This window comes from Polyodon spathula, chromosome 7 (assembly GCF_017654505.1).
Source record: "Polyodon spathula isolate WHYD16114869_AA chromosome 7, ASM1765450v1, whole genome shotgun sequence".
Lineage (NCBI taxonomy): Eukaryota > Metazoa > Chordata > Actinopteri > Acipenseriformes > Polyodontidae > Polyodon > Polyodon spathula.
In genome coordinates this window covers 9,788,198-10,018,368 of record NC_054540.1, presented here as the reverse complement: position 1 = coordinate 10,018,368, position 230,171 = coordinate 9,788,198, and the positions used below count along the sequence as shown (strand labels likewise).

At 36.3% G+C, this 230,171-nt stretch overlaps 5 protein-coding genes across 11 annotated transcripts; 1 reads left to right on the top strand and 4 right to left on the bottom strand.

Annotated features, from left to right (window-relative positions):
* Positions 1-31,637: 31,637 nt before the first annotated feature.
* Positions 31,638-74,112, bottom strand: LOC121318131 (glucoside xylosyltransferase 1-like). Of its 5 annotated transcripts, none has more exons than XM_041254452.1 (8): positions 73,743-74,112; positions 64,223-64,418; positions 63,689-63,820; positions 62,797-63,048; positions 61,360-61,483; positions 60,218-60,390; positions 58,093-58,250; positions 31,648-32,042 (listed from the first exon to the last, which is right to left on the bottom strand). In XM_041254452.1, the coding sequence occupies exons 1-8, from the start codon at positions 73,958-73,960 to the stop codon at positions 32,033-32,035; spliced, it is 1,263 nt and encodes a 420-aa protein (XP_041110386.1). In that variant the 5' UTR covers positions 73,961-74,112; the 3' UTR covers positions 31,648-32,032. The 5 variants fall into 5 exon arrangements, with proteins under 5 accessions (XP_041110389.1, XP_041110386.1, XP_041110385.1 ...); XM_041254451.1 differs by lacking the exon at positions 31,648-32,042 and adding an exon at positions 54,495-54,781; XM_041254455.1 differs by lacking the exon at positions 61,360-61,483 and having other exon boundaries at positions 31,638-32,042.
* A 3,974-nt stretch (positions 74,113-78,086) lies between these two features.
* Positions 78,087-94,933, bottom strand: LOC121318130 (YY1-associated factor 2). Of its 2 annotated transcripts, XM_041254449.1 has the most exons (5): positions 94,797-94,933; positions 94,374-94,499; positions 81,305-81,373; positions 79,751-79,903; positions 78,087-79,427 (listed from the first exon to the last, which is right to left on the bottom strand). In XM_041254449.1, the coding sequence occupies exons 1-5, from the start codon at positions 94,820-94,822 to the stop codon at positions 79,190-79,192; spliced, it is 612 nt and encodes a 203-aa protein (XP_041110383.1). In that variant the 5' UTR covers positions 94,823-94,933; the 3' UTR covers positions 78,087-79,189. The 2 variants fall into 2 exon arrangements, with proteins under 2 accessions (XP_041110383.1, XP_041110384.1); XM_041254450.1 differs by lacking the exon at positions 81,305-81,373.
* Positions 94,934-97,022: 2,089 nt separating this feature from the next.
* Positions 97,023-103,652, bottom strand: LOC121318129 (zinc finger CCHC-type and RNA-binding motif-containing protein 1-like). The gene is made up of 8 exons (XM_041254447.1): positions 103,538-103,652; positions 102,886-103,006; positions 102,480-102,508; positions 101,869-101,980; positions 101,661-101,768; positions 100,991-101,100; positions 100,803-100,875; positions 97,023-97,384 (listed from the first exon to the last, which is right to left on the bottom strand). Exons 1-8 carry the CDS (start codon positions 103,576-103,578, stop codon positions 97,247-97,249), a joined length of 732 nt encoding a protein of 243 aa, XP_041110381.1. The 5' UTR covers positions 103,579-103,652; the 3' UTR covers positions 97,023-97,246.
* Positions 103,653-103,786: 134 nt separating this feature from the next.
* LOC121318128 (periphilin-1-like) lies at positions 103,787-173,819 on the top strand. Of its 2 annotated transcripts, none has more exons than XM_041254446.1 (10): positions 103,787-103,895; positions 106,378-106,438; positions 111,264-111,352; positions 117,596-117,751; positions 119,908-119,966; positions 136,666-136,874; positions 148,346-148,428; positions 149,720-149,842; positions 150,860-150,988; positions 172,619-173,819. In XM_041254446.1, coding segments are annotated over exons 2-10 (1,035 nt in total). In that variant the 5' UTR covers positions 103,787-103,895; positions 106,378-106,437; the 3' UTR covers positions 172,805-173,819. The 2 variants fall into 2 exon arrangements, with proteins under 2 accessions (XP_041110380.1, XP_041110379.1); XM_041254445.1 differs by having other exon boundaries at positions 103,787-103,908; positions 172,619-173,818.
* Positions 173,820-175,339: 1,520 nt separating this feature from the next.
* Positions 175,340-210,805, bottom strand: LOC121318127 (prickle-like protein 1). The gene is made up of 8 exons (XM_041254444.1): positions 210,522-210,805; positions 185,477-185,656; positions 182,607-182,720; positions 181,667-181,804; positions 180,722-180,925; positions 179,908-180,094; positions 178,947-179,813; positions 175,340-178,461 (listed from the first exon to the last, which is right to left on the bottom strand). Exons 2-8 carry the CDS (start codon positions 185,594-185,596, stop codon positions 177,587-177,589), a joined length of 2,505 nt encoding a protein of 834 aa, XP_041110378.1. The 5' UTR covers positions 185,597-185,656; positions 210,522-210,805; the 3' UTR covers positions 175,340-177,586.
* Between the last annotated feature and the right edge of the window lie 19,366 nt (positions 210,806-230,171).

Below are 230,171 nucleotides of genomic sequence, written 5' to 3'. Positions count from 1 at the left end.
AAATGTATAATATATGCTTAACCCTTTGCAGTCCTTTGTCGGACCAGGTCCGACATTACAGTTTTCCATTTCCAGTCCTATGTCGCATCCTGTCCAACATCATCAAAAAGATGTAAAGCACAGGTCTCTAGTCATTTTTTCTCCAGAAAAAGTCGAGAAAACCTTTCAATGGCCGGGTGAGACTGACAGGAGCCGAATGAAGCCGGAAAAAGGGGTGTTTCTCATAGCCCCATCCACGACAGAGATAACACAGACATAATAAAGGAGGTAGCTGCTTCTCATAGCCCCATCCACGACAGAGATAACACAGACATAATAAAGGAGGTAGCTGCTTCTCCAACCTAATGACTTGGATCGCATTATTGAGTTTAGTGATAAAACGAGTGATCAGGATAGGATTTATCAGTATGAAGTATGTGAAAAATACAACAAACAAGGGGTGGGGCTTGGCTGTAGTTACAGTACTGAGTGTCCATTTGTGATTCAATGCCTTAAACCTGTTTTTCTCTGAAAAAAAAATTAAAACAGCATGTAAAATAAAGAGCGCGTGTGAAAATATATTGGACCTGACGCGCCTACAAGCGCTGAATAAAAGGACTGGAGTTTAGAAAAAGGGGCAAATGGAGTTTAGACCAGGGGTCACAAATGGAGTTTAGAAAAAGGGGCATTCAGAACAGAAAATAGGAGACACTTTTTTACACAGAGAATTGTGAGGGTCTGGAATCAACTCCCCAGTAATGTTGTTGAAGCTGACACCCTGGGATCCTTCAAGAAGCTGCTTGATGAGATTTTGGGATCAATAAGCTACTAACAACCAAACGAGCAAGATGGGCCGAATGGCCTCCTCTCGTTTGTAAACTTTCTTATGTTCTTATGTTCTTATGTTCTTAAAGATCATGAATAAAGCATTATAGATTGTTTATAACTATACAATAGCCATAGACGGAATTACATTTAAGCATCCCAAAGTGGATTAGATGCCAAAAACGGTGCCCTTTATAAAACTGTAATTCTGTCTATGGCTATTGCATGGTTATAAACCATCTATAATGCTTTAACACCATATAACATAGTTATTAAGCATATATGATACATTTATAAAACATTAATAAGCAGCACCTTAATATGAAGTGTTACCCTTTTCAAGTGCTAGTTACTAGAAATATAAAGACACACAGATTGGTTTATAATAGATATTCACAGGGATGACAAGGTTTTGTTATATATTCAGTTGTTTTCAACTGGCAATCTGCAGACTTTTTTTCACAATCTTTTTTTGTTAAATCTAATGTTATAAAATAAAATAAATATATGACCAAAAAAACAGGTTCAGATTCACTGGGCCTTCACCCCAGTTCCAATTTTTAAGCATATTTCTTTAGCCTTTAAGAAGAAAAAACCAACAACATAAAACTTAAGTAGCTCTTCTTAATTTTTGCAGCTCTGTAGCATAAAATATACAACAATTAGTGTGAGCTCTGTACTTCATGCTTAGTCAGTTTGGCCCATAGTACTGGGATAAACAATTTTGTTTGTTTTATTTGCAACCTAAAAGTATTTGACAAATCTGCCCAAAGGTCCATTTAAACTCCAGAAATATTGTTGTCTTTCATTATTGTAGTTTATGGAAGATTATTTCAGAATGTGTCCAGATCTCAGGTTGCATTGAGCACATTGCTCTTAATTGTACTGGAATTCTTGATATGTATTTTTTGTATACAACTGTAAACTGTAAGTCACCCTGGGTAAGGACATATGCTAAGAAATAATAATAATAATAATAATAATAATAATAATAATAATAATAATAATAATAATTAATATCATAATATTTATACAGTGCTTTCATTGAATTGATACAGTGAATGTCAATGTAAAGTCCATAGACAACAAGCACAGAGGCTGAAAAGTCATAATTTAGAAAAGCACTTATATCAGCAAATACATATAAGAATAGTCCAGATATTTTTTTGCAATTGGCAAATGAACAAAAATAATAATAATAATAATAAAAATAATAATAATAATAATAATAATAATAATAATAATAATAATAATAATCAGGACAAACCTGGAATAGACAAGAGCATACTCAAACTAGTTTCATTTCCGGAAAAAAAAAAATCTATTCAGACTGGTGGCAGATTGTGTTTTACATTATTAACATTTTACAGTATTTCTTATCCATTACTCCTTCCTGTGTCTATGGTAACTGCAGAACTATTTAAAAGGATAGGGCTGTATTCAACAGAATGTTTTTTGTCGTATGTATCCTCTGTAACAAAGCTTGTGGATCCACGCATGTGTCAATCCACGACTCTAATGGAGGCTACACATGCAACCAGTAACGTGAGGCACTACTGGAGATAGGGCCTCCCTCTATTATTTGAGCCCAAGTATTTACCAAATGACAATGATTGTCCACCACATTTAGCAATTAAACCACTTTGACTTCAGACAGAAAAAGTAACAGCTAACCACCATGTACTGTGTAATTGACTGGTTTCTTTGGTGAATCCACAGTTCTGTGTTCTGTTTGACGAATCAATGGTTTAACAGTTGAATAGAAGAATAATTCACTAGAAGATCAAAGGATGATACTAGACATTCAAATGTTAAAGAGGTTGCAAGTAAAAAATAATTAAAATGCAGGGATACATGCCGTACAAGGAACCAGTACGATGATTTGTTTTAGAAGGACAATATTTAAAGGAGAGCACTGGCAAACCACACCAGTCTGTTTAATTTACAGCTCTAGAATTCCTAATACCAAATGTATCAGATCTCTTTGTTCCGCATTAACCTGTTAAATGAATCTTAATCATACATAAGCAGAAGGAGATTTAAATTAAAATGACCTTACACTCGAGTAGCTTTAGTTCATTAAAACTTATCTCCTACTAAATCATTTCAGTGGACTCATCATCTTGTATGGCAGAGAATTATTAAAATATTCTTATTTCCATATTTCTTTAGATATAATAAGATGATGAGATTTGAAATCCATATAAATGTGCTGGCTGAACAGCAAGATTATAAGAATTTATTCATGCAGGTGTGTGTTCTTTATTTTTTCTGTTAACTATTATTATTTTCTATGAAGCGTGGTATAATTATTGGAAGAATGATCTCAACCTTCTTTGCAGAAGCTGAAGAACTGGTTACATGAATGGTACATGTGCTGTGCATGTGTTTGTTCAGTTGTTTGCCATTTCAACTACCGCTAAGCACAGAAAAAAAATGTAATTCAGTATTCAGTGTGAGATGAATGACAATGATTTTAAAGAAAATAAGCATCTAATCTGTTATAATAGGACCCCCGCTCCCCAAAACTGTAAGACACAAAATTTAAAAAAAGGTGAATATGTTTAAATTGTATGTCACAGGTTTCTTTTTAATGCAGCGATATACTTAATGAGCGTACTAATATTGAGCAGACCTCAAAACTGTACCGAACTGTTCCAAATGAAGTGTTTCATTTAATACATAGAGTCCTGATTGTGGGACGTCGCTCTGAGGACTACACTGATATTTTATTACAGTTCACATACAGTTGCTCCCTTTCTGTAAAACACTAGCAGTCTGGACCGGGTCACATTCAACAGCAACTCAAACTAACTGACACCCTAAACTGGCACAAAGGAATTCCTGGAGTTTTGAGCTCCAGAGTAATGCTAGTATGCACTGTCCCTACCTTCTTTGTGTCTGCAAGAACCCGGCACAAAAACACAGCCATGCTGCAGTCATTTGTTAATTCATATTGTCTCTACAATGAGATTTAAAATGCCATATAAATGCAATAAAGCTGTTTGGGTTATTCCAACTAGCAAGGTCTATGGACATCAGCCTTTACACCAATTAATTAGGGTTAAAGCTTGCCACTTCTTAAAAGCCTCGTTCAGGTATAATTAAAACTGAGCATATGATAGCAGTGGCATTTGTCAGATTCAATCATTGGTTGAAATACCAGTCCTGACAGAAATGTCAAACTGATAGCGAAACCATCCTCCCAGTGCATGGTAGCGAAGCCAGCAGAAGTTCTATTATAAATGCTTGCTGATAACCTTTATGAATCTCCGAACAGCCAAAATGACACACTGAATTCCATGACCCAGTACGGGTCTCAGTTATAAAATCGGTAGTTTCTAGTTGCTTCAGGGCTTTCTCCAATAAATGTATGAAAAATAGACCAATAGAAGGTAGATATTTTAAGGATCTCACTTCATTTGCATGTATTAACAAAAACAAACAGCTGCAAAATAAACACAGCACGAGGACCACAATAAAAGGTTCACACAAAACAAAGCAGGCTGGGCATTTACCTTCACTATAGAGTTTCCAATCAAAGCACAGTTTCACACACCTAACTCCTTCCCAAGATAAAGTACTTTACTTCCTTTTATACATGTGGCCACTCCCTAATTAGCATCAACTACCTAACTGCAGAATGGCCACACCTGTGGTTGGTGGCAGGATCAGATTTAACCCCATCCCTGCCAACCTTAGTATTTACATAAGTAGGGCTTTTGCCCTGCCACACTAATTATGAAGTTTACCCACCATCTTTCATGAAGACCTAACTTACAGTTTTTTAGTTACAAGTGTAGTAAAAAAAAAAAAAAAATTTCAAATCTTTCCTTTGCATCGTAATAAGCCAACATGTTTTATTTTTGTTTTGTTTTGTTTTTTAATCTTATTTATTTTATCATTTTTGTTTGTATAACTGTGTCTAACTCTCAAAAGTTTTAATGTCCTTGTTATTATTCTCCAATGGTATGTATGCGGGATTAAATATGGTATTATCATACAACAAATGGTGAGAGATCTAGTGATGAATAACTGTTTCTTGCATGCCTTAAAAACTCAAATGATGGAATGACAGGGGTTATACTGAGTAACATACAGTAGTTTTTCCTTTCCATGGATGATTTTCACAGTAGCCAATTAATTTTCCATTTCACACGCTCTTGTTAAAACATACGCAGTACAGAAGGGGAGAGATCAGTCTCTTCAAAATCCCACAGTGGTATTTAATAGTTGATGTTAATAATCCCACAGCATATACTAGTAAGATATGGGTACTGTATTTTAAAATGTAAAGACAACCATGTGCATACTAATACGGTGAAAATATCCCACAGGTGAAATTACAGTTTTTTCAGGTCACTGTTAATAGTTTTTTATTTTGTTTTTTTTTCTATTTTTTTAAAAATAAATATCCACTATATAAAAAAGTTAACAGCATATTTTATGCAGACAATTATATTATTATATGCTGGCATTCATTTCACTGCTGTTGCAAATTGCAACATACATTTGTAATCTGTAGGAAATTAAAATATTACAATGTGTTTTATAGCACATGTTTTTCAATGATTGGTTTCTCATTTGCATAGAATAAAGAACTAATCCTTGTTCATATCAAGTGACAATATTGCATATTCCCTGCAGCTTGTGTGCTGCTCTGTGGTAACTGCTCAGGAAACTTAATTTACAGTTTTATTTAAAGGTGTATTTTCTTGTAACCCTCTGGAGAGCAAACAACTTACAAGTATTGTAATGTTTATTTACTACTTTTTGGGGCTTTCCAGGATCTAATACATTTGGTTCTCACTGATTTGGAAAGATTAAAGAGAAGCTTAATTTAGGAATATAACAATTATTTTCATACACTGGTTTCATACAGTAATTAACATAGTAATAATCTATTGTCACCTGTTACTATGCAAATCCTGAGATGGTGTGAAATTAATTTGTAATAAACACTATGGAATTATGAAATTTCAATTAACTTCTAACACGATAAACTTAATCAAATTACCTATACCCCACCCTCTTGACCACTAATGTGATTTATTTGGCATAATGAAATTGAGTAATTATTCATAAAAAGCATATCTGTACACATTTGCAACTAAATGTAAATATAGACCCTGTAGCATATTTGCTTTGCCTACTGTGTCAAGATTAATTTATACAATCAAAGATTATTAATTTTTGTGCTCACTAGCGTGAAGAAAGGTTGACAGAAATGGCTTTTTCTTTTATATCACACTGTTATTTATTTTACAAAAATCATGTTTGATGTTGATGTCAAGGATACCAAGTAGTAAGCCAGAAATGGAATTTGTGACTGAAGACTAAAATTATTCTTGAGGTTAAGTTTTATACTTGTAAATAATTTAACAAAAAAGCAAGCAAATCAGACCAAGGTATTGGGATCAACCAATCAAACTCTTTCACTGCAGAGTGCTCTAAAATAATTTTATAAATAGGGAATATATCACGGCCCACTAAAATAAAAAGAGAGGAAAGTGTTTACAGAAAATTATGTTTCAATGATCCAAGAGGATTACATCACCCAGAGTGCACTAGAAACAATGAATCATTTGGCAACCCAGCAGCCGCCACAGTGCATGTATGAGAGACCCTGAGATTACGTTAGATGTGACTGCCTGTAGGTTTTAATACTGATGATCCATCTATGTAAAACACCAGTGCTGCTTTGTAATTGTGCAAGTTCAATCTTGGACCACATGGATTTACAAAATAAAGGTTTGGATTCAAAACTGCGTATTTATTTCTCCGCTCCATGCTTATTCTATTGTCACATCCTGAACATCTGCAGAAATGTATCTGTTATTAAAATATAGATCCCTTTCAATTCGAGGGCGACCACCAACAACATTACCTATGGGATATGCCTGCCTATTGGTAGGTATTTTCTGAGCTCTCTGTACCAGAGCTGCCGATAGGCCCCTTCCTGGGATGACGGCCTCAGTCCCCCCTATCGAGGAATTAAAACCATCATACTGAGCAAGACATTTCTCCTTTTAGCTTCTCAAGGTGGTAAGGTAAGACCCTCTATGTTTGTATCTGAGCGTATTGAGAAAAGAGCTTCGAGTCCACTGCAGTTCCCTTGCCTTTCAGTGACTCCTGATTTAGCCTTATTTATTTCTTTCTTCCTCAGCAACCTGTGCACGATTGCGTTGCAGGCGGCTGCTTTCCTATCTGTGGTACGTGAGTCGACTGCCGGTGCTGTATTGATTTAAAGAAGTGAGTGTTGTCGTCTTTTACAGCCTTTCAACCCCTTTTACAGATCCTTTTTCACTGGGTTCCGAGCCCTCAATACTGTGCCCTCTACTGGGCAAAGGCTCACTTACCCCCGCTTTCAGTTCATCGTCAAGTATATATTATATATATATATATATATACTATATATATACATATATATATATATAGCCATGGCTCAGTGCTCAGGTGCTTCGGTACCGCGTTGAACGCTTAGCCCGCTAACCTTGGGTTTTACGGTTCTGATGAGGCCACTAGCCTGTGAGGTGGTGGAAAGTAGGCGAAACAAATCCACAGGTTAGTTAAATTGATATACAATTAAATCCAATAATCAGGTTAGTTAAATTGATATACAATTAGCTATTTACTGATTGTAATAAACAGTCAATCTAATAGGGAAATGCAAACATAACCAATACTTTACATAACTGTTAAAGTAGGAAACTATCAATGTAAGTCTTAATTAGCACAAAATGCATATGGATAAGCACTATATGCCATATATATATATATATATATATACATACACACACACACACACACACACACACACACACACACACACACACACACAGTATACAGTGGTTTTTTAGAAGTATTCAACCCCCTGCAAAGTTTTCACATTTTGTTGGCACCTGAGCGTACTCCACAACGCTTTCAAATTATACTTTACATGTAGAATCTACACAACCTACTCCAACGTGATTAAGTCAAAAATAATATAAATGAGTAATATTTACAGAGAAAAACAGATTAATCTCAGTTGCATAAATTTAACCCCTTTGCTACTGCAGCCCTAAATCAGATCAGGTGCAAATGATTTGTTTGAAAGGTCACAAAATTAGTGAAATGGTTTCAGTCTGTGTGTACTCAAAGTGGTTTAACTTGTAGATAATTTCCCTCAGGTATATAAAGTCTTTCAAGCTGCAACTCACATAGTGATCCAACAAAGAAACTATGAAGACCAAGGAGCTTTCGAAACAAGTCAGGGATAAAGTGGTAGAGAGGCACAGAGCAGGAGAAGGGTACAAGAAAATTTCAAAGGCACTGATTATTCCTCTCAGCATAGTTAAGTCCATCATTAAGAAGTGGAAGATACATCATACCAACCAGACACTATCCATATCAGGTCGCCCTCCCAAACTGAGCAGCCGGGCAAGCAGGAAACTGGTTCGGGATGTCACTCTGAAGCCAACAATGACCTTGAGAGATCTGCAAGGCTCTATGTCTGAGATGGGAGTCCGTGTTCACACATCAACAACAAGCTGGTCCCTACACAAAGCTGGCCTGTATGGATGTGTGGTAAGACAGAAGACATTACTCAAAAAGCCTCATCTTAAAACAATTATGGAGTTTGCGAAAAAGCACTTTTCTGTCTAAATTCCAAGTGTTATATCTGGGAAGCTTTTCAGGATAGAGGGGAGAATGGATGGTGCAAAGTACAGGTGAATCCTTGAGGTAAAACTGCTTGAGTCAGTCAAGACTCTGAAACTGGGAAGGAAATTCACATTTTAGCAGGACAATGACCCAATGCACAAAGCCAAAGCCACACTGGAGTTGTTGAACAAGAAGAGAATTATTGTTCTTGAGTGGCCCAGTCAAAGTCTTGACTTGAATCCAATCAAAAATGTATTGAAGACTTGAAGATTGCAGTCCATCGACAATCCCCAACAAATTTATAAGAACTGGAGCAATTTTCCTGTGAAGAATGGACAAAAATTTCACAGTCCTACTGCGCAAAGCTAGTAGAGACCTATCCAAAAAGACTCTTAGTAATAATTGCTGCAAATGGTGCTTCTACCAAGTACTGACTTAAGGGCCTGAATACTTAAGCAACCAGTAAATTTCATTTTGTGCATTTTCTTTGCATGTTTTGCTGACATTTAACATCATCCTCATATAACAGTGTTCAATTTAACCACTACAGCTTTGAATAAAAAAAGTTTGTTTGAAAAACTATGCATACATTATTTGTAATTCAACAAAATGTGACATTTTTTTGGTAGGGGGTGAATACTTCTGCAAACCACTGTATATATATATGCAGACTTTATTAACTTAACTCAATTGGTAATAATTACTGTTTTTCCACACAAAATAAAGCATTACTGGTAACCTTATATACAGACTAGTGCTGTTTATTAATGTACATATAATATTCTCTTTACAAATGTCAGGGAAAAAAAATAGTCAGATATTCATTAAGTCTAAATCCATATTGGAATGAAAATGAAAATCAACAGACTGGCCCCACAGGTAACCCAGTTATAGTTTTCTTTGTTAATTAACTAGGCTGCCTGTAGCACTTTAGGGATTCAGTATTTTGATGTGAAAATTCAGATCTTAGATTTTTCTCACTATTACTGTAAATACAGTTGCAAATATAGCCTATGGTTTGATAATACCAAACAGGAGCAAGGTTTTTATAGAGCATTTGTTGCTCTCTTATTCAGTTCTAGTCCAGTATCTTATTCCAATTATGTGCTTGCTTATTGTTGAATGCTCTTGTTTATTGGAATTCCTCCCAGGAGGTCAAAAACAGAAAATGTACGTTTTTTTATCTAAACGGTACAATGATCTATCCCCTGCCCCCCCCCCCCCCCCCCCACTGGTTGAATTTATTCAGAAAATAAATATAAATTATAAGCTTTATCTTCTGTAAAAGTTAAACACTGCACGCTATATTGTCCTATTAAAATACTGTGCATTATATCTATCCCAGTAATATAATTACGTTTTGACATGTGTGCAATAGCAAATGTTTAACCAAGCAGGGGAGCTCAGAAGTAAGGCCATGAAAAGAAAATGTCTCTTGTGTAAAGAATTGCTCATCCTCTTCCCAGAGGCACAGCTTTAAGTCAATACACTTGACATGTTTGCAGCCTTCCAAATCAGTTTCAATAACAACAAAGTGAGTTAAACTCAACAAGACTAGGTCAGGCAAGTGCAACCTTTAAGGAAAGATTAGGGAATTGAAAATGTTAAGCAATCTATTGTCTGTCTTTCACCAGGACTTTTTTGGCATATGTAAGTTTTTGTGTTTGGTATTAAGTGGGTTTTAAAAAGCCAGAGATCTGAAACTGGCTTTTATATTTAAAGTGGCATGGCAGTACTTTCACTGTTCACTGCATTATGTTTATTGTTGATACTAACATTAGTTGATTAAAAAAAAAGCCTTGTATAACTTAATTAAAGATAGATCCTGATCAGTACTAATCTTTGATTACTTTGCCTACAATAATATTGGTAATCCATGACCATGATTAATGTTAATCTACAGTAGGTCTGTCAAACCGGCCATCTTAGCATGATGTCCTCTTAGCTTTTTATGATGTTTACAATCATTCTGCATGGTCCTTACAGCAATGACTTCAATATCGTGGTGTTGTTTATAAATATTTTGATACATTTGCCAGCAACAGAGATAAAGCAATACAGGTTAAATAGGTCAAAGTGGCTTTGTGTCAGTAGGTGTATGTGTTTGTTAGGCACTATTCCTACTAGAAAGAAACTTTAAAGGATGATCTAGCTAGTGTTACTTATGCCTGTGGCTGGCAACTATAACTGGGAAGAACTGCAGAGTATCAGCACTCAGGATGTGTTCACCAAACAATTTTAATTTTATTTGTGCAACATCAAGATTAAAAAGTGGACTCTAAAGTATGTAAGACTCTGGTTGTCAGAGTTTACAGAGGGAGAGGGAGTTTATAATTACTGCTATGGCTAGTTTTCTACTGTTACATAACGTTTGTGGACTAATTTTGACAATTTGTACATTCCTAGCAAAACAACAAAAAAAAAAGAAAAGAAAAAGAAAAAAGGCAAAGGGTTGATTTAAGGCTGATTGATGCAGGAAGGGTTAAAATGAAACAATTGTGTCTGTGGTTTCCATTCACTTATAAAAGGCTTGTTAGCTTTTGAAAAATATCTCATCGAGTTCCTTAATGGAAGCTTAACAGTGAAACTGGCCCATGCTTTTGTGACCTTGAGACTTTATGACTAATTCATCGCTAGCTGATCTACCCAAGTTTAAGATTCATAGTCTACACTGTTTACAGACCGCTGCAGCCAATTTGAGATAACAGGTTGTGAGAAGAAAAGGTCCATTACTACAAAGTGCTTACATTGGGTGCCCATAAAAATAATATGAGGTGTAATGTTTGGTTAATAGCCTTTGCGCAGGGCATGGTTGGTATAGATATGCACATGCACAATGCTAAAGATCATCTTAGCCAATCAGAAAGCAAATGCTGTTGCATATGTTACATAACTGAAATCATCCAAGCCCAACCAAGTAATTATTCCTCTAAATCCAGCTTGTCATGCATCATTGTGTGATAATCCTGTCTGCTTATTCTGACAGTCCAAATGGGCATGAACCAGTAGGAAGATTTCTATTACTCAACATTTAAATGGTAACAAACAAAATGTAGGATGGGTCTATAACAGCAGCAAACAAAAGTAACAGTTTAAAAACTTTAACGGTTTCTCTCTTAACTTCATTTCATTCTGGGATTTTACACAATGTATAATTGAGGACTGAGGCCACCCATTTACCCTTGCTAGCAATCTTTAAATAATTACTCTCTGTCTCTCCAAGGAACCACCAAATGTATTTTATAGCCTCAAATATTTGTGGTGCCACAAATATGGAAACAGCTGGTTCATAGGCCGTGATTGGTACTAATCTTGGAATATTTTACATAAAATAACATTAGGTGGTCTGTGTACTTTTTGCTTTAATTTATTGAGAGCACATTTTCTTTCAATGGTTAACCAATTGCAATTCTAATACTAATAAGAAATGACTAACATGCATGCCCCTAACACTTTACATTAAGTGTCTGAAATGACTGTGTATTTACATAGTAGTTCATTAATAAATACATGTATACTTACAGAATTATAATGCTACTATGCATAGTTACAATGTGTAACTCTTTTTGCACAATTTATGTAAGTACACAATTATATCAGAAAAGAGTTGGGGTTAGTGGGGTTTGGGTTAGGTTTAAAGTTAGGGTTACATCTTGCAAAAACATACATATTACACTGCAACTATGCATAATAACATTTTAATTGTGTAAGTACACATGTATTTATTAAGTAACTACTATGTAAATATACAGTAATTAGAGAAACTCAATGTAAAGTGTTACCGAAATGTTTTAGTTGGTTTGGTAAATTGGAGTGGGTGTGTATTTTGAATGTGTTTTATATAAAAAGGTATAAACCAGCATGTTAAAAGCTACTATTTTTGTGTGTTAACAGACTCCCTGATACATTGGAATTGAACCCCTGGTGCGACAGACTATCTCTACCCATGAATAATTGTGATGTGTTCAATGTATGCAGTAAGCATTCCTGTTGGGGATCGTGAGGTACCTGGTTTGAGTTTGACTATCACCTAAATTTAAATAATCTAATTTGTGGAATAATACGCATCATCTGTAGTCCTATTCCATTAACACTATATCTAAATCCCAAGGAATCTAAATCCCAAGGAGATCCCAATCTGGGTTTCCAGGATATCAGTTCAATGTTACAGTTAGTGCTTAATCAATGGGCAGCATGAAATCCTTTTCTGCTGTTTTTCTGCCCTCATGAACCTCAACTGAGCAAAGCAGTAGCACGCCATTAACTTTGATCTTCACTTATCAGTGTCTACCGGGATGTTCATTTTGTGTGGGTTTAGAGTCAATGCCTGTAAAAGAACAGATTGATAGTAAATATATAACAGAACTGAAATCAAGGGCTGTTTGCTTTATCAATATTATTGTGTGGAATTGAATATGCCTAATGTTTGATGCAATTTAAATTATTCATAGTTTTTTGTTTTTTTTGTTTTGTTTTTTCCAGTCAAATAGACTCATAGTTTCCTAAGTCAATTGACTTAACAGTTTGCCAGTCTCTGAAATTAGATTTATAACAAAGTTTCATATACGCATCATAACTGAAGGTATTAATACACTGCAAGGCAGAAGTATGTCCTTTAACCTGTCAGCGTCCAGGAGAATTTAGGAGCTAGTCTTTAACACTGTTTCAGCAGCTTTTAAATCACATTGAATTGTTGCTGTTTTATACTCCCCAGTGCCTTCAATTAAAGTCAACCAATAATCTGAATGTGTTCAGTTTTTTTTTTCTTTCTTCAATATTTTAGGACAATAGGCCGGATCAATTCTTTGGGGAAATACAAACATTTTAGACCCTGATCAATCCAAGCTACTAACCTTGAAGTATATGTGTCTATGTTGAATAGATTCCACACAGATGTATACAGTAGCTGTGACATAAGCTGTAATAAGATAATTCAGAGCATCTGTCCATTTATTAAATGTGTTAGTGGCAGCCAGTCAACTGTTCAATTCTCTTTTTTTATTAGATTGGTAATATAATAACACTTAGGAAACAAAACTCACTTGCACTTAGATAAATTATAATAAGCTGATTTTCTAAGCCTTTCCATTGCCGGTCCCTTTACACAAAGCATAATTATTATAATATAACGGTGAGGCTTATTTCTAAGTAAATTGTTGGGTAACAAATTAAAATGAAAAAAAAAAAACACAACGGTGCTTGCATTCAGAGTCTTTTTAATCTAAACAAATAAGATGATATACACCACAAGCACATTGTACTATTGTAAAAACTGCCATCTTGTACGGTTTAATATATTATCTGCAGTTTGTCCTTTTTCCATCTTGTTGATATTACTGTACCAGTATAAGATTTAGGGTCTATGAAAACAGCAAAGGCTTTTATACTACTGCTTTTAAAATGTTGATCTTTCCCCAAAGAAATGATCTGGCCCATTAAGAAAAATCAAGATTTGTCCTAAAACACTGAATAAAACACTTGAACGTATTCATCACTGATCAGATTTTCGGAATTACTAAGCAGTATTTAGTTTAGGTTGACTTTAATTGAAGGCACTGGGGAGTATAAAACAGCAGCAATCCAATGTGATTTAAAAGCTGCTGAAACAGTGTTGAAGACTAGCTCCTAAATTCTCCTGGACGCTGACAGGTTAAAGAACATACAGTACTTCTGCCATGCAGTACATTCAAACTAACAGTTATGATGTGTATTACAGGAGAAATCAGCTTCAAAGAAAATATTTAAAACTCAAAACTCACCCGAATGCAGTCATTTAACAGTCCAAAGCACCTCTGATCATTGTTCCATAGTCCAATTTCGGTGTTCTTGTGAATATTTTAGCCTTTTAGTCTTGTTCCCCTTTCTTAACAGAGGTAGTCTTACTGCAACACATCCTTTAAGTCCTGATTTCAAGAGTGACCTTCGTACTGTTGATTCGATGGACAACAACACCTGCGCCTTCTGCCGGTTCTGTTGTCAACTCAATGCTTGTCTTCTTTCTATTCCTTAAGGATATTATTTTCAAGTATTGCGCATTCTTGTTAAACAGCTTTTTGGGTCTTCCAGTCCTGGGTTTGTCAATTACAGATGATGTTTCTCTGTACTTGTTGATTATGCTTCGGATACCACACCTTGAAAATCAAGTGATGTGAGCTATTTCACTCAGTGTATTTCCTTCTTTATCAATTCAAGGTGGTTATAATAGTAGAAAACACTAGTGGAGGTGTTGAGTAAATTGTTGATGCTCATAGTGCATCAGAGCAGAAAATGTAACATGTCTAAGACTTTTGCAAACACACACACACACACACACACACACACACACACACACATATATATAGATAGATAGATAGATAGATATAGATATATAGATACATACACACACACACACACACACACACACACACATATATATATACATATACACACACACACACACACACACACACACACACACACACACACACACTGAGTGTACAAAACATTAGGAACACCTTCCTAATATTGAGTTGCACCCCCTTTTGCCCTCAGAACAGCCTCAATTCGTCGGGTCATGGACTCTACAAGGTGTCGAAAGCGTTCCACAGGGATGCTGGCCCATGTTGACTCCAATGCTTCCCACAGTTGTGTCAAGTTGGCTGGTAGTGGATCTCTACACCGAATAGCTCGTTCCATCTCATCCCACAGATCAATCAATCAATCAATCAATCAATCTTTATTTTTGTATAACGCTTTTACCGGGAGTCTCCACAAAGCGCTTCACATGATAAAAAACACATACAGTTATATATAATCAGCAATAAAATAGACATACAAAATAATAAATAAATAAAATTAAATAAAATAAGAATGCAGAAGCGAGTGAATATCACTTTAAAAACTTGCTTAAGCCAAGCTATACAAGTGTGTTTTTAAACAAGATTTAAAAGCATCGACAGAAGGAGCTTCCTTTATAGTACTAGGCAAATCGTTCCATAATTTCGGTGCAATGTAGCTGAAGCATCTACCACCTGAGTTTTGTCTCTGAATACTTGGTATGGAAAGTAGCCTGGCATCCTGTGATCAAACTGGACGATTAGCAACGTATGGTTTTAAAAGATCCTTTAAATAGGGTGGAGCTAAGCCGTTTAGAGCCTTATAGGTTAATAACAGCACCTTAAAATCTATCCTAAATCAAACAGGGAGCCAATGCAATGTTTGCAGTAAGTTGAAAATGTTTGTGGAACCCCACACCTATCTTGGGGCATTACCACCACCAGCCTGCAATGTTGACATCTTGTGGCATTCAAACGTTGCATGATGGATGCATGTACTCACACCATCACACTACCACCACCAGCCTGCAATGTTGACATGTGGCATGATGGATGCATGTACTCATGTGGTTTTCTCCATACCCTAGTCCTCCCATCAGCGTGAAACAGGGATTCGGGATTCATCAGACCAGGCAATGTTTTTCCAATCCTCCAGTGTCCAGTGTTTTCGTTTTTTAGCCCATTACAACCACAGTTTCTTGTGTTTTGCTGAAAGAAGTGGAACTCTGTTAGGTCTTCGGCTGCCATACCCCATTCATGTCAAGGTACAACGAGTTTTGCATTCTCTTATGGGTTTCGGCACCAATGTTGTACTGGACTGTCAGTTGACTAACTGTAGCCTATCTGTTTCTCTGCACAATTCGTGTCAGCCTCCTTTGGCCTCTTTCATCAATGAGCCATTTTCGACCACTGGCCTGTCGTTGGCTGGATGTCCGTTGGGTGGTGGACCATCCTTGGTACACATGGGAAACTGCTGGGCATGAAAAACCCAGCAGCGTTGCAGTTCTTGACACACTCAAACCAGCACGCCTGGCACCTACTACCATACCCCATTCAAAGCCACTTAAAACTTTTGTCTTGCCCATTTACCCTCTGAATGACACACATACACAATCCATGTCTCGAGGTTTGTGTCAAGGCTTAAAAATCCTTCTTTAAACTGTCTCCCCTTCATCTACACTGATTGAAGTGGATTTAACAGGTTACATCAATAAGGGATCATAGCTTTCACCTGGATTCACCTCGTCAGTCTATTTCATGGTAAAAGCAGGTATTCTTAATGTTTTGTACACTCTGTGTGTGTGTGTGTGTATATGTATATATATATATATATATATATATATATGTGTGTGTGCGTGTGTGTGTGTGTGCCTTCTTCTGTCTTATCGTGTACATATTAAAAAGAGAAACTGCATGAGTCTGAATATTGGCGGAAGCTTATTTAAAAGAACTTAGTTTGAAAAAGGCTGTTTACACAATGTATTGCCTTGAGGTATCGTTCCTGGCAGCTTCAGTTAATCAAGAGATTAGCTTTTTCTCAATTACAGTAGGAGCAAAGGTTTTGATGCAGCCGGTACATTCCTCCCTCTGGAAAAGATATGCCAGCTGCTCAGGTCTGACACCAGCGGTGCTGGTTTGCTGAGTAATCAACAATGAGAAAGTCCAGGGGATTAATAAGAGTGACCCTTAACAAGGACATTTATCCTGCCAACTGAGTAGATATCCAGAGAACAGAAGTAAAGCAAGCAAGCTGTGCCAGCGCTTAAAAGTCACAAGTTCTGCACGACAGGAGTAAACCATTTCATATCCAGAGAACTGATAGTCCTCACTGGCTTAAAACCAAAACACACCACTTATGTTATCAACTTCAGTAAAAAAAATATATATATATATATATATATATATATATATATATATATATATATATATATATATATATATATATATATAGATGACCATCAGAAACTGATTCTCACAAAATGGATACAAAATAAAGAACAAACTTGAGAAACAGGAACCAAAGAGCCCTAATTATTGACAAACTCCTATTTTGCTTTTTTATATGACATTTAGTTTATTTTATTCAACAGCAAATAATAATTGCATGTTAATTATTTGACAGGCAGTTTAACAGTAAATCCAGCAAACTGTTCTTAAACTAATATTGGGACCACGGCTTGTGATGGATGTCAGTGCTCATAGGATATCATCAACAGTCCATACCTGAACGATAACCAGGAATGCATCATATTGCAGAAAGAGCTATAATACATGTCTAGGATTGTAATCACCCTGAGCCAATATGCTTGAAAACAAAGCAGCACTTATGTCCTGGCAAGAGCGATGGCATCCCACTCTTATCTATACAGGCACTGCAGTTAGTCAAGAGGTTAAGGATGTGTCTACAAAGCTTTGTTCATGATAATGCAGCTTCTCCCATTTTTTTTCAACCAGTGTACCAAACTATAGAATAATTTGCTTCTGTGCTTTAATGTCTGTTGCTTATTATTTGTACCTGTTGTAAAATAAATGGTTTCTACACTGATACACATATGAGAATTAGCTACATAGTTAATCTTATCTGGGAAAACACATAGATAAGAACTGCGGATAAGGTTCCAGAAATGTTTCCATTGTGATGGTTCTGATGAGGTCTAAAGCAGCTCTGTGATAACATCACCAGCACCAGCTGCAATATAACATGTTTGCACCATGGGTTTCTTTTCTCCCAAGGTTTGGCCCAAGCAGAGCAACTAAAAATGAGTTTATGTCAGCATACCAGTCTACATGGTGTACCAGCTTGTATAATAAAACCAAAGCTATTGCCACAATGGAAATGTAATGGCAGTGTACAGCTGGTACTGTTATGGTACCAATGAGCTGCAGTGGTTTACCGGTACAGTATGTATAGGCCCATTATAGTTTAACAGTATTGGTGCTGCTAGTGTCCCTTAGTAGGAACCACAGCATTGTCATTGAAGATACTTGGTACTGTAAATGTAGTTTAATTCTAGTCAAGACTATACGTGGTCTTTTTTTCAAAAGCAAAGTCCCCTGTTTCCTATAGGTATGCAAGAGTGCTCTGAATACTGTGTCCTACTTTATTTTTATTTTTTTAAACATTATGAACTTTCATAGCGCTGACTAATATAAAATGGTATTGTATTTCCCAGCGAGAAAGACCTTTGAATTATATTATTATTCAGCAGACAGCATACAGTGTGCTCTTTATAATATAGTTTTTATGCAACACTACAGATATCTTTTTTTTTAGTCATAAGATCAACCCACAGTAATATTTCTCTACAAATATTTGTCATTGTGCTGATACTGCATGCTTTATTTTAGATGAACAGAGGGACTTTTAGCACTTTGAAAAAGAGTAAATAACAGTTAAACCTCTAAACATGCAGATTACATCATAATTTGACCAAACAAGTAAAACAAAACTACTGGTTTCTGGAACCTTCCAGTGCTGATAAATTGATAAATTACCAGGTGGATTATAACCTTCCAATATCGAATAATAATAATGCAATGTGCGTACAGCATTATATTTCCAAAATGTTCTAGTATCAATGAATCACAATAGTAGAAGAAAATAAAATAACTCTATATAAATTTGCATTGCTGCATAAGTAAGAACTTCAAAAGGAAACCGCATACAGTAAACGTGAACGACGTAAAGCAGACCTGCTTTAACCACATTAACAACATAAACAAACTCATGCTTTACACTTAATGACATACAAACTTACTTGTTAAATGCATTCAGAAATAACTTTAAAAAACCTTTTTTTCAAACCAGGATGCACAGGTTATCAAATATCAAGAACAACTGAATAACTAAGGAGAGCTCTGAGCTGTATCAAAGCAAAGATTAGTAAATTGATGTAATGTGATGAAGTATTAATGTCAAAATAAACGGTTATTTTATTAGCTTGAAATGGAGGTCAGATAGCAGCAAAAACGGCGGCCCTCATAGAGTAAGCCAGTTGTCAAGTTGAAGATCACAGAGGTTACAACAAATATGGCCGTATAATTGTAAATGATTTGTTTTTTTTAAAAAGAAAAGTGCCACTCTTTTTTTCTGTGCTAAAATTAGTTTACAAAACTTTACAACAAACAGTTGCTGCAAACTGATAAATAACAATCTTTTGTTTCTCTACAGAACCTAATACCTGTATTGAAAAGGTATCATTCATATGGCCAGGCATTAAAAAAATGTGACGGTGAAAAGATTAATTCTATCTGGAAAACCAATAGAATTAAACTTGACAGACTGAAAGGATACTTCTGAAAAAGTCAAATGACTTTAATTTGGCCGCTTCTTGTGGTCAACTTAGAAGTAATGTCACGGTCACTGACACATTTAGTTTTCAACATTATAGAACCTGGTAATGAAGTCAGTTCTTCAAATCTTCACACATAAGACATTGATCAGCAGGTCTTTAAAGGCCTGGTCAACATTTGTTCACAGCAACAAGAGGGAGACTTGCTGTGGACAAGCTGGCAGCCTTTTGTCCAGTTGTTCTATTTTGATGGTAATACAACGGTAACCAACTCAATACTAGCCAATTATATTTGATAGCAGTGTCACATGGTAAAAAAATATGCATACACTTCCAGCTCTAACTAAATAAATAAATACTGGAACATCATAAAGCCAATGTGACAAATATTGTAGCCAATTGCATACTAATTTTCCAGAATTAAATCAAGATACTGTAGAAGTGTTAAGACACTGCAAATTAGCTGTGACTACGGAATTAACATACCATTCCTTCATACCCGAGTTTCTGTAAACTACCGAAGCTTGTTAACATCTGATTAATGCATATGAAGCATGGGGCATGAAAGCCAAAGATAACATATTAAATATGAAGATTAATTAAAGAACATTTCAGTAACTAAATTATTAGAATTGTCATGCATAATTTCAAAATGTATATGGGTTAACCAAGTTAAGACTTAATTATCTGCATAAAATTGAAGCCATTAAACAGTGTAAATGCCACACTGGCATATAATAGTACAATACAAATCCCTTTCTTAGATAATTTCTTTCAACTATAAATTTGCTTTTGAAATATATTTGAAAAATGTTCAGATTGACTATAGGTAAGATTATTCAATTCAAGTTAACACTTTACATTAAGTATATCTTATTACAGTGTATTTACAAAGTAGTAACTTAGTAAATACATGTGTGCTTACACAAAATGACAATGTTATTTTAGCATAGTGACAATGTGTAACTATGTATGTGTGTATGTGTTTGTGTAAATATTTTTGAATGATATATGTAAGTACACATTTGTATGTAAGTAATTAGAGAGACTTAATATAAAGTGTTACCCAATTCAAAGCCAATTGAATATTAGGGCTAGCTGTACAACAATGAACTACATTATTTTAGTTGAAAACTTAAAATGTTTGTACAGCATGGGTCTTTATTAATTGATTAAATGTTGTGTTGACACCTTCATCAAAGCAGTAATGAAAAGGAAAATGTCTCACAACATACTTATGTCAATGGGGGAGTTTCCATGTGTTTTCTAATTTTTCTTCGGACATTGTGATCAAGCCAAATGAAAAATAACCCTATACATTGTGGGTTTCCATTGGCTCATGCAAATGAAGGGGAAAGGTCAATATGCAAATTAGCCATGTGTAGCATTCTTGGTTTTCACAGACAGCTCGGGGAAATGTGGTTTCCATGTACAGAAAACAGGTACAGGAGATATATAATGAAATTGTCAAGCCCAGCTATTGCAGATTATCATGGCATGTAGGATTATAGAGCTCTGTGCCAGACACCTTCCACGTATGCTCCCAGAGCTGTCTGGATTAGAAGCAGTGGATGTTTTCACCTGAAAAGCGTGTTTCTGAGTGAAAATGGGTGTGGATTTCCCATGTTTTACGTCATGCTAAATGAGATTTACCCTGTCCCTCTCTGTGGCCATTATTTTCGGCCACAAACTTGATCAACTCGAGCTTTTCTCTCAGACATTCACGCGCATCGCCACACAATAACAATAACGAATAACTACACTTGGAAATTCCCCCAATCTCTTGAGGATGTTCTTCTGAATAACTGGTTATCATATGTTTTCAGTGACTAATGCTAAGCATCTGCTCTTGAAAAAATAAAAATAAAAACACAGAGGCTGTTTTATATGTGGTGGGTATAGTAATATTGCCTCATGCAAAAAAAAAAAAAAAAACAATCAAATCAAGCAATAGTAAATTCAAGAGCAGACCAGGCATCCACTCACAGAGACTCAGCAACACATACTTCAATATTACCTTCATTATAAAAGGCTGATCAGATGACAAGTCTTAATAACTGCTGTAACGTTGTATCAAAGGCAGTGCGTAAACAATTTTCGTCACTTTTTCTTTTTTTTCTGTTGAGAAATCATATAAAATCCCCCAAAAATTATAATGGAAATTATTTTCTCCAGAAATGTAAAATACAGGGTTGTCCTGCACCCTGGGTAGGTCAACCTGACTGGGACATAATCAGTCTGAACCTAGTCCAGTATTCTCTAATCACAAAGGTAGATTGAATGGAGTCAAATTGGTCCAACGCCATGTCTACATTCTGCACTTTTCAAAGCATTATGAATTATATCAGTCTTTTTTGTTGTTGGCAAGACTTTTTAAAACAACATGACATTTATGTGGGCTGGTAAGATTAACAAAAAAAATTACCCAAAGCATCAGCAACAGCTTTCAAAACACAGACAACATTTTTTTTTTATTCCCTGCTTATTTCTTCAATCTGAGATTATATATATATATATATATATATATATATATATATATATATATATATATATATATATATATATATATATATATATATATATATATATCTGAGATAGTAAACACGCTGTTTTGAATATTGTACTGTTGATCCTCTTCAACATTTCATACACAAAAAAAAGGACATTAATTAGATTCTGCTTCACAATGGTGCAGGGACAGCTTGGTTAATATTTCGTCCAAAAAAAAAAAAAAAAGGTTTGAGAAATCAGATAAGCAGTCCCTCCAAGAAAGAGTGCATTAAAGCTGACAGAACAAAGATCTCACAGGGGCCTCATCATACGCAGACAACATGCAGCATTCATTCAATGGCATTTACATTCTACACACTTAAATGCGAAATTGGGCATGAGTGACAACTTTATTCATCAAGTCATATGCCTCTGATATGATATGCCCTGCATGCTAAGCAGAGCAGCTCCTTAATAACACTGGTGATGAGACACTGCTACTTGTGGACTATTCTCATTTAGGATAGCATTCAATTAGCAGTGTGAATGCAAGATGAGATCAAGGTCCTGTCAGTGTTAACAAAGTGGTCATATTTCTACGGTTGTTCTATTACCCTGCTGTATACAGTACTTTAGGTGGCTGTTAACAGAAGGGCAAATGCAGCTGCAGACCAGGCTTGCCTGTTGCCTTTCTTTCAAAAGGATGTGAGTGAGATTGGCTGCCATCTTCTGCAGGGGTTTGGTTCAACCAGTCATACGATCAGAAAGGCCAATGCAATGTAAGCACAAAACTGAATACAATGGACTGCCTTGGCCAGATAACTATGAACTATGACACAGGAGACCATGGCAATCTTCAGGAATTTGAGGATATTCTTTTGAACTGGCTAAAACCTGGTCACGCACAGTAGACATTTAATGGAACCTAACAAACCTACACACAGTAAAAATGTATCTTCAAGCTTGCATACTTAACAGTATTTCTTCTCTTTTAAACTATCTGCTTTCCATTTCTCCAACGCCTGAAAGAGAGAGAGCTATGCATTGGCAGTTATTTATTTTCTCATTGAATATTGCATTTTTCAGCTTGACCTTCAGACTTTCTCAACAGACAGAAGAGTTTTCTTTTCATTTAATCCTCAGAACCGCATGCCTCTGTGTTCTAAGACTTCTGCCTAAAATCTGTGTCATACAACCTTAAAAAACAGAAAGTGGGGTTAGTATGTGTATAGAAGCTTTGATTGAATTAGTGCCTCACCCTCAAGCAACACCACATTCTAAACACAGCACATCTGGTACATATTATGTATACAGGGTTGGGGAAACTATTACAAACACCTGACATAATATGGCACTGATTCCACGTTACGAGACTGCAAGGTATTTAAATCATTCTGGAGGGTTCAAGACCATTCCTAAGTGATTATCACCTCTAATTCTGGGAGGCTGGGGGAGGAAATCGGCAGGGAAGACAGATATTTGTACTGTCCCTTATAAATGTGTATTTATTTCAGGCAGCCGTTTATAATCGGACAAATAGCGTTGGCCATTCCCAATGATTTTAATAACAGAGATGTTGTTTATACTGTGTTAAGCACGGCGTATATTTTGGGCAAACTCAGCTGTTTGGATCTCGTTATGTGCCGTTCACATATATTTAAATGACAAACACACAGCTTATACTTTAGTAATTGGCCTTAATCCACCAATTAGATGTTTTCACCTCGTCACCTTGCCATTCCATAGATTTCAATACAAAAGGCAGCACTTTACTGTAGTAAATTTTTTACAGATCGATCAATCAGCTGTTTGCACCGCGTTACTGAGCAATTACCCCTGTACTGTATCATCGGTATTTAATCCCTTTACGCAGTGTCGGGTTTAGGCTACAGTTTGGAAAAACAACACTGACTGCAACAGCAAGCAAGACGATGCTCATCAGTATGAAAATTCAGTGTAAATAAAATGTCTCTGTTAGATACTATGTGCTTGCTAAAGCATGCTTGGAACTCTGTCAGTCTGCAAACAATCCAAGGTTGCTTATAAAAGCTGGGGTTTCTGTAGTTGAGGAGAAGAGTGCTGACAAAAATACAACCAAAACTGACATCTAAGACATCTTTTTTTATTAGTGTAATAAGTGTCTTAATAAAGATTTTTAACCGCATACACGCTTGTTTGTTTTGATTACTGTACTGGTGATTGGGGGACATTTTGAATGTCAGGTTATTGTGTAGGAGTTTATACCGTCCATCGTTTACTGCGGGTGAATCACGTCAATACAAACTCGCCCATTTTAAACGGTGGCAACTGTATACACAGTGCTCCCTCTTTATACTGCGGAACTGGTTATAGGATGGTACGGTCTTGGCACCCATTTGCCCTATAATGCCATTGCACTAACTCTAGTATTCTCTTTATGAGGCGGAACACAAACAGCACAGTCTCTTAACTTTGGCTTCCGACTATGGCATCCGGTACAAGGTAAAGCAGAGTGTGTGCAACTGTCCAAGAGGTGCCGATATCCCACAACACACACCCTGGAGTGCCAAATTGCAATTATGCAACGGCGATGAAGTCAAACAGGAGGACAATCCTTGCTGTGGTATATTTGTTAATATCGGTGGTCTCTCTGTTTCTTCCAGGTGTGAAATGTCTTTACAAAGATAAGTTGTTGCAGATAGTCAAGAAGGCATGGCTGTCCAGTTTAACATCAACATTCTGATGTTACCTGTGATGTCTGACTTATGGGAGACCATATATTCTTACCCTAATGTAAGCCCCAGCCATGAAGAAATAGAAAATAGGGAAGGTCCAGCTGTTGTTAAGAATTACTCTTACAGTAATCAACCTTGGTGAAATATCATATTAGGGGTATGATGAGGTTATTTCTTACTGATAAAATGAACTGAGAACCTTTCCAGTAAGTGAGAGCTGAAAGAATGGCATGAGTTTACAGGAATATTAAAAATGAGTTTGAATACTTTCATATATTTTACCCTCCAAGGACATCCAGACATAGGCCTACATATAATGTCAAGTGAATATATAGATATAATAAGGTGGCAAGAGTAAGAATGAGAGGAAACAAAATGTCATTTGGTCATAAGTCTCTACTAGATCTTTTTGTGACAGCCAACTACAGATTGATTTATACGAATAATCACTTGTGTTATAGCCATATTTTATTTTAGATTGCTTTTCAAAAAACAATATCTAGCGGTGTGTGTGTGTGTGTGTGTGTGTATATATGTGTGTGGCGTGACTATATATATATATATAATATATATATATATATATATATATATATATATATATATATATATATATATATTCAACATGCTAATAAATAATATATTGGAAGCTTATTTTGGAGGAACACATTTTCAGATACTCCATACTTTAATTCTACTATTTCTATGCCTTTATTTCTATTATTTTTGCAAGGTTACTTATACATTTAAGAACATCCATTAAAATCTAAAATAAACACAGACTCTAATAGCAAGACACAGTCATTGATATTATTGTACAACTGTATTATCAATTTGACTGCCATGAAACAGTATTAATCTGTTATGTGCTATGTCTCATCAGTATGTAGATACTTATATTTTTAACAATGTCTTTAAAACCATGATAAAAATCCACATAGATAAATATTACCAGAAATTGGAAATGGCATACATGAAATAAGAAAACCCAACAAACTAGCAAAAGGCTAGTTAATGTTTGACAAGGCTTAATATTGAACGTCAATATAAAAAAAGGTTAGCTGCTGTGCAGGCTTCATAATATTCAATACTTAATGTAGTATAAATGTTTTCTCATGCAAGCCAAAAATTGCTCCCATCTGCAGATTTTGCCTGTAAAAAAAGTTTTTCCTCATGCTAGAGTGTGCACAAGTGTTCTTTATGTTTTTAAGCACTTATTTCCCTTTCCTCACCAGCAGCTGCATCTGACTTTTGCAAGGCAAAAACAGAGGCTTTGTTTTTTCCCCTCCGTGAATGATGGGCAAAATGTATTACCAACCATCTTCTCCCCTGACTCCCTCCAATAAATTAATCTGTGCTCTGCAAAGAAGAAAGAATGTGCATCTGGGTCTCTCTTCTGTAGTGGGTGTACATATCAGTCTTTTCAACAGTTAAAACAATGGGAACACATATAACACAGAACAGTCAGTAACACATTGAGTGTCACTTTCACAGCCAGGCTGATAATATGATATTTTACACACCATGGTAGATGCTGGAAGATAGATACCCAGTAATACTCATTTATTCAATATTTTGGGGTTTTTCTTTTTTTTTTTTTTTTTTTTTTTTTTTTTTTTTTTTTTTGCAAGAATTGAGTACAAGCAACATGTATTGGTTAAAAAATGACTACATATACAGTGCCTATAGGAAGTATTCACCTCCCTTGGACGTTTTCACAGTTTGCTGTGTTACAACCTGAAATCTTGATGCATTTAAATTGGATATTTTTTCCTTTGATTTACACAACCTACTCAACACTATCAATGTGTGAAAAAATGGGGGGATGGGGTGAAAAAACAAATCAATTAAAAATAAAAACCTGGAAAGTCTTCATTAGATAAGTACTCACCCCCTTTGCTATGACACCCCTACATAAACTCAGGAGCAACTAATTGCCTTCAGAATTAAGACAATAAGTTAAATGGACTCCATTTGTATGCAATTAAAGTGGTTCACATGATTTCAAATTAAATACACCTGTCTCTGTAAGGTCCCACAGTTGGTTAGTGCATTCAAAGCAAAGATATTACCATGAAGACCAAGTAGCTTTCAAAAAACTCTGGGATAAAGTTGCAGAAAGGCACAGATCAGGGGAGGGGTATAAAAAGATTTCAAAGGCATTGAATATCCCTTGGAGCACAATCAAGTCGATCATTAAGAAGCGGAAGGCATACGGCACCACCCAGAATCTGCTTAGAGCAGGCCGTCCTCCCAAACTGAGCAGCCAGGTAAAAAAGGCATTGGTCAGAGAAGCCACCAAGAGGCCAATGACAACTCTGAAAGACCTACAGTGTTTCATGGCTGAGTGAGATGAGAGAAACTGTCTATGTGTCAATAGCTGAGGTACTCCACAAATCTGGCCTGTATGGAAGAGCGGCAAGAAGGAAGATATTTCTGAAAAAAAAGCCCATGTAAAATTCTGATTGGAATTTGCAAAAAGGCATGTGGGAGACTCTGAAAAGATGTGGCAAAAGATTCTTTGGTCCGATTTGACTAAATGCAAAGTGTTATGTCTGGTGCAAACCCAACACAGCACATACCCAGGTAACACCATCCCTACTGTGAAGCATGGTGGTGGCAGTATCATGCTATGGACATGCTTTTCATCGGCAGGGACTTGGAAGCTTGTCAGAGTAGCGGGAAAAATTGGTGGCGCTAAATACAGTCAAATCCTTGAGGAAAACTTGCTTCAGTCTGCAAAAGAACTAAAACCGGGATGGAGATTCACCTTTCTGCAGGACAATGACCGCCAAACGACACTGGAGTGGCTTTAAAACAAGAAAGTGAATGTCCTAGAGTGACCCAGTCAAAGCCTGGACTTGAACAGAATGAGAATCTGTGGCAAGACTTGAAGATTGCTGTCCACCAACAATCCCCATCCAACTTGACAGAGCTTGAACAATTTTGCCAAGAAGAATGGACGGATATTGCACTATCCTCAAAAGACAGTTGTAATTGTTGCCAAAGGTGGTTCTACAAAGTATTGACTCAGGGGGTGAATACTTATCTAACCAATACATTTCAGTTTTCTATTTTTCATTAACTGTTTCACAATAAAAAATCTCTTGCCTCTTCAAAGTGTTGAGTAAGTTGTGAAAATCAAAGGGAAAAAAATCTAATTTAAATGCATCAAGATTTCAGGTTGCAACACAACAAACTGTGAAAGGAGGGTGAATACTTACTATAGGCACTGTACGTCTATATCTACTTCAATTATTTTCTTTATTTTGCATAAACAGGTCTTATTGACCTGTAAGGCTTAAGGTAGCAATGTATTTTAGCAATTTGGTCTTTATCTGTAAGACAAAATAATGACCATAAAAATCCATCCGGACTAACTCCCTGTACACTGCCCTGGTCGATAAGGCCTGTTCAATACCTTCCTTCAGTATTAGGGTTATTGTGCTATTGACGTACTCATTTCAGATGCCAGAATTCACTGTAGCCCTGTCAGTCACCAGTCATTTCTGACCACATGTAGACCAATCAGTAGCTGTCTCCTGGGAAGTTTGCCATTTGTTAAAGACATGTAGTCCTTGCTTTCCCGGACAGTCTCTACCACAGATGCTCTGACTATTTAGGCACCCGTTACTATTCTCCTTTCAAACTCAGATCATTTTCTTCAGCTCATTTCACACACAAATAAAAAGAAACAACTCTATACCTTAACAATAATAGGAAAGTATTGACTATCAACGTCTGAAGATTGTTTTTTTTTTAATGTATAATATCCAAGACTCAACCCAGTCTTCTACAGAACTTGAAACATAAAAAATGGCAAAAGTGTTAAATAAATATATCATTAAAGGCTACCTTGTATTTTTAATTTGTTTTATTTAGTGTGATATTTTTTTTTTATTATTTTAAGTCATATTTTGGCATATGTGTCATTTACCATTTGCAAATAATGTCTCAAAAGCACCAATACATTAAAATGAGAATGATATGTGCAATCTATCAAAAATAATAACCAAGTGTAGTTGTTAACCAACCGGACAGACAGCTATACACACATATTGTCCCTTTGACCTGTTTTGACAACCGTGACATTTCTCAGTGTATCATGAGGTGTGGGGAAACATTTGTATCAAGACCTGAATGCTACATCAATGGCAGGGCCTCATAAACATGTCACATTTCAACCAGCTGTCACAGAAAATTGCTAAAACTGAGACACAATTGTATAACAGCTCCTGTGCTGGTGATAAGATATTTTAACCTAACCTGCAATCTCACAACCCCCTCCCCTCCCAAAGAAAAAAGAAACAGGCACTATAAAGCTGTTGGCAATGACATGGCTTCAGATTTGAAACATGAATATGAGTTTGAAAGGTTTAGATATGTTAATAATATGTCAGAGAAGAAAAGTGCAGTGTGTCAAATACTTTATAGCTTTACAGAAATTAGTTTTGAGGTCTCCTTATAGGATTTGTTGGTTTACAGGAAGGGAGATTTATATTTTACTGTCGAAAATAGCAAGGACCCAAAAAGGAGAAAAAAAAGCCTTTTATTTTACAGTAAATAGGAGAGTGAACCCACTTTTCAAACTGTGGACATGAGGAAAACTGGTATTACTACCAGTCTACTAAGCCTGGCACAGTGGCAAATTAAAACACTGTGATTTTAACATATATTTTTATATACTCTATGTGTGCTTATCAGAAAATTTAATGTCTTCCTGCCAAGAGCAGTAAGACCGATTTCAATTACCTAGTGCTGTCTGATCATAATGTCTTTAAAGTGGTTAAATTGAATAAAATAATAACATTAATCTCACATATTGTGCACTTCCATTGCTAGATAGGTCTCACAGATGCTATTTAAAAACATGCACAGTATCTAGTTTCCCCCTCAGTAGCTGCAAAGCATGACAGTCAATAGAGGAAGCAGTTGAATGAGAGAAAATAAGGCATTGAAAGGATGTGGAGAATTTCACTTAGCACCAGTGGCACTGGAACAAATTTTAAAGTGGGGGTGCTGAAAGCCATTTAACAAAATTGTAACCCCTGTATATGATGGAAGCCATACAAAGCCAGGGGGTGCATCCCCAGCACCCCTAGTTCTAGCGCCCTTGCTTAGCAGGTGAAATGGCCATGGAGAACAAGATTAAAAAGTAAGATTCGCATAGAGATTTCTTTAACCCTGTGTTTGCTAACATGTGCTTCTTTGAAATGTGCATATTTCAGCCCTTTGTTGAAGTGCGTGTCAGTTTAGATGTATTAAATTACATTGTTAAGAGTTGTTCAACAGTTGGGTTGATCTATCCTCCTCGGGTGCGGTCTCTGCAATATATCTTAATTTTTTTTACATCAAGCGACAGTTTAAATTTGGTTCCTCCAATGCCACTGTCTTAAAAAAATAAATAAATAAAAATAAAAATAAATAAATTATTTGATATTCCCTTTCTATGTGTGGTTTAGTTGACCGAAAGAGAGACAGAACATCTTCAGATTAAGGTCAATCAGAATATTCCAGTTTGTGTTTGTTATATTCAGAAACACTACCAGGATACAGCACTGACTGTATGAAAGTATGCAAAATATATTTTTTTAAACCTTTCCAGGTGTCCTATTTTTTTTAGACATGAAATATTCTTTCCCCTAACAGCTGCTTATCTGACTTCCGTTCCTTTCTTTTTATTAATGTCTTCTTGTGTTTTGTTTGACGTTTACTCAGGGAGTCTTTTATCTTCTTGATTATTAAACTCAAAAGGCTACGTCTCTCCTTTACCCACTTTAATTTATTTCTTGTTTACTACACTTCCCTTTGCAGTTCTAGAAACCCACATTCATAACCTAGTTGTCATAGCTATTACATTTACATACAGTACTTGATTCTTTTGCAGGGAGTAGTAGTTTCACTGAAACCTATCACTGCTCTGCCATATATGACAACAAGATGGCATCAAGCTTCTGATGTTACCATCTCTGTTTGCTAACTTCTTTATTAATTCTTCTATGGGTTAGTTTCTCGATTTCTAATAAATTGATTGATTATGCCTCTTTTCCTCTAGCTGAACTAATAGTTCCCTCTGTTAATAATAGTTTCTTATTAAATTACTATGAATTTTTTTTTTTTTTTTTTTTTGGACTCTAATATGCTTGAGTTTTGAGAATATCCTGTATGCAAATTTCTGGGCCAAAATTTGTCAATTTGCCCTTGCTGGAAAAGCAGTGTCTGTGTCTCCTAGGACATGTCTCTGGTGTGTTCCTTTTCTTTACAGAACTGGCTAGCCTGACTGCAGCAACACTGGTGCACCTTCACTGGTGTCTCCACCCAGACAGACATTTTTGTACTCAGATTGAGAATGTTTAAGCACATAGTGAGATATAGTTTATACTTTTCGTCTTGCTGTTTTGCTTGTTTCTTGTTTTTTTTTTTTTTTGTTTTTTTATCAGCCTAGTAAAATATTTATCACAAACAACAACAACCATGTTGTCTTCAAACAAAATACTGATTGACTTTTGAGTGTAAATGAAGCACTGACAATGAGCTTCAAAATAATTAATTTCTACAAACCTAAAGGTAAACAACAGACACCAGTAAGTTCCTTATTAAAATAGTTGACAAAATAGATAGATTCAACATAAAACATCAATGCATCTTTAGTAATATAATATGTATATGTGTTTATATATTTGTCAAGCATTGTGATATGTCACATAGCATAAATATGCTAATTTTGGATTCACTGTCCTTTGTCCAAAGCATTATCAGCTGTAATTAGTGAAATAATAATGAAAATGTATAGCAATATGATCTTTACAAAAGAACATAAAGAACAATAAAGAATAGCTAAGAACTATTAAATGTCAGTAATGGCTCAGGACTGCAACAGTATTGGATTCACTCAACTTGCATATCTTTGATCGATTGTACATTTTATTACAAAAAGTTAAACACTAGTTCACAACTTTACAAAAATACAGATAGATTGTACATATAGAAAAGTAACAATGTAGGTATGGATTGCAGTACTATGATTTAATGTCCCTATATCAAAACAATACAATGGAAATGAACAGACAAGTTGTCGTCGGGCAGCGCCTGTAACACAGGTTGAACTCCAACTCCTTTACCTCCCCAGGGAGTTTCTTCCCCTGGCGTATTCTACATCCACACAGTATTTCAAATGCAGTGTTGTTTGTTCTTCTGAGTGTCAGACCTTGTACTGTAGCTGCAAGATCTAATTATTAAAATAGCTCCAAGTGGCACTTCTTAATTGAATTCGTCTTCAAAAACAGCTAAAGAAAAAAAAGAAAAAGAAAAAAAAGAATAATTCTGTATTTATGTGGATGAGCTGATATTGCACTCATAAAAATAACATGCAAATACATTTGAAACCTAGTTTAAGTATTCAGATGAAAAAGGGAAGAAATAAATGAGTTCAGGAAAGCCAAACAAGGGAGGTAGACATAAAATTATTTTATTGTCAGTAATTATGCATGACTATTGCTCCTGTGCTCTGATAATCACCATTGGTAGTTAATGACACAATCTTCCATTATTGCAAAGCTCATAAAACAAACTGCAAAAAGTGCTAGAATCAAGAACTCCTTCTATGGGATAATACAGCTGGCTAATACTGTTGTAGCCCAGTAACCTAGATAATTGATATGCAACATCCTCTCTACTATAAACAGGAAACGACTTTGAGATTCCCACACCAATACAAGTGGGAAATGTGAGCAAACATTATTCAGCCCCTTTATTAAAACACTCTTAAGCTCCTGGGTTCATGTTTGTAGTTTTTTGTTCTTGTTTTTTTAGGTGTGTTCACAATAAGGCTCCAACTTATTTCTTTGCCAGCTTCTGAACTTATGCATGTTTGCTCTTGTGGAACACTTTCACGTGGAACCCCTTTGATAACACTACAAAATGGGCCCATAGTAAACAAAGCGTACCATCATCTTTGTGACAATCATTAGGTTGACGTACAGATTCTTTGTTGCATGCAATGTATTTTTTAACGATAGAGGGCCAAATCCAATACTTATTGCAAACCGCCCTTTATGAAAAAGGAATTACAGGGAAACTTAAAAACTATAGTAAGAACATTTACAAATTTTCTATAAAAACCTGAAAGGTTTCAAGAAAAGGTTACATATAATGCAGTTTTTTGAAATGCAGAAAAGTGTTTATTTCACTTGCATAATGGTCTGATCAACACATTCCAATATTATATTCACCAAAACCGAGTTTATTTCATTGTGATAAGACCATGGGTTTACTAACTGCACTTCCTGAAGAAATCCCAGTGAAGGAATGACAATATTACACTGGAAACTTGATTGAATACCTTCATTAGAGGAATGGTATTTCATGTTCCTGGAAAGACTGATAATACTCTTGACAATAGAAATGAACTTTTCCGGAAAGTCAGAATGTGTTTAGGATATTTCTTACATTGCCCAACCTTTTTGCAAAGCTCTTTAAAAAAAAAGAATAAGACTTCAAATCCTTATACAGAACAGTAACATTACTGTACATATTTTTCAAAGAGTAGAAAACATGTGATCAGGATTATATTTCTATGCTTTTCTTAGCTTTCTCATGATTTCACAGGTTCTGTTAACAAAACGCAGATAGTTTATAATTTAAATTTGCAGTATGCTTCATTCACATTTATTCCAATTAAAGATATATTGCAGGTACAGTAACACTTGCATACCCTGTCCCAGTACAATATATATTCTTGGTATCAGTGATTTAATCTTGACATTTTCTTCTAATCATTGACCAAAGTAGGTAAGTGAGTACTGTTCCTTATACCCATGTTGGCAGAATGGTAGCTGTCAATATTTTTATGAAGTGTAAAACACCTTGCCCATGCTGTGGAAGAACTTCTGTGTTATATTTAAATATATGTTCATGGGAAAGTTAAACTAGCCACTGCTCACATCAGAAGCTTCTGAAGGTGCTTGTATAGAAGGGTAATGCTTTACAGGATAATCAGCAGACACAGGTCTAGGAGTCCTTTGATAGGCTTACACAAAACCAAAATAAAGCTAATTGGTAAGAATAGACTAATTAGAAGATTAACTGTCTGCATATTGACCGTATGGCTGATCAAAAAGAATGATTAGCATGGAAATATATCAAGCTTCTCTGATGGTCTTGTGTGAGTCATTCACACTGGCACTTTTAAATCAGCAAAGTTCAAAAGCTTGGATAGCGTCATGTGTTATTTTAAAGAGCCGGTCATGAAATGTCAATGCAGTACTGCATTTGTACAATGTTTTATGGGATTATTTCTTACAGTTCAACAATCTATTGAAGAAAGTCCTGAATTGTACTATATTTACGTCACTGCAAAGCCAATCACCACATCAAATGTGCTCACCAGCCAATCAAAACCCCAAACTGCTGTGTGTTCTGTGTAAGCAATAAGTTTACAGAAATGTCCTGAGATATCCCAAACTAACTGTTGATTGTATGTACGACTAAAACAGCAAGTTAACACAGAAGAGGAAACATCTTGTATTCTTTTGGAGCTCTGACACACATGAAACATTGACTAACAACTACATACCAAATTAGTTAAAAAATGGTGACGCCTGTTAACTTGTAGTCATATTTTCAGTTTCAGAAAAGCTGCACACAAGCTAATTCACCTATTTAAATGCACTTAACCACACAGGATTCTTGAGTAACCCAGTAAATCACAGAAACTACTGTTTCAGAATTAAATCTGATGAAACAGTGCAGTGTTCATTTTTATTGTTTTAGACTATTCTTCTGGCACAAACAAAACAAACATTAAAGTGCAAAGTATTTACATACGAAACTCTGTTTCAAGTGTCTGGCATAAGATTTATGTTGCATTCTTTTTAAAATTTGTATCAGTTACAATATCCAATTTTTTTTTAACCCTCACTGCAGCAATTCCCCACACAGCTCATGAGAACTGAAGGTTCAGTGTGCATTCTCTGATCCCATGACTAAGCTGTAGCTCCATGAGGAGAAACAGTCCCTGCCGGTTTTGCCCTCCCTAACCTGCGGAGCGCCAGAGCTAGCACGAGGAAACAAATGTTTTGTGCCTTTCGTGATTTGTGTTTGTTTTGTTGGGTACTGTTTTTATCTGATGTGCTTGATTGTGATTCCTGTTACAGCTACTGCAGCTTTGTGTGACTCCCGGCCAGGTCGCCTTTGAAAATGAGAATTTGTCCTCAACAGTACCTGGTTAAATAAAGGATTAATTCATCATGCTTTCCCTATGATTTTATTAGGCTTTACTACACTTCCTCATACTTTGACCATGATATACCAGTTAACTTTTACAGGGGTTATTTTGTATTTTGTTCTCTTTCCACTGTAATATTTATTATTATGGTGTATGACACTATCTCATCTTCCTGAATATGTGGCTGTGCATTTGTAGAATAAATACTGCTCCTATGTCGAAAATATACCACTTAACAAAAACTGAAGGCAAGTCATTGGGTTTTAACATTATTTGAAGGTCAGCAGGTGTTTGACATGGCAATTCGTTACCAAGCCACTCATACACAGGGCAGTCGTTAAACTGCACTGTAATAAGGTCTTAGCTATTTAGGTGATATAGAAAGGAAGGGCCATTCATTATTTTAGAGATCTATATAGGCCTACATGATGTATCTGTTGGGGGGAGGAGTGCACATAGTTTACTGTGAGCTGCATATCTCACATACATACAGTACACACTGCAGACCTTAGATAACATTATGTTGCCACATTAGTGTAATAAAAATGATAAAAATCAGAAACGCACACAGGCACGCACACTGCAAAGGAAACGTCATTTTCACTAAATGCACTTAAATAAGTTGTTGCAAGAATGGCTGCTTAAAAATAGAAATAGAAAAAGCAAGCAGGGTGTAAGTTTATTATACACCTCATATAAGTTCCGGAACTTTCCTTGTTTCAGTTTTTTCTACCAATTTGATTCTGGTTGTAGTTTTTTTTTTTTTTTAATAAACTTGAAAAATGTAATTCCCAGGAAATGTATTCAAAAGATAAAAAAATAATAATAATAATAAATAATAATAATAATAATAATAATAATAATAATAATAATCTGTAATGTCTGTAGTTCTAAATATGCAGAATAATGAACTGGAATGGATTCCAGTTTGTCCCTTTTGTAAACTGAGGCATAATACGCCATTTGCATTTTTCATTGAGCTTATTAGATCTCTAATCATGGGATAATCTTCCATATGCCAATTAATCATCCCATACTTCTGGCCACCCAATCCATTAAACAGATAGTGCCTTTCTAGTCATAATAACACGTACTGCTGCTGAGCCCTAGGGCCCTGGGGCATCCGAATAGAATGTCTGCACACATTATTTCCCACACAATCTTCAATCTTTTCCATCTTTCTGGTATTATCTGCCTTTCTTTGATTTGTAATTTGTACAACACATAAAAATGACAACCTATAAAAGTGAATCATCACCATTAATCTGAGCAGCTTCTGTTGGCTTGAACCCCGAAACAGAGCATTTAGATTGCATCCAAGGTGAAATGTATACATGTAATCTAAATGCAGATAGTATATTTTACTTCAGCCTCATCATAACACGGTCCTGTGAGGCCAGGAATTTACCATATTAAAACACCGTACATGTTTAGAGGGGGAATGTGAACGGGATAATGAGATCCTTAAGTTCAATTTGGCTACTGTGTCACCCACTGTGTAAATATGCACTGAACATGTTTTCACTGTTAAAACCATCTTAATGTTAAAATTAGGAGGTTGTTTTTAAAGATAATTTTAAGGATTAGTCCTATGATTACATTTTAATGTTGGCTATCCTTATAGTGTGTTTATAAAGTAAAACCAAACAAAAATATGCAGCCTTAAAATGATTGTTAATTGGTACTTTTTAAACTGCTATTGCCATAATTAAAATGGAATCCTGATACAGCTAAATAAATAATTCCAGTAAATCTAACCCTCTGTAATATAAGCAGTGTATAACCACCACAGCACATGTACTATGTTATAGACAGACGCATTTTGGCAAATTTGTATTAGCCCTCTAACTCCCAGAACACACTGCAGCATCCCTCCATGCAAAGTAATAGTAATACATTTTAAGTGAGATTTACTAGAATTATTTCATGACAGTATATCTATAATACTCCTGTATTAGTAATGAATGCACAGCAGTGCTGTCTTTACAACAACCACAGTGTGGAAATGTTGCAACCATTTATTGACTTTCATCAGAAATGTACACTATATTGTAGAGCTATTTATTATATTATTTCCACAGTACTGTAATGGGAATGCATATCAAGGCGGTTATCTGATACTGTGATATCTTTATTGGATCCGAATGGAGATTTCCGATCATTTGATTAGGATTTTTGATCTCCCACAACCAAAATGACAGTGTGATGAGACTATAGGCTGAGCACCTGTCTAAGGATATTTGGTTTTCTCTTCAACAATTCTTACAAAACAAACTGGGTAGACATATCCTGCATCCTGCACTAAATACCTTGTTTGTTCTCCTTGAATGCATCCTAGAAGAAAAGAAATGAGGGAAAACATATTTTCATAAGCATATCCATATATTATATCCCACAGGAATGTGGTACAAAGTATGAGTTGTCATACACATTGGTTGATACTGAAAGGAATATTAATTAGTGTTGTGTTAATAGCCTGAAGTTCTATTGCTGCACAAGCACTCTGACGATAGACTCTCGCTTAAAATTTTCTTTTAAAAAGCAAATGACTGACTGAAATTGAATCACTGAAAATTAAACTATGGATACTGATTAAGCCCATGAGCCTTCACAGTAAAACATTTTAATTAAAATTTCATTAGATACAGTATTTTATTGACACCTGGAAATAACATTGCATTTATGAATACTAAATTTAGCACATTGCTGTCATATTATTATTAGACTGAGGAAACTGTATAGTAATGGAAACCAAGTAGATGACTGGAAATGTGACAAATTACTTTCTCCAAAAATAAGCAAGAAAAAAAGTGCCATGGCAGGTTATGTATGTTATAATGTTCACACTGTTCAGCTTGGTGTACCAGCCAACGTCCATGTGTGTTGAAATGGGGGTGTAACCTATGTAGCAGAAAGCACAAGTAAAATATTGACTCTACTTATATTGTTACAGTGGCTAGGTTATATCAAATCAAATGAATAGCCACATTTAAACAAAGATATGGTTTACTTCATGACTTTCATAATATAGCTCTTCCAACACAACCCCAGCTCAAACAATGTATTCAATTTAGCAACCCCAAATACAGGCATCTGCGGAAAGATAGTAACTAGTGCCAGAATACAGAAACACCTACTCTTCATCTTAATACCCAATTTTAGTGACTGCCAAGTACAAGGAAATACTGATCCACAATTAAAGGGGGGGGGTCAGGGAACCAACTTAAGGATATAGATGAAAAAATAACTCACTATAGGCTCCAGGGGTGAAACAATCATGCATTATTAGCAGTATGGTTTTCATTGTCAGAGAAGAAAATGATATTAAACATGTTATTCTATTGTTTAAAAAAAAATATATATATATATAGACAAACACATGCGTCCTCAGAAACTTGTGCTATCAACCGTCTGTTTCTTTTCACTCTGCAGCCCTGCAATGCAGCTACCTCAGAGCTACAGCGCTGGAGGACCACACAGCTTTGGGCCACTTGCAGGTGGGCCTGAATGTGCCCAGCCAAACTACAGGGATTGCTGGTACATGGTGAGCCAAGGACACCCTGGCTGACCTACGCCCTCCCCCCTCCAGGTGGTGCTCGGCCAATTGTGTACCGCCCCCTGGGAACTCCCATCCATGGCTGGCAGTGGAATAGCCTGGACTTGAACTGGTGACCTCCAGGCTATAGGGCGCATCCTGCACTCCACGCAGAGTGCCGTTAATGGATGCACCACTCGAGAGGCCTACAACCATCTGTAAAATCTATTGTATTGCCACACTTTTAAACCCTGTCGCACGCTTTCAAGTTGTCTGCTCATTAAATCACGCAGTTGTATTGGTAAATAGACATTTAGGAAATTAATGATCTGCACAGCAACGAATGTCACAGTTTAGGAGAAATCCTATTGTCTGTGAGAATACATAAGATAGGCAGTAGCCCATACAGTAAATAGCTTTATTGTCTGCCTAACAAACAATCTCACTGTGCGAGATGGAGATTGTACTAAGTTCAAATATAAGATTTGGTATAGAATTTACATTTATAGTTATGAGTGCTTTCAGATAACTTTATGTTTTGACCTGTGGTAAAACATTGGTTTGGTTTTATATCAACTCTTTGAGCTGTTTTGACATCCAATTGTTTTTTTCTTGTAAAACTGAAATGAACATTTAAAACCGAAAAATCGGATTGAATTTGGGCAGCCAAGGGAATGGGACATACCATTATTACACACATGTAACATGGAAGCTCAATACAGTGTTACTGCATCACTCATACCAATGTATCATACAATTCATAATATATATTGAAAATAAAAACACATGGTAAAAGTTTTGTAAATGTGTTTAATCTCAAGTTAAAAATTATGCTAAATGTTCTCACAAAAACATAATTGTATTCATCAAAGAACAAAGATTAAAAGAAGGTGGCTTTATAAATTATTCTTACTTTTTTCACTTTGAGGCAAGTTCTCTTTGTGGTAGAAACCTTGAGGGCTAATTATCAGTGATCCTAATTAATCCAAAGCAGATGCACTAATTAATTCAGCTTCTAGTGAGACACAGGCATCAAAATACTTGGTCAGCATGACCCTAATTAAGTTACAGAAATGCAAAGCTTGATGTATGACTGTGTCAGACTTCTGAAATTACAGAGCATCAGTATGAAGTGCTAAATCCTATTTTGTCACAAGAGCCAGACTACAACATCTCCAAGCATGGAGCGAGTCAGGTGATCAAATATGGGGATGCTGCTTTCCATCCATTATTTACATTTTGTAAATAAAAAACAAAAGTCATTTATTGGGTCATTTCTCAAAGTAGTAGAACTGATGCCTCTATAGGTTCCTATTCAATTTTCCAAACAATGCATCTTTCGGAAGCCACAGTGCAAATGCTATGATGACATCATCTGCGTATGGTCATGGCTGCAGATACTGGAATACATGATTCAGTCTGAGGTTGGAAACTCCTTTCCCATAAACACTGCAAGCTGAAGGAAATATATCTATTACATCTGGTGGGGCTCAGAATCTCAGACCAGCTGAATAAAAGATGCATGGTTGAAATGTTTCAAAAGAGAAAGCCTAGATGTCACGCTATTTATTATTATGGTTTATAAGTTGCGGCATTCTGTATAAGAATATAAAGAGATTGTTATCTGACAGATCTATTTGCTTTAGATGCACAGGTTTTTCTTCAATGATTTGCCACCCAAAGAAATACACACAAAACAAATCAGGCCCTTCTTTTCAATTGTACAGATGCCCACGGCAGTGATTTGACTTTGTGATATTAACTTTTTCAGCAGAGAAAGACACACTTTATCAACAGAGAAAGATACTTTTTTCAACAGAAATCTCTAAATCACTTTTTTTTATATCATACCAGCATCCTCCACATGACACTTGCAATGAGCTGAGACAGCTTACATAGCTTTGCAAGACAACCAAACTGAGCTGCTGTTCACTAATATGCATATGAGGATAAGACCTTTTTTTTTTTTTCCCCAGCCTCCTTATCATGGTCTAAAACCTTATGAGCCATTTATAGAAGTGGACAGGCCTCAGTGATGGTCCTCACAGGGAATGCAGTCTAGCTGAGAACATTCAAAATGAAATAATTTTCCTTAGTCTTTTCCAACCTTTTAAGTTTGTTTTGCTACTGAAGCTCTACACTGCAATTCATTTCACATTATAACTCAAAACCCCAAAGGATTTAGAACTGCGCAACACAACCATGGAAGATTTTATACTGAAGTCTTATTCATCTTGTGCATTTTATATATTTTTTTTTCAGTCTGATTTTGTTATCACTCTATCAGCATTCCACTCAAAAACTACAAATGTAATAATTTGCTCTAATGTCCAGAGTATATAAGTTTCTTGGCGCTAAAGTTTTAATGCAAATAAGATTCAACTGGTAAGTGGCGATAGTGTAAAGTAAATGGATGTTCGAGAACTTGAATTAAGGTTAATGCAGTTTAGAGAGTGTCCTCCGACAATGTGTATGAATAGCCCAGAATGCACAAAGATGGAAGTAAAAATGCAGGCAGGGACTCAGCAGTGAAGGTCAAAAAGGAGATTGTTATTTTTTACCTGCACTAGTAAAAGCATCACATGGCAGCATACAGCAATCAACAGGGGAATCCTGCTTCTGCTCCAAACAAACGGTGCTCATCCATGGCCTCTCATTCTCCCTGTTGGCCTAGGGGACCTCCCCCAATCTCAGTGAAATCTTTAGCCCTTAGCCCAGTTACAGAAACAAGGCAAAGTTAAGAACTATCCTCTCGCCAAGAGGCACCCATTATGAACCATGTCTCATTTGCATGTATAACTAATGAGCTGTTAAACTGAGCTTTAACCTGCTCACCTGCAGCTTTTCTGTCATCAACCAATGGAAGCGTGATAACCACCAGTCACTTCAATGGGCAATTCATATTCAGCCATGTCTCAAGGGGCTTGTCCTTAGAGCTGTGGCCTCACTTTCCTGCGTACCCAACAGCTCTCAACTCCCCAGAGAAGTCATTTTCCTTGATCTCTAGGTATCACTACATCTGGAACTGCTGGCATTATTACAATGTATTCCCTGCCAGTGTTTATGGTAATGTCACTTTGAACGAGACAAAAAGAGACTACTGGTATTTGAAAACAGGTTAAATACCAGTATTGCAACAGCAGAAATATAAGACAGACAGAAAGGAAGGTAGGGAGTTGTTTTTCTAACTCTAGTTTATGCTTAGTCTTTAAAATTTCCCTTTTAAGCTTGTGGATTGCCTTAACATAAATCTAGGCTCCATGGGATGGGTCTGGCAAAGAAAAGCTTGTAGAAATATATTTTTTAAATCTTTCCTATTTATCAGTGAGAATGTCTAGTAACATAATAATAATTCCCTATGGATTGAACTGTTAAGCAAAACATCATGATACTTTTGGTGATTTACAAACCTACCATGCTTGGGTAAGCTCAATTCTATTTTTTCTTCTTTTAATTGAACAGTTCAGTCAAGTATAGGTAATGTGAACCCTCATTGAAATAAGAAATACAAATTCAATCTTTTTCTCCAACCACACATATAATAGCTCCATAAAAGAACAGCCACATAGAAGACCAATTCATCTACATATGTCAAAAGCAATCCGTGGGCATTGATTAAACCTGCTTTAACACTGCAGTCTGCACTCTGTAGAGTCAAATAATTCCTTGAAGCACTTTGGCAAAATCATAAATTGTAACAGCGGAGCAGAAGTTCTGTTGAATCAAAGTTAAACCGACTCAGCTTAAGGGCTTGGAACATTATTGAAACCAGAAGCTTAAATGCTGGCCAGCAAAGTGGTACCTCAGACAGTGTACAACTCATTTCCAGACAAAACTGAAATCCTGGCTGGATTTGTCCATGAAACCTAGGAAAGGAAAAGGTGTTACTAAAAATAAAGACTTGTGAAATAGATCTAAGGAAAAAAAAGAAAGGGTGATGTTAAAGGATGTGAAAAAATGTACAAAAACCTTAGGAGTTTGAAAGGAAAGCTTTATGCCAGTCTAAAGACTCAAGTATGAATGAATTGACTAGAGGCAGCTGGTTTTGAAGGACAGCCTTTACTGTCTCGAATGAGCAATAAGGGCAACATTTTGGACAAAAAAAAAAACAATTATCATGATGAATTATGAATAAAACCTTTCACATCTGGTCATTTCAGAGTGGAGCACACAATATTTGAAGTTTTCTGTTGTTGCTACTAGTCGAAAATATTAATATTACTTATGTTGAACATTCAAATGACATATATTTGTTTTCCTATTACTGTATCCCAGTTCATAGCTATAATAGTGTTCATTTTGACAGCTTACACCTTTTGTATAATTAATCATGGCATCAGCTAATTAGTCAATTAGACAATCCTACAGAGCTTGATTAGGTAATGAAACTGACTACTAAATAGATGCAATCACTTCCTTACTGAATACCAATCAATTCATGGTAACACATCTCCACCATTAAGTGTCATACAAACATGATTGGATAACAGTACATTGTCCTGATTGATAAATAAATGAAAAATACATCTATTAAAATATTGACTTAATTTTGTGGTCTGCCAACCAAGAGCCATGAATTGTAATATGTATGACTCCAAAATGTATTGTCCTAGACCGTCCTTTTTTTTTTTTTTTTTTGCCACCAACAGGCTTTAGACCGAAGAAATTGAATGCTATTTGCTTTTTTCCAGATGCTATAATTTTTGGCTATGTTACAAATGATGCCATCTCCTTAAAAACTATTGGCCTCAGGTGAGGACAGCCATCTTGTTGTTAAAGAAAAGCTGGACACATCAATGCTTTCCATGAAGCTGCCTATAGTCCAATCAGGAATCTAGTAGAACGTAACAGGGAGAAACTTAATTGTTGTTTGGGAATGAAAAGAGAAACAATATCAATTGAGGTTATGAAACAATACTGAACACAGCATTTGGCTCCCATCCTTTTCTTGCATTTATATATTTAACCATTGACCTCTACCAGCATGACCCCAAAAATATAATTGTATTTGTACTGCACACTACACAAGAAGCAATACTTTAAATAGGGTTATGTAAAATGTAAAACTGCAACTAGCTTTTCTCCTAGGCACAATATATTGTAATTGCAACAAAAGACGACCATGTCTTACCAGCTGAGCGACTCAGGGCCCTTCAAAACCAGTAATCAAAAGCAGTTAGGTTAGGAATCAGCCAATTTTAAATGAGATGAAGAAAGACACACACGTAGCAATGTGCTACAGGCACATTAGCTGTTCTGTCCAACTTTCAATGATTTGCCACCGTCTTAGACATTTTCCAAAAATACCAGATACCATCGAAAATATCAGAGGCATCAATGAGTACAGAAAAAATCTCCCTTTCATAACACAAAGGAAGAAAATGAATTGTAATATAATTCAATAGCTTTTGACCTTGTAGCATAGACAGTTGGGCCGTTTCATGCTGTGGTGCCTTTTTGTATAAATTAAAGTGTTAATATGGATGTTTAAGGTATTCTATTGGCAGGTGTTCTTTGAAGCCTATATATTAGGTTTCAAATGTGATACATGCTGATATTAAATTGAATGCCATTCCTTTTCAATATGTGAATGCTATTAAAATAACTTTGAATATGAATGATGTGCGCTTACAATTTTAATTCTTCAAAAGCAGTTTTGCCCATCTAAGACCATTTATTACAAAATTTTACCACCCCAATAAAAACAGCCTTTGTGTTGCAATAGTTGACTAAATGACAATGGGCCACTCAGGCCCTTATCAAATGTATCTTCTTTTTTTTTCCTGTGGCAATTACAAATTATCATAACGGCCTCCACCTCGTCTTTAAAGGATAATAAATCAAAGTCACTAATTTGGGGATTCACTGTTATTTTACTGATTTGATAACAACATTAATAGAATTAGCTGCTTATCTTTCTCACCAGGAGAATCTTGTAAACAAAAAAAGACTAAAAAAATAAATAAAAGCTGTGTTATGCAGCCAATAACAACCACATTGTTATATTTGCCTGTATATCAGTTATTGTACTTTCTGTTGGCTTACTGAGAGGCTGATAGAAGCAGCATCTGAAAACAATGCAAAGAACCGCTATCAATTATAGTCTCATTGTTTTAGTTTCATGCATAATTAAAGCTGGATAAAGAAGACAGCATTTACTAACAAGGAGAAGCACAAAGGATCTAGCATTCAAACGCTCTAAACAGGAATATTAAATAATCACAAATAAAAACCCTTGTCAGCATTATAGCTTGTCCTTTTCCTTGCTCACTGAACAATAATCATACATGGTGGAGAAAGGGTATTGACAGAAAATGTGATACATAGTTTCCCCTTAAATAAAGGTAGCTTTATCAGAGAAACGGGGTGCCAATTACATTAAAGAAACATTTTTGGAAGTTCATATCTACAGGGTGCTTCGAGAGTATGAGGAGGTAACAGTATTTAAAGTGGATGAAAATGTGAGGCAAAGTTGAAACTATTATATGACTTCACTTCATGTGGGTAGCTATTACATGACAAGGGTTTTGGTATTTTCTTGTTTTAAAGTATTCAATTTTATTTTTAAATAGTAAGCAAAGTGCTTCTTCTGCCCCAAATCTGACATCAACCAAATCATGCACTTATGGGACGGACATCTAAAAAACAGCTACAATGCAAACTTTTACTCAACAGGACATTCAACAATACTGGTGATCTTGTTTATCCATTTAGATATCACCAGTGTTATGGACTATGGATATGAATAAGGAAACTCAGCAGTGCAGACTATATAGGCAGGAGTTATATGAACAGCAGCCCTCACTCCCGCGCACTCTTGTAAAGAAATTGAATATGAATATTTTTCTAATTTAATTTTTTTTACTATAGTAAATTACAGACGTAGATGACTGACTCGATCCTATTATATATATATATATATATATATATATATATATATATATATATATATATATATATATATATATATATATATCAATGGTATTGTTCTCATGATGCTAAAAATGCTTTTTCACGCAAATGGTAATTAAATTACAGATTAAATTGATGAAAACCTTAAAAATCATTGGCAAATTATTGCATACTGCAGTTTCACTAAAATGTATTGATATCACTAGGAGAATTTAATTAAACCTAATTTTCAAAAGGAATTATGTAAATACTTCACTGTAATATTGTATTCCTGTACCCATTTTTCACAGTATCCCTACAGTTCCAACTATAAAATTAACTAAATGAGCTTTTTATATCACATTTTCAGTGAGAAGGTTTTTAAACTTGGTCTCACCATAAAGCCCTGAATGATCTCTCCTTTTTTATTACCATTCTTTATTTCACTGTTGGAAATCTCTTAAGTATTTCAAATACTTTCTCACAGATACAGCACATGAGGTTAGTAGTCCACTGGGGGAAAAGGGTAGATATATCCAAATAAACACAAGTATGCTTAAGCCAGTCTGACCTTCATTACAACCTTTTGAGTAAGTAGCTTCAAAGTACTTGTTCTTATATATTTATTTACAGTCTTCATGCATTTTTATGATATTTACAATAATTCTGAGGGGGTTTTGTTGCAAATATATAATGTAAAAAAGATATTAAGCTAACAGTATATCCTGGATTTACTTTATTTAATTACTTTTTTCATTCTCTACTTGTTTTGCACTTTCAACTCCATTTAATCTATGTGTTTAGTAATTGAAGAATCAATCAATTAAATTACAGCATTGAACGATTGGTTGATAATCACTTTACTAGCTAATGGGGTGGGAGGATAATTTAGTGGCAGTTACTAGCTAAAGAGTGGTCAGCATTTAAAACTGCCAACTACACGACAGGATTCAAAAGTCACAGCTGTTTTTTCAAAATTAGCAGTCACCTGAAGGACAATGTGGCATTAAAATTATACAACACAATAAACCAATATGATACAAAGAATTCTTTGTTTGGGTGAATGTAAATGGTGTTATTGCAGGATGCCAGAAATGACTTCTAAATATTGGAGTGCCCAATGCATGAAATGTAAAATATGTTCCACACAGACTACTTCCAAAGTGCTTAAATGTGTGCTCTATTCACCCCTGCGTCATTACGATAACACAAAACGTGATGTTCTTTGATGTTTTCAGTGAACTTTCACATCTAGAACAGTATCTACTTGTGTTCTGCAGTAAGGAAGCAAGCATTGCTATTTCATGGCTCGTCACAAATTACATTTTCAATTTCTTCAACACCTTTGAACATGTAATGAAACATCAGGATCCTATCTTCACACAGCAAAGGCAGTCTTTTAAATAATGCATTTCATTATGACACCTGCTATGAAAACATTCCCCACAGAGAAGTTTCAAGAAACGACACAAGATAGGGGGGAAATGTATTTGATTTTGCATTTGATTTAAGTCTTTAAATTAGCGAGAAAAAATGGCTGAAACATTAGGTTAGCTCAGGCATTTCTGACAACATTTTTTTTTATTTTTATGAACATCTTATGGTGAGTAGATATGTTAGGCTTTTAGTATTTTGTTATTGGGTTCGAATTCAGTTTAGGTTACAAGTGAAATTAATTAATGGCCTCACATCATAAACCACAACACAGTTTGGGTTTGGGTCGGGGTTCTTGTGATGGCCCTCTTTAAAGGGTAGGATTGGATGTCATGCATGAACTACCACCTTCTGAGTGGATGGTCTTTCCATGGGAAGCCTTTGGATTAAGAGAGTATGTTGGCAGGCTTGCATTTCTATTGCTTGTACTATCCCATTACTATTTTAATGAGCGCTATATACCATCCCAATTAAAATAAAGTTCAGAGCTTATGTACACTAGGTTTCATACAATTCAATATAAAGATTACAAGCAGAGTACAATGAAACGTGTCTCTTCACTCTGTGTGAAAAAGTTGATTTTTTTTTTGTATCTATGCTCCATGTAGCAAACCTACAGAAAATCTGAATATTTCTAATATTATCACAATTTAAAAATGCTAATAAAAGACCAATAGCCAGGTGTATTGTAAGCAACAAGAAGTGTACAATATTATAATTCACTTTTTTTTGTTATCCCTTGGGGACAAAACCCTAACTGAGATACCAAGAGAAATGTTTGTTGTATTAGTTCACAAACTGGAAACAAGTAAACAGACAAGGCTAACATTCAATTCTGTGACATTTTGATACAACGAGACAACATATTGATCGATACTGAACGAGAAGACTGTGAGAACACCTACTGTCCTGCTCTTATGGGATTGTTTGTATTCATATCAAATGTCCTTTTCGCAGGTATGTTTAATACATGACTGGATAAAACGTGTATTCACAGACACTGCATTCATTTTGAAAGACACATCAAAAGCCAGACTTATTTTTTTTCTTCTCAAAGGTGTGCATTAAAGAGCAAAGTATATCCTACCTACAAAGCCTGCCAAGATTGGTGATCCACTGTCATCAAAGATCAAAGTTCAGTGTATCTGAAGACGCAGCTTCAGAAGAGCAGAGGTGTCCTTAATCTCGTCACCCAGCTGTCAGCCCATCCATATGCAGAGGTTTTGTTATCACAGTGAATGACAAAAACAGGGAGAGATTTCCACATTCTGTCCCCCAAAAAATCTTACTTCTGAAATGCTCAGGGAATCATTCAGAACTGCTATTGCATGGCAGTGTGTCAGTTGTAACCCGGACAAAAGGTGGGTGGTGTGTTTGATTAAAGAGCAAATGGCTTATATTTAATTAATCCTACTTTGCATCCTATGGAAGTTTCAATAAAGGTGCAACATTATTTTGTCGGTACCAGTACACAAAACTCCATTGAGTTGGAACTCCACTGCACTTTACTATAAAAGCAGTGAAATAGTGAACAAATTGAGTGTCTGCATACGTTATTTTATTTGTTTAGTTTTTTGGATTGACAGAGATTCAGAACCCTCAACTCCCGAGTAACCTAGAAAAAACAATTTGAACTGGTTTTTCAGACCCATTTTGTTCAATGCATTGACAGTACTTTACCACACTTGACCCTCCACCTGCAACAAGGGGTCACTGATGATCTCCTTTTTTATGAAACAAATACCGCACAATTCGTACAAGAACTTAAGTGTCCCTAAGTTCTGAGTGATTTGAGTTCCTTTGAATTTGGGAACAAATATATATGAAAGGTCAAAAACAAAACAACGAACAAGCACTGAAGAGCCTTCAGTGAATGGAACCTTCACAAATAAACTTTGGAATCCCGATACATCGGAGAGTGAATTGTTTGCAAATACTGCTAAAATGTATTTTAAGGGATTGTCTCCATGAGGCGAATACAAGTTAAATGATTGAATCCATTGTGCTGTGGCTTTTAGATGTATTGTATTTACAGTCACCTGTTTCCAGAAAAAGAAAAGAAAAACATCTTAGACAAGGAGACACCTACCTTAAAGGAGTGCTTTTTTAAAACCAGTTTTCTTATTAACACTATTAATAGGATCTCTGGTCTCCTTTACTCTGCAGATTTATCATTGCTGGTTAGCACTCATTTAAGCAGTCAGAAATGTGCATTCCCTTTGGTGACCAGTTAATTCAGGTTTCATTGTAAAAGTTTCATTGTTTGCTGTAGCTCTTAGAATTTCAGTCAAGTAATTTCTAAGGTAGCTAATATTAACAAAAATACCCAAGTCACAAAATGCAATAAATAATCAGCATTAAAATGTCTGTTTGCACCTTTTAATCTCTTCCACTGTTTGTGCCTTTTGTAAATGTAAGTTCTACAGGTAGACAAATTGAGGTTAAAAATGTTCAACATAATAATAATAATAATAATAATAATAATAATAATAATAATAATAATAATAATAAAAAAGACATATAGTAAAGTATATATTTAAAATAGTTTTATTGTGTATTGTTTAATCTTATTTGATGCTCTTTTGTGTGTAAAAAAAAAAAAAAAAAAAAAAAAAAAAAAACAACAACAAGTTTGTCTGTCTTGTTTATTGGGGTCTATTTCTATGATTTAAACAGCGATGGATAGAAGCCTCAACATAACATTGTGCAGTGCTTGTGTACTTCAGTGTTTCCTGAGATTTCTCTCAACATGAGGGAAAAACACCTACAGGATTAATATAGAGTTTAAGCATGGTGGTTTTATTATTATTATTATTATTATTATTATTATTATTATTATTATTATTATTATTATTATTTATTTCTTAGCAGACACCCTTACCCAGGACGACTTACAGTTGTATAAAAAAAACATATCAAGAATTACAGCACAATTAAGAGCAAGATAGAAAATACAATGACTTCAGTCCTAATAAGAGCAAATACAAAACACAGTATGATTTGATATCGGCGCACTTTAGATCCGGTGCTGTTTAGATGATAACATTAGACCCCAGTTTCTAAGTACATCACTAGAACATTAAACACTGTTTTCCATTGATGGGTAAGTTAGCTGCACATGCAATTTTATTTTGATTGGTTCACCTTTTCCTTACCTGTTTATGCTATTTACACAGGTATAAGTGGTTATCCTGCTACAGTACTTTGCAATTTCAAGAAAATCACATGACAAAGTGAAGTTTCTACTCTGCTTACACCAAAATAACTAGCAAAATAGTGGGGCCAGCATAACTGAAAGGTCACGCCATCATGATCAGAAATTACTCAAAAACAGCTGCGAACTATGATTCTACTGACTCAGAGTATACCAGCTGGACAGAGAAATAAAATAAAATTAATATGTATGTTTTTATATTTTAATAATATCCCAGTCAACCGAAAAAGTTGAGCTTTGCTTTTATATATCATATATATATATATATTAATGTATATAATATATATCGTTAAAGCTACAGACTTTATAGTTTTAATAAGGCATTTGAATTGGATGCACAAAATATTAATCTACTGAAAGATTATGCCTGTTCACACCTCACAGCCAGATAACATGCAAATAAGGGATGCCGGGCTTTGAAATGAAAACCATTGACCAACATGAGTGACAGAACATAACTAATTGAAAAGGAAATTAAGAAGCATAGAGGAAATCCTCCTTTTCACATAAAAAATTATCTTTTCATCCTGTCCCTTCTGGTATTCACAAATTACTATCATACTAAGGAAATAAATAGGTCTGCAAAAGCCTCTAGTTAATGTTCAGTTAAAATGAGGTTTGCTCCAGAGAAAAGGGTCATTTGAGATATATGGCTCTGGCAATATCATTTCCATAAAGGATAAAGCTTGGATAAAGGATCTCAGCAAGGATAAGAATTCATAAATATGACTTTTTCAGCAAGACCAAATAATTAAATTTCAACTTCAAGTGTGATGCTAAATTATCAAGTGCTCTTGCAGATGCTATAGCAGGGGGTTTCAGACAGCAGGTACGGGCTATTTGAAATGAAATGCCTCACTGCTTTAAAAATTGACAAGGATTTTTGCTTAACTTCATAATTACCACAATTAGTGTACCTTCCCTCTTTAATTAACATTTAGTAAAACAGTATGTTCGATACATTTCCTGCGAACAACCTGAGTCTGCAAGAACAGTTTTACATTTAAAAATAAATGCAATATGTAAAAAATCTCGCATGTCTAACAATATAGATCTAATCTAATCTAGTCAATTAGTAGACTGGGTTTGTGGTGGGCGAGCGTGGAATAGATGTTGTCTATTTTGTTCCGAAAAAAAGGAGAAATCATAACAGGTAAGAGAGGAGGATGGAGGAGAGTTGGATCTGTCGGTGACTGGATGTAGGGTTTGGTCAATGGTCTTAAAGAGAACACTGGGTTTACCGTGTCCCATAGTTAGAAGTATTTCACCCTGGCCATGGCAAGCGCCCGGCTGTTGCTCGCGAGATGGTCGGTCCAGATCTCTCTGTGAATCGTTATTCCAGATGACCTCCACTTGTGCTTGAGATTGCAGCAGGCAGATTTAAGCAGTCAAAATTCAAGGGTGTACCATGGGCAATTTAGATCTTTCTTTCATTCTGGTTGTAAGCAGGAGCAACAGGTGTCAAGGATATGTGTAAGGGTGGCATTGTAGAGGGTCACCACATCATCAACTGAGGACAGGAGAGTACCAGTTAGAGGGGAGGCAGTGACACATTCCGAGAGTTTCAGAGGATTCAGCAGATTCTTGGGACGGAAGGAGTCACAGTATCATTGGCGGAGGAAGGAACAGGGAGATTAATATTAGATTAATTATTATTAAGAAATGGTCAGAGAGAGAGAGACATCTGAGACGGAGAGATTGTAGACATCAAGGCCCCTGGAGATGAGCAGATCCAGGGTGTGTCCTCGGGTGTGAGTGGGGACATTGACAGATTGAGAAAGTCCAAGAGTGTCTAGAATTGTGTTGAAGTCGGTCACTGGGGGGGAAAGGCAAGTCAACATGAATGTTGAAGTCACCTAGGAGTAGGATTTTGTCAGTTGAAGTGCAGGTGATTCTGAAAACTCAACAATAAAAGCAGAGTTGTTCTTTGGTGGACGGTAGATAACAGAAAGGGTAAGGCACATGGGAGAAGGGAGCTTGATGGTGAGATACTCAAATGAAGAAAAGGCAGGCAAAGAGTGAACTGCGGAATGCTTTTTATTGATAATTCTGTACAGTCCAATACACTTGTAAATCTAATCTAAAACAACATGATTCACTTGCTTAAAGCTGGTTATCTTAAAGAGTAAATAAAGCTCTCTACGAGATCAATGACAAACGAGACAGATCTGCCCTCTGACCTCATGGTCACCATGAGAACAGGGTAAAGCAGGAAGTCAAAAGTAGAAGGAACTATCATACCTTAACTTTGTCATGTATGCCACATTGAAAAAATTATTAAAAGAATACAAAATAAACTCTAAAAAAAGTGATTATGGTGGAGAGGCTATCAGTGTTGCATAGGATTCCTATGGGCTTGTGTCAAACTTGAGGAGTCTTTTCAGAAGAAAATGTTGATGGAATAGTTTGCAAGCATGGCAAATAATTGACCTAAGCACAAACATAATAGGATATTAAACCGCTAAGAAACTTAGTGTAGATAAAATGTTAATTTAACGCAAGTGGAAAAAAATGTAACGTTACTATGCAGTGCCTTTCAAACATAGCGTTCAGGGTCCTTCCAGTAGTTTTCCAGTAGCAGCCATTATCATTACCAGTGGTCAATATGACAAGTTTTAGCAGTCTACTGCACATATTGCAATGACTTTACAGGACAGCATACAGCGATGCCTTCTGCCATTGCCATAAAGAAATTAACGGGTAAACTTTCATACTTGTATTATCCTTTATTTTCTTGTTAGACAGTATGACCTTAGAACTTTAAAGCTTTTTTTTTCCCCTCGAAAAAAGACAACGTGTTGATATGTTTGCCTAGATGGTGTTGGTTGTAAAAGGATGTTTATGTGGGGGACAGTCTTTGTACTTTAACAGTCTTAAGGGAGATGTTATGCTGCAAACACTTTAGATTTAGTTAAATGAACAGTGTCTGCAGTGATAACGAGAAACAAAGAACCCAAGTAGAGCATGTTCTGTTTCTATTATTCTGTAAATCAGGCAAGGAAAACTTTACATACGTTTCTGGACAGATCCCTGTTTTAAGCCTACTCAGCCAGATCATTCCCTGCAGTATTCATACTTAGGGTTACTTCATACTTGGGTTTTCTATGTGAAGCAAGAAATACGAAGTGTATGTAGGATGATAGGGTTTTAACTGCAATGCAAAAGCCAATGTTTAAGAATTAATGATAGGGTGTACCAAACATCACAAAACGTGTGACCCATGAGAGTCCCTATGGAATCCCCAGTGAAGGTCTGCAACTTTGCACAGCCATGACTCGAATCTGCATACCGCTGACTGGATGACTCAACACCACATATCTGTGTATTTGCCAGGTGACTCACTCTTTGGATATTTCATATGGTAATTCCCATAGGTGATTAGACATCTAAGAGCATTTACTGAATTTAGTTTTGATAGCAAGTTGAATTTGTATGTAATGCTGCATATGTCTAGAAGTACAAACATGCACGCCCAAACAGAGGTATTCAAGCCTTAAATATACAAAATTGTTGATACAGTATAATTTACTTTTGTTATCCTATATAACAAAACAAGTACCGGTAAACCTAAAAATGACAAAGAAGACTAAAGCACCATCTAGTGACTGCATTTGACATACAAAAAACAACACTGCTTTAAAAAGTCTTTCTATGCCTGCAGAGAAGACCAGTATTTTGACAGTTTATGTTATAGCACCTTTCATCAGGTTAAGATCGTTGATTTTTCTGTTTCACCTATAATCTTGTGCAATGCACACATGATAATCTGAAAGTATTTTAGATGGTGGATGTAATCCAGTTTTGTTTTTTTTTTTTTTTTTTTTTTACCACAGCAACTGTTTTAAATATAAAACTGAATATCCCACAAATTAACACAATTCTAGACAACATATTGTTGTTAACCAAGACAAATGCATCTAAATGGAGGCACTGTATACAATATTAATCAATTTTGGTAAATTGTGAATTACAAATAACTTGTGTAAATGTACTATATCACAAATGTATGTGTTATGCGGAAATCATTTTTTGTAAGCATATACATGGACATTACATCCAACAGGCTCTACTAGAGGGCTAGTAACACCGTGTAACAAATTTTTTATTTTTTTTTCTTCCTGGGTAGTAAGTGTTATTTCCTAATTGCTTATGCCTCAAAAGTATAGAAAATGGCTATTATTCCCCACAAACTTTGCTTTTGTGACCAGCACAGTGATATTTCAAAATATCACTATTTCCAATGGGAAAACGGGCAAATGTGTGTCTTTTCGTTCACATAAAGTCAGAAAAAAACAACATATGAATCCAAATTAACATGTATTTATACTAAAGTAATACAAAAATGACTACAAATGATTTAGAAGTGAGTAGTTTTTCGAGATTTACGATTATACTGTAAATACAGTATAATCGTAAATCTCAAAAAACTACTCTAAATCTTTAAGTAGATTCATAAGGCACTTCTTTAACTAGCACAACTCCTTTGTGGAGGAGGCTGTGTGGTCCAATAGTTAAAGAAACAGGTTTATAACCAGGAGGTCCTCGGTTCAAACCCCACTCAACCTCTGACTCATTAGGTGACCTTGAGCAAGTCACTTAACCTCCTTGTGCTCTGTCTTTTGGGTGAGGCATTCTTCAAAGTGACTCTGCAGTTGACGCACAGTTCACAAACTCTAATCTCATATCTTGTAAAGCGCTTTGTGATGGTGGTCCACTATGAAAGGCACTATACAAAAATAAAAATTATTTTTATTATTTGTATTTTTGTTATTGAAAATATCAATAAAGATTTGGTGACAAATTAATAAAGCACTAAATTTTTTAATTGTAAACATTTCCCACCACTGTATAGATCATATTAAATTACTTCAAGAAAAAAGAATGCTTCCCCATGTACAATTTATTATAAAAATAATATACAACTGAATACATCTTCAAAAGTAGATTGTAAACTTTAAAAATGACGTACTTCTGAGACACTTCAATAAATCAAACATTGTAACAGGCTTTCAAAGTGTAAACTGCTCTTTTATGACATGCTCTATCTACTCCAGTTAATATTTTGTTAGAATCCTACAAATAGAAAATTAATTTATTAATGTTTTTTAAACTACATAGGACACCACATATCCTGGTGACAAACGAAACGTACATACTGTATAGATACAACTGTGCAAAATGTCGTTATTTGGCTTTACAGTAGCTGTTATTCACATGGATTAAAATGTATGCAGTAACATTAAAGAAACAAGTTGGACATTGTTAAATAAATATGAAAACTTTCATAGCAAGCAGTTGGTATGAGAGGAGAACGAACAAGGCCGCCATTTAAAAATACACATATTCTGCAGAGTTAATTAAAACACAAAATTACCTCTATTAGCACTAATCCTGGATTACAAAACCTAAAATGTAACACGAGGTAGCCCAAGATTAGTGCCGGATATGTGGAATCAGATGAATATAAGGTTAACATTAGCAGATCCAAAATGTATTCAAAGTGTATATTTAAGAAGAAAACTAAAAGTAGGTTGGTTTTACAGACTCTAATTAGCACTAGTCTTGGGCTATCTTACCTAAAGTAATGCTAGGTAGTCCAAGACTTAATCTTTCTAAACTGGCATCTGTAAAGTACATTTTTCTGAGAAACCCAGTAGCCCATTCTGAAGTATATAATTGTTAGAGGTTCTCATGTATGGATTTGACCCAAAAATGGCAAGTTATTAACCTGATATATCCCTTCATGTAGCCATTACTAAATCCTGTGTCTTGTTTTATTTGTTAAAGAGTATAATAAAACAGAACCCAATTTCCCCCGTGCAGAAATACAGCTCAATTAAAAAGCAAACACACACACATATATATGAGAGAGAAAATGATTCAGTACCGTCAGCCAATCAACCTCCAGCTCTAGCGGGCACTAATAGACAGTTGAGTGCCCGTTGGAACGTCTCAGCACCAAATGCGAATCAAATTTAAAATCAATCTGCGCAAGTGCTGGCTTTCTTTTTAATCTTTTGTATTTTTTAAGCATAGTTCAAATGTATTGGAGAGTAAATACTAAAAAAAAAAAAAAAAAAAAAAAAAAAAAAAAAAAAGACATAATTGGTCCAAATTTATTTATTATTCACCAAAACCAGCCAATCAATAAATTGCATTGTAAATTACCTGCAACTGCCAAGAGCCAATCACAGACTGTCGGCTCAACAAAGCAAGACACGGATAGTTCAATAATATTGCTCCATTCATTTATATTCAGGAGAGAAAGGCTCTGGCTGATGGTAGAAACACGGTGAGTTTGGAGGCATTTTAGAGTGGTATTTAATGAGATGTGTTGGTAGCTCAGACTCCATCTTATACGAACTGTTCAGTAATGGCTCCGTTCATTCAGGCAATATCCAAATTATAAATAAGAGTTTAAAACAAGTTAATAAAAAAAGAAAAACTGATTTACTAAAAAAAAAAAAAATGTTTTTCTCTTTATATGTATGCCATCCTTGTTTTCTATTTATTTAAAAAAATGTTCGGGACTATTTTCTTAGGACGTCTTTACCCAACGAATCAGTACAAGTTCAAAGTAAATCTAAGTTCTAAGGTTTTTTAAAGAAAATAATAATACAAATTGTTTTCTAATAGCGATAGTGCCCCATCTGAGGGCTCTACCGTGTGGTAGATGACCTTGACTTTCATTAGCGCCTTTGGTGAGGGACGCATAACTCCCATCGCGGTCAATTATCACATGGTAGAGCCCTCATCGGCGGGCACTATCGCTTAAATATATGTAGGACCCAAAAATTTCACGCCAAATTTCACATTTCTGGGCAACAATTTCTATCCAAAAACATTTTCTATTTTTATACTACATTTAGTGCAACTTGATTATTTTACTGCATTTAAAACATAGATTCTTATTCAGTAAACAAAATTACATGAAAATGTTAACATTTTAAAAGTAATCTTTTTTAGGCATAAACAACAATAAGCATACCATAACTGATCTCATACAAGACACTTCCAGGTGTTTAGTGGTTTTATTCAGAACACAGATGTGCATCAGTCTTCATTTCTGAGATGAATAAAAACCAACAACTGAATTGTAAGTGGAATAAAACTCCTTTAAATTTTGAGATGAGAATTCTTTGAGTAGCTGCCACAAGGTCACTACACAGTTTTTGAAACTGGAACCATAAAGATAATTGTTCTGAATGTTCACAAGAAACTAAACAAAAGTTAATTAGACAAACACTCGGACACAATGGGACTGCGCCTTCCTGACTAAGTAGTAATAAGAGTGTTTCAAAAAGTAAAAGGGAAAATGTTTAAAAATCAACATGAGAGATTATACCATATACATAAATCTCTCCTTGGGTTTACTGCATGCCAATTTTACTGGCTGTTAAATACAAATAATAATCAATACTTATTGGCTTACCAGAAAACGTATTTGAACAGTATGCATTTGGACAGTGCCTATTTGGAAAATCCAAATATTTGGCTTTCTATTCAGATTTGTCTTTTAAATAAATGTATTTGATTGTACTTTAATGTATTACCAGACAGGTAAACTGTAACAATGTTGATTAAAATCCTCAGCAGTCTTCTGTGCAGTCTTTAATTATTACTTCTAAATGATTTACTGTTAACACATGATTGTCAATAAAGGTTCCCAGTAACACATACATTTATAACACATGAAACATTTAGATGCAGATTGTCAACTGTTTCAACCTAACACCCTTGACTGTTACAAATTGAAACCTCAATTAAGTAACAGTTGGGTTCACACACACAGCAAAGTGAGATTAGTGCTTTTACACATTGATACGTTGAATTCACAGCTTGGAAGCAAGAATACAAAAAATGAGAAAGGGTAGAATTTATTCTTCCCAAGTCTGAACATACAGGACTTGGATTAGAACTGACTGATAATCCTCTTCCAGAGGTTCCACAGAGAAGCCCCATGTGATGATAAAACACAGTTGAGTCCCTAAAGTTCAAAGTGAATGTTTGTATCAACATATCTGAAAACACAATTACCTTCCTCTTGAGACTTTGTCTTGAATTGTTCCTATACTCTTTTGTAATTGCTTTGTAAATAAGTGTTGTACTTTTCCACAGTAAGTATGTGTTGTCTTCTGCAGATCTTGTTCAAGTGGGTATAGGAGAGAATGGACTGGGTCATCTCCAAATGTGTACTGTAACACAAAAACACAAAAAAATGGTTACCAACAAGGTCATAAACTCTTTTCTGAATAACCAGTTTTATTTTTGTGATTTAAAAAAAACTTAAATCATTTAGACTCTGAAATGTAGTTTTTATCAACATTTATTATACCCCGAACTGGCCCTTTCCAGTAATATCATGAATAAAGCATCAATGTAATTTCTCTTTCCAATAATGAAACTACTTTTACAATGCTCACAGGAAATAAGGAGAAATTACATTTTTATGGGAGCTCATTTACCTCGGTTTGGTCTAGCATTAGGTCACCAAAAGTACATTAATTTATGACTATATACACATCAACCAGCAATAACAGCTGCCTTCTATTGATTTTATGTGGATAATTGTGCATTGTCCAGATAAGCATCCTGGATCCTAAAAGCACCATCGGCACCACATCTTTACAACTCTTCAGTGTGTTCAGCAATATAATGCTGGAGCACTTTATTAGCAATGAAAATCTAGTTTTGGAGATGAGCTGTTGTCATCTTGGAATGAAAAGAGAAGCCGTCTCTGTTCATTTCAAACCATCCTGTCCCACAGGACTTACTCTCTCTGGAGGATTTAACTTTGTCACAATCTTTCCAGTAAGGAGAAACTATGAAAATACATTTACAGACTAAGAATGGTGCTGTTGAAAGACAACACTGACCCCCCCCGAAAACTGGTAGGTACTGTACTCATAGCATAACACTGCTGAAGGGTCGTGACCATACAGTATGGTACTGCTTTCGAACTTGTTGCCATGCAAAAAACCCTTCGTTTTTAGTCCACTGAGCTGCTTTTTAGCATGGAAAGGCAATTTACCCACTTTTTTTAGCCAGGCCATGTTTTGATGAGGAATGTGCATGCTACCTCACATTCTCAAGACAATGGAGAAAGAAATTGGAGTTTCTAAACTGCATGTAAACCAAGCCATTGTTGATAAGGGGCTATTCAATGACAGGTCACAGCAGGAAAGCTGGACAGCAAATGATGCATGACAGTTGCAGAGGTGCCTGATGGTGTATCTGTGCAAATTTGGGCAACTGATTTGGTGAAAATTGATGACATCCTTAACATCTGTCAAGTTAAATGAAATCCCCCATCCCTGCAGGATTTCAGTAGCAGGGCAATTATCCTTAACATACTGATAAGATAAGAGATTACATGAATAGCAATGGAAAATGTTACTTTTTACAGAATCTGTTTCATTAAATATACAAGGCAGTTGGGTAGCCTAGTCAATATGCCACTTCGTAGTGCTTCTGGCCCATTCCACGTCCACGTTCCATGTGTTATAGCAACATCAAAAACTCTGGAATCACCCCTTATGAGTTTTCAAAACTAATCAAGAACATTGGCCTTTAGGACGCTTTTAGCTATATAACTTTAAAAAGTATGTGTTAAACAAAGTTTTCAGCCTACATTACAATAAAGGAGGGTGTGCTCCGAACTGTAATAAACATCTTTTTTAAAACAAAAATGCTACTTGGCAGGTGGAAGCACCAAATAATTGGTAACAAGATTCTAAGACTACCAGCAAGGGTCACAAAGGGACCTGGAACTGGTGTGCTGTGTACTAAAGCCTCTGCAACACTGACATGCTTCACACTGCAGCTAGGGAAATGTAGAGGATATACATATGGTTTCACAGACACAGATCAACACACAATATTATATTAGATAAAGAATTAAGATACAGTATGTGCTAAATATGGGGTCTGAGGAACCAGCCAATAAAGCATTCCCTTCGTATGACCAGTTTGTCTCTAGAAAGGGTTCCATTCTCAGAAGAGAACTTAAAAAAAAAAAAAAAAAAGAATGTGGAACTTTTAACTTTAGTATACATCACTGGTATAATGTGGTGGGGTTAACATGAAGATGGTCTATTACTGTCACACTTGTTTCTCAGTTTTCCCACTCCCACAAAAAAATATTAAACAAGTAACTCCTTACTTGTTGTATTGCTTGGTAGATCGCTTTAAAAGCAGGTTGCTTATGATCATGATAAACTCCCCGGTTTCCATGAAGAATGAAGATGCCTCCTTCTTCAGCAGATTTGCAGTTACTGCCATAAATACAGTGATCAGGGCGATAATTCCAATGGCAGGGGAATACAAAAAGGCTTTCTGGATGGATGGGGGAAAACATATATTTCTTTCATATTAGTGCAAGCTTCCAAATAGAGACAGGTAAGATTCACAGCAGGTCATCATCAGTGGCAGCATCTATCCATCTATCTATCTATCTACATATATATATATATATATATATATATATATATATATATATATATATATATATATATATATATATATATATATATATATATATATATATACACACACATATACATACACACACACACACACATATACAGTATATAAGTATACTCCCTTATAAATTTTGTAGATTCAGTCTAAATTATTGTGTTTATTTTCATTTATGGAACATGGTTTAAAAACCTTGCAAAGTAGATGCCATCACATAAATTACACTTAACCTGTTACAGCTTTCATATTGACATTATTTTACAAAGCTTCATCCTTAACACTCCTGCATTCTGATTTAACAGCTAGATCAGTTATGGTCTCATACAATCTGTAGCTAAATCAGATAAAAAGGTTCAGCTGGGTTCAAACAGATTGAGATTTATTATAGCTATTAATCAAACATTCTTAAAAGAAATATAAAATATAGATGAAACTCATAAAAAGGAATGCGTGTGTGTTTGAAGAGTCATCTCTGAATGCTTGTCACGTTTAAATATTGCTACCTCTCAGTGGTTTGTATCAGATGGATATTTAAGCAAGTATTTAAATCATACCCTAAAACTAAGGTACAGACAATTTGCTTACACTATCTGAAGCATCGTGGAACATGTTTTTGTTCTTTTTCCGTTATAGCAGAAAGTTTTTAAGGCAACATAGTCACCTTCAACAAAGGACTACATTGTTAAGTCAATCAAGAAAGTACCATATGAAAAAATATTATTTGCCCCAAATTGTACAAGCATGGCCCACATTAATTATATTTTTTCTTTTGAGAAATAAGGTTTTCCCTCAACTGCAGTTTAATAAATTGTTGATCAAGCTCACCTGGGTTGTAATGAAAGATGATATTTAGCAAGTCCTGGTCTCCCCAGGTTATGTTCAGTTTATATTTTTTAAGTAAAGACATGAGCAACTCCTCCCACTGCAGCTGTGCTGTGGTCATATCATTCTGTTAAAAATAATAATAATAATAATCTTATAAAAAGGGTTGACATTTTACTCTTAGACAAAGCACCATTCCAGGGATGAATTAAGGCTGATATTTTGGAGGCTCACAGGTTCCCAACATTTCAAGGGAGATGCACAATGTGTACTCCAAGTAGATGGTCACACACCAACAGCTTTTAGCCTAACCTTTTAGTTTTCTGAGATAAAACACTTGAAACATAACGTGCACTTATCTAAAAATTGTGATGACAAAATAAGAGCTCTAATAAATATCAAAATATTTCTACACCATTCGCACATCACCCTATGCAGCTGCATGACATAAATCTGCCACCTGCTGTTTGCTTATAGTAATTAACCAGAAATCTACTCTAATTCCTCAACAAATAGTATACGATTTCTAAATATTAATACTTCCAACTGCATTCCCTCTAAAATTATGCCTGGATGACCAGAAGTTTAAATAATTTAGTGCCTATTTTTATTTGTTTTTTTAAACATGGACTTAATTTTTATTCAAAGCATATATATATATATATATATATATATATATATCATTTATTTATTTAAGGTCATGGCTGCCAGTTCCCCATAATGCAAGTTGACTTGCAAACACCGGGTGAACATTCCAGATACAACACCAAGCAAAAAACTAAACTGTTAAAATGAAACTTGATGCTGTGGACAGAGTAAGAAAAGGTTCACCTCAAGTAGCAGTTTCAAAAGATATAAATGTTGCAGAATCTACATTACGTGGATGGCTAAAAAGACGAAGAAAAACTAAGAGGTTTTCTTGATGAGACTGACTCCAAAGAGGGCTGCTCTAGGGAAAAAATGCGTACTTACAAAGTGTGTGCATCTCCTTCCTTCACGTTCCACTGTACACTACAATATTAATTTGGCTTGTGGGCATTGTATATCATTTCGGGAACAAAAATGCCAATACTCGTTATAAGACGAAACACAAGCAACGTGGTCTCCTAATTATGGACCCCCACAACCGCATTATAATGGGGTAGCATTATATTAAGCAGCTCCTTAATAACTATAACCTCTTCTGAGTATGAATATTTAAAGAGCAACTAGCTTCAAAATTGAGCAATACACAGCTGTGTCTTTACAGAAGCAAAACCCATATTTTCACTTTTGCACTACTAAAAAAAAAAAAAAAAAAAAAATAATAATAATAATAATAATAATAATAATTTGGCATATCCAGCCCATGAAACATGTGTCAATGAAGTGACAAGTTAAATACTTAACAGTAGAAGCATACATCAAATCAATGGGGAAAAAAAAAAAAAAAAATGCTACCTTAAAATACTTTTTTCGAATCCGAGTCATATTCATCAGCATGACTCCAGAGTTGATCCCAGTCTTGCCATAAAAAGGATGCCTGGCAAAGCGATTATACCATCCAATGCTAGGCTCTTCATGCTCTGGTGCCATTGCAGCAATCTGAGTCGAATTAAGTTCTCTAAAAAAAGACCACATCTCATCCACTGGCTGCAGAAACAAAATGTCTGTATCTACATACAGCAAAGAATCCACATCTTTAAGAATGATCTGGAAAACATCAAAAAGTGTGAAGCAGGATCTTGTCAGGTAAGACATGATATAAACCGAATGAAGCGAATACATTATTTGGTAGCTGCACTTTCCGTGTCATTTGTAGAATTTGCGAATTGCTTGTTGTACAATTATTACAGACAGTAGCTCACTTGATCTGTAATAATTACTTCTATTTCCAGCTAGAAAAACAATTCCCAATGCCTCCTCTCCAGAAAAAACAGTTTTTAAGCCTTTTTTTCTTATTACTGTAAGTATATGGTTGGTAAGACAGCACTATGTTGATTTTCCTAATGTCAAGTTTCATGTAACAGGCCTCTCCCCAACCATATGAAAAAACATCCATGTAACTCAAACCTTTCTTTCTTTTTAAATATGCCCTCTGTCATTCAGGCTGTCCACCTTGACAATGGATGGTGCAATGTCTAGTTAAATATAGACTGAATGTTCAACCCCACAGTGGATAGGCTAGAAAGATCTAAAAATAGCCCCAAATTGAAAGCAGGTATATATTTTTTTCTTTTTTAGCTTAGAGCTAAAGTCCCCAAAGCAGCAATAACAAAAAATAAAAAAGTTGGGGGGGAGGGGGCAGTTTACTAAACTGCAGAGATGATCAGAAGATAAGTGTTGTACTTACAGGAAGAAAGAGCCGCTGGGATGCACAAGGTTTGAACAGTCTCTTCCATTCTGCAGCATTCCCGCTGGGGAATGTTATGGAGTGCACAGTGTAACTGAACTTTAAACGATAAGACTCCAACCAAGAATCCAGCTGCATCAACAAAGAAAATAATGGATTGCTGATTTTTACCAATTTGTATTATCTCCTGTTTTTATAACTTAAAACAAATACAGCATGGGTTGTTTAATATATTTTTACAATCCTAAAATCGCATTTGTGATTAATACCATTAACAGTTCAGCTATACCCCATTTATAGCAAAAATGTTTCTTCAAACTCTACAGAGGCGATAAAACAAACAGTGTGGGATCCAGAGAGATTATTGTTTTTTGACAAAAGTGGATTCATGCAAAATAATCGTACTCTTCTACAGTTTATAAAATTGTTAGCACATATTATAAGCAAACCATTTAAAAGTCTGAACAGTTCCAGACCACAATCATGTTATTTTAAAAACAAAATTGTATGGCATATTAAATTGCTGTTACTTACTATGTCCTTAAATTTGATGTGCAGATTATCTTCAGCAAAAATGTGAAACTGAATGGGCTTGACATTAAATAAAAGTATAGATTTCAACATTGTAACAGTCTCTTCAAGCCTCTCTCCACAGGCCACTACAGCAAGGTGCATCGTTTCAACAGGAGTGTTTGAGGGATCCGAGGCATCTGCTTTTCTCATAATGTATCTGTGTAAAAAGTAAAAAAAAAGTTCAAGCATTTCTACAGGTTATAATCCCTACTGTAGATAAACCTATGAAAGTGAAGTTTACTGAAATCACTCGCTCAGATTACAAACTCAAGATAAGGGTTTTGTTTTCGTGAACAACCAAATACAGGGTTAAGAATCCTGCATACACTAAGAACAGACTTAACTACAAATTATTTCCCATGTCCCTGAAGGATCAAGATACAGTGAGCACAACGCACTGGTCACAAAGTGTACACAGAGCAGTTTTTAAAACACCTCATAGACGCATGACTTCAAATTCCAGCAGCCCGTGCAGGCCCGGCTTCCCATTAACAGTGAATTGCTAGATATTTATATTGCATTGTCCAACCCACAAAACAGCACAGCTTGCTCAGGCAGTAACAGTGTTCTTCATTCTTGCTTTCTATATTCTACTCAATAGTACAAGACTATTAGAGGGATGTGTGTGCCATTGCCTTTTTTTTATTTTGTACTCTGATGTGCTAAGACTTTGATTTTGTACCACAGTGACCATCTGGGGCTTTATTTATAAATGAAGAAGCTAGCATAAACCTTCCTGGCAGCATGGGTTATACTGTGTGCCTAAAAACAAAATTATTATTTACAGTCCTCTCCCACAAAGCAGTCATCTGTGTTTTAACACCGAGGGCCAACTTCTGTTCAGACAAGCTGTTCCTTATTGCTAAAAAAAAAAAGTAAAAATTATGAAATGTACATCGTTTAAAATAGCATCATGGCGTTCATACAGCCCTCAAATTAATATGAACAAAGTTACAATTCTGTGGGAATTTAGTCAAATGATCTAAACAGTGGCAGATGTAAATAGCACCACTGTTCAAATAGGGCCCTTTGTGTACCAAAGTTATGAAAATCAGCTGGCAAAGCATCCTCAACCGTTTGGAGCAATCGAAAATACTTTTTTTGTTTTGTTTTTAAACCTTTATTTAATTCAATTATCAAGGCATTTTATATAACAGTTAATCTAATAGTCTCAACACTTCTAATAAATCAATCAACAAACAAATAAAATCTTCTTAGAAAATGGTTTCAAAAGCTCAAAAATATAAAAATAGGTTTATCATTGTGGATTAGGCTAATAATCTGCTGTTTTGAGCAGTCTGTAACCTTCCTAGACTGCTATAAAGGTCTGCAATGTTGAAAGAGTTATATATACAGTAGTTCTTACGAGTCACCACAGAATCTATTAGGAACAAACATTTCTAGACAAACTTTTATAACAAAATTTATAAATTTGACACAATAGACACTACTGCGAATTGGATTCTGAAATTGGTTACTGGGAGACAATGTTTTCTTCCTTCTACTTAACAATCTAAGCTGGAATGAAGATAATGTTTTCTGATTTATTTTCCAGGTTTATCAATTGAACCCCGTACATGGTGGATTATATGATCTCTACAGATCTTTTTTCCCCTCCCATATGATGTTATCAAGTGCTCTCTTTTTAGCATCTTTTCAATTTTTTTTTACTCAAAATACAAAATACTGCTTAAAATATTCTTAAACCAGGGTTATAAATGGTCAGCAATGTGGTTTCTTTCAGCTTTACATCATTTGTTCAGTAATTCAAAATAACAAATCCACAAATTAATTAAAACAAAATTCCACAGAACTGGAAATTTTTTTTTAAGAACACACTGATTGGTTACATGGATTTAAGCAATTATAAAGATATTAAGACCCCAAAGAATTTATGAATTTTGATGACCAATTTAGTATTTGACACAGGACATTAAAAGGGCTACTGGGGAAGGTTATTTTCAACAGGCAAAGCTATCTGGTTGCCCCTTTTAAGACATTGGCTAGCAACTACCACTAGCCCAATTTTATTATAAAAGTGGTGATTAACCATGGTAACGACAGATTCCCATATCTGATTAAATACAACTTGGTAGTCCTGCAAGTTTTACCTTTTGCAGAATTAAATACTGTAATTATGGTGTTTTAAATTAATGTTTATTTGATTTATTTATTAACTGCATCCATGCAAATTAACATAAGTTAATTTCCATTTACTTGATTACTGCATACTATTACAGTCTTGTAAAGTCAAGCCTACCTAAAAGCAGCTTCCAAAAAGCAGTTCTTTCCACAAACCCCAGAGGGCAGTCTCCAATAGGGATTCCAGAAAGACAGTGAAAAATTCTTACACCCAACAGGGCAAGACAAAACATGCTATGTATAACTAGCACTTACCTGAATATAACTAACCAGTCAGAAGGTGAAAAAAGAATATGCCACCTTTATAGAAGGTGGCATATTCCAGCAGCAGTCATGCTTTCCTTCAGGGGTTGGAAAAACGTTTGAAACACTACTATCCATAGCACAGTACACACTTTTGTATGGGCAATCTTGAAAGCACTCTTCCAACATGCATGAACGAATTAGAGAGAATATCTCTGCAGATCAACTTAAAAACCTCACCATGTGGAATCAGTATTATCCTGATTGCCCTACACACCAGTGACAGTGTTGTGGCAGGTTTTTTTTTAGTTGTTTTGCCCAATCTCTGCATTTTATTGTCTGTCTTATGACTTTCTAATTTCATCCATTCTTCTTGCAACTATAGCTGAAAACTTGCTTTGCACATTCAATTCCATATACTGTAACACTTGAACAGTAAATCAAATGAAAATCAGAAGTTTAAAAATGGCTCAGTTTTTCAAAGGTCTGCCAAACAAAACAAAAAAAAAACACAACAACTTCTGTTTTTTAATAAAAAAAGACAACTATATTATTATTACTTATTTGGCAGGCACCTTTATATTGCAATTATTGTTTGATAAAAACTGGTGGCAAATAATACTTTATTGAATGTTATGTGATCGACATGTTAAAGAAGCCAAAATCTAGTAATACTTAAGTGTTTTATTAACTAAAAATAACTTTGAAAAAACAAGAACTCACGTAGCGAATAAAAAAAAAATGTCATTGCTATATAGGAATCAATACAAAGAGTTACAGTATTTAAACAATCATTTGTCATTTTATGGCTGCATTAAATGTAATGTTCCATGTTATTACACAGAGAAATATTAAGATTGCATTGCAAGAAATTTTGATTACAGTTTGTAAATATACTAGCAGTCCTATTTCTTTGTCACATACATCTACAAAACAAAACAAAAAACTGGCTCCCCAAGATCACCCTGAATTACAAGCTTTGGTATTGTCAGCAGGCCAAGGGCTGAAAGACGGGTAAATGAAATGAAAGAGCCGAAACCAAGAGCAACAAGAACCTCAAAAAGAAGATGAAGAAGTGCTAACCCATCCAAAGACGAAATACCGACCATGACGTGTTCTATGATAATGCACAGTATACTATTTATGATTGATTTTTTTTTTTTTTTTTAAAGCCAGGCCATTGATCATATCTCTAATTGAAAAAGGGTCAGCACATCAGTATAGCTTCTGTATGCTGCACACACTGTATAGGAAGTTGTATGATTGTAGATGTAGCATATCATTTAAGTAGAATTCCCTAAAAATCTACAGAAAATAGTGCAATGCTGATGAAGGCCTACACATTTACACTCCTTAGTAGTTATGACATTGATTATCCTATGTTATATATACTGTTTCAATAAGCAACCAAGATGTGTTTTAAAATGTATGGTCTAATGCAACTCTCCTGGTATCTTCTTATTACACACAGAATTTCACACAGATTACACGGTTGATTACCATACCTGTAGCAGTCACATTGCTTTTTCTCAACAAATCAAAAAGAAAAAACAGAATTGCAAGCTTTGATATTGTCAGCAAGACAAGGACCAGATAACAGGTAAATGCAAACAGAGATAAAAACAAACCAATAAAAAGATTTTTAAAAAGTAGAGCTATAATCAATCCTTTTCTGAATTCAAAAAAAGTAGAGATGGGAGTACAGTATTTTTTTTTAATCAGCTTGGCTCCATAAATTTTAATTTAATATAAAGTTTGTGACAATAACAATAATTTATTAAAAGGGACAGCACAGTACTGTAGTCTATGTTGGCAGCCTCTGGTGTAAGGCGTTGTGTTTGGTTATGTACTGTCTATTCACCAAATCTACAGCATGCTGGTACAATTCCAAAACATTTCCCCTGTGAAAACCATCTGCTTTAGTCATTTATATATATATATATATATATATATATATATATATATATATATATATTCATGTTTGTAAATATGAGAATAACTATTTATTCTGAACACATTTAATTTCTACAGCAGTTGTCAGATTAAGCTCCAACAATGGCTTTTTTGAAGATAAGCACATCCCCAGACTAGGGATGGGGAATTTTTAACAATCAAAACATATAAACTCTGGTTAAAGGTCGAATAACATGCTAGACATATAACCGGTCACGTGATAAATTTCACCATATGCATATTTTTTATGTATTAATTTTAGTTCTGTTATATATACGTCGATGTGGGCTCTACCGTGTGGTAGATGACCTTGACTTTTGTTAGTGCCCTAGACTTCGGCTCGGGATGCATAACTCCAATTGCGGTCATCTACCACACGGTAGAGCCCTCATCGACGGGCTCTATCGCTTAATTAGAAAACGATCGAGTGCAAACAACCAATCAGCTTCCAGATCTAGCTGGCTTTTATTTTGCACAGATGCTCGCTGGACCACTGAAATGCTTAACTGTAAATAAATTTAAAATCAATCCGCGCATAAAGACATTCTAATCTACAACTAATCTGATAACATAAAAATCTACTTAAACGTACTTTCTGACGCTGGTCTTGAGACAAGCAAAATCATACGTTTGTGACAGTACATCGTAATGAAGGCTCAATTTGCAGCTACTGGAGAGAAAATCAACAGGAAAGACATGATTGGTCCACAATTCTGTCATCAGCTGGATCCAAACAACACTCTCACTCAAAACCAGCCAGTCAAAGTGCCAAACCTGTTTCAGTTCTTTCCGCACCAGCCAATCCACTCCCTTCCACCATGAATGACGCCCCACCTCCAAAAAGAAGTTTCGAGTCCGACTCTATACTACACAGACTATTCAGCAATCCTACAGTTAATTTATCTGGCAATGTCATAATAACAATACAAAAAACTGTTTTCTCTACGTGCATGTCGTTTTTCTATTCAGCGGAAGGTTACCTGGTGAAATATCATAAGTTCAAGGTAAATATAGATTGTTTGTTTTTAAAGAAGAGAATAAAGAAATAAATCGTTTTCTAATAGTGATAAAGCCCTCTCCATGCGGGCTCTACCGTGTGGTAGATGACCTTGACTTTCGTTGGTGACCTCGCCTACAGCTCAGGATGCATACCATAACTCAAGTCGCGGTCATCTACCACACGGTAGAGCCTGCATCGACGGGCTCTATCGCTTAATTATACCATATAGCTCAGTGGTTCTCAAAGTAATTTGGCCACGGGCATAAATTGATCTTACTTAGCTGATGCAGGCACGCTGATTATTGCATAGGTCACTAATTTTCAGAGGAAGGCCACTTTCACCGATAAGACATCAGTGTGAAGACCGCCACACTTCTTTTTTCACATTTGTGTATTGTCGGGGGCCGCACTAAGGTCCACCAGGGGTCGCCAGTGGCCCGCAGGCCTTGCAATGAAGAACACTGGCATAGGTTCTCATCTTAAACACTGCTTTGCCACGAGATACAGATAGAATTTTAGAATTTTATATATATATATATATATATATATATATATATATATATATATATATATATATATATATATATATATATATATATATATATTTAGCTCAAAGAGCCAGCTGCCCAATGTTTCGATATGTTGTACATATCTTTCTCAAGGGAGCCTGTGTTTGAATCAAAACATTGGAGGTATTTATAGGTGTTTGATGGCATGACAACTACTTGTTATTGTTTATATTCAAATCCATGATTTATTCTTACATGATGTAATGGTGTTCTATATGTGACATCACTTTTACTTATATCTTTAAATCTATATTAATTCTAATTAACATTATTTTATATAAACTTATATTTATATTATCATGCAATGCTGGCTCTGAGGATCAGCCTTGATATGGTCTCCCCAGTGCATCAGCATGCACAACTTTTGAATTAATTTTGTTTATTTAATTATTTTTAACTTTTTATATATATTTATTGGAATTAATTAGTTCATTCTTTTCTGTTGAGTCCCGCTGGCATAATTGTGTTCAGTCTATTTATCCATTTACTTTCTTTTATTCTTCTATATGTCGCATTATCTAATTTTACTTTTTCTAATACTACAAACTTTATATCATTTATGTCATGTCCTTGACTGGTGAAGTGCTGTACTATTGGTTCATTCATTTTTTTTTTATTTCTAAATTAATGAAAGGTGGTTCTGAATTATTTTATAAAACGTTGTTCCAGTCTCTCCAACATATTTTGTTTCATCACATTTTTCACAGGCTATCCCATAAACAACATTGCTATTTTTACAGTAGGTATTAGTTTTTAGTGGATATGTGGTGTTCTTATGTTTAATTATATTTCTACTTTTGTCTGTGTATTTACACACTTTACATGTACTAGTGAAAGTATTTGTAGAGCCTATTCTGTCAATTATTCTTTTATGTTTACTGTGAACTAGAATATCACCTAAATTAGATTCTCTTTTGAATGCTACAACTGGGGCCTTAAACACTTTTTTCAGTTTTTCTGAATTATATAGAACACGCAAGTGTTTCCAAACTATCTTAGAAATATTGGGCAAAAGTTTAGAGTAAGTCATTACTAATGGGACTCTCTTGACCTTTTTATCTCTATTTTTATAATCTAGTAGATCATCTATTTTTAGTTTATCCACTTTTCTTAACTCTGTCTCTATAATTCTTTCTTTGTATCCTCTTTTTTTAAGATTTGTTTTTAATACATGTCTTTGTTTTACAGTCACTTTCTTTAGAGCATATTCTTCGTATTCTTATTCCTAGCCCCTTTGGGATTGCCCTTTTAGTGTGTATTGGATGTGCAGAGGACATGTGTAAATACTGGTGCATGTCAGTAGGTTTATAGAAGAGGTCAGTCTCAATTGAACCTTCTTCAAGTTTTACTACGGTATCTAAAAATTATATTTCTTTTCTTGTCCATCGAAGGTCCACCTTAATATTATTGTGTATTTCCTTTGCCATTTTATGAAACTGGAAAAGAGATTCTTCTCCATCTGTCCAAACGCCAAAAATATAATCTACAAACTGAATGTATTCTAAAGGTTCTCTCTCTGATTTTCTAAGTAATTGTTCTTCCCATTTCCCCATGTATGTACTGGCAAAATGCATTCCTAGTTTAGATCCTATTGCGGTACCATAGTTTTGTTTGTAATTTTTATCAACAAATATAAAATAACTGTTTTCTAAAACTACACTGATCATGTTCAGCACCTCTGCTGTGGGTATTGATTTATCTAGTCTATTATCTAGTGCTTTTTGACAAGCTTCTAAAGTTTCTTTACAAGGGACACTTGGATACAAGGATTTTACATCCATGCAAAATAAAACTGTATACTCTGGAAGGTTGTGCTTTAGTGATTTTAGTGAAGTCTTTTTAAAAATTGTGTTGTATCCTTAACATAACTTGGTAATTTCTCAATGTGTGACCTAAGTTGTTTTTCTGCTATTTCAGCTATTATGTGCGTTGGATTATCAATCGTGCTGACTATCATTCGCATAGGGTGATTTTCTTTGTGCATTTTAGGATTTCCTCTTGCCAGCCCTGTTCTTGCATTATGTGGCTGCAGGTATTTTTTTTTTTATTCTTTTGATATACTGCCTTTATTGTACAGTCTCTCTGCAATGTCCTTAACCTCTTTTACCGATTTATTGATCCTATTGCTTTTAACTTCTTCATATGTATACATATTCTTTAATTCACATTCTACACATTTCATATAGTCCTCTGTGTTTATTATCACTATTCCCGATCCTTTATCTGCCGGTCTTATACTTATATCATCATCATTTAACAACCCAGTCATAGCTTGTTCTTCAATATTGGTTAAATTAAGTTTACATTTTTTCTTTAGTCCTACTATAATTTCTTGTTTAACTACTTCAATATACAAGTTCATGCTTTAGTGGGAGTTATTCTTGGCTCACTTTGATAAGGCCAAGTCTCAGGCAGTAATTGTGCCTGCTGCGCTTATTCTTTATATAATTTAAAGATTTTAAAGATCGCTCATCTCCAGTACAATTATTCAGAGAAAGTGTATACTTAACTAAATATACTACCGTGTTTCCCTTGTCTGGTGAAATTAAAAAATATTGGAGAGAAAATGAAATTCTAAAACACTGAAATGTATTATTGTTCTCAATAACTGCTCACGAATGACTGGACAGCTGTCAGATATTTTACTTAATCAATGGCTACTCACTCGCCTTCAATTCTCAAGCAGAATACCCTGAACGGCCTCTGCTTGCTTATGATTGGACAGCTGTGTAAAACTTGGCAAATATTTGACTCTCCTATTGGTTAAACTTGCTGTCAGTACCTGCACCTGAAACACACACAGTTTATGTACCACCCAGCTAACTTATGATTGTTAGGGTTGATCGTATCGCAGAGGCCCACGATCCATAGCGTAAGAATATCTGCCGCGGTCACGATGGCCTGGTTTCGCGGGCACCACTTTGAGGACCACTGATATAGCTGTTCAATTACGCACGTATTTGTCACTTGTTTTTTTCAGAATTTGATAAAGACGAGATCCGCTGCATATAGGATCATTTTGCTCAACGGCATTTCCAATTACAGCAGCATTGTTAGCTGCTGTAATCTTCTGGTAATGCTGGGTGTCAGAAGATGTTCAACCAACTTCCACCAAGCTGCTCATTATGCTAATGGTCAGCAAATGTTTTGAAAAGGCAGCAAAACACAGACAAAAGTAAAACAATAATTATCTACAATCACAAAGGATCAGCACAATTTACACATTTTCGAAGCTGCCTGTACATGGATTGCCTGTACTGATTGGTATTTCAATGATTACAAAGTCGTTTTAAGTAGTCGTATTGAAGATGAAAGGCTCACCGCTTATTTGCAAATGTAATGAAATGTGGGATCATCTGCTGCACGCAGTCAAAATGTTGGCAACATGACTGAATTGCTGCTAGATGATTCACTTCAACAGCGTTATGAATAAATTAGACCTTCGTTTCACTTAACTGAGTGATATAGACCTACATAAGTAGCTATTGCGGTTGACAGTACATTTATGATTTTAACTTAAAGAAACGGAATACAGTGGTCTCGTTTATATATGGCATATAAAGTTCATGTTTACCTGTTGTACCAGTACTGATTCTCCAGGCCTGTTTTTCCCGCCCCTTTCCCGGCTCCGTGTCTGCTCTCCCCCCGCAGAACAGCGGTTCTCTGCTGTGGTTTCCTACCCATCCATCCGTCATGCGCCTCCAGAGACGCAGCGAGCTGGCTAAACACATACAGAATAGAGCAGAAACCAAACAAAATACAGCCGAGGAGCACGCGGAGGTACCGCCGCATTGTTAGTAAGATATTTTAAACCTGGACATTCTACATTAGTAAAAAAGTCAAAACCCCCAAAAAGTGCCGTCTAAAAGTGTTATGGGCATAGCAGCATTCACCACATAGGCACCTCCTCCGCTGTCACAGCAAACAAGCTGCACTGGCTTCTGGGAAGAAACAACAGGTCACATTCACAGTGTATTGCACACACCCGCCCTTCGAGCTGGCAGTTTACGTAGTAACCTGATAGCAAGGTTATTGGTTTGGTTTCAAACATAATAGAATGCCCCAGACACCAAAATGTACGTAGTTTTTGGAATTATGTTAACAACAAACCATTTTTCTTATATAGAAAAATATTTTATCTAGAACTACATTTCCTGTCACTTCAAATGGAATTTTTTATCAGCTAATTACTTCTGTGGCGTATATTACACATCGCTGCTGGTTTGGTAATGAGCCAACAACTTCAAAAAGAGAAAAGAAAAACTGTTTTAGCAAAATAATTTAAATGTGTGCAAGAGAGAGATGGTCCAAAGTCAGCTTTAAATATAATAACGTATAAAAATGTAATATGGTAATAGTTGCATTATTTTCCATAAAATGAGCCATTTAACTTTTGATTTAGGAAGTCTGGATGGCACAGTAGTGTGGTGGTTGGTGCTGCTGCCACACAGCACCAGGGTCTTGGGTTCAATTCTGGCCTAGAGGCCTGTCTGTTTGGAGTTTGCATGTTCTCTGCATAGGTTTCCTCCCACAGTCCAAAGACATGCTGTTCAGGTTGATTGGTCATTCTAAATTGCCCTCTGTGTGGTGCCCTGTGATGGACTGGTGTCCCATCCAGGGTGTAGTCCTGTGTCTGCTGGGTAGGACTCTGGCTCACTGCAACCCTGTAAAGGATTAAGCGGTTAATGATAATGGATGGATTTATGCAGTCCTTTAAAATGGTGGGTGTTTCTTTTGCATAGGCTACTATTTTCATTGTTTTATGCTGTTTACCCCAAATCTTTCCTGTGTTATGCTGTTATAGTTGATACATAGTCTGTGTTAAAGTGTCTTCCTCTCCAACCCTGTGTATAAAAAACATTACACTATTGATTTAAACATTGTGATGTCATAATCAACATTCCTCCTGAACTATTGATTATAGTCTATGATCTTTGTGTTTTGTTTTCATATGTTGTTTACAAACATACTGATAAACCTTTAGCACACCCATAGGAATCCATTTTGCACATGGTACCCTCAATCTAGTGAAGATCAAAATATTGACACATCAGCTGGGAACAATTAAATCAACAACACTTTTGCCATCTCAACAAAGTTTATCAGACAATGATTAAAACAGTGCTCCAGTATCTATGCTGAGTGTAGTTAAAAAGAGGATGTAGCAGTGTTGTCGACAGGAAACACATTTCACTTTATTTTGGGGGGCAATAACTGAACTGTCTTAACCTTTTAAGGTATTTTGTACCATGCTTTAGTTGATTACTGTGCAATTATATATTTTCTACAGTACTACAGTGGTCTTCAGTTGATCCCTCAGAATAAAGTGGACAGGACTGTAAAACCATTATCTGGTGTGTGGATCAGCCCAGGCACAGCATCCCCAGTTAAAATATGTGAATTCAAGATCTTAAGTAACTGAATATACAGCTTAGTGCATCACATTCAATGCCTATATCAATGTGCTTGTAGAAGGCTTAGTTATCTCTGCTTGAAGAATTTTGGACATCTTGACATGTCATAAGATCTAATGAGATATCAGTGATCAAGTATCTTGCAAAGCATTAGTGTGTCCTGGCAATGTCCTCTGTAATCTGAGACTGCAGTTTACATGTATAGATTCAGCCAACTTATTTGTCATTGTAAAGCAATGAAATAGGAATTAAACAAACAAAACAAAAATAGTGTAGTGTAAGGATAGCTTTGGTATGTGCTTAATATTAAGACAGGACAAGGGTCTATAAACTGGGACACAAAGTGTTTAGTATGGGACATGTTTCACCTGTAATGAAATTACCATAGGGTGTATTTTCAGAAATGAACTTGTCTAATGCCACATTTTTATTTCCATGCGTCTCAAATCCTTTAGCAGTTTATCTAATTTTAAGGTAATTTGTTCCTACTTTGCATGTAGTGCGAGTGCCATCTTTAAACAACTTCAGTATTCAGTATGTGGGTCATCCTTAGATGTAATTAATATTAAAATATGATAATGTTTTTCAAAAGCAATAGGCTCTAGTTATAGCATTGTTGAGTTGTAATTCCACTACCACATAACCGGTTCTGGACACACACGCACAATTTTCCAACTCTCAGCCTCTCTTTCTAATTAATTGTAGGTCTCTGCCTTGAGGTGGAATCACTGTTCATTACAAGCTCACAAGCACCATGCTCAGCAAGAATGCAACTGTGCACACCACCTAAGCACTGCAGCATTTGGCAGAGGAAATGCAGCTTAGGTTTTGAGTGGGTCCACAGAGATAAAAGGTGCTGTTTTTTCTGAGTTCTGTTAGTGTTGTGAGGGGTATTGCTATACGATTTAGTCATTTACAGAAAATTGTCCCCGATGTGAAACAAAGATACATGCAATTTGATTTCATTTGTAGCCTACAATACAGCATGTCTTACAAAGTGACATATTTTGAAATACTGAACCTTTTATATCTAATTACAGAGTTTCATCAGTGGACCATTTGCTTTGAACCGTCTAATTTAAAGTACTGACCGAAGAACACATGCAAGTCTGCAGTACTGTCCTTTGTCTTCCACTGCAATTTCCTGAACATAATTAATTCACATTTTGATGAAATTCAGCTACAGGGGAAAACACAATGAAAAATATGAGCATGTGTGATAAAACAATAACAATAATAATAATATTGGTCAGGCACAGAAAGGCAGTGGCAGTGATGTGATCAGATCAGTCATCCACGAGGGGGAGCATCTGTCAAACAGATTTGAGCAAAGGACAACTTTTCAATGCAAGCAATTAGATTTTAAAATGGCCAGATTCCATATTTACACTTAAGACACTGCATTAAAAACTGTGCCATTGAATTTTGAGGCAGAACTATATGCTTGTACAACATCAGTGCAGTAAATATTGGAACTTGTTGCACATTAAGAATATTTCGATTTTCTCTATTGCTATTTCTTCTTATTTCATTATTTAAAATTAGGCTTACATAAATCCTTTCCCAACCAGAAATCACAGCTGCATACCCCTAGTGTATGTAGCTTGAAGCAGAGTCCTGCATCAGGTCGGTTACCCGCATGTGACCCGCAAACGCAGGTAAGGTTAGGTCAGAATGTGAACTTTTTCGCAGTTTGGGTACTCTAACCTTTTCCCAAATAAGGCATTCAAAGGTAAATGTAGCGGTATTTCCTGCACTAAAGCAGGAGGTGGTGGCAGGAGTCAGCTGACTAAGCAGTGTTCTTGCTTTGTATTGCTGCTTGTTTGTTATGTCACAAGATCCTTTTATCATGTCGGCTTGGTGATATATAAAAAATGTCTGTGGATGAGGTGAAACAAAAGGTAGCGCAAGGTTTATATCATGTAGTGGATAATCGTTCATGAGGTAAATCAGTGTGTAATTCTTTGGAATCAATGAAAATAATGAGCATGTGACTGGATTCATTGCTTGCAAAACCTGCCATTATGCTTTTGTGCGAAAGCAGAGGTATAGCTTCCTTTCAACTGGTGGCACGAAAGGAATGCATTTTATAATAAAGTAAGTACAGATAATTAATATGTTAAAATATATCCAGACCACTAGAGAAAGCTACAACGCTGTATAGCCTATTGTGTAAACTCAATCTGTGGAGAATGGTAGAGATATCTGTATGTGAATGTTAGCGCGTGAGAGAGTCAGTCGATGCAGGCAGTAGGTAAAGGACAAAAACTTGCAGGTCTTATTAAAGTGGGTCGGGTCGTGGGCAAGATGGCGGTGCTGCAGCAGGTTGCGGGTCGAAAAAAATTGGACCTGCGCACAGGACTCTGGCTTGAAGTATTTTCAGAAGGTTGAAAAAAGGACACAGTAAGCCTGGTAAATAATTATCTAAGTAGTAACAGAAATAGAGAATTATACAAAAACAGATAATAAATTACACTTTCCAAAAATGGAGACAGCATAAAGTATAGCTTTAATTTCTACTTTTTAATGATGTAACGCCTCATATTATATATTTGAAAATATAATGGGACACACGATTCTCTGGGATCCCAATTGGTAAAGTAGTGTAATAATCCCATATTGAAGCACAACAAAACAAAAATGTAGACACTGTAATGACTTATATTTAGGATGCATTTTACTAAGGCCTATCATTTTTTTATTTTATTTTGTGATCATGTCTATATTATAAACCACTGTAATGACAAACTAGCATCTAGAATATAAAATGAATGGGAAGCAGATCAAGATAGATCATTTCTAAACAATGGATTTATCAGTTCATTCTTTTACTTACAAACTTTCGTTCTGACAGTAAAACCATGTTATTATTTCGCGAGATGTTCATATACATACAAACACTGTCTGGTAAAACCAGCAAAATAACAGAGTGATGTGTTCTATTAAAATAACATGTGCTGCAAAACATTGGCAAAAACTTATACAAATATTTTTTTCCTTAATTAAAGAACATTTTCCCCCCATTCAGCCACACCAAGTACCAGCAGGTGCATTTAACCATTGAGAAAAGGCTCTGTTGTTACAACAGTTAATCAGGTCTATCAACGTCTCTGTATACTTACAGCAAGCTGCTTCACATTTTTCTCTTGCAATGCATATAGGCAGTCTGACTTGTTTTCTTCAAACTTGTACCTATTTCATGCCATAACAGTCCAGGTTGGAAACTGATAGAAAGCAAGAGCCTGAAAGTTTATATTGACATTATAACACTGTAATTGATGTAAAATACTACCACATTTACATGACACTAACAGTTGTACCTTTGGGTACGTAGGACAGATTTTTTTAGTTTGACTGTATGTATAACAAGGGTGGAATAGATTATTTCTTAACTTTTCAAGTGCACTCAAAATTGGCAGTTTATTTGAGAATTGTAAAAGTCACCGGTGTGTGAAACATTCCGGAAGACTTCTTCAATGTGCACCAACATTGCCTGTATGTCATGAATGTGTGGTGTATTCTGGGCTGAAATTTTGACTTGTGGTATATCTTGGCTTAAGATATTTGCCAGTTCCAAACTGACTAAAGAAACAGTGTGATATGAGGTTCAGTGGGACTCTCCATTGACTAACGATCCTTCTCCCCGAGGTGAAGACGACCTTGACATTCCTCTTTCTGTGTTGTCAGAACTGGAGCCACTTTGACTGTGCTGATCAGCAGATGTCGCACTGGAAGTAGGTGTGGACTTTGTTTTCTCCTTAAAGTCTGTGATAATAACAGTCAGGTCTCCTACTGTGACTTCTAAATGTTGTGCACTGCTCCTATCCACATTTTTTAATCTTGGCCTAAATCAGCAAAAAGGCAACAGGCAGATTTGTTAGACACACCAAACTCTACCGGAAATTACAACTTCAGCTTTTCAACTGTGCTGCAGCGAGCAGAAAAGTGAAAGTTTAGGGCCAGATACAGTATATAGGGAAGTTAAGTGTACCATGCCACTTCCCAAACAGATGAGATTGTGGGTAATCAAAGACTGTTACTGGCTAGAAGATGGAGCATTTACTTAAACAAAAGTTGTCACAACACATATTTTATTAAGACCCAAAATGTTTTTAGCATCATCAATGTTGATTTTTTTTTTTTCTAATGTTATTATAGTTAGAATTACCTTGTTTTCTTGTGACTGTTCTTTTTGACTGTAGTTTCCTTTTCATTTTTTTCCTTTTCTGCTTTGTCTTTTTTCTCTTTCTTTGGTTGTGTGGGAGAAGCAAACTGCTGGGTTACTTGCTGTGCAACCAACTGGGAAACTGGGCGGGGTTTCCTGAAAAAAACAAAACAAAAAACACACCTATTAGTTAAAACCTGGAGATCTACAAAAGACTCCCGACACACTATTGATATCAACAAAAGAATGCTGATATCACTAATAATATCCTTGATATCACTTGTTGTGTAGCATTTCATTTAAACAGCTGGCCACATCTTCTTTGCCTTCCTGAATAAAAAAGTTGGAAATTAATCACTTCCATAGGATTTGTTAAACACCAGCCAATATCTGGCACCAGTAACAGTGGCACACAAATGATTCATACGCTTCAGGATAGCTCAAGACTGGACAAATCTATGAATATACAAATGTAATTTTGTTTCCATTTTGTCTGGAAGAAGCATGATGAAAGACATGACTCACCAGAAAAATCAAGTATCTGGAACATAACCATGTGATTCAGTTTCTATAACTGAGTAATGTTCACATTATACATTATTATTATTATTATGATGTTTAATATAAAATAAATAAATAAAAAAAAAACTAGTAATGTCCACCATAGTTGCAAAATACTTTGCAAACCGCTATAGCACATTGTTTTGCAGATGAGATGTTTTCCGATTGGTGCAAGGATTAGTGTCCAATTACAGAATGTATTTCCCTGCAATACAGACTCCAGAACGGAGCAGCCACTTATTTGAAGCCTGGCAGCTTTCAGTATTGCATTTTGTACATTATTAATGTAATGTTGACTGCATTAATCTTTGAGCTCATTCAAGAACATTTGTTTAAAAGAAAAAAACTTGCAACGGTTACATTTTTATGTATTTATTTTTTTTAATATATTATAATTCTTTATAAAAATTAAACAGAAATCATTACGATATATTACTTGCTATTTTTATTTCAGCGACTCAAAATGACAGTTTGATTCTGAAGTTTAACTAAACCTTTCCTGATCATACAAATGTTATTACTAAACCTTGTATGTCACATTAATTAATTTTTAGGGACCCCTAAAAAGAGGTTCCCAAGGGTATAACGGTTCATTACCAGTTGAATGTATACCAGAAAATGTTCTATATATATATATATATATATATATATATATATATATATATATATATATATATATATGAGAGAGAGAGAGAGAGAGAGAGAGAGAGAGAGAGAGAGAAGGATTAGGATGGAAAGAAACCCAACTAAAAAATTGACTTGCAAGGCTTGGTCAGAACAACAACGCCATGTTTCTTTAATAATTTCCCTAATCCACTATGTAATATCTTAATAATTTCCCTAATCATTAAAGAAAGTTTATTGAAACAACGCGACGTTCTATTGGCATTTAAGAATTTATTTTAGCCATGGTCCCACCTTCCCAGCAATGCTGTTCATGTCACTCCAATGACAAGCCTAAAATTTGCATTTCCCAATGTAAACAAACCCACCTACCCCCCTCGCAGAGATGGGACGCCTCGCCTTCTTGAATCTTCAATTTTCTCTATACGTAGTGCTGGCCGCCTAGAATGATTTGTTATGGGAGAAAGTTTTTTTGTGATTGAATACAAAGAAAACATAATTCAGCACACACCACCACACCCCCTACCCCCCAAAACCAAAAAAGTCACCAGTCATTTTATCAATGCAAACTAAAAAGAAAATATTAAAAAAAATTGCGCATCAATGCTAGGCAGTTCCTAAAACTACAGTGCCTAATAAAAGTGTATTAAGATTATTATATATTTTTAAAAAGTGTTAAAATATTGAATCATATCAAATCAGAAAAAAATAAATAAAGATGACATATGGCTAATTTGAGATCAGAGAGTGTAGCAAGTGCACTAAAATAATTCTATTAAACGAGGTTTCTTGAGCTGCCCAAATCACACAACAGTAATGCTCCCCACACACAGGGATGGGACAAACAATCATTTTTACATCGGGTAGAAATAAAATAAAAACACCACCTCAAAATTGGGTACAAACAATAAAAAACATATATATTTTTTAATGGTTTAAATTCTGGTTTTGCATTCGAAGATGACTTATCCTAATGATTATGTTGGTGTGCATCAAAATGTAATTTATACAACCCCATTACTGTAAACTGCACTACTAAAAAATCCATCTGTTTTTTTTTCTGCCATGGCATGAACATACATACGGTACATGTAGTAAATTGTACTAGCACGTATTGTATAAACAAACATTTAGGCTAATAGTGTTCGAGGTTTCTCAAGATCCCTCTTATCCCTCATATTTGAAGTAAAAAATTTGACATTTAGAAAGGCCAACATTAAAACGGTCAGTGCTCTACAATGCAGATTATCAGCGTCAAATACTTTCCTGTTGTTGACAAACCATGCATACTGTAGTAAGGTCAGCAAGACACCAAGCAGCAAAATGTATGTAAATGGGTCTAACAGATATGCCTTGTGTGTTCAATAGTATAACCATCAACCAATACAAATGGCTTGCCATGTTAAATACAACGTTCATGGACATATGAAGATTATTTAAAGCCACTAATCTTCTATATTAATAATAAACAGCATAGTTGTCCTTTCATTACAGTGCTGCCCAAACAAGTGTTAACACAGCAGTCAGTGCAGATTTTATTTTATGTTCTCTTATTTTTTTATTGTATATAAATTTTGCTTTAAAACTTTGGTTTATGTAACATGTGCATTAATAAAAAAAGACAAGTGGTTCAGAGTTTGGAGACCAGCTGTTAATATGGTGTTACATACAGGACACCAATAAAGACAGAAGCTAATTTATATACGACAAATTGACAGAAAAGGGTTTTTTTTTGTTTTGTTTAAGCTAAACCAGTTTATAGATCAGCCTTGATTAATCAGATTACTGTTTCCACAAATTGTGGGTCAAAGAAAATGTTGGTCCTTACATGCCAGAAAATTACTTTTGAACAACTCAACTATAATCCAGTAAAATAAAATAAGTGTATAACATGTGCTGTGTTTTTTTTATTTTGTTTGTTTGTTTGGGATTTTTTTTTTACATTTTATTTACTTTATGCTTAAAAAGTAGATGTGAAATTACAAATTCAACCGACATAGAAATAACCTAAAGTACACAGCTGGCAATTTCATTGTAAATGAAGTACAAATAGTGTAGAAAAGCCTAGAATGTAATGTAAACACAGCATAATTTTCACCACCATCTAACGTTTGTTCTTGCTAAACAAAAGCTTCTCCAACCCCCCCTGCCAACACCTGTGCACGGTATTCCTGTGTATTTCTGTTGTCATCTCATCTTCATACATTTCTCAACCTCTCTGTGTAGCATTTAATGCACCCCCAAGAGAAAATGCTAGTGAATTCACTTTAAAGCCATGTTAAATTACAGAGGTTCTTTACTCGTTCGTTTTTGTGTTGGTCAGATAGGGAAATAACAGAATACTGTATTCTTAAACTACAACATGACTATTTAATATAGCGCTTCCTTTCTAATTTAGCCATTTGATATTTAACAGCCAATTCATACTAAATACAGATCAATTTATATATAGATATATATGTGTGTGTGTGTAATAATGTCTTGTACAAAAGAAAACAAATTCAGTAGTTTCAGGGTAAACTTTACCAATAATCTCATTACAGTGTCTGCAGCCCCAGTACCTCATTTTCTGCTCCACCCTTCTAGTTAATGCTAAAGTGTCAAAACACAGGTCATTGCTTACAGGAAGTATTTATAGAAGCATTTTTGTGGCATCCTGCAACTGAATATACATTTAAATAGCATTATTATGCTTCTTAGCACTAGTAAATATGACATTACAGAATGCATTTAAAATGGCAATATCAATCTACTAACCCTTATTTAAGCAAGCAACACATGTTACTGCTCTTTCAGGTCAATTGGACATTTTTACAGAAGAAGAATTCAAATTTTCTGCAGATTCTGATTTTTTATTTTCATTACTGTACAGAAATTTGAGGTGCTTGCAAAACACATGTTAGAAGTATCTCAATGTTAGAACAGGCTAAAGCAAATGTTTGTTATTGGATGATGCCCATAACAGAATACACATATGTACCAAAAGTAAATAAGCTAGTGTCGTCAATATCGGCTATAGAAAAGCAAAACGTGGCTGGTTATTTGTTTTATTAAATTATGCCCATATTAAGTAGAGAAGAATACCAAACAAGCATTTTAGTGTCATACATCCCTATTGCGTAAATTCAAAATTTGAGCTGTAAGTACCATTAAAAAAAGTGTGAAAAAAAGTAGACAGATGAACTTTGTATTGTACTGCCTTTGTATTTCTCCAGATTCCAGTAACCTTTACAGCTTGTGCCAAGTACAGAGTGATTAGAAAGTAAGTTTACACATCAACACACCATACCTCACAAACTGTAGGGCACAAATTGCATACGGCTGGAAGTGTGAACACGTGTAACCGTGTTATCTGGTCAGAGGCTAATCCACATACAATATCTGAAAGACCCCTACGTGATGTTAAAGTGACAGTGTGGTGTGGCTTTATGACTAACTTTGTTGTTGGACCATTCTTTTTTGAAGAGCCATCCAAGGGGACCTCAAACGTGCACAGTCACTGCTGCATGATACAACACCGTGCTGACAACCCATGTCATTTCTATATTGCCCCTCCGCATATTGGTAACCAGGTGAAACATGTCTTGCAGGAGAACTTTCAGGACAGAATCATTTCACTTCACTTTCCTTGTGAATGGCCATCTCGTTCACCTGATCTTGCACCAGCAGATTTCTAGTTATGGGGGTACCTGAAGTCACACATGTACCGAGGGAACCCTTGAACAACTCTGGACCTCAAGGGTGCCATTGTCCGTGAGATGGCCAGCAACCTGATGAGATGAGTAATGTTGCTGTAACGTCCGTTTTCACAAGAAAGCCCGATCACCCACAGTTTGTAATCTGGTCGTGGAGACATACAAGAGTCCAACAGCAGTGGGGAATATGATCACCAGATCGAGACCTAGTCAAAACCCTGGCTGCTGAGTTTCAAACATAATGCAATTTGGTGTTCTTGGTAACCCCATGGCATGGACCAGTTTCTCAGCAACAGGCATACAGAGAAAAGGGCGTAGCCGGGCGATATTCCTAAAATGAAAAAAAGGACACCTTGGTGATATTCCATACAGGAGGCTCAAATGTTAAGCTAGGGTCAAAAATTACCCCCAAATTTTTCATTTTAGAGCAAAACTCCATCGATAGCCATGTCACTGCTAGATTTACACAGTTGGTGTGGGAGAACCTAGTAACATGGCCTCAGTCTTACAGTTCAATTGCAAAACATGTTTGTTGCATCCAAAGTTTAATATTAGTTATACAATTAGTAAGCATGGAAACAGCCACTTCAATATATATAGATCTGGAAAAAATTGAGACCACTGCAACTTTTTCATAAATCAGCATCTCTACATGTATGGCAGCCATTCCATTCCAGTGTCTGCTGAATTCCAACACAGGCACACCTCATTCTACTGAATGAGATACTGATTAGGGGATCACCTGAACCAAATCTTATTTAGCGAGGAAAAGTATAAAAAACACTCCTGTGGTCATCACTATCCTCTTGCAATAGGACCAGCTGGATGGCAAAACAGTGCTAGTAGTACCTCAAAAGTAATTAGAATCAAAATATAACTATTGACCATGCCCAAAGAGTTGAAAAGGAAAGTTTTGGGCGAGGAAAAGAAGGGTTCAATTCTGGCTTTACTGGCAGAGGGATACAGTGAGCGTTGGGTTGCTTCCATCCTTAAAATTTCAAAGACGGTGGTTCATAAGAACAAGGTCAAGCAGCACAGATTGGGGACAACAAAGCTACAGACCGGCAGAGGGCGAAAATGACTCTCCACTGACCGGGATGACCGCCAACTCATTCAAATGTCACTCAGCAACCATAGGATGACATCAAGTGACCTACAAAAAGAATGGCAAACGGCAGCTGGGGTGAAGTGCACGGTGAGGACAGTTCGAAACAGGCTCCTAGGGGCAGGGCTGAAGTCGTGCAAAGCTAGAAAAAAGCTCTTCATCAATGAGAAGCAAAGAAGAGCCAGGCTGAGGTTTGCAAAAGACCATAAGGATTGGACCGTAGAGGACTGGAGTAAGGTCATCTTCTCTGATGAGTCCAATTTTCAGCTTTGCCCAACACCTGGTCGTCTAATGGTTAGACGGAGACCTGAAATGGCCTACAAGCCACAGTGTCTAGCACCCACTGTGAAATGTGGTGGAGGATCGGTGATGATCTGGGGGTGCTTCAGCAAGGCTGGAATCAGGCAGATTTGTCTTTGTGAAGGATGCATGAATCAAGCCAAGTACAAGGTTGTCCTGGAAGAAAACTTGCTTCCTTCTGCTCTGACAATGTTCCCCAACTCTGAGGATTGGTTTTTCCAGCAGGACAATGCTCCATGCCACACAGCCAGGTCAATCAAGGTGTGGATGGAGGACCACCAGATCAAGACCCTGTCATGGCCAGCCCAATCTCCAGACCTGAACCCATTGAAAACCTCTGGAATGTGATCAAGAGGAAGATGGATGGTCACAAGCCATCAAACAAAGCCGAGCTGCTTGAATTTTTGCGCCAAGAGTGGCATAAAGTCACCCAACATCAATGTCAAAGACTGGTGGAGAGCATGCCAAGATGCATGAAAGCTGTGCTTGAAAACCAGGGTTATTCCATCAAATATTGATTTCTGAACTCTTCCTAAGTTAAAACATTAGTATTGTGTTGTTTAAAAATGAATCTGAACTTATTTTCTTTGCATTATTCGAGGTCTGACAACACTGCATCTTTTTTGTTATTTTGACCAGTTGTCATTTTCTGCAAATAAATGCTCTAAATGACAATATTTTTATTTGGAATTTGGGAGAAATGTTGTCAGTAGTTTATAGAATAAAACAAAAATGTTCATTTTACTCAAACACATACCTATAAATAGTAAAACCAGAGAAACTGATAATTTTGCAGTGGTCTCTTAATTTTTTTCCAGAGTTTATATGTTTATATATATATATATATATATATATATATATATATATATATATATATATATATATATATATATATATATATATATAAACACACACACACTAAATAGAAGAGGCCCCAATATGGAGCCCTGGGCAACCCCTGAGGATACTGTTCCAGTAACGGACCTAAACCCACCCAGAGACAAAATGCTTTCTTTCAGATAAATAAGAGCTAAACCTACTAAGGTCAGTACCAGAAAAAAAGAGTCTCTGACCAAGAAAGCAGAATGTTATGGTTTACGGTACAATTATTCAATTGTTGTGCCACAACACGTTCCAAAAAAGACGAATTTAACAGGTCTATAATTACCCAAATTATCAGTGATTTGGTTTGTTTTTGCGGCACTGGTATGACTTTTTTTTTTTTTTTTTTTTTTTTTTTTTTTTTTTTTTTTTTTTTTTTTTTTTTTTTTTTTTTTTTTTTTTTTTTTTTTTTTTTTTTTTTTTTTTTTTTTTTTTTTTTTTTTTTTTTTTTTTTTTTTTTTTTTTTTTTTTTTTTTTTTTTTTTTTTTTTTTTTTTTTTTTTTTTTTTTTTTTTTTTTTTTGCAGCGATTTTAAACGCTGAAGGCACAACTCCAGAGCTCAAAAACTCGATGATGATATTAGTCACCAATGGGCGGAGAGCCAAAAAGCAGGAACGAACAAGAAAAGTAGGAATGGGGTCTAACAAGCAAGTAGTGGGTTGAATTTTTGGAATCAATTCAGTCAGGCTTAGGGAGGTAACCTGGAGAATAAAGGGTATATAAATAAACTCAGACAGGGTAAAACTAAATAATTGGTGTATCAAAAACAGGAAGTGACGTGTAATGTTTTCAAAATTGTCGATGAAAAATCCCAACAAACATATTACAGACTTTGAGAAGCTGATAATGTAGACGAGCGGTTTGGCTCTAACAAGCGACTTCTAGTGGAAAACAAAAGCCTCGGGTTACCATGGCCATTCTCAATAGGTCTAGAAAAATAACTGGATCTGGTGGAGGCAGTAGCATCCCTATATTGATAAAGGTGTTGTTTCCAGACCTGAAAGCGCACAGTTAACCCGGAGTCCCTCCACTTACACTCAAGCCTACAGCAAGCTGCCGTCAGAGCACAGCTGGTCTGTATACCAGGGAGAAGAGCGTGTGTACGAGACAGGTTGTGTTTTTTAGGGGCGGTATTATTAAGAATGGTAGTCAGGGTGTTACTGTAGAGCTGAGCCATATCCGCTAAAGTGTTCACCAAGGTGACAAAAGAGCAGAAACAATGATATCAGTATATGGTGCTTTGATGAATAATAATAATAATAATAATAATAATAATAATACATTTTTATATAGCACCTTTCAAAGTGGACCACCATCACAAAGCGATTTACAAGATACGAGACTAGCGTGTGTGAACTACACATCAGCTGCAGAGTCACTTACAACAACGTCTCACCCGAAAGACCGAGCACAAGGAGGTTAAGTGACTTGCTCTGGGTCACACAGTGAGTCAGTGGCTGAATGTAATATGTAATATGTGAAACAAGAACAGTGAGACAGACAAACGAGTGCTTCCACATCCAGTTCCCCCCGATATACCTAACATTTAGACAGACAGACAAAACTCCATGTACCCACAGTTCAGAGGTTGTCAGCATAAACTTTAGAACTAAATGAAACTCTCTGTGAATTATGTTTCAATGTTAAAGAGAGTTCATGAGAATCTCAAACAAGCCATAGTTTCTATGACATGGGCTTAACACAATATTATTCTCCTTGCAAATACAAATAGTATAACTGAAAAAAAATAGAACACCCCCTCCAGTAACTAATTCTTCTCCCAAAAAACAGGAGAACTGCTTAACTTGGTGTGTGTTTTTCAAGACGATTGGTTACTCCTGAGCTAATTCAGGATTGCTAATACGGGGGGGGGGTCCAACCAAGCTATTTCAGTTTTTATTTTTAATGTGTAGATAAACGAACAAATAAAAAAAAAAAAATAAAGCTATATTTTAATTCAGGTTGTGGTTGTCTGTAGTTTGGATAGCATATATAATACATCCATCCATGTATTAAAAAGAATAGATGTAGATTTACTTTAACTTTAAAAAATGGGCAATATTAATCACACTAATGCTACGACCTCATGTACTTTATTGCAAACTATATGTATGTACAGCAGTTTGGCTAGCGTGGTGTTGAACTGTGGTTTAGACGTACGACTCATCCACTGCTCAGTGAAATAAATTAAATGCTCTTGGAAAATCAGGGGAAGTTTCTACTTATTCCCTAATGAAATACAAGAATATTACAGTAATTAGAAATGTCTGAATCCTACAGGGATCCGACATTTTTTTTTCTAAAAGCACCAACCCATCGTTTAAGGATTTCAATCAACCATAATGTGAGACTCAAATATACAGGGGGTCATGGACCAGAAAATTTGCTTTTAAGAAAACGTAATATACAATTTGCAGCTAACGTGATTATTGTATTATAACTATACCGTGTTTAACACTCTGTCCATTTTTAAATCACAAAATACAGCCAATGCTTTTAACAGTGCTCTGCATAACTGGGAAAGATATAATTCTGAATATGGAAACTTACTTGTATCCTAAATCTTTTAATGAATATGTGAGTGTGTCTGTTGGCTAATGTATTTATGAAATGTATTTCTCTGATCATAAAAGTAAAAAATGGAAGTGCAACTTTTTTTTTTTACCTGACTTAATACAGCATTAGACAACACTCAAGTTAACCATAATAGGACCATTACTTAAAAGTAATATAAATAGTATATGTAGGAATACACATGACCAGGACTACCTGGTCTGCTGTTGACTGTGGGAATCATAGACTACAGGTGTGTACCAAACATGAATACCATGGAGTCCATTTAATTTACCCCAAACAGTGGCAGATCAAAGTCATTTATTAAATTCAAGTCAATTATTAAAATAGGACCTCTCGACAAGCAATGGAAGAGACGTGTAAGAGACAAGTGGCACCAACTCCACCGAAGGAATAGTGGTCAGGTCACAGTTAATCCAGTCACACCTGAAACCAAGCAGTTCTGTTCACTCAGCAGATAAAGAACACACACATTTTTTAAGCAGGCCTGGGAACTACATTTTAAACGTGGCGCACATATTCTTCAAAACACAAAAACAATAAATGACTGAATTGGCAGAAGCTCTGAACAGAATGAAGTCTGGAACCGCCATGGGCTATGACAACATCCCCCCAGAATTCCTGAAGCATTAAGGACCAAGGGTAAGGTCATGGCTGGCTGGGTTTCTAACGCGTGTCCTGTCAGAGCACCACATACCACGAGTCTGGCGATGCTCAAAAGTCATCGCTATCCTGAAACCGGACCCTCACGTCGCAGCAAGTTACAGATCTACATCATTACTTTCAGTATGCTACAAGGTCCTGGAGCGGGTGATCCTTAAACGCATCACCCCAGATGTTGAGTGGATCCTCCCAATTGAACAAGCAGGTTTCAGAGCAGGAAGAAGTACATGTGATCAAGTCCTGGCTCCAGCTACCTTCATCGAAAACTGCAGCGTACGACACTGTCTGGCGCACAGGCCTCTCGTTAAAGCTGGCAAAATCCTTGCCCGTTTGGGTTCCAGATGTCGTGAAGTTCCTGCTGCGAGACCGGAGGATACGAGTACACATGGGTGAAGAAGTGAGCAGGTGGCGGATTCAGCAGAACGGTCTCCCACAAGGATCTGTTCTCGCACCCACTCTCTTCAATGTGTATGTCTCGGACCTTCCTCGTACAAGATCTAGCAAGTTCATGTATGTGGACGACATCTGCTGTGCCACTCAAGCCCAAGCTTTCGAAGAACTGGAAGAACGTCTCAACATCGATATGACAATATTACCCGACTACTGCAAAAAGTGGCGACTCCAACCAAGCATCACAAAAACTGTATCAGCAGTTTTTCATCTGCACAATGCAAGTGCTTTGCGGGAACTGAATGTAGTCCTAGATGGTAAATGGCTTAAGTGCAATCACAGCCCAATTTACCTCTGTGTTACCCTGGATCGTTCACTGACATTCCACGACCACCTGATAAAGACAGCTGCGAAAGTCCGCGCACTAAACAACTTGCTGAGTATGTTGGCTGGCATGTCATGGGGAGCACGAACACCGGTCCTCCGGTCCACAGCCCTTGCTCTCTGCTACTCAACAGCTGACTACTGTGCCCCAGTCTGGTGTCGTAGTTCGCATGCAAAGAAAACTGACACTCAGCTGAACTCTGCAATGCGGATCATCTCCGGCACTTTTCGCTCAACTCCGGTCCAGTGGCTACCGATGCTGAGCAACATCACACCTCCGCACATTCGGCGCAAGGAAGCAGTGGTCAAAATCGTCAACAAGATCCAGGATAACCCGGCCCTACCATTGCATGACTTTATCCTCCATCCACCAAAGGTGCGTCTGGAATCTAGACGTCCAGTCTGGCTGTCACTTCCTGACCCTGATTGGTCATCAACAACCCAGTGGCAAGAGGAGCGGTTCCAGAGTGACACTCGCAACCAATTCCGAGTGGGGGGGGGGGGGGGGGGGGGCGTGAAGCAATCCAAATTTGTATTTATTTTTTGGTGGTTTTCAATAATAAATAAATAAATAAATAAATAAATAATGTATGGTTGAATGCACTCTCGTTTGGTTCTGGTGAATAAACGATTCTTGCTCTTCACAATTTCTTGGAGACGTTTTAGTCTCCCTCATCCTAACCTACCAGTACCTATCTGTCAACGAATTTTTTGGATGATCAATTAAGGAATACAATATTATTGTTTCTTTATTTGCATTAGTGCAGTATCGGTACAATTTAAAAAAAAAAAAAAAAAAAAAAAAAAAACATTCCACTTTTTTTTTTTTTTTTTTTACATTTTTAGGGAGCGTGTCTGTTGAGCACAAAAGACTGAGAAAGGAAACAAAACTGCAACAGTCTAGTACATGTGGGAGGAGACTGTGAATGTAGTTGCTAATTACACCAACAGTAGCAACTTCTCAGACTGTAATACAATTTAGACAGGACTAAATAAGACCATGTTTTTTTTATACCAAGTTAACATTAAAGTATGTACTGTATTTATTGGAAGTACTTGTAACTTACCAAAAAATACAGTGTACGCAGTGTTTAAACTGGAGAGTAAATTACGCAACAATCCAAAACCTCGTCTGGAGCACTGCATGCAAAGACATCCCACTATCTTCTAAAAGTCACGAGAATAATTTTAAACTCGCTGGGGTGCATTTGCACTCCTTGTTGCTGATGAAGGGTTTAAGGGTATAAAAGGTTTAAGGGTTTAAAATCAGGCCCCCTTACAAATACACTGGCACAAGATCTAAACAAGAACTATTACAAAAACCTTTACGTATAAAAGTTTTACTTTTACATTCTATAAAATGTAGTAAGCTTTACACTGTTTCTTCTTTTAGATCACAAGAAGGAAAAACAATATTTCTAACTATAGATGCAATGGTTATATTAGCTGGCCTCAATGCCCCTCTGGAATGACCAGTGGCTGTCAAGGCCTTCTGTTGATCAAAATGGTGCTTAAGACTGAAGGTGAAGGAGCAGCTATAATTTACTCTTGTCATCTCCTTTCCATGGAGGTCATATGCTCACTAAATAAAGTTGTTCCACTGCTCTGTGTGATAAAGATCAGAGAATATGCTTTATAACTTAGTTGAATTCACAGTCCATCTTCAGTAACTGAATTAAGACTCATGACCTTTTGAGGCTTAAGATCAATGCACCAGTAGACTTGCACACCACTTTTGAAACCAACCCTGTTAAGTGGGCTAGTGGTTTGCTCCTATACCTCTGTGCACGTCACATGGTGAAAGCAGTACACTACAGCCCCAGTGCAGATCATTGTTTATATCAAAACTGTTCCTCTTTTTGAACCTCTGAGCTGCATGCACAAGAACAAGGTTACAAAGGTGGTAACTACAAATACAAATTATCCAAGATCAAGTGCATCAATTTATGTATCAAGTTAGAATATATGGTTTCACTGGAAACTACAATGCCCCATAAATGTCTCACAAAATCACAATTTAAAAACACAAACAAAAAAAAACTATGCTTTTTGTAGCACCTACAACAAAGCTTGAATGCTTAGTTATGATGAGAACCCATTGAGATCAACATCCCATTTCCAAAGTGGTCCCAGAAGATAGCAGCAGCAGCACACAATTTCACTTTACTAGAAAATATATTTGCCTATGCCAGCGAATGTAACTTCATGTTTTAGGGAAAAAAAACTAAATTTCACCAAGTTTATCTATACAAAAAAAAAAAAAAAAAAAAAAAAACTTAAAAAAAAAATCAAAACAAAACATTTAAACAAATCCTGTCATCTTCTGGAGGCTCTGGTTTAAAAAAAAAAAAAAAACGTTTATTTTAAATGATTAATGGATAGCCCAAAGAAACCATACTGTTTACGTTATTGCTCCCGAGGCTATTGACACTATGGCCACAATTGTATGTTTTGGTATTGCTAAGCGTTCTTGATTACTGCTGTTTTTATAATAAATGTAGGCTAATCATGACAAGCAATAGAGGGTATGTATACTGGATTATAATTCACTGTATTAACACCCTTTCGCTTTCAATGTATATGGGTTATCAACGTCATCTGTTTAAAACAACATTTAAATACATTTAGTCGCGCTAAAATAAATGCTATTTCAAAAAAGACCAAACTGGTTAAGTGTTTATCTGAAGCTCATTTTCTCCCTTCCATTACTGGAGGCGAAATCGAATTGCTTTGGTCGTCGCTTGTCCAAATCCTAAAATCAATAGGCAATTCTATAAATGCATATTTATTTTAGAGATTTATCAAGCATAACAATTTACTAGCCCCTATGGTCTCACCCTTGTGGCATTTTTGGCAGGATGTTGTGGTGAAGACTTGGGTTTCAGCATCTAGTGATCCCCCCCCCCTTGTACTGGTATCACTAATTTCAAAACCAAAAATCGTAACATCATGAAACAAAACAATATAAACACACACACACACACACACACACACACACACACACACACACACACACACTGCAGCTTCTTTTTTCGCTGGGCGACTGAAATGCATTTTGTAAGAAATTGGTTTAGACACAACTAGCCATTTTTGATTGATTTATTTTAAAACTTAACACTTAAACGGTTAGCAATATAAAACATATTTTAGCCCCCTCATAAAAGTAGATATTGTTCCTCTACAGTATCAAGCGCCAGATAAAACACACACACTAAACCACGCACGTAAGATTTCCTAGTTTCATTATAGAAAACCCTACAGTTGGAGTTCATCAATATTTAATTAACACTGTGTTAATGCAAACATTATCTTTGCAATAAGCAATTGCTGTCATAATGCTTCCAAGCCCTTTCACATTTTAGATAATCGGGAGTAAAGCATCAGCTTTAGTGCACGCAGTCTATGTTGCTAAAACACATGAGATAGAAAGCATAGATGTTTCCACTTACCGTGTTGATGTGCCCTTCCTGACATCACACATCATGCACTTAAAAGCCTCTGCGCTGTTCCTGAATGTACAAACGCTACAGTCCCAGTATCCTTCGTCAGAGGAAGGCTTGGGCTGCCTCTTCGGCCTTCAAACAAAACAGCAAACACAGAACACGGTTTACTGTTGCGGTTACTGACTGTACTTCTATAATCAGCTCTCAGCAACTATTTATAAACAAAAACCCGGACACCGTTTTGACATGAAACCAACTAGATTTACGATGTCTGTGCATTGACACTGTAATGAAACAGCCCGTCCGCCATGGTTGCTACACTGTAGCGGCTACCTCATTCACACATACTGCGCTCAAAATACTTAAATTATTCACACTGAATGCATTTTGGGAACATCCCCCAGTCTGCGCATTCGTGGCGTGCTTTACCTTGTCGGACTCTTCTTGTCTCCCATGTTCCTGAAACCTACTAGTTTGTACTGAAAAATGAACTGAAAAATAGGCAACAAAAATGACGAGCACCCAGATCACACAGCTTCCAGCTGTCGTGGAAACTCCAGTCGAGAAGGTCACGTGGTGGCGGTCTAGCCAATCAAGTCAGCAGGCAGTTTCCTGAAAGAGAAACATTAAGGTAAAGGCGGCAGGTTTGCATTATGAGATGAGACAGACGCATGTTTTTGTTCTTGTTTTATTTATTAAGTGCTCTGCATCAACATGCTCTTATACTAGACACCATTGCTCAACATCGTTACCAGTCAACATGTGCCATATTTGAGAAAAAGAGCTGCCCCTACTGTAAATTATTATCAAAAGATCAGCCAATGTTTTTATTTATTTTATTTTTTTTTTATTTATTTATTTATTTTTGTCTCTTGGACATACGTGTGCAGTACCAACAAAACTATTTAGCTATGGACAAGACAAACAAATACGAATATTGTGCAAATAAGTTATGCAAAACTTCCACAGCAGAATAGTTAAAGCTATACATAATGACTGCATTATATGAATGATGGTGTTTTAGTGAATAGAAATATAACTATAGTTATGTAAACTTGCTGCCCCTATCCAATCACACCAGATCACAAGTCTTGTCGCTGCTCTTCACATAGTATACTGTTGTTCAGGACTTACAGTACAGTTCATTTCCTCTTAATTATCATGCTTGAGTAGAAGAGCAACTTAGATTATTCCTTTATCCATTACACTTAAATCATAATATTTGGATTCTGTAACCTCTAGTCTCAAAAGCAAATATGAGAAGATGGCTGTGCTCTCATTATACTTTAACATTCAGCTCCCCAGTTTATATAAGCGGTAAACACATCCAGGTGAAAGTCAACTTGCAAACTACCTTGGTTTGGCCAATTTTGTTCATTAGAACAACTAATTAAAGCTTACTTTAGGGGACTGGCCTGAATCATGGTTTTTGAATGAACCTTAGCTTCTGTGAGCCATTCATGACAGACTAGATTGGCAAAGGCTGGCATGGACTACTCCAGACTAATTCCTGGACTGTCATCTCCCAACATCTTTTATCTACATGTAGTGTCTGTATAATTTGAACAACTTTTACTCTATGTGCAAATCTCAATGAGAATAGAAAGTTTGTATGTACCAATACCCTTAGTTGGATCAACAGCACCAGTACTAGTAAGGTTATATTTACAATGCAATGACATTTAATGTACTTCCGCCAAAAAAGTTGGGCAGGACTTTACCTGTTTTGGACTTAACAGGATAAAAGGTATCTGGAAAAAATGCAAACATTTAAATTTTGCATAAAAGTATGCATTAAAGGCACGTACTATATAGAGTTAACCAGTGTAAGAATTGCTGAGTGTGTTGTCAAGTGCTACATCCTGCTGCTGGAATGCTTAAATCATAGATTTCTGGCACAAATCCACATCCAACCTAGCACATCTCTTAGCTGTAAGCTCCTTGAGGGCTCCTATTGCGAGCTGTGTGCCTAACCTTGACCCTGTCATTCAGTACCTGCTAGGTATGCTCAAAGGACTTTAGATCTAGCACTATCAAGGTAGTTCATCACCTTGAACTTTTTTCTGTCATATAAAAAACGTGTAACATGAAGAGGCGTGTAAGGCAGAGAAATGCTAAACTTTTTCACACCATGCTCCCTTAGGATCTGAACATTTTCTATATGTCCCTGAGAATGTCAGTTGTAGTCCTTCAGGGCCAAACTGCTTTAGGTTCCTGTGAGGACACAGTCTAGCTATACATAGTGACTACGCATTACGCTACCTAATTCACAGTGTCCAGTGTCAGGGGTTAGCTCTCTAATAGAGCGCTGTACATTCAAACAATATTAAAGAGCTAAACATTTTAGGAAATTAAAGAAAAAAAATCAACTGCATAATAACAGGGACTGTGAAATATTCCAATGCTGCAGCTAACAAAGGAAACCTTAGGAACTTGCTGCAAATTGCACATCCAGCTACTGAACAGAGGTGGCCACCAGGAAGTCACAGTGTATATGGCAACACAAAGCTACACATTGAAGCCTGAAAAAGCAATTACAGGTTGCTTTGGAGACAAAAGAGGATTAATTACAGCTGAGGGTTTTATGTGGATGAGATCTAAACAGAGACATTCTCAATTTCATATTACCCTGGTCAGAAATGTGAGAGGAAATAAAGGATTAATGAGTTTATTAAAATGTGAAAATATATTTTTTACATCCAGATTGGTAAAATGACAAATCTTATACGAACACTTTGAAAAAATAAATAAGAATAGTAGTAAAAAAGGTACCTAGTAGTCCAAGGTACCTAACTGAACCAATCTGGGTAAAGGGAAACTTATAAAATTGCTAAAATGCAAATACACTTTCAAAATTTGCACAGGTAAAATAACAGCTTCTAGTCACTTAGTTCTTCTTCATCACTAAAATAAGCACTCTTTTTAATTCTTGGTCGTCTAGAGTCCTCAGAAGTAGAAGCCCCATTTGCATCCTCTCTCTGTTTGCGCCTTTGTTCATCCTCTTCAATTCTTGCTTGCTGTAAATAATAACAAAAACCATGACACACACACACACACACACACACACACACACACACACAAGCCACTGGTGGTGTTCTCACCCTATTGTACGAATGGTCTCACGTTCAAAGTTACGTTGGAAGAGCTTAGCTTACCAGGACTAGTTTCAAATGTGTCTTTGCTTACATTCCAATCCAGTAATGTGCAGCTGAAATTCAGGACGAACCTCTGCTTCAGTAGTTCAAACAATACTGCCACCTATACACTACCGGTCAAAAGTTTTAGAACACCCCCATTTTTCCAGTTTTTATTGAAATCTAAGCAGTTTAAGTCCAGTGACTAACCTGAAATGGTATAAAGGTAAGTGGTAAACTGCCAGAGGTTAAAAACAAAAGTTTAGGTTACCAAAAACTGAAAAATAATGTACATTTCAGAGTTATACAAAAAGGCCTTTTTCAGGAAACAAGTAATGGGTTAACTGTTCTGCAGCAATGGAAACAAATTAAGCCTTGAATGTTGATGCTAACAATTCCTACAGGTGTCCCAATTTTTGTTGATTACTTACAAACCTTCTGTCTGTATAAAAGCAGTGTTGGAACAGACTGTGTTACTACACCCTCTTAAGCATTATTTGGACAGTATTGTACTGCAGGAAGTGGTATATTGCTATCATAATGGTGAGAAAAAGGCAATTAACAAAGGAAGACAGACAGACCATTATAACCCTTAAAAGTGTAGGTCTTTCCTTTAGAAAAATTGCAAAGAAAGCCAAGGTGTCAGTGAGTACAGTTTCCTACACCATCAAAAGGCACTTGGAAACTGGAGGAAACTCTGACAGGAAGAGGTCTGGCAGATCCAAAGCCACAACAGAATCAAATGACAAGTTTCTGAGAGTCAACAGCTTGCGTGATAGGTGGCTCACAGGACAACAGCTTCAAGCACAGCTTAACACTGGTCAAAGTAAGCAAGTCTCAGTTTCAACTGTGAAGAGTAGACTTTGAGCTGCAGGTTTGACAGGTTGAGTGGCAGTAAGAAAGCCATTGCTAAGATGGCAAAATAAGAAAAAGAGGCTTGCCTGGGCTATGAAGCACCGCCAGCGGACTACTGAAGACTGGAAGAAGGTCTAATGGACCGATTAATCAAAATCTGAAATCTTCGGTTCATCACACAGGGATCTTTTGTACGCCGTCGAGTAGGCGAAAGGATGGTTCCTCGGTGTGTGACACCAACTGTCAAACATGGAGGAGGAAGCGTGATGGTCTGGTGCTCTTTTGCTGGATCCAGAGTTGGCGACTTGCAGAGTGAGTGGCACCCTGAATCAAAACGGCTACCACAGTATTTTGCAGCTCCATGCAATACCCTCTGGTATACGCCTCGTTGGTCAGGGGTTCATCCTACAGCAAGACAATGACCCAAAACATACCTCCAGGCTATGTCAGAACTACCTTAGAAGAAAAGAACAAGACGGTAGGCTTCAAATCACGCAATGGCCAGCATAGTCTCCAGACTTAAACCCCATCGAGCTGGTTTGGGATGAACTGGACAGAAGGGTGAAAGCAAAGCAACCTACAAGTGCAACACATATTTCTGGGAACTTCTGCAACAGTGTTCGGAAGAACTTTCCAAACAATATTTCATTTCCATTGTAGAAAGAATGCCACGAGTGTGTCCGGCTGTTTTATCTGCAAAAGGTGGCTACTTTGATGAGTGAAAAATTTAGATTACATTTTGTTAAACAAAACGATTCCATCATTTCTTTTTCATCTCCAATTGTTTATTTGTTCTATGTTTTAATTTCAGAGTACATTGAGACATTAAACTGCGTACATTTCAATACAAACTGGAAAAATGGAGGTGTTCTAAAACTTTTGTCCGGTAGTGTATGTGTTTTATAACAACTTTAAAATGGGCATACAATACGTGCAGAAAGATGGGCCAATGCAAAACTACAACATTCTTTTGAACATAAAAAATGTTTCCTTTGAGCCGTTGCTTGTTCTCGAGACCATGGCATTGTACCACAGAGCTTACAATTTATCCTCCTGCGTGCTCAGTTCTTGTAACCACCACTGATACAGTGAAAGTTTTGATGCTGAGTGAGATTGTCGCTGACACTCTAAAAAGTTAATATGCACTATATTGAGTGTTGAAAAACAAAATGAATTGCCATAAATGCAATTCCTCTATGGTCCTATCCCTAACCCTAATGCTAAGGTAGGGGTGTGTGGGTGTTAGAATTAAGAACTTATTTAAATCTTAAACTCAGTATTCAAATTCTCTCAGCTGGCCCATCTCTGAAAAGCTTGGCCTGTCTTTCTACACGTACGCCTTAAAATGTCTACAATTTCTATTGTTGTTTTGATTTGGACTATTTCCTTGAGAACTAGTTTAGTCATGAAATACCAGTTACAAATCTGACTGAATATGGCTTATCTGAGAAGCATGTAGGCCCTTCAAAACAGGTCAAGGTAGGAAACAGAGCGGATGTAAACTGACAGACTGAGCGCAAGGTTCTATCTAAAGACAGTTGTGAAGAGGCCATAAACAGGGTTTGAAATTAATCTGTGTCAAAGCATAGTCTGTTGACAATGAAAGATAAATTTAATATTTTTTAAAAAAGTCACATTATATTGCTATTTATTTTCGAACACTGAATGATCATTTGTGGTATACAGTTTTTATTCCCCTTCGGAGTATGTCCTTACATAAACATCCTCCTGCGGGGAATAAAAACCGTATACCACCAACGATCATTCTCTATCCTCTATATATATTTTAAATATACCAGGGTGTAGAACCCTATTTGTATACACACTGAATAAAATGTATCTTAAGACTATAACGCAATGCTTTTTTTGGGTGGGGGGTGTGGGGGGGGGGGGGGGGGGGGGACAAAAACACATCTGTAATTTCTTTGTTTCAGATAGAAGTGATGTAACATGAAGATGTACAGCTTTCGAGCAAGGTAACCTCTACAAACCATTAAAGAAAACTAAATAATCTGCAAAGAAAATGACCGAAAAACCCAGAGCCCGACTCAAAACTGGTCTATTTTATTCTGTGTGTCTCCTTGTCAGGAACACCAAAGTAATTCTTGAAGAAGCATTGTTGGCAGTATATACATATATTTTCACCATGACTGCAAGTCTCCAGAACATGGGACACACTGTTCAGCAGTAAACATGTCCAGTACATTTAGCATATAGTTAATTCCTCTGACTTAAGTATCTGATATATAAAAATGTGTTATATGTTGCTGTAAGATACGAGTTGCTTTCCACCTCACTCAAGGACTGTGTGGCTGCCCACAAGTGGGTGGATATCAGCTTGCATCGTACAGCACCCTAGAAGATGACCAGACTTCATTTCGAACCACTGTAGTTCTGGCTTCCAAACCTGTATACAAAGCATGCATATACCATGACTGCTGCTCACCTGGAATGCAATAGCTTGGCTGAGACTATCAAGAGCAGGGTCTTCTCCTTCCTCGTCACTTTCTTCATCCTCACTGAAGATTTAATAATTACAAACAGGCTTGAAAACACATCTTGACAAACAATATCTGCAATTAGACACAGAACCAAATTACAGTATAGTACAGTATACACTACAGCTACACTCACACTTCTTCTGTCTCTTCTACTTTCTTCTTCTTTTTCTTTTCTTTCTTCTTGGGTGGTTCTCTTTCACCAAGCATGTTTTTAGGGCATGCATAGCTTAAGTGACCAGATTCCTAAAATTCAGAAAGAGTGTTTAACCTAAAAATAAAAACTAACAATCTTACCAAGTTAAAAAAGCCCTCTCTGAACACTCCAAAATAGACAAAAAACACTTGAAATACGCTGCTCAAAAAAAAAAAAAAAAATGTAATGAGCAACTTCTCACACTTACATTTTCCCAAAACACAGTTAACAAAAATAATACAATTAAAGTATTTCAAGGGAGGACTTATTGCGTAACATCAGTTGCAGGCATCTGAACACAAGATCCATAGAAATCAAATGGGGAGGGGAGGTTTTGTGATAATCCCAACTAAGTTGCGGTCTCAGTCCACTTACGACTGGTCTCATAGACCACAATCGGCACTAATATTGGATTTACCCTACCTAGTAATCCAAGATTATTGCTAATTGGGTTATGTGATTCCAGCCATTAAATGGGCATGATCACAACGTATATTTAAAAATTACTCCATATTCCTACAATCCTGTGCAACAACATGCATGAACCCTATATTTAACTTGTCAATATATAACTCTTAAAATAGAGTTATAGAATAATGCTGAAACTTACTCCACATTCATAACATTTGGACTTGTCGGTATAATTGCGCCTTCTAATAAATTCAGCTGCTCTGCCGTTGTCAACCGCAATGCTTGCTCTTACTGTTCTGCCAAACAACTAAATAAAAAAGAAAATGGGGTTTAGTGAATTATTCTTTGTAAACTGAGGCTGTAGTATACGTATGTATTTATTTTGAAATCAATTAAATATAACCCACTTGTTTGTTGTTAAGAGCTCTTGCACAATTGTGGGCTGATTCCCTATCCAGGAAAAGAACAAAGGCCACTCCTTTACTTCTTCTGGTGTCTTTATCCTTCACAATAGTAACCCTGCAAATCACAAAATAACAGAATGTACAAATACAAAGTAAAATACTGTTTGAATTTATATGATGTAGTATGCACACAGTGTGGGTGTGATTTTAATGAGGTACAGCTTCTGTATATGCAGTTTCGAGATTTAAAAAAAAAAAAAAAAAAAAAAAAACCTTTTTAAAGGCGTACCTTCAACTCTCGTGGCCTGGGTTCAAATGTAGCCTCAAGTAAAATAAGTTTGGTAACCTTGTCCCTGCTCCTGACCATTACACACTGGTGCACATCACACTCGCTCGCTCACTCACTCACTCACACACACACACACACACACACACACACACACACACATTAAGCACACTTGGAAGTGTTGAGAAAGGTCCAGAGTCTCACATTTGCATCAAGCATTGAATTAACAGTTAATCCAAAAATCACACACCATATGAATTAAGTAAGTTCTAGATACAACATAAAAACAGACATAAAAGGATTTTTTATAAAGTATGTTTTCACTTACTTAACAACTTTTCCATACTTGATAAAAATCTGACAAAGAAAGGAAACCAATGATAAGAAGGATATGGCCACTATACTTCAAGTTCTAATGTTGACAGATTTTGCAAAAATTAATTGACATGTACATATTGAGTCTTAAATGTTTGAAGGACCCCAATAAATCCAGGCTAACCAGCATCCAGTTACCATTAATAATAGGACAGAAACCTGTATTACTTCAAATACATTTAATGCCATCCACATGACTCATTTAACTTGACTAAAAAAAGGCATTCTATATTTGTAAAACATTTATAATGTATAGTATTTAAGAATATGTTCCTTTACAAATCATTCAAAATATGGTCTTATTCATTTGAGATTGCTCATCACCTCTTTACTGGTTAACAAAATAGTAAAATGTTTACCTTGTGCAAATCATTATTAGTTAGTGAAAATGGTAGGTTGGAGACGTAAACTGTACTTTTACTTGGTGCCAAACCACCACTCATCTTGCTTCCTCTGTCAAAACTTTCACATACTGCAACGCTGCAAAATAAAACACAATGTTTTAATTAATACATGAGAAATGAGACACGGTGAAGGCATGTCCGAAATCACACAGTACAGGAGCACATGATGACTTATGTAGAAGCCAATACAACAGCTGATGATTTATACGGTATACTAACGTTTCAGTGTTTGACGTTTAGAGAACTTGCTAATCTTTTTGTTTTTCTTTGCTAAATTGCAATTATTTTACAGATCCTTCAAATCACCTGTGAACACCGATAATGATGTCTTTTATTCTCTGCTTGCTTAGCTGTATCTTGCCCCTGGGACCTTAGTCAATAAGATACATTATTCTAGTAAATTGTATGATCCCTCTTCACTTTGAAAATAAAATTAATAAAATAATATAAATCGGGAGAGAAAAATGTCATTTTAAAGTGTTATCAATATTACAAGAGTGCAGTGTCAGATTGCAAATGGGGAATGCAAAGCTATGCACAATCATGTATTCCCAATATTTATACACTTCCCCAGTTATTTCAAACACAAATATTTCAAACAAATTACCTGAGGGGGTCATCAAAGCACAATCCCCAACCCGTTAACATAAACAGACAAATTATGCACTTTCCGAAAAATCTACAGTACTTATTTTGCCTAAACTGTCGCTGCAGAATGACGTTTCCAGAGCTCCCCGAGTGGCATTGTCGTTAGCCAATAAAAGATCTAATATGATCTTAGACCCAATTAACTGAGCAGATATGGACCGGGTGATTCGCCTTGTGATGTTACAGTTTCCTGTGTAGGGGACGCGCGGTAGGACCAAAGCAAGTAACCAACGTGATAAATCTGGCTGTCCGAGGTGTGTTTTTAATCAGAGGACAGGGAATTGATATTCACAAGTTCTTCCAAAGAAACCACAACAGTAAGACGAAGTGGTATGTTTTTTGTTTCGTATTTATTGTTGCAGCAGGATGATCGATGTTTAGTCAGTTTTCAGAGTCAGAGCAGCCAGAAGCATCAGAGCTGTGTGCCTGCCCGTAAACTGTGTAATTCTTGAATGTAAACGCAGCTGTAAATATGGAATTTAACCATGAGGAAAACTTCTAAGTGAGAATGTAGCAAACATCCACCTAGAGTCATATTAGTGTAAAATTGATTGTGGTACTTTTTTTTTTTTTTTTTTTTTAAATGTATGCCTATTCTGCCATAATTGCATCGCTCTGGCTAATAACTTCCAACGCTGACCAGGATTCCTTCATATAACCGGTGCCCGCAGACAATTCTCATGTACTTGTGATCGATGATTTCCCTTTTTCATTTTCTATTTTTAAATATATTCCCCATACACGGTGGCAAATGAATATATAATGATACTGTTAAGATTAATTTCCAGGCATTTCATTTTATCACAGTTTATAATGTGTGTTTTTGTGTGCCTTGAGTCAGATTATTAGTACTTGTATAACAATTGCTTACTAGTGACTGCTCTATCATGACAGGAAATCTGAATAAACTGTAACACATGTAAGTTACTTTGTGTGTTTTGCATGTGGCCAGTGTGGTATCCTTATAAAACACCCCACTAAATGGATTAAAATTATTTTGGACGATTCCATTTGCAAATTGAATTTGCCTTCGGAACTGGCACATGCAACCTGTGAAACTCTGGCCTCACCAGACCTCTGAATCGGGCTGCGAGCCGAGCCACTTTCAGCAGTTAGTAAGCTCCAGAAAGAAAAACATTTAACAAACGCGGTGGGGAGGGAGTGTGATGAGAGAAAAGTACAGCCCTTGGGACGCAGGCTCTAATTTCTCTGTGGGCAGATGATAGTGTTCAGAAAGATCTGGAGTCGTGCGTCAGAAATGTGAAAAATTATGCCCGAATTTCTCATGCTATGAAGCAAATGGATATAAGCCGAGAGTACTGTACACTTAATTCACACACTCAAAAACACAAAATTATAACACATTTCTCATCCTTGACCTTTTTGTTATATTAATATAAAGAAAAAAAGGCGGAAAATAAAATAATTCTAAACTTACAAAAGTAGTCAAACAAAATAATGTACAGCAGTACCATACATACAATTACGGCTCTCGTTTCCCTCGCAGATTTTATTTTTTTTAAAAACTTTTTAGCACTCAAAGAAAAAATAACTAGAAAACACAACAACTATCCTTAAACGAGATAATTTTGGAAATCATATTTTTAAAATATTCTTTCTTCAGCAGAACTAACTGAACTATGTAATCAGTACAATTTGATTATTCAGACATTCCTAAATATTTGCAAAATATAACGATACAAGATACAGCTGTAAGAGGACCAGCGTGGTAACCAGAGCTGGCATTCTACCAAGGTCAAATTTAGATTTCAAGCTATAGCTGCAGTATTTATATTGCTGCTTGGTATTTACTGTTCAACCTCCAAATCTTTGTTACAGGGCAAACCAAGAGACAATTACAAAGTCTTGTGTATTTTACCAGAATTTTTACATTAGCATCAGCAATCATCATGCAAAAAAAAACAACCAAGGACAAACAACTGTGTCCTCGCAGGTAGTTACGGCCATGAGGAGGACCTCAATAAATCCGTGCTAACCAGCATCCAGTTGGTCTATTAATTTTTGAACACCATTTGTTTATGCATCTTTTGGCAAACTGAGTTAATATCAATAATTAACAACTGTCTTTCGTTGCGTGTGGAAAAACAACCCAGGCTCTCCTTAACCGCACCGTGAAGGCTCGTTGCGCCTTGGCTTGGTTTGGTTTACAGTGGAAAAGTTAGAGACACTTTAGGAAAGTTTGGAGGAACACACACTCAGTTTTACCAGCCCTAGCGGAGAAAGATCAAAAGACATTTCTATACCAGGAATCTGAGACTAAACAGAATACAGCACATACAGGCCTTGCATTTATGCAAAGATGCAAATAATTTGATTCATGCTTTTAAGGAAGCATGTTTTTTGTATTTTTAACAGTAGTAGAACAGACATTAATTATAACCAGATAGAGAGCCTAATTTATATTCGCTTATTTGATAGGCCTGTTATTCTTGGGATCCACCTGTTTTTTTGTCACATGAGCTAAGAAACCAAACCTGTTGCTATGTGCAATATATTATCTCCTTTAAACACTATATTGCCAAATGTTGCTTTCAAGCAACATTCTATTTGTGTGTGTGTGGTTTTTTTTGTATTAATATTTTACAATACGATGCCCCATAAGTAATAATATCAATGTTTTCATCTGTTATGCTATTCCATGATTTTCAAGGTTAAGTTTGGCCAGTTGAGTTTTAAGTACAGGTATACATTGTTTATGTAGGTTTCCTGGTTTTATAACTTTTTTCAGAATATTAGTAAGCTGTATTTGTTCTCATTTTTGTTTTGTTTTCTTTACAGCTGACACATTTCTCATGGAAAGAAGTTTTATTGAAGACCGGTGTTTCTAGATATCTTAAAAGTAAGTGGAATTTGTTTCATGTACTTCAATTCATTTATTGCCTCATTTGCCTTCAGTTTGCCATTCAAGTGGTAGGATGCATGAATCAATATTGAGCCATTTTTTAAGATATGTTGAAACCCACCCACATGTTGAATTACTTGCACACGGCACACACAAGAATGTTTTTAATCCATTACGATTGATCACATCTGATGTTTTCAGCTGGGCTGATGCTTAATAGCATTGCTTAAGCTTACATAAACTACCCTTCAGCAATTATTGGGACAGTACGGGAAACAGGGTTGTGTAAGAGATCATATTTTCAGTGTATTGAAACCCTCCAGGCAAACTGTAACTAACATTATCCTAAATGTTGATCAGTGAAGTAACGCATCTGCCACATTGTGGTTATGTACCTTTTTCCATATGATAAGACAGAAACACATTGAGATATTGCAGTGATGGAAAGAATACTTCTATTGCCATTCCTCTTATATTATTGCCCCTTGGGACACTTTGTATGTGTTTTCACAAAAAATGAAATGTCCATTTCTAGTTACCTGTGCTTTGGAAAACTGCACTTGGTATTTATAATAATCACCATTTTAAAATGTACCTAAAAAGAATGAGTTTCTTACCTGACATACACAGTTGCAGTATTTTGTCTTTTGCAGACTGTTAAAAGTATTTACACAATGAGTACAATACCAGTGTAAGGCGTGGCTTTAATGAAATGCAGTACAAGAATTTTGCAATGTAACAAAGTGCCTGTAGCACTAAAACTGTGGAATACCGGTGTTTGTGTCCTTGAAAATGCTGTACTGTAAAACACTGACAATACCACAATATACAGGGAAATGGAAGGAGGAGTGATCTCTGAGGAACAATATAATAAGATGTGCATTTGTCTCCAGAACGACTGAGACATAATAAACGTGTCAACTTTGAGACAATATGAAAAAGGTAAATGTTACAGTATATTCAAATGAAAAACAGACTGTCCTTGGACAGCATTTAGTATTACTTTTATATGATACTCTACATCAATTTGTGTATAATTAAGTATAAAATATATTTGGAGCTTACTTTATCAGTAGCTCTGGGGACAATTTACCAAATGCCCAAGTGCTACAACACTAGAATTACATAAAATCTTTATATGAAACCTGGAAACATTCCATACACGAGCATCTTTTTAGTGAATTTTCAGTTCCCTTCCTGGTTCTTCATCTTAATTAACAGGCTCTTTGAAACAGCTAGTGAGACAACCATCACATTTATTATGTGTTCTAGATAAAAGGTGGACAAAACATTCTGTAAAATAGGCTGTCTGTTACATTACTTGCTCTGGGGCCCTTTGATAAGATTGTCCTAGCCCACCTAATTCTCATTGAGAAGCTGATTAATAATGTATGTCGATTCACTTCATCTGGTAAAAATGAAGCAGTTTTATCTGTCAAACCAAGCTCAAAACAGAGACTGTTCTCCTTCATAGTGCTTTCTGAAGAACAGTTTAGTGGTTTAATGAAACAAAACTAAATCTCTGGTATTTTTTCATTACACACATAACTGAAATGTGCATAAATCATAGATAGCTTGAATGTCTGAAGTGGTCATTACCCGCTTGTTATTGTATACAGAATACAGATTAATGTAATGAAGCTAAGATCACGTTAAGAGATTTTAAATTGAGCTTATATGTACAGTAGGAACAAAGTGGCAGGAAGTGATATGCAAAAGGAACATGCTGGAAAATAGGTCAACCGGGTGTAGCATAGCTGGAAGGTAGAGGAATATATTCCTTTTCTTGATCCTGACATCGCAGGATATTTCACATCCAATTGAATGCTGATGGTGCCATGCTTTATGATTTCAAACTGGATATTCGATAGCTGGCTTGGAATCCTCTTCAATGCATTGGTAGAATAGGCAATAAAACAGTGTCAGTTTGATTTGGATCACAATTGAAATTTTGAAGTTTTGAAGGTCATAAAGCAAACAAAAAATACCAGTAACCTTATCTAATATATATTACCATCATTTCGTAGGGCTCAAGTTTTCTTTAAAAATGATGAAACAATTCCCTGATTGTTACATACAGATATTTCAGTGCAGCACCCCTGCTGAATGGTCAAATTAAAGAATCTAGAAATACACGTGTCGTTGGGAAAGCAGCTATTTGTTACATTCTGCTACTAAGTAACCAATTGTAGCTTTTCCAATAACTCGCATATTTTCAATGATCGTTTTTGTTCCCCTGGGCAAGCTGCCCCAGCTGTCTTCGGCTCCAATCTGCTTGATGTCACCTGCAGCAGGGAGGAGAACGACTAGCTTGCTACACCCCTTGTGTTGGTACAGTGTGTATATGTTTTTATTTTATTTTTCACCAGTAGATACTATGAACCACAAAGTTATTGATTATTATAAGAAATTGCAAACCAGACTGTCGTTCTTCTCTACTGCTAAGGTGGCAGTATTTGGTTTGCAGGTTACTTTTTACTGAGATTAAAAGGTAAATCTTGATCCCTGGATCATCTCTAAGTTTGCAGCAGCAGCAGCTCAGATCGTGCAGCTGCTTTTAAAAGCTGTGGCCCCAGCTGAGAGAAAGTGTCGGCTGCACAGAACTGTATCTTCGTGACTAAAATGGCACCAATGTCTCTTCTATTGTGTGACCTTTTGAAGCAGAGTGGAAGGAATGCAGCATAGTTAATCAGTACATTTAGGTCAACAAGTAGCTTAAAAATTCCAACAAAAAGATCAAACACACCTTTACCATAATATATACCGTTTTATATAGGAAAATATGAGACCTAGGAAATAGTAACATAACATCTGTAAAGGAAAATAGGTGAGCTGTATAGCTTGCTCACACAGACCTTTCACCTGATCTGTAGTGTTTACTATTGTGAAGCCTCCACCAAACTTGTTTTTCCTATGTGGGCTGAAGTAGGCTGGACTGGGTAATATTTCAGTAAGTAAGTTGCTGTTGTAACTGGAAAGCAATTACCCACAGGCTGCAAGTAGTAAAGATTGAGTCTGCTGTACCTTGTCTGCTACTGCAACACAAAAAAAAAAAAAAGTTTAAAAAGAGAGAGAAAAAAAACCCACACCTTTCGGCTTTGCATTGCCCTCATCAGTACAAAGCAGACAAAGGACTATAGCTAAATTGTATCCATTCCCAATTTGTTCATAAAGATAAACTCTTAATTACAGATATTCAGTCAATTGTTACAATTAAAAGAATAATTGCATTAGAAAGAATTATATGATTAAGGATTGTTACACACAAAAGAATACAAAATCTTCAGTTAAAACTCATGGTTTTAAACTTTTTACAAAAAGTATCTAAAAGTGGGGGATACAGTTTCCTTACTCTGTCTAGTCTCTAAACTATTTTGGTCTTGCCTATGAATTACAATTTGTTCTTTTTAAGCTCTGTTCAGTTTTAGTTATACAAAAAAGAGCATTGGTAATACATTTAGACAACAGTCTTTAACTCTTCTTCAGTGGCAGTAATAGGAGGTGAAGGTGTTAATGTTTATTCACATGTAAGGATAACCTGGGAGAGTTATGATAGATGTTCATTTAAAACATGAATGAGCACCTCTCACAAAATCAATTTCAATATTGTTAGTCATCATAATTTGAAAAACCTTTGAAGGAACACAAGAGACTGAGTTTAACCCCATTGATGGTTCAAGAATCAACAAGAAGAGCTCATTGCATTGCATGCCAAGTCAACTTCCACAAGTTCTATTTCAACTTCCACAATACTCATTAGGCATTGATAATTATTGAAAATCATTGAGTAGAAAGTAGTGGTGAAGCATTAATGTCTGATGCAGTGGTCATTACCTGCTTGATAATTGTGGTAACAAGTAAGGGCACTTCATGAAAAATAAGGCCTATAACCTAAACTGAAGAAGTTGTTTTGTGTAATGAAGGCGTTTTTAAAATGTGGTGTATAGGGTTTTTTTTTGGCCTGGATCGCTTAAGCTGCTTGAAATTGATGTTGCTATTTTAAGAGAGTTTCAAGATTTTAAACTCCTGTTGGCTTTAGATGATCTCTATTGTAGGATATTGAAAGCACTACTCAAAACCTTAAATCTTTAAGCATAACGCGGCATTAGGAAAGTTGTCACTGCATGTTCATAAATCATAAGAAGTAAGAAAGACAAAAGAACAGTAACAAGCCATAAGTAAGATGTTATCACGTTTCCAACCACAAAAACTAGTATTAATATAGCAACCTTTCTTTGAATAAGATTGAAGAATGAAAGATAACGTTGCATAAAGACTATGTTGATGCTGTTGGGGATTGAAGAATCATCGAGAACAGGATTTCACAGTACAATTCAACGATCCTTGCTCCGCAGCCGAGCGGCGAATGAGTCACTGTTGCCTGGCTGGGACTATTGTTCTACATTCTTCAGATGAAACTTTATGAAAGTGGAAAGTATTTAACAAACTTGAAGTAACTTGTGTTAGAATCACCTCATGTTATTTACATGAAGAGCTTTCAAGTAAACTTGCTGTTTGGTAGAAAAGTATATTTAGATCAGTTAGATCGAAACTTTGTGACTAATTATCTTTTGATATAAAATACATGTTTAAGATTTACTTCTGATTTATTTTCTTTGTCTAATGTTGGTGTTTATAAGTGAGTCCTCAATCTCTTCAAGCTTAAATAATATTTGAAGTTGGAAACTACTTCATTTTTCCTGTAGGACCGTTAATAACCTCTGCTCAAACTTTTAAACACTGACGTGTTTCTAAGCTGGCACTTGGTTTGTATTGCTTCAATAAACATGATTGTCATTTTATGTTTAACTTGTATTCGTAGTGGCTTACAGAAGAGACCAGCGTGAAACGTGGAATGATCCCCAGTATTTCAATGAGAGAAACCAACAGCGCTTCCCACAAGCAAGAGAGGTGAGCATCAAATAAATGAATACTTGCCAGCATTTTGACAAGTGCTTTTGTAACACTGGTAATTGGGATTGTGTTCCAGAATCTGTTAGATTTCAAGCAGACAGGAGTTCCAGTTAGCTGTTATTGTACAGCTAAAGTTATTTTAAAGTTAAATGATCACAAGGAATTATGCCTACATTGTATTCTAATATTTCTTGTGTGTGTAGGAGGTGAAGTAACACAATTTATTTAGTTTCATGACCTAGAGGGGGGAGAAAGGCAATATGGTTTGTTTCCAAAGTAATTTTTTGTTATTTCTGCAATCTGAATTACAGTATTCACAAATATATGCAAAGTTGCAGGCAGGCAACTATAAATACAGCTGCAAATATATGATTGTCATGTAAGTCTTTGCAAACTTCTCAAAGTCAAGCGGAGATTGGGCTAGGAAGTTAACTTTTTAGTGCCGGCTGAGAGATTTCAGTAAAAATTTAGGCACCACTGAGATTCTCGAACTGCGAGGCAGCATATGTATTTATTTTTTAATTTTTAATTTTTTTTAGAAATGGACTGTTCTGGGGTACATACAGTGAACTGCATCATTAGTAGGGCTAAGTGAACATGTAGTAAACAGTAGTCTCTGGTATCCTTTCTGTGTTTTTATAAGATAAAACCGTAAACCAGGAACTAGTAATTATTATTCCTTGTTAATTAAAGGGTAAACCTTTCCTTTTTTTTTTATAAAAAAAAAAGCGTTCTAGAATTTTAAAGGGAAATATATGATCAAATATGGTTAAAGATTTCATACTGCACACAGTTTTACATTTGGCCCATCTTATTAAAATCAATGTCTGACTATGAAGTTTGTCAGCAGTTCTGGACCACAAATTAAAATGTTCATGTATGACAGCCTTTTCTGTGCGCTGACTCCTGGGATGTCAAATTAGTACAGGTTTAAAAGCAAACGAAAGACTTTCCCTTTTTAATCATGTCATTTGGCTAAAATGATGTGCTTCTTACTCTAATGCTGCTGTGTTTGACATGAAAGGTCACTGAATATAGCAGTATTGCATTGTTAGTTTCTTAAACTTGCTGCATATGTGATCGTTTGGGAACTGACCATCATTAATGCTGTTCCCAGGAGCCCTTGTTTATCCAAACACTTTCTGCTGTAGAGCCAGTAAAATATGCAAAACTGCCAATTAAGCTTGCCTTTCCAGCAGCAGAGCTATCAATTTCACAGCAGAGGAAGGAGATAATGATACTCTCTTCATTAGGGCCCTTATTGTGGTGGCTTATATCATTGTCATTCCTGTTATTCCTGAGGTTAATGGATCTGAATCTGTAAGAGATGAGCAAAATCCAAGGGCAGCGATGTGCGTTCCAGCTGGTGATCATGTAAAGCAATATCCTGAGGGAGTTGTCTATGCTGCAGTTGTGAGCAAATGCAGTGAAAGACTTAATACAAAGCAGTAACAAGCTATCGTTTAATTGCCAAAAAACATAGCCAAGAAGAGGTTTGTAGCAAAGTGCATTCCTACCGAAACTTGCACTAGACAGAAATTGTCTCTTTCTATCTTTTGCTTTTTTATATATATATATATATATATATATATATATATATATATATATATATACAGAGCATCAGAAGAAACTTCTCACTATTAACACATTTATTTTTGAAAAAAAATAAGGTCTATAAATGAGGGACATTGACATCATGTTTTTGGTTTCTTTTTAACCACTTGATCGTACATCCTCGACACGCTTGAGTGACTATGACTGAAGTATTAATCACCTAATTAGCGTGACAGTTGATTGAACACTGGATATGGAGTGATTTCAGCTGTTGAATTGCAAGCTTGAATAAAAGCAATAAAGAAAATCACAGAAAAAAAACAATATGTCACTTTGACAAGAGAGCAGCACCTTTGTGGAATTGTCATGTTGGAGACTGGAATAGGGTAGCATATTGTGGCTTGCCACCTTGGGTGCTCACAGCCAGCAATATCAAACCTGGCGAAATGGTATAACCAGACACACTCTGTCAATGACAGGCCACAAACTGGGAGACCAAGAGTCACACCACCTGCCCAAGATCACAGATCATTTTGTAGCATCTTTGTAGCGTCAATTGCTAATCGGCAAAATAAAAAGTCACGACACCTGCTGTAAAACAGAGTTTGTCATTTTTCAATCGCATCTAGTGAATTTTGTACAAATATAAGTGATACATTTATTTTGATGCTGAAATATATGTGCTAAGTTTCCTTTGATGCTCGGTATATATATTCCCTTCCCAGAACCAACAAGGGTCATAATGGATGCCAACACTTCGTTTTGCATACTGTATTGTTTAGATTGATGAAACTTTCTTTACCACAAATTGAGTGGATCATAATTAGGGCTTCTAGTTTTCAGGTTTTATTTTTGATCACATGATGTCCTTTTAAACAAATTTTGAGCCGATTAGCTTTCTTAATCAAACACTAATTACCGAAGGAAGTTGTTTCTTTTTACCCTCATATCCTGTTTGAGTTTAAAAAAAAAAAAAAAAAAAATGACATTGATCTCACCTGAGTCTATTTGGATCTGCATTTCATTCTGGTTCTAATTGCCACATTCAGCTTATTAATTTCCACTGTGTTAGTTTTCTAGTAGTGCATTTAAGCAATCTGGTATTCAGTTTAGGCTTAACAAATATTAATTAAGATTTAAAAGGATGGAGAAAGATGGAAAATAAAAACTGTAAACTACAAGCCCTAGTCATAATCTGGGGAGTAGGAAGGCTGTCTTTCTGCCCCCACTGTCTTTGTCACACTTGCATTTTGTAATTTACCATATTACTTCAATTTGGCACCGCCCTCGCATGAAAGACGCCATCTTATTGGCACCGCAGTCATATTACAGTGCCTATAGAAAGTCTACACCCCCTTGAACCTTTTTTTACATTTTGTTGTGTCAGTGCCTCAGAGTTTCATGCATTTAAATGAGGATTTTTTTCCACTTAGCTACACACCATACTCCATACTGTTAAGGGGAAAAAAGTTTTTTATTGAGAAAACAGTTGTATATTAAAAATACAAAACTGAAAGATCATAATTGGATAAGTCTCCACCCCCCTGAGTTAATACTTTGTAGAAGCACTTTTGGCAGCAATGCTTCCCGGTATCTGCCCAGTTCTGAAATCTTGTCTAGATATTTTGAAATGACCGTTGCGGCTGCAACAGTGGTTTTGCCACTCCGCCGTAGTTTGTGTCGTCTGCACATTAACAAGTTTTTGCTTACTATCCCGAAATCCTAAAATCATAATGTAGATTAGAATAGCAGAGGACTATTACAGCTGTGAGTCTGCTGGGATAGGTCTCTACCAACTTTGCACACCTAGATTTGGCAATATTTGATTATTCTTCTTTACAAAACTGTTCAAGCTCTGTCAAGTTCCTTGGAGCGTTGATGGACTGCAATCTTCAAGTCTACAGAATCGACAGTGTTTTTTTGCATACTTTAAACAGGATTCAAGGTGGGCTTTCTTGAGTAATGGCTTCCTTCTTGCCACCCTACCATACAGGCCAGATTTGTAGAATGCTTGGGCTATTGTTGTCACATGCCCACTTTGACCAGTCTTAGCCTTAAAAGCCTGTAACTCTTGCAAAGTTGCCATAGGCCCCTTGGTAGCCTCTGTGATCAGTCTCCTTCTTGCTTGGTCATCCAGTTTGGAGGGACGGCCTGATCTAGGCAGGGTCTTGGTGGTGCCATACACCTTCCACTTCTTAATAATCGTCTTGACCGTGTGCCGAGGGATATTCAAGGCCTTTGATATTTTTTTTTATACCCATCCCCTGATCTGTGCCTTTCAACAACTTTATTCCGGAGTTCTTTTGAAAGCGCCTTGGTGCTCATGGTTGAGTCTTTGCTTTGAAATGCACTACCCAGCAAAGGAACCTTCAAAAACTGCTGAATTCATCCTGAAATCCCACGTGGAGGCCATTTAATTTGGTGTGACTTTGAAGGCAATTGGTTACACCTGAGCTAATTTGAAGATTGCTATTACAAGGGGGGTGGACATTTATCCAACCTAGCTATGCTGTTTTTATTAATTGATTTTCTACACATTTCTATATATATATATTAATATTAATGCATTTTAATTCCAGGCTATAAGATAACAAACGGTGAACATTTTGAAAGGGGGTGTAGACTTCCTATAGGCACTGTATCATCTTTATAATAGAGGCTGCCCTTGAATAAATGGCGCTATCAATAAAGAAACATTAAGGTATTTTTTTCTCCCCCTACTAAAAAAAACACACACAGTAAACAAATAAACGCGCGACACTGACTGTGCACATGTAACTCCCCCGAAGAAATGGGAGCCTCAATCTAGCACATAAATTACAAACTAATGTACACATACATAGTAAGCACATTTTATTTTATGGTAGTACAGTTCTGAAAGAAAATGCAAGATAAACGATGTACAGAACAGCAGTCCTTCTGAAATTCTTATAGGTGGTTTTGTTTTGTTTTTAGTTCAATTGTAATTCCTGTACTCAATCCCGTACAAATAAAAACAATGTGCTTACTATCTATGAGAAGATTTAGTTTCGGTTTCTCTTGCAGAGAAATTACAAACAAGTTACAGTGAGAAAAAAAATAACCGAGTAGGGTTGTAGTTTTTAAAGAAATTAAACTGATATTCTGGGGTAATTTTTGGTGCAGTTGGATTTAACTGCCACACCAGCTTTGTCCCGCCCCTTAACAACCAATACACACGCTTGATTCGCTGGTACAGTACTCCCCTGACCTAACTCCCACCTAATAGGCTGTCGGTAACTGTCACCGATAAATGTGCTGTAGTCAGGGTAGGTTAGCCACACACGCTGCTACATACAGGTATTACTACCATATTACAAAAAATAAGCAACCATGATACTTCTAAAATGTCAGAAATCATGTAATAAAATATTGCAGCATTTGAAAATCGTAGTATTATCAATAAAGGTCGAACTCGTATAAAGGCCGGCCTCTCTTAGGCGCAGCAATCATTTTGATCAATTTAAAATAAACTCTGCAGTGCCAAATTGAAGTAATACGGTATTTATAGAACTCCTTGTCAAATTTTGATGAAGACATTGAATGTATCCTAATTTAGCTAATGTAGTATGTCTGTCTCCGTCTGTATATCTTGCTATCAAGTGTCAGAATCTGGAGATACAGAAATGCATGTGTTTATGTCAAACATATATATATATTTTTTTCCATGGATTTAGGTCAAAGACATGTAAGGATTCATTGACAGTGTACTGAAGTTTGAGTTTAACTAATGATGATTTGAAACAAAGCCTCCCTCCTCCTGTGCTGGTGGCAAGCTCTCATTACTGACCTCCCACAGTCAAAACCTTCTGTGTAGCTGTCATTACTCGAGACTTTGTTGGTGTTCTTGGGTTGGATGAGGCCACAACAGAGACAGTTTGAAGAGGTGGGAGATGGGCAGCCAGGAGAAAAATAAATGTGGAGTCTGTAATGGGTCCAAAGGAAAGGACAGACTCCACTGACACTGCTTTTGCTTTTTCACGTGTTTTGAGGCAAATATTTTATTTATTTACTTATTTATTTATTTATTTATTTATTTATTTATTTTTTTAAATCAGTAGGCTTATAACATCGTTTTGAAACCCAAGAAAATAAAGCATATATTAACACTTTCTAACTGCAGACAAACGAGTCCACTGACAATGCCTCACTTTTAATGTAGCTGTCCATTTTAAACAGTGCCAGTCTTGGGTATGCCCCAATATATTCATTGTTTTTATGTAAGACACTGAATCTGATGTATACGTTTTATATTAGCATTGTCTTTTTTGCTGAACAATTAAACTAAAGTTAATTAAAATGCAACTGGTACCCCATAAGTGTATTTTCAGTATGAGGGCATGGGCTGGTCAGTGTATACCACAAGTTCTTGAGGGCATTTAAATCCAGACCGTGGTGACCTACTTATGCATAAGTTTAGCTTTTTCTGCACAGTGGGTTGGATGACGAAGATTTCCTCAGTGAGTCAATCAATGGAAATGATACTAAAGCAACACAGATGTTTATTTTTAAAACTGGAATACCTTTCTGCCAAAGCGGGGAAGCTTGATAACCAAACAGGACATTTAGTGTTTCTTTTTTCTTTTTTTTTTGTTTTTGTTAAAAACAGACTGTCTAGAAGGGAGCCTATTTTTCAATAACTTGTATTATTTTTACTTGTTTTTGAAGGGGTCGTATCAACGGATAGTAAATGTCGTCCCACGGAATCCTGTGTTTGATAGACCAGAAGAAAATTACAGAGAATTCATGTATGAGGAGAATTCCAGAAACTTTCCAGGTGGTAACTATGGAAATGATCAGAGGAATGGCCCCCCACAGAGATGGGTATGTGTTTCATTTATTAATAGTGCCAGGTGCCTAGGTCTACAATTATTAAACAATATCAGTGACAGAAAGGTTAGCTGAAACTTCAAGCTGTATGATGGTGTGTGCTTCTGAAACTGATAGAAACGTTTATACAAAGGGTACTTGTATTTTGTATTGAAATGTCTTGTATACAAGCACAATATGTATTAAATAAATACAAACATTTACATCTGGGTTTGATTGTAAATAAAGCTTTAATACATTATTTCTTAGCTTTATGTGGCTTCCCCTTTCTCAAAAAATATACCTTTCATTTTTTTAATGTCCTGATAGGAGTTTTAACCTTGGGGCACTAGCTTTTTTTTCCCCCATTAACAAATGTAGTAAGAACAATTCAAGACATTAAAAAAAAAAAAAAAAAAAAACAAAACAAACATTTCTATGTTGTTTGACAGTCTGTCCAGTGAAAAGAACTAGAATTTGCATTTAAGGTATTTTAGACCAGATAGACAACACTGGCATGGAACCATCTTATAAAGACTTGTCTTATCAAGTCTTAACTATGAACAAAATACAAAAAAAAACACTTGGGTCAAGTGCTGTTAAGAACCAGTAATGAAATATCAGTAATCAGAGGATTCTGGTTACTGTATTTTCCAGCTCAATGACCTATGCAGTGCTTGATTATCAGCACAGGAAACTGCAAGGAGGAAGTCAAGGCTTCCTCAGATACATTACCAGTTGTATTTCCTGTATTAATTGCCAGTTAGTTGAGCAGAAGAAATGCTGCTGCATAATCAAGATAATTGGAACCATTTAGATCTTGCCAAATATTTGGATATCATGATGATCCACTATTGCAGGAAAGTACCACAATGTTGAAATTATATTTCACTGCAGAATCGCAGACTAGGTTTGAAAAAAGAATATTAGTTTACTTGGAAATAATGTAGATTTAGCTGTTTTATATCTAAAGTGTTATTAACGTATCAAGAAAATTATACCTTCAGCGTCCACTAGGGGTCAGACATGCTTCAAATATGCTTCTTGACATTTCTCCTGCTTCTGTGCTGGAATGTTAATGTTGCAGTATAAGCATGGGCTTCAAGGATTACTAACCATGGTTTTAAATTCTGTTCTTTCAATTCTTGCTAGCATTGCCAGCATTATTACTGATCCCCCTTTTTTACTTGTGTTGGTCATTTTAGTTCTTTGCTTTAAAAACAAATTATCAAGTACAAGTTTGTCAGTCCAAACAAATCAAACAAGTCTTTTCTTTGTATCCTGTGCTGTTTTCTAAAGTGAAACTGAGCAACAGTGCAGCACCAAACTTTCATTACTTCCATAGAGATATCTTAAAATATCTGCCAAATTGAAGTAAAAAATACAAGCAAAAAATTAAGCACTGATGTAATCAATATTAAAAAAATATATTGACCTTAAAAATGAGCAAACTTGCACAAGTGAGCCTGCAAGGGTTTGATGCACATGGAAAAAATAAGAATGTGTTTGTTTTAATACGAGGCAGCATTCCTTTTGTAGGTTTTTGAATTGCAGATACAGATGACTTTATTTTAATTCAGTTGTAAAAAGGGGAACAGTGATATATTTGGCCATCATTCTTGGGTTGGCACTTCTTTTAATGAATGTATTAAAAACCTGTTTAAACCGTATAGTTAAAATTTTTAGATGTTAATGTAACTTTTTTTTTCCCTACATGTGTTTAATCGTTGTCTTGGAATGCCTTTCCCTAACAAAGCGTGCCAAACTCTTGACTTACAAGTATGTTGTGCTCTGGGAATTTAGAGAACTCGCTAAATGAGCACATCGAAGACTTCTCTACTATATTGCACCCCCCCCCCCCATAAAAAAAAAAAAGACAACCCTGATTTTCCTTTGCAGTTTGTTTTCAGCTAGTTATTTTACACACTACTCTTGTAATTTTGCTATATCACAGAAAACTATATTAATAATGTAATTCTGACAGCTTTTAATGTAACCTTGATATTGTGAATTAATCACCCAATACCTCTAGAAGTAATCATTTCAGATGTTGAAATATATGGTTGATCAATAGTTGAATGAAAATATTTTGTTTTATAGTGTTTAAATGGAAGGGAGGTAAGAATGTACAGCCATATTGTGATGCGTGTTTTAATAATTGATACTTTTAGGACGAACAGGGTCGATGGCAGAAGGAAGAGTGTCGTGGAGGAAGACAAGCAGTGTTCAGGTAACCTGCAGTTTTATTCTGATGCATTTACTGTGCAACGTGAAGTTTTAAAACTTTGGTTTGGGAGAAGGGACAGCATCCCCAATACACAACATGACACAAACCATATGTCCTTTGGTTTAACTTGGGAGGCAATAGAGGGCTAATTGGGCTTGAAGCAAAGTATTCTTGTTACATGAACAATCATTCATTATTCTCATTCACTCAAGTAGCAGAGGTGGTCCAGAAACGACCACAGAATCTAAATTTATCTTGGAGCTCCCATTACAAACCTACGGTATAAAATGCAGACATTGTGTTCACACTAGTACACTGATCTGCAAACCAGTGCAGTGGGACATGTCTGGCATTTTACCAACAGGACATTCAATTTTAAAGAAAAAAAGACCAGAAAGTACTTGAAACCTCTTTCGAACCACTTGTTTTGTGAAAAGTTTTTTTATTTTTATTATTTAGGTGTTTTCTTTTGACACGTGTACTGGATTATGTTTTAAAATGTTCTTTCTTAACACTTCCTACAATTTAAAAACCAAAAACAAGCCTTTCCAGTTCACGAAGTGGAGCTATAGATGGTTTTCTTTATAGAAAGGTATTACAGGCGTGCATAGGTCTGCTGTGCTCTGGCTGTAGTACTTGGCAGATCATAAGGAATACTGGACAACAGTCTTTTCAAGGTTATGAAGGCAGTTTCCTAATAAAAACAATGTAGCGCCTGGCAAACTGATAGTTTTGAAATGGGTTCTGCTTTGGTCTCTACTTTTATTTCTTTAACAAACTAATTTTGGAAAAGTGCTGTAGGTTGTATTTATTTAATTACAGAAAAAATGATGTAGGAAAATAGTGTGTTTTAAAATGGAGTACTCTGTTCAGTGATCTCAACTTGTGCTTGGGATCATTGTCCTGCTGAAAGGTGAATTTCCTCCCAAGCTTCAGTTTTTTAGCAGACTGAAGCAGATTCTCTTGCAGTATTTTCCTGTATTTTGCTCCATCCATTCTTTCTTCAATTGTAACAAGATGCCCAGTCCCTGTTGATGAGAAGCATCCCCACAGCATGATGCTGCCACCACCATACTTCACTGTAGGGGTGGTGTGTCTTGAGACATGGGCAGTGTTAGGTTTGCGCCATACATAGCGCTTTGAGTTTTGGCCAAAAAGCTCTATCTTGGTCTCCTTTGACCACAAAACCTTTTCCCACATCGCAGCTGGGTCACTCTCATGCTTTCTAGTAAACTCCAGGCGTGCTTTCAGATGGTACTTTTTGAGTAACAGCTTCTTTCTTGCCACCCTCCCATACAGGCCAGTGTTATGCAGAGTTCTTGATATGGTTGACTGGTGCACCATTACTCCAATCCCAGCCACTGAACTCTGTATCTCCTTCAAAGTGATTGTTGGCACCTCTGTGGCATCTCTCACACGTCTCCTTCTTTGAGTGCTGAGTTTTGAGGGACAGCCTTTTCTTGGCAGTGCCTGGGTGGTGTGATGCAGCTTCCACTTCCTGATTACTGATCCAACTGTGCTCACTGGGATATCCAAACACTTTTCTTAAAAATATTTCTCAACATAAAACTAATGTCACCTTACAATAATTGATTCTGAGTTTCAGTGTTTAAAAATAAAATATTAAACAGAACGAAATTTCAATGTACCATTTGTAATTCAGTAATATGAGAGAATTGGTCAGGGGTCTGAATACTTTTGCAAACCACTGTGTGTGTGTGTGTGTGTATATATATTTATATATATATATATATATATATATATATATATATATATATATATATATATATATATATATATATATATATATATATATATATAATTTAATATATTTGGAATTCAGAAAAGATTAAATGACTTATATTTTTTATATAATTTAAGTAGATGTATTTTTACTGTAATTCCAAAAGCTGCAGAGAATGCTTGTGCAAGTTGGCACATTTTTAAGGCCAGTGTATTTTACAATTTCACATCTCATAGTTGTTTAAAGATGGCACAGTATGGAAATGACCATAAAATGTTAGGTGTATGAATAGTGATACATTCTTGCCAACACACCATGGAGATTAACGTAACTGCAAATAGTTGTAACCTCCAACAGGCTTTTGCTTACCTTGATTTTTAAAACCTAATGTTTTTTGTACAGCAGCAAAACAATAGTCAGTATTACTGCCCTGAGCGATAGTACACATTTAATGTATTTGTTTGCTACCACAGCTAAATAAGTGGGCAAGGCATAACAATTGAAACTGTTTGGAGATTGCTGGCCTCATACCAGTTCATCCCTAGGCACCTGTTTTCAGATCGGAAGCATGCAAGTGTTAACATCTGCAAGGAACATCATGATTGCTGCACTGGTCAAGGTGACACTTTTCTGAGACTGGAGAAAGAACATACATTAATTTCTCTCAACCATAATTGAAGTGCAGGGCATGTAATATTGAAATCGTAGATCTCTGACAAAAAAAAAAAAGTGGTCTGAAACAAAGCCATCAATCTATGGGTAGAGTAATGTACAGATTGTTCAGTGATAGTGAAAGTGTCATCTACTTTTTCAGCACACCTGGTAGGCAATGACCTTGTGGAAAGGAAAGTTATCATTACCCTCAATTTTCAGGATAGCAATGAAACGGGCAACAATTTATACCTACTTTCTGGTGTACAGGCTAGGGAATGTTCAGCCACTTTTTAACATGTAAATATCTGTTTTAGTTTAATTCTAGCAAATGTTTACAAAATCTGTATTTTGACAAGCAGATAGGACTAGTGTTGACTAATGTTTGCTTGTGTATTGCTTTGCAATCACACACTGACTCAATGATACCCCACCCTGCTGTGAACATAATGCTATATTTGTGTGGGCAAATCTCTGCCACAGAGCTACAGCCTCCATAGTTCATCAAGCTTCACTATTGGTTTTATTTCCAGACTAATGTTAATGTTCTTATTTTCCTTGTTTTGTTATCTCTTCATTCCCATAATTTTAGAAATGTCAGCATCACTAAATAAAGTACCCCGGGGGTCAAAATTTTGGATCCAAACACAGCCCTCGACCTTCCCCTGGATAAAAGAGGAGGCCATGCAAAGTTTAGTTGCAGTGGCTCCTGTAGGGTCCAAATGCATAAAGGAACAGACAGACAGACACACTTCTTTCTGTATTAAGTTTTACTGCAAAGCATGCCTTCCCTAAGCATACACATTTCCATGGCATACTCTGTTTGCAGGAGTAATCCAATTAGATGGTTGTAGTTGTATTACATACTTTCTTATTAGTGCTGCTCATACATTGGTGTATAAAGTTAGGAATTAATGAATATCTCTATTTACCTGTAAGTAAACCTGTGCAGGAAACGGTGCAGTTAATTACCCTGTGGGCTCGGTAGGGAAGTGCAGATTGACAGATGAGTTCTGTTTTTGACATTATTTGCCCTCAAGGAGGCTTATCTGAATGTGAGTGTTGCAGCTAGCTATCAATCGTGCTCTGAATGTGCCACCAGAAGCAGGTGGTTTTATAGAATGGAAATGATGAACAGTTGTCAAGATTAATGCTTAACAACAGTGGTGAGTCATCCATGGCACACATTTGTGGAGCTTCAGTTATACAGACAAGGAAAGGACTGTGAAAAGAATTGTGTTTTTTTTTCTGAATATGTAATATTATAGATCCACCTGTGTTTCCAAGGTAACGTCTGTTCCTTAAAACTTGGCTCTGTGTTTTTAATTCCTTTACCGGGTGACAGTTCTACAAGTGAATTTTAAGGTTAAAATGCAGGTTTGCTTTGGGTTTTACATAGATTAATGTGGTACCTTTCTGGTATAGATTTGAATGGGTAAGGTACAAATGACAATAGTAATCATAAAGATTACAATATTGGGTAATGTGTTATTGTTAACATACTAATTAACAATAACAAATATTGAAAATCTCACAACACTACCTGGAAAGATCAGTTTTATAGCAAACACCAAGTTTAAATTAAACTGCCAATACAATGACATTTTCTTGATTGTGCCAGCAGGGGGCAGCACTGCTATTTGTTTAAGTTAAACTGCACAAATCGCAAACTAGAAAAAGTTGTCTTCTGTCAAAGGCCTTGGGGAAATGCAGGAATTTGATCTAATTAAATTGTGTAGTGTATGGTTGTATAATGAGGTCCTTGCACATAGATATTGGATAAGGATATGGTTTAATCTTAATTCTAAAATTTGTTTTAGTAAGTGCTTTATTTTAAACAGAGCAGAGAGGGTAATACAGATTTACACCTAACACACTTAAATATGTATTTTAAAAGGATAATGAGGCCCAACTGTAGTGGTGCGGTGCGTTCTTTTCGATGTAAAATCATTTTTCTCTGCACATAATATTTAGTCTTTACATCAGTGGTGCACAACTCGGATCATGGAGGGCCGGTGTCCCTCCTGGTTTTTGTTCTAACCATACCCTAAATTAGTTAATTGGACCAATTAAGCTTCTAATAAGGCCCAATAAAGTACTTTAGGATGCAGTTGAAATAAAAACCTGCAGGGACATCGGTCCTTCAGGACCAAGTTGTGCACCACTGCTTTAAATAGTCACACAACAGAAAAAAATAAGGTAATCTAAACTTTCTATGGATTTTTTCACCCCCAAAAAAATGTGACAGCTGTGTAAATTAAGTATAATTAGGATAAGTATGTATTGTTTAGCAGGAGAGCATTGAGACCAGTGTCCCTCTTGCAAGGGTGCAGAGTGGGAGATGAAATAAAAAAGAAAACATTTTGTTTTTTTTACTGTGGTATTTGCTTGGATATCCAGTCACCTAAATATGTTTTCTGCAGCCACAATCTTTTTGTTATGTTTACAACTGTGTTATTTTGATTCACTAGATTTTTTTAAAATAAATATAGGTCTCAGAGTCTTGAAAGCTTGCTCATAAAGGCTTAATTTTTTTTGATGTATCAGTAATGAGCAGGAGAAAACAAGGCTGATAACCAGCATCAAAAGGATTTGGAAAAGCCCATCTGGGCCCAGTTTTTAGCTATTAGCGTGGTCAGGGGGTGGAAAGCCTGACCCCAGCGGGTTGGCGTTCTTCAGGAAGTACTGGCAGGAAGTCTTATAAGAGGAACTCCCAGGAGCGGAGCCTGATTATATAGGGAGGACTTCACTGTGATCCTGTGGGAAGGCGGCTAGACACAAGACAAGCAGCAAAAGTCCCTTTATGAGGCCTAGTCTTGGAGCCCAGCTGAGTTTGGCAGATAACTTTAAACGGTTTCAACACCCAGTCAAAAGGAACCAGTGAAGTGCAGTAATGGTGTGCGCAGTAAGGGGTGACGATGACAGAAGTGGTGGGAAGTCTGGGCGATCTGCTGCTTTGTCTTGCTGTTGACCTCATAAGATGGATTCAGATAGCAAGCACAATAAAGCCTTTCTCCACAGAGTGGTGCACCTTGTTGTCAGTCTTTCCCTATGAACTCCTCAGTCTTCTGTGCCGACCTTTTGTAGCTTGAATAGTAAAAACGCTCATTGGTGAGAAAGTTAGAAACGCATTTGATGTGACAGTTCAACAACAATTGCATTATATGTGATGCTGATGTAGCAAATTAAACTGGGGGAGATAGGAATAATGTATTAATATTAAAAAAAAAAAAAAAAAAAAAAAAAAAAAGCTCTTTGCAGCAAACAAGCAAGTAGTTTTAAAATACTGTTGGTTTTTTAATTTATGTTTTTAAAAGATGTAATTTCTTTAATTTACAGTATGCTATTTTGTCTTTTTATTTTGGCCAGGGATGTGAACATGCAGCCACAGATCCACCAATATACTGTAGAGCTTCCTTGGTTATGTTTATGACTCTCTTACCCTCCCTGGATCCTGACAAAATGAGTAGCCTTAAGAGCTCTCTGAGCAGCAGCTGTGCTAAATAAACATCTACTGTTAGCAAGCAAGTTGTAGTATGGTTTAGAAAAAAAGGGTAGCACTGATGATATGTGTACAGATTGAGTGCTGTGAGAATACATTACATAATAATGTTTTTATGGACCAGAACCAGTATTTTAATTATAAGTGTACTTTACACAATTAAAGTATATTGCATTAAATTGTTTTTTGGTGTAAAATCAGTTTTCTCACAAAAAGCAAATGATGCTGGTTAAGAATCAAGATTATGTGGTGGTCTAGAAGGTGTGCCTTGCAGGAAGCTTGAATAGGCTAGCAGATAAACCCATGCTATTTTAATAGCTTTCAGACTTAAGGCACAGATTCTGAGCACGGCTATAAAAATAACAACGCTGAAATTCACAGAACCACCAAGCACCCTAAATCTGCTTTTGAGAAGCCAGTGGCTTACCCAGGCTTTTTGGTGATAAAAATGAAACCTTTCTTGTGATTAGGTTAAAAAACTGGAACAGTCATTTCCTGTAAGGATATATTCTTTCCTATCATGCAAGAAATCTGTATCGCTTCAAAGTTTGCTGTTAAACCCTCTGCAGCGTAACTGAAGAAGCTTATGGTCAAATGTATATTTCACATGGTAGACTGTGCGTCAACCCATATCTATGTCTGATACATTTCCTTTCAATTTTATGTTTATTTTATTAACATGGTTTTTTATCAAAATTGCTAATACTAATATAGTGCATAAGGTTACAGTTTCGGATAGAAATATTATGTAACATGTTGATTTAAATGTATAAAGAAATTTAGTAGATCCTATCTCTCCTGGTGGACTGTTAAACAACTCAAGATTGCGATAAAGAAAAGGGAGAATTGTTAAGTGGGAATCCGTACGTTATTTACAGTAGCTTCAAATTTGATTTTTTTTTTTTTTACTTTCTCCTTCACTTTTCCTGATGTTTGCAGTCATCCGATGGTTATGTAATTTATCAGATATTGTTTTTGCTCTTCTGTTATTATTTGTTGATTTAGTCTGCGTTAAGGTGCTTTCTTGGCCTGCATTAGATGGTGCTGGTGTATACTAATATAAAGACACTTTGGTTGATCTGGATAATCTGGCAGGCAATTAGAACTGAAGAGCCCTGAACTCCTAGTTAATGCACCTTGAGGAAGTAGCAGGGCTCCGAAAAATGTGTTAAAACTGTTTTAAATAACGTACCTGTAATATTTTTCTTTTCATTAACATCCAGACAACTTTGTATACTTCACTTTTAAAGTCTGTTTCAAAGCTCTTCGAAATGTCTGTTGTAGTGCACTGGGGGTTTGAGGTCTCTAAATCACTGCAGGAAGAGAGCGATTTTGGCTTTTTTTGTTCCATACCGCATCATGGGTCGTTATTGCTGTGTTACCTGCTTGACAATGTGGGTAATAATCCTCACGCTATCTGTGCACTAGAACGGACATTTTGAAAAAAGCTTTGAAACCAGACTTCATTATAAGTATAAGAAGTTGTCAGGGGGTTAATGAAAAGAAAAATACAGCAAATAGTCCATAAAGTTTGGATTAGAATTGTTTGTTTTTTATTGTAGTTGGTGGCCATCAGCATTTCCTTTGTGGCTCACAGAAGCAAAAAACAACAAAGTGTACTGATACCATTTTACAGGAAACCTATTTTATTGTAGCCTTTGAGTTTTTGATGATTTTTTTTAGTTAGGTAGAGCTTTGTGGAATTGAAACACAGCTATCAACTGTATCTGGGTCATACCTAAGCATGCCAAAGTGAATGAAGCAATATTTTCACTTCTTTCTTTCAAGGCAAGTATGCAAAGACCTTAAAGAGCAGTGATTCTCAAACAGGCCCAATTTGATTTAAAATGAATATTTAGCATGTTTTGCACTGTGATGTCTGTTTTCATCCAGGTCACTTTACCGTCCTGTTGTTTTCATTTCAGTGTACTGATTTTCAATACCTACAGGATTTTGTTTTGCAGCCTGCTCTCTTACAGAGTGCTACTCCTTTTGCTGTGGTACAAAACACAGTTCCATAAAAGCAACGTGCAAAATGAGCAGAAATGAAAGTTGAAGATCCATTAAACTGAATGTGGTGTTTTAAAAATGCTATGCAAATAGATCCTCAATTGTTTCTGTTTCTTAGATGAAAGATTCAGGAAAAAAACATGGGAATTCATATTAATCAAGTGTTCATAGAAGTAATATGTTCCACTAAATATTGGTATAGTTTAATCTATTTAGTACATTATTTAGAGCTATATTTGATCGATGTAAACAATGGCAGATCTGGATACTTTATTTGAAACCAGGCCTTTTTGTGTATTGAGTTTGTATACAGTATGGACACCTGTTTCATTGCTTACCTATAGCAGGGTTACTCGTTCAAGGTGTTATTTCAAGTCACAATGCTATTGATTTTGCATTACCAGAAGGCTGTACTGTTTGTTTTTGAGATGTGCATTAGTTACTGTATTGACCTATGCTTGTAGGAAAGGTTAGGATTGTTTCCAAGCTTATTCAATTCAGATTCATGTTTGCAGACAAGCCATCATTTATATCCTTACAGTGTTTAGTAAATGGATCACAATGCCCTGTAAGTATGAGGAGCTGCAATAAAACAGTTTACAGGTCACCCATAAAAAATAAATAACAAAGCTGTCAGATATATAGTTAACTCAGCAGGTTGGTCAATATGTCCTGCTCTGAACAGATTAAACCGGTACCATGTTTCCCCTCTTATATCCAAACCCAAAATGTAAAGATCTGGCCAGCCACAAAACTATATATATGTGTGTGGTTTGTGTGTAGATACATTCAGAACTGATAGTTTACTCTTGGTGTAATTACAAAATTCCATTTAGACCCACTATAGTAATTTATTTTTGTTCCTAGTGGCAGCCAGTTTCAAATACTTAAAACAGACCTTAACCCATAAAACTTTGCAAGGCCGCATTAAGCCAGCTCTTTGTTTAGGACATGACCCGAGTTCAAGCAAAGGTCATGAAAACCAGGTGCATTTAATTTATTTATACCTCCATCTGCGTACTATTGCATGTCATTTAGTGGGAGATAATCAGTTTGGAAGATTGTGGGGATTGTAGTCAAAACAATGGGTATGAGCAGCAAGGTAGTGATTTTGCTGATGGTGAGACAGATGCCTTCAAATAAATACCCCAAAAATACAATATAGTATCCCTACTGCAAAACCCATGTACTTTACCTTCATGAATAGCCATAATACCTTTTTTGGGGGCCACTAATATTGTGAAGTTAAGTAGTGGTGTAAATGGACTAACTCCACTATTTAGTGATCTTATGAAATTGTAAAAGCAACTTGTATCTATAAGAATTCAAAGCAAATTTCCATAGGGGTTTATTATTGAAACTAATGATATGTTTGTGTTTTTACAACGTCTGGAAAACTAAAGTAACCTTCTGTACATCAATCTTATTTATTTATGAATGTTTTATTTCTTGTGTGATCTTACTAAATATAAGCAATTTCAAAACTGATCCTGTCTAACATCATCTTCAGTATGACTCAAAGATGTGTGGTGTATAAGTACAATTATAAATTACTGGTGTGAGTTGACTTTTTCATGGCAAATTCGAGCTTGTCTGAGTGGTCTACAATTTCCTAGATTTATTTCCGATGAAATTTCGGGTTTTATGTGCCAATGGATGTTCCACCTGCTGATACCGTAATTACAGTAGCAGATGGATTATCAAGTCCTGTTTTTGTTTAACAGTTTTTAGATGGGTGTTGTAACTATACATGTGCAGTAAAGGAACTGCTTGGATTGCTGTTCACAGTAGAGTTTATCTGTGAAATGCTAGCAGTTTTTCGTGTAAATACCGGCCCCCATGTTACTGCAATTTTCAGTCTTATCTGTCATCATGTCTGCATTTAATAGTAAATAAAACTGTGAACATTGTGTTTTCTTATGGTCCTATCTGAGGCTAGCAGCGCTTTAAAGAATGTATTTACAAGTGAATGCTGAAAAGATACTCTGTGTAAAAGTGAAAAAAAACCTTTCACAAGGTTTAAAAGTACCTTGCAAAAGTATTCAGACCCTCTCACAGTTTTCACATTTTGTTGCTTTAAAGCTTGCAGTCATGACACTTTGAAGTAGGAATATATATTTGTTATATACACAGATCAGAAGGGTACAAAAAAATTGAAGTCTCTGAATTTCCCTGTGAGCACAGTCTACTCAATCATCAAGAAATGGAAGGTGCATTGCACACCCAGACACTGCCAAGATCAGGCCGTCCCTCCAAACTGAACAGCTGGGCAAGGAGGAAATGGGTGAGGGATGCTACTGTGAGGCCAACGACAACTTTGAAAGAGCTACAGAGTTTGATGGCTGAGATGAGAGAAAATGTGTATCAGTCAACAATATCCAGAACACTTCACAAAAGTAGGCTGTATGGCAGGGTGGCAAATCTGCCAAGAAGAATGGGCACAAATTGTACCAAGCCGGTGTGCAAAGTGTTAGAGACTCACCCAAACAGACTTGCGGCTTTAATTGCTGCCAAAGATACTGACACCAAATATTGAGTTGACGGATCTGAATACTTCAAGTCAACATATTTAATTTTTTTCTCTTTAGTTTTTGCTGACATTTACTGTGACTTATCTTACCCTTAGAATCCTTCAGAAGGGTCTGAATACTTTTGCAAGGCACTGTATGTATGTATGTATGTGTGTATAGAGTCTTCCCTTTATGAGAATATATTTGTCCACACTAGATCTAATTAATTTTGACATTTTTTACAGGATGTAGCTAATTTGTGGCCTACAAATGTCCCATGGTGTGATGACATGTTCTTTAAAAAGATGAATATAATTGTTCTTGTAAAAACATTTTTAAATATAAAATATGTATCTGTAACTGTTGTTACCATGACCAAAACCAATTTGTTTTCTAATTTTGAAAGCGTTTTAAATGAGGCTTGTGCTGTAACAGTGGTCATAGCAGACACCTATCATTTCATTTTTTTTATCAAATGTATTCTACCTAAAAATTTTATTTGAATAGCTTAGTACTGATCAGTTTTCCCTAATGTTGTGCAAATTTACAGAATAAAGCATTATTCATTACATTCTGTTTACCAGTTTTAAATGTCACACCACAGGACACGGTCGTTAGGACTGACTGATAAGATGATGATTTGAGAAATGACAAATGAGGAAGTACAAGATAGATAAGGGGAAACATTTAGAAACAAAATATACTTTAATTTTGTTTTTGTTTTTAAAAACAACACATGTTGAACATAAGTATGGTAGGATACAGTATGGACGGCAACAGCCGGTCCATTTTTGGGACAATTAATTTTTTATGGTACTTCATGGCTATTTTCACTAACATTAACAAGTAGCATTAAATAGTAAGTAACATTAAGTACAGTAAGTAAAATAACACTAATTAACAAGTAACCTTGTACATTATGTAACATTACAGTAACATTAAGACATAACATCAAGTGACAGGAAAACAAGTACTGTACTAGTAAGTATGGAAAAAAATGACATACTATTTCATAAAGTAGCTGAAAATAATTACATTTTTAATGAATTATGCATGTGTGGGGTAGTCTAAAATCAGACACTTTGTGAATCAGGAGGGGTTTAAAAGTATCCTTTAACTGATCATGTTAGCTGACTTTTGAATTTTTCCCAGTCATCATGGGACAGCTTCACAAAACGTGATGATGGTGAAGGTTTTGTCTCTGAGATATAACTGAGAAGATATGACTGAATATGATATAGGATATGACGGTAGTAGCATGTGCAGTCAGGTTTTTGTGGCCATGTAAACACATTGTTGACACCAAGTTGCATCATGCAGCTCACTTCCACTTCATCTTCAGAGCTCTTCATAATTTGACCGACATATGGATGGTTGTCATATTTGACTAAAACAAACCTTCCAACGTCCACCTTCTTAGCTTTTGAATTTGAGCTTTCTGATGTCACATTGACTTCATGCTTGCCGCTGCAGTTAGAGTGGATACTTTCAGATTCCTCTCTTTCCCTCACATTGGTCTTCTCTGTCAAGTTGTCCATGTCTACTTTTTTGGGTCTGTGGCAACTGCAAATGTTAGGTCTTTCACAAAAACAACTTATTTCTCTGTGATGAATCACTCCAGGACTTGTTGCAGTGACCTGATGTGATTTCATTATGCCTGGAACTTTCAGGATTTCAGCTCAGGATTTCCTCTTCAGTTACCCAGAAGAACTTTATATTGCAGGATGACTTCGCACTTAAGAAAGTGTGTAGATCTTCAGGAGTTTGCGGGTCATGGCCCTGCTTGACATGGATGTCTGCCATTCTCTTTACTGCACCTCCTACACCATCAGGAGCTCCTTTCCCATGAGATTTTTTAGAGAAGTTCAAGGTGACTGACGTAAAGCCATTTGTGAATGGAAGAGTCCTGAGAAGGTAGCAGTCAGCTTTATTTTTGTATTGACTGACTGGACCATCACTCATCACATGCAGATCATCAAAGTGTCTTCCATGGCTGTCTCTCATGTCTTTGAGTACAGGCTCAATGTGAGCCCATACAGCTCTCTCATCATGGTGTGTGCAGTTTGAAATTGTTGCATACGACTGACATCCATCTGACGTGTATGCATACCACTGTATGGATTGTGGCTTGCTGTCGACTGCCCCCAAAGTGGAAAGCCTGTATCTCTGTGCTCAGCATAATTTTCTGAAAAATCAACATGGAGAGATGTAGAGAGTCTCTGGAGAGACCTGTTGCTGTGCAAAACATATTCTAGCAAAACATAAGCTATATTTTAAAATGATAGATTTATCACTTAAAATCCTACGTTAATTATTTGTAAATCATGTATACTGCCTTTACAGATTCATACAAATACATAGCACATCTTAGAAGGCTAAAAAAAAAAAACAAGTGAAGAGTTAATGTCCTGTGGTGTGACACTCGAATACCTGTCGCACTATACGATATTTTCGTCACACTATAGAATTTTTTTTTATTTCTTATCCCAAACAGGCACTTATGAAGCCACCTATGTATTATCTCCTGGTCTTGAACGTATTGTTGTTTTTTAATTTTCAATGCAAGGTAGCCCATTTAAAAAATATATAATTATAAATTCCTTTTCTATATGTCACAACAAAGGACATAAATTTACACGTCTTACAAGGAGGTATATAAGTTAGTCCATAATAAGTTGTTTTATGGAATGTAAAATTAAATATGTCAATGTTTCATTGAGTATCTCATGTTATATATATATATATATATATATATATATATATATATATATATATATATATATATATATATATATATTATATATATATATATATATACATATATATATATATATATATATATGTATTGTACATAATAACATATATATATATATATATATATATATATATATATATATATATATATATATATATATATATATATATATATGTATATATATAATATGTGAATGTATGTGTGTGTGTGTTATACACATACTGTAATTAAACATTTAAATTAAGTCACTTTCTTTCTGAATAATCTGTTTTAATTAAGTTATTTTCTGTCATGTTTGAATGGCAACCATTCCTGTCTGACCGAATTAGTGTTGAGGTTTCTGCCAGGGAAGGTACTATAAATACCTATTTAAACATAATCTACTGTGGTACTGACTGGCTAAAACATTTAAGTGATCTGCTAACCAAAGCACAAAAATGTATATCCTCTGGTAATTTGTTCCAGAGGAAACAGGTGTGTCCAGTGCTGAAGGTTTGGGTGCATTGTTAAATTCACTGCTGCGTGCACTGATGTAAAGCGGATTCACCAAACTGTTGTTAAATTCACCAGGAGTTGCTCAATGAACTGTTGTTAAATTCACCAGGAGTTGCTCATTGAACTGTTGTTAAATTCACCAGGAGTTGCTCAATGTTATTAAATTCATCAGGGCATCACCGCTGAAGCAGCGGATTCACCGGGGTTGAGAGTCGGTGAACTGCAGCAAAACCAAAATGGCCGCTCCCACTGTGGAAGTTTGTCTTGTACGGAGATACTATTATCAATGTAATTATAGATTCAGAGACACCAGATCTTTTGAAAATGTGTATGGAGTTGTGTATTTTTAATAAATGTGTAATAGCGATAATAAACATTGATAAACAATATCATATTTGCCAATTATCCAGAATAGCCGACTGAGCTGGTGACGTACAAGAATTCAATCTTTTTTTTTTATTGTGTTGTTTGTCCTTTTAACTTTAAACAAATATGTTACAAAGTTGTGAAAAGTGGGCGAACTGTATTTGAAAGTGTATCCATTAATATATTTATAAATATTTACAGTTGCAGGCTAGCTGCTTTCTACATTTTAATGTAACAAGCTAGCTCTTAATTAGTCAGTTAAAGATAACTAAACTTTCGTCCCAATAAGCTTTCAGCTCACACAGGTCAACCACAGCCTTGCATGCTGCAGCAGCAACCTTTTCATTATTATTATCAGCTATGTTGGTTCACCAAACTGTTGTTAAATTTCCCGCACCGATGAGCACCAAGTGATGTCAGTTCCGACTCAGCGATGCAGAGCACCGATGAATTTAACAATGCACCCTTTCATGTGATTTGTGACAGTGTAGCCTGTCTGTTGCTTGACACAGTACGTTGCATTGAAGGGTGGGCATGTGCACCTGATATCATGAAGTAATTAAGATCCTTATACTATCCTATTATTTTGTGCCGATAGCTATATAGATCTAGTGAATCACATGGCCTGTCCTGTGACCACATACATTTCAGACCTGTGGATGATTTTTTCAAATTTTACTTACATTTTATTGGCTATTTTTTGTACAGTATCTATCAGCTTTGAGTGACCTTGATAGTAATAAGTAAGTGATAATACTTTAGCACCATGCAGTAATGTTAGATTTAGAATGCAAAGTTTAATACAGGTCCATATAAGCACTGTTACTTAATATACTATGTATTTAATGATCACCTGGGAATGTTTTATAGCTCCAGGTGGCAAGTAGGTCCTGTAGACATTTTTTTTAGTTTTTATTATCAATCCAGTCAAAGGTCTTCTGGCTGTTTCCACAACTGAATGCAGTTGATTTGATGTCTTTAACAAATGGATTACTGGCTAGATCTTTAGAATCTGTTTCCCATGAAGATTATCCAGTTAATGCATGCAGTGTTATATTTTTACAAAAAAGAAAGAAAACAAGATGTTCTACATTTAAGTGCTTTAGGCTACACAAAATCACTAGAATATGAAAAATAAATGGGACGAAAAACCCAAATAATTTCAGTACAGTGCAATGTGTTCTAAGAGTTAATTTTAAACAATGTATATTTTAGGTCAAAACTAGGTGAAGAATCAAAACTGCAATAGGTCAAGTTTATATTCATATTTATAACACTACAGTTACTGATTTTAACACCATATGGTGGCGTCTCTGCTTTAATTTGAATAGTTATCCTTTCATTTAAATTGTCGAGATTTTCTTGTGCAGTGCACCAATTTTATCTGCATTTTTATAGTTATTTAAAACAAGTTAGTTAGACTAGGAGTGGGCTTTGATTGATAATTTAACTACAAACTTTGATAAAATGTACAGATTTTCTAATTAGTGTTAAAAAGCTTTGATGTATTTGAGTTCCTTCCATGTTGTGTGTTTCCTGGCACAAACCCGACCTTACTGGGACACATTTAATAGAATTGTGTAATATAATAATAAATATTATGTAATATAATGAATAGTTTTGTTGGAAATTTGCCAATTTTTTAGTGGCTACGGTTTACTAAAAAATAGTAATTTTGTCCAAAGGAAGTTTTCTGAAGAATTTGTTTTGGGTATGCTCTCTTTTTGTAATTCTGTACAAGTAAAAATCGAATTATACTTGAACAATGCTAGGCAGACAAGTGGTATGTGGTGTAAAATAAATAGCTTTTTTTTTTTTTTTTTTTTTAGTAATATTATGAATTTTGTTATATATCCCAACACACTCAAAAGCCGTGTATAAAATGCTTCTAATGATGCTGATTGAAAACTCGACCACTCTTTGAGAAAGCTTAAGTAGGCTTACATGATTATGAATAGACTTCAGACACGTGCTCTTAATTTGCACAAAGCTTTTACTGTACCATAACAACCCTAACCACTAAAAATAGGATGACAGTTGAATAAAAATACTTGGGACATCAGACATCAGCAGTGTGTTTGCATTTTGCAAGAAGGTAGAACATGTGTACTCCATAAGGTACAGCTTATGTTGTCCTGAAGCATATTGCTCTCTTGCAGTCCTCCCGGGACCAAAGTGTTGTGTATAAGGAGTCAAAGGGTCGTTTAGGGCATTCCTTTAGGGCAACTTTTAGTATCATTGTCGACTGTTTCAGCAGGCAGGGCTACTGATGTAAGGGACTGGAGTGAAGTAGTATAAGAGAGACATTAACTTTATTACCCATATGATAGTGATCCCAGATCCTAAGTGCAAAAAGTGGCCTTGATTTTGGAGGCTATTAAACAAGGTCTCTTCATTTCTCTCTATTTAAAAGCTGTCCTGTATTTCAAGTTTAGTTGAACGCAGGCAACTTTTTAAAATTTTTATACCTGAAGCATTCTACAGAGACTGCTTTGTACAGCCAGCAGAAGTCCGACAGATTTTTTTATAACCAGTATGCGTTTCTAGCTAGTGCTGAATTGGGAAAGGGTTAAAGAATTTTTTTTTTTTTTTTTTTTTTTTTTTTCCTTTTGAAGAACTGTACAAATATATTCTAATTTAATGTGTTCTGTGTTTTCTTTTTTTTAAAGGGAAGACCGGGAACAGTTTAGAAGGAAAAGTTTTTTTCCACCTCACATAAGAGACCGTTCACCTATTAGAAAAGCTCCTACTTACTACAGAAATTCCCCTGGAGGTCGACGGGGTTCTCCACATAGTCGCTCTGGATCTAGTGTTAGCAACAAGAGCTTCTCTCCAGACAAGAACAAGCCCAATTCCTATCAGGCTCTGCACAACAAGAGTAAGTGTTTCATTTTTTAAACAAAACATCTTTTTATTTTATTTTTTTCCTGTTTCAAGGATTGTGAAACCAGACATGTATAGTAATTGACCAAAAAACTATCCAGTCATCAAATAGAGGAGTCCCTGTTTTCCGTTAATGAATTCCAGCAATGGGGTGGATTACGATGTACTGCTAAATACAGTTGTGCCTTTGTTTTAGAAATAAGTAGCATAACATTCAAATGAGAAAATGAAGTGTTATATACAAAGGTGGAGTCTCTGTGCCATTGACTTTCATTTGGTTTCCTGTTATGCTGTGATTAACAGGGCACTGTACAATTTCAAACATGGATTTAAATCCGTGGTTTACAGGAATACATGTCACAAAAGATCCCACTGAAAGCGTAGCATAGCGGCCTTTCGCAAAAAACGAATGATTGATGATGATCGATATGATATTATATATATATATATATATATATTTTTAGGTAATTAAAATCCATAAAAAGAAATGTATCTTTTTCACAGGCACAGCATGTCAAATGTTTTTCAGTAGTTGGTAAGTTTAATGACACAATTTAAAGACATTTTTATGTTATATATATGTGTGTGTGTGTATATATATATATATATATATATATATATATATATATATATATATATATATATATATATATATATATATATATATATATATATATATAAAAAAAATTGCCTAAAAAAAAAAAAAAAAAAAAACACACACAAACACAAAAAATAGGTCAAATTGAAACGCTATAAAGCTTATCAGAAGGATGAAATGCAGTTGTTGCCATGTTTGGCAACCAAAGAGTTCCGTCATTTCAAACGGTGTGGGCTGTCCTGCCTCCATCCCTGCTGAATTCAGTTAGCTACAAATGATAAGGTCTTTGCTCTTTTAAACCTAGCTAATAGAGTAGAGTGTACCTAACAAGACAGAAAGAAAGTTAGTGTTCTATCACTGCAGAAATTATTGTGAAAAAGGTGGAATACAAAAGCACTTATTAAAGGTCAATCTTGGAGGTATGTCTTAACTGCTCTGGTATGCACACAGTACACAGAACAAACATGATTATGGGGTAATAAAGTATTTGGACTTCATAACTTAATTTTGAAACAAGGGAAAGTTGCTACAAGCAGTCACTTTATAAGATTCCTGTCGCTTTTAAAAAAAATGGAAATAAAATACAGGACCACTGATACCCTTATGTCTTAAAGTGACTGTTTAGAACGTTGTATTTTGCATTTTGTTTTCTCCACTGGAGCACACAGAACCAGGTTTCTCAACTTTTACATGATTCATGTAAAACAATCCTTTATAGCAGTGTTATTTAATATGCATGTCTCAAATTCATTATATATGAAAGAACCTTTATTTATAAGAGGAACTCACTTCAACTTAGCGTTGCTTGCATGCTTTCCCAGTTGTGTGGATTCTCCATTGATTTTTTGCAATTATGTACCTCATGAGATGCAGCAAGTAGAAAGGAGTTCCAAAGGCTGCTGGGAGATGAGTTACTATTTGCCATTTCCAATTCAGTTTTTTGCCACTAGGTGTTGCTGTTATGCGTTTGCTTAGGAGAATCCCTACAAAACTTGTAATCTTTGTAAGCAGCTAATGATTGTGTGAAGTATTAGCATTTTGTAGTATTTTTCCAATATCAAATTTAATAGTTTTGTTTGCCATCACATTCACAAAAAAAAAGTGTCATTTATAGTAATACACCCACCCCTTGCTATATCGCCCCTCGCTATACTGTGGATTCGGATATATCGCAAAATTGTTTTATTTTGTACTGCACATCACATATAAAAACAAACATTACCTTTTTTTAATAAACCATGAACTCGGAGGCACTAAAATTGCAGATGACTTGTTCAATGTTATGTCTTTGTTACTTATTAAACAATAACAATACTTATTTCAAAATTTTTTAAAATATATATTTTTAAATGAAACCCGGATGAAACAAAAACCTGTTTGCCAATTGTATAATACAATGCATCACTCTCTCTTGTTAAATTCACGGTTAAAAAAAATAGCTGGCACCTTTAGTGGAAAGCATCTGGTTCTGTGGACAAGGCACATATTTACTGAGGAAGTTGGGTTTGTTGGAACTTGTTAATTACACCCAGTCAGACTGGAAAAAGGATACCCTTGATTTATATAGGTGATTTTGATACAAGCCCTGACCTTTCCTTTCTGTGAAAGCAGCATGGCATCAGAACTTGCAGATGTCTTTAAGATCAAACTCTTTATTACTAGGCCTGAAGGTTCTTCAGATCATTCATGACTGGCAGCGCTTGTTAGTAACAAACTCCAGGCGTGTGAAATATTTCACATTGATTGATTTTAATGTCATTTTATTGGCAAATTGACAAATGTGCTCACAATGTTGTTCCTTAGCTGGTGTCATAACTTGCTTCTGGGTTTTCATTTTATTATAAAACATGACACCCGATGCATTTCATCTCTTTTGGGAATTCAGACTTGGGCAGATGTTTCTGTAGAAACAGGAGTACAATAGGCAGTCTAGTAGAGAAGAAGCCGGTCTTGACAGAGTTTTGAAATATATATAGCCAGGTGAATATTTGAGAGATGCAGCAGTTAAACACTTAATTCATTTATTTAGGGTGACTTTTATTTTGCCAGCCTCAATTAAACATCTTTGTGTCCTGTTTGTCAGTCTCACTTACATTTTATAATGTTTTTTGCTATTTGCTTTTTAAATAGTAAAGTGTTTTCAATCCATGTATTATCGTATATGTAATAATATGCATGTTTTGTTCTTGTATTTGAAGGCCTTTCTGAGGAGTAGCGTTTTCTGCTTCATGCTTTTGAATAATAAAGTTCTCAATGTATTGATTCATAGGAAATTGCTGCTTGCACTTATATATGTGTGTGTGTGTGTGTGTGTGTGTGTGTGTGTGTGTATATATATATATATATATATATATATATATATATATATATATATATATATATATAATATATATATATATATATATACACACACACACACACACAGCTCTGGAAAAAATTAAGAGACCACTGCAAAATGATCAGTTTCTCTGGTTTTAATATTTATAGGTATGTGTTTGGGCAAAATGAACATTTATTCTATAAACTACAGACAACATTTCTCCCAAATTCCAAATAAAAATATTGTCATTTAGAGCATTTATTTGCAGAAAATGACAACTGGTCAAAATAACAAAAAAGATGCAGTGTTGTCAGACCTCGAATAATGCAAAGAAAATAAGTTCATATTCATTTTTAAACAACACAATACTAATGTTTTAACTTAGGAAGAGTTCAGAAATCAATATTTGGTGGAATAACCCTGATTTTCAATCACAGCTTTCATGCGTCTTGGCATGCTCTCCACCATTCTTTCACATTGTTGTTGGGTGACTTTATGTCACTCCTGGCGCAAGTACAATGTTGTCCTGGAAGAAAACTTGCTTCCTTCTGCTCTGACAATGTTCCCCAACTCTGAGGATTGGTTTTTCCAGCAGGACAATGCTCCGTGCCACACAGCCAGGTCAATCAAGGTGTGGATGGAGGACCACCAGATCAAGACCCTGTCATGGTCAGCCCAATCTCCAGACCTGAACCCCATTGAAAACCTCTGGAATGTGATCAAGAGGAAGATGGATGGTCACAAGCCATCAAACAAAGCCGAGCTGCTTGAATTTTTGTGCCAGGAGTGGCATAAAGTCACCCAACATCAATGTGAAAGACTGGTGGAGAGCATGCCAAGACGCATGAAAGCTGTGCTTGAAAATCAGGGTTATTCCACCAAATATTGATTTCTGAACTCTTCCTAAGTTAAAACATTAGTATTGTGTTGATTAAAAATGAATATGAACTTATTTTCTTTGCATTATTTGAGATCTGACAACACTGCATCTTTTTTGTTATTTTGACCAGTTGTCATTTTCTGCAAATAAATGCTCTAAATGACAATATTTTTATTTGGAATTTGGGAGAAATGTTGTCAGTAGTTTATAGAATAAAACAAAAATGTTCATTTTACCCAAACACATACCTATAAATAGTAAAACCAGAGAAAATGATCATTTTGCAGTGGTCTCTTAATTTTTTCCAGAGCTGTATATATATAGTTTTGTTTTAAAACTCCAATGACCTTTTTTAAAGTAATTCAGACTAGAGTCTTGGAGGAGTCAGGTGTTTTATGGTTTATATTTTGTATTCCAGCATCAACATTAAAGGAGGGAATACATCTGGTTTACTAATCAAAGGAATTGCCTACCACTTCAAACATTAGTGGTATACAGTGGTCACCATCAAGTCTATTTGAAAAAGAATGCAGCTAAGATCAAGCAGGGTTTACAGTAATTCCAGCTTCATGCAAGCTGTGTTCTGTATACAACTTTAAGGAACATATGCTGTTTTAAAATGGGTATTACTAAATGCCTTAACCCTCACCGCCTTTAAAGTTTACCAGAACCAAACCCCTGAAAATGGTTAAAATGGTTTAAAATGTCAACTTGTAGCCAAAACCGTTTTCTAAGTGTTCTATTTTTAGAATGGTGTTTGTTTCTCTCTCTCTATCTCTAGTGCGCTCTCTCTCTATGCACACATCCTACAGTAGTGTACACACACATTGTGTGTGTGTGTGTGTGTGTGTGTATATATATATATATATATATATATATATATATATATATATATGTATGTATATATATGTATATATATGTACACACACACACACACCAGTACCAGTCAAAAGTTTGAGTACACTTGCTGGAAACTAGGGTTTTTTCATAATTGACAATGTTTTACATCATATACGTTTCTGTAAATACTTGAAAATGAAAACACATGTTTATACAATATAGGTTTTTTAATGTACTGTAAGGTGTGTGTGTGTGTGTGTGTGTATATATATATATATATATATATATATATATATATATATATATATATATATATATATATATATATATATATATATATATATATATATATATATATATAAAAACTATTTAAAAATTGTTGCGGTATAAGCACCTTTCCTAATAGTTTGTGATCTCTGGTATTTGTAATATGTACAGTATAATTTACACACATACATTGCAACTAGTTTTGTTGTACTGGCATATACATACCCATGTACCCTTCCTTATTCATTGTTGCTGGTTGGACGCTTAACCTCACAATGACCATAGTTGTTAAAGATAATAAATCACATGGCATTTTTTACTAGGTGAAAAAATGAATCCATGGTTATAAATGTCTGTAATACTTTTCTGACATCTGAAAAGTTCAGTGAACTTTGGAGTCAATTAAAAGGTCTCTGAACATATAAATTGTTGAAGTGGCTACTGGTCTGAAGTCTGATCTGCGAAGAAGAAAATCAATTACTGGGAAGAGCTAAATGATTGCATTTGCCAGAATACAGCCTATGTTTTTCTTAGATTGCTTCTGAAGCTGTTCAGCTCAAGTCTTTATTCACAGTCTTTGTAACATGACCTGTGCAATCACAATTTTTTGCTACAGTTCTGTAACTGATAGTTTATTCCAAAACCAGTACAACATTGTCTTGGGTGTTTTTGTATGTATTTTTAAATTATTGATTATTTTAATCAATCTGCCGTGACCCTGGGAGCTTGCCACTTGATTTTGTTAGCAGGCCTTTGAACAGGTGTCATCGTCAGTCATGAAACGGCACATTAACATGATTACATGATCCATTAGAAGAAGGTTCAAATATCTGGTTGCTTGGAGTCGTCCATTAACTAGCTGTCTTTTTCTGCCATACCTACTGTATCGCAACAAGATTCACAAAAGGCAATGGCAAGTGAATGACTTGCTTTAGGTGTGTTTCCAAATGGACTGTGTCTTTAATTGTTTAATTGGGAATATGAATGAACTTCAGTAATAAATTCCTTCATATGCTAGAACTTTGCCAAATCATTAGGACTTAAGTGTGGTGAAAGCTGATGTCCTAACGACCATTTCTATAAGACCCAGTGGACGCAGAACAGCATTTTTTCCCACTTTTGCATTGCTTACTGTTTTCTGGTGAACTGAAATTTACAAAATAACGTAACTTCCAACACTGTTTAGTTCATACTGATTGTTAATGTTTTGAAAACCAAAGTAATTTTAGATCATGGTGATTTCAAAGAGATTGGGTGGAGTCCCCTTTAAATGGATTCTTGTCTTCATTTTTTTTTTTCTTGTAAGAACTCAATTATCTTTTTAAATAGAATTTTGCCATCTCAGCTCATCTGGTTTCTGACCTGGTGATTGCACTTCCCTTTCATTTATGTGGTTCAAATACTGACCTGAATTAAATAAATTACAGTCATCTGTCTAAGTCTCCACGGGACAACCCATTGTAAAATGCTTGCCACGATTTGCCAAACAACAAATTCCCAATAAGCCGAAAAGCTCTTCAACACAAGACATTAAAAAAAAAAAAAAAAAAAAAAAAAAACACATTACGGTACACTAACTTTAGTGTACTTGAATTATATGCTTTACCTCATAAGTTAATTGATGTTAATACTATGAAATGTTAAGCGTTTAAATGTATTTAATGTTAAAAATTTCAACTTTTAGGAAGTTACACAGAAACTTTGTTTTCTCTCATTGGATATGAAGTCCAGTTTTTGATAGTTTTGATAAGCTGCCATGACCTATCATTTGAACAGTTACTTTTTTTTTTTTCCTTGCAAAACGCATGGTGTGACAGCAGGCAAGGCGTTTCAGTCCTATGTTAGCAGCACTGTTGTTGTTGTTGGGTGTTCAGTTTCAGAAAGCTCTCCTGGCTTTCCCCTCTTGCTTTCCTTATCCAGGTGAATCTGACTGTTTTTGTTTTATTTTCCTTTTGTCACCCTTCCTATAGTGAGGTTACAACCAGAAATCTTGATGCATTTAAATGGGATTTTTTTCCTTTTGATTTACACAACCTACTCAACACTTTCAATGTGTGAAAAAAATGGGGGGGACACAAATTAATTAAAAATAAAAACCTGAAAAGTCTTCATTAGATAAGTACTAACCCCCTTTGCTATGACACTCCTAAATAAGCTCAGGTGCAACCAGTTGCCTTCAGAATTCACACAATAAGTTAAATGGAGTCCATCTGTGTGCAATAGAAGTGATTCACATGATTTCAGATTAAATACACCTGTCTCTGTAAGGTCCCACAGTTGGATAGTGCATTCAAAGCAAAGATACTACCAAGAAGATCAAGGAGCTTTCAAAACAACTCAGAGATAAAGTTGTGGAAAGGCACAGATCAAGGGAGGGGTATAAAAAGATTTGAAAGGCATTGAATATCCCTTGGAGCACAGTCAAGTTGATCATTAAGAAGTGGAAGGTATATGGCACCACCCAGAGTCTGCTTAGAGCAGGCCGTCCTCCCAAACTGAGCAGCCGGGTAAAAAGGGCATTGGTCAGAGAACAGCTGTGAAAGACCCTCAGCGTTCCATGACTGAGATGGGAGAAACTGTCCATGTGTCAAATCCTGCTTGGAATTTGCAAAAAGTTGGAGATTGAAAAGATGTGGCAAAAGATTCTGTGGTCTGATGAAACAAAAATGGAACTATTTAACCTAAATGCAAAGCGTTATGTCTGGCGCAAACCCAACACGGCACATCACCCAGGTAACACCATCCCTACTGTGAAGCATGGTGATGGCAGCAAAAACATTCTGTGGGTTTGCTTTTCATCGGCAGGGACTGGGAAGCTTGTCAGGGTAGAGGGCAAAATGGCTGGAGCTAAATACAGACAAATCCTTGAGGAAAACCTGCTTCAGTCTGCAAAGGACCTAAGACTGGGACGAAGATTCACCATCCAGCAGGACAATGATCCCAAGCAGACATCCAAAGTGATACTGGAGTGGCTTAATAAAAAGAAAGTGAATGTCCTAGAGTGGCCCGGTCAATGCCCATTCTTGAGAACCTGTGGCAAGATTTAAGATTGCTGTCCACCAACGATTCCCATCCAACTTGACAGAGCTTGAACAATTTTGCCAAGAAGAATGGGCTAATATTACATGATCCAGATGTGCAAACCTGGTCGAGACTTACCCCAAAATACTTACAGCAGTAATTGCTGACAAAGAGTGTTCTACTGAACACTCTTTGTGGGGGGGGGGGGGGACATTTCAGTTTTTTTTTTTTTTTTCATTAAAAGTTGTTTCACAATAAAAAAAATCTCTTGCCTCTTCAAAGTGTTGAGTAGGTTGTATAAATCAAAGGGAAAAAAATCCCATTTAAATGCATCAAGATTTCAGGTTGTGACACAACAAACTGAAAATGTCCAAGGGTGGTGAATACTTACTATAGGCACTGTAAAGCAACTGGTACATGATGTATAATCTGAAATTTGTGTCGCACTAGTAAATGTAATATAAATGTGAATAGCTTTGCAGAAAATGCTGTTCCTTTCTATATTGATCTGGACATGAAGTTTTAATCTGTACTATTTAAGTAGTACACTTCCATTTTTAACACATTCATATTATACCCTTCTTCTTACTATTTTAAATCCAGTAAACCCTTATCATAGCAGGAAAACTACTCTAATTAGTGTAGCTCTTTACTACTGAGGCTTGGGTCTTTCAAACTCAATTATTCAAAAACTACACTTTCCATATTAGTATTAGTATTCTGGGTTAATCTGTAATAAAAATGTGTGCTTTGTATGTCGCCACCAGCCGAGTTCTTGAGTTATATATATATTTTAGAACAGGTTTTATTTTTCAACAGATTATCAACTGTTAGGGGAAAAGCTTCTTAAGTCTATTTCACATCTCATGGTAAAAAGGTAAAATATACTGTTAAATATTCTTGATATTTAGGAACTTTAAATTTCTAGATAGCAAACTCTTACTGTCACTTTTACTAATACACTGCAAGTAGAAAATAAGCTTAGGGCCCTTGCTCTGGGATAGCATTGGTCTGAATCCCATCACGCCTGTCTGACAGAATTCCCTGTTCACTCACTCAAGAGATGTACTGTATGCAGTTCAGATCCAGGAATTCTCTACGTCAGGGGTGAATCATCAAATCTCCTTGAGAAGGAGTAATCCTCGGGTAAGTCAAAGGAAAATGATTTGCAGATCTGTTGGTGATGGCTGTCTGTTCAAATTAATTAGCACAGCACAAAAAAAAAAAAAAAAAAAAATATATATATATATATATAATATATATATATATATATATATATATATATATATATATATATATATATATATATATATTATTATATAAAAGCATCATATTGAGTTTCTCCTTGAATCTGTTTTCATTATGGGTTACATACATTTTCCTAATGTATGTTTAATTAATTTTAAGAAATTGTTGCATTTTCCAGACATTCATTGAATGGCAACCAAAGTGCATCTTGTTTTGGATTACTAGCCCGCTTCTCTCTTAGAAAACCTTTTTAAGGCTTTATCTGTTTCCTAATTAAATTGGCCAATTTCCTGACTGCAGTTCCTGATTTTATTTTATCATCCATGGTAATTGGCTTTCAGGTATTTGTATTAAAACCATCGGTATTGAAGGTACTGGGGCATGAACAATTAGGCACTGCTAGATTGGCTGCTATCTGTACTTGTATATGTTTAAAAAACATGGGATCTGGGAGAGTTGTTAAGTGGCTACTCCGCAGCTACACTGATTTGATGTAACAAAATTTTAGCTTACAAAACAACTGGAACTTCTCTTGTGTATTCTATGACTTAAATGTAAATGCCTTAATCTATTTCAAATTCATCACCAAATCGTAAACGCTCTGTTTTGAGTTTCCTACCTTTCCTTCACATTCGCATCTGTGCTTCATGGAACCAGTTTTCCTTTAGAAAGCAGGCTGTGAAATGTTCTGTTTTAGTGTCCCCTTTGGCACAGTGAAGCCTTGCAGTGGGTTTTAAATTGGGTGAACACAAAGGCAAACCCCCTCACTGCTTGCATGCTGTATTTGGAAAATTAAATGTATTCCAGGAAATCCTCGTTAATACAAGAATATAATCAGTATAACAAGACCACTTTGGGCCTCCCGAGTGGCGCATCCAGTAAAGGCACTCTGCGTGGAGTGCAGGATGTGCCCTGTAGCCTGGAGATTGCTGGTTAGTATCCAGGCTATGTAATTTGCCTACCATTACCGAGAGTTCCCAGGGGGTGGTGCACAATTGGCCGAGTGCTACAAGGGATAGGGAGGGCTCAGGTCGGCAGGGTAATCCTCGCTTCACCGCGCAACGGTGACACCTGTGGCTGACTGGGCGCCTGCGAGTCTACTGTGGAGCCATTCAGATCTGCATTGTCCTCCAGCACTATAGGTCTAATGGCTTCGTTGTAGACCTGCAGCATGAAAAAAGATGGCTTGGCAGGGCATGTTTCGGAGAACGTGTTTGTCTGCCGCCATTTCGTGAAGTCAGAGCAGAGGTCAATACAATTGCTGATTCCAAATTGGGGGGAGAAATGGGGCAAAAAAATCCATTGGCGATGACTGACTGACTACATTTAAAAAAAAAAAAAACGTTGGTTTTTAATATATCTGCACAATGTCATATTTAATTATATGCATTCCAGTTTTCTTTGCTACATCAGACACATTTGCTCTGCTTCTGACAAAACAAAAAATCCATATATTTAAAGCAGCCGCAATGTTCATGTTTAGGAATACCAAGTCATGTGCAAATGAAAAAACTGTTAAGAAGTTGTCTCTGTTCATCTCACGATGGTAAATGATGACAAGAGGTAGGATATGTGGACCTTTTAATTCAAGATTGTGAAAACCAAAATCCCTTATTTTGGTAGTTTTAGCTTGATCTCTTTTGGTTGTCTTTTCTCAAGAATTGACAGTGTCACCTGTTCTTAATATTTTGAGGGCCACGTCATATCTTTTTAACTGTGAATCTAAATTCTCAGGGATTTATTTGTTAAAACTTGTATTAGTTTTATACTGAATGCTATCTTGTCTGTGTATTTTATTTTTCCCAGCTGCTCCAATTCATCTCAGTGAATCTTTTAGAAAATGGTGTCGTTCCCCCCACCGTACTTTGCTATAGATGCTGTTCTGTTTTGTCTCGTCTCCTACATGTCTGTTGGCTTAATTAGATAGATAATACATTTGTGATTTAGTTTGTGCTCAGAAGAACGAGACGCATACAATCCCCCAAAACACATACATTATGCCTTCAAACCTTAAGTTATTACGGATGTTTTTATTGAAGTAAAATTAAAATAATCACAGATGAAGCAACTTGGTTGCCATGGTTATAATATTATTCTGTCGTAAAAGTATTTTTAAATGAAATATCAGTGTTTTTGGAGCCAGAAGTAGTATCAGGCATACACTACTGCACCAATGTGTGCTGTCAGTTTATTATTTTTTAGTAATTTCTGTCAAATGCTGCTGAGGAAAAAATAAATAATTAATAAGTTCTGCAGCATTTTTAAATACTTTCTTTTTTTCCCCCTCTGTAGGCAAAGAAAGGCCATTAACCCATTCCTTAAACACTTCAAGAGATGCTTCTCCACTGAGTTCTACATCTCTACCGACTTCAAAGGTACATTTTATTAGCCATAGTTGCAAACAGCTGCTAATGCAGTACAGCACAGCAGGTCACAGTTATAGAGACCATTAAGAACCTGATGCCTATAAAAATAAATTCTGAGTTTTGTATCAACCTTTAAAGAAACAGCTTTATACTGTTGGTGTTTAAAAGCTCTTTTATAGTTGCACACCTGTTACCATAACATACTGGATTATTGAACGCAATGCTGCTGTAAAATAAGTACTACCCATAATGCCTACCCTTGAGTACGTGCAAGGGATAATTGTTTATTATATATTGAGAAATCAAGCGTAGGATTCTTCTGATACATGCGCTGTTATGATTTTTGGTGGAATGTTATTGGCCATGTGTTTTAAAGCTTTTAGGATTTTTTTTATTATTGTTTGTCAATACATCTACTTCTCTCCACATGCCTGAAAAGACAGAAAGAACGTAACTGATATGAGATGTTTGAGATGGTGGTTGTACCACCCACATTGAAAGATTAAAATGCTATGCATTCAATAGTGGGAACAGGGTTACCTATATCATACAGAATAGTTACATTGGTTATTTGTTATATTGCAACATCAATTTAACTGCATCCATATGTGGTCTTTTGGGGCGTGCTATGCACACAGAACAGCGCTCAAAGGGATAGTGGTTAGTGCCTAGTTTTATTCTCTTTTTAAGGCTGTTGACCATATTGATTCTACTTTTGTTGTTTTTATTTGTTATTCTCCGTTTTTTCGGCTAAATGTTTATTATGCAATTCGACAGCCTTGTATAGTGACTGCAAACACTGAAAGAAAATGTAATTAAAGCAGAAAATAAAGTAAAATAAAAACATGTATTGCTGATGTCATGGATAAATAAATAAAATAACGTCTGGGACCATGAGCAAATTAAACTGCACTTATTTTTAATGTAATTATGTTTCAATAAAAACCATTCCCTTTTCTTCTTTGGTGCTATTTATTAACTCACTTAATTCGACAGACATGGTTTAAGGTTTTAAAAAGAAAGCTACATGACGGTCAGGCTTAGAATACAATTTGTTGGACTTTGCAAATGCTCTCTTGGCTGTAAAGTGGTATTCTTGGCATATGAAATGCATTATATTAAATGGTTCTCTTTCCTTGGTGGCATATATTGTATCAGTATGGTTCAGTGCAATACAACCAACAAAGGTACTGGCATCACTGTAATTATCGAATTAATCAAACATGTATGGTCAAATGCATTAAAACAAAACAAAACAAAAAAACTTTTTATTTGTTTGATTTGCGTTTTATTTATTCAGATAAGCTCGGATAAAAGCAGCAGACCACCAGAGTGTCAGACTACAGAAGCCTTAAGTGAGCGGCCTGATGACGTATTGGAGAAATCTAATGAACAAGATTTATCTGACACTCGGAAGGAATATGTAAGACCGTTATGAAATACAAGCTACTAAAATTTAATATTATTCAGCATTTTACTTGCATGCACAAAAAAATAATAATTGCATAAGCCACTAACCTTGTAGCTGCTGGAAACTTGGTACTCTTCACAGGCTGTTGCTCATTTTCACTTTCAGCTCTCTCTCTTGACTACTCCTATGAACTTGCAATTGTTTATGCCAGTACTATGTTTTTCAGCGCATGATCAGAAAGAATCACTAAAGTTTTTACACAGATGACAGATTCTCCTCTTGGTTTTAATTTCGTGGAAGGTTTTTGAGGTATCTATGTGCTATTTTGTTATTAACTTAACAATGTATGCATATTTATAAGACTAAGAGCATTTCCATATTTCAGCCACCTAAAGACTGTTTTCTGCTTAAGGCAGCAGAGTTCCTATTGTGCTTCGAAGCAAGAAGCATTTTATGCCTACGATATCACTGTATACATATTTACCTTTAAAATATATCTTTATTTCTAAAGACTTTATAAAAGGGTATTGAAGTAACTGATTGGATCAGATAACTTGAAAAGGCTGGTTTCATGGGGCATTGCAGATTTCTTTGGTGTGTTTCCAATGAAAGACAAAATCTTTGATGTTGATGAGTCCAGACTCTATGGGAAACCGGTATTTGTGATGAATCTTTTCGTGTTCTCGCAGCAATTTATTAATTTTTTTCTTATTAATCAATGTTGAAAGGTAGAAAATGGTTCTTCTGCTTTCTGGTGTGTATTACATTATTAGATGTTGCTCTGTCTAGACATACATACATAAATCATTTATAAAAAATACTTTCACAAAAAAGTTACTTCCACAGACCGTGTGGTATAGTGAAACTTTATTAAGGCTAATCAAGGGACCATCAAAATGGTGATATTCACAGGTAGTAGCCTAACTACTGAAGAGACATAGTAGAAACATTTAATAAATCCAGTAAATGACAGCATTTTGAACCTTAACATTTTATATTGTGGTTTTTTTGTTTTGTTTTTGTTTTAAGGATGAAAAAATAATATTTGAAGATGAACCAGAGGAGCCACATACAAGTAAAGACAGCAGAGTTCTTGATGATGATTTTCTGGATCGACGATCTCAAGCAATTGCTGAAAAAGCAAAAGAAATTGAAGAGGTTGGTAACATTAGTTTGATGTTATTGTTAAGTATTACATGATCACAAGGCTGGTCTTTTACCTGATGCTGCTTACAGGTAATAAACTGTAAGCAAGGTGTCTAAAACCCAGGCCTTATTGACACCAATTCTTTGTCCATAATATTTTGAGAGATGCTGTTCTACAGGTAGAAAACCATACATTTGAATAATAAAATGTATAATGCAAACAGTACTACGAACCTAAATGTCCAAGACTGATTAACGATGCAGAGTAGAATAACAGATTTTCTTTTCCGAGTTTCTACGACCTTGACATAGAACTCTTGTACTTGGACACTTTTAGGGGTATTTTAAGTCTTTAAGACACTAGACAGAGAGTAGGTGGGTCTGGCAGTGATGAAACACACGTAGTTGACTGGAATAAGAAAAGTTGTTTAGTCCCAGCACTTATGATTCTATAAGCAAGATCAAAGTCAGGTAGAGGCTGATTTTAAAGTAAATTAGTAATAGCTCAATATTGGCGCAAAACAATCACTTACAAACACCTGATATAGGAACATGTTAAAAACATTAGTTAAATCTAAAAAAAAGCATTTAAAATGTAAAAGCTACCTACTCCTTTTAAAATAGACCCATGGATCTTTTTGGAAACTATTGGCCTGGTTTTGATTTAAATAATGTTTTTATACATGATTTGGGTTTAGGCAATTGTGGCCAACTATTTCTATAAAACAGATAATGTGTTATCCTTGGCAGATTAATGTATCTAACCGACATAGCGACTTGTTTTAAAGTCCCTTAAATGCTGTTTTTTTGTTACTCTAGCATGCTGTTTCATTGTGGTTGTCGAGAAACTAAAGATTTTCTCTCACCTTATAAAAAGTAGGGTCTAGAACAGTAGATAAACACCTAGTTCACCTGGTTTTACAAAAAAAATGTAAGCGACTCCTGCTCAGGTCTGCAGGGTAATCCTTGGTTCAGCATGCACCAGCGACTCCTGCTCAGGTCTGCAGGGTAATCCTTGGTTCAGCACGCACCAGCGACTCCTGCTCAGGTCTGCAGGGTAATCCTTGGTTCAGCACGCACCAGCGACTCCTGCTCAGGTCTGCAGGGTAATCCTTGGTTCAGCACGCACCAGCGACTCCTGCAGGGCTCAGGTCTGCAGGGTAATCCTTGGTTCAGCACGCACCAGCGACTCCTGCTCAGGTCTGCAGGGTAATCCTTGGTTCAGCACGCACCAGCGACTCCTGCTCAGGTCTGCAGGGTAATCCTTGGTTCAGCACGCACCAGCGACTCCTGCTCAGGTCTGCAGGGTAATCCTTGGTTCAGCACGCACCAGCGACTCCTGCTCAGGTCTGCAGGGTAATCCTTGGTTCAGCACGCACCAGCGACTCCTGCTCAGGTCTGCAGGGTAATCCTTGGTTCAGCACGCACCAGCGACTCCTGCTCAGGTCTGCAGGGTAATCCTTGGTTCAGCACGCACCAGCGACTCCTGTGGCCGTTAGGGCACCTGCATGTCTGCTGTGGAGCCATTTAGATCTGTGTTGTCCTCTGGCACTATAGGTCTGAGGGCTTCATTGTGGACCTGCATTCTGATAAAAAGGCGACTTGCCGGGGAACGTTTCGGAGGACGCGCGTGTCTGCTACCGTTTCGTGAAGTTGGCATGGGGGTTGGAGCGGTGGACCGAGATCAATACATACAACTGACGACTCAATAAAGTTCACCATACTTTCTTGATTGGGAAATAAAGATACCACCGGTATTCAATCCATAGGTGTAGGAATTCTCTGCACAGTGGTCGTTTTGTTTTAAACTCGGACCAAGATCCTATAATCTTTTTAAAAACTAGTAATAACAGAGTTTTGGTAAGATGCACATGAGATGGTATGCTGTTCAGTGCACTCATGCTGAAGTTCATATTCCACATGTTATGTAGATCATCAATCAATAAATAAATAAATGGTGGTGGTCGAGTGTCCTTGGCAGCTACTGTACCAATGATTTTCTTTAAATTAGCAGGTTAGGCTAATTTTTAACCTAATGTTACATTAGACACGATGTTGATATGTTTGAAAGGATTTGTGAATGTAGAGAAATGTGTAAAATAAAATCCTTTGATAGCTTTGAAGAAATAAAGAAACAGGTCCAACTGCCGAGAGCAGCACTAATGAAAAAACAATCAATAGGAAACCACCAGAAGCTGGCCTCTTGCTGCTTTTTTAAAAGCTCTTAACTTCATGTCTGTGTAAATATTTGTGGCAAAGCTGTGGAAACCTAATTTTGAATGTGAGTGCAAGGCGAGATTTAGATATTTACATTGGATGCAGTCCACATTGTAAACTCCACTTCACCAATTTTACTGTAAGGCTGAAGGCATATCTTTGTTTTGCCAGTTCATATGAAATATGTATCTCGGTATTCAATCAAAATCAGACACCTGGGTTAATGGGGTTCATATTGAATTAAATATAATTGGTTTAGCATTCTAAAATCTATGCTCAATCTGGACATATAATTATTGCAGTAGATGAGGCTATTCATAGTAGCCTCTGAGAGATATGTAAATGTAAAATACACAATTGTGAATATTTATATACAGTATACAATGTTGGGTTAAAAACAAAAGTACAAAAAACAAACTTGGACCTTATGACAAGCTGTAGTGCACATACTGTTTAACTAACCCTAAATAACACCAGCTCTTTGTGTGACCTCATGGTAATTGCAGTGGTTAAACTCATTTTGTAGACCATAACAACATATCCATGTTTAGGTATGCTCACTGCAGAGCATGTTATATAAAGTTCCATTCCGTTGCATTCTTTAACAGCATGCATTCTCTGCTATATCTTGTCTAGACATCAAGTTGGCACCGTTGCACTGACCAGCTACACAATTTGTATAGAAGCAGTTGCTCAAATGTTATGTTTGCTAGTTTTTAATAAAGTACGTACCGTAAAACTTCAAACAATCGTCTGCTCTCAAATAATCGCCCGTCTCATAAGTGCTAATAAGTTACAGCGATGATAGTGACTCTCCAGGATTAATAAATAATAATAATAGAAAATGTAATTTAAGATAGGCCTACATGTAGTGCATATTTGTTTAATGCAATTATTATGTTATTAAACATTTTGATAGTTTTGAGTGTGCTGAAAGTAGGCCAGATACAAACCTCTTGGCGTATTTAAATGTTTTGTTGCATTAACAAAGTTTGAGATTAAACAATAAATTTAATGATGCTTACTGCTTTTATTGTTCATTTTTAAACATTTTAGAAGTTGTTGTTGTTATTATTGTGCTGTAAGCGTAGTCTATTGTTGTTATTATTATTATGATGCTGTAATCATAGTCTACACGCCTGTTTTCTGATATCTACAAGGTTGTCTTTTAGTGGATTTAACTGTTATTGTTATTAACAATGGTGGATCTAGTTCTGTTTTTAAATACAAATTTGTACTTCTGCTCGTTTTATTTTCCAGCGCTTTGCATACCATATGTTTGTTAACCTATAAAATGACTGTAATAATACTTTCACTTTATACTTGAGGGTGTACAGTATAATGTAATTTTGTTATAAAACAAAACTGTTACTTAGTTCCCACTGATACACAACCTTTTAACAAAGTTGCTGGAATGTTTAAATTGAGTTAAGATGTTGCTACAAGGTTGCGTGTTAGTGGCTTCTCAATGACCGCATGATGCATGTGCTGCTAGTGATCTAATATAAACGCCGGTCTCAAATAATCACCGGTCTCCAATACATGCCGGGTCTGATGTCAGATATTGTAAATAAATGCTGGAGGCGTTTAATTGAAGTTCTACGGTAAGCAGAAACTTCTATCCTGCAAATGTTTCCGAAGTTAAGTCCGCTAAATGCTTTCATTTAACTAGGCAAGTTTTCAACCCCATAAACCCTGAAGAAAACCCATCAATTGCAGCCAAATTCTCGTTACTGCAGAAATCCGTTTTTCAAAAGGCAAGCATCTGGAGAGGTAGTATAGAAGTGTTCCAGTTATTTTTTAATGCCATTTGTACTTCAGGTCTCTTAAAACTTAATGGGGCTGACGGTGCACTTCCTAAACCTGGATCTTTAGTTTGCAGATATCATGTTTGCCAGGACACTCTTATAAAAGAGGCCTTGGTCTCAGTGGGTTTGTTCCTGTTTAAAGAATGAATGAATAAATAAATAAGAATAAACTTCAAAAACAGCAGTGTTTGATTTGATGATAAAAACAAGAAAAGTAAAACAATAAAAAAAAAAGTGTTCTAAAAATATTAGTAACAGTTTGTCAGTCTACAAGTTACACTGGTATCTCTTAATGCGGCCAATAAAAGCCCCACCATCACTTAACCAAGTTACTATCCTCTATAGCTTCTAATCTGATAAATATGTTATTTGGGAAGTGTTAATAAAAATGTTTAACGGTGTCAAGGGAACCCTGTTTAAACACTTTAGTAGTTACTGTTTGCTTAAGGATGCACAAGATGAAATAAAACCAACAGAGAAACAATGGCCATGGGGAATAATTTCAATTGTCAGTCATAACACAGTAGTTATATATTTAGATAACCGTAAAGACATAGATGTGTTTTGAAAATCAGTAAGGTTCACAGATTATTAGAACAATAGTACTTTTATTGCAACGGGACTAGTTCAGCTAGTGGGGATATCATTTTTATGATCTGCCCGTATCCTGTGTTGTAATTGGGCTTGCAGAGATTTTTAGCACTGGCTGTTAAGTCCGTAGCCTTTCATTGCTTCGGAACATCAAAATCATTGTCAATTGTTAATTTAGGGAACAGAATATAGACTTTAACACAAGTATACCTTGGTCAGTACAATTTTATTGAATGGTCCTGAAACTGTTTAAAAAGATATTCTGAATTCTGTCGTGTCAACGCCCTGGTTTGAACGATCGCCCTCCACCCCAACTTTTAGCTGAGTCAATTTTTCACAATTTATTTCCAGTTTTTAGTAACCATGCACAAATAATGCCTCCTGGGAAATATCTTGGCTCATGTGAATAGAAAAAACTGAAGCTGTGGAGTCGTTTTCCTGTCACGTTACTATCCATTTATTAATTTTTTTGACACTGCAAAAGCTTATAACTAAGGCACCTTTTTGTGTTGAACATTTTAGTGCTATGGTGCTACTTTGGATGTTAATTTTTATTATTTCGTGTTGTGTTTTCACAATGGACAGTGCAGTTATTTACTTGCAGAGAATATGTAAATATGTAAGCCCTTTTATTATAGTGGATCGAAAATGTCACATTTTATATATATATTTTTTAAATGTAGCGACTACAAATGTAGTTTTTCATGATGTGTTTCATGATGCTTTCAATTGTATTGCACCAGTCATTAAATGTTAACTGCACTTCTTGATTCTTTATCGTGATTGTGTGCTGTGCTTTACCTTTTGAATTTTAAACATTCCTAATTGTAAACGTAATCTATCTATGTAATGTTAAATACTCCCTGTGCAATAATGCCTGTAATTTCACCCCTGTCTGAGTCAATGCCGAATGTGCCCCCCCCCCCCCCCCCCCCCCCCCCCAAACATTTGACCTCACGACAACTTTAGGCCCTCTGGGAGTTGACTTTGCAGAATGCAGTATATATACAGTGCCTATAGAAAGTCTACACCCCCTTGAACTTTTTTGGGGTGTAGACTTTCTATAGGCACTGCATTTATGTTTTTGTACCTTTTCCTTGCCTTTTATTATTCTTTGCAATTTATGTTGTTCTGTTGATCCAATATAGATTTTTGATTTTTCTCCATCTCTCTATTCCCATTTAGTGAGCTTGTCTGGAGAATTCCAACTGTCTATACTGGGATAGAACAGACTTCCTCATTCCTTTCAAATTTGTTATGAAATCACCTTTCAATTTAGATGGTACTATCTATCTACTTACCCTGTCTTTGTATGTAGAGTAGGTTGGGCTAACAAAGTTGAAAGATAGCTTTGGTTTGACTGGGGGGGGGGGGAGCAAGTCTGTTCAGTGCAAGCAAGTTTCAAATCCAGGTAAAGACTGATTTGAAGAAAAATGGTATTAACTAAATAGTAAAGCGGTAGAACTCCAAAACACTCTCAAAGTTTTCAAACACCATAAAACGACCAGGAAAGGAGAACCAATAAATAAAATGACACTTGAAGGTATTGCTCTTTGAGTGAAGACTTCTCTTTCCTCTGATGTCAGATTAGAACACCACGGATCCTTTATTTCAGAGTGCAGAAAAGTGTTTAAAGCTTCCCTTTTTCTATTTGCTTTCCATTACGTTCAGGAAATACTGGTATATTTTTTACATACATCTCCTTTGACACGGACTCTATTCAGATTGAATTAAATTAGGGTATCTGAGTTTTTAATTTATCGGAAGGTCCTGATGTCCTACAATAACAGCAGAAGTAGTGGTGTAAAATTTCTCAAGGAGAAACTGACATGCCATTTTTACATTGGATTACATTTCTTAGAGGGTTGTTTGTGATAAAGAGCATGTCTTAGGGGACGGGTTATGTGATTGCTGATCTTTTTAATTTATACAGAGGCAGGCAACCTCATACTAATATGTATGTGGTTTACTTGAAAAGATTAAACGAATAACTGTGGGTTTCAAGTATCAAGTCATTTTCTTTCTTTGTTTCTTTATACACAATTACAGACTTTCCTTTGCATGTTAATAGCCAGGTGGTCCCTTTTATAATCATTAAAGTCGTGCATCAAAACCAACTCCAGCCACTATTTGGGAACTGCTGCTATTTAAAGGTAACCCACAGGCCTCTCTTTTTTTCCATTCCTGCACTGGGTTATTTCATGTGAACTCTGTTTGTGTTGATCTCACTGCTTCTTTAGTCTGCCAATGGCCAGACAATGGCACCTGTGGTCTACGATGTAATCCCTTTGTTAAGTGGAAACAGTCATGGTGAGCGCTGAGGTTTTAAGTTTTTTTTGTTGATGTGCAGGTGTTAATAGTGTGGTTTGAATTTGTATGTGAAGAGGTTTTGAATAATGGATGTTTCTGGGCGTGTATTGAAACCGCCTATTAAAATGAATATGTAGTTTTGATAACGCTTGAAAGAACAAATAGTTAATTAAATATATTTTATTGAACCCAAATCTTACTATAAGTTAAAGAAATGCTAGAATGACCCCATATTTCTTTTGAAAATTAGTATTATTTTGTGGAAGTGTATTGAGCTTTTAGGGCCAGATCTTCATTAAAGCCTGATTAGCACTAATCCTGGACTACCTTACCTGCAGTAAAGCAACATTAGGTAGTCCAAGATTAGTGCTAATGAGGGTCTGTGAAAGCAGCCATATATGCAACAAAAGATGCATAATGGTCTTAATAAAGATCTGATCTAAACAGAAGCAGTTCTTCAAATTAGCTGGTCACAAGGATGGAACTGGGAGCTTTGTTTAAAAAATGTAACACATTTCCAATAAAGTGGAAGGAAAAAGTATACATTTTCAATAAATGTTGTATCTCTCTGTTGAACAAGAAATTAAAAAACATTACAAATCTTGTATATATGTAAGGGTTGTAAATACTTTTTAAGTTAGTTTTTTTTTGGGGGGGGGGGGTCATTCTAGAAGTATTAGTTTACTTTTGTGACTTTCTGAAAGGCCCTGTTACACAGATTGAACACATTACCCTGATGTAGAAGTAAATTACCATAGCAGTTCTGTTGTTTTTTTTAAAGGGCATTCTTTAGCACAACAGATCAAGAGTATCAGAATCTAAGAGTATATGGAAGCATGTATAACACACACTTATGTTGCATACATACGATCTACTAGAAGTAGGTTGTATTTATTCACTTTTTAAAGACTGATAGCTGTAATTATGCACCCTTGTGAAGGGAGCTTGTACATCTTTGTAACATTGCTGCTGCAGCTTCTGTTATCTAGTAAACCAATTTCAATGTTATGAAAACTCCCTTTGCTTTGAAATTCTGACCCAATATAGCCACTGTAATGTAATTTCTTCATATTTGGTACACATCTTTATTCTATAACTTCCTAGATCAAGTTTCACTGTGGATTTCTTACAAGAAAAATAAACCCTTTTGGGCAAGAATTTTAAGGTTGTGGCCTTATATTTGCAGGGTTATAGAAACACTCCATGTTAAATGTGTTGGTGACCTTACAGATGTGTTGTTTTAGTAGCCAGTTCTATCCATATAAATTCTGGGCCTTGAAGCATATCATTGTATGCTCATTGGCCTTCATAGCACTTGCTTTTAAAATTTAGCAGGTTGCACAACACTTTTTCAAATTTCCCTTTTTTATCTACAATGTATAAGGAATATTTTAGAAATAGTCAAACCTTGTTGGGGGTTATGTTAGTGATCTAAACATTATCAAATCTTAGTTATAATGTCATAAAAATGTGTACCTATTTTGGACTATTAGCTAGATTGTACAGTTTTGTGATCGCTAACATGTATATTCATTCTAAAGCAAATCTCATGAACATGGTCTATTATAGACCTGTTTTTGATTGCATTTAATTACGTTATAAAGTGGGTCAATATGTTGTAACCTTCACTAAAACAGCCATTGCCTTCAGCTAAAGACCTAATTCTGGTTTTTCCCTTATCGGCATCTGTGTTTTCTATAACATCACATCACTGTTTGCTTTTAAGCCTGTCCTGAATGCATGTGGATTATCCCTGGGCTATCTTGATCAATATTATAATCCTTTACTAGTTCATGTGTCACTCAGAATTAAGGCCTGGGCAGTGATCTTGCACAGTTTGTACGTGTGGAGAATGCCCAAAGTTAAAAATATTCAATGAAAAATCTAAGATTTATAATACTGTACTTTCAGTCCTTTTGGAAGGAAGTGTAGTATTTTGAAAAGCACTTGGCACACTGTTATTTCCTTGACTGGAAAAAATGGAGTGAAAGGAAGAACTTGCATTACATTTGCTTGACAAGTTTAAGGCTTGTATTTCCATCAACAGCAGTGAACCTGCAATTAGCTGTTTGTATAGTGTCGGCTGCATATCAAAACATGATATTTTATGTACACAAAACATGCTTAATGACCGAAGTGCTGGCGGTTATGACATATTAATAAATAATTTTCGCTTACTGAAGAATGTGATAAAACAAACTAACAAACCACAGAATTCTTTCCATTCAGTAATTGCCATTTTATTCATATGGTGAAGGATTCATGCATGAAAAATGTTTACTTTTTAATAGTTATAGTGTCAAATTTAGTAGTTGTCCTTTTTAACACTAGAAGGGCTGGAAATGTACTCATACCTAGAAGCCCCGCAGCAGTTTTTCTGATGGCTGTATTCAAAACACTGTAAATAGTGTAACGAAAGGAGAAGCAGTCGGATGTAATTCGTGTTTGAGTACGCCAAACATCTGAACAACCGAAGTATATATATATATATATATATATATATATATATATATATATATATATATATATATATATATATATATATATATATATATATGAACATTTATTTTACAAATCAGAACAAGAAAATGTAAATAAATATATGAACAAACATCGGTTTATATATTTATAAAACTGAAACAATACATTTTTTACTTTTCAACAGCAATCAGTTTATTATCAGATGAGCAAAAGCAACTGAACGACGTAGATAAATAAACTTAGGAAAAAAAACATTTTACAGAAGTGCACAGCACAAGAAGTTATGAAAAGAAGTCTAATTTATTTTTCTTTTTTGACAAAAGGGTATTCCTTTACCTTGAGTCTAAGGCTGTTCACAGTCAACACAGATAATGCAGTTCTCCACGTCAACTTCCTGCACAGGGCACAGCTGTCAGAAGTTTTATTTTTATTGCACTTGCCAACCTGTAATTGGCGTCTCTTGAGGCTCTCAATGGGGTTGCCAGCTTCAGCTGTGGGTACACGCTTGGCAGTCTCCCTCTATTCCAAATGCTTTTTGCAAAGTTCCTTTGCTAACTGTAAAATATTCTCTCCTTGGTAAATTCTTCTCCGTACATTCTTTGTAAAGTACCCAGGAGTTGATGGCTGCTGTGTCCAATACATTGTAAAACACCTGAACAGACCACCGTCAGGAGCCAGCTTTCACTGAATACTTCCATGCCATCTGATCCAAAACATCAACTCCATATCTCTGGCAGTGCTTCTTTTTTCCTAGAGCAGCCCTCTGGAGTTCTGCAACATTTATAGCTTTTGAATTTTACCTTTTCTTACTCTGTCCAGAACGTCAAGTTTCATTTTAACAAAGAAAGATTTTCATGTTTTGCCATGCTTCGTGCTGTATATCCGGAGCGTTCACCCAACGTTTGAGTCAAATTGCATTATGGGGGAAATGGGAGCCACAGCCTTACTGTGTTATAAACAATTTTGCACAGGTTGTGTTATAACTGGGTACCACTGTAACAAGTGCTGATTAAATACAATTGCAAGATAATGTATAAATATAAAGGTGAACAACAGACCTTGCACCTATAAGGTAACTATCTTAATTAAAAAAAAAATCATAACAATTAGTAATTTAAGCCTTTGAAGGATGCACAGTGATGAAAGCAACTTTAATATACAACACTACACTGCTTGTTGTTGATAAATTCAGATGAGTCTCTGACTCCGATTTCTATCAGTATCCAGGCCCTATAATTCCCTGTACTTTTATTTGGGGATTTTTAATCTGATATTAATGATATTCCTATTTAAAACAGTGTAAATGGACCATATCACTTGACATTTTAACTTCAAAAGTGTAAAAGAGAAAGTGAGGGTTTTTTGAACTGCAGAATCATATGTATTTTGTTTGCTACCTTTTTTTTCAGGCAGCATGGTTCATCCAGATGGGAATCTGTAGTTCAAAAACCAATATGATGATCATTATTTTTTGTTTTGGACTTTTGAAGTTACAAATATATAATGACCCTCAAATTGCAAACTGGTAGTTTTTTTTTTCTTTCAATTAAATGTATGTCTGTGTCATAGCAGTCGTATCTAATCAGTCTGAGAGGAAAGGCCTGCACTGTTCAGGAAGGTACGGTGGTAGTTCTGTCGCAGTGTAGAGCCCATTTCTGTTTAATTGCACAGTCCTGTCAAGTTTAATAAACTCATTTAACATTTTTACCACCATCGTGTCAGGAGAGCTTTCTCTAAATCTTGATACGTAAAAATCTTTTAGCTGATATTGACTGCTGAATAATGTTAATTTTCATAAACTCACATCTCCATCTTGACCTGTACAATCATGTACGGAGAAGGAAAAAATAGAACAGTAACAGTTTTTGAAAGTTAAACAGGTGCTTTTTACTATATTCCCTTTTGTGTAACAGCCCACAGCAAACATGATTGCCAGGTCCTTTATTACTAGAACCCCTGCTGACAGCTGAGCAAATTTGAACACCAGACTGTGGAATTACTGTCCTGGTCTTAAATATCACTTTACAGACCTTTAGTTACCCCCCGACCCCTTATGGGCCCTATTTTCGTACATGACTAAATTGACTAAAGCTATGTGTTTTTTTTTGTTTTGTTTTGTTTTTTTTCGGCAGGTGTAGTCAGGGCTGGCATAGCCCTGATTTTCATAAATGACTAAGTGTTTAATTAGGGGTTTAAACATCTAAATCAATTATGCTCGTCTTGATTTAATTTCTCTCCTACAGGATCATTGGATTTCGACGTGTCAATGTAGGTGTCATTTTCTAAACCTGTAGTAACTAATGTGCTCATTGACTAGGCAGAATATCAATTAGGATGGGAATGAGCAGACAGGGCTCAGAATCGCCTATATTTGGTTCTTTAGGCATTTGTAAAGGGCATTTGTGTTTCTGAAACGTAAAAAACAGAAAAACACATTTTTTGTCTGAGGAAGGAAATACTTGTTGATGTAGTCCATTTTTTTATATAAAATCTTCCCACAAGTCAAATGATCAACAGGTTCTGTGACGGTACGAAAATGAGGATAACATGTTGAATCCCTGCAATTGTATACAATTATTCTTTTGTTTTTTGTGACAACTGTATAGTTTTTGGAAAGCATATCTGTTTAATCACGCACAGTCACTTCAATCACTATTCTGGACATGGAAGACTGGCTAAAACCAGAGTTGTCTCCGATGGATCTTTGATATGCCAAAATGAAAAATAAATCAAAGTCCTAAAGCCTAACAAGACTTGTAAATGCTTTGAGAATCGCACGTAGGGGTATGTTGGCTAATTTAACTAGCTGTGAATGACTTCAACGGACGACTTCAACCGACTAAATCCCTGGAAGCACCTAAACTTACACTGTCACTGTCCGAAACGACTAAAAACACACTTAAATCCCTTAGTCTCATATGAAAATAGGGCCCTATAAGTTTAAATTCTAAGTTTACATGCTATTGAAATTGCTGTTGGCCTTTACCCATAACTTTAACCCTTGTACAGTTTGAATGAGACATTGGTGCAATCACCTTCCTGTGTGGCCCATGTATCCACAATTTCAAGGTTTTGTTTGCTCTCCCATAAGGAGAATTAACCTAATTCTTCATAGGTTAGCTGCACCCTTCCTGTTCTGAATATAACAAGGGCTGTGTTATGCAGTATCGACAGATCAAGAAAATGGCTTCCCAATGCATTCTATTTTCTTCTATGTATAAAAAAAACTGCCCCGGGTGAGGCTCTTTCACACAAAACAAATGATTTCCTGTTTAGACCTCAATATGCTACTTTTGAGAAACTTGGGTCTTAATAAAGGTAAGTGTTCCAGATATGCCATGGGGAATCATGTGACTTACGTTTCACCTTGTTTTTTTTAAAAGGGTACTTGTTAGTGCATTGTGTAGGCAACTTTTCACATGCTATTTCAAGTACATTGCTGAATCCAATAAAGAAAATGTAATAAGTTGAAAATCCAATTTGTTGGTTGAGCAAAGTGCATCAAATGAAGTCCTTTTTATTTATTGTATTTATCCAGCACAAAAGCAGTATGTGGAACTTATTTATGAATGTGTTTACTATAAAATATATAAAAAAGAATGCTAATTTGCTAATATTCTGAAATGCTAAAAAAAACAAAAACAACAAATGAGTTTATTTAACAATTATACTTAGTTCTGGCATTTAAAGGATCAGTATTTTTAACCTACCCTAAAGGAACTATGCCACCCACATAGTTACTTTAACCCACAGATGTTAATAACCTTAACACTTATGTTTAATTAAGCCTTTTCCTAAAATTTAGGGTTTTCCTAAATATATAAGTGGTCTGGAATTTTTTTTGTTTTTTTATTATCCCACGCCACTGTGAGCATATTGAAAAGGGACAGATAGGGTTAAACAGTATGGCTTTATTAAGCCTGAGGTTAATAGATGCAGTAACATTACCCTCTCGCACATCTGTTTGTATAGAAGCCAGTAAGAATAGGGCCACACACAAACCAGTCTCTGAGGGCCTGTATGTTGGTGTTAGAATACTGTTATTATGTTGGTTGATTGGTTTGGTTGAAATTTTTTCCAGTTAAGCCATAAAACAGGATATCTTTGACTTTTTTTCCCCACATAGGTTACTTCTGCCTGGCCTCCTAAGTAAATTGCTCACCAGTCATTGTGAAATTTGTGATACGATCTAGAGTCTGTAATAGGTAAAGATTTGGATTGACTGAACCATTTGTCAAAGATATACTTCAGATATAAACCACTGTTATTTTAGTATTATACAGTAGGTGGTCATAAGCACATCCATTGCATGTGATGACTTTATTTGATTTGTGGTGTGTGAATGCAAATTGTTTGCACTGTACGTCCCCTGATGAATACAATAGCAAACTTGCATATTCTTATTCCATTAGTACATTATCCCGAACTAATTATTTGTTAGACATTAATATTTCCCCTACATCCTGAAGGCTTTAGAACCATATTTAATGAGTACATTAAGTATCCCTTATGTAACAACATCCAACTGGAGTCGTGTCCCAGAAATGTACAGTGCTATTTACAAGACTCTCTTTTTTATTTGTAAGAAAAATTATTTGTATTACACATTTGAGTGTACTTGGATGGCGTTTTAAATTAAGAAAATGGAATAAAGTTTTGACTGCATAGTTTTACACTCAATTTCATAATGTTTTTTAATAATGGATTCATGTTATGTTTTAATGGGAAGCATAACAGTTTTCTCCATTTGCTGTTTTAAAAATTCAGAATGCATCACTGCTTTTCAGTTGGAGAACTTTTGTTCTATTTTGATATTGCAATATTGTGGATGCCAGTTTGCAACAGTTATTTGAAATATTTCCTGTGAATTCAACAGTAAACTGAGTCAAGTTATATCTTTGTTGCTACAAAACAAAACCGCTTAAACAGCAAATACAATTACAGGAACCATTAAAAAAAAAAAAAAAAAAAGGTTTTTAAATAGAATGCCCTGTGTACTGTGGAGCCTGGACATATTTGTCTTTCTTTGATGTGTTGATCTTTGGACTTACATTTTCATTTTTTTATTTTTTTTATTATAGAAACAGATTTGTTTATTTTACTTAATAATAATAATTAAAAAGTCAGTGAAATCAATCTCAGTAAATAACAGTGCCTAATTATGAAAACATGACAGCCTTAACATGGTCTTGAGGAAGTTGTATAACCAAATCAAATTGATACCATAGTGAAGCAGACCTCAAATATTTATTTTAGGTTATTACACAATGTTGTTCCATAGAATGTTAACATTTTTATGTAAATTAACAACTAGTCTGTTACACAAGCCCTTTCTCCGACAGTATTGTTGTCCCTTTTCAGTGAAACGGATGCATAACAAAAATGCATTGCTTTCACTAAAGAACAAAAAACACAACTTGTGTCAGGGATTGATTATGCAGGCACATGGGAAAAGCCAATGCCTGTAGGATTAGCAAAAGCACTGGAAGTTCAGAGGTTATGAGAAGCACTTGGACACAAAAGTAGGTACATTTATCTTTTCCTTGTTTCTGCAGCAAAACACTGAATTGTTTAAAGAACAAAGACCTTTGAGTTGGCATGATGATAGAATGTCGAAATCATCTGGCATTCTTCACGTTTAGGAGCCAAAATCAACAATTTCCGTCAGTTATTGAAGGAAAGCTTAATTTCAATCTGACAATAGGACATTGTGATATCTATCGCATGACACATTTGGGACTATTTACCTCTGGTCAAGACCTTAAAGTTCTGTTGGGGCTATGACTATGAAAGTACTGTGCTGTAGGTTTATATAACATACACCGGTGCTATTTGAGCTTTTTATAACTGCAGTGTGAAAGTAGCCTTAAACCTGCCCTACATGAGTGATCAAACAGAATGTGTTTTAGTCAGTGTGTTACCTTTAGTTGACAAAGGGACATTGAGACAACACCTGCGATGCTCACTGGCTTTATTAAAGTGTTTTAACAGCCATTCTGTGGTGCAGTGAAGCTGCTATTGTACCATGAAAGTTGTAAAAGGCCTGGTGTGAAATATCTTTCAGCAGGTTGCTAACAGGTTTAACACAGATTTTTATTTTCCTGTGTCTAAACACACCTGTTGAAAGTCGTGCACCCCTTAAATCCCACTCTTAAGTAAACTAGTGTTTGTTAAAGTTCATCTTCACAGACAGTCTTTCATTTTAAATGTTTTGATTTACATTAGTCAAGCAAGCAAAACTGAGAGATACTTTCTTCTATAAATCTCTTTAAATCAATTATTTCAAAGAAGAAGTATTTGAACCACTAGTACTGTAGTAGAGGAAATGCTCTGGAATTTTTCCCCATACCTAAATTTATTGCCTTCAAGTACTTGTGAATGACTTCACAAGGGCACAGCTGGAGCACCTTTGTGCATCTGATAAAGTGGCATTCTTTCCACCTTTTAGACTAATATGTTCCCTTTATCAGCCCATAACTAATGTATCTTTTTTAAAAAAATTATTATTCCTTTGAAAAACCATTGTAAAGCAACTTTGAGATTACTGTTACATAAACACTGAAATATTCTGATGTACAGTGGCTTGCGAAAGTATTGACCCCCCTTGGCATTTTTCCTATTTTGTTGCCTTACAACCTGGAATTAAAATTTATTTTTGGGGGGTTTGTATCATTTGATTTACACAACATGCCTACCACTTTGAAGATGCAAAATATTTTTTATTGTGAAACAAACAAGAAATAAGACAAAAAAACTGAAAACTTGAGCGTGCATAAGTATTCACCCCCCCCCCAAAGTCAATACTTTGTAGAGCCACCTTTTGCAGCAATTACAGCTGCAAGTCTCTTGGGGTATGTATCTATAAGCTTGGCACATCTAGCCACTGATATTTTTGCCCATTCTTCAAGGCAAAACTGCTCCAGCTCCTTCAAGTTGGATGGGTTCCGTTGGTGTACAGCAATCTTTAAGTCATACCACAGATTCTCAATTGGATTGAGGTCTGGGATTTGACTAGGCCATTCCAAGACATTTAAATGTTTCCCCTTAAACCACTCGAGTGTTGCTTTAGCAGTATGCTTAGGGTCATTGTCCTGCTGGAAGGTGAACCTCCATCCCAGTCTCAAATCTCTGGAAAACTGAAACAGGTTTCCCTCAAGAATTTCCCTGTATTTAGCGCCATCCATCATTCCTTCAGTTCTGACCAGTTTCCCAGTCCCTGCCGATGAAAAACATCCCCACAGCATGATCCTGCCACCACCATGCTTCACTGTGGGGATGGTGTGATGAGAGGTGTTGGGTTTGTGCCAGACATAATGTTTTCCTTGATGGCCAAAAAGCTAAATTTTAGTCTCATCTGACCAGAGTACCTTCTTCCATATGTTTGGGGAGTCTCCCACATGCCTTTTGGCGAACACCAAACGTGTTTGCTTATTATTTTCTTTAAGCAATGGCTTTGTTCTGGCCACTCTTCCGTAAAGCCCAGCTCTGTGGAGTGTATGGCTTAAAGTGGTCCTATGGACAGATACTCCAATCTCCGCTGTGGAGCTTTGCAGCTCCTTCAGGGTTATCTTTGGTCTCTTTGTTGCCTCTCTGATTAATGCCCTCCTTGCCTGGTCTGTGAGTTTTGGTGGGTGACCCTCTCTTGCCAGGTTTGTTGTGGTGCCATATTCTTTCCATTTTTTAATAATAGCTTTAATGGTGCTCCGTGGGAAGTTCAAAGTTTTGGATATTTTTTTATAACCCAACCCTGATCTGTACTTCTCCAGAACTTTGTCCCTGACCTGTTTGGAGAGCTCCTTGGTCTTCATGGTGCCGCTTGCTTGGTGGTGCCCCTTGCTTAGTGGTGTTGCAGACTCTGGGGCCTTTCAGAACAGGTGTATATATACTGAGATCATGTCACAGATCATGTGACACTTAGATTGCACACAGGTGGACTTTATTTAACTAATTATGTGACGTCTGGAGGTAATTGGTTGCACCAGATCTTATTTAGAGGCTTAATAGCAAAGGGGGTGAATACATATGCACGCACCACTTTTCCATTATTTATTTTTTAGAATTTTTTTAAACAAGTTATTTTTTTCATTCCACTTCACCAATTTGGACTATTTTGTGTATGTCCATTACATGAAATCCAAATAAAAATCAATTTTAATTCCAGGTTGTAAGGCAACAAAATAGGAAACATGCCAAGGGGGGTCAATACTTTCGCAAGCCACTCTACAAGCATTTGGGATACATTAAACTTTATTACTTTTATCTCTTATGATTTGAGCGTGTTGAAGTAATCAATCAAACCAAAACCAAGCATCATTCATAAATTCAATTAAAGTGTGGCTCACATTGTGTATTAGCAAATTGATGCTAAGTTTTTTGAGATTTACGATTATACTGTAAATTTACAGTATAATCGTAAATCTCAAAAAACTACTCACTTCTAAATCTTTTGTAGTCATTTTTGTATTACTTTAGTATAAATACATGTTAATTTGGATTCATATGTTGTTTTTTTTCTGACTTTATGTGAACGAAAAGACACAAAAGTGTTTTCTCATTGGAAATAGTGATATTTCAAAATATCACTGTATAGAAAATGGCTATTATTCCCCACAAACTTTGTTTTTGTGACCAGGACAGTGATATTTCAAAATATCGCTATTTCCAATGGGAAAATGGGCAAATGTGTGTCTTTTTGTTCACATAAAGTCAGAAAAAAAAACAACATACGAATCCAAATTAACATGTATTTATACTAAAGTAATACAAAGATGACTACAAAAGATTTAGAAGTGAGTAGTTTCTCGAGATTTGTAAAGTTTATGGGGAATAATAGCCATTTTCTATACTTTTGAGGCATAAGCAATTAGGAAATGACACTTACTACCCAGGAACAAAAATTGTGTTACATAGTGTAGTTACAGACAAGATTGGCACAGTTACGTTATCTTTTCAACCTATCTAGTTTTGTAGTGCTGTAGTTAGTTGGTGGCTTTTCTGACAAGTTATAAAATGTTATACTTAACTTACTGTTCAGGACTAGGTAAACCTAGGAAAATTCATTGTTCAAGCTAAATATTGAGAGACGTGCGACAGAGAGAGCTGCTTGTTCTGAAAGACCCCTTTTGGTCCTTACTGCAGTAATTGTAACTGACCATGTGATCTTTTTAGCAGACATTTTTTGGCCATAAAAGTTTTAGCCAAGACAGCTGTGGAGTAGGAGCAGTTTTAGGCAGGCTCTGGCTTAGTGATGGGCTCCACACAGAAGATAAACCCTTCCAGTGAGAAGCAGGGGTGTTGATTCTTTCAGTACCAGGATCTCATTGTGAGCATTTAACAGTGCTTGACAGCCTGAATTCATCCCAATAGAGGACTCTGTTGTCTTCATCTCTTTGTTGCACTCAGCTCAGCAGAGCCAACCGAGATGTAGTTTTGAGTGATTTGTAACCAAGTGAACGTGTTCATCTCTTGCAGTAACTGGGAAATTGGCATATTGATCATTTCCCCTTTATCGTCAGCATTAACCAGTTACTTGGCTACAAATTAGAAATATTTGAAACATGTATATAGCTGAAAAAGTCATTTTGAAATCTTGACCCTGTATTCGTTTAATGTTGATTGTTTTTGATCTATACATAATTTAATTAAAAAATAAATAAATCAGCTTAAGAGTAAGATGTATGTGATTTAAAAAAAAAAAGTTTGTTATAGAGCCTAGCAGATTGTTGTTGCCTTTTTATCTTATGTTTGTCAATTTGTATACATGTTTTATTAAGCCCATAATGAGAATGGGTGCTATGTGGCACAGAGGATCTCCCTTCACATTTAATTATCACTTTAACACAAGTGTATTGTTTACTCTTTGTGTGTTGTGTATGTATTTATTTTTTCTATAATGTCTTAAACAAGTTCAGGTTTTCTAATAGAATAGAATTTGCTTATATTGAAAACTTAATTCAAGCTCAATGTCAGTTAGGTTTTCCAAATTTGACCTGCTGTTAAAATATGTGACAAATGTTAGCAGCCCCATAATAAGGGGCAATAAATACTTGAATGAAAATGTTGTGCTCAGGATGTAGGTAATTTACTTCTCTAATGGCTGTGGTAGAGTAAGTTCGCTTCAGGGGCTTTTTGCATATTCCACGCCCATCCCAAGAGTTATTCAAATAAAAAGTACAATGAAAGATCAGGCTTTATCTGCAAGTGTAAACTCCCCTTTGAGGAAAACTATTGAAAAGTTGATGGAAATGTGAGGTTATTTGTCATAATTGAAAGCTGTGTTTTGACTGGTGTAACTGTTCTAGCAGTGGCTTCAACAAATCAAATAGCTGTTTATTAGAGGTAATACTACTAAGCTGTTCACCACTAAACTTGTTACCAACAGTGGTCCACATGCTGTAAGAAGTGCATAATCCCATATCAGATTTAGCAAAGCTTCTAAATGTTCATTGTTTTCCATTTCCTACACTGACATGCTGTTTGCCTCAAGCTTCAGGTTAGCAAGATTTACACGAGATTACCTTTTAAAACAGTGTATGTGCAGTATGGTGCTGATAGTTGAGTGTGTTATTTTTCAATGAATTGTGTTAAGGACTGTCAAATGGCAAACATTGTACTGTCAGGATTGAAACTGTATATTGGCCACATAAAGGGTTTAAATAAATACATGTGCCCCCTTTTAATGCTTGATGTAATGAGAACAAAGGGATCGGCTTACTCAGAGCTTCTTTCAAGTGTTCGGACAGTAGTGCATGCCCACTCCCAATTGGAAACACACTTCAAAGTGAAGGAGATACAAGACTAATTACAATAAGGGGTTAACCTGGAGGGCCTGATTCAAATCAGATTTAATCTGAGGGAAAAATCTCATTCCTGTGGGATTATCTGACAATGACAGGTTATCCATTTCCTTAAAGGAACCACGGGTATAATTGTTAGGTTTTGGAACTTTTGTGGTATTTTAAAGCTGAGCAGTATCCTATTTTATATAGGATGTTTTAGCTTTAAAATAATGTAATACAAAGCATTTGGCATTCATACTTTTTTATGCATTCTGATATTCTTAGATATCAGAATACAAAAAAAATAAATAAATAAATACAAAGAGATGATAAAATATTTCTAGGTTAAACTGAATAGACCAATAATGTCATACATGTTAGTCTGTCTGGGTGACAGTATAACCTGTTAATTTCTGTCAAATTAAATACTATTTATGCTAACAGTGTTATGCTATACCTTTAATACTAAGTTAAAAGTGCTGCTTTTTATTTAGTGTAATATACAATGTACAGCTACAACTTTATAAATAGTACATTGCATGTGGAAATTGTATTTACTAGGGGTGTGCCAGTGCCCTTATTTGCCTTTTAAGAAATTTGAAGTAATTAGGTATTAATTAAATGGATAAAGCATGTTAATTGCGCAACACAAAACAATGCGGTCCCTCAGGTTCTCTTGCTTACACAATTACTGAGTATCAAGCAATAACAATCTGACAGTTAGTTAATATAGGACCTGTTACGATCAAACTGATTCATATATCATAACCAATTTAATTTTTTTTTTTTAATTGTTTTTACTTTCCTTAATTCTCTGCAGTGAATTGTGTTATTCTGATTAAACTCGATGCAGAAATACACATCCAGTTTCCACAGCGGTAGCTCGAGATTTATGGAAATATCACGTTTACATGAGGAAGCAGTTGCATTTGCTAGTTTTACAACATATTTTCATTGTCAGTTTATGGTCTCGGGTTGACAGGAAAAACATAAGACAAGACGACGACCCCCCCCCCCCCCCCCCCCCGAGAGGAAAATTCTCTTCCACTCGGCCTTTAAACCACTCAATGCAGAATAGTCATTGATTGATACTCAGTTGTAAAGCGTTTTTTTGTTTGTTTTGAAATCAACAAATTAATAAATAAGTGTATTTTGATTTATTTTATACCTGCTGGCAAACAGCATCATCACACCCCTCGTATTTAAGGCGGCAGTGTGGTACAGGGCTGGTAACCACTGCTACCACTAACTGATTGTGCCCCTTGAAGTCCTGAAGGACTGAAGTCCATTGTTGACTATTTTAATTACTACAAACAAATCCTTCTCTCTTTGTATAGAATCCATAAACAGTTTTTACAATTCCAAACTCCTGCCGTTTTAAAAATAGTAAGCAGTGTCTGGATTTTCGAGCAGGGAGTAAAAATAAGATCCAACATTTCTATTTTGTTTTCTTGCAGGTTTATAGACAAGACTGTGAGACGTTTGGGATGGTTGTGAAGATGCTGGTTAATAAAGATCCAACTCTGGAGAAACAAGTGCAGTTATCTTTGAGAGAGAACCTTCGTGAGATTGGAGAACGGTGCATTGAAGAAATTAAGAATTTTATTTCAGAATATGATAATGCTACTGCCCAACCAGAATGAAGAGACAAATATATCTGATATGTTTATATAATTTGACTCTTGCATTACTATTCGAACTAATGTGTTACTCAAAGGAGATCGATTAACACAATACTATCAGGTAACAGACTTAATTTATCCATCTGACATTAATTGTTTGAGGGGTTAATGGCTCTACCTTTTTTTAAAGTTTGAAACCAGAAATGTTATTTAGAAACTGACTGCAGCAGGTTTGGCAGTAACATTTTAAAACACAGTGAATTCCTTGGCAAACTGCGTCTACGTTTTATTAAACATTGCAATTTAGTATAAGAGCCTGGATATAGTTTTATTTATAAAATTGAAAACCACAGAGGGAAAGAGAAAGACAAGTTTCATTATAGTCTGATTAAACCCCTTGCATTACATTCCTTACCCTGTGATCTATTTATTTTGCTAAAGTATAGTTTGTTACATTTCTACAGTGTTAAGTATAAAATACTTTTTTTTTTTTTTTTTTTTTTTTTTTTTTTAATCCTAGTTCTGCCAGATAAAATAAATAAATAACTGCATAGTCTATATCTGGAGACCCAGGCAATAGTTTGACTGTTCTATTGTAAAATCTTGTTGAATGCATAACAGTATTGAGATATATGATTGTTATAAAGAACATCGGTCAGCATATAGTGTCTATTTTGAAAACTCATGTATTATGGATTTATTATTGCTCGTTTCAAGAGAAGTATTTACCTGCTCCCAGATTTTTTTGTGACCAGAAGTTTGCTTATTTCATATTTTCATTTTTATTTTTTTTTGTTTTACAAGAAAAATGGAAATAAAGTTTTAAACTGACAATGATAATAAACATTGTACAAAAGTTATTTGGGTGCGTGTAATTTGACTCAGGGTTGTACTAGTACAATACATGAACCTGGAATATTTACCTGAAGCAACAGGAAGTATCAAACAGGTTGTTCAGATTGGTAAACCTACTCGTATTTCAAGTCTAAAACAAGCAAGCACATTGTTTTTTGGAACTTTTATTTACTAGATTGTATTTAGTATCTACTGATGTTTGTCTTCCACTACACTATTGAGTAATATAAACAAAAACAAAAAATTCCAGCTGTTTTTTAGTATATCTCGCTGAAGATAAGATTCAAAATTAGGGTTCAGGCTCTTCGTGTTAGTTAGGACCACCAGCAGACTCCAAAGACACCGAAATCCATCTCGCCATATCACCCCCCCCCCCCCCCCCCCAAAAAAAAAAGTGATTCTGCAATCATTGGGGCAGGGGGCGGGGCAAAACACAAAATTACACCCCTTTCACACACAAATGCCACTACTGAACTGTTTCAGTTTTTGTTTTAAATACCCAGTCACACAGCATAAAATTGTGTAGGCTATGCCAGTATAATACCGTCATTACCCTTTCACACAGCCAAAGGGATCATGCAAGTACAACTTCTAAGCCTGTCCCTCAACAGATCGCTTTCATGGCAACAGAAACCAAATAAAAAGTTGGAAAATTGGGCACCGTGTTAAAGCTGGTTTGAAGTTTGATATTCACAACCATCTCACTTAGACTGTTCAAACAAACTTTATTGGGAAGCTGGCCATTTGAGAATATGTTAACTGGACTGCTGCCCTGTAAAGTTGGTTTAAACAGTCCAGGTGAGATGGTTTTCAATATGAAACGTAATTATTCATGCATGTTTACTATATGTGCATATGGACTATTGTATTGATTTTCACAAAATACTTATAGCATTCAATGAACGGAAAGGTTGTGAATATTCACAACTGGTCAGCTTCCTAATAAAAAGTTGGAAAAGTCCAGGTTCTATTGTGGTCAATATATCAAAGGAATATATAATTTCAAACCAACTTTACCATGGTAAATTTTGCTACATTTTGTTTCCTTTTAAATTCAGTTATATGTTATACAATACAACAACCTGAACCTGGAAATCATCAAATCATCTCTGAAGATCCATCAATTTCCTTGAATTTGTTTTCTATAAAATATCAAAATCAGCAGTAAGGGTAACAGTTTCTGTAAAAACCTGGTATTAAATTCCCATAGACTGCAGGATCTACAATCATAACAGTGGGGTAGTGTGTGAAAATAAAAATAAACCCTTAAGTCCGTATTTAAGAATATGGTATTTAAAAAAAAGTTAAATACATTATAGTGAAAACATCAGTGTATACTTAGGATAAGGCCTATGTCATACCGCACACCTGGAAGTGGGCCATTTCTTAACTAACTTTTGCTTTATTATTTATTAATAGTTGTATACAATATTTTTCAATGAAAAGTCATTACTGCAAAATTGGACAAGTTCTTTCCGGAAAACAAATGTTTCTCTGCAGATTTCCATGGACACTACTTGTAGTTTTTTTGTTCTTTCAAGGTTAGTTTCTGGAAATACACAGCCTTTGTTTTGTATTAGAAAGTTTATGAGCACATATTTTTTAGTTTTGACATCGTGCTGTGGAATTCTGTAGCCATAGGATAGTAGGCATTCAGGGTTTACAAAAATGAAAACACATACATGTTGGTTTGGCTGAAAGTTATAATTTTTATTATTTTCCAGCTTTAGCTGTCCTTGTAGTGTTGCTTTACTTGCAAAAGTTGTTCTAATTTATGTGGTTCACCTTTTAAAATGGTGAAAAATATTACTTCTGACTAAGATTTAACAGGTTGCTTTTCTGTAGGTTATCCTGTAGTTTGAAAATGAATAATTCCAAACACATTTTCCATTAGCATTCAAAAAACGGGAACGCAATGAAGAGAAGTCTAACAGTGACATTCCATCTTACGAGGAGCCACACTCTGCTGGTTCCTCAATGGCTTGGAAATGCAATGTATTAAAATGAAAGGACATAATGGCATATGTAGACATTCCAGGCATCAAAAGCAACAATAAAATTAGCCATCAGAGTCTAATTAACCCATTGCAACTGAAATGAAATGCCATGAAGCGGACACAAGACTTGTCAGTCCCCAACACAATGCATTAGCTCTAGTTTTTACAATCATTTGGAATCACTAAATGAAGGTAACAAAATGCAAAGCACATATGCTTTTTAATGTTACTACTGTTCTGAAATAAGTCAAGCCAAGTTGACAATCATTTTGACTAATATTGAATCCCTGATGCTGGCATTAGCCAAAAACACTTGTCTGCTTTTGATGTGAAGCACTGTACAGCCGGGTTAGGCAATGCCAGCACTTCAAGTCCAGGTCTTTGTTCCAATCATGCCCTTAGCTGTTAAATTTTAGCAGTTAAACCTCTGACCAGATCCTAAAGCATAGTAATCGTACATATTAAACTGGCGATGGAACAGCACTCCAGGACCGGAGGTGGACACAGTGGAGGGGTAAATTCTTGGTAACGAAGACACATATTTTGGTAGATTTCATAGACTGACAATTTGAGTAATTTTAGACCATTCTGGCTCACAATCTGTGGACTATTAGATCAGCAGCTTACTGCTTTTATATTACTACTGTTTTGAAATAAGTCAAGCCAAGTGATTGTGTCAAGTGCTAAAAAAGATTACTTACATGTTTGGACTACAGGTCTACCTCAATGTCTTCATTGTCACACAATAATCTAAGTTTCTTTTAGTATTGCATAACGTATAATACCATGTCATGTTCAAACTTTTTTTGGTTTCTGCATGGTCATCAGGAGAGTTAAACTTTCTTCTGTTAGGAAAATAGATCCTTTATAAAGAATAAATAAAAAAAAACAACACACTTACACAGAAAACAACTTACACAATATTAAATCCAAGTCCAATTCATTTGGCTAATTTTCAACAATAAAATCCATATGTAATGTATTAATGCACATACTCTGCATGCAAGTCACTAAATCTACAACAGCTAACTGAAATTTGTCATTTGACAGTCATGAGCATGATATTACTACAAAACTGAGAAAAATGACTAAACTTTAAAATGGAATTTCCATTGAAAGCATTGCAGTATTAAAAGATTTAATAAAAACAGGTTAACAGGTCTCCAACATCACAATATCAGCTTTTATTAGCCTTAGCAATATGTTCCAGTTTTTACATTTATACAAAAATTACATTTATCTGTTTACAATGCTTAACCCGTAAATGAAGTCCTGTGATCGAACAAGGCCTTGGTTATTTACTGGGGTATTTGCACTGCCCCATCACATACGGTTCTCTACAGACATACAATACCAAAAAAAGCTGTTAAAATGTAACTAGCAACAGAACACCAAAACATCTTTGCTGGCAACATACTACACTATACATTTTTAAACCCTGACTAACAAAAGGGCAATCATTTCAAACTGAAAGGCAGCTGGCTGGCTGCACTATTAATTCTATTTCTTACAACAAAACAGAAATCTCTTGTAATTCAGGGATATAAAAATATCAGTTTTAAAATCTTAACTTTACAATATGTACATTAATATTTGCACCATTAAATTATGATTACAGTTAGTCACTAATAGCTACATTATAAATACAAAAGTATAGGAAATTACTAAATGCTGCTGTGTTTAATTCTTGCTCTATGTAGCCTAATTTTTAACCAGAACACCCTTGGGAGTCTTCATCGGTTTGCTTGAAAGAACATATACATTAACAACATGTTACATGATCAACTGTGGTAACTATATATCATTTTAAATACTCATACAGACTGTAAACCTGGTTAAAAAAAAAAGTAACAGCTGCACTGAAAAAAACTGCTTTGTTATTCAATTTCAGTGCAACATAAATACTACCGCTGGGGTACAAGGGGTAAAATAGGTTCCTTAATACACTGGTCTATGAAATGATGCAGTTTTTGCCCTTGCGTCCCTTCTTCTTTGATTTAGTTGTCCTTTTCCCACATTGGGATGCTGGCAACACCGACAATGGACTGGTAAGGTCATCTGTGTAATAATTGTATCGTGATGGCCTGGGCTGTGGAATGGGCTGCCCAAGAAAATACCCTTCTTCTTCTTCAGAGTCAGAAGATGAAGAAGAACAGGTGGAGCACCAGGATTCCTCATCTCCATACAGCCCAAGAAATGTATCCACCACCTGGTTCTGCAGTGCATGATCAGATGTGGCATGGGAATACGGTCCATACAGCTGTGGATTGTGCATGCAGGCCCGAGCGCTCCGTTGACACTTGGTCTGCATCATTTTGTCATAATCCTCTGGGTTGTAAATATGGGATCTCTCTTTGGGGTGGGGCTTCCTTTCCGCTGCCAGGTGAAGTGCGTTGTCAGAACGAGATTTCCGGCTCCTCCTGTGCCTATGGTGATGATGGCGTGGTCGCTGGCCCGGCTCGTCAAAGTGATAGGCCCGTCGACGAGTCCTTTCACTCATTGGAGGCTGGCGGACCTCAGCCGTCTCATAACGTCCATTGTCAATGACATCATCCGAAAACTTCACTTGCTGGGGCCTCGACTGAGACTTGGATCTGCGAAGCATCGGCATGTGAATTGGCTTTGGTTTTTCTTCTGGCAGCGACACTTCTTCCTGCTCCAGCTCAGAAGTCAGGCTCTTTAAGGAACTGGCACTCCTGTGAAGCATTGAGGAATTCAATGTACCCATGTTGGTCATTTTTTCACAGTCCTCATTTTCAAGTTCCTGGAAGTTGTGCAGAGAATACAAGGAAGGCCTCTTCTTGCTATCTCCATCCACTGACACTCCTGTTGCAAGAATAGTTTAATTAGGAATGCTTTCCAGGCCAATGCACGATTCAAGTAAAACATATACAGCCACTTTGAGCAGACTTTAATTCCTTGTGTTACAGTTTTACAATCATTAAAATATCATATAGTGGAAGCAAAATGTCTCTCCGTATCAGCTTCAAAAAGTTGAAGCTACTGTATCCTTCTGATAACAGCAATACACTGACTGGGTTACATTTTCAAATCATGCCTGGATTGAACCCAATGCCAATATTAAAAAAAATAATAATAGTAATAATTCCTAAATAATTATTTTATTGGTATAATTATTAAAATAACCAAAAGCTTAGAACAGGAGGGATACAAACAATATAAAAATGTTTATTTCAGGGATATGCATGTCATAACTTCACACCTTCTATAATTTAGCACTAGATTTCAAAGTATTGTAACTGTTCTAAAATTCATATACTTAATCTCTGCTAAAACAATGTAGTACTTACCAATAATATTAGATAGAGGTAAAGAATCCATGGAGTCTCCAACACTGTGTTCAGGCTGTTTGAGTTCATCTGTAATACATTCTAAGGAGTCGTCATACCACTGCTTTTGGTCATGTTTATAGCTAGCTGCACCATGGTCCATCTCTAGCTCTTGGATCTTTCTACTGCTGGCGGGTCCTGGGTGACTACCATAAGCCGAATCCCCCAAGCCGTCTTGTGACTGAGTCCAGTACATATCAGACTGGTATTTCTTGCTTGCAAGGCTTTGATTTTGGCTATTGGTTTTGGATTCAGATTTCACTTTCATCCCATTGTCAGACACCCATAGGTCTGTCTGTCTAGTGTCCTCAGACTGCTGGAAAATGCCCCGGTCTCCAAACTTCAGAAGCAACTGTGTCATGTAGTCCTCATGCTCAGCCCATTCTTCGTGGTCCTCAGGGGCCTCCTGTTCCTCACGGTTCTTCCAAAAATGATCGTCCGTTAGGTTGGTTTCTTGCGGAGAGAGACTTAGGCCGTCCAATTTACGAGACAAAGTGTCTTCAGCATTGCCAGAAAAGCCTGGAAATTTGTAGTCGACACCCGGAGAGAACAGCAAGGACTGTCTGCACTGATCAGCGGATCTGCTGCTTTTGCCCATACGCACACTACGCCTGGACTCTCTCGACCTTGCAGACTGAAAAGCAGAGTCGGAGGAATCAGAAGCATGAATGTCTTCCCCCACACTGCAGGCTTTGGAGCAGTAAATCCTTCCTTGTTTGGGCAGAAATGGGCATCCCAACAATGAGGTCTTGCACTGGGAGCAACAGAAGCATGTTTTGGTAGCATGCCAATGTAGTCCATCATAAGTCATCTGGGCATGATCGACACCTAAATGAAAGACAAATGGGAAACGTTGATCTTGTGGTCAAGGTTTTTACATGTAGGTCAATTTGCATAACAGTGGGTGCAAGTAAAAACTTACCAATATGTTCTCCGCAGACCTCACAATACTCTGCATAAAGGGATTCAAAGCAGCCACAACAGTATGGACGTCCATCCTTCATGATGTACCTCTGCCCACCCAGAACAGTTTCACACTCAAAGCAGCAGAAGTGCTTCATGTGCCAGTGACGGCCTTCAGCTTCTGTGCACTCATCAGCAAAGATTATCTAAATAAGAAAGAAAGAAAGAAAAAGAAAGAAAGAAAATCCCATTAATCTTGCACTTTCATGTAACACATACTATATAAAAACTATATTGGTCAAATACAAGTTGCATTTGTAGGCTGAAAAGATTCCAAAGTACATTCTGTAAAATGCTTACTTAAGGCCACAACTCCACACAGTATTGTTGTTGAACTATACAGAATGCAAGTTCACACACAAAAAAAGGCTTTGTGAATTTATCTGCCACCAAATGGAATAAAAAAAAATTGCTGGCTCCCTCAAATCCCACCCCACCCAAACATTCCTGTCTAATATGAAGCAGATTTTTAAGAACATTGGTTCTATTCATTATTTATCAACATAAAACTGAAACTGGATATAAAAAATTAAAATCCCAACTGGTGTTAACTAGACCAAGTAAACTACAAGGGAATAAAAATACAGTGGGATAGTGATTTTTTAAACTATTAAAAAAAGAAAAAATGGTAATCCTAACCCACCTATAGCTTAAAACATTGTTATGGAATATCCTTATTTCAGTACAAAGACATTAGAAACGTTAAAGTTCCAAAATATTAATTGGATTTTCTGCTATATTTGTTATAATAGGCACATTTTGACCCAATTTACCTCATCACATGCGGAGCAGCGGGGTTTCAGAAGTTCAGCGTGGTGCCTGCCGCAGTGAATTTTTCCATCTTGGTAAAAATAGATGAGATCAACAAGGTGCTCATTGCAGGTTGCGCAAACAAAACATGCTGCATGCCAACAGAGCTGAGGACCTGCTCTTGATGCAAAGACTGCAATTTCACCTCCACTGATGTTCTCTCCACACTATGGAAATAAACGGGTCAGCATTAGACTAGAACCATCTTTTCAATGTGCAGTATTATTAAAGTACCTATTTAATAGAGTGACCAGTAAAGCAACCCTTTGAATTTACTCAAGGATCAGTACTTGTATTACAGTCTATAAGACTTAACAGAACACAGTTTGCAGTGCCATTTCAAACATTTCCCTGTAAAGTACCCAAAATGTGGTTTTAACCAAACCAGCCAACTGGAATGTAGTTTCTACCAGCACAGACTTTCACAGAACCATTTGAGAAAAATATATCCCTTATTCTTCATCAATTCTTGACATCTGCTGACTAGAGGAACCAGAACCACAAACACTGGGTTTCGTCTGTAGTTTGAAAGAAAGATATCCATACAGGTTCCAGGTGAAAATAAAATTATAGGATGGTGATCACATGCTAAGGTATTTCGACAGGTTTTAGGGTTTTCACAAGAGAACCACTGAACCTTTCAGCACTCTTGGAAGCAGGTTACCAAGGCACTAATTATATATATATATATATATATATATATATATATATATATATATATATATATATATATTATATATATATATATATATAAATATATATTATTTTTTTTACTTAACTTACTTGATCTAAACCATCTTAGAATCTGACTGAATACTGCAGCTGCCTTATGAAAATGCATGCAACACTTTGCTAATTTGTACATCATGCTTTACTGTAAAATCTCCTTACAATTGAAAGTAACAAACCTGTTCACAGACTGTGTGCATCAGTGCTCTTGGAAGCAGTTTAATCGTGCCCCTCCCAAGTGCCTCTTTTTTGCGCTGTGTACTGAACATCTGTAACTCTTTCTTTTCCTCCTCGCTAAGGGACTGGCAATATCTTACCTGAAAGAAAAGCAAACCAATTCAAACTTATTAAAATACATGTGTCACTTTAAAACCCAAGCAGAGCTTAACTAAATAACACCTACGTAAGGAATTTGTGATAACAGTAAAAAACACAGGCTTAAACATAATCAAGTTTAACTCAGTTAATTATTTAAAAAAAAAAAAACTTGAACTTCAACAAGGAGTATTAAAAAAAAATGCATTTTTTTCATTTCAAACTTTAAGACACTATTTTCTTTTCTGCAATGAAGTAATGCTAGGAATTCTTTAGGCTCATGATAGGAGGTGGGTGGCTACAAACAACATGAAAGCCTCTTATGTAAAGTTTTATTGTACTGGCCCACTTTGGAAACAAAAGAACAATATTCTCTGATCGCCAGGGCTACCAGTTGACTCCATGTTCACTAGGACAAACTGGGCCAGTTCAGACTTTTCAACTTGGATTGCAATGCATTTTGGTACATTTGACCCACCTCAGGTACCATTCACTTTCTTATCTTTAAGAGTAGCAGGACTACACTTACCAGAATCCACTGAGGTGCCTCAACTGTCCCAGTGAACATGGAGTCATATAGTAACCATAGTGATAGCACTGCATATTTGAGTTACCTCTTAAAATACAAACTGCCAAACAATGTGAGCTAAGCAGTGCATGCTAATTGCAGGCTTTAAGTCGTTTGATTTAAAACTTTAAAAAGAAAAAAGTGGTGTGTTTCCATGGCAGCTTTACTTAAAAGGAACTCTAACAAGGACGCCTGCTGTTTTTTTGCTTGCCTGACTTTGTATTTTTTTTTCCTACCTCATTATCATGAGGAGGCAGTTGGTACAAGAGCTGTTTGATTCTGTATTTCTCTCCAGGACTGTTCACATAAGGAACCTTTTCATCAGGCAGACAGGAAAAGTACAGCTGTACCTGCAGTTGAACAAGAAAAATGAAAACGTTAAGAAAAAGGACATTTGGAGCTCTAGATTGGCAAGGATTAATGGTGGATACCCTCAGAGGATAATGAGGAATGAGAAGTCCCAAAGTTAGCTCAAAAAATGACCTCTGGAAGTAGCAGACAGTTGTCATTTTAACCAGGACATTGCAGTTTAATAAGAACTGTGTAATGCTACATTAACCAGAGGTCCAGGGCAAGATTTATGATCTTCAGCCATTACAAGGACCAGATGAGTCAAGTCAGTAGAATTAGATTGTCTCTGCTATAACTAGCACCCAACTGCTGAACTCATCTTGTGGAATGCAATTTACACTGACAATTAAGGAGAGGGGGTATCATAAATTATGCACATTTAATGCTGCTATTAACTCCGCCTCCCTCTCCCAAGCTGGTCAACAAGCCCACCTAACATTCCACATTGAGCTACAATTACCATACATAATGTGTGAAGCAATCCTGATAAACAGCTGCTATAAACAAATTACACCGGCTCCACGCACTTTACACATTGGAAAGACAAAAGCTTGCGCGTTGGAGTTTCTGATCTCCTGCATATCAATCTTCATTGCTTCCAAGGAGGAATAGAACTAAGCTCCTTCCCCACCCCCCTCTATTCCATTTCTTTGAGAAAATGCCACATCTCCAGACACAAGTTCAATCTTTTTGCTGACTGTAAAGGGTCCAAATTATTGCATTACCAGCTATTCTAGCACTTTTTTTTATAATTATTTGAAGACTAGAAAGACTTTCGTCAAAGTTCCTGTGGCTAAACACCTTTCAGTTGGGGATTCTGTGGAAAATGAGTAAATTGCATATCCCCTGGCCCGGTTTAACCCAACATCCTCAAATTAAAATGCAATATTTAAAAGCCCAAGCAGAATTTGGTTTAATCTTTTTTACTAAAGTGGGTTCCTCTCTAAATAAACGAAAGGTCAGTTTTACAACTTATGCAGGCCCAGCTCGTAATGTGCAAACTGAAGAATGCAGCAAATGAATGCCAGACCTCTTTAGGGAGTGGGGGGGATGCACTGAAATAAGTACAGACTGAAGGCAAACAATGCAGAAAAAAAAAAGTTGCAGACAACCTAAAGTTTAAGCCTTTTTAAATAATGTACTTTCAAATCATTGCGACTCAAACATGCACGAAAACGCCTGAATGTTAGCATTTTTTCAGTAGTTTTTTATTGTCAATTCAAAAAATGAAGGTCAAAAACAGGATTCCAACTCCCACAACTGCATTGTATGAAATAGAACCCGGAACCACATGGGAACCAATTGAACAGCACAAATGAGTTAATTTTCTCCTAGGTAAAATCTTCTGGTTAACAGAAGGGAGTATACATTGCCAGTATTCTCTGTAACTTTGATCCTGGATTTAAAATGTATGAAAAAAAATGGTTTACTAAAGATGTCACTGCACTAGCCAATGAAGCTTCTGATTTGTGTTAAACCTGACAAGGGACCTGCATTACATCCCATATACAGTGAAAATAAAATAAAGCCAGGTGTATAGCCAACGTTCTACAATACACTCAGCATTGCCCTTGGTGCATGGGGTCAATATTAGGGTGGAGGGATTGTGAAAATCCACACATCTTTCACTGTGTACCAACACCCATTTTCCTCCCTTGATGCGAGACAAGCCCATGAAATAATTTCACCTCAAATCATTAGGTCTTTGCAAAAATCATGGTCTTATTAATTGACTCCAACAGGATGTTTGAAAAAACCCCACCACACATTGGCTTTCAAACTCTGATGACAGATTGAATACAGAGAAGCAAGGGTCCCATTATAGTATCCAGCACCCAACACCTAATAAAACACCGCTTTCAGCAACAGCTGGCCCCATTTAACTGCCCCAATCCCCAAAGGATTTTACCTGCCCCAAAATTAATTTTGGGGGGGGGGGGGGGGGGGGGGGCAGGGATCATTTCCACAAACACAGTAAATTCTAGCCATTGAGCTGCTTTGGAAGCTCAAAACAGTTGCTATGCTACTGTTTATAGAACATAAGAACATAAGAAAGTTTACAAACGAGAGGAGGCCATTCGGCCCATCTTGCTCGTTTGGTTGTTAGTAGCTTATTGATCCCAAAATCTCATCAAGCAGCTTCTTGAAGGATCCCAGGGTGTCAGCTTCAACAACATTACTGGGGAGTTGATTCCAGACCCTCACAATTCTCTGTGTAAAAAAGTGCCTCCTATTTTCTGTTCTGAATGCCCCTTTTTCTAAACTCCATTTGTGACCCCTGGTCCTTGTTTCTTTTTTCAGGCTGAAAAAGTCCCTTGGGTCGACACTGTCTATACCTTTTAGAATTTTGAATGCTTGAATTAGGTCGCCACATAGTCTTCTTTGTTCAAGACTGAACAGATTCAATTCTTTTAGCCTGTCTGCATATGACATGTCTTTTAAGCACGGAATAATTCTGGTCGCTCTTCTTTGCACTCTTTCTAGAGCAGCAATATCTTTTTTATAGCGAGGTGACCAGAACTGAACACAATATTCAAGATGAGGTCTTACTAGTGCATTGTACAGTTTTAACATTACTTCCCTTGATTTAAATTCAACACTTATACCCTTTAGCTGTGTCTATGCTTGGAGGTAAAACTTTGTCAAGAGGTGTGTGAAGAACATCCAGATCTCGGGTTATTTTGTGGAACTACTGGTCGAGCACCTAAACATACTTCAATGACCTGAACACAAAAAAATCATGTAAAATACATACCTGTTCTGGCCTAAGACCAGGGGGAACCCAGGCATACTCTTCCAAAGCACAGCCAGAATCATCGTCTGAAGTAGAACTGCGTTGAAAACCAAAGCCGAGTTTGCTTACTTTCTGCTCCATCTCTAGCGATAAGACTCCTTGCTGATACCCACTTCAGTCAAAATGCATCAAACAGCAATTCTGTGCAGAGGGTGGAAAAAATAAGAGACTTGTTACAAAAGAGAGGACTAAAGTGGATAAAACATGGTCTAGCAGATTGACATTTTTCTACCTTGGTCATAGAACACATTTTTGCAGACATTATAAAGCATTTTGACTGTCTTCGACAGTGATGATCATTGTCACTTTAAATGTCTTAAATCAGACAGGCTTAAAGTTTCTAGGCAACCTTATTTTGATGCGTCTATAGAAGAGGCACTGCGAGTCGTTGACAATTGCAAAAAATGTACTCTTTCATTGCTCACCTACTGCCAAGACTTACAAAAGAAAAGCCAAATTTTAAAAAGGGCCATGCCAATACTTTTACTGGCTAAGAAGGGATTGTGGTCCATGAAGCAAGATCACTTTACCCTCCATATTTGCATTGATTTATTGCAAATAAAGTTTGAGAAAGGCGCTTATGGAAATGTTAGTCTTTTGGACTTTTACGATTGAGGTGGTGTGCTACTGAAGCAAACAGAAATCAGACACTGGCCTCATAAGCAAAATGTTTAGAGACTTCTTTGAAACGTGTTAACAGCACAAGCCTTAGCTTTCTGCATTAACAGTGCCAGTGGTTGACATTGGCAAAGAACCATCAGAGAGACACTGCTTAATGTTGACTGGTTGTCCAATTCTGTAATATATAAGCTTAGTCAAAAAGCTCTGGCAAACTTCAATGAAATACAGTTTGCTCTTTGTGTTTAGGAATGAACACTTAAAGAAAAATGTTTGCTACAAGTCTAAAAAATATATATATATATATATATTGATCAAAACAAAAAAAAAACCCAAACATGCATCTCAAATTAAGCTATAGTAATGATAAAAATAAAATCTTACAGTAATTACATTGTGGTTCAAGCACACAGCAATCAAGTATCAGATTTGCATTCAGATTGGTTTTTCAACTTAGATGTTCAAAATCTACAAATCTGCTGCCAGATTAAAACAGAGGTATAATCAAAACACACTTTGACTCTTCTGTAGCAATTGTGTTATCTTTTAAAAAGGAAGAAACAGCTTTAGCAGTACATGAAACAGTTGTGTTGAGAGGGCGATACTCAGCACAAAACATTAAAGCATGCATAGAAAGTATAACATTTTTGGGCATGAAAGGAAAAAATAAGCTTTTAAAAAAGGTAGCCAGAGCAGCACATGGCAAATTTACATCACTAAGCCAGGGCATGTATGTTTCATAGTATTTGTTAAAAGGTCCCCTACTCTGGTGTTTATATTTCCTACATTATAAAATCAACAGCACTGTACGTAGGTATTTATTTTGACAAACGCGCCCTAGTTGGCAGTCACACCTTGCTGTCTATCATCTTTGTATCTGTCATCCAAATGATCAAAATTAAAACAAAAAAAAAAAAAAAAAAAAAAAAAACTAAAAGTGCTCCAATATTCTTTTATTATTTCAGATCTTTTCCCTGCAATCAGTTAGATGTCACACATGTCTTCTGCTACTGAAGACCATCCCGTGACAGATAGCAGGTCCTGTGTGAATGGATGCTTTTGCAGTTGCATCCATTCTTCAGGACACAAGCTTTTAGATCGAGCCACTTCAGGAGACGGGGGGGACCAAAACAGCTGAGAAAACTAACTCAGATGATGCCTGCATTCTCTTTGAAGACAAGAAAGGTGCAAAGTTAAACTAGCAGACTATTTTGAATATAATACTATCAAATAAATCCTATTTAATCACAAAACATTGTGTTAAAATAAGGTTTTAGAAAACACACAAACAAAAATTACGGTATTGCTTTGTTTCATTTCCCAGTTGCCATTTAAATACCGGTAGAAATGTGTACTCGTGTGTGTGTGTGTGTTTTTTTTTTTTGTTATTTATTAACATTCCTTTCCTGAATTACTACGGTCAATAGACTAAGAGATTAGCACAAGATTGGGGAAGTCCTATTGATAAACCGCAATGTCTTTCTTAAAGTACTGAACTTTACATCCTGTATAGTCACCAGTGACCAGGCACAAGAGGTCATGGATTCCTAGTCCAGTTATTCGAACACCTACCCTCCACTGTCCCCTGCTGTTCAGCAGTGTCCTGTGGGGCAAATTGTTTAACAACTTTCCTTTGTAAAACTGCTTGTTAACATGGCTTTGGGGAATACAAGATGCATATCATACAAATCCGCCCACAATGGCAGAGGTAGCTTCAATTGAGGGGTTCAGGGGTTGCTTGGAGAGCGGGAGAGGCACACTGGCTGCTCCAGCGAGTGGTATGGTAAATTTGGTATCAAAACAATTCAGAAAATTACAAATAGCAATAGAATGGCATGAGAAACTAAGACAGAGGCTTCTAACACCTTCCCCAATGCAAATCACTGTGCATATGGACCCTTTCCTCTGCAGGCTTTGTTCCTGAAAAGACTGAATGAAGCAATGTTGGGTTGCTTGGAGAGACTACTTCCTACCAGGATTTATGAAAACAGTCTTGGCTACTGCCCTACAAGTCACGCCAATGTATTTGCGTCATACAAAACAAAAAATAAATTACATTTATATAATACTTAAACTCAAAAGGATTCCTACAGGGCAATAATGTACAATATTATACCCTAACTAATCCTACCTTTCTTAAATTTCTACAGCTTCCATTTCTAAAGTTATATGGGCTTCACATGTGAAAAAATATGGGCTTGCTGAAAAATGAGAAAAGGCCATGGCAAAGGTCAAAGATATGGTCTGTGCCTAATTAAATGAATAGCTGGTCCACTTAAAGAAAACAGAACTCCTGCAATTACATCACAACAGAGAGAGCATTTTGCCTGTAGTAGCTTGGGCCTGTGAAGGGATCGATTTCATCCGAAAAATATACATGCTGATTTAGTGAAGTGCTAAACCATGACCTCTGGGTATGAAAAGGTCATTCGTTCAAACTCTGCAACCATTTGACTCCCATTAGAACATCACAATAAAACTCCTTCCAGCAACTTAATTTCATGGTACACACACCAAGTGACACATCAAATGTACCTGGAAAAGACACACATTGTAGTCACTAAAATAGACAAAAGGCAACCTCAACGTGCCACAATGGTCTCATTCTTTCACAGCATTCTTCCGCTTTTATTACTGCCTCAGTGACAGACCCCTGAACAAAAGGAAGAAATGCAATGTCAATAAAATAAAAAATAAGGGTTCTTTTACATCTTGTAAAAAGTCTTATTTTCTGTGAAGGGCCTTTTTGCCTTACATTCCAATTTTTTATTTATTTTTTTAATCCTTCCACTGGATTTTCATCGTTCTACTCAAAACACACCACATATAGGACAGTTACAGAACTGTGGTCCAATATACACATGCACTCGGATTTCAACTTATCACCTGTTGGCACTCAAACAACGTGTTCCTTTAAAACAAATCTCCTAGAGAAAACACTTAGAGAATTTTAAAAAAGTCTCAAGACTAGAACTGTATAAACAAATTTCATATAATACAGCCCATATGCTGGCAAAATAACATAGCACCACCCCCACCAACCACACATATGTCCTAATGCAAACATAATGTACAAGTGTACAATGCTGGCTACATTATCAATGATAAACAAAATAAGAGAATATTTGGCTGAATCTCCATGGACAGTGCAGTGCCAGCAAAAATCCTTCGTTAAAAAGCTATTAATCCAAGGCCAAATAACCACTGAGACTACCTCTGGAGATCAGTCTAACCTTACATGGACCACCTGCATATGGTGGATCCATGTGCCTGGAGGCAGAGAACTCTCCCAATGACAGATTTGCATTGCAAACTGGATGCAAAATTTGAAGCCAGCTCTCATGTCAGTCATCTAATCTGCTATTGAAAAGAGCATTACCTGACCCCAAATGTAGCATCAATACTCAACAATAAATTAAAACAAACAGTTTACAGGCAAGCTTTGAAGCGAGTTACCAATTTGTCTTTATGCAAATGAAGGGCGGCAACTTTAAAAATTAGTCTAAACTCCAGAAATTAAAATACTCTAACCATATTAAGTAATACAAATGGTAAACATTTTCAACTGTAAACCCATATCGCAATTGTCTCTGCTCAGCTGAAATTTAGTAGGTTTATAAATAAGCTGTTAAACACAGTAATGGATTCGACACACTTCTATACATGCTATGCTACCTAATTAGTTGACAAAACATTTATTTCTAATAATAATATCTAGCTTGTATTGTTCAAGCTCTTACCTCACCTATATAGCAGTTTTACCCTTTTGAACCAACAATATCAACAAAATTATAAAATGTTTGGATTAGAACATTAGCCCCTCCTAAAATGTGGTCCTCTCAGAATGCAATGCCCTTTCTGTCACTCGTTTGACTTGTGTCATTAACAGACAGACCAAGAATTATCTATCTAGAAAAGACAAAAAAAGGGGGTGGGGAAATAAAGTATTACATTAAAAAAAAAAAAAAAGTTTCAATTCCTACCTTCAAAGTCAAGTCCAGCTCCAGCAGAAGTGTGCAAACTGTTTTACAGCTATAAATTAATGCACGACTGCAGAGTAGACTATGCTCTGGTTAACCCTTTACTTTTGCTGACTTAGCACAGGGCTACACATCCACACTGAAAAGCAGTAGCTGGCTAGTCTGGAGAGAATCTTGCACTGTTTGATCCAAGACTGAGGCAGTTCCCACTTCAGATGGAAGTTTTAGTATCCATATTCAAGCTGTCGCTATACCCACAGCCTGTACAAACACTGCACCGTGGTGAACAGCAAACCCAGATGGCTACCAGCACTGCCGACTTCCTTCACCTCCAGCCCATGCAGTGAACCCTGCCCACTCACATCCCCCCCACCCACCTACCCACCCAAGCAGCAACAACAGAGGAAGACCCTCCCAGCACACTTCAAACACATCAGGAGACTCAAAAAACACCAGGAATCTTAACACTTGTCACCCCAGACATAGCTGCAGCTTCCTGAGAATTTTACACTAATCGTGAGCATTCAACCATTACAACTGTGCGTTCTTAACTTGACCCCTTTACCTGATGTTGCACAACACTGAAGACATTTATAAAATACATTTCAAAAAACTAGAGTAGAGTTAAGGGCTATAAATACAGTACTAATTAGATTCAATAATTAACAATAGGGTCCCATTCAAGTAGCTGACGTTTTAAGTATAGTCTTGTCTTTTACAAAGCAAATCTCACTTAGTGCTTGTATCTCTTTGTTTAAAGTTTCCACTGCAAGACAGCAAAGCGCAGGATTTAAAGTTAACAAGTTATAAAACCCTTGGAATCTTACCTCACTTCTCCAAGAAAGTGCTTCTCCTCATATGCTTCAGCTAGTTAAGTAGCCAGTGTTACAAAGAAATGTTCCCAGAGACCAGACTAAACTTCCTTCAGAGACAAACATGAACACACACACTTGTTTTCCTCAGGTCTGAATACATGTGTGAGGAGGTTCCCTCAAAGTCATCTCCTACTTTCCCAGTTTACAATGATGTCAGCAAGTCTACGCTTTGTGCCAGAATCATTTAACAAGTCGCCACTGAATTTGAAGAAGTCATTAACATATGAACAGTTCTCTACTCCAACCAACCAACCCAGAATTTGCACTTGGTTATATACCCACTTAGGGAGAAAGCCAAAACACTAAAACAAACCCTTTTTTTGCTAGACAGAACACTATCAAATCAAAAAGAAAAAAAATGTGTATGTATTATTGTGCCCTAAAAAATAAAAAAAAAAAAAAAAAAAAACAGCTTAACCCTTTTCTGGGTGACATTTTGTCTTTCCGTTCTAATGCACATGATTATCAGTTAAATAAAAAAAAGTTTACAGTAAAAAATAAAAGTAAACACACACACCACACAGGACAGCCACCCCAAGTATAAAAGCAAGAGTTTAAAGTTCTGAGTTTTTAAAACACCACAAAACAATGAATACGGGTGCTAGTAAAGAAATATTATTCTCATTTGATTTATGTATTTGGATAAAACATTTCCAAATATGTTTCGTGTCATTTTAAATTGTTTAGATAATTTACTGAGGTGACAATGTTGGAGGGATTACGCTACAGACTTCAATCCCCCCCGACTATGGGTTAATATTAGTAATTCAGATTTGCTTGGCCAGTAGCCAGAGACATCTTGCACAAAAAAACAAAATAAACCAAAAATATCTGAAATGGGAGGGACAGTTGACCTTGTGGTCCCCTTTGTTTCCCTGAGGAATTTGAAAAGGTGTAGCCTTTCCTGCTGCCTTGAACAACAAGCCTGCTCTGCCCATGAACATGTTTGTGCTGGGCTTGAAAGGACAGCAAGCAGCTTCCTCTGTGGAATTAGAAAGTTAGCATTAGGCAACTAAGCTCCATTTCCTTTTTTTTCGATTCCTAACCGATTTTGCTTCCCCTGGGAAGTCATTATCAGAGATCATTTATAATTTACTGGACTGCTGGGTTAAAAGCTAGAGTGGCCTCTCATAATGAACGCAACTGTGTTGCCTTTTTCAGTCAGATGTCCAATTTTATTCAGGTCACATAATTGATGGGAGATTTATTCAGTAGCTCCTGCCACTAGAAGACAAAAAAAAAAAAAATCACAATACTGATTCTTCAGAAAGCCCCGAAAGGACCAGAACTGAACTATTTAAAAATCGCCCCAAGCATATACCTGTATTAAAAAATGAGGGTCCTTTTACACCGGTGGAACCAGTACAGTCCAATACCCACCCCTTTACAATTTAGAGAACTGTCACTGTTTATAATAAACAATTTTCAGTCCCTCAAGCATTTATTTGTAAAAAAACAAAAAGATAGACAGGGATTGTCGGATCAGTGTGATGATGTACTTAGTTAGTAAACACTTCCTAAATGGCTGAATGCTTGAGAGTAGGACTTTATCTGTGGGGCGCTAAGAAAAGTCATTATCATGTGAAAGCCATTGTTACAGCCAAGGGCACAGACCCATTCACAAGAGGCCCAGGCGTGAGCCAAGCTTGGGGTTCTACAGGGTTCTCTCTTGTTTCAGTTAGAGGGAGATGGCTGCAGTTTGCACTGATCTGATCTGCTGAATTACCATACAAAGGTACAAGACGGGTTGCATCCAGCAGAGACCCTCCTCTTTATACATTTAAATAATAAAACACAGAATCTCAATCTGTCTTGTACTAAAAGAAAAATCATCCTGAAACTAACAACCACTACCAAAACCATATGGGAAAAACAGCAGGCTAAGGCATTGCGATTACTGTATCATTTCAAAAACAGAATAAAAGAAGGGACTGCACCAGGCATTCTAAAATGTATTTAAACCTGGCAAATCATGCCCTGCCACAAGGCACTAACAGCAACACCTGCTGGCCCAAACAGCGACCAGAAGAGAAGTGCAATAAAAATAATGAAAATGCAACTCAATACCTGAAATTCATCCGGCTGAGCTATACAAACATTTTTCAACATTTAAAAAAAAAATAATTAACCTGCATGTTTGGCACATTGTCTGTCTTGGGATGCACACGAGCACAGAAGAAAAAAAAAGGATTTCCCATAAAATAGTTAAGCAGGTTATCAATTACAGTACTTGAACACTTAATTGAAAAAACAAATAAAATGAATCTAACAATTAATAAAACCCCTTTAAATCTTCCAAAAAAAGTGCTGCCCACTGCTGGTATTGTAGAAAGTTCAAAGTCCTATTATTTAGTCCTACTATTTAGTCCTGGAGTATGCATCATCATTTTGGGGGCTATACATTATGGCAGCAATTATATTTGATATGGCATCACAACTGCAGTAGAAGATACATATAATGTAAGTAAGAATGAGAGAGAGAGAGAGAGAGAGAGAGAGAGAGAGAGAGAGATTTTCCCCCCCATAGCCATAATATGCTCCTGTGCCCAATTCTAATGCAGCTCACATATTGCCTTGAAGCTGAAAAATGAGGTAATGCAGACATTAATAAAAGTTGTCAGAAAGCCACCTTCTTGGCCATGGGGATAAGCAAAACACTTTATACAATACTATTCTTGCTCCCCCCCCCCCCCCCCCCCCCATATATTATCCCATATATTACAATCACACAAGGCTGTGAAAGTCCACTTCCTGTTGAACAACAAGACATACAGCTCAAAGATGGCCTCATTTCCACCTCAATAGACAGAGTACTCTTCAGCCTTTAACTGAATCTGTTTACATCTGCGATGCAGCACCATAGTTTCCGTTCCACTAGGTCAAAATACCTAAAGAGAGTTCCTACAGAACTGTTTACATGCAGCAGCACTAGAGGAAGGTTCACTTGTCTCACTGCTCAAAGATAAACTTTGCTTAGTGCTTGTCCGATTGGCTTCATAATACTTGATAAAACATTAATGCTTTCAGATTTTCCCTGCTTTGACTTACTGTCTCAATTTATTCTACCTTCAAATACTTGTACCACTTTTTTTTTTAAGTAGTCCACTAACACCATCATAATTAAAGGAAGCAGTTGGTTGAGTAAAGTAATATAACTGTTTAATCATGGCTATTCTTCAGGAGACACTGGTCAAATGGATTGAACACATTTATTAAATGACAGGCACTCTGAACTTTGCCTGACAAGTATGAGCTGCATCTGTAACTTGTGCTCATCCATTAATAAACATGCTCATCCCAACTGTCCACTTCTCTATATTAAATCTGTGTTTACTGGGTGATCTAGAACATTTCTATAAGATTAACACTTTTGGAAACTGATAGAGGTATAGCACCTTTCTGATCTGAAAGCTTAATCCCAAATATATTGCTGTCAGAGCAATAACTCCCATTTACCCTGTAAAGAATTACCACAAAATATAAGTCAATAAAATAGACACATGCACACACGCACCTCAACTACAGACCTTCCTAACCACCAGAATAATAAATCTTTTCCAAGAGTTTATAACCACTTCTGACATTCCTAGCTGAACAATATGAAGAGCACTTCACACCTGGTACTGCCCTCATGTAAACCTCCTGGGGATGGGTCCTCCTCATGAGCCAAACATGTCCTGACAACCTGTGAACCAACACCCCCTCATCGAACCAAATTCTTTTGCAAACATAATTGAAACTCCCTTTCCAACGCTTATCATATTTTCACACCAAAAATAAATCAATAAAATACAAAATCTAAATTTCCGCTTGTTGTAGCACAGTCCACATGCAAAAATTGAACAGGATGTTTGCCTAGTTAAGTAATATGAACATTTCTGAAAACTGGGCCCGTAAAATATGACCTGTCAGGACTCACATTTGAAAAGGTACAATTGTGCCCTGTTAAAAACCGGATGCTCGTTAGCATTTGAGTCTCTTCTATTTTGACCTGCATGCCTGCAGCACATTCAAAGCCATCTCTGAAAACAGTCTTTAGAAAAGCCATCAATGTGGGTCAAAAGTCTGGAGGATGCTTTTTGATGCTCAACGCCCATCAAGGCAAACCTGTTGAAAACATGAATAGGATAGCTCTGTAGCAGGTAATGTGTGTTTACATCTTTTTAAAAAGAAATTTAAAAATGTCATGATGTCCTCATTGCAGGATTTCTGGATGAAACTGGTACAGGAACCATTTATACCAACTAACTGGATGGGGTAGTCCATATTGAAAGGAGAGGTTCATGCAAAGTATTTTTGCCTTAATATTTAAATCTGCTAAGAATTTAGAAAACATGCAGCTTTGGCCTGAAATATAAAGCGTGCCAGAATAGAAATTAATGTTAGAAATTAAAAAGAAATTAACAATTAATGTGACATTTCTAAAGGATTACAGATTTTGTGTAAAATTGTTTACAATGAGACAGCAAGCATATCCTGAAAAGTGCTGTGAGCCAGAAAGTCTTGATTTCATACCCTCAGTGACCTTAGACAAGTTATCTTATTTTACCTCCCTGGAACTCAGTGGAAACAATGGTGTGCATCACTGTTGGGTAAACAGAGAGGAAACCTCTTTATGGTAGACACTATATAATTTAACAATGGACATGTTGGGTCATAGAATATTATGTATAAAGCTTAAAATTACATTTGGGTTACAAGGAGTTAAATGACACTGTCACTTTAAGGTACAACAAAAATCCATTATATTTGCGTTCTCTATAAAACAAGCTCGTGCTTAGGCATTCCATTGCTGTCTACCATTTCTCTTAGGATCACCAAAAACAAACTTCTTAGGAGCCGATCAGCTAAGTATTACCAATTTGTTGAACGAAGACCCCCCCCCCCCCCCCCCTCCATCCATTACAAGTAATGCATCTCCCAAACTTGCAAAAGAGGGTAACATCTACAAGGCTGCAGGAACTTAATTATGAAAAAGTTACAATCTCCAAATATTTCAGATGTTTCGCCACCAATTGTTTACAATATTCATTACTTGTCCTGATCCGAATCCTCATTTGTCACGTGAAAAAAGTTAAATCTAAGGTCTTCTGTGTACATAAACTTTCAGATTTCATCACCAACAAGATTTGACACGACAGGGTCAAGTGGAACCAAGGTTGCAAACTGACACCTGTGGCCACTCATACGCTGAAGAATTTAAAAATCGGTGATCCCAAAATATGCTGTGCCCGACTCTCCCCCCCCCCCCCCCCCCCCCATTACAATTTTAATTTAGCCAAGACTCATCACCAAAGTATGTCAGGTTACATTATGTATGGAATTGTTTAATGTATGGGGGCAGTAAGCAAACCAATTTTATATCTCTCTCCAATGATATTACTTTGGTAGAGTCTGTCAAATGTAAGCCATTCTAAGTGTTATAATTGGACAATCTACTAGATTATTTCAAGGGCAATTGTTATTGGGTATATAAAACAGGAGTTTGATAATGTGGAAGCATTAAAACTATAATCCTTGTGCAGAAAGAATTCCAGCAACAAGGCTTGTTTAACACTACTGCCTTCATAGCCACTCACTTGAATCCATATCCCACTAACTATTAACATTCCACTAGAAATGTCTCAGAGAGAAGATACACACTAAACCATTCAGCTTAATTGGTGTCAATTTAGTTTACAAAAGACAGTGGACAATGTTGAATATTATTACCTATAATATATATCTGCATACACATGGAACTCGCAAAAAGACTAGAATGGACTAGACTGCCCAAATAAGAGTCCGTAATAACTTGCCATGACTGATCCGATTTGAAGCATTAATTAAAATGTAGCAATACTATGATTCTATTCCTTAATTAGTGGAGTAGGTTGAATGACCTCTCATGCTTTCATCCTCCAGGATTCCAACTGTGAGCACCATTGTGTTAGAATAAAGGGCTGTTTTTACTATAGCTTACTGGACTTGTAGTGCTTTAACCTCCCTCCTTACTGTGATATTGTAATTGATACATTCTACTTTAATGGAACGAAAAGGTCAGGCTTGCCATGCCCTTGTGAAAGGTGAACTTTCGAAGCATAAAATCACTTCATTTTTATAAGGGCATAACACGTCCTTGCCATTTCACAGTAATCCTCCAAAACAATTGAACCCTGAACCCATCATGTTACATTACATTCAGGGTTCACAATCCGCCCTCCTCTGCCCCAAAACAACGGATGCAATTTACATTATTGGTCACAGAAGAAGCAATGTCCAGCAGAGCTAGTCACCTGCTGTGATGTATGGGACTGGTTTTAATCAAATAAGTCAAGCTGCATCTTAGGTCACAGCAAGGAGGGGGTAAGTTATGCCCCAGGCAATCAGCTCCCTCTGTTGAACTTCTTGAAGCATTACCGTCTAGACAAAATACAGGCCACAACCATTAACACTATTGGAATCAGATACATAGATGGGATAGAGTCATGCATACAGTACATCTGCTATGGGAAAAAAAAAAAAAAAAAAAAAGCGCTTGCTTATCAGAATGCAGACTGCAGCTGGTGTACTTCCTGTGTTCATCTCACTAAAAATACCACACCTATAATTACTGTACTGAAGTTATGTTCCATTTAAACCAAATATCAAAACAGACAACCAAAAACTTAACATTTCAAATAGCCCACTTTCTACCCTTAAACAAAATGGGATACAAAACACTTTAGAAGCAGTCTATAATGAATTCTCATCCACATAGGTTTTTAAAAAAGTTAATTACCCAACACTTGTTTTAGCGTCAGCCTACTTTAACAAAATTGTTGACTCACTCCCACCATTCATGCTTTCTTCACTCAATCAATAGAAATGGCCTCAAACTGACAGGCCCATTTCCATTTGGGTCTTGGGAAGGAATTCAGTAGATGACCATGCCCAAAACCCATTTATAGGATTGCCACTAATTTCATACAATGTACACTTTAATACCACACAAATTACAATACATAATTTAATTTGCAAACTACCAAATTAAATCTATATTAATTAGTACCCTAAATCCATAAATGAACACACATCACTAGAGGGAAACGGACACCAAACCCAAACCTAATTTTGCCAAAGGTCACACACTTCAGCGCTCTGCCTCTCTCTCCTAAAAACAGAGATCAAGATAAAATGGTTATTTCCTAGAACATGGAGTGCAGCACACCCAAAAAAAAGGAGAGAGATCTGTGGTCAATCAAGGACTCTTAAGGACATAAGCCTGGATCGAGTTCACATAGGGGGGGTAATGAGGTCACGTATACGATATCAGGACTACTGTTAGCAGTGATAAGATGCCGTTATCTGTCCAGGAATGTATGGAACCCAGAGTCAATGCCAATAAAAGATTAGCAAGAAACATGGGTGGGTGTGTGTGTGTGTGTGTGTGTGTGTGGTGGGGGGGGGGGGGGGGGGGGGGGGGAGATGGTTTACAAACATCTACCTGAACAAAAACTAAAGCTACTTTATTCTTTGTGAAATAAATTTTTTAATGCATTTTATTCTCAGAATACTGATTCTTCATTGTATGGCTTAGACAGTGTGTGTTTCTGTACTTGGGGTGGATATAACTGGCAAAGTCTCAACTTTGTCTAATCTGTAGATCCTTTTTTGTTCTATTAGTTTACCATAATCAAGGTAGTCTGCCCTATGTCGAATAATACTCTGACAGACTCCTAAAAGTTATGAGTATGAGAAGTTTATCATGCTGACATTTTCATAGTGCTTTCAATTGTGCCAAAACTGTATTGCAACATCACATCTTTTTCTATTCCACAGAAATTCAAAAAGGGGACAGTCATCAACAAATCTTGCCCTGCACTTTACAAACCCATCTTTTCTACAGACACCAGGATCCCACAACAAAACAGAAGCTGACAGAACTCAGAAATCATTTGAGGCAAGAATTTAGGTCTCAATGATGCAGGGGTTTTGGGAACAGCAGGTATCTATCTGAGAATATTCCGAGGCTATTTTCAGTTATTGATCAAAACATTTAGATAATCCTTAAAAGCCCCTTAAATAACAATGAATAAATAAATAAATCTTGAGTACAGAAGATATCAGATTCTGCACGATGTGGATGAGTGTTACAGCCCAACAGACATCTAGTTAATTGAGAGAATTTATTTTCACTCAGAATTAATAGAAAACACCTGCTTAATGACGAGGCCTGGGTCTGTAATTACTTAGGAAAAAATGAGATAGTCTGCACTAAAGACAAAAAGTACTTTATGGAAACACACTAGGCATTTATTTAAATAGCTCCCAATAACTGCTATACTGCACATGATTCTTAACATTCTGTTTTGATCAGCTGTCCATTTATTATTCCCTAACTGATTTATGAACATATACCATCACTGGCACTTCAAAACATACTTTGTTTAATGGCTCCAATGACTTCTTATTAACTTGATGAAAGTGAAATAGTAAGTTTGTTGCCCCTTTTCATACCTCCGTATCAAAGCCCAAGCTCCAAAGAGCTGGATAACAAAATATGCTGACTTCCTTTCCCCTGCAACAATTATTAGCAGTTTAAAAAAGGTCAAGCACAATGTTTTGAGTGAGGTAGCCTGATGCAATTACCATAACATACTCTGTGTTACTAAGCTTGAAAACTGAATAATGAATATGCACATATCCAATTCAAACATCAAAGCTACTCTCTTCTGGGCAATAGTTTAAATAAGCAAAAACTATTTACCTTGAAGGATAACTGATCAGAGATCAAATATTTAAAGTTGTACAGCATTGGGGATCAACAAAGTTGACAAAGCAATCTTGTAACTACACTTGGCTTTGCATATTTTACTGCAGTCACCTTAATCTCTGTACATCTTGTGTGCAGCTGGCTCACAATATTACCATCACCAGTCCCCCCAAACAAGACTTTGTGAGCATTCCAAACAAGTTTCCTCTCTTTGAACTTTATCTCAAAAGTTAAAGGAGGGCAAACAAGCCTTCTTTTGTCAACCTACAGAGCCATTGTAGGTAGGACCTTTTAACTAAGGGACTGTCCCAGGTTGGCAACTGTCAATATTGACCCGCCTGTAAGCAGGCCCCTAACCTACCCACAGCATGAGCTTGGAGATTTCGCTGTGAAACACATTACATAAAATAGAACCAGAAACATTTACAACCCATTTTTACACTCCATTCAGGTTCAACTGTACTCCTTTTAAAACAACCCAATTACATCTGATAAGTATGATTGTTCATTACCCCCCCACCCCTCCAGTTCTTACTGGTAGATTAAATTAGCCAGTGTTTGTAATACTCAGGTGAGTCTAATTAAGCTCATAACACCATGTTAGAGTCTTTTCCCATCAATAATTCAGAATTTCTTTAGACCAGATTTACAGTGAGCTTGCAAAAAAATGTTTGTGGAGTGTTCTTGCTGTTAAGAATCTTTCAGTATGCCACAACGGCTTAAAAAAAAAAAAAAAAATACGTAAAGAAGTGATTTTTCGAGCAGATGTTTCCAATTGTGGTCTCCATTCCATTCTATTCCACTTTAATTAACGATATTTCAGGCCCCTGTAGATAGAGTACTAGTTAATATACCGAGCTTCCAGCACATGCATGCAAGTCCTTAAGCATTTCACTTGACCTCAGTCTAAAAGTGGATCCATTCTACACCATAAAACTTGGCATCTAGACTTCACCTGAACTGGAAACAAGTGTGTCCATTAAATTGATCCAAACGGTGTTGGATCTATAAACAGCTATTTAAATATTAAAATTAGGACCAAACCTTTATTTTACTTACAAGCATTTTTAAAATAATTGGAACACAGAAAGCTGTCATGCAAAACAGTTTAGTAGGAGTTTGCTTACAGGAACTCTGGTTGCAAACCCAACAACTTCATAATGAATTGTTGAGAAAAAAATAAATAAAACAAAAACACACCACATTCACATATCAAAACACATATTTTAGAGGAACAACCATGTTATTGAGAGGTAAACTTTCTTTACAAATCCAGATGTTAAAATGCCTAAGGGAAATTCCAGCAGGACTTTCTCTAGTGGAAAATATACTGACTGCTCAAACACAGGCATTCACTTGTTTCATTATACAGTTGATTTATTTTAGATAATTAAAGTTTGCCCAAAGTAGTCTGGCCATTTTACTGGATTTAACAAGAAAAAAAAAAAAAAAAAAAAAAAAATTGTGGGTCACCACTTATTTATTAACCAAAACTTAATTATTGCCTTCGACCACAGTAATGCCTGCACCCAGTAGTTATTACAAACAATGGTTTCATGCAACGCAATTTGTGTGGGTCAGCAACTGAAGTGCATTTGTTGTTTCTTACACAGAAACACTTTCACAGGCAGGATTCATCCTCCAGTATCTGCTGGAAATATCCTTGAGCACTTGACTGTCAACAGCAGATCTTCTATTAAGCTCTCCAACTGCTACCAGCTCCGGAGAATATTTTAGAGATCTGTAGAATATCCGGCAGAAAGTGAATCAAGTGCTCTCTTTGCAATCAAGCCCAAGGCTCCTGTATGCTCGGCAATCAGGGCAAAAAGATAAGATGGTGGTTTCTGGTTACATCTGTCAACAGCAGTTTTATTTCTAGTACACCTTTATAAGGGTATACAGTAAGCAGGCAGGACACTTGTAAGGTGATCTGGAAATCTTTATGGTTGAAAACCTGTAGGATTTTTAGATTTGGTGCTTCTGTTAAACATGGGACATCCTTGAAATCATGAAGCATATATGTTTAATGCAAAATACTTGTGGGAACGTATCACAGCAAACAGACACTTTACTTGACGGTGTACTTGCCCCATCATGCTTTATAAGACAATAATCATATTTCCAGATGGAGAACAAAGGGGATGATAAAGATACTCTACCTTTCTGACCTTGCCCTGGGACATGACATTTTAATTCCAGAAGTCACCAATTCTCTATTTACTTTTTTTTTTATCCACCTAAAAAACAACATGCTCCTCGATAATAGCTATGGACATCCCCGCAGCAGGCTTAATACTGTTAGAACACGTTGGTTCTTTAAAAACTTTGTCAAACTTCCTATTTGCAAAACATACATCACAGTGTTCCATAACCAGACACTCTTGGTCTACCCCGCTACAGAATCAAATTGTTTATGATGGGTTGGTTCTGCATGACCCTAGGGATTATCAGATGGCTGTCTACCACCTCCTAGAGGACACGACTGGAACAACACAAAAGAAAACAGACATGCATGCTGCCAAACTCCTACTATTGAAATGAACGGTGTACACAAACTAAAAAATTGTTTCCTAGTCTGCTGCTGAACAGATAAAGGCTGTCCAGCCATCTGGATCGGAAAACTAATAATTGGTTTAAGACTAAGGTTTATTGAATTTTACAGAGTAGGGACCATAAACAATAACACATTGAATGCATTTATATTTAAAGCAGTTAAATGAAATTGGCCCCCAGAAAAATAAATACGGGGAAGTACAGTATGCTTACCAGAGCAGTCTTGTAATTAGATTGGAGCAAAAATAAAAAGCTGCCTTTGAAACTAAAAGCATCCACAACTGGTGCCTTTTATTAGTGCTGCCTGTTTAATGATGTCCACATGCATGTCATCTGAAGAGCAGACAGTTTGCCCTTTCATCTAAAAACACTAGTTACTCTCAGTGTCCTTGTGTAGGCTGACCTTTTCCCAAACTCTCAAGTGACTGCAGTTCCTTTGCAATTATGTACTTTGGAATTTCTGATAAAACTGCCTGCCAACGTCTAAAAACGCAAATGTTCTGTACTCAAACCAATTAAGGACAAGATGCACTTTAAAAATCAAACCTGTCTGGCATATATAGAACCAGTATCTAGTTATCTTGGAGACAGACCTGCCCTTCTGCACTTTTGGAAGATTAGGTGGCAATAATGCGTGCCGAAGCAAGTCACTGATGTTAAAGCAGTTGAATTTGAATATATAAAAAATAAAAATAAAACACAACACACACATCTACAGAAACACACACTGCATTAGAAATGCAAATTTTGGTGGTATATTTACTGTAACCATCAAGTCCCTGTTCTTATACAAAGCCAAAAATGACAGCATTGTTTTGCATTTAAGCACTGAACTTGATTAACTTTAATATGGGTTTGCAACAGTCTACCATATAAAATAGCCTAAAAAGCAAAAAGGGTAACTTTTTGGATAAAGTTGAAATTGAGAAAGTTTGTTGAAAGCGCCACCTAGTGACTAATTTTGTAGCCAACTCAGGTTGGAAAGAACACACTTCCAACTTGCTCTGCAGGAGGTACGAAAACAAAAAACAAACAAAAAAAAACACAATCACATCACTTCTTTTCACGTGTGGTAAATCTATTGACTGTAGGAGTTGATTTGTGTTTCTTCTGGACCTTCTCCGTTTCTTAAATTATACTTGAAATCTACCCCCTCTGACAATGAAGACAAGCCCGGTGAAGCAGCCATGTTTGGGAAGGGGAGAGTAGGCACATACACCAAGCAAGGGCACTGGAAAGCTATAAACGATTCTTGGACTGGAGCTGTGCAACAATGTGGCCTCTACTAGCTAATTCATTTCTAAAAGAAGAAATCTCTCTAGGAGATAAAGATATTCCAAAGTTATGTCCGGTTTGACAGCATTGCCATGGCAATGCTGTTGTGTGCAGATGACTTACTGTAAAAGGGGTAGGGGAACCTATAGGCTATCACGCAAAACAAGATGTCTATTTAAAATACTGTATTGTGTGTGGCTTCCGTTGCCAGGGTGGTCTGATCATTTTACCCACAAATAAGCACAACTTTGACAAACAATATACGGTTATTGAACTATGACTGGCTTGCCAGATTTGGTTCCCCCTCCCCCTCTTAATAAGCCTAGTGGTCATGGTTACCAAGTGTGTCTGCTATTATTAAGCCATCAGCTCACTTTCATTGGACATAAATAACATTAAGCATATGTAGCTAAACAGTAACCAAGAACCTAGCTACATTTGTTGCAAAAACCCTTGACTTATGATTCCGCTTCAGCAAAATGCACTTACAGTGCAGAACAGAGGGGCTAAGACACACATTATTATACACTCAAAGTCTATTCTGAGATTACTTTTACTGTCTCTCATTTGTGCAAAGAGTAACTGTTATTAAAAAACTTTAAGTCCTGCTACAATGTGCCACATTAAATAAATGCATGCTGAAAAGAATTACAGGAAATGAGCACAGACATCTACATTTAGTCTGTGACCATGTACTTACAGAAAGCCATCATTTAAACAAACCGCATATCATTTCTTTCTCCACTAACTTACCACAAACAGTTCTCTACAGCACACACTCTGCGCTTAGTTGCATGTCTATGGGAATTCTCTCTCACCACTGCTTCATGTCTTACATGAACGACAATGTTATTTCTAAAGTCCCAAACCGTGGAGGCCGTCTGGTCTACTTTCTGCATGTTTGGCAGTATCCAAGGACGTTTCTGGATAGGTGCATGCCAAAGTGTTTATATTATTGCTGAATTACAAAGAAATCTATATGATTAATTTAGCTAAAACACAAACATTGCTTTGTGTACATTTTCAAACTGCTAAGCACGAAATCAGCACTGCATGATGATGTATGCACAGCAGTATTTATAGCTCAGGATATTTCAGCACTCAGCGTATAAAGACCCTCAGTATGAACACTTTTGCTGCTAATACTTCACATGGCACCAGAAAGCCATTCTGTAAACATGTCATAATGAAAGACACGCATTTCATGGCGTGGTGCAATTTGTCTGCTATCCTTTCTAAATATGGAAGGTTATTCATGCCGTCCTCTCAACCACTAATCTGTGGTCTAAATAACTTGGAAACTTACACATATGCCAGCTAAGGCCTGCATTATATGTTTTAAAGTGTCAAATCTGCTCCCAGCTATTTTATAGAAGCAAAACTTGCTTAAACTGGTGCTTTATGGTAATGCTACAAGCAATAGACAAGCTTACTGGAAAGCATTGCCCATTGATAATGCAGAGTCTAGTGGTTGCTATTTCTCTGAAAAAATATTTGACCCACAATGTGTTACAAATAAATAAAATAGGTCTTTATGGAGAACCAAGATTCTTAATTTGTTTGATGTAACATGTGTTAACTGTACCTCTTTAATTGACACATAAGAACATAAGAAAGTTTACAAACGAGAGGAGGCCATTCGGCCCATCTTGCTCGTTTGGTTGTTAGTAGCTTATTGATCCCAAAATCTCATCAAGCAGCTTCTTGAAGGATCCCAGGGTGTCAGCTTCAACAACATTACTGGGGAGTTGATTCCAGACCCTCACAATTCTCTGTGTAAAAAAGTGCCTCCTATTTTCTGTTCTGAATGCCCCTTTTTCTAAACTCCATTTGTGACCCCTGGTCCTTGTTTCTTTTTTCAGGCTGAAAAAGTCCCTTGGGTCGACACTGTCAATACCTTTTAGAATTTTGAATGCTTGAATTAGGTCGCCACGTAGTCTTCTTTGTTCAAGACTGAACAGATTCAATTCTTTTAGCCTGTCTGCATATGACATGCCTTTTAAGCCCGGAATAATTCTGGTCGCTCTTCTTTGCACTCTTTCTAGAGCAGCAATATCTTTTTTATAGCGAGGTGACCAGAACTGCACACAATATTCAAGATGAGGTCTTACTAGTGCATTGTACAGTTTTAACATTACTTCCCTTGATTTAAATTCAACACTTTTCACAATGTATCCGAGCATCTTGTTAGCCTTTTTTATAGCTTCCCCACATTGTCTAGATGAAGACATTTCTGAGTCAACAAAAACTCCTAGGTCTTTTTCATAGATTCCTTCTCCAATTTCAGTATCTCCCATATGATATTTATAATGTACATTTTTATTTCCTGCATGCAGTACCTTACACTTTTCTCTATTAAATGTCATTTGCCATGTGTCTGCCCAGTTCTGAATCTTGTCTAGATCATTTTGAATGACCTTTGCTGCTGCAACAGTGTTTGCCACTCCTCCTACTTTTGTGTCGTCTGCAAATTTAACAAGTTTGCTTACTATACCAGAATCTAAATCATTAATGTAGATTAGGAATAGCAGAGGACCTAATACTGATCCCTGTGGTACACTGCTGGTTACCACACTCCATTCTGAGGTTTTTCCTCTAATCAGTACTTTCTGTTTTCTACATGTTAACCACTCCCTAATCCATGTACATGTGTTTCCTTGAATCCCAACTGCGTTCAGTTTGAGAATTAATCTTTTGTGCGGGACTTTGTCAAAAGCTTTCTGGAAATCTAAATAAACCATGTCATATGCTTTGCAATTATCCATTATGGATGTTGCATCCTCAAAAAAATCAAGCAAGTTAGTTAGACACGATCTCCCTTTCCTAAAACCATGTTGACTGTCTCCCAGTACCCTGTTACCATATAGGTAATTTTCCATTTTGGATCTTATTATAGTTTCCATAAGTTTGCATATAATAGAAGTCAGGCTTACTGGTCTGTAGTTACCTGGTTCAGTTTTGTTTCCCTTTTTGTGGATCGGTATTACGTTTGCAATTTTCCAGTCTGTCGGTACCACCCCTGTGTCAAGAGACTGCTGCATGATCTTGGTTAGCGGTTTGTAAATTACTTCTTTCATTTCTTTGAGTACTACTGGGAGGATCTCATCCGGCCCAGGGGATTTGTTTATTTTAAGAGCTCCTAGTCCCTTTAACACTTCTGCCTCAGTTATGCTAAAGTTATTTAAAACTGGACAGGAACTGGATGACATGTGGGGCATGTTGTCAGTATCTTCCTTTGTAAAAACTTGTGAAAAGTAATCATTTAACATATTTGCTATTTTTTTTTCTTCATCTACGATTTTGCCATTTGTATCTCTTAAACATTTAATCTCCTCTTTGAATGTTCTCTTGCTGTTGTAATATTGGAAAAACATTTTGGAATTGGTTTTAGCTCAACATACCACCCCAGCCAAGAAACAGCTGATTTGTTATCTTTACAAGTGTAAGCCTCTCGGCTTCTTCTAGTGTAAAAAATGATTACGCCTGTCACATGGGTATTAGATCATTGTACATGTATTTTCTACCTGCTACCAGCACATTTCATCCACACACAAAAAAAAAAAAAAAAAAAATAGGTCTTTGACTCAACTTGGAAAATGTCTTAAGACACAAATTACAGCTACGTTATACAATAGAATTAAAATAATTTCCCCTCAGACACAAACCAACACACTTGTTCAAGTCATAGGGTAGAATCCATTCTAAAACACTTTTTTGGCACACAGCCATTTTTAAACCTGCCAACAGTTTGCGTAACTGGAAACATTTCAAAACACAATCATTACAGAGTCAGACCATAATTATTAGCTTCTAGGATCTGCATCTCAGATAAGCAATTGAGCCAAATAGAAAAAAATAATAATAATGACACTACCTGGTTAATCATGAGCTTTAAAAAACTGTTTTGGGGGGGTGGGGGGGTAGCAAAGAAGTTAAGCAGAGTAGACCAATTTGATAATGCTTAAAGCAACTGAAAGAGCAACTGCAGTGATACTACAAACAGGCTTGCATGTCAGCAGGAACACCAGGCATTTCTGCAAGAAGGTCTAGCGAGGAACAAGCAACTAACTTCATTAAATGAGCAGTCTCAACTTATCTATAGATTTCTTTTTCTTACTTTGAATGTGAAGGCTCTGCTCAAAACATTTAGATACAGTGAGCAACAGAGTATTAAATTTGGTTAGGTATTTGCTTCCAATCCCAGCACCCTACTCTTGAACACGGACATTGAATCCAGCTGAAGTGCAGGCAAAACAAAACATAGGAAAGCCATTTAAAAAGCACAAGTCTACCAAAGAGTGTAGCACACATGTGCCAACATCATGCAGATAAACACTGATAAAGTTACAACTAAGATAGGCGATTATACAATTTGCGTAATCAATGCGATCTGGACAAACTATACATATAACATAAGATCACAGTTCATTCAAGGCTCCTTTAAGCTTTTACGGAAATGTTCTAAACAATGCACATGTGATGATATTGCTACACCCCCACATTGTGATAACTGGCAAAAGTGACCATGAATGCTGCAAGTGGCATGATGGCCTACAATAGCCTAACATAAAACCAAATACCAAACCAAGATAGAAAGCCCCCTGTAAACCTCCCCTCCAAAACAACCTTACTCTGACAAAATAAACAAAAAGGATACAAATCGTTTTGTCAGTTAAAATCAAGCACTGGGCATGCAAATATATTTCAAGGCAAACATCCACGTATGATTTATGTATCTTTCTACAAGGCATGATCACCATGCAAGATGACAGAATTCCTCTGTCGTTTATACCTGCAGCGGAGTCCAATCTTAATGGCTTATCTATTAACCCAGAGGAGCCTTTTTACTTGACATTAAAATGTACACATTTGACCCAAGCTAGTTGATTAGCATTGGCTTCATTATTTGGGTAAATAGTAGCCACACTGCTCTCTGTAACATTTCACTAACTGCAGTGGCCAAAGTGTTCGGACACCATTATTTATCTAGAATAAGCAAAGTTATTGAGTGTACTTTTTTATAGCAATTTGTAAATGAAGATAAAATAAACTGATTTGTATCCTTTTTATCATCAGAGCCAATCGATAAAGTAAATGCTTTAAAATTATTATTTTTTATTTAATGCAATCTTGTACAATAAGTTACAACCGTTCTGGGGTCATAAAACGTATGCACACAATCTTGACTTGGAATTTATTATAACAGTTCTGTCGGTTGCCGTGTAGGAGCTGAGATTTCTCCAGCTCTAAATCTGTAGCTCTCACCACTAGGGGGAACTACCACCTTAATTAGAGCTTTTCAACAATCATTCCCACCTTCCTTTCAAAGTTCTTCTTCATCATCATTGTACTTGAAAGGGAATTTTACAAAATTAGGCAGATTGTTTTATTTTAAAATATTTTTCAGCAATATACACTTTGGCTGGAGTTCAGAGGGATCCCAGTTATGATAAGGACATAAACAAAAAACCAACCAACCAACCAACCAACAGCCCTAAATTCTATTTTGAAAAAAAAAAAAAAAAAAAATAGTGTTAACAGATTCAAAGAATGTGTATACATCATCTCTGTGGAAGGTTCACCATGCCCTAAAACAATTACTACAATGTGGTGTCAAAGTATCTATACAAATAACATACAATTTGTCTGCAGAGCTATGAGGAGGTGCTAACCAACTTCTATACCCACCTCCAATGTCACGTTGACCCCGGAATCCTCTGGATAAACATTGCACTTGGAGCCTGAGAACTCATCTTTCCCAGCTCCCTAGCCAATGGAGTTTAAAGGCTGATGCTGATCCCAGCAGAGCGTTATATTTTGTTTTCCTTTGCCCCCAGCTGTGGCCATAATGACAGATTTCTGTCCAAGGCCAGCCCCAGCCTCCAGACTGCAGGCATGCTGAATTAAAAACCTAAGCAGACAGCCAAGATAAATGGCTGCTGTTTACATTTACAGTCCCCTGCCAGGAGTAAATATTGTTTGAAAGACAGCTTGGCAAATACTGCACCACTTTTTTTTTTCTTTCTATTCACCAGCATCCTTTAGGATTTCAGTGCCTGACTCCAAATATATCCATCAGGTTGTCATAAAAATAATATGGGCAGGAAAGATATAAACTGTGGAGAGGAGGGAAACAAGACTGCCACCTCCCTTGGGACTGGTAACTGAGTATTCAAGATAATACAAAGGAGTTGAGAATAGACACTTATTAGCTGAGGAATAATGGGCAGGGAAATGCTTAAAGGGAACCAACCAGTTGTCACCTAAGTGACAGGCAACAGCTGAGCTCATACATCTGGAGTCAAAAGTATACAACAGTACTTTAAACTACCTTTACTCAAAGGCATCCCTTTTTATGTTATTTTCTTTTAATGTATTTGGAAATGAGGTCTAAGTAGCAAACAATTGGGGGTCAAAGAGCCCTCGTTAATATTATTCAATTTGGATTGATTTCTTTAAAATATGATTTAAAAAATACGTAGTAGCTATACATAAGTAGTGTAAGGGTTATTGCTCACAGACTGAAAATAATTGTTCACATTTGTATGCGATAAATATAACTGTTGCTATCTCCATACAAATTACTGTTATGTAACTCCTTCCTCTGCAATGGAATACTTACTTGACGGTTGTACAATATAATATTCACGCTTGTTTAAAAAGGAGCCATACTTTTAAATCTCTGAAACGAAACTTTGAGTGAAATTCATATGCCGAAAATGTTCTGAAGAACTAGCAACACGTCCGTTTAGACCACAGAAATATCCACAGGCTATTTTGATTTACAGACTCCCCGGTGCCGTAAAAAACAATGAAAAATTATGTTGTTAAGACACGATGACAGCAGACACTGGGAGACGCATTCACCATACCCAAACATTTTAACTACCTAACTTAACTTTATAAACAGTAGCGACTATGTTTAAAAACAAAAACACACACACGATAGACTAAACTATTCTCAAACTTACCTCAATTTTTCTGCGTATTTGATTGATACAAATACGCAAAATGTACAGCCAAATATTCCTTTTTTTTTTGTTCTAGAACAGAATCACATTTGGTCTCTTTAGCTTCAGTTCAGATGTCCACAAAATTGCTGCTCTGCAACGCTTCCACCCGTGTCTAACCCCGTCAAAGTCAGTACAATATAAATGAATGCATTTTCAGGAATGATTGAAGAATGGGAGTGCTGTTAGACTTCAGCTGCAGAAGCTCTGGCATTTAAGTAAACAGCTTTCTAAAGCAGTGACTCACTCGCTAATGGGCTCAGTGCTTCATGCTCACCGAAATGACATTAACATTACTCCCAGCCTATTGGCTTAAACAGTCAACCCACCAATCCTCACGAGACTGAAATTCTTGGTAGTTAGGAAAACCTGGAGGGTTTCATGCTGCGGAAAGTTGGATTTTTCTGCACAAAACCTAAAGTTCTTTCTAGACCGTTATGACAGGGTGAATCGTTTAAATGTGTCCTCCTTTTTACCTCCATAAAAGGGCATTCCATATAATCAGATTACATATGTGATTAACTGAACAGAAGAATGATGTTTGCTGTATGTTCAGTGATGCAGAGCAAGAATGAAAAAAAGTTCTCCAATTCACTGCCTTGCAAAATGTATGCTGGCAGCAAATAAGCTAAAAGGGAAAATTCTTGTTCTCACACGTTTACTCACATAGAATCTTATATATATATATATCTTATATATATATATATATATATATATATATATATATATATATATATATACACACACACACACACACACACACACACACACACACACACACACACACACACACACACACACACACACACACACACACACACACACACACACACACACACACACATACACACACGCTGTGGTTATTAAAGGGAAAATCAGTGATGCAATAATCTGTAATACAGCTGATAATATTGAGTATATTTAATTCAATTAGGTTTAATTATTACATTTATATTGTGAATTAAATGGACAGGATATTATGCAGCATATTGTCAGCCTGCAGTTATTCCAGCTAAATTGACAGGCACTGACCCTGGTGGCTGTCTGGTGGTTTAGAAGTGCCCACATACTGGTGGTTTGGATCTCAGCTCCATCTTGACATGTTGTGTGCATAAGTGTACTGAACCAAAATAAAAGTTTAGAGACACACTGGTTTATTTGCTTTAGAATAGCATTAGTTATCCCTGTCTGAGCAGCTTTTTTCCTCAAAAAAAAACACCAAAAAAAACCCCACTTGTATTAGTTGTTACCCTCTCGTTAACCATATCACAATTTAAATGAAATCTCCATTATATTTATTCAGTCAGGTGGATTCATTCATCTGCACAACCATTAAAAAAAAAAAAAAAAAAACTAAACACTTTCTCTGTAAATATTACAGTGCATGGCATGAAATAAATAAATAAAAAAAAACATAATCAAATTAAATGGTGATCTAAGATGTTTAAAATCTCCTTTGGGGTGTACATTTGTAAAATACATGCATCAGTCAGACTGTCCTGTCTTCCTAGTTGCAATTGTTGCACCTTCACCTCATAACATGGTACTGGGCAGGAGAAGATATATACTGAAACCAAACAATGTTGTATTCCAGATAACTAATTAGTAATGAAAATATAATGTACATTTAGCTCTAACCATTTTACAGTAATTTCATTTTTATCTTCAAAATAACTTAGCTTCAAAATATAATATATATATATATATATATATATATATATATATATATATATATATATATATATATATATTTTGGAAACTTTTAAGTACCAGTATGAATAAACATCCTGCTAGTTTAAGTGGCTCAGTTTACTTTTCTCTTGGCCACACCAGCATGTTCTAAAGCTACCAACAAAGTGTGTCACAAAGGTGTGTACTCTCACTCTCACTTTAAAACTGAAACACCGTCTGCCAGTAGATCTTCAAGTTCCCACTTCCTTAAGAAAACCAGGGGCAATGCCTTCAACAAACAGTTGAAAATCCACCCTACAAAACCTCACTTCCTCATCCCCAGCATGGGGACATGACCTCTATGGAAATTAGTGTTCCTACTCATTGAACAACCCTGTAAAGATACCTCCAGATAAATCCTATTTGCAACTAGTGAGCCATCTTTTCACTCCTCCTTGTTAAGATGTTAGTTAATCTGCCCTACCTGTGCCCCACTGGGGCTCTCACAATTGTTTTTTTTTTCACCATACAGAACTATAAGGGCGGAAACCTGATCTACTTAATACGAAGTTTACTTTTTCAATTCTTCTTGGTCCTCGAATTACCTTTTTTTGTATCTGTAGCCACTTAAGGTTGACCTAATCTCATTGCTTCAAAAGGGATATTATAACATTAATCTCATTTACAGTAGAACATAAAAGGTAAATCTATATGTATACCCACAGAGGAGAACCATTGATCCTGCTGCTGCAGTCAAACAATGGCCATTTATTATTATTATTATTATTATTATTATTATTATTATTATTATTATTATTATTATTAATAATAATAATAATAATAATATAACTGTGCATGTGAAAGAGTGCCAGGTTAACAATGCTGGAAGACAGAAGTTCTCTATTTACCCTGACAGAAAGTATTACTATCCACAGTTAATAGAAACACATGCTTCTATTCACATCCCCACCAATGTACTTCTTCTCTGCCATGGAGGGACTACCCACTACGGTGGTAAAAACTTGTCCCCTTGCTTACCTGCAGAGGTGCAAATTAGTAGCCAATTGTGATGGTTTTTTTTTGTGACATTCAGTAGTAACTGGACAGAGGCCACACAGTCCTCCAAACAATCTTTATATAAATTGAACCTACTTCCATGCAGTGGCTATCATGTTGGTAATATCTATTTTTCATATTACTTTGCATTGCATCATGTTCCTAATTTGTTTGTTAATCAAGTAACTTGAAACTTAAAATTAAATTAAACAAAAATTATTCTACAACTAATTTTTAACCAATTTGTCTTTCTTAAAATTTATCTTCCCTAAGACAACCTATTTGTAACACCTCAGTGTTTTTTTTTTTTAAATGAATGTTTAATAATATGTTAAATGCACACAAATACACTAGTGTTACCAAATATCACATATACATTTAAGTGTAACTTTCAAGTGTCTTCTTTGTGTTCTACTGCTTAATTAATTAATCTGGCCAAGATTATATCATTCTAAACTTTGCTTTAACAAATAGCAGTAAATAATGTACCAGACAATTATAATATTTAAAGTATACTGTAATATCAATACACATTTTCATTATAAACCAGGTTTACTAAGGAAAAGCAAATTTAGGTGTTTTAAACTAAGCTTACAATGATTTATAATTGTATTAATAATCATTTATTACACATACTGAATTTATCAATATTGCCAGAGTTAACGTGTACACATCATGAGAAATGTTAGGGCTCTGTTTTAAGTTTTGCATTATGTATAGAAGAGAAATGAGTAAATCAACTGTAAATCCTACCAATCACACCATTGATGCAGTAGGACAATTCTCGATGTAATCTTCTCCAGTAATCTTAATAGTGATCTTCATTAAGCACACAACTAATCTCACAATAGATCAGTAGAATTAAATTCTAAGATTTCCATTACATGAGAGTAGATGTTAAAATTTCATGCTGATTTGAACTCGGCTCTCGCCAAGATAAGCGCCAACCAAGTCGTAGCTTTACAGTAAACTAATGTGATCCATCTGCATCTCCATCCATTTAAGTTTCTTTCCATCTGATGATGTAGATATCCTTCTGCCTGGTGTTAATGGCTGAAGTGTAATGCTAGCTGCAGGGATCAGCAAATTTTGCCTCCCCAGCGCAACAGCACACACAACGGCTCTGATGCTGGCTCCGGGGATCAACTATAGTGCGGTCTCCCAAGCGCGTCAGCATGACAACCCTCTGGATTGAGCCAAGCAGGGTACTTCTCTGCCATCTTCAAAAGGGCACCTTCCATCCTCTGTGTTTCGGCGACTAGGCCACGACACAAGAGGACTCGACAGTGATTCTGGCGTCCCAGCATCATCCCCCTGCGTCCCCCACTCAACTCAGCCCAGCTTACTAGAAATTAAGTAACACTTTGTAGAAACAAACAAAAATGAAAAAACTACAAAAAAAAATCTGTTTAATATTTATAATACAAATTTAAAATAGCATACCTGCATACTGTTCAAATACTGTGGCCATTAATTATGTGTTACTGTAATGTTTATGACATACTGTAATTAAATACATATGCATCTTCCTTGAAAATATATTTTTTTAAAGTCATGTGGTGCTACTCATGAAATTCATGACAAAAGCACGTGCTCACAGCAGTAGTAAACTCAAGGTCTAAATCTATAATCCCTTTAACAAGATTCAAGGCTTAGAACAGCTCCTGTCAAGATAGACTTGAAACAAACCACCCTTAATTAGGGAAGAGGCTGTATTCCGGAACACTTTCTAATTATGAATGCAGTCTTCAAGCCTACATACAGCCTACAAGCACATATAAGCACTTCCCTGTAATTTGTTTCAACATTTTTTTTCTATTTGTATGGCTTTGGGCAGTCTGACCTTACAGCAGAACCCTAAGCTTTTCTTTATTAACGGGGGAACAGATTCCTGTGTGAACCAAGCGATACCTAGTGCAAAGATAATAGCTGAACATGACCAGAAGTCACGGCTGCAACAATAAGGTACTGTGCAAGGCTCTTTAAAAAAATACATGTTCAAAAACCTCTAAAGAACTGCTGTTCTCTACTGTAGAGGAGGTATAACAACTCACATACTTTAAACACAAAAGCTAACAAAGTACCTTTTATATGTATAAATCATATGACTGTTTTCACCATTTACAGGAGAAGAATCAACAGGTCTAAACAAATACTTGACTAAATTAAATTAAATTAAATTTAACTTTTATTTCAGTTTGAGTTAGTTATTTTTTTCTTTTACAATACATTTTGTGAATGACTTTAAACTTCCAAAAAAGTGGAACTTCCATACTATTTTAATACTCACCTTATTCCTGAAACCATACCATTCATGCTTTTATCAATAATTCCATAATGTTAATAAAACACTTGTATGTGTACAAAAATTTGGAACACATCTACCGTTTAAAGAAAAAAAAAGGCTATTTAATACATTATAAGTGAAAGTAACTGAGGCCACCCCTTACAATGATATATATATATATATATATATATATATATATATATATATATATATATAAATATATATATATATCATTATTATATATATATATAATTTTTTTTTTTTATACTTCACGGTACTAAAAAGTATACGGTATGGTAGTGCGTCCAGTGGTTTGAAATTCCACGATTATGTGTCTTGCACATGTCTGAGATTTTTTATTTAGCCATTTATACTGACTTGTGCCTTTACCCCTTAAAGGAGAGATGCTCTCTTACTAGAGCTTCCCCAGGAAATCCTTTAAATAAACAACTCAGCAGAAAACAAACAAACAAACAGACTTGATGACTGAAGCCAGGTGGTGTAATGGACAATGCATGACTGAATCACCAGTGAAATGAGACAAGTGTCAGCTTAGTCCTTAATAAACACTTGTGGACCATAGTTGGCAAACAAGTTTACCCAATTCACATTCTTTGCTTACAAGAAGCCTGAATAAAAAGATGGTTTCACACAATATAATTGGCATTGATATTCAAGCTTATAATGTTGTCTAGCATAAACAGTGGGGGGGGGGTTCCAAGCCATCTGTGTTTTTTGTGATTATGATAATCTGCTGTAACTGACAATACCAGGCAGATTTGTTGGGACCACTGATATATACAGAACACTTTGACCAAAATCACCACTCAAATAATGCCTTTATGATGGAGTTACTTTCACATCTTATCAGTTATGTAGTTATGTATACTGATTACTCTCTCTATAGCTGAGTCTTATAGAGATGTTTCTTGGCAAGGGGGTGGGGGTACATGTGCATTGACTGGGAAAGCCCAGTGATGTGACCAGATTGAAGCCAAGCACTACTACAATGAGTGGTTCTGGTCCCATCTCCTTGGATGTTCAGGTTTAGAAATCCACTCTGGACGTGTATTGATCCCCCGACTCTGAACTTGGTGATCTCTATCAGATGAGTTTTTAAATGAAGCGTGGCATTCCAAGGTATTTTTTTTTATTCGCTCAAGAGTATATTCCAAGTGCTTGGAGAACTTTAAGCAAAGAAACATAAACACCCTCAGCAGTCAAGCTGAAATTCCAACCAAAAGGGTTCCTTCCAAAGTAGCCTCCCTGAACAAGGCGAACATGTTATGACTTCTAATGTATGAAAAAGTTATTGATATCCTTGACACATATCCCTGTCATTAGTCTTTAATATCTTGGACATCTGAGTTTGAATTCGGATCATAACACATGATTTAAAAAAGCAAAGAAACTTAAGATGTGACAGCTGCAAAAGACTGCTGCAAAGATTTTTAAAGGTGACCCCTATCTTGCTCATAACACTGATGGCTATCACAGTGTGGCAGTCTCAGCAGTTCCCAAAATAAGCGACTAAGGAAACGAAGGAAATGGAAGCGCTCTCACTGGTATCTGAATGATTTCATTGTTTTATGTATTTTGTAAAATTGGCTGAGCAGGATAGCCTTATTCAGATGAATCATCTCTTTTTGGGTGAGGGCGGGAGGTAGTCGGGTCAAGGCTCAAATAATTGATACAAAGTTCAGCTCATTCATACAGGCACAAATCAAAGGACAGTCATATACCTCTGATGCCATTACAACATAGGAAGTACATGCTCACTGGGGTATGTAACCTAACCAATAATGCCACCCTATTTTCTCTCATATACCATTATTTACCTTTCTCTCCTTTAAAATGAAATAACTGTAAAGATTTATGGCAAAATAATATTTTTGCTGTTTACTGTGGTAAATCTGTAGTACATGCTTCACCTAAAAGAAAAGTTAGAAAAATGTATTTGTGACACTATTAGAATGCCAGTGTATTATCCTGAAGAAACCTGAGCAGAACCAATGACGAACCACAGCACTACAGTGCAAGCAAAAGCAAAGTTCCTCAAACTTCCTACAGTTTCCTTTGCGTTTAACATACATATATAGTATGTATTATTTAATGGCAAACTACATCTATGACTGAGGATGAAATCAAATTCTATACAGCTTTTGTCTAAAAGATTACAGAGCAGTGTTTTTGATCAACAATTCCCATATTTACCATCTCTCCAGGTTTCCTCTAGAGAGGCCAGGGTTTTTATTAATCAGCTTATTAATTTGGGACTCCTTGCTAAACCGTCTCCAAGTCAGCCTCCTGCAGCGTGTAAGATAAGTGAGGAGAAAGCTAGATAAGCGTTGTTAAATAATCCATGTTCACTCTGGTGACTTCACAAACAATGCAGTACTAAGTCATGAAAATCTTTTAATGATTTTTATTTCTTTAGATAAAGTCCTGCCTTCATGAACAGCGCATTACAGTAAGGAGAAAGGTCATGTCTGTGTATAGGTAGCTGTACAGCTATGGTCAAAAGTTCACCCTATAGAATTAACTAATTTTGCTTCATAAAGTCAAATGAAAACTGCTTAATAAAGTTATGCTAACATATTGAATTACATACCGTGTTGTAGTTTTCCATATACTTCACAAAAAACTGACAAAAAAATGGAAAATGTGACATTTCAAAATCTAACATGAAATACTGTGCTACTATTACGGTTACCGGTAGACTTTTTGCAATATCATTTTGTAGTTGCTTTGATTACACAATGGTAAATAAAAAATCTAAAATATGTTCATATATATAATATATATTTTATTATTATGTCTCAATCCTAAAAGTGTAGGTAATGCAAAACTTTTGGCCACAGCTGTAGAATCGGGGATACTGAAATATCAACAAGAGCATTTCTCACACTGGGTCTAAGATACTAAGACCTTTAAATTAGTTTGACGGTGACATGACTGCACTCAAGTTGCTAATAGGATCGGAGGAAGCTTACAACAGCTGTGAGAAAGCTATGTTTCTGATAAGCAGTTCCCCAGATCCAATAGCACTGTCTGTCTTTGAAATCCACTGCAACACCAAGCTGCGAGTATTTATAATTAATGTTATTATCTCAATAATATATATATATATATATATATATATATATATATATATATATATATATATATATATATATATATATATATATATATATTTAGATTCTGGTATAGTAAGCAAACTTGTTAAATTTGCAGACGACACAAAAATAGGAGTAGCAAACACTGTTGCAGCAGCAAAGGTCATTCAAAATGATCTAGACAAGATTCAGAACTGGGCAGACACATGGCAAATGACATTTAATAAAGAAAAGTGTAAGGTACTGCATGCAGGAAACAAAAATGTGCATTATAAATATCATATGGGAGATACTGAAATTGGAGAAGGAATCTATGAAAAAGACCTAGGAGTTTTTGTTGACTCAGAAATGTCTTCATCTAGACAATGTGGGGAAGCTATAAAAAAGGCCAACCAGATGCTCGGATACATTATGAAAAGTGTTGAATTTAAATCAAGGGAAGTAATGTTAAAACTGTACAATGCATTAATAAGACCTCATCTTGAATATTTTGTTCACTTCTGGTCACCTCGCTATAAAAAAGATATTGTTGCTCTAGAAAGAGTGCAAAGAAGAGCGACCAGAATTATTCCGGGTTTAAAAGGCATGTCATATGCAGACAGGCTAAAAGAATTGAATCTGTTCAGTCTTGAACAAAGAAGACTACGCAGTGACCTAATTCAAGCATTCAAAATACCAAAAGGTATTGACAATGTCGACCCAAGGGAATTTTTCGACCTGAAAAAAGAAACAAGGACCAGGGATCACAAATGGAGATTAGACAGAGGGGTATTCAGAACAGAAAATAGGAGGTACTTTTTACACAGAGAATCGTGAGGGTCTGGAATCAACTCCCCAGTAATGTTGTTGAAGCTGACACCCTGGGATCCATCAAGAAGCTGCTTGATGAGATTCTGGGATCAATAAGCTACTAACAACCAAACAAGCAAGATGGGCCGAATGGCCTCCTCTCATTTGTAAGCTTTCTTTCTTATGTTCTTATATATAATCTTTCTAGTATAAACTGACCATGTCACACATAAAACAAACATACCTATTCATTTATGTACAGAAAAAGTAATTACTCATTATTGTAACAGAATGTCTGTCTTTTTAAAATCTTCTATGCAGTGAACATTTTAGTAGACATTCCTCCAAATACTTTCATACAAGAAGGGTAGCCAATGTCGGTCTAGCTCTCCTTACCTCAGGTCGTGGGATAATCCACCCACTATTTCCTCTTTCCAGTAACTGCAGTTGTGTCAGAAACATATTACCATTTCACACAATGTAATGTATATCAAAAAGAATGGGCATGTTGTCGACCCCAGATCTTGCCACTTTTAGTTTCAATGATACACTGTTTTTAAATAATTATACTCTACCACATAGCTTTTCATTGTTATCTGTAGAAGGGACCCTTTTCATGTACATACATTAAAAAAAGACGATGTATTGGTGCACATTAGTTCTGGTACCCTCATGACACTGTTAACAAATTCATCTTGCTCAAACATGAACATTGATGACTGTGTGTGTGTGGCTTTTTTACAGGGTTTTTCATATATCTGCAATAACAAAACTCAATATATTTCAATCCGGAAACTGGTAAGTAATATTTGACTTTCCCAGGGTTTTTTGGAAAAAAAAAAAATTGCTTTCCACAGAACTGGGACACAGAGATGTGCTCATCCTGTTTGTTTATAATTTGCTGTCAGGTATCTTATTATTTATTTTAAAGGAATATTTAATAAAGTAAGTTCAAATCACATCCCTTCTTTGAGAAGGAATGATTCTTTTTTATTGTATTTATTTATTTAGGCCCAGAGAGGTGATGTGACTTGTCCCCTTGTCCTCATAATTATTTGCTTAGCTGGTATCTGTAAGCAGAATCTCGTGGCTGTCACTCCACAGCTCTGGCCCCTAGACAACTGGGTCTGCTTTACAGACTGTAAAATTGTAGTTTACACACTTGGAAATTGTTAAGATGTTAAAGGAGCACTTTCTCGCATCAGATTAGACAGCTCTTAAAATGAGTGCAGATTCCAGAACTGCACTGGAACATTTCTGCAGCAATGAAACTTTGACCACTTTGACCAAAACTGCTGAGGCTTGCCATGGAAAATAGCATTTAGTTTTTGACTTGCATTTAGGGATCCTTGAATGACATTAAAATGCGGTGATGACAGCTTCATTTCCACCACTCCTGGAGTTGACACTAGATTGTTTTGCTTTGAGTCTGTAATGTAAAGATCCGGTCTGTGCTTCCCGTTGTAACTGTGACTGCAGTTAAAAAAAAAGGAGCCACTTGACCATCACTCGACATTCCAGTTGCCTGGTGTTTTGCGACAGATGGGTTGTATGTAGTCAAACAAAACTTGGATAGTGAACTTTGTGTGCGACACACTACTGGCCTTAACATTTAGAAGTTGATTCAATTAATCTAAATAATTCATCAAAATGATGGCCACCCTTAACATTGTGTGTCTTAAGGCTCTATTTGAACAGTAACCACTGCTGTACACATGTGTTGTCTTGTGCATATGCAACATAATACAATTCTATACATACAATTCCTTGCATTACTGGTAACATAAATCCCAAATGGGAAAGAAACCAGCATAACTGAGTTAATTAAATTGATGTTGCTGCTACTTGTGGTTTCAGTCAAGAACAGCTATGTTGGCCTGTATCTGAATTAGTTTAAAGTTTTTTGCAGTCACAATAAAAATAATAATAAAAAAAAAAATTTGTTTAACAATTTATTTACGTACAACGTTATTCTGTTTCAACGTGTGTTCTACTATTATAATTTTTTTCAAAATGCTGTGTCTTTTCCACAAGTTCCTAAAAACTGTTATAATTTACTGATCCTAACTGGAATCATTATGCCTATCTTTGCATTTCTATGTGCTCTAGTATGGCACACTGACCTTCACATAGTATTCTTTTTACATAGTGTGTACAATATATATTTAGTGAATGACCACGTGTGTGTGTGTGTGTGTGTGTGTGTATATATATATATATATATATATATATATATATATATATATATATAAACATGCTACAGTATATGGAAACAGAATGCGTCACAGTAGTTCGACCTGAGTAGTTCATCCTGGGGAAGTTCTTTTGGTATCGTGTGCAAACGTTGGATAAAGTGATGCTCCAGAGAAACTGCTCCTGAGATGGATCAGACCACTTCAATTGCTGCTGGCTGTTTGCCGGACGTGAGCACATGCTTGGCAAATGATTTTCATTTCATCAGTGTGGCTCTGCTTTCCAGAAGCATGCAGAGCAGCACTGCTGGTTCTTCTCTCCTATAAATGATTGCACAAGCAAGGGCATAGACTGAACAAGTAAATCCAACACCTCCCCTAATTATATACAGCTATCCTATATATAAGAACAACAGTGTAGCTGAACTTTTCTTTCAAACTAGAATCCAAATAACTGTGAATTAAAATGACTGTAATTACAATGGAACTAAGCATTAATGTTGCTATAACTAGACCATACCAGTTATAATTAGATTGTAATCTGTCTAAACTTCAAAAAGTCAAATGTCACAATGTAATGCACTTTCACTGAATGTAACCTGCTGTCGAATTTCAATCACAGGCAGCAACGTGCAATTAATACAAGAGAAAGAGGTTTTTGTTCTGTAATAGATGACCACTTGATGTTCAGGGTTGCTGCACAAGGCTGCAGGGTAGAGGGAGGGGGTTTTCATTCTTGCTTTGGCTCTGATATATAACAGGACATTAATTCTATTTGACCCTTCTTTGAACAGCACCTGGTGTAAATGCTGAAAGTTGAAGATGGTCAAGACTGGAGTATCACAGGTCATGTCACCACCTTGTTTGAAAAGATCACATAGACTGCCAGGTCCTCTGAAACTATAGTGGCCGAGAAAGGACTTCTTATCACTTGACAGCCCCTACCAAAGTAGAATACAATTTTTTTTTCTTTTAAATTATCTACGTCTTCCATAACTCATAGCTCATATAATCCATTCTATATGAATAGTAAATGACCTCCCATTTGCCTGAAGTCTTCAATTACTAAACTGTTGAAATGGCTGAAGAATATTGGAATACTACTTCTGAAGACTTAAGTGTCTGCCATTTTGGTTTGGGGTTGGGGGGGCAGGGGGGTAAATAGTTAAAGGAAGAGTGCAGTTGTTTTTCCTCACTCTCCTTCTCAAAACACACTAATTGGAAAATACACTAGTCTCCCAGAAGTTCAGGCCACTAAATCTTTTCAATCTATTTAGCCTAAGACAGGCTTTTTTATACTGCAAAGGCAACATGCCACCTCTTTGTTTCCCATCATCCAGTCACATCAGGACACTTCTTTAACAGCTTCAATCATTCATTTTAAAGGAATACATCCTCAACCTATCAAACACGCATTTACTTGCTGTCAGGAGATATCGTGCCCCGAATAATGGATGCTAGCAGAAAGGATAAATCCTTCTTCAGCCTCTGGCTATGAGTAGTTGAACAATACAGCTGTGTATAAGAAGCAGATAAGAATTAAAACCCTAGTCAACTGATCATATGGGAAGATGTCATGATTTTACCAGATTCGTTTTTTTTTTTATACCATGTTTTAATTCGAAAGTTCGTCTCGGAAAGAAAGTCTATTGTAACAAAATACAGTTCAAATATTCCTTACAGTGTTTTTTTATAGCTATATTGGGGGGGTGGGGGCATAAGGTTAGGTTTGGGTTAGGGTTGGGGTTAGGCAGGGGGCAATGGAGAATGAAGATGACAAAAAGGCCTGGTTTGACATGATTCAGAAACACACTGGGATGTGTTTTTTAGTGACAAGCTTATTACACAGATTTATTTTTAGAAATGGTTTCTTGTAAAATGAAAGGCAGCCTGTTAACTTATTTCTCTTATTCACTGTTTGTGGCCTGTATACATCGCTGATAATTTAGTGCTCTCACCCAACCCCCCCCCCCCCCCCCCCCCCCTTCATCTATTGGCATATATATCAAAAAAAAAAAAAAAAAAAACAGTTTGTCAGCCAAAACACTGCTGGGGTCTGCAGGAAAAAAATATGACTCTGTTAGTGAATTATTCACCACTTTGCAGTGGTCTACATGCCAGGTCACCAGCATTCACAGTAGGGTGCATAGCATTCTTTATTACAAGGCCTTTTGGATTTTCAAGCTCACCTTTTCCATTCACTGCTCAATCAGGTATTAACAAGACACTACATTCTTTGGAACTCCCCCTGGGCAGCAAACCTTTTTTTGTGCTCTCACAGACAGCATAACGACAATGTTGTAAATTGCAGACGTGAATAGTGAATGGCTAGGATGTGTGATCAAATGCAGTCCACAGCCACAGAGAACTACCTGGGGGTGGAATGCTGTTTAATGATAGTGTATAAAATGGAAGGCGTTTTCACTCTGGCATGAAAGTAAAGATGTTGATAGGGTTGACTAAAGGCATTAACAAGTTTGAAGTTAGGGTTATGTGTTGTGTAGGGATGTGGTTTTGGCCTTTCTGTGTTGTCAGTGTCCTTCTGTGCATCATAGGCTGCTCAGTGACCATATGCCAATCTTGGTGTGGCCATTTACCCCACTGGTAGTGCATTTTTGTCTCTGGGGGTAGCTGATGATATCATAGAGGCATCCTTTGAGAGCTGAAGAGTACAATTATTTTAAGCATCTATTGATGTTTGACAGTAATAGAATGAAATGGAATGCCTACCACAGGCACAAAAATACGGGAAATATGTTGGGGTGGGCAGTATATTGTAAAACAGTAAAACAGCAAATTAAATGTGCACAGGGAAGTAGTGATGCAGGTAAAACCGGTTTGCTTTTGGAAATACATGCGGTTAAATTTTTGTTTTGTAACATTATTTAAAATAAATAAATAAATAAATAATAAAAATACAAAAAAATTAAAATACAAAAAACTTGTCCTGAGTAATTGAACACAGAGAACTGAAGATTCTTTCAAATCCCATGGTTGAATAAACTATATATACTATACTGTAAGCTTACTGTTTCCAGAGCTGTGAAAGCTGGGTTCTGCAAAGTATCAGCAATAATGTAAATATTTAAAAATCATGCAGAGGTTTGGCAAAAGAGTTTCTTGAGGGAGTTCCCAGGAGGCGGCACTCAATTGGCTGAGCGTTGTCGGGAGGGAGGGTCTAGGTTGGCCAGGGTATCCTCAGCTCACCATGCACCAGCGACCTCTGTAATCTGGCCAGGCGTCTGCAGGCTTGCCTGTTAGCTGCCAGGGAGCTGCGTTGTCCTCCTATGCTGTAGCTCCTGGGTGGCTGCTTGGTGAATTCACAGTGTGTAAAGAAGTGGGTGACTGACGGCACACGCTTTGGAGGACAGCGTGTGCTCGTCTTTGCCTTCCCGAGGCAGAGCAGGTGTGGTAGCGGTGAGTTTGAGCCTAAATAATAACTGGGCATTTCAAATTGGGAGAAAACAACAAAAAATAATTTGCAACGACTAACTTTATTTATAAATAAATAAATAAATAAATAAATAAAAATAATGCAAATGGAAAATGTGTTAAAAATGAGCTTCTTAAAATAATAGTTCAGTTTCTATACAGTAACCTACCTGAACCAAAAGTATGATCAGTAAAAATCTTATAGAGTAAAACTGAATGTGTATAAAATAAATAAAACAGGGCAACACGAACAGAGCTTGACTTAACGACTATAAAGTTTGAAATGTACGATAACACCAAGAACAGGATTAGGCCAATATCGAAACCCAAGATGAATGAGACAAGCAGCTACTCCACATTTGTACCCCTGTTCCCTTGCTGCACTGTAGTATGTGTTTTAAGGTTGCAGAGCTGTTATTAAGATGTTTGCTGCACATAGGTAGAAACCCCTATTGTAGATTGATAACTGATAGTTGAACTGTTGAAAATAGCCAGTCAGACACACCCACCTAGTAAACATGCCCAAATGCAGCCCGACAAGCAGACGACAACAAACTGAAAAAGATCAACAACGATCCAACTGAAAATGACATTGGCACTTTTTCAAAGACTCCTGTAGCTGACTTTATCAAGGTGAAATATGAGGTGAGATTAGGCTTTGGCCCATGTTACTTTACAGTAGAATATATGAAATACAGTCAAAACCTTTAAATGTCATTACAGCATATCACATGGGTAAAAATGGTTGACTATAGAGTTCATAACTACCCTAGCAAAATAAGAAATGTGAATACAAAAAAAAAAAAAAAGTGTTGATAAAACAATGATGCCTGTTTTGCTGTGGAAAACACTGAGCTAGGTATTGCACTAGTAGTGTTAGTTAACAAGAGACAGTGAAATAGTGGAAATCAATAGTTGTACTGCTAATTGTGTGATAATAGCCTAACTATAGTGTCAGAATATTATCACAAGCTGCCACTGAATCTGATTGTACTTCAATGTGTTGATTGTGAGTGGAGGGCGATATTTACAGGAGTGATATTAAGGGTACTTGACTTTTGCACTAGATATCTGATTTATTTGGGGAATTGCTCTGGAATTTGTCTTACTGTGTGTTGCTGTAAAATAAAATTGTAATAATGTACTGTGATTTAACACATATATTGTAATCACTTGTTTAAAATGAAGACATTGTAAAAGATAGTGCTATGCATATGCAGCACATCCTTATCAAAAATCATTAGAATGTCTTGCAAGCCTTAAACCTGTAAGCACACTATTACTGTCTTTACACAGGCGCTTCGGATTTCAACATTCATTGAAAACATCTTTCAACATTTTCACAAATGTGTAAACAGGAGAAATTCCAAGATTATCAACAAATGATAAAGTCTGTTCCCACCACATAGCATGAGGAAATATCACTTTTAAATAGCAGTGCATTGTAAAACTTTGTTCTTAATGACCATCAGGATACCATCAAAGTGAAAAATATAGGGACTGCAGCATACACTGGAAATATAGACAATTCCAATTTCTTGATTGGTACAACCAGGATCCAAAATGAACAAAACACAAATTACTTATTCACTACTATTAGGCCTTTGCATCAAAAAGTATATTATTTATTGAGTAACATGCCTGACAACAAAATCCCTGCACCAACCAGTGTTCTATACATTATAACATATTCAATAATGTTAAAGACAAGCTTTGTTATAAAATTAGTTATAACAAGTTGTCACAAAGACGGCTGTAGTGGTTGACGTCAGACCCAGGAACAGAAACCAAAACACGCTTTTGCTGGCGGGTGCAAACTGAACCGTGGCGCTCAGTTTATTTATTAAATAATAATACAAACAAAAAGAGTTAAACAAAAAACACAACACTGAAAATAAAGGGCGCATTGGCCAAACAAACAGACAGACAAAACAAACGTGGATGAACCCATAAAATAAGTACCGTACTGGCACTACCAGCACTCTGTAGCAATTGCTATATTATTTTAAATTCACTCTCCTCTCTCTCACCCGTTCTCCACTTCCCGAACACACAACCCCGGGTGAGTGAAAATATGCTGCTTTTATGCAGCTGTACCGTGACTCGATTGCTAATCAATCATTCAATTGGAGTCTCGGTACAACTGCACTCGGAACAAGTGTAATTTCCCGTGCTCACATTACATTTTACCTGATCGTGCAATCCTTGTGCCTAAATACAAATAAACATTTTAAACAATTGTGCTCGTAAACCATATTTATATATTATACATAAACGCCAACATTAACACAGTACATACAACATAAAACACTAATAAACATAAAGGGGCAGGACACTCCGCCACATATGCCCCGCCTTGTGCACAGCACACCTGGCCTCAATAGCCACCTTCCCCCTCAGTCCCAAAGTCCCAGTTTATAGTTCCGGCCCAGGAACAGGGGCAGCAACGGGCCAAAGGTGGCGGCCACGGTCGGAGGTCCTCCTCCCACCCCAACAGCTGTAGCATCCAGGCCGACTGTACACAGGCCGGCTCCTCCAGCCAAGGCAATCCTGGCCGCTGCCCGGCTGTCTGTGAGGGTGGTCTCCTGACCTTCTGCCCCTTCTCTGTAGCCGGCAGCTCACCCTTATGGGGCTCCAGCCACCAAATTCCCTGCAGCAAAAGTGCTGCAGGGGGAGGTGGTCTCCCGACCTCTCCCCACTTCTTCATAGCCAGCAGCTCCTATATGTTGGGCTCCGGCCACAGTATTTCCTGTGGCAAAGCAGGGCTGACAGCAACCCCAGGCGAAGTAGTTCTGGAGACACCAGGCGAAGCAGTTCTGGTGACCCCAGGCAATGGTAGGAGCATCGGACCCTCGGGAGGCGACGGCAGCAGCAGCAGTGGACCCTCAGGAGGCAAACTCGGAAGGGGAGCCCCTGGCCATAGAGGCGGCAGCGGGAGCTCCACTTCTCCCTTGTACCCTGTAACCGACATTGACATTGACACAAACAAAATAATTGAATTTGTCTAAATATATAACTAAGTTTCCTTTCAGTAATACTGAATGCTCATCTGATATAACAAATACTTATAATAGTACTCATTGTGTGCTGCTAATATAGTACGCTAACAATAGTAAAATCTTCCTACAAAAAGGAGGTCATTGTAAATGAGATGTAGCATCTGAAGAACACCCTTGTATAAAAACATTTAAATAACTAAATACATTTAATGGTTTCAACAAATTGTATTTTTCGGTCTGCTAACAGCAGACTGGCAGTATGTTTATTTACTAAGGGCTTTGAGACTGACAGACTCCTGTAAGAAGAAGCTAAGGGGTTTTAGCATTACAGGAGTGACCCACTAACTATACAGTTATGGCGAGATTTCAAAATCCTTATCTGCAACTTTTTTGTCTAATGGGAGACCGGGCTATGCAGTTTAGATTGTGGGACTCAGACTGCTGTCTCCACCTATCATAAATGTCTTATGGCAGGAATAAAACAGAAACGTTCTTGTTGAGTCAGGATAACCCTATTGGTAGTATGACATTATGAGCAAGTGCCAAAACTATACTGCAGAAGTGACTCTCAAAACGTGATAGGCAATATGAACTAAAAGCATTTATATTCTTTACATTTACGGTAACAACCTCTCACTAGACACAGCTGCCTAAACAAACTCCCCATGGGGGAGGCCAGTTTGTGGCTAGTCATTGGGAGCTAGGCCATGCCCAGACTCTGTCGTGGACCAGTAGATCACCAGCCAGTAGCACTAGCCTGTGTAATGATGCTGAGATAGCTTGCTCTTTTCACCTATGAAAGCAAAATAACTTGTGCTCAAGAAGCTGTAATGCTGAAGTCTGTCACTATAACTCTCAGCCTTAAACAAATGGTATTAAATGTGACGTGAAGGTTGTAAAAGGATAAAGAAGGTTGTATTTCTGTAAGTTTGCTGTTCCTTCTAGGCTATTTATTAATCATTCATATAAGACAAAAAATATGTACACTCACCCCTCTCTCTCAAAATCAAAACAAAACAACAAAATATCACATACAATTTCTTTATAGCTATTATCCTTATCATAACAGTGTATGTGACAATTAGAAACTGAATGCACAGCAAGTATGATTTCACAAGATAAACAGGACTGCCAAAGGGGGACTCACACTCCTAACTTTGTGCTACCATGGGTCAATACATAAATGAACAAGTGTACTGGGCCACCAAGCCAGCAACTGCCAGGATATTCAAGATCAGCAGACTCGCCCCTCTAATCAGCTGTCATCTTGATTGCATGTAGAGAAGGATTTTGGAGATTGCTAGGAAAACATCAGGAAAACAAAGGAATGAAAATGGCATTGGCTTTTGCCACACAAGGCCCAATCACAAATTTGTTTTGTATCAATAAATAAAAGATAACGTTGCGATGAGTTTGGTTTGTACAGCAAGCAGTAGTCATTACTTGCCAAAGTTTAAATAGCCAGAGAACAACTGTGTATGCGTTCCAAACACAGAATTGTGCTTTTTCACTGTGCAACAAAGTTTGCAGGGTTTAGTCTTATCACATCAACCAAGGGCTCTGGCTTGAAGATTAAAAAAACAAGTAACTGCAACAGTGGACAAACTTGCCCTTTTGAACCTTCTGAAATCAATGGACAGGCTGCTGAATCTGGAGCTTTACTTAAGACCAGAGCTTTTATCACAGATATGACTTCCTTGTTACAGCTAAAGACATCCAAAAGTTTGTTCCTCCTTTAAAACATGTCTAACTGTAATCAAAAAGTCAATATGCTGGAGCACAAAATGGACAAGACATGTACCCAAGATTCTAAATGCCCCCTTTTCCTCCACTTCCCCCATCTCAGTTGTGATCTGAGTAATGTTTTGAGGTTGTCTTGCATTGTGGCTCTACTAGTGGAGAATAACATGTTTTGATTCGGTTCATTCCTCCAGTGTGTCTGTCGTGGATCAGTAATAAGTCTCTGGCAGATGGTATGTTAAATATTGTTGTTTCCTATTACACAAATGTTTTTCATGGAATATACCCACACGTAAAAAATACATAACATGTCCCGGAATACATATGGG

What these genes read in the sequence shown, in the direction of transcription:
- LOC121318127 (XM_041254444.1), bottom strand. Translation starts at nt 185,596, where the DNA reads ATGGAGCAGAAAGTAAGCAAACTCGGCTTTGGTTTTCAACGCAGTTCT. An exon ending in TGCACACAGTCTGTGAACAG is followed by an intron (nt 180,926 to 181,666) that starts GTTTGTTACTTT and finishes TTATTTCCATAG; the next exon opens with TGTGGAGAGAACATCAGTGG. An exon ending in GCTGCTCCGCATGTGATGAG is followed by an intron (nt 180,095 to 180,721) that starts GTAAATTGGGTC and finishes TTTCTTATTTAG; the next exon opens with ATAATCTTTGCTGATGAGTG.
- LOC121318129 (XM_041254447.1), bottom strand. Translation starts at nt 103,578, where the DNA reads ATGTTAACGGGTTGGGGATTGTGCTTTGATGACCCCCTCAG. An exon ending in AAGTATGGAAAAGTTGTTAA is followed by an intron (nt 101,981 to 102,479) that starts GTAAGTGAAAAC and finishes TGTGATTTGCAG; the next exon opens with GGTTACTATTGTGAAGGATA. An exon ending in GAGCTCTTAACAACAAACAA is followed by an intron (nt 101,769 to 101,868) that starts GTGGGTTATATT and finishes TTTTTTATTTAG; the next exon opens with TTGTTTGGCAGAACAGTAAG.
- LOC121318131 (XM_041254451.1), bottom strand. Translation starts at nt 73,960, where the DNA reads ATGCGGCGGTACCTCCGCGTGCTCCTCGGCTGTATTTTGTTTGGTTTC. An exon ending in CCCAGCGGCTCTTTCTTCCT is followed by an intron (nt 63,049 to 63,688) that starts GTAAGTACAACA and finishes GATGTTTTCCAG; the next exon opens with ATCATTCTTAAAGATGTGGA. An exon ending in TTCGAAAAAAGTATTTTAAG is followed by an intron (nt 61,484 to 62,796) that starts GTAGCATTTTTT and finishes TATTTTTAACAG; the next exon opens with AATGATATGACCACAGCACA.
- LOC121318130 (XM_041254449.1), bottom strand. Translation starts at nt 94,822, where the DNA reads ATGGGAGACAAGAAGAGTCCGACAAG. An exon ending in GACAAGAAGAGTCCGACAAG is followed by an intron (nt 94,500 to 94,796) that starts GTAAAGCACGCC and finishes TTTTGTTTGAAG; the next exon opens with GCCGAAGAGGCAGCCCAAGC. An exon ending in GTCCCATCTCTGCGAGGGGG is followed by an intron (nt 79,904 to 81,304) that starts GTAGGTGGGTTT and finishes TGTTTTTTTCAG; the next exon opens with GAAACCCCGCCCAGTTTCCC.
- LOC121318128 (XM_041254446.1), top strand. An exon ending in GCTTCCCACAAGCAAGAGAG is followed by an intron (nt 111,353 to 117,595) that starts GTGAGCATCAAA and finishes TTGTTTTTGAAG; the next exon opens with GGGTCGTATCAACGGATAGT. An exon ending in TCAGGCTCTGCACAACAAGA is followed by an intron (nt 136,875 to 148,345) that starts GTAAGTGTTTCA and finishes CCCCCTCTGTAG; the next exon opens with GCAAAGAAAGGCCATTAACC.